Source organism: Rhinolophus hipposideros (genome assembly GCF_964194185.1).
Source record: "Rhinolophus hipposideros genome assembly, chromosome: 5".
NCBI classification, from domain to species: domain Eukaryota; kingdom Metazoa; phylum Chordata; class Mammalia; order Chiroptera; family Rhinolophidae; genus Rhinolophus; species Rhinolophus hipposideros.
The window spans coordinates 59,571,851-59,860,208 of NC_138051.1; the positions used below are offsets into that span (position 1 = coordinate 59,571,851).

At 45.5% G+C, this 288,358-nt stretch overlaps 3 protein-coding genes and 1 pseudogene across 5 annotated transcripts; 2 read left to right on the forward strand and 2 right to left on the reverse strand.

Annotated features, from left to right (window-relative positions):
* The first annotated feature begins 5,622 nt into the window (after nucleotides 1-5,622).
* On the forward strand, nucleotides 5,623-138,596 carry CORO2B (coronin 2B). The gene is made up of 12 exons (XM_081048321.1): nucleotides 5,623-6,103; nucleotides 69,526-69,726; nucleotides 111,043-111,159; nucleotides 124,797-124,946; nucleotides 125,559-125,723; nucleotides 128,200-128,316; nucleotides 128,442-128,546; nucleotides 129,096-129,192; nucleotides 132,130-132,242; nucleotides 132,596-132,686; nucleotides 132,889-133,028; nucleotides 136,606-138,596. Exons 1-12 carry the CDS (start codon nucleotides 6,089-6,091, stop codon nucleotides 136,735-136,737), a joined length of 1,443 nt encoding a protein of 480 aa, XP_080904447.1. The 5' UTR covers nucleotides 5,623-6,088; the 3' UTR covers nucleotides 136,738-138,596.
* Nucleotides 138,597-179,477: 40,881 nt separating this feature from the next.
* ANP32A (acidic nuclear phosphoprotein 32 family member A) lies at nucleotides 179,478-217,168 on the reverse strand (the record flags this gene model as incomplete). Of its 2 annotated transcripts, none has more annotated exons than XM_081050156.1 (7): nucleotides 179,478-180,960; nucleotides 181,222-181,285; nucleotides 183,459-183,556; nucleotides 185,015-185,213; nucleotides 187,261-187,383; nucleotides 187,621-187,770; nucleotides 216,990-217,168. In XM_081050156.1, 7 exons carry the CDS (start codon nucleotides 217,041-217,043, stop codon nucleotides 180,899-180,901), a joined length of 750 nt encoding a protein of 249 aa, XP_080906282.1. In that variant the 3' UTR covers nucleotides 179,478-180,898. The 2 variants fall into 2 exon arrangements, with proteins under 2 accessions (XP_080906282.1, XP_080906283.1); XM_081050157.1 differs by lacking the exon at nucleotides 216,990-217,168 and adding an exon at nucleotides 214,417-214,542.
* Nucleotides 217,169-229,711: 12,543 nt separating this feature from the next.
* LOC308497733 (replication factor C subunit 3-like) lies at nucleotides 229,712-230,779 on the forward strand (annotated as a pseudogene). The gene has a single exon. The product of its transcript is annotated as a replication factor C subunit 3-like (transcript).
* Nucleotides 230,780-256,582: 25,803 nt separating this feature from the next.
* LOC308497886 (small ubiquitin-related modifier 2-like) lies at nucleotides 256,583-257,087 on the reverse strand (the record flags this gene model as incomplete). Its single annotated transcript, XM_081048970.1, has 1 exon — nucleotides 256,583-257,087. Exon 1 carries the CDS (start codon nucleotides 256,979-256,981, stop codon nucleotides 256,583-256,585), a length of 399 nt encoding a protein of 132 aa, XP_080905096.1. The 5' UTR covers nucleotides 256,982-257,087.
* Between the last annotated feature and the right edge of the window lie 31,271 nt (nucleotides 257,088-288,358).

The window sequence follows — 288,358 nt, forward strand, 5'->3', positions numbered from 1 at the left end:
GGCCCTAAAGCACCCAGCGCAGGGAAGGCTCCTGGAACTGGTCACCTTTTAATTCTTGGTCTTGGGGTCCCCATTTCTGATGATGGCAGAAAACATCAATTTTCCCACCTCAAGCGGTCCCCTGGCAGGATTTTGTCCTTTGTGGAAGGAAGATGGGAGGGAGAGGAAGAGGAGGTAATGGATGACTGACATCTGAAACCATGCTCCAGGCTGTGGAGAGCGATCTGATTGGAAACCTCCACGGAAGGGCTGCCCAAGAACGTTTAAACTGGCTTCTTTGTAAACTCGTGACGATTCCTTCTCTCCCATTTCTGCCCAGACACACCGGCCACCATACCAGGACATTCAGGCTCCTCCCTCCCTCTGTCTGAGCTCCTCCTCCCCAGGAACCAGCTGGACTTCTGTCCTGGCCCCCCAGGCTCTACCCCAGTGTCGCTCTATTAATACGCCTCCCCTGACCAATCCCAGAAGTGCCCTGGCCCTACTCCCTTTACCCCTTATCCTGCATCCTACTTAGCACCCCTGATATGTCTTTCCTTAATAATTACATTGCTCACTGTCTCTCCGCCGTACCCATAGAACCAAAGCTTACAGAGGAGCAAGGACTTAGCCTTGTTTCCACCTGTATCCCCAGCTCCCAGCAGTGACTGGGAGAGAGTAGGTGCCTGTTAAATATTTGTCACATGAATCATATAATTATTATTCTCCTGGGGGAAGTAGCAGTAATGGGAGGGAGACAGCCTTCCCATGGGAAGGTGAGATTTTGGGGGAAAGAGTCTAGGCCACATAGCCCAGCTGCAGCCCCCTCCTGGAACAAGCCTTCCTAGGCCAATAATGGGGGGACTCATACAAGCTCACCTGGCTGGTGAGTGAGTGAGGTTCAGATCCTCTGACTCCCAGCCCAGCATTCTCTCCGCCACCCAAACCACCTTCACTGCTGTCTTTAAAAGTAGTCAGTCTCGGGGGTAAAGCCAGCCCTGGGGGAGCTTGACCTCGCAGTGTGGGCCACAGAGCAGCAGCCACACCCGGGAGCTTTTAGTGATGCAGCGTTAGTCCAGCCCCAGCCCTACCGAATCAGAATCTGCACGTTAACAAGATGCCCAGGGGATTCATTCAAGTTTGAGAAGCCCTGCCTTACAGCATGTTTTACAGGAAGAGACTCGGCAGCTAGCCTTTACCTGGCTCAACCAACCAACAAATAATTGTTGAGCACAGAAGGCTCAACAAAGCAGAGAGGGATGGAAAGAAGTGCAAAGCCAAAGTCCTACCCACGAAGACAAAGATCTGCCAGACGACAAACTGACTACACTTCAGGGGTCCCTACAGTGGAGTGCCCCCTTCAAAACTTTTTAAGTTCCCTTCCAGTACCTGAGACCAGTTGGGGCCACCTGTGCAAGGTGCCTGCCCTGGACCCTGCCTGGTCCTCGGTCCCCCATTTCTCTCCTTTGGGTCCTCGCTAACCTTTACCTCAGGCACGGGGTTGGCTGGATAACTCCCCCAGGACCTCTAGGACTCTCACTTGGAGCACTGTCCTAATGTCCCATAGCTAGGCCGCGGTTCCAAGAAGGTGGTCTAGTGAGCAGGTTGTTCCCACAGTCTGGCTGGTGCCATACTGCTTTTGCAGTATCTAGAGTATGAGAGAATAGGCCACTACAATGGGATGGACATGCTGATTTTGAGTAATTCCCACATCAGACTCAGGACCAGTTCAAGCCTCTGGGCTACCATCAGTCCAGGGTGTGTGTGATGGTCTTGCCCATCTATGTCACCTCTGGCCTATAGCACCAAGAGTGGCAGGGATGGGAGCAGCCTCCTTTACCCTGGTGCCAACCTCCATGAGCACCCAGGGCGTCACTCCACCCCCTTACTGTCATCTATGGCCTAGAGGGTTTGTCATTTACGCTCTGACCTTCTGAATGGTCAATTTATGACCAGAAAACAAATGATCCTTCTCAGTCTCCTATACATTGGATAAGACTTGCATTTATGGTCGTCATCAATGAAGCAGATAAAGATGCCTTGAGAGTCACTGGAATCCAGTATTCCTGGGGGACACAATGGGTGATACGAGGGCAACTAGCATTAACTAGCAGCATGGAAGTGCAGGGGCAAGAGGATCCACCTCGCTTCAACGCAGACAGGTTCCTAAGGGCCATGGCATTATGAATAAAAACAGCGCTGTCACCTTTTTCTCATCGTGAGAGATAAGAAATTAACCAGGAGTGACACATGAGATGGTTCCTGGACCCCAAGAGGAAAAGATAGTTCTTGAACCCTATAAAGAATCTTCACATACACTGATTGGACGATAAACAAATATGGTAGTACCTATTCTCTATCCATTATTCTATATCTTCATCAATAAATCACAATACCTCATCTAGGCCAAGAGTTTTGTATTACATTTTAAAATCAAATTGATAATATAGACATGGGTCCCACACACACAAATTTGCCAAAAGCCCTACATACATTAAGGGCAGACCTGACTGGGGGAGATAAACTTTGTTCTTATGAACTAGAGTTCAGAACATTTTGCAGCAAGCGGCAGAGACCTTGGCCACCATCTGGCCCAAAGCCTGCTCTTTACAAATGATGAGGGACTAAAATGCGGCACTGACAGGTGCCTTGGAGCACTTAACATGGACAAGCACTAAGTGTTGGGAGCTGAGTGAAGGGAGAGGACTGAGTGCCTGGGCAGTGGTAGGGGGTCTCCCTGGAATGAGAGCGCTGTGTGCTGAGCCCTGCAGCCCTGCAGTGTAGCCATCCGGGGAGCCCCGGGGGAGAACGGAGGAGAGCATTCCAGGCACAGAGAAGGGGGGGTGAGCAGGACCTGTGAGGACTCTGCCAGGGACCGGTCTGGTTTAGGGACACGTGGGGAGAGGCTGCTGGGCTGTAAGGGGATCTCTGAGACCTTCCTCCCCGACTCTGAGGCCCCACCTTGCCCACCAAATCGAGGGGCATGTCTCCCATGACGCAATCAGGACACATGCCATTCGCACTCCTGGTCCAGCCTCAGAGGGGCAAGTGCAGCTAAACCTGAAGCTACTAAGTTTGCACACAATTTCAAGCCAAAGCACAAAAACGTCAAAGCTATGGTCCCTTGCTGGAGCTGTGTCACCTCTTTCACTACCTCCCCGCACCCTTCTGCTCCCTGCCATGCTTGGAATCTTCTTGTGTTTGGTGGAAAGATTTTTTTTTAAATTTGTTATTAAAATGTAGCTAACATATAATATTATACTAGTTTAGGTGCATGCCATAGTTATTCAACATATACCTAAAGAAGGGATCGCCATGATAAGTCCAGCAGCCACACCACGCTACCAAAATATTATTGTCTATATTCCCAATTAAACTATCAGAATCCAACTCCTTTCTCAGGCACTGCTTTGGGCACCGCAGAAAACGCATATGTTTCTGAGTGTCTTCTGTGAGCCAAGCCCTTTTATTTGATGATGGGATGCAGAATTCTTTGAGAGCACCCTTCCTCTTCCAGACTCCTGCTCTGATTGGGGACATGTGACAGGAGGGGTGAGCCAGCAATATGTGAGGGATCACAGATATTTTTTTTTCTGCCTTTGGAGCACATCATATGGGTTATGGGCAGCAGATTGATGTTCCTAATTACATTTGGCTCAAGCTGATATTAAGTATTTGTCTCATTCCCGGAGCCTGCAATACCAGTGGATAGCAGGGAAGGTGCCAAGAGGCATGCTGGGTACCTGAGGATGACAATCTGGGATTTTAAACATCCATGAGAGATAAAAGTGGACAAGTCACAGCCATGGGGGAAGGGTGACTAGTGTTCTAGAGTCGCCCTTTAATGGCTTCCAAGGGCTGGAGGGTCCTGGAAAGGTCCTGAGGTGCATTCTCCAGATAGGCACTGGAACCACTTCTGAGTCTGGACAGCTTGCTGAGGGAAAATGCTTTTGTCAGTCTAATCTAAGTTTCTTCTGCTGCAAGCCGAAGGCTTATTTTGCTTGATTTGTTCTAGGTGGCATTAAATATTCACTGAGCTCCTACTGTGTGCCCAGAGAAAATAAGCCCTTGTGCTCAGAATGCTTCTGAGTCATGGTCTGTGCCCACAGGAAGCTCATTGAAAACAGCACCAGACACTCAGACCGAAATACAAGTGGAGCCAGGGGGGATGGAGTCGTCAGGGTGCAGCAAGGAGGTGACAGTGAGAGGTGGGGAGTGTTTGGGTTAGGGCAGATGAATGAAGAGGGCATGCTTGGCAGGTGAGTGAGCGATTTGGCAAAGCCATGAAGGCTAGCACGGGAGCACACCTAGGAAGGGTCTGCACAAAGGAGATGCCTGAGGCCTGTAGCAACATCTGCTACCCAAGAGATTTAATAAACTCACTCAAAGTCCTCAGGTGTGAAACCAGGACTGGTCACCATCCAGCTAGCTCCCAAGACAGGTGTAAATTTTAGCTCAAATAAGGCAGCAGGCCCTCGTGTCCCTGGAATTCACAGATCCAAAGCACGAAAGAGTTCTGTTCAGATTGCTGTGTGATCTTGGGCACTTCCCCTCCCCTTTCTGTCTGAAGTTCACTCATCGACAAAACGAGAATGAGAATTTCTTCCTCATACTGTTGCATTTAGAATTACAGGAGGAAATGCAAATAAAACTAGCGTGGTGGTCCGCACAGCGCTCTCCAGATGCTGAGTATTATTATCGCTGTGCTGTAAGCAGTGTGCTCCTTGAAGGCAGGCATCCGGTTTTCTCTCAGTTCCCCTGGCACGCAGAGGTGTTCAACGGCCGCGTAGACGACGCTCTGTCCTTACTTGCTGGTAAATTAAGTTGTTAAATCGCTAGGGCAGCAGGAAGCCAGCACTTCCGGGCTCGCAGGGAGGTGGTGATGCCTCGAATGGCCCACCCTCCACCCTACCTCTCGGCTAACCCCTCCCCCACTCAGTCTCAGGGGTTGAGTATCTGCCAAACAGGTTCTGCTCAGATACTTGAGAGGGGCCTCCCTGCTCAAGACTGGCGGGAGGGGGGGGGGGGTCACCTTCAGGTGTTTGTCCCCCAGATCTCTGCAGCAGCTCCAGGAGATGGTGTGACCCATGTCAGGATCAGCTCAGGCACAGGACGCAGCTGTGGTCCCCCAGATCAGTGCTGCACCCCGGGCAGTGTAGACACACCTCGGGCAGGGCCAGTCCTGTCTTTAGAGCACAGCGTTTACGACGCGGGGATCGGTGGGCAGCCGGCCGCTGGCACCCACAGAAACGCCCGGGGCCAGTCCTGCAGCGAGCGCTTATCTGTCACTTCCCACTCCGGTCCTCAGTTTCCTCCTGCGTGGAACTGGCCCCGATCCCTTCTCGCAGCTGCTTCGGGAATTAGATCCCAGCGATTGCTGACAGCACTCCCTCCCGGTACCCGGTGCCGGCGTCCGCCCCGGGCGCGGCCGTCACGCCCCTCTCCGCCCGCGGGCCGACTTTGCGAACCTCCGGGGGCGAGCCCCGCGGGCGTTTCGGCCCACGCGGCGCCTCGGCAGCCTAGCGTGTGACTTCACCAGCGTCCCCGGGCCAGTCCCCCGGCCGGCAGGTGCCAGTATCCCGCCTCGCCCACCGCCGGGCGTCCGCGGGCCTGAAGGGGTTAAGGCCGCCGGCCTGGGCGCCCGGCCCGCGCCCCGGGAGCAGCAGTGCCCGGCGGCCGGCACTCGGGCCTGGCGGCGCAGGGCAAGGCGGCGGGCGGGAGCGTGCTTCCTCCTCCTCCTCCTCCCTCCGCCTCCTCCTTTGTAGCGAGTTCCTGGCCCCTCTTCCTCCCCCCGCCCCGCAGCCTGGGCCCGCTCCCTCTCTCCCTTTCTTCCTGCCTCGCCTTCCTGCGGCGAAGGAGGCTCATCTATTATAAATGCACATTCGGGGCTGACATCAGCGACCAGCGGCGGGCGAGCGCCGACGAGCGGTCCCTGCGCGCTGCCCGGCTGGAGCGCGGCCCCCGGGCTCCGCTGAGCCTTCCGCGCGGCGCGGGAGAGCGCCCAGAGCCGCGCGGGACTCCCTCGCGCTGCCGCCCGGGCCCCCAGCGGACCCCGACCGCCGCCCCTGCACGCCGCGCCCGCGCCCCCGCAGCGCCCCGGAGTTCCTGCATGACTGTCACAAAGGTAAGCGCCTGGGACCCGCCGGCGCCTGTAGCCCTGGCCTCAGCTGCGGGGGGCGTGAGGGGCGGTGGGAGGTGGGAGGGGGCACTGGTGCTGGGAAGGTGCAGCTCGCGCCTCATTTGCTCCCCCAGTTGCTCGAGTCGCTTCGACCCCCAAGGACTGCGGAGGGAAGGGGGAGGATGCTGCTTTGGAGCCGCTGTGGTTTGGACTACATCCCTCCGCCCGGCCCAACCCCAGGACTGCATTTTTAACCCTTGTTTAGGATGCTGCATTTTTAACCCCTGGAGAGCAGTGTTGGGCAGCTCCTTGGTATCCACCATTGGAGCGCGCCGCCGAGGGCGTCCCTGGCAGGGACTAGTGCTGTTCAGCGGTGTGGGAACGGGCTGCGCCCTGAGGAGGCCCGCGGAGGGGAAAGCCCACCACACCTGCCGGCCTCTGCCGCGCATCTCAGGGCCTCTGGCCCCGCGCCAACGCCACTCAGTGGAGAAGGCGCTCCCAGTCCCAGGAGTGGCTATGGGGGATAGGAAAGCTTCTGAGGTGACTGGCTTGAAGATATAGGGAGGGAATGTGAGACGGGAGGTAAAATGGGCATTCTGGAAGCCCTCATATTGGAGAAAGGTTCTTGGACCTTGCCATAGGGACCCAAGTTTATTGGAGAGAATTTGGGGCTTCCCTGTTGTGGGGAGGAAAGAGTTCTGAGGAAAGCAGAGGGGTAGTGGAAGGTGCTGAGGATTAGGAGACCAAGGAGACCTGAGTTCACTCCCCAGCTCTACATGGAGCCCTTGGATAACCTTGTCTGTGCCCTTCCGCTTTGGGCCTCACTTTCCTCTTGTGGAAAGTGAGGGTGGTAATATGGACTCTCGGGATCATGCTGGGCAGTTGAAGAACCAATAAGATCAAGGGTGTGAACCCACACTTTTGACAGAGCTCTGTCAGGGTAAGGAGCTCACAGCCTGGCTTTTGCCATGCATCCACCCAAGGCCAGGTTCCACTAGCTGTCCAGCTGGCTTTCAGAATTGGAGAGTTGGAGGCTAAAGTGGGAAGGTCAGAGCAGTGGACCTCATGGAGGGTCAGCCGAGGAGACAACAAGAGGGGTGGTTCTGGCTCTTTCTGATAAGCCCATGCCCCCATGAGGTCTGCCACAAGCAGCATATTCATTCAGGGTCTTTGGGCTCAACTCCAAAATTAGGACTTGGAAACATTGTGGGAAGATGAGCTTGGGGGCTAAGGAGCTGCCTCAGCTCTGGCTACTACTGACTGCTGTGACCCACAAGGGGTCGGATGCTTAGTGTTTTGAAATGACACAAATATTGTTCAGTGGGGAAGGATTATTATCATTAAAGTTATTAACGTCAAAGACGCAAGCCAGTTGAAGCAGAAGAGTAATGGATGGACCTGGATGAGAGAAAGGATGTGAGATTTGTAGTAACAGCGCTGAGATCAGTCTCAGTGCCTCTCCTGTGTCTCGCTATGTACATGAGCTCAGGCTGCCTTCCTTCCCAGGAGGCTTATAAGGAAGGTGTGTTTAGCCCCCTTGACAGAGAAAGAAACAGGCTCAGAGACATATAATGATTGCCTAAGATCACACAGCGAGTAAGTAGTAGAGTTGGGGTTTGCTCTCAGGAGTACTGTAACCTATGGCCTATGATGTTTCCGTTGCTATGCACTGTTGAGCACCCTGGAGATTGGGTTGTTTCCATGGTAGAGGGGCAGTACTTGGAGGCCTGAGTCCTGGGGTGCGGAGTCCCTGAAGCTGGGTGCTTGTCTGTTAAACCCACTGACAGGCCTGGCTTCTTGGTATCCAGTGAGTATTTACTAATGCTCCCCCTTCCCCCATATCTGACCAACCCCCTCTGTGTCTCTCCTCCTGTTGTAACCAATGTGGCATCAGTTTAAGTCAGCAGAGGATTAAGTAAAATCCCCTCCTTAACCCTATCTCCTTTCCCCTTGTCAGCCTTTTACAGACCAGCTCTGTTCCAGTGGGGAGGGCTGGATGAGCAGCAGGGATGTGGGAGGGGCCTGGGTGCAGTCCTGCTGCCTGAATGCCTGCTGGAAGGGGCACCTCCACAAGTTCTAGAGGAAACCACAGTGCTCTGGGGGTCTCAAGGCCTGGCCTCTAGTCCTAAATCAGCCACCAACAGGCTGTATGGCCTTGGGCCTGTCACTTCCATCTCTAGGCCTCTGTTTTCCCACCAGTGAAATGCAGGAATTGGTTTCGATGGTGTCTAGGACGCTTCTGCTGGGTCTCGGGACATCTTCAGCTTCAGCAAGGAAGTCAGCTCTCACGGAGAACAGGGGGCTCTTTGTTCTCTGGGAAGTGGCCTGCTTACAAGACAGAGATGAAGATGAAGCCTAAAGGGCATCTGGGAGGTGGGATCACTGCTGACACGCTGGGGGTGGTTGACAGGGAGGGAATGGCTTAGGGGGTGAGACCAGCCCTTAACTGCTCCTCCTCCAGATGCAGGGTCACCCCTCTCTGGTGAGCCCCGGCTTCCTGCACCTTAGACCCGTGCCTGAGCCTTGTGTCAGCCCCGCTGAGTCCTCCGGCCAGCGTTAGCTGTGGATCGGTGATCTTGTTAGCCTAGAGGGCCTGGAAGGTGAAGAAGAACCCAGATGGCAAGTTGCTCCATCTTCAGTAGCTCAATCTTCACTTCCTTAGAGGAGGTGGGCCTCTGTTTTCCATTTACCACCTTCTCTCTCATATACACCCCTAGTCCCCTTCACTGTGGGGTACAGCTGGTGACCCTGCATATAAAGCCTTGGTGGGTGGGCGGGGCTCCTAGAGGGACTCCTGCCCTGACTAGCACTAGAGATTCAGAGCTATGCACATAGATCTGGACGGTGATCTTCTAGCCTGATGGCATTGTTCCTGGTTATGACATTTTCAACTCTGTTGTGTATGTGTGTTTAAAAAGCTAACTTCATTTCTTTGTGTAATGAAGAGGAGTACAAAGGAAGTAAAAAAAGAAAAGAAAGAGTAGAGGGAAGGACCAAATGGAGCTTCCCAGACCTTGATCATCCACAGGAGGTCAAGGCCCCACCCCCTCCCAGTTTAGTCCAATAGCCTTCCATCCGGCAAGTCAGGTGCGAGGGATTGAAGGCTGCTTTCCCTTAGCAAGACAATTTTACTCCAGATGATTTTATTCTTCACTTCTTGGGCCTGCTTTTTCTATCTCTATTCCATTTCAGTCATACGCTAGGCTAGCAGTGCTTCTCCAGTTCTAGATATCTGTTTCTAGACTGCCATCAACTGGAAAAACAGAACAAAATACATTAGTATTGTGTGCAGAGTACAAGTCAATGGGCTATAAGAAAAGCCTGCAAGCTGTAATGTGGGACTTTGCAATCTCCTTTTTGCTGCTCAGAGATCCTTTGGTGTGATTTCCTGGCTCTTGTCTGTGATGTGACCAGAAGAGGGCTTCTAGGTATGGGAGGTGGTGGCTTATAGTGACGGCTTCCTTGTTCCCACGTGTGCCTTGTTAGGTCAGATGCCAATGAGCTCGGTGTTACAAGGCTAGTTTAGCAGGTCTGCTGTCCAGGAACAAAGTACCCTGAGCTGCAGGAATGCCTACTGCACCTCAGAAGGACTTAGGAAAAGGAATGTGGGCAAAGAGGAGACCCTGGATGCCAGCGCCCCCTCTATGCAGTCGAGTCCAGGTCCACAAGCATCAGCCAGCCATCCCCTGGCCCTTCTTTCTGCATGTCAGCCTTCTCTCTCACGTTTTGAGCCCCGGCTTCTCCTCACTTCTTCTCTGCCCCTGTCCTGGCAGAGCTCAGCTCACTGCTGGGAGCCCCTGGCCCCTGCTGAATGTGATAGGATAGAGGTCAGTGTTGCTCTCCCAGGTAACTAATAACAGGTAATCGTCTGATGAAGATCCTGTGTCTCTAGGGCCCCTGTAGCGTGCTTCATAGGAAAATGGAAGGTTTGTGCTGGCAGATCAGCCAACCCTCTTCCTTCACAGACGAGGGAGCTGAGGCCCAGGGAGCAGAATCGTCACTGCCTAAAGTCACTCAGTAAGTTTGAGGCTGACAGGGCTGGCACCTGGGTCCCCCTGACGGCTGTACTGTGCTCTTTCTACCGAGCTGCCAAACCAGGGACAGGTGTTTTGGCCCCACTCCAGTTACTCCACTATACCGGCTGCACTGCTGGTGTCTGGCTCCCTCAGAGACAAAGAATTGAGGTGCGAGGCGTATGGGAGGCCTAGCTATCCTCAGCGTCAGGATGGGGAGGAGGCGATTGCAAGGCCACTCTGCCTCCAATTCCTGAACCAGAATCGAGCCTACGCAGAAGATGCCTGAACCCCATCACCCACAGACATCCCACTTCTCAGCACCTCTTTCCTGTCTGGCTCTTATTGGAAGAAGAGATGCGAGAGCCAGCATGTTACAGAGCCTCAGTTAAAAGGAACACTCAGCTCCCCAACACATGGGGGTTCTGCCTTCTCTGCTGCACACACTCATTATACCTCCTCCTTCTCAGGCTTCCAGATTCCTACCGTGTTTCCCCGAAAATAAGATCCAGCCGGACATCAGCTCTAATGTGTCATTTGGAGCAAAAATTAATATAAGATCCGGTCTTATTTTACTGTAATGTAAGACTGGGTATAATATAATATAGTGTTATATAATATTACATAATATTGCATAATATGTAATATGATATAATTAATATAATATAATACCGGGTCTTATTTTACTGTAATATAAGATCGGGCCTTATATAATGTAATATAAGACCTGGTCTTATATTAATTTTTTGCTCCAAAAGATGCATTAGAGCTGATTGTCCGGCTAGGTCTTATTTTCGGAGAAACACGGTAGCATTCTCATGCAGAAGGTATGAGGCTAACATTCACTGAATGCAGCCAGCACCCTCAGAGCTCCTAGTCTGGGCCAGGCCTTATGTTAGGCACTAGGATGACAGAATACATAAGCCACTACCCCTGCTGTCCAGGACCTTGGAGAAGATGGATGTGGAAGGAGATGTGCCAAAGTCCTGAGTCAGGAGTCTCCAGGTCCAGGGGACACAAGCCAGAAAAGGTCTGTCTTGCCTGTATACTATAAGTGCTCAATAAATGCAGACTTTTTCCTCCCTTACTGTCTCTCCCTCTAGGCAATGAAATTCACTCTCCGGAAGAGCTCTGGTGAGTGAATTTCATTGTGTTCTCTTGCCCCAGGGCATTGCCACCTTGGCACCTATGGCAGCACTTAGAGGCATCTGGAAAGGATTATGAGGCTCCCCAGGGCCCCAGAATCACCCTGCAGTTGGCCAGCGCCATGGAATCAGCATAGACTTAAGCTCGGCCAGTTTGAGAGTGTGGACACTGGCTGGACCAACGGCCTGGCAGCATCAGGCCCTGGCAGCTCAGTGATGAAGTGAGTTTTTCCACTTCTCTCCCGGGTTGGCTAGCCTGGAGCAGACATGGCCTCAGCTGTCGCTGGCTCCTGGCACCGGGGCAGCCCAGATTCTGATTTGGATATGCTGGCCACAGAATTTGTCTGCTGTCTTGGAGAGGAGAGAATGTGCATATTTCCTCTGTGCCCAGCCCCCTCTCCTCCCCTCTTCTCTTGATCAGCTTATTCTTTTCTCCTTCCTTTCCCTGCATGTGGACCCTGAAGGTTCAGGCCCAGCTCAGAGAAGCCTGCAGCCTGGGGAGTTTGGAGCAGCTGGCATGAAGCACGCCCTGCCGCCCTGCCGGGGAAAGACAGATGCAAATCCAGTGGCTTCCACATGAAAAGAAGCTGTTTAGAATGAGCCTCTCCTTTGTGGGTCTGGAGTGTGGGACCAGCTGTGAAGGAGGCACAAGTGTGGGGGGGAGGTGGGAAGTAGGGGAGGAGCTGCCACCAGCCGTTCCTCGACCCCTCCTTCTTGCTCCCCACAGAGGCCCCTGGAGGGATTTCATAATTGGTTTCTGGCTGGCACCCTCCTTCCAATTAATTAACACAGCTATGGGAGGTGTCCAGGTTTACTCAGGACTGCCCTGTTTACAGGCTACAAACATGGGTTACTGTGGTGAATCCCTTCAATGGTCCCATGGAGGGGTGTACCCCCTATTTACAAATGAATAAACAGAGTCTCTGAGTGTAGAAATGGGCTTTCCCTGGTCACAGAGCAAATGTGGGTGAGATCTGGGCTGCACACCTACATCTTCTGACTTTGAGCCAGAACCTTCTCAATCAGGCCACATCATGATCCATATCCTGTGAGGATTCCTCACCATTATCAGGAGAATAATAGTTATTAAGCAGGCATTCAGCATGCGTGATCGCACTTACTCTGTACAACCACCCAGGTCCAGTCTGTGATCCGATGATCCCATTTTCCAGAGGCGGAAATTGAGGCTCAGTGAGGGTAGGTGAGTTGCTCAAGGTGGCAGGTTTAGTGGATGGGGGAGTGGGGATCTGTGCCTGGGCTGTCTGAGCCCCGAGCACACATTCCTCTAACTTCCAGGTCTCTTGTGTGCTGGTGTTCCACTCTACTCCGTTCCTCCGCTCTGCCAAGGTGGAGAGCTTCTGTCTGTGTGTCTGTGGTCCTGGCACCAACGTGTGCTTAACAAATGCTGCTTGACTTGAAGGTGACGCCTGCGGATGTGTCCTGCTTAGACTTCCCTGTGGGCTTTATTGGACCTGGGAACCATGTAAATAATTTGGGGAAGGGTGCTGGGTGAGGAGAGAATCTTATGCATGGTGGCTGACATCAGATAGGGCTGCTGAGGCAGGGCAGCCCGCCCAGGGACATAACAAGGTGTGACTGACACAGGCCGCCTTCCCTATTTCCATGAAGCTGGCTTTGTGTAGGAAACACAGGTCTATGGTCCAGGCCTGCAGCCCTTATGAGAAATGGCCTTCTCTCGAGGTGGCCCTTGATTCCCAGGGGGTGCTGACTCTAAAGAATGCCAGCTTTAGAGACAGACAGGTGGCACTGTATCATTTACTTGCTGGGTATTCTTGGGCAAGTTGCCTAACCTCTCTGAACATCTGTTTCCCCATCCATTAAATGGGATTATTAATAGCACTACTTAAAAGAATGATTACAGATTAAATGAGCTGAGTCACGTGAAGCACTAACCACATGCCTGGCAGTTAGTGTTAGCTGTTAACATTGGGAAGATAGAAACGTAAAGAAATGCTGACAATGAGTGTCCTGGGTTTATGAAATGAGAAATGCAGGGACGAACAGCGGCGGGCCTGGCCTAGTCAGAGGGTTCAGAAAAATGACTTTTAAGTTGCATCATGAAGGGGAGTAGGAGGTAGCAAGTGAAAGGACAGAGCTGAGGAGAGAAGAGGCAGAGGGAACAGCATGGGCAAATGTCTGGAGTTAAAAGCAGCACCCCAGGATTGTTTCACATGCCAGCATTGGTGATGGTTCCATACATGTTTGAGCTCATTTAAGCCTCAGAACAACTTTGTGGCATAGGTTACTATTGCTGTCTCCACTTTCTGTAGGAGGAAACAGGCATCGAGAAGCCACGTAAGCTGCAAAAGGTCATCCAGTGAGGCAGAACAGAGGCTGGTCCAGACCCCAGGCTCCTGACTCTGGCATCTCTCCTTCCGCGTTGCTGTGGTTTGATGATTACAGGGAGGATGGCTGCTCGCTGGGCCACTGAAACTGACCTGTGCAAGTGCCACGTTCTGTTGTCCAGCCCATTGCCACCCCTCACAGAGCCTCTCTGGGCTGTGGAAGGGAGGGCAGGGGCCCTCCTGGCTCAAAAGCAACTCCGGGGAGGGGTCATTTATTTTTCCAAAAGGAAACTTTGCTCTGGCAGGAAAATTTCCACATTATATTTTTACTGGGCCCAATTACGACTTTTTTTATTCTTTACATCTTTCTGATGATCTGGATTGGAACTTGGTCTTTAAAGTAAATCTATATAGATATCAATGATATAGATATAGATATATACATTATAAAACTTTTAATGTTAAAAGCCCATTAAGTGTCTGCATTTTGGCTTCTGCTCTGCCCAAGCTCAGGGAAGATAGACATTTTACATGGAGTTCGTGTCACAAGCTTAAACTTACTAGCCCCTGTGTGAGACAGATGGTAACATGCTTGGAGGCTCTGGCTGCCCAGAGAGGGGTGTGTGGGGAGGCGCACACTGGATTGGTGATCACACTCATCCCTGGAAAGAAGCCCCCATGCTCAGGGTTTAACTCCAGAGCCAGCTGAGGTCATCAGGTCCAGCCCTCTGCCTCCATTGCATTCCACACTTTCTAGGAACAAGAGAATGACTCCTAATCTTAATTTAGATTCATTTAATAAGTACTAATTTATGAGTAGGCAGTTCCCAGACTTTCACCAGGTCCCTGCTTTTAAGAAACTGACAATGAAATAAGCAAGAACAATAACAAGAGAAGTAGCTAACTTATCTAGAGTGTTTAGTTTATGGCAAGCACATAAAAAGTGTTTCATACATATTTACTCATTTCATCTTCATGACAACCTATGAGATCTATGCTATTATCTCTAACTTCAGAAACAGAGGCCTAGAGAGAGAAGGGAGGTAACAGTTACGAAGGTTTTACAAAGCTGGTGAGCGGCTAAGCCTGCCTCCCAGGCCTTCTGTCTTGCCACTCTGTCAGGCTGGAATGACCTTGAAACATGTGGCCAGAGCTGGGGATCTGCTCCTCTGCTGGGGATTGCCCAGAGCTGGGGATCTTGTCTCTGCTCCTTAATGTGTGACCTTGGGCTGTCCCTCAGCGTCTCTGAGCCTCTGTTTTCTCATTTGTGAAAATGAAGTTAGTACTCAACTTCACGAGGGTGCTGTAATATATAAGTAATACGGAAAAGTGTAAGTAAGGTGCTTTGTAGATGTCGTGGAAAGGGGGTGGTTTATTGTAACATCAAATTCAAGGACCCTCCCTCCCCCTGCCACCACCAGTGTTCCACGACTTTCAATGTTAGGCAGTTCCATCCAACTGCTAACCCACTTCTCTGCTTCTGTAGTCCTGACTTCAGAATTGATTCATATTCTGTTGGAAGACACCAGTTCATCTCTTCTGAAGAGCTTTTCTGTGTTTTGGCTGTTAGGCCGGTTTGGTGCAGATGAAAAGTTGCTTTTCTCTCCTCCTGTTCTATTTTTGTTGTTTTAATATGCTTGGGACAAATAATCTGGCTATAAAAATTGGGTGTCCTGTTTTTATTTGAAAAGTGAGCCAAATAAAGCATCCAAACCTTGGTCTGTATTATGCTGGCTTCCTATGGAAGGTGCGGGAAGATGGGTCCCAGGGCACAGTCTCGTCCAGGTCTCTGGACAGAGAAAGCCAATCCCCACTGGCAAATGACCTTGACCTTTGCTTCAGACACATTGACACCCCGGGGCCTCAGATCTACTTTTCTTTTGAGTTTATGGAAAGGAATATCCTCTACTAGCTCGAGGCATTTGCAACAAACCATTTAAATACCTCTTGTGTGATTTCAAAACTGATAGCTTTATAATCTGGGATGGGGGAATTTCCAGGACAAGGAACAGCTGATGGAAAGAAAGATATTCGTGGAAGGGGACAAAAAGATTTAGTTTGTGAGTTTTTTGTTCAGCTTCAGGAAGAAAATGCTGTTTTATCTGCCCTGTCGACTTCCAGGTGAAAGGTCAGTTTGCAGGAATGTAGGGGAAATTTGGGATTCTGAGAATTTCGGAATTCTGGGAAAGGGGATTTCTGAGTACCTGAGGATCCCTCTGATAACTTTTTATTGTCACAAATCTGTCCTCTAAAGGCCCTGGATCTGCCTTCCTGCCAAAGTCATTAAAATACCTGAGAACAAACTCAAGTTCTTATGGATTGGGGCTATTTCAGGGCTGAAATTGTCCTGCTAACCTGGCCTTTTCAGGATCTGGAGATGTCTCTGCCTTGGTGCTTCTGTAGCAACTAGTCTCCACGGTAAAAGCCTAACGTCTTAGGTTGTTTGCTGATTTTAGGAGCATGGACCTTGACTCCTTAACTTCATGTGAGCTTGCTGAGACTGAGGATTATGTCTGACCCTGTTGTACCTTTCACAGCATTCGTCAGTGGTGTGGGCCAGACTTGGAGGTACCCAGTGGAAAGATACGAGACTGGGCAGGATTTGCAGCAGGCCTAACCTATTCCCTGGCATTACTGCTTGGGCTAAATCCTTCGTCTTGTAGATCTGGACTGCGAGAGCTGGAAAGAACTCTAAAGAGATATAATCGGATTCCTCATTTTGCAGAAGAGAAAATTGAGGCCCTAAAATGTCTACCTAAAGGGGCAAAGTGACCGACCAGGACCTGGGGCGCCCTCAGGTTAATGGCAGGCTCAGGTTGGGTGAGTTTCAGTTCAGTGGGTTTTTCTAGACTTCTAGTAGAAATCAGGCCAAGGACTGATTCAAAAGTGGGTGATTGGGGAGAGTTCCAGGAAGGAGACTTTGAGAACTTAACCTAGATGGCAAGGAGGATGTGCATGAAGAGGTTTGACCCAGGTGACCAGCCAGGAGTGCCCTGGGGCCTGGACACGACTGTGGCAGAGGAAAGAGGAGTGACTTCTGCGGTTCTTTCTGTTCAGCCAGGGATGGGGGTGGGGGCTGTGATTACTGAGATCTGGCAGCTGCATGTCCTGCGTGCCAGGCCACCATCCTGGCCTCCAAGGCAGACTGTGAACCCCGCTCTCCCTCCGGGAAGTGGGCTCTTCTGGCACCCTGGACTCCAGGCAATCTTTCCCTCCTTTGTTTCTCTGAAACCATGAGAAGGGCCTCTGGGTTGGGAGCCTGGGTTGCTAAGAGCTTCCCTCTGGCCAGACCTTATCACGGGCTTGAGAAGTCTCCAGGCAAAGTTTTCCCTGGAACTCTGGCTTGGAGGGAAGGAGGGAGGAAGGGAGAGTGGGTGGAGGAAAGGAGAGGGAGGCTCAGGAGTCACAAACAAAGCCGCCCTCCCCTGTCCCCTAGAGAACTAGTGCTGGAGCTGGCCGTGGGAGCCACAAGCTCTGTGGCCTTTACTTTGGAAAGGCAGCAGGAACGATGCGGCTAGCTCTCCTGAATTCCACAAGCACGACACATCCGTTATTTCGTGTAACCCCGCAACTCTGCTGGTATCCCCCCTTTACAGAAGATGAAACTGAACCTCAGAGAGGGTGGCAGTCTCCTTGGCTCACGCGGTGGGGAAGGGTGACCGTGGACCTGACCCTGGTATGTCTGATTGCACAGCCTGTGGACACTTAGAGCCGGCTGGCCTGGCAGTGGATGACTGATCGTGCGATGTGTTTGCTTTTTCAAGAATGCCCTTCCAGTCACCTTGCCCAGAGCCTACTGTTGCAAAATTCAGTTCCTTTGGGCCTTATGGATGTTATTAAAATGTAAATTCCCCTGGGAGACATCATGCCTTAAATGGCTGCCATTGACTGGGCCCAGCTCACAGATAGCAGGACCCTAAGTAATGAGAGTCAGGAATGGTTCCTGAGGGGGAAAGTGAGGTAAGAGGAGACAGCTGTTTACCATGAGCCAGTTTTGCCAGGTAAATTGGAGTGGAGAGGATGGCCGTTATTTTGTGTACCTCTCCACCGTGGCTGCCCTGCTTGCCTGACCACTGACCCCCCTCCCCACCTCTCACCCCGAGTCAAATAAAATGAGTCCCCCGGATTCTTTTTAAAAATCATTTGCTGAGCACTTGTGTGTCAGGCCGAAAGCATGTGGCATGGAGCATACAGGGGTGAACCCAAGCCGTCCCCTCCTGGGGGAGATCCCCGTCTAGTGGGGGAGACAGGCCCCACTATGGAAGGACACATAGCTGTTGCAGGGATGTGTGGGGAAGGAGGAGCAGGGGTGTGGGAGGGCAGTGACAGAGCTATATGTCTAAAACTGACACCCTGGGCACCAGATGGAGAGGCCAGGGAAGGTTTCTGGAGGCAGAGATCTTAGCCCAGTCCTCAAGGAGGAGTACGCAGAGGCAGATGAAGAGCAGGAAAAGGCATGCCAGGTGGAGGGGGTGGTGTGAACAAAGGCATGGAAGGGGCCAAGGGTGTAGCTTATTCTAGGAGAGACAAGAGTTGAATGCTGCGGGGTGGAAGGAGATGGATAGCACGTGGTGAAGCAGGCTGGAGAGGCAGATAGGAGCCAGGGGGCTTGCATGTCACCCTGGGGTGTCAGGGAGCCCTAGAGGAGTTTTAAGCAGAGGAGTGACATGATCCTACTTGTGATTTTGGCGGTCCGCCCCCGCCCACGTTGCCCCAGAGGCAGAGAGGTGAGTGGTCCTTCACAAAGCCTATGTGTAATGAGTTGGGGGTTTGGGTTCTAGCCCCCAGCCTAGATTTCTTGCAGGCATCTCCCTGTGCCTGGGAGTGGGCACTGCACGTGTCCTTCTCCATCAAGATAGCCCAGGACCACTCTGTGGTCCTGGCCTTTCCCCTCTACCTGGGGCTGCCAAAGAGATTGGGTCTGGAGTTGAGAAGACAGAAGAAGGGGGTAGAGGGCCACAGTCTCCTGCTAAGAAGATGTGGTTATGGCATGGTGAGAAGACCACGGAAATGGGATTTTGGAGGCTCTTGCCTAGACACCAGCTCTGACACTGTGGCTCTATGATCTTGGGTCAGATACTTCCCCCTCTGGTTGGGACTCAGTTTCCCTAACTGTCTTAGGATAGAATCACCTAGTTTGAGGCTGGGTGCAGGAGTGAGCTTATGGATATGCTTATACCCAGATCTTATGCCCTGTTGCTGCCCAGCCTAGGGCCCAACCCCACCTTCCTCCCTCCCCCAGCTTCCCCAGACTCTGCAGCCAGAGTCTCCTTCTGAGTTCTGTTCTCCGATGCAGCGTACACACGTGCACTCACCCAGATTGCCAAAGGTTGTGAAAAGTTCACGCAACTTGGAAGTTGAGGGCCAGAGTTGAGTGCCGGCTCTGCCATCAACTTGCCCGGTGACTTTGAGCGAATCATTCAGCCTGTCTGAACCTCCCATTTGGTGGAAACATCAGCCCTTTGCACACGTAAGGAATTTTATGTGTCCGCCTCTTCCACGTCTCTTTAATACACCCCATTTGTGCTATGTCTGCCTCCTTCACCCAGAGATGCTTCTTGGATGAAAACTCTATCCACTTTTCAGTGGTGACCTGGGTTGGGGGTGGGGTGTAGTATTAACTAGGATAGGGCACAAGAGAACCTTCTGGAGTGACAGTGATTAGGTGAATATATGCATGTATAAAAATTTTTCAAGCTGAACACTTAAGATTTGTGCACCTATGGGCATATTGGAGCTATTTTAATATCTGAATGTTAATTAATGGTTTATCTTATTACATAAAATTATTATTTTATTATATTTATTTATAATAAAATGCTAATATTTAATATATTTATATTTGATTTTTTTAAAAATTGAACAAAAGGGTCTTCCCAGCTTTCTGGTGCAAGTTCCACCTCTCTCCATCAATGCATATATTCAGTCACAGCGCAAATATTCCTCTGTGCCCCAGGCAGCCCCGTCTCGCAGAGGTGAAGCAGATGCAGATGAGAGCATTGTCATGGGGACTCAGGTGCAGACCCTTCAGTGGCTCCCCATTGCCATTAGTGGCCCTCAATGTCGGCTGCAAATCACTTGGGAACCTTTAAGTACATGTCCCCAGGGCCAGCTTCGTGAGTGTGTGATCTGCACGACAGATGGTTTAATGTTCTGAAACTGTCTTGAAATTTTTTATAATTATTGATCCAAGGGTCCTACAAATTATGTAGTTGGTCCTCCCTGCCTCCTTCCCCCAGAACAATGGAATCAGAATCTCTGGGAGGTGAGGCCTGGGCATCAGGATTTCTTCAAAGCTGCGTTTCCTTCCAGGTACAGCCCTCATTCTCACACACTTGGCTGAAACAGAAGCTGGAACCTGGCTCTCTAGACGCTTGTAACTGAGTTGGAATGATAAGACCTCACATGTGAGAATGTCACAGGAGCAGTTCCCTGGTGGCAGCAGTGGCAGCGATCCATAAAGGAGCTCAGGAAGGAGAGGGGCTCATTGTGGGGTGGGATGGTCAAGGAAGGCTTCATGGAGGAGGTGGCACATGCACCATCCTGAGAGGGATGAGAGACAAGAACAGGAGAGAGAAAAAGGCAAAGGCAGGACAGCCTTTAGAATAGGAAGGGGCTCATTTCGGGGAGACAGGGAGGAGCTGTGCTACCTGGAGTGTGAGTGTGACTTGAGCAGAGAGATGTGGTTGGGAAGCTGGGGTACGGCGAGATTGGAAAGCATAGGAAATGATAGTCTAGAAGTCAGAATCCTGTTGGCAGTGGGGAGCCGCTGAATGTTCTGGGTCCAAGAATAATGTGTTCCATGAATGAACATTTGAATGAATAAACAAAAGGAGTGTTTGGGGAAGACTCGGGGAGACCCACCCGCTAAGTCGCCAAAGTTTCCAGCTAGAACTGTGGCCCACCTGTTCTTGGAGGCTCTGCACCCTCTTCCCCGTAGGCATTGCCAATCTGTGCAGAAACTTCGCTTCCCTTGTGGTCTTGGGCAGCAGTGATTGAAGCGTTCCCAAGAACAACAGATGCTGAGTGGACCATGTTCTCCCATTTCTAGGAATGGCAAGCAGTGGGGCAGGGCACTTCCGGTAAAAACTGGGCTCTGCTCTCCAGCCTCCACCAGGTTCCCCTACCCCAGGTGAGCTGCCCCTGCCGGAAGGTGGCTGCTCCTGCCGGAAGGTGGCTGTCCCTGCCGTCTTGTAGTTTTCATGGCTTGGTGGACACTTCAGTGCCTGGGGAGGGTATGAGGGTCCTGCCTAGAATAAAACAGCCCCCATTTCTGAGTCGCCAGCAGCAGATCAAACGCAGATCTGTTTGTTTCTTAGTCTCCTGAAATATTTATGCAGGAAGACGAGAAAGGGGCTCTGTTTATTGAACGCGTCCTCCAGGGAAGAAGCCACAGGGAACGGGGCTGCTTCCCGTGTCTGAGAGCCAGTGAGCAGAGATGGAATTTCTTTGAATTTAAAGCCAGACAGAGCCTGTGTACTTGCAGAAGGAAGGAGGGTGTGTTTTCTGGAGAGGACAGAAAGCCCTCTCAACCTCCTGCCTCCAGTCTTACAAAGGGCTTTGAGCACATGCTTTCCTGGTGACTCCAAATAATAACAACTGAAATCTCAGCTGAGTTTCTATTCTGGGATCTGCCTCTAACATGCTGTGTGATCTTGGACAAGTTGCTTAACCTCTCTGGTCTTTGTTTCCAACTCTGAAAAGAGGGTGGTATAAATCCAGTTCTGTATACTCTTTGATAGTGTTTGGAGAGTCCAATGAGCTGTGGAGCAGCTTTGCTCTGAGGTAGTGAAGGGGTAGGGGAGGGAGTGAGGGTGTAGGGAACAGGGTATCATGCAGAAATCTCTGCTATGCAGTGTTCAAGGCCAGAGAACTGACTAGGAGCAGGAGTGGTGGCTAGCCCAGCTGGCACTCTTAGCTGTGGCCTGTGGGGTCAGGCTAGGGAGATTTCTCCCTGGACCCAGGCCCACCGTGGGGCCCCTTTCCTCCTTCCTCCTCCTGAGCCCTGCTGTCCCATGTCCCCGAGAACACTGGCAGGATTTCCTCCCAGGAAGGGGATGCAGGTATCCGGTTTACATCACCCGGGAATTGCAGGCACCAAGGAGCAAGGCAACACTTCCCCTGACAATGGGACTGGCCTTGTCTTCAGATGTGAAAGTCTGTGGCTCTGTGCCCCGATTCTTGTGGCCAGTCTCAGATCATCAGCTGTCCACACTCAAGGGACAGGACCCCTGCCCTCAGTTCTGCCCCTGGTGCAAAGCTTCAGGGCCTTGTCCAAGGGCTGGGGTTCTGTCCGCAGTTCTATGGCGGGCTTGCTCTTCCTGTCTCCCATGGTGGGCCTTGTTAGAGGTATAGTTAATAACAGTTATTAGCATTAGGACAATCTGAATCTTAACACAACCTACCATCCACTAAGCATCTGCTCCCTGCCAGGCACTGTGCTGGCTCAGGGGACACAGAGGCGACTGATTTACCGGACCTTGAAGGAACTTGAGTTCTGCCTGGGAGGCAGACAGATACAGATGCAGTGATTGGAGCAGTGCTGAATGCAGGTCCTACAGGCGTGGAAGACAAGGCCTCAGAGAGGAGGGGGGCTTTGAGTCTGATTTTGAAGGGTACATAGGATTTGGGAAAGGGTGGCCGGGGGGTGCAGCATGAGTAAAGGCAAGGGCCGTGGTGCTCCTGGGCTGTTCCAGAGCTTCAAGGTTGTCCAGGCAGCTTTGAATGTGAAGGGTCAGAGGCTGCGAAGGTGGGAGGGGCTTGGGGAGCAGCCAGAGGGGAGGTGAAGGTGAAGGCTGAGGCTAGTAGCACATAAGTCAGTAAAGAGCTTGTCAGGGGAAAGGGACATGATTGAGTCATTAGATTCCACGACCATAAATACTCATGAAGCACGTCCTATGCTAGCCACCGTTCTAGGTGACAGGACGCATCAACTTCAGTAAACAAACAGAAAAAGTTCCTGCCCTCAGGGGACTGGCCCTGGAGGGTGGGGAGACAGGACGGAACACAAATACATACATATTACGATGTCAGATGGTGGGAAGAGCTATTAAGTCAACTATTATATATACGTGTGTGTATACGTATATATCTCATCGCAAGATATAAAGTACAGCATAGGGAATACAGTCCATGGTACGTAATAGCTATGTACGGTGTCAGATGGGTAGTAGACTTGTTGGGGTTGTCACTTTGTGAGGGTTGTAAATGTCTAATCATTATATTGTTTTGTACACCTGAAACTAATAAAAAAATTTTTTTAAAGAGCTCTTAAGAACACTGCAGCAGGGTCAGGGGGCAGAGCGATGGGACAGTTAGAGAGGGTGGCTATGAAAAGGGCACACTGAGGCCCAGAGTGGAATGAGGGAGGCATGGAGCCGTGTGGAATCTGTGAAGATCTCTCTGGCTGAGAGAACAGCTCACTCAGGGGCTCTGAGGAGGAGGCTGCCTGCTATTGAAAGCACAGCCGTGAGGCCCTTGTCTGGGGATTACGAGGGGAGAGGGTCAGAAAGGAGGGGCAAGCTGGACCTGGGTCACAGAGTCCTCCTGTCTCCCGCAGGCTGGCACTTCCTTCCTGCTCACTAATGTTTGTTGACTGACTGCGAGTGGCTGCGCAGGGGTAGACGGACAGGAGTGGGGAAAGGCTGCAGGCCGGGATCCTGTGGCCACTTTGAGCTCATGAGGGTCTGGGCCAGGGCAAAGGCAGTGGCACAGAGAAGAGGAACCTGCAGGCCTTGATGACTGGGAGGGAGGAGGAAAAGACAACAGCCAGGTGGTCCTAGAACTCCCCGGCAAAGAGCTGGACCCACGAGTCCGTGGGGCATTACCATAGCAGGCTTCCCCTCCCCACTCCCAGGGGGCACTGGAGCCTGCCCAGCCTCTGACCTGGGCCTGTGGGCAGGCTGGAGCCTCACCTCCCACCTACCTTCTCGAGGATGCTCCAAACTGGGCCAAACTGGGCCACGTCTGCCTGCGGGGCCAGCAGGGCTCAGGGAAGTCCTCAGGGGCGGCCCTCCCCTGCCAGCCTCACCTCACGTCCAACCTCATTAGTATTTTGAGCAGAAGCATATTTATTTTTTCCTGCAGGGAATTGGTGCCCTGCTCATTTCAAATTGAGTAAAACCAAAGAGCAATTAAGAGGCACAGCCTACTTGGGTCAAGGAGAAGTGACAGAGGGAAGCGGCAGTGCTGGCTGCTGGGCACATCTGTTCTGGGCTGGCCTGGGTTTGGAGAGGCAAGGAGGGACGTGCTGTCAGATTTGCATTCACATTTGTATTTAGTAACAAAATACTAAGGATTAGTGTTTATTTAGTTGCTAACCGTGTTCCAGGGACAGTACTAACTGTTTTACATGCATCTCATCACCCTTTCAACAGCCTGTGAGGCACAGAGAGGGGGCTGCTACTGTTAGGTCCATTTTGTGGATGAGGAAACTGAGGCTGAGAGGGGTTGAGTAACTTGCCTAAGGTCTCATAACTAGTAAATTGAGATGGAACCAGGGTGCTATCCTATTCCTGATGTGCTCAGAGCACAAGCCCTTAACTGCCTGGCTGTTTTGTCCATCACAAGCATTGCGTGTTCCTCCCTTCAAAAAAGAAAAGACCGAATAAACAAAAAGCCCTTGCTGCTGTGGATGCAGAGGCTTCACTGGCATTTCTGAGGTGAACCAGGGTAGAGAGGGGGCACAGGTAACATCCCAACTGCTGCCTGTGCTGTGGCTCTGTTCCTGCCTCTCTCCCGGGGTCTGCACAGTTAGCCCCATTGCTCTTGGAAAGCCTGGGGCCGGCAGACCAGGTCGGGAGCCATTGTGGTGGTCCAGGTGAGAGGCCTAAGCCAGCTGGTGGAGGCAGCAAGGGCTGGAGAGGAAGTGGGAAGTAGGGTGATGTTTTGGAGGTTAATGAGTCGTGGAGGTGTATGAGGTAGAAGTCCATGGATGACCAGGGCTCCTGGCCTTGCTGTAGAGGGGTTGGGAAACCCAGGAGGAGGAGGCAGCTCTGGTCAGTGGCCCTGTGGTCCAGATCCAGCCCCTGCCCCCACAGCTGGACCATCTACCTTCTTCCACAGACTTGGCTCTTGGAGCATTTTCAGTTTTAGAAAATCAGATCCTGCATAGGCGGAAGCTCAGTGCCTCAGGCTCTGTAGGCAGTTCCCAAAGAGGAGTGGCAGTCAGCTAGAATCGGGGTGTCCTCCTCCCGGGAAACTGCACTGAGAGAGAGAGAGAGAGACAGACAGAGAGAACAAACAGGAAGTTTTGCCATCTCAGATCTTCTATCATGCAGGGTCAATGATTTTTGCTAATAGCAACCTCCTGGAAATAAATTGATCCAAGGACAGAAATCCCATTTTCTCAGGAGAGTAGGCCTGCTTTCTGGACCTTAGATAAGTGGGGTGGGGGCAGAGGGGTTAGTGCCCTACAGAGCACGTCGCTGCCTGGAAAGCTTCCCGGGCAGTAGTCCCAGTGTAGCAGCCTTCTCTCCCCAACTGCTTACTTCCTACTTTTAACTCTAAAGCCGACCTAACTCTCCTCCTTCCCACCCCTCTCTTTACTGGACTCTTTGCTGGGCACCAAGGGGCCAATCTGTAAATTGATCTGCATTTGGAGCACTGCAGGGTTTGTGCAGCAGCCTTGCCAGAAGAAAATTTCTACTCTGATCGGAACTTCTGGAAGAGTGACACTGCTTGAAGGATGCTGGTGGCGGCAGGAACTGGGGCATCCATGCTTTGATTCTGTCCTGGGCCTGGGGCTGCCCTGGATTCAAGGGCCTATCAGTCTCTGCTCCTAGAGTCCGCTGCCCACCTGGTTGGCAGTATTCTTTGGCTTTTCACTGCCAGCCCACACGCCGGGAGTTCAAAGCCTTCCTCATGCTTCTCCCTCCACCCCCATCCCCAGCCCTGCCCCTGGCTTCCTACCATTTACCTCCTTGGTGCCAGCCCGAAGCCTGACCTCCAGCCACATGAGTCTGCTTGCTGCTTCCAAACTCAACTTACGTTTTTCTGCGCCCTCTCCACTGGAAAGGTTTCCTGATTCCTGCTTTCAAGGCTCAGTCAAAATGCTACCTCCACCATGGAGCCTTCTATAATCGCTCCTCACTCTAAACTCCAGGCTTCTCATGTCACTGGGGTATTGAAATGATTGTAGCCGCACATGCCCTGTCTTACCAGCCAGAGGGCAAGGCCCATGTCCTGCGTGGGAGGGAACGTGCAATGCCACAGATCCCATGGCAGGTTCCCTCGTGCCTGGCTCATCGATGTCCCAGTAGAGATTTTTGAGGGACATATTTACATTTTTTGCATAAGTAGAAGACTCTATTCCGTGTGAGCAGTGCAGCTTCAACCATGTGAGATGCATTTGTTGGCAAATCCATCAGAGGGTGCAGAAGAAAGGCTCCCGAAGGGCCTGGGACTGATATAGGGAGTTTATTCTTCCTTTCTCCCATCGCCCCAGTGCTGCTCACACAGAGGCTATGCTGCCCTTGACTTCTAAAGGAGGGACGTGCTCCCCAGTCCAGCCCAGACCTCCTGCCCAAGCTAGGCAGCGGCCTGGTGACCTTGCGACAGCAGTGTGCTTTCCGAGGGCTCTGCCCTCCCCTGGGAGGCTGCCATATGCTTTCCGGATGTCCGGGTCTCATTAAGCTCCAACTCAAAAATTCATCTTGTCTAATTGTGCTTGAGGCCTGAGTGAATTCAGGAACTAGAACTATTAGCCAGGCTCTGTGGGCCTGGAGTCTCCATGGCAATGGAGGATGCGTTCTAATGAACTGCATCCTTGGAGACTGGCTCACCGCCCCCCTTCTCTGTGGACGGCTGCTGCTGTCCCTGCTGCTTGGTGGAGGCCCCCTCCAGAGGAGACTTAGGGCTAGGGAGAGGGGAGGGAGGCAGCCAGCGTAGCCACCAAGACCTTTGTGGTATAGCCATAATCCCTCCCCGCCTTACAAGGATAAAAGATACTCACAGATGATCCCACAGCCTGATTGCTATCCAGAGTTTCCCTTCCCAAACAAACAGTACTTCATATAAAATACACACACACACACACACCCCGAATTCCAGTGGTTTTTTGTTTTGTATGTCATTTGCTTTGTAAATCTTTCTGAAATGTGCAACTTGCACTCCTCTTTGGAGGCCTGGCTCAAATGCCACCTCATCCAGGAAGCTTTCCTGGAATGTCTATCTCTCTCTCTCAGCCCCATGCTGCTACTACGCTTGGTTTGTGCCTCAGGTATGTTTTTCAGCACATTCTGCCCAGGAGTGGAGTTCACTGAGTACACATCAGGCTTGCTTTGCGCAGGGTGACAAGTTCCTACCATAGGTAACCCTCTGCCTTCTTCTCTGGAGTCCCAGACCTGGACCTCCATGAGGCTCAGTGAGAAGGAGAAAGGTGTCTTTGCTGGCAGACTCTCTGTGACCTCAGTTCCACCTGAGGGTCCAGGTCTAGGAGCTTCTCTGTTGATGTGGCTGCCAGGGGCCTTCAGACACTCTCCTGCCTCCTAGGACTGTGGGTGATGCCAGGGGGCAGGTGCTTTGCCTTTCCTCCCTGAGGAAGAAGGGGATGCCCTAAAATAGGGTTTGGGGGAAGAAGTGGAAAAGAAATGGAGACTTGAGGAAGTGAAAACAGTAAAGCTGGGTATAGCGCTGGCCTAAACCCCAGCCTCCTGGTTGCTGGGGCCCCAGGCCCCTGGCCCTTCAGCCCTTCAGCCTGGCCACTCACAGGAAAACTGTAGTGTGGGGGGAGGGGCAGGAGGGAAGGATGCAAACCCAGCAATTTCTCCACGTCCACTGTCCGTGCCGCTCAGCTGTCCTGCTGAGTCTCCGCTCCAGAAATGACCTGCAGAGAGAGGAATGAGTGGAGAGGAAGCCGCCTGTCTGACTTTTAATTAAAAGGGACAGGACACCTCCCAGCTGACCTTTAAGGCAGTGGCACTCCCTGTGGTATGTGTGTGTCACCAACGAGGGAGACGGGTGGTGTGCAGGTGTGTGGGTGTGCGAAGGGCTAACAGACAGAAGTGGAGGTTGAAAATCTCTCCAGAAAACTGGGTGTTCTACTCGCTTCTCCGCAGCCCCTCCCCTTCATGCAGCAAACATGTCTTGAGCACTCAGTGTGTGCCAAGCCCCGCGCCAGGCCCTGGAGAAGGAGAGAGGGATGAGATACGGTCCTGGGCTGCAGGACTGGGGAGAAGGCTGGCGCGGAGAGGTCGAGGGGCCTGCCTGTCACTGGTCCCTCATTCAGCTCGCATCCCCTGAGCACTCCTATGTGTCCCAAGGATAAAGGGGTGAATGTGGCAGACGTCCCGGCCTGCATGAAGCGTATAGTCAGGGGCACTCTGGAGGTGCAGAGCCCACGGTCTGAGCTGGCAACTGTTTCAACAAGGTGACAAATGCTAGGATAAGGGAAGCACGTTGTGACGGCCAGAGGACGAGCAGCTAGGGGCATCAGAAGGCCAGCCTGAGGAAGAGGCCCCGAGGAGGAAGGATTTGGCCAACTGAACAGCTAGGAAGAGTGATCAGAGAAGACAGAACAGCGGCAGGTGCAAAGGCCTGGAGAAGAGAAGCAAAGGCTTTGAGGGCCAGGAGGAAGTGGAGCGCAGTGGGAGCATAGACCGGGCCCTGGGGCCCAGGCTAAGGAGGGCCACCATAATCCGATTTGTGAGGTCCATGAGCTTGATCCTGCAGGCGGGGGAGGGAACTGCTTACTGGCTTTATGCAGGGGAGTGGCATGTTCTAAAAAGTCCATTTTGGCATGTATTTTTTTTATGATTAAAAAATAACAATATTCTCAGTTTTTCATTTAAGGTCACTCTCAGTGTTGTGGAAGGGAACAAGTGAGAGGCAAGGAGGGTATTGCAGTGATTGGGACATTTGGCCCAAGTTAGGTTCTGACCCCGGACACACACACACATTTTACCTAGATGTTTTAATTCACCTTGATATAGAAATGTCAGGCCACGAAGAGAGAAATGAGCCAAAAGGGCTCTCACTGCCCTTTATAATGTGTGTCTTTAAGTCTTATCTACCCCTAGCATTTACCAAGTTAAACAGGGTCTGCTAGCATCTCCGTAGTTCCCGGGGCCCTGGTTGGAAGGGGTCCCATGGTTTTGCCTTCTATGGGATTTCTCCTTTTATTGCCTCCCTGGGGGAAGGATGGTAAGTGTGAGTTTCATGGTTCTCTATGTCAATGAAGGGAGATTCAGTGAGACAAGCAACCTGAGAACACCGAGAGGCGATTTCTTTCTGTTTTCTTATAGAAATATTTCATGGAAGCATGCCTGTGTCCTGAGCAAACGGGGACTGCTTGTACATAGCTTGCAAGCACCCATCTATTTCCCTTGTTGGGACATGTATAATTTTACTGCCCAGAAGGGGGACACGTGGCTTTGCAGTCCCTTGTCTAGAAATAGCTGCCCCACTGGACTAATAGCACCTGCTTCCCCTGATCAAGGAGATGTCCAAGAGCCCCCTGCCCACTATGGGCTTGTTGAGGTCTGTTAGGATAGGAGGTAAGAGCTGTTGGGTGGCCTGTGGGCTGGCACAACAGGGAGAGAGCAGTAGGCAGGCTGGCTGAGTTAGGATGTAGAGTTGTTGCTGTGTCGTGCCCCATCACAGGCCCAGGGCTAACACAGAGCCTGGCTCCTAGGAGGTGTTTACCAAACTAGTTGCTGGATGTCTGAGTGGCCCATCCAATGAATGAATGAGTTGAATGAATGAATGGGAGGATATGCACAAATGGGTGAAAGTTGGCCTATAATTTCCAAATAATCATAATCTGGTAAAAAAAAGTATCCTTGTTGATAATGCTAACGTGAGGCCTGATGACTGAAGAGCCTTTATGGAGGATGAGCTGAGGGACAGGGCAGGGTCATCTGGCTAATGCACAAGGGTGCATTTCTCACAGCAGAGTTAGGTGGATATAGTGTTATGTCTTCCCAAAGTCATATGTTAAAGCCATAACCCCCAGGTGACTGCATTTAGAGATAGGCGACTTGAAGCAGATGATTAAGGTTAAACCCAGGTCGTAAGGATGGGCCCCTAATCACATAGGACTAACATCCTTATAAGAAGAGAAAGAGAGAGCAGGACTATGTGACACACAGAGCAAAGGCTGTGTAAGCACCCAGTGAGAAGGTGGTTGTCTGCAAGCCAGGCAGAGAGGCCTCCCCAGAAACCAACCTGCTGGCACCTTGATTTTGGGCTTCCAGCCTCCAGACCTGTGAGATTGTTTAAGCCATCCGAGGTGTGGCATTCTATTATGGCAGTCCTAGCAGACTAATACACATGGGGCCCCTGGATCTTAGCTGGGAGGTCAAGGTGGACAGAACGTGGGGAGAAACCTGCTCATGTACCCGGGAGGTTCAGAATAAGAACCTGGGCTGAGGAGACAGCCTGCTGGGGCCCAAATCCTGGCCCTTTCCACCCTCTAGTTGTGAGGTCCTGGACAGGTTTTAAGCCCTCAGTTTCATTATCTCCAAGTGGGATGATAATAGTAGTTACTATGACTTCTTGAGGTACAAGTAGCATTGTGAGCATTAAATTTCTTTTACGTATGTAAAGCACTCAGCACAGAGACAGGCACGTGTAACTCCTCAGGAAACCCGAGCTGTCCCTCGTCATCCTTGCAGTGTTTTCTCATCAGTGCTGTCATCCTGGGCGCTCCCTTCTCCCAACATGCACTCTAGGGGCTCCAGCCGTGGTTCAGAACATTTTGGGACCTCCTGAAGAGCAGCTTTCAGTACCAGCTTCTAAAGTCAAGAAAGCAATTTGACACTTCATGGCCAGCCTCCCTCACCCCCCACACCGTCTCCCCCCCTCTGAAAGGACAAAGCTGTGCCTGAAGGACTCCGTCCAGATTGTGGCTAAGGAGAGGAACCCCATTAATGAAGGGCAAAGATACACCCTCACTGAGGATATTCCTAAGAATATCTTGCCAGTCCTAAGCAGGATGTCATACCAGGAGTATAAAAGTTATTTTTAAAAACATGGTGAAGAAGAGGGGAGGAATTTGATCTTAACAATGTGGCTAGAATATGTGCGTGTCCTTTCCAGGGGACATCTAGGGAAAGTCCATGGTCTTCTTTCGGAGCCATCAGCTTATGTACAGATGGTGTTTAAATCCCTGAGGATGGATGATCTCAGGTAGGGAAGAGGTTGTGATTAAAAACAATAGCCTCAAATTCAGCCTGAGTTCCTTATCATAGCATTGCAATACTCAGAAACATTTTCTAAGAACCTTTGGAAAGGTGGGATTATAGGTGCTTTTGTTTTATTTGGTTACCCATTTCTGTTTGCCTTTCTATATTGTGCATTTATTACTTTGACAATTAGGAGAAAACTAAGCAAACTTTTAAGAAGTCTTATAAAAAAGAGAAAGAAAAACTCCAAACTCCCAGCTGCCCAGGACTGTCCTAAGTGTCATATTTCTACCTTATATAAGCCATTATCAAAGACACATAAAAGTAAAGGAATATCACCCTTTTGGAGAGCAATTTGGCAACGTGCCTCACAAGCTATAAAAATGTCCATATCCTGTGACCTAGTAATCCCACATCTGGGAAAGCATCCAAAGGAAATAACCCAAAGGCGGGAAAGGCTCTATGCATCAAGATACCTATCACAGCATTATTTGTAACAACTGAAATGTGGAAGCAAAATAAAGGCCTCACAACGTGGGACTGGCTAAGTAAATTAGGCAGCATTCATTCAATGGAACATTCTGCAGCCATTAACACTTATAATACCAAAATGCTATGGCCGTGTGGAAAAGTGATGATGAAAAGTGAAAAACGTGGCTTACAAAATTGTATGCACATCATGATTATAACTGTGTAAAAATTCTTAGGAAAATACAGATGCTTTAAGATTTAAAAGTGAAAGGAGACTTGATAGGACCTAGAAGAGGGCTGGGGAAAGGAAAAGGGGGAATTGACAGATGACTCTCAGGTTTGTGGGTGAATGAAAGTCCCATTTACTAGGAGTCATGGTGGCAGAAGAGGAGCAGATTGGTGTGAGAAGATCAGTAGTCCCTGACATGTTTGGTCAGAGATGTCTGGGAGAATCCAAACGGATGGATCCGAAGCTCAACAAAGAGGCCCAGAAATTTCAGAGCCATCAGCTTATAGGCGGTGTTTAAATCCCCGAATGTAGATGACCTCAGGTAGGGAAGAGGTTGGGCAGTGAGTCTCATCCTTAGATACTATTAGGGTCTCCTAGATCCCTCCAGGCAAATGAATCAGAGTCTCTGGAGTGGGGATTGGTCCCATGCAGTGGGTGTTAAAGTGAGAAAGGAGTGGCTGAGTTTGAAGCTCTCCATAACTGAGACTGAGGAGGGGGAAAGCCTTCCCAGGTGACTGAGCAGGTGTGGCCAAGGGAAGGTCCAGGAGGAGGGAGTGGTCTTCTGCACCAACTGCTGTCCAAGGGCCAGCATGAGGCCTTGGCCTCTGGACTTAGTGTGGATGAGGCCCGCCTAGTGCTGGGATTCTACGAATCAGAACGGTATTGATGAGCCCGCAGTGCCCAGGATAAGGCATTACATGCAGGTGGCAGGCTGGAAGCGTCCATTCTATTGAACTGAACAAGAGATGTTGGTCAGTCTCTTTCCTTAAAGTAAACATTTTCCATACCCCAAATTCTGGCACATGGTCTGCAAGATTTTTGTGTTGCTTCTGTGTAGAAGAGGCCAGGTGGAAAATGCAGTCTGAATACAGAAACGGTGAAATGACAGGGATGTTTTGATAGCTCATGGGTACAATGGGGCAGAATATTTGAAACTGGGACACACACCGAAAAATCCGGAGCATAACTGAACATTTTCCCCAGTATCTCTGGTCAGCCTCTGAGGGCTCCACATAGAGGGTAAGTTTCTGGAGCACAGAGGGGTGGGCAGGGAAGATGCTTTTGGCATCCCTGGAGCTGCTGACATGGGGCAAGCGTTTTGTAGGTGCTCAGTACATCTGTCTTCCATTAACTTGGGTGAATACAGAGCTGCAGAAAGGGCTCTAACAAAAGAGCCTTCCCCAAACATCCCAAGCCTATCCTGGCTTTCTCCCTGGAGACAGGCTGGAGGCAGACATTGGGTCTTTGGAATAGATGGCGGGGTAGGCAAGGGGCTGCATGGCTTCTGCGGGTCAGGTATTCAGATAGGGCACACAGGGGAGAGCGAGTCTGGGGTCTCAGCTAGGAAAACGCAAATGGCTAGGGCGTGGCTTGAACATCTGAGAGACTGGAATCACCTGGGAGTTTCTTCACTCATGTCTGGTGCCTGGGCTGAGACGGCTCAAAGGCTGGGCCCGGCTGGGACTGTGGGCTGGAATATCTGTGTGCCACTCCTCGTGGCACTGCAGCCTCAGAGCAGTCAGATGTCTAACCTGATGACTCAGGGCTCCAGGAACAAGGCTTCCAGCGGACAAGGCAGAAGAAGCATGACCTCCTAGGACCTAGTCCCAGAATCCCAGCGTCACTTCCACACTAAATCCAAGGGGAGGGAACATGGAACCCACCTCAGAGTCCTCTTCAAAAAGCTGTCACTTCCAGCCTTTCTCTGAGGTGGGTCCGACTCGGTCTCCAGGAGCAGACACCATGTTCATGTCCTTTCCTTTCCTGAGGCCTTACTATCCAGGTCCTTACTATCTTTCAGTCTACACCAGATGCCCTCCAGGCTAGCATCTCTTGAAGGATGGGCTTGGGGGTGAAAGACCTTGTGTGCCCAGTGGCTGCCCTTGGGCTCAGCTGCAACTACTGACCCACAACTGGGAAATAGCAGTGTAGACTGCATTGCTGCCCTTGTGAGAGGACTTATCACACTTCCTACGACCTACGTCTGGGCCAGTATTTCCTTTCCTTTGGACTGAGGCAACCAGAAGAAGAGCTCATGGCCTCATCCTGGCCACTTTAGACCCAGAGCTGGAAGTCAGAGGCTGGGCAGTGCCCAAAGGGGAAGTGACCAAGGTCTGGCCTGTGGCTGGCTGCCCACCGCCAGACCCAGGGGTGGTGGTTATAGTTTCCAGGCCTCCTGGGAACAGGCCAGCATGGCAGGTTCTCCCGCCTCCATGGTCTGGTTCCTGGAAGACTGCAGCCTTGGGGACAGCTGCCCTGGTCAGGCCAGTTTGTGCATGGTGTGTGTGTGTGTGTGTGTGTGTGTGTGTGTGCACGTGTGCGCATGCGTGTGTGTTGGTGGGGGTGCGTGTGTGTGTGTGCACGCGTGCACATGCGTGTGTGTTGGTGGGGGTGCGTTTCTATTTTTCAGGGATTTGGCTCTTTGTGCAGTGAAGGAATTGTTTGAAGAAGGAGATGAGAATAGAGGGTCAGGGAACATCCTCCCCTCTTCTTCCCAGTTCTTCCTCTCCTAGGGAGGGAACACCCCCAGGAACCAGAATTCTTTTTTTATAGTTTTATTTTATTTTATTTTTACATCCCTCACACCGTGAACCCCCTCCCCAGAATAGAGGGTCAGGGAACATCCTCCCCTCTTCTTCCCAGTTCCTCCTCTCCTAGGGAGGGAACACCCCCAGGAACCAGAATTCTTGAATGCTGTGTGGTTGGAGCCCAAGGCTTTGTCCAGACGCCCAAATGCCTTTTTCTAGACTTCCCATAGCTGGGGTCATGGGGCTCCACAAGGGGCCTTAGAATTCTTCATCGTCATCATCCCCATCATCATCCAATTCTCATGTCCACCATTCCAGCCCTCCATCCACCCATTAAACAAGCATTACGCGTATTCACTCAAAGTCCTGCTCAGTGCCAGGCGCAGAGAGAGAACTCAACCTCAGGCCCAGTCCTCAAGAGCAACAGAGAGGAAACGGACTTGCAATAGCAGCAATGCCCAGCAGGAAGTGCCAGCCCCAGAGTGCAAGCACCACACACCAGGGAAGCAGGACAGGGTTCAGGGAGAAGCAGCATTTGAACTGGGCCTCGGATGGCTGGAATCTGGCCTTCGCAGAGGGGCAGGGAGAGGGGAAAGGAACAACCTGCGTGTGGGGCCTGGTCAGGCCCGGGTGCAGCTGCCCTGCAGGGCACATTTGCTGCGTCAGGAGAACTTGTCCTCATCCTCCAGCATTCCCTGTCTTGAGCCCTGTCTTCCAAAGAGGGGAGAAAGGATCTGGTGAACTGGGTCACACCCTTAGGAACAGTGTTCCTTCCTTCTCCCACAGGGTCTATATTTAAAAAGAGGGCCCTGGCTGTGTGAGCTTTGGGACAGGAGATCAGTGTGTGGCACACATCAGGCATCTGGGCATGAGTGACAGGAGCCTGAACCAGAGTAGGGTCAATGGAGAAGCAAAGGAGGGGCAATCACTGAAGTCCGGGGCTAGCTGGGCCTTGCTTTCTGCCTGACACAAGCGGTGCCGAACTGTCTTTGACAGAAGATTTGTTGGGAGTTGGGGAATTAGATGTCGTGTCGGGGGAGTACCTGGGATCTCCATCTTCTCTTAGCTGTGGTCTCCAGCTCCTTATGATGCCAGGCCTGAGCCCACTGTTCAGTCTATTCGCTTCCTCACTACTTTTCCCAGGGCATCCTGTGTGACTTAACCGAAGGTATAAAAGCTACTGATGGAAGGCTGCTGCTCTGGCTGCCCAGGGGTGAGCTGGGGTCAGCTGGGGAGGACGTGGGATTGGAAAGCTGCTTTTCACTGCACGCCATGTGGACGGGCCTTTTGGGCCTTGTCACTGGCAATGATGGCAGACAGGATGGAATGGGGCGGGGGAGTGTGAAGAAGTCCTGTTCAGTGCACTTGCTGGACCTGGAATGTGCATGAGTCATCCAGATTGGCCAGCTAGCCCATCCCCGGGGGCCCTGTAATTGTGCAACCAGCCTCTCCCCTCCACCCCTCCATCCCCAGTTTTCTTGGTAGAAGCCAAGCCAGAGATTCATGCACAGAGAGAAAACGGATGTGGGGACAATTCCGTTGTTATTCAAAATTAACTAGGTGAACATTTATTGAGCACCTCTTATAGGGTAGACACTGAATATCTGTGCTTTCCCTGGGGAGCCTGCAGTCCTCTGGCCCCAATGCCAGCAACTGTCAGTTAAGGTGGAGGGATACAGCTTGTAAGAGGAGATAGGGCTTCTCAGGATGGCATGGGGTCTCCATTGCCTGTTTTACAAAGCAAGTGGTGAGCCACTGACTGCCCTGAAGTTCTGTGTTTTCCTCATGACCCCATGGAGGATGGGCTGGGGGCTGGCTTAGGTCCTGGGTGCACCCCTTCATTGCCTGCTCTTTATTTGACATCCAAGACCCCTCGCTGCCTGGCCCCACCCAATCTTGTAGGGCTTGTCTCCTGCGCTGATCTCCAGAGTCCCTTGTTCTAGCAACAACAGGCTCCTTGCTCTTTCCTAAATGGCCCTTGAACTTTACCCTCTCTCCATTCATGCCTTTGTGCTGTTTCCTCCCCTCCCTCGCCCCTGGTTCTGCGGTCCGAATGCCGAATCTGAGTCAAACTCCAGGCAGACTCCCAAGCCAGATTTTCCTCCACCCCTTCCCCATCTCTCTGACGGGTCAATCAGGCATTGTTCTGCCTCTCGCTCAGCATCACTCTTAGTTGTCTAACTCAGGCACTCACGGGATAGTGAGTTCTTTAAGGGCAAAAGTGGTGCTCTTTTTCTCAGAGGGAAAATGAGGCACAATAGGTTAACTTGGGTTAGGCTCTCAAGACAACCACTTACCATTCTGTGATCTTGGGCAGATGGTCTAACAGGCCTGAGCCTCAGTTTTATTGCCTGTAGGATGGGAAAAATAATACCTGCCTCCTAGGATTGTCACTAATGGTAGGGTAGCTCTAGGCCTGACAAGTATCAAATGTTCCATGTGTGTGGTTCCCTTCTCCCACTCCTCTGTGAGGCTCCTGTGGTCCTAATGCTTTGCCTTGCACAGATAATATGGTCAGTAATTGTTTGATGAATAAAATGAGTGATTTGAGCTCTGAAATAAACCTCAGCATATACAGTCAACTAATTTTCTATATGTGGAATCTTAAAAAGCTAAATACATGGAAGCAGGGGCAGGGAGGAGGGGAAAGCAGGGAGGTGTTGGTCAAAGGGTACAAAGTTGCCGTGATGTAGAATGAATCAGCCTCCAGATCTAATGCCGAGCGTGATGACTCCAGTTAATATACTGTACTGAATATTGGAAATTTGCCTAAAGAGTAGATTTTAGGTGCTCTCACCACGCACACAAAAAGTAATTATGTGAGGAGATGATATATATGTTAATTAGCTTGACTGGAGTAATCATTTTACTGTGTACGTGTATATCAAATAATTTTCTATACCTTAAATGTATACAATTATTATTAAAAATAAATTTTTCAAAAATGAGTGACTTGACTGAGTGTGATCTATTCTCGACCTCTAAAATGTCCGTATCCAGAAAGGACTTTACAGACCGCTTGGTTTATGCCCTTCGTTTTATATTTCCTGAAACTGAACACTGCAGGACACATGATGTACCCAAGGTCACTTGAAAGAGTCACAATTCAAACCTTAGTCTGCTGGTCCTAGTCCAGTGTTTTGACAGTTTCTGAAATGTTGCCTGGTCCCTTGGGACTGCTGGGCACGGGCGTGATGGGGATGGTTTGTGAGAATCCTCCATCTTCACACCCCCTCTGCTTATCTCCCCCCCCATTTTTCTTCCTGCTGATCCAAATGCCTCTAGGGAGTTTGATATGGCAGCCAAAGATGGTAAAGAAGGGCATTTCCCTGGCTTGGCAGGAAGACAGTCCTTGACTCTAGCTGGCTGCTTTCTCTGGAGAAGGTTGTCTCCCATGCCCCAGGTCTCCTCTCTTGTGCCGTTTCCTTTGGTATCCGGTCACTTCTGCATTTCCCTTATGTCCCCTCTGCTCATACATCTCCTCCTACTCTGCCATTGCTCCTGCTTCCCTGTGCCTCAAGCACACCGTGCCTTTAAGTTCTGTTTGTGGAAACCTGGTCTCAGACTAGATCCTACACTCATCTTCCATATCTAAGGGTACATCTCTCCCAGGGTCCCATCTCTCAAAGACCTGAGGTCTTCATTTCATTTATAAAATGGCTTATCCCATTGTAGAGTATGATACTCTGCTCTCCCGTTGAAGAATTTCAGGTTCTGTGAGGTGCGTCTGGGAAGCCAGTACAGCATGAGGCTAGACCAGAATGTGCACATATAGACACAGAGCATTAATGTGAAAATAGACCTCGGACACTAACCTGTCCCTTGACTCCAAATCACAGAGACGCCAACTAACACCCAGACATGTCAGGTAGCACCTTCCATTCATTCCACACCCTGGAAGTGGCCAAGGAAATAACCTGAAAGGGAAAATAAAAGAAGCATTTTGTACAAAGCTTCATTTGTGTTAGTAGAAAATTGAGAAACATTCCATATCCTGAACAACATCTAATGATGCCAACTGCAGTTCTTCAGCATGAGGCAATGCACCCCAGCCACTGAGCATGGCTCGTGGGAACCAGCTCTCTGTGAACGTGCTCATGTTCCCCAGGATTTTACCTATTCTGTGGTATTCATCTTTACATTTATTTGTAAAGTAATATCTTTTTCACATTGTAAAAATGATATATGATCCTTCTGGAAATGTGGAAAATCAAAAAAAGGTAAAGATGGAAATAAAATAGCACCCTTTATCCCACCCTCCCAAGATCCCACACTTTGCATTTGGTGCTTTTCCTTTTACTTGTCTTTTTTGCTGAGTATACATGAGTATGTCATACCTTTTGCATTTAATATTAGAACATTATATCAGTAGCTTTTCCCCATGGTGGTATTTATGCTACGTTTCATTGATTATAATATTTCATGTTTTGTGATCTCTGAAATTAAGACATATTTTCAGTTGATAGCATAGTTAATTGATATCATGGTTAATTACATTTTTTTTTCTCAGAAGAAGATAAAATAAAGGTCAGTCCTGCAATTGATTGAATTAGATTTGATGAAATGTGGATATGCTTCAAAAGCATGATTTTTTTAAAAAAATGATATTTGTAGTTTTAATTTTCTATGTTGACAGGGGGTATCCACTTTTTTTTAAATTGGAGAATATTGGGGAACAGTATGTTTTTCCAGGATGTCAAGTCATAGTTTTTCAATCTAGTTGTGGAGGGCGCAGCTCACTGTCCCATGTGGGACTCGAACCGGCAACCTTGTTGTTAAGAGCTCCCACTCTAACCAACTTAGCCATCTGGCTGCCCCCAAAAACATGATTTTTGTGCTTGTATAATAGTCTATCATAAGAACATAAACATACTTGATGTTATCAGCCTCTTATTATTGGACATTTAGGTGGGCCCAACTTTCTACTTTTAGGAAACATCGGTACATGTTAAATGTGTCCACATTGCTCATTGTTCATTGGGATGGATTCCCAGGGATAGTTAAAATGAGACAAAATGAACGAAGGTCTTAAAGACTCTTGAAGCAGACGCATGTACGTGTTGACAAGGACCCAAAGTGACTATAGAGGGACATAGATGGCATTAGACTTAACAAGTTCTTATTTTCTGTGAAGTTCTTTGTGTATACACTTTGAAATGATGATAATAAGGACAAATCAGCAGTGAGTAACTTTATTTATCAGTGTATGTGTGTGTGTGAGAGAGAGAGAGAGAGAGAGAGAGAGAGAGAGAGAGACAGAGAGAGAGAGAGAGAGAGAGAGAGAGAGAGAGAGAGAGAGAGAGAATTGGAGAAACTATGGGAATGAGAACTGCCCAGTACTGCAGGGGAACCCTCAAAAATTGGAATGGGTGGCATAGAAGTGCATGTAACGAGGTCTGGGGTGGGCAGGAGAGCTGTTGGGGTAAAGGGAATGTCGTTTGGTAAGATTTTTGCATACCCCTAAATTCTAGTAGTTGGAGCACAAAGTCTAGAAAGAGCACTGAATTGGATGGGCTTGGGACCTGCGCCCAAGCCTTGGCCTTCTGATAACTTGCTCTCTAACTGACCTTGAACATAAGACTTTCCTGCCTCGCACTCAGTTTTCTCCTCTGTCAATGAGGGAGTGGGATTGAATGATCTTTAGGATTCTTCCAGCTCTGAAGATCTATAGCTTGGGAGTCCCCAGCATTTGGGGAAAGACAGATGGTAGTATCTGGTTTATAACGGAGCCAAGCCTCCCTCATCCCTGGTTCATTGGGCCCTGGAACAACTTTCTTGGCATCCCTTACCGTAGAATGTCACGGCCATTAAGTCCCCCAGGGAGTACCCAGGGGGTTGCCTACAGCCAGGGTTAGCATGACATGAGATTCCCCTCCTTAACTTCATCAAAACTCCTGGCAACCCTTTAGAGAAACCTGGGTTGTTCCCCAGGAGTTCCAGAAGAGGCAGGCGACAGAAGACTCAAGTCTAGTTTGTGTGCCGTGTCTTAACTGGCCTCTCAAAATCAGAGGTCAGACCCCTTCCTCCCACCTCCCAAGGTCATGAAAGTGAAAAAAAGGAGTTAGAAACAGTGTTTTGGTTAGGACATGCTTTGGGTTGCTCTAATAAAGACCCAACAGTGGCATAAAGAAAATTAAAGTTTATTTTTGTCTCACATCGCAGTCTAGATATGCGTCTGGCGTGTCAATGTGGCTTTTCTTTTCAAAGTGGTTAGTGGCCCAGGTTCCTTCTCTCTTGCTGCTCTGTCTTCTAAGAGTCTCACCCCCTTGTCCATGTTTGTACATGTGGGATGGGGGAAGAGAAGTGGAGGGCACCCCCTTCCTTTACTGTAGATGACCTGGAGCTGCTACATGATATTACTGCTCACATCCTACTGGCCACAACTTCATCACTTGTCCACATACTCAGTTGCAAATGTGGCTGGGAAATGTAGCCTTTTTTTTCTGTTAAAACTGAGATGCTATTACTCTGAGAATAGAAGGAAAGAATTTGGGGTGAAATAAGCAATCTCTTTAAAAAAAAAAAAAAAAAGCAGATCTTAAAGCTCGTGACAGCAGCAGTTTATTACCAAATTATCAAAATAAATTGAACCTGACTCCTTCCCCTGCTCAACCCTTGCATGCCTTCCCTCCTTTCTCTCTATGCAGCAAATCTTAAAGGACCAGTCTTAGAGTGGCGAGGCTGTCCCTAAAGGATTGAGAATAGATTTGGAATTGCAAACCCTTCTTTGGATTTTTAAGAGCCAATGAAGCACAGTTCCACAGTTTTTATTTTAATATACCACCAAAGGCTGCTTACAAATATTCTTCTGTATCAAACAAGTATTATCAAAACATGGTATTTGTAAACCCAAATTAATATATGTCTCTAGAATTTATTGGGGCCTTGAAACCAGTATTTTGCGAAGATGGGTAGTACCTTTTATATTCCTTGGTAAAGCTCCTACTGTATGCACCTGTATAGATTGCTGGAACTCCCGAAATTCTCAGTAAGGAAACTTTGCCTTCAGCATCATCTTGAGTTGGCTCTAATATCCAACTGCTGCTATAACTGCTTTTTAATTATAAATTGCTGAGCGTTTAGCTCCATCATTATTGATTCAGTTTGTTGTTTGGTGAACCACCAGTGTGTGGTCTTATTTGCATATTTGAAACCTGTAATTTCTCATTAATAACTGTGTCTTAAAGTATCTGTGGGCCACCTACATTAGAATCTCTTCGGTGCTTGTTAAAATGTAGATTCCTGGGCTCACTTAGACCTCTTGAATTAAAAGCTCTGGGAGTGGGCCCCAGAATAAGCAAGCATCTCTGTGCCAGCGAGAACCTCTGAACATATCTTTAGTGTGTTTTCATGGTGGTTCTAAAACAAATCGCCGCAAAATAATGTTGACTGTCAACTACAATTAAAAGAAGAGATAAATAATTTTTAATAAAGCCCAAACCCTTATTGCTAAAGCAACTGTACACGTAATTCCCCAATTCTGCTTATATAGAGATGGTTGCATGTGGATTTATTCCACTTAAATATCCTTCAAGAGGAAGGGCGCTGTTTTATCACAAAATTGTGCATAGCTTATTTTAGGATGTAGGTAGCAGGTGATTCATAGCGCCTCTCTCTTATTCTGTTATCCCCACTTTGTTTTCCCATTGAGTGTGGGCGTGAATCCACTCAAGATCAAGGAGCCCAAGACCCCAAGGAGCATACGAGGCCCTGGTGGGTGGAAACATCTACTGGAAAAACTCTTTCAGAGAAGGGACATGGGGCTCAAGACGAGGAGGAGGTCCTGCATGATTCTCCACAGGCCGCAAGGCAGAAGCTGCTAAGCCTGAGTCAAGGATGTGGCTGAGGCCGCCATGGAAAGTGGGTGGGAGGCTTCCGCAGCCCCACTCAGGCCTCCTGGGGTCTTCTGGGGACTGCCTTCTTCTCCACCCCTGCCCTGTGCACTGGGGGAGGGGCCAGTTCCAGGGCCCCAGAGAGCCCTTTATCCACTGCCCTCAACTCTGACTGGAGCACATTGTGTCCTGGCGGCGCCCCTCACGGCCTCTTAGTGACGGGCCTGTTGTCCAGGATGGGCGTGCGGCTGGTCCAGGCCTGTGCCCATGTATTATGCATCAGCAGTCAGACAAAGCTTCTGTGTGTGGGAGCTGGGCGGAGTGGGGGCTTGGCCCCCAACAGAGTCCTATTTACCAGGCACTGGATGCCCAGAGGGTGGGATGGTGGGGGTGCTGTGTACAGGCGATGGGCTTTGCAGTGGGGCCTCTGAGAGGAGAGGGCTGAGGCATCACGGGTGCCATTGCAGGCCTTCCGGGCTGAAGCCGGAGTAATGGCTTACTTCAAGTTCAAAGCAGCAAGGGAAACAGTCTCTCTACTTCTCAGGACTCCCAGGCCAGCTCAGAATGCAGTGTTTGCTCGTTAATAGAGTCTCTCTAGCTAACCCTGGCCCCAATCAGCCAGGAATCCTCCGGGGCTCCTTATGGTGAGGCCTGCGGGTCTTAGGCACCCAGGAGGCAGGACTAATGCTGACCTTCCTAATCGGGACGGACAGAGAATCAGTCGTGGCTCCTGACGGGGTGTCTCTTGAGGAGCGTGGAAGGTCTTGCCCCTCTCTGGAGCCCTGACTCGGAGACCTGGTGCAGGGCAGCCACACAGTAGATGTTTGGAATGAGAAAGGGTTTCTAAGCCTTTGTGATGGGCCCAGTCCTGAGCCAGAGGCTGTGGCTCAGGCTCAGCGGAGAAGTGGGAGGGAGACGCATAGCCCTCTCTCCTAGACGCTTGCTGCCCAGTGGAAGACTAAACTTCACCCAGACAAGGACGCCAGAGAAGGCTGCCATTTATAGAGCTCCTACTGTGGGCCAGGCCGGCTGGATAGTTGACACGCAGGGCTCATTCCCTCCTCCCAGCAGCCCTGTCCCAGGAGCCCTTTCTGGATCTGTGCTGGAAGAACCCTTTATCTACTGCCCTTTGCTCTGACTGGAGCGCATTGTGTCTGGCTTGGACGGCCCATGGACTGACTACAGCTTGTGATTTGGTTGTGAACAGCATAATGATGGGCATCATTGGGTTGCTGTTGGAGCTATGACTAATCAGAGTTATCTCAGGAGCCTTTTCAAAATAATATTCATGCCTCTTCTCTACCACCCCAGGTTCCGACATACATTTTAAGCGGGAGAAGGGTTAAGAATCTTGGGCAGGATTCATGTAGCTTGAAAAAGCTCTGCAGTTGTCCTAGTTCCTTCTCAGATAGGTAGTTAGCTACATTTTTAGTGTTATTTTTAGATTTCAGAATTTTACTGTGATTCCAACAGAAGGGGGAAGCTTTGCATGAGGTCACTCAGCCCCCGCCAGGGCCTCTGGCTGCCTGGCCCGCTGGCCTTGCTGCTCTCTTGCACTGCCTTAAAAGCAGATGGCAGCCCTAGGTCCAGATTCAAACCGCCTGCTGGATTTCCCGGGCAATTGTGCAAGTCCTCCAGGCCAGAGCTCGAATGACTCTGACAGGCCGGGAGTGCGGCTGTCGGCTCGTGGACCACGACACAAACGGCAATCCCATACTGCAGTCATCTGTGAGAGCCCCGTGTGCCGGGGCCTGGCCTTACTCAGGGGCCCAAGAGCTGCAACTTGCCTCCCAGGCGCTCCCTGTCTCATGGGAAAGTCAGGCAGGCACACGAGGCGTGATTACACACCTGCACTGAGTGCATTTGGTTCTGGAACCAAACTCTCACAGGCAGACTCATCCCAACCATGTGGATCTACTTCCGAATTGGGATTTTGAAAGGAGGGTATGGGGCTGGCAAGTCTGAGGGGAGAGTGGTGTGTGTGTGTGTGTGTGTGTGTGTGTGTGTGTGTGTGTGTGTGCGTGCGCGCGCACGCGCGTTCCTTCTCAGCAAACTCTGTGATCCCAGGTGACTGGTCCATCCCACTGATGGACAAAAAGGCTAAAGAGATAAAGCAATAGGACCCAATCCATGAAGGCTTATGAGTGTTGGGCCAGGGAGTTTGGACTTTATTTTTTTACTGTAGGGATATTGAAGGTGTTAAAGCAGAAGATGGTCATAGGCATTTTGTGTTTATTTGGAAGAAATTTCTGAGGATGAAATAAAAGATTTCAAGGGAGAGGGGGAAGGGAAGGAACTAACATTTACACCCACTTACCAGATACTTAATTTACCTTGTCTTATTTAATCCTCCCAAGAACCATGGAAATGGAGAGCAGTAACCTTGGTTACCAGATTAGGGTCCAGGGTTCTGAGGGGTTAAGAAAATGGCTCACGGATTGTTGGGACTAAGTTACAACTGGTCTGTCTGCCTCTAAGCCTATGCTTTCTCATGACATCAGCTCCCTCCAGAGCTAGACAGGGTGCTATCCTGGCACAGGTGGCCTGCGGGGACTGGCGGCTGGGGGTGGGCCGAAACCCAGAGGCAGCGCGGGAGGAGAGAGGCGTGACAGCCACTGTGGCTTTTTGTCCCAGCAGATCCTATAGCAGGGCTTTGATACCACCTCTTATTCTAGAAAGGGACTGTCCATGGTTTTCTAAGCACTTTTCTACTTAATGCCTCATTTGTCCTCTCTTCATTGTTGGCCTGGGAACCAAGGGACTTGGTTCTAGTCCCAGCTCTAGAATTCCTGTAACAGGCTGTGTGACCTTGAGCAACCACTTGCCTGCACTGGGCCTCCACATTCATACCTATGAAATGGCATGTAGCATGCACGCGTGTGTGTCTGTGACTATATTTGTGTGTGGGTGCGTGTGTTTGTGTGTGTATGTGTGTACATGTGTGCCCGTATGTGTTTGTTCTCAGCAAACTTGATGTGAAGAGGAGAACCAGATCAACTGTAGGCTTTCCTCACCGTGTCCTCTCCTTTGTGGGATGGGTAACGCTAACATCGTCACTCCCATTTAATAGAAGATGAAAATGGAGTCTTGAGAGGGGGTCCTGGATAAGCCTGGACTAAGCCATACTGTTCTTTTCCACCCACATCCAACAACTTGATCTTGAAGTCCCCACTGGGCCACCATCCTCCTGGGTGGGTCCTGTGCCTAAATGGGGCCCTTGGACAATGTGGCTGCACGTGGGTGTTTGTAGCTGAGTCTCGGACACCGGGAATACCCTAGTAGACAAACTATTCTGGATTACTGGATTTTCAGTTCACATCCATGAGTGTTTATTGAGTATCTACTATGTACCAGGCTCGGTGCTAAGTGCTGGCGAGACAGAGGTAAACCTGACTTAGTCCCTGCTCTCCAGGAACCCACAGTTAGGGCTTTGGCTTTCAGATGTTTTTCAGCTGCAACTCCTAGTAAGAAACTAATTTTATGTTGTGACCAATGCACACGTGCACGCGTGTATACACACACACAAATGTATGTTATATATACAAAACCAAAAGTCATGCCATGTACTCTGACATTTTCTAATCTTTTCTACTCTGTTTCACTTTTTTTTATGCTGGTAGCCCCTATCACTTTGATTTCATAACCTGCTAGTAGGAGGTGACCCTCTAGTGTGAGAAACACTGGTTGAATGTTGCATGTATTGCATTTATTGTATTGCCTATAAATTATGTGATGTGGGAAGAGAGGCCAAGGAATGGGTTCTTTTGATGGGGAAAATCAGGGAAGGCACCCAGTCCGAGTGTCACTTGAGCTGGGTTGGGAAGAATGATAGGATTTCAGTGAACAGAGAGAAAGGGGAAAAGCAGCCAGACTGAAGCAACCGCATGAGCACAGCCAGGAGACAGGAGAGTACACTGACTGAGGAAGAGCTGCCATTGGCTGCCTGGCATGTGAACAGTCTTTTCCTGGGTTACCACATTCGGTGCTCATCACAGTCCTATCCGACAAGAACTCTTCATGTTATGGATGAAAAAACGGCGACTCAGAGGAGTTATGTAACTTGCCCCGGCTCACGTAGTTACTAAGTGGTAGAGCACTGCCACTGACTTCAGGCAGTTCCACTGAAGTCTAAATATTAGGTTCCTAGAGATGTGACCCTAAAAATATTGTGGGACTAGTTCATGGGGATGCATGAATATAGCCTGGAAATATTTAATTTTTTTCTGGAGGTAAGAGAGAAACATCATACATTTTTGAGAAAGGGAAGTGACATGATCATAGCTTTATTTGATGATGATCACAGTGGTGTCTGCATGGGAGATGGGCTCAAGGAGAAACAGGGCCACCTGTCAGGAGCCGGGAGTAGCATCTTTCTGCCCAGGACAGCAGCCCCAGAGACCATTATATCATATTTATCTTAGGGATGTGGTTGAGGACATTCCTCATATATTACATGCTGATGAAAATGAAAGGTGAATAGGTCATGTTTCTCTTTTTACTTTGGCTGCCAGGAAGCCCATAACTTCAATATGTGGTACTCTTCCAGCGAGCATTTGAGAGCTCCAGCAAGCTTTTTATGTACTCATTTTTTTCTTGCCTTAGTTCTCCTACCCTCACTTTTGTTTACTCTGAATTTCATCATGTGCTAAATTTTTCATGCCACTGTAATATACGCACTTTGGTAGAATGCCTTAGAGCAGGTTTTAAATGAAATACAAGTCAAACACACTGAAGCAACTGGAGAGCACTTTTTTTTTCCATAGACAATATTGGAAACTCCTGGAGGGTGGGGATTGTCTTACCATCTCCTGGGGCTTCTGTCCCAGGGCCGGGTGCCAGGTGAGTGCATGATGTTGCTGTAAATCTTGCACTGTTGGAACTGGAAAGGGCCCTATGGATCCTATCTCTCTATTTCTTGAAGAATGTGGACCACAACGTGGACCACCAGTGCTGTGCAAGGCACTTTCCGTGGGACCTAGATGAACATGGTTCAGTTTAATCGTCACATATTTATTTAATGTGTATTAGAAAACTATGTAGCTAACACATCAAACCAATAATGTCATGGATAACATTGCTGAGAATGAGGCTCAGGCAGATACTTAAATTTTAAAAGGAGTCCATTTAAACAAAATTCTTTAATAAATATGGTTCAAATGATTTGTCGACATGGCAAAAGCATGTTGACGGTGGTATACAAATTATGACGTTTGGAAAACATTGATTCAGTTCAACGCCTCATCTGACAGAAGATGAAACCGAGGCCCCAAAAGACCCTTGTCTGTGGGTCTTGTGGGTTATTTTAAGCCACAGGAGTGAAGCATGCCTTCCCTTTCCAACCTCATCTGGCCAGGCATTCTGCTTTTGAGTCGTTTTTATATTTCTAAATGCCTTCTGTCTTTTACTCACTCATTCCCCTTTTCCCCAGCCCTACAAGGCAGACATAGCAGAGGTTCCTGTTTCTCCTGTTTTCTAGATGAACAAACTGAAGCCCAAAGAGGGGGTTGGCCTTGCCATCACCCAGCCTGCCATGGGAGGACCAGGCGTTCCCCCTGTGTGTGTCAGGCAGGGTCGGGAGGGGAGCCAGTTTCTGTGATAAAATCCCCCAACACATGTAGGAAGTCGGCTGGGTGAAAGCGAGGCCATCTGCTAGCAGACTCCACTCGGGAGCCGTATGGCCAGTCCACGCCGAGTTCTCACCACTCCATTTCTGGGAAGCTACGACTTTCCGAAGGAGCTCCAGATGTTCTCCTCGCATGCTCACTAATGGGCTTGTTATTCGTTACTCAGCTCAGTGACGGATGATACCAGGAGTGAACATTCTCAACTATGTGACCACCGCAAACCCTGCCAGCGCCCTGTGTGGGGTTCTTCCTGGCCATAGGTAATGAAAGCACAGCATTTATTGGGCATCTTTGCAATGCCAGGCCCCGTGCTCACAGGTGGACTCTCACACTGAATCAGACACTGCTCTGGCCCCAAGGGACCCCATCTGGTGAGGGAGGAAGACACATAAACAACTAGCCAGAGACAAGCGCAATAAGTGCTGAGATGGAGCAATGGACCGAGTGTTATGGAGGAAGCACAGAGGAGGGAGCAACGAGTTCTTCCCAAGGATCAGAGAGGCCTCGCAGAGCAGGAGACATGTGAACTGTACTTGTGCCATTGAATAGGATTTGCTGGGAGACGAGGAGAAGGCATTCCTGATAAGGGGTCAGCAAAGGCCCAGAGGTGACCAGGAAGGATCCACTTTGGCTGGGCTATAGGGCTGAGGGAGGCAGTAGCAGGAACGAGCTGCAAAGGTGGGTGGGAATGATTCGCTAGCAGGAGTCCACTGCTGGCCAGGATTCCACCCTTCCATGAACTGGAAAGCAGGGTACATACACCTGAGGTGAGGATGTGACTTTGGCTTCACAACTCTACCTTTCCTGATGGGCGGGCTGCCCAACTGACTCCACCGTCAAGGTTGGGAGGATGGCTGGGCTGCATGCAGCCTTGTGAGAACCAGTTGAGCTCGCTTTGCTTTGGTTTTTGGTCTGTGTTAGGGAGGAAATGTGGCTCAAGAGGAAAGGCTTTGGAGTGAGACAAAGCTGGGTTCAAAGCCCAGCTTGCTCCTGCCAGCCATGTGACCTTGAGCAAGTCATTTCACCTCCTGAGCCTTGATTTCCCTTCTTTAAAATTGGGATAATGGTAGGGGTGACTGGTTAGCTCAGTTGATTAGAGCGTGGTGCTCTTAACAACAAGGTTGCTGGTTCAATCCCTGCATGGGCCACTGTGAGCTGCGCCCTCCTTAAAAAATAAAATTAAAAAATGAAGTTTGGAAAAATGGGGATAATGGGCCCTTCCTCTTAGGAATGAGAATTCAGAGACCAAGTGGGAGGAGGACTTTGCCCGCAGCCTGGTTTGTAGTGAGAGTTCAGTATGTTAGTTGCTATGTTGTTAGTGATGATGAGGTGGCTCCTGTGTGTGTGAAGTGGAGTAAGTGTGTATGGACATGAGTGTGTGTTTGAGACCATCCATCTGGGTGGAGTATATGAACACAGTGTGAGGATGGGATAGTTGATTTATATTCACTTGAGTATGAGTTCCCTAGGCACGACTTAACTGAGGGCCGTCGGTGGCTGGAAGGATTTGGGAGGGGATGAGTGAGCCTGTCATTCACTCTAGGTTGGAAAGCACTCTCCAGGTATCATCCAGTTCAACCTGAACCTGATATGTGAGTCCCATCTCTGACACCTGTACCACTTGCCACTTGCCAACATAGTCCTTTCTGTTGTTGGACATCACCAACTACTCATTAGAAATAAGCAGCTCACCCCGATGGAGTGCCATCAGAAGCACAAAATATATCCCCACACTTCATTCATTCATTCATTCATATTTGCTGAGCACCTACTATTGATAGGCACTATTCTAAATGTTGGGGATGCATCAGATATTGGGAATAAGGTAGACACAGGCACTGACCTCAGGGAGTTTCCAGTTTTGTTCACACCATATCCCACAACACCCTTGTTAGGTAGGTAGGGCAGGGATTAGGATTATTCCTATTTAACAGACTGGGAAACTGAGGACAGTGGTGGTGATGATGTCAGCTAAAATATATGAAGGCCAAGAATGCTTTGTATACTTTATGGAGTCTAATCTTCACATGAACCCTATGCAGTCAGCACTGTTAATATTATTCCCATTTGATAGATGAGGAAACTGAGGCTCAGAGAAGTGATGTTACTTGCTCAGGGTCACACAGCAAGGAAGTGGTCCAGCTCTTTTCACCTCCACCCTGTACTGTTTCTAGAATTGAGACCCTAAGACTTGCCAGAGCAGCAGAGCTGGGGCCAGAACTGAAGCCAATGGACTGAGACTATGGGCTCTTTGCACATTGTTGAAAGGCCATGTGGGAACCCTGGGAGTATCCAACATGTGCAAACTGACGTGAGATGAGTGACCTCCAGCCCTCCCCACCCACAACCCTCCTCCTCAGCTCCACTTTGCGCCCCCCCCCTTCCCGAAAGGGACAGAAGTGCGTGAGGCCATCCCAGATGACGTTCAGGAGTAGTCACAGGCAGTGGGGCAGACTCCCATCGGGTAGGGCAGCCTGCAGGTTCCTTCGCTCTGGAAATCCTGTTGGGCTTCCCATCCCCACACCCAGGAGTCTGACGCTCCCTGGCAGTGGCAGAGGCCGGTGGGTGGGGCTGGGTGTGGTGACTGCATGCTGGATCACAGCTTGGGACAAGCCCAGTTTGTGCCATTTGCTGAGAATGAGATTGGAGGTGGACCCCTTGAGCAGCCCCTCCCCTCACAGCCTACATCACAGATCTCAGCAGCCCCTCTGCCACTGGGCTCAGGGAGCACAAACAGGTTTCTTGACAGCTGGCTTGAGAGGAAATCCTTTCTGATTCCTCCCTCTCTGCCCAGCCCTTCTCAGTTCAGCTACTAGCAGGAAGGAGGATTTCGAGCCCTAGGGGCAGGGTGATGGAAGAGAGAAGAGATGGACTCAGAGAACCCGGGTCACAGGTGCTGCCCCTACTCCATCTTGGCAGGTGACCTAACCTCTCTCTCGACTCTGTTTCTTCTTTCAATAAATGGGGATGAAAAAAGCCAGCTGCCTGGCTTAGATGATGTTCTGTAAACTTGAGGCATTCTACCAAGTTAAGATAACAGAATGTACAGTGAACACAATTACTAACACAAATAATAAGGTGGTGTACACATTATCAATGTTTTTGGAAGGTACTCTTTAGTGTGTTCGCCAGCCTGGAGCTCATAGTAGAAACTACTGTCTCTAGGACCTAAAACTAATATACGATGTTTCTCAAATATTGGTTGTGCATTGAAATCACCTGAGGGGCTTTTTAAACATCAGACCAGCAGGTTTCTGGCGTGCCCCCACCAAGATTCTAATCAGTGGATCTGGAGTGGGGCTGGGAGTGGTCTCTGTTTTTTAACTTCGATGCTGGTGGCTGAAGGCCACACCTGCCCAGAGTGAGGACACTACAGGACAAGTGGCAGCCTGCCCGGGGACCCTCCCTCTGTGCTTGACTAAGGCTCCTCTCAGTGGGTGTCCAGGGCGTGCCCCTGCACGGGTCCCCGCTCTCCGTGGGCCACCAATGGAGATTAGGGATCTCTAGGAGTTTCCCACAGTTTCTCTGATGAAACTTTCTTTATCGAGGACCAGGACAAACATTTCTTCAGGGAATGTTTTTTAGAGTCAGGCTTATTGTATAATTTACATGCAGTAAAAGCCATCCTTTGGACTGTACAGTTCTGTGTGTTTCCACAACTGCATACAGTTGGATAAGCACCACCAGTCATGATGTAGAACTTATCTGAGGAGGAGGTAACTATGTGCCTGGGACGGTGAGATGAGTCTGGCGGCAGCACAACGAGTGCGTGGGGAAGAGACCCACGATGATGGTTGGTGGGAGGCGCTGTGACAGGTCTGGTCTCTATCTGCCAGGCAGGATGGGTGATGTGAGCAGGAAGTGTGCAGGTCGCAGAGGGACCTGGACAGCCCTGGGCTGAGACCTGCCCGAGGGCTGACTTGGGTGCTGGCTGGAGCCAGGACCAGGGAAGGAAAGGTGGCATGGGGAGTGGTGCCGCCCTCCTCTTGGTGAAGCAGAACCTTGTCGTTAGTGGGAAGGAGCGTCAGTCTTTCCTATGTCCCTCCACTTTCAGCTGGACCCTCATTTTTTTTTTTATCTCTTAGGCTAGCTCTGGGGTCTCACCAACCACATAGTTGCTCTGCAATGATCAGGTCACAGAAAAGAGAGGCCCAAAGTGGGTAGGAGCTGTGTCTCATTCATCCACTATTCACTCAACAAGCATTCATTACGCCTCTGCTGTACATAAGGCCCTGCAGGGGATACAGGTGTGCAGACCTGGCCCCTACTCTCCAGAAGATTAGTCAAAAAGACATTCTGCCTCTTTGTGCTGTGAATCTGAAACGAAGTTGGCATAATACAGGCAGGGCTGGGCTTGAAATATGAAGTGTTCTGAGAGCAGAGGGATGGAAGGAGTTGATCCTACTGAGACATCTAGAAAGGCTTCCTGGAGGAAGTGGCACTTGCACTGGGCCTCAGGGATTGTATCAGGTAGTTCAGTTATCATTTGCTGAGCTGAATCTTATAGGGGCAGCCTGGTGTCCTTCTGTCTGCTTTCCCTCCCCCAAGACCCCAGATTCATGGGTATGACTTCCTTTCTGCCCAACCTCACCCCCCACTTACCCACACCTCCCAGCTTCCCCCTGATTAGCCAACTCAATTTGCTGTGTGTCTAATGTACCGCCAGTTTGATGAGACTCTGTGCTGAAGGCGTTTATTTGCCCTCTCCTCTGTACCCAGTCTCCTCTCCCTGACCCGCAACTGGAAATCCAGGAGGAAACCTTCTATAAGGAGTCCCACCTACCACCAAAACACAACCACATCAGTGCTAGAGAGAAGGAGAGAGGGAAAGGAGGGGCAGCTTCATTTTGGTGGGTACTTTGCACAATTAGTAATAATGATGATAAACATTCAACAGTAATGATACATTAACATAATGACCATATATTGAGTGCGTTCTGTGTGTCAAGCACTTTGCTTTATCTCATTAATTCCCACAGTAGCCACCACGGTGCCCATAGCCTGCTTGTTAAACACACACCCAGTGGAGCTAGAAGTCGTGGGTTCAAATCCCTCTGCCTTTTCCCTAGGTGGCGTTGGGCAAGTTACCTAACCTGTGCCTCAGTTTCTCCCTTGTAATTAGGGGAAGATAATAGCATACCTTATTGGGTTGCTATGAGGATTAAGGTCTCTAAACAGGGCAGGATGAGAACCTGGGAGAAAGGGACCCCCGTGTCTCTGGGGGACAGCTGTATGCTTCACCTCCAGACAAGACAGGGAGGAATGGACTGGAATTGGGTGGCAGAGGTGCTATGACTTCAGTGGAGTAGAGCTTGGGAAGTGAGACCTGCAAGGAGGTGTTGGGCGAGCCATGGGGTTGTGCCCGGGAGTACTAAGTAGGTCTCGGGGTTTTGTAAAGTTGTTGTCTCCTGAGCCGGGCTGCTCCACATTGGAAGTTCTGGAGTAGTCAGTGTCTGAGAATAGCATTTCGGTCAGAAACGTTGGAAGGTAATTGGAAAGTCTCCATGCATCAGCGCCAGGTACACTTGTGTGAGTTGTGCCCAGCACAAGGACACATGACAGAGGAACAAGTGGAGGCTGAAATCAGCCCGTGTTCCTCTCACCGAGCTGTGGGCTCTGGCCCAGAGCTATGTCTGCCCAGATGAAGGGGGACCTTTTCGTATTTCCATAAAAGTGCCCTACAGACTGGGGGAGTCCTAACTCCATAGGAGAAGTGAGTAGTGAGACTATCTGCAGAGGTGAGTCTGCAGAGGCCAGATGATGCCAATGGGTTGGCTCTCAGGGAACCGCGGCTTTGATTTTCATAGTGACCAGGTGGGCCTGAAGCAAGAACACAGCCTGGAACCAGGACGGGGAGGAAATGATGTGTGTGGAAAGGCTGAGCACTGAGCAACCTCAAGGGCTTTGTAATGTGCTTAGGAAGTGGATGGGGCCCCGGCAGAAGGGTCTGGGCCAGAAACAGCCTCTGTGGGGACCACATCAGGAAGATTTGGATGGGGCCGAAAAAGACACTAATTGAGAAGCCTGACCCTGTGACGGTGACCCCAAGTCACTGTGGAGTCAGGGAGGTTGGGCTCTTGAACCTGCTCTGTGTGTGTGTGTGTGTGTGTGTGTATGTGTGTGTGTGCACGCACACGCCATGAGGGAAAGGAGAAGAAAGAGTACTTCAAAAAGCAGGACTCCTAAAAGGATGGAGGCACCACCACCCTTTCAGAGCTGCCTGATGGCCTTGTTTTGTCACCCGCATTGCCATTATGTTGGAAGGGAAAAGGAAGGGTGTTGGTGATAGCTCATTGCCCACCCAGCCCTATGCCAGATGTTTTACATATGAGTATCTGACCTCATTTTCATCTTCACCCTTCTTTCTCATGGTTTCTGTTATGATGACAGCGTTCAGAGGAATAAAGAAAACGGGGAGGCAGAGGGGAATCTCCTTTCAAGTCTCAACAGTGTTGCTGGACCCGGATGGTGCCCCATGTGGGTGGTTTTGTAGCAATGACAATATGAATCTGATTACTGCTTTTTTCTCCCAGTGGTCATCACTGTTACCCCCAGAGCTGTGCAACTTTTCCAGCAACTACACAGGAGGCAGAGGCAGCTGCATTAGCCTATCCCAAGGAACTCTGCTGAGAGATGAGAGAAAACCTGGAAAGCGAAGGACGGCCCTAGGTGCTCTTTGCCCTCTGGCAGGGGCAAGCCTGCTGGGTATGGGTGGGGCTGTGTGGTGTCTGCACCTCATAATGTCGAGGTGCTTGGCTGTGGGAGGAGTGCCTCTGAGACAGACAGATCTCAAGGAAACAGGTCACTGCAGTGTCCAAAGACTCAGACATCTGTTACCCCCTGTCCTTTCTTTTTCGTCTCTATCAGGTGGAATGTTCTGGCTACAAGTAACAAAAAAAGTCAAGCAAGAACGACTCAAGCTGTAGGCATATTTATGGTTTATTGAGCAAGAGGCCTGGTGGGAAGAGGTCCTAGGGTTGGTTTTGTGGCTCAACAGTGTCATTAAGGATGGAGGCTTTTCCTATCCTTCTGGTTTGCCTTTTCATCATGCTGCTTTTGATCATGGGCTTGTCACCTCATGGGCCCAAGATGGCTGCCACAGCTACAGGCTTTATATTCTCAAATGCAGACAAAGGCAGGAAGCAGTGCATCAGCCAGTATATCAAGAAAGAGCTTTTATTACGGGTCTCTCTTCTTTTATTAATACGAGAAAAACTTTCCCAGAAGTCCCCAGCACAGAATTGGGCCATGGGGCCACTCCTAAGAGTAAGGGATGTTGGGACAGCGAGTACCCTTCCTGTAGTAGAAGTGGGTGGAAAAAGTGAGAAAGGCTGGCATGTAGCCTGTCAGCAGCATCTGCCACACCTCCCTTATCCAGGCACTTGTCCCAATGCTCCCAGGAAACACCCATATATGGCAGAGTCACGGAACAATTCTGAAGTGGTGTTTGACCACCCCCACCCCAAAAAGCCAGTCGCTTACCCAATAATTGGTTGTTAACTGTGTGTGCAGGACACTTTAAGAGAGATTAATGGGCTGGAAACTGCCCTGAGGAGTAGGCATTGTTATTCTTCATTTTTACAGATGAGAATGCAAGTTCCAAAAAAACGGATGAATTTGTCCAAAGTATGTAGGGTACACAGCCAGTGGTACTAGAATTTAGACCCAGTTCTGTCTGATTTTGAAGTTCCTGCTCTTTCCAGTCTTCAAAGCTGACATGTGGGCCGAGCTTACAGCCTTCCAGAGCCTTCTTGGTACATGTAAAGAGAACTAATCAGACTATCAAGTATATACCAAGTGCCCACTGGGAGCTACAGCCAGGAAACGCTGCAGGTGTTCAGGAAGGGTGAGTCCCCAGGGACAGGATGGTCAGAGATGCACTGGGGCCAGTTCATTAGCCTCTGGAAACCAGCAAACATACTAGAGAAAGTTCTGACACACCTGCACAAGGGGAGCCCCTTCTTCTGAGCTGTCAGGGATGAGTCACTTCCACTTGCCAGTGTAGACTTGCCAGTGTAGACTGGTTGCTGGAAAGGCTCAAGGAGCTGCCCAGGGAAGGCCACGTGTTGTTTCTCCCCATGGCTCGAATGGGTCCTTTTGGTTGCTAGAAACAGACTCTCTCTGTTGGCCGTTAGTAATGGGAAGCAAGAGAGTGACCAGGAGGCAGGCCTCACAGACTCCCAGGGGCAGCCCCACATGACCAGGGATCAGAAGCCTGGAATGACGTTTCAGAGCTACCAGTGTGTGGGATCCCCCTGGTTACGTCTGCTCCAGCCTGGCCTCTGCCATGGTGACGTAGCTCTCTGACTTCTGCCTCCTGTTCCTGCTGCCACTTCATTCTGAAAGGACTTGCAGGGGACCCTCTCCCTCCTCCCCCAGCATTGCATAACTCCAGGGGCGCTAGTCACATGGTCAAGCTGTGCAGTGCCCCCTGCCTTCATGGCCTGTGTGGCAGCCCTGACAACTTCCATGTGCAATAAAGACACAGATTCTTTCTTTTCTCTGAAGCTACTCTGGGGCTCCACCTCACAGGGTCACGGTGAGGTGGCATCATCCAGTGGCACCAGTCTGATTCAGTAACTTAAATAGTCCTGTGATGTAAAGGCTCAGCCTCTGCGGCAATTTGGTGTCTGCTTGAATGACTCTGATGGGCTCATCTTTCAGAGCTCCTCCTCCTCTGGCTTTTTTTCAAAATGGCATCTGGGGGTATAAATGGCTGGGGCTTATGTGACCTCAGGTGTCAGGGAAAGGGACCTCTGGCTCTGTGCTGGTCCGTAGACATGTCCCCGCTGACATCCACTGCGGTATGGCTGGCCCCTCTCATCCCGGGGTGTTCTTTGGGCATCTGCCACTGACATTTACAGCTGACAAACTCATGCTCTATTTTTCCTTGCCCCTGATGGCAGAGTCTATCCCCAGCTGGATCTTTGTCTTACAACCATCTTGCCCCAGACCTAGACTGTCTTCCCCACAACCTCTGATGCAGCTGGCTTGCCTCTCATCATGGCACCCTCTTGGCGGCCTGTGGCTCTTAGCTCTCCCATGGCCTCTCTCAGGAGTGAGCAAGAGAGGCTGGGTTCTCTCCACCAGCCAAGAGCTGAAGGAGGCTCAAGAGTATATGTCTGGCCCTCTCTATCTGGCCATTTCCCTTGGGCATCTTAATTCTGGGAGGCCACCTCTTATTTGTCCCAGGACCATCCTGAACAGTGGTCTGTCTCTTTTTAGAATTCCAACCAAGAAGTTGGAAAGAAACCCCACTACCCTCTGCCATCAGTACCACCCTCAACCTACCCAGCACATTTCCCCTGCAATTTGGGTCAATAGTATGGAAAATCAGGACACATATCTGAACATGCACTTCACCTTCTGCTTTGCTTGTCATTCTCATTCTTTCTATACTCGAGGAGTGGACTCTCCCCTTCCTCTGGTGTCAGACCAGGACCTCTCTGCGATCAGTCAGCCAAATGACTCTCCTCATTTGGTAAGGGGCATCTCCCTACTTCAGCCTTTTGCCTCAACTATCAAACAACCTTTTAAAAACAAATTGTTTAACCTCACCTTACCAAGAGACCAGAGGGCCATGAAGGAGTGTGTGAGAAGAGACTGCAGTGTAAAGAGAAATGGGTTGAGAACCAGAAGTCTTGGGTTGAATTCCACCAGCCCTTATTGAGCACTTACTGCATGCCTGGTCTTGTGCGCTGCAGTGTAGGAAGGCGAAATAAAGCCCTTGAGGGACTCATTAGGCCCAGCTCCTTGAGTGACTTGTATGGCAAGGAGACTGGCAAGGGCAAATGAGATCCTCTAAAATCCTTTTTAATAGATTCATGTAATTGATTAATTAATCAAATTGATTTATATAATAATTTTTATAGTAGTCCACAAAGCACTTTCACACACATTATGATTTCACTGGAGCCTCTCAACTATCCTAAGATAAAGGTATGAATTATATCCATTTTACAGATGGAGAAACTGAGACTCAGAGAGGTAAAGGGACTTAGCAAAGGTCACAGAGCTAGGGCTTCAGAGGGCACAGTGCTCCCTGCACTGTAGCTCAGGGACTGAAGTGGCTTCAGCGTCACCTGGCAACTTGTTAGAAACTCACATTCTCAGGCCCCACCCTAGACTTCCTGGATCAGAAACTTGAGGTGGGGCCCGGTGTTCTGTGTTTTAACAGGCCCCCCCCCCCCAGGTGATTTTGATGCACGCTCAAGTTTGAGAGGCACTAAAGGAGAGCAGAGTTTCTCAAGTTGGACATATCTGCAAATCACTGGATGGTCTTGTTAAACTGTGGATTCTGCTTCCATCCGGGGTGGGGCCCAGGATTCTACGTTTCTAATCCGCTCATGGATGATGCCAGTGCTTTCGGTCAATAGTGCTTTTGGTCCAAGCTTTTGGGAGCCTCGTGGAAATGCAGATTCCCTGGCCCATTCCCCTGTGATTCTGGACGCCTGACGTGGGTCCAGGAACCTGAATTTCTACAAACACCCCGGGAGACTCTGAAACAGGTAGCCTGAGTTTCACACTTAGGGGATCCCTTCTCTGGGTTCAAGCTTGCAGACATGCACCCCAGCCCCATTTTCTCCTCTACTCCCCCTCTCCCCTGGCCCTGAACCATCTATCTGCTCTCCTGCCAAACCATAGATTAAGGGGTGTGAGTGGGAGGCCATCCCTTAGAAAGCAGGGCCCTCAGTTCCTCAAAATAGGTCAGGAGTCTGGCAAGACCAGGCTCCGTGGCTGCAAATAGAAACCATCTGTTGGGCCTGTGCTCTGAGTTCCACCAACCCTCCCTCGCTGAGTAGAGGAATACAGAACTCAGAACCTGGGTGGAGGGTGGGCGCTTCCCTGGGCAAGGCCCGCCTGCTCCAGACACTCCCACTGGGTCTCTCTGCTAAGACAGGTGGCAGCATCATGTCCTATCCGTCCACCTCTTCACCCCCACCCCCGCTTCCAGGCAGGAGGCTTACAGTATGTATTGGTCATCCAGGATGACCTTACTGTGTGAATTTGGACAAGTCATTTCCCCGTTCTGGGCCTCAGTCTATAAAATGAAAGGCTGGATTTTAGTGGACCCAAGGGTCCTTTTCTGCCCTGGCAGGCTATGGTTCCATGAAAGCCTTTTTTGTGTCAGGACCGAATGTAGGAAAAGTTGGGCCGGCAGGGAGGCAGACATTTCCTTCCCCGGCTTTCTGCCCAGGTCAGATCTGACAAGTTGGGAACTGGTCTTGCAGATCCCGTAAGAGGGTGGACAAGGTTTGTGATCTGGGAGCAGCAAGGGGACTTTTGGAGGCTTTGAGGGGAAATGACAGTCACTCTTCCTTATTCCTGTCCTCTTATTCCTTCACTCATTCATGTATCTAGTAAACATTTATCAATACTGTATTAAGCCTAATGGGAAGCCCTGGAAAAATCAAGAATGAGACATGGTTCCTGCCCTCAAGAACATCCTGTATAGTCGGGCAGTAAATGTAAAGCAGAGACCCTGATGTCAGATCTGAGTTCAATCCCAGTTCTTCTACGTAAGTGCCGTTGGACAAGCCCAGTTGTATCTGTAAATGAGGATGATAGTTGTATCTATTCCTTGGGGTTATTACAAGGATTACAGGATGTAATGAATGTAAAATGCTTGGCTCATAATAAGCACTTAATAAATGTTGGCTATTGCTATTAGTATGATGAGCCAGGAAGAGGGGTAGATGGGATAATGAGACAGGATCAAATCTGAGGGCTTCAGGAAAGACTTCCCAGTGCAGGGGCCATTGTGGGGGAAGTGAGAAGCTCTCCTGAAGCGTTCGGAGCAGAGGAGGCCGGCAGCTTTTCCCTCACGTGTCTGGTCCTGCTCAGCAGAACAGGAAGGCTGTGGGGATTCAGGGCGGAAGCCTACTCCAGGAATAGGCTTCGTGCCTGGCAGGACTTGGGTGATGGGCAGAGTGCAGCATTCATGGGTGCTGCATCTGTAGCTTCCCGTCTGCAGACTGTTGCGAAGGCACCATCCCAACATGTTCTTTCCCACTAACTTTGATCTGCTCCCTGATAGCATGCAGGAGGCAGGACAGAGCTGGGCAGAAGGGAGGAATCACCATTTCATAGTCGAAAAGACTAGGGGGCTTGCCTAAGAGGCTTTGTGAGTGACAGGAGAGCTGGCCCGAAACCCAGGCATTCCACGTGTGCTCAGGTGGCGAGAAAGTCATTGGGTGACTCGAGATCATGACGTTCAGTGGTCCCTGTGCCTTCCAGCCAGCAACTCCCAGGTGTGGGGGTTCAGTCTGATTCTTTTCTTCTGGGATGTGACTTTCGGGGCTAATGGATATTCTCCCAGCACTGTCCAATAGAATTTGCAGTGATGGAAACGATCTGTAATATGTGTGGTTCATTATGGTAGCCACGAGCCCCATGTGGCTAGTGAACACTTGAAATGCAGTTAGTCTGAGGAATTGAATTTTGTATGATTTAATTTTAATTCATCGGAATGTAAAAAGTCACTTTGGCTAGTAGCTACCGTACGGAACCCTGCAGCTTTGGCTTCCTCTTAGGCACATAAGCTAGAGCAAAGATTCGCAAACACAGGAATGTGCCATGTGTCCACAGATGCGTGCCTGCATACCTTGCTCCTCAGATGATTCCACTGCACAGCCGGGTGAGGGACTCCCCAGACCAGGGGTCTGGGTGGTGCTCTACTGAGGGGACTCGTAAAAACCACACAGTTCACGTAGCCTCCCATTGTCCATCTGTCTGTCTCGGTGGCCTCTCGCTCTTTTTCTGTCATCTTATTTCCATTGCAGTTTAACTCCAGCCCAACTGCACATTCAGTGATGCCACACTGGTACCTTGAAATCAGTCATGGTGGGAGTATTTCCACCTCGGAAATTGGCAGACATTATAAACCAGGGCTCCCCCGTGCCCAGAGAGCTGGTTGTTAAGCATTTGCCAGCACACTGCTGCCCTGGACGCACTGGCAGGTACAAGTGTTTACCATGCGCCAAGCGCTGTTTCAGGCATTGCTGACACTGCAGTGAACAGGAGAGAGACAGGTCTCTGCCTTCCTGGGGCTGATAGTCGAGTGGAGGAGAAGATACAAACCAGATAAGCTAAATGTACGGTGTGGTTGATAATGGCGTGTGCTTGGGGAGAGTCTCTGTGAGAGGTCACTTTTGAAGAAAAGACCTAAAGGAAGTGCGAAGGGGGAACAGCATCCCCCCAGAGTCGTGTCACAGACAAAGGGAACTGAGTCTCAGGTCAGCCTGAGGGAAGCGGAGGCAGGATTCAAGGCAGGTCACCTGGCTGCAGAGCGTTCTCTCCTCCCCCCCGCTGTGAGGGTGAGCTCTGGCTGGAGGTGGACCTTGGGTAGTGAGTTGGCCTCCTCCGTCCTGCACCTTTGCTGCAGTTGGCTGTGCCGTAGGGGACACGCAATTCAGAGACAGACCTGGGTCTGTCTGCAAGGAAATCCCGGGTCGCGGGGAACGCAAACCCAGTGGATTCAGCAATCAGAGAGCATCTGAGAGAGAAGATGTGTGGACCAGCTTCTTTGTGCTGGAGATTTCTTGAATGGCTGCAACATCTTTTCAGGAATCTTGGAAGCCAGTGAGAACCCAGGGTCCTGGGCTAGACCACGAAATGGCAGAGTGACACGGTGGGCCACCTGGCCCAAACACCCCCTGTGGGAGAAGAAGGAAGGATCTGCCCGAGGGCCCCCACTGAGTCAGTGGCTGAGAAGGCCAGAACACAGATTTCTGGCAACTTTCCTCGCACCATATGTTCTCAGATTGGGTTCTACGTGGGCCAGGGTTCTGCAGTGCAGTTCCAGAACCGTGGTTTGAAGGCGCTCCCAGCTTCCTTCTCGAAGTGAATGCAGACACCTCGGACTTTGCCCATTCTATATTTTGGAGTTCTGAGTAATAGTTTATTTGGAGAAAGTGTTCTGCTAAAAGGAAAAGATCCTAGCCATTCATTTTACAGAGGAGAAAACTGAAGGGTAGAGTCCATCAGTAATTACTGCCAAGCCTGGCGAGCTTCTCAGGACCCTAGGCTGATTCACTTCTGCTCCCTCGTTGAGGAACACTGTGTCCCCACTAGCAGAGCTGGCTTTGAGATGGAGGAGGGTCAGGGGATCAGCTATTGCTTGTGGACCTAGAATGTTACGGCCGAATAAACAGGCTCATTGATAATAGCAGTACTCGATGCTCATTAGAGTGGCACGCCATTTGCCAAGCCCCTGTCCTCTGTTCTCAGGTGTTCATCCTCATGAGGATTCTGGCGTGTACGTGGGCTGATACCCACACTTCATGGAAGAGGACACTGAGCCTGGAGAAGGAAGGTGACTTGTCCCACGCCACACAGCTAGCGAGTGACTCAAGCAGGGCTGAAAACGCCAGCCTTTCTCTGGCAGCACATGAACAGGCAGTGGCTGTCCCACTGGTCCTGACGGGCTGCCCATGGGAACGAGTGCCCAGCAGCCACCAAGGCAAATCCCAGGGGCTTCCTGGGCTTCCGCCGCTGACAGCTCTCTGAGGATGTAGTTATGAGCTCCCCACTTACCTGAGCCAGAGACAAGAGAAAAACTGCCCTCATATATTTTTGTGTTCCAGCTGAAGGACTGGATTTTAGCCATCATCATCTAGAAAAATACATCCGCTGGCCACAATAATTCATTTTCAACATCAGAGGAAAGGATACAGTTTGCTTGTGTGTGCTGTGTACATAATGATTATCTCAGAGGAGAAAAAAGTCAGCCTCCATTTCTTAAGAGGCTATAAGGGCCATTCAGCAGTGAAATGAATACTTCTTCCTTCCGGGCCATTCCCCTCTCAGAGGGAGACCAGGATGGCTCTGGGCCCAGGGAGAGGCCACCAGGGAGCTGGCCCAGCTGCTGCACACATCTGGAGGCTAGAGCCTCTCCCACTCTCCTCCTGACCTTCAGCCCAACCCACTCCTTCTCCTGGCAGAGCCTGGCTTCCCCAAGTAAACACTTAATTGAGGTCAGAGCCTCTCCTATCTCAGGAGAAAGGAGAGGGTAGAATCTGTATTTGGCAAGCACCCACCCTGTGCCAGACTCTTTGCCAGGCACTTTGTATTTGGTCACTTCATTGCATCCAATGTTCTGGGCAACAGCATTCCCATTATACAGATAAAGAAACTGATGCTCAGAGAGGTTGAGTAACTAGTCTAAAGTCACACAGGTAACAAATGGCAGAGCCAAGACAGAAACCTTTGATTCTTTCTGACTCTCAAAACCCCACCTGCTGTACAGTTTCTGTACACTTCTGTGTATTTTGTGTATATAGGGAGCAATGTGGGGGGTTTATGGGTTTGGGTGTAGAGGCTGAAGGAGGAGAACAGTAGACTAAGAGTCAGAAGTTCTTGGCTGAAGTCTTGGCTCTGCCACTTTCATAGCTTGTGACTTTGGGCTAGTCTTTTAACCCCGTGAGCCTCAAATCAGTCATGTATATACCATATGTTTTCAATGGGATCGTAGTATATGCCCAGCTCTACCGACTGGTCAGCTGGGAGTGATAGTGAGTGAGGTGGTATCTAGAGGGGGGCATGGCTGTGGCTGTGGGTGGTTTTTAAGGTGTTCTACAGGCACTGGTCCCCTTGCTGATACTGTGCTGTCAGCAGCACGGGACTCACTAAGCTCCAGCCTCAGAGCTGCACTAAGTTCAGAGGCCTTGGTGTCCTGGTAACAAGGAGCCAAGAGGAGATGGGGCTGCATGACCAGATGGGCAAACATTACAGAGGAAGGACTTGGACCCAGAAATGCTAATGGGTGGAGGGTAATGACCATATCCTCATCCTGTGGGCAGGGAGAGGGCGTCAGCCTGAAAATGAAACTCAAAACCTCAGCAGCTGAAGTCACAGACACGGGGTGAGGTTCTGAGGAGACTGCACCTCATAGCATCTAAGGACCCAGGCACTTGTGCCTGACCTTGACTCTTGCCCTCCCACCATCCTGAACAATTATTCAACGAGAGCCACTAGGAGCTCCTGCCAGACGGGAGTCCTGGACCAGGCCTGGGGTGGGGTGGAGCTGTGCAGGGGCTGGGAGGAGACAGATGATCAGATAACTTACAACCTAGTAACAGAGTGAGAAAACATACATACCTAATGGCCAAGAATTAATCAGCTCTGCGGGATGTCCTAGTGGGAGATGGCAATTGCCAGGACAGCCGTTGTCATTCAGAGTCACAGCAACCCAGCTAGGGAAGCATTATGATCCCTGTTTTACAGAGGAAGCAGGTCCCCGGCCCAGGTGGCAGAACCAGAGTTCCCGCTGGGCACTCTGTCTCCAACGCAACTCTCTGTCACAACACAATATCTTTCATAAAGTAGAGGAGTGAGTGCTATTATCTCTGGACTGGAAGGCCATCTAGTGCCATCCCTTGTTCCACGTCGCCCTTGATGAGAGACTATCTACCTGAATCTTGATCCCTTCCAGGGACAGGAAACTCATTACCTATCAAGGCTCCTTCCTTTTCCATCTCAGGCATCTAACCATTAAGACTTTCCTTTGGGAGAGCTCAAATGCATCTCAGTCTGGTCCTGAAAGGTTCAGAGAGTGTGTTCTGCCCTCACTAGGACTAGCTGGGGAAATCCACCAGGATCCGGGCTGGGTTTGGGGGCAAAGGGCAGAGGACCAAGGTTTTGGGTCACCACTTGACCCCCCCCCCTAATTTCCATGTGAGGTCTAGCACCTCCTCCAGGCCTAGCTTCAGTGTGGCCTCCTCCTTCTGGCAGAGTAGAGAGGAGTCTTTTCTCTTCCCTACTTGCACACCCATCCGTCTGACCTCAGAATGAAGTCAGTCCCTTAGTAACCACAGGTGGAATGGTCAGGCCTTTCTGGCCTACAGACACCCCTCTTTGGCCACAGTGTGTGCTGGGGCCTGATCTGGCCTCCTGGGTCTTCCAGTCTTCTGTCCACCACCCTCCAGAACAAACCCTTGGCACTAGCCAGCTGACCGCCTCACTGCCACCAGCCTGGCCAGGTGTATGCTCACACGTTCTCTATGCCCTTTCCTCCTCATCCTCGCCCCAAGCAAAGCCAATTACTAACATTTAACCTGCATCAAATCAAGGCTTTCTGCCCCGCTCCTAAAGTTTCTAGGGAATATAGGACTGACTTTGAAGGTACCACAGAGCAACACGAGACAAGTCGATGGAACAGTTTATAAGACAACTGACTTGGGGTCTTCAAAGTCAATGTTACTTAAAAAAAAATTTTTTTTTACAGTGATGAGAGTGTTTTAGATTTAGAGGAGGCAAAAGAGAGTTGAAATGAAACACACCAAATGAAACACACGGGAGCAACACGGGAGCACTGTGGCTCCCCACCCTGGTTCAAAATGCGGAATAGCTGTAAGAAGCATTCTGGAGAATTTTGACTATGGCCTGGCTATCAGATAGTATCAAGGGATTGTTAAGTGTCTTAGATGTGATGTGCCAATATAGGAAATTGCCCTCCTTTGTAGGAAATGCATGCTATGCAATAAAGGGACAGGAATCATGACGTTTGCAACTTCCTTTCAAATGATTCCACAAAAGAAAACAAAAAAGAAAGAAGTACACACACACACTCACTCACAAAGAAGCGTGGCAAAATGTTAACGATAATTCAACTAGATAGTGGGTGATGATTGTACCAGTCTCTCAACTATTTTTGTATGTTGAAATATTTCATAATAAAATGTTGGAGAAAACGTAATATGGCCTACAGAGTCAGAAAGAACAGATTGAGATAAACCCTGCGCTTGCTAACTGTCTGAACTTGGGCTGACTGTTTCCCACCCTGTACACCCACCCTGTAGTTCCCACCTTATGGAGAGTTATGAGACTAACCAGTGAGTGTAAGCACAGCGCCTGGTGCTGTCAGTGCCCAGTGCAGGCTGGATGGCCTCCACGCAGCCCGCCCTGATTCCCTCTCTCCTTCTCTGACCTCCCATTCCTGTAGCACTTACCGTTTGTATAGTCTGTTTGCTACAAAACTGTCAGTTGGATTACCGTTAAACTTGTCAGGCATCGGTCTCATCTCCTCCACTAGCTTGTAGGATATTTGAGAGTAGGATCTGTGTCTGGTGCTTTTCAGGGCACCTCTCTGTAGACGGGAGCAAAAGTGATATCGGATCTCAAATAGGACCTTGCACCCACGTTATCTCATTTTGATTCTTCAAACAACCACACAATGTCAGAAATTCTGGATCTCATCTTAAAAATGGAGTACCTGATGCTCAAAGACGCAAAGTGTCGTCCCCAAAGTTAGGAGGAGTCAGAACGGGGCGTGGAAACACAGGAGTGCAGAGTCCGAGTTCAGAGCTCTGCCGTGCACACCTGCCGTGGGTCCGTGTGGGGAGAAGCTGCAGGCTCAGGGAGGAGGAAGCATCGATCAGCAAGGGCCCCAGCCTCCTTCTGCTGGTCCTTAGAAAGGCCCCGCACAGAGAATCTCTATGGTGATCCAGCGCCAGTCTGCCAGCTTGCTGAGAACCGAGCTCTTGGACAGACGCTCTCCGTGTTTTCCCAGGAAGCAGGCCTGCATCGTTCTAGAGCCTGCCGGGAGCCCAATCCCGGGAGACATGCTCACTGGAAGAACATGCCTGCTGAGTGCACACCCCCAACCTGAGTGCTCTGGGCCCCCAGAACACAGCCTCCAGCTCAGAAATGCCACTTGGGCTGCGAGGGGCAACATGAGATGTGTTCAAGAATGCATGCAAGCATGTCCACTAGGAGCCTGGGCCACAATGCCTCTTTGCTGCGTCCACACCCTGAGGAATGGGGAGCAGGGGAGATGGCAGAGCGAGAGAAGAAAGATCAGGAAATAGGACAACACAGAAAGAGGGAAAAGTAGAGAGAGAGAGAGAGAGAGAGAGAGAGAGAGAGAGAGAGAGAGAGGAAGGAGAAGGGTGGTGGAGAGGTGGAGGAGGAAGAGGTGGAGTCAGGTGGGACAACAGACCCAGGAACAGCCAGCAATGTGGCTTCACCCAGGAAATACGCATGTGGTGTAGACAGTCCGGCGAGTCTGTCAGGTCACTTTGCCCAGATGTCCCCGGAGCTCTGGGCCAACACATTTCCCAGAGACCCATGTCGATCCCAAGCCGTGGTAGACACAGGCTGGGGGTCCTGAGGGCTTGAGCTCAGACCCCACGCCTCAGCCCGCAGGGCTCTGGGGTATTTGGGAAGGACCAGCCCTTCCTCTGCGGCCTCGTATTCTGCCCTATTAAGTGAGCATCCAGAGGGGTGCCAGGCCTGCGCTGGGCACTGACTCCTCCACGTGCTTGGAGATTATTAGCCTCCTTTATATAAGAGCAGCTGGAGGGGGCACAGAGAGATTAAGTGGCTTGCCCAAGGCACACAGCCAGACGCCAGCAGAGGCAGCACTTGCATCTAGAGCTGCCTGGCTCCCAGTTCCTCACAGCCACCCATGAGGCCGACGGTGAAGTCCACACTGAGCACGTACACAGACCTGAGCCGTTACCAACAGGCCTCATTCAGCCCATCCCAGGTGCCTGGCTGTGGGCTGTGCTGGGGGTGCACAGGGAACTCGTAGTCCTGCTCACCAGGCTTGGGCTAGGAAGTGGCTCCCTGAGCCTTGCATTCTGCTGGAGGCTGAATTGTACCCGGCTGTCTCCCCACTGGCTGAGCTCCCCTCAAGGAGGGCCTGGGCCTGTCATGGGCTGGTCTCCCCAAGGCATCCAGGACCCGTCTGAGCTACCCAGGAAGAGCACAGACTAGTCTTCAGTCCCGCTCAGGCTTTGGGGTCACTGCCTGCCATCACAGAGAGAGCCTGTCTAGACTAGGAGCCAAGGGAGAGGTGCTGGCTGTCCAGGGATTCCAAGGGGGCTGCTAGGAGCTCTGGAGTCAGGGTTGCATTGGGCCCTGAAGGCTAAGGTCGGGCTGGGCAGAGAAGAGGGGCAAAGAAAGAGGAGGTTGGAAAGCGCAAGCTCACCACCACCTCCTTTCTCTTCCATGGTAACTGTGAAATCTGGACTGTTCTACCTGGAAGAGACAGAGTGATTTCCAGCACTTCCATATCAGATTGATTATTTTTGCCAGGTGCATGTACTACCCATGCTATATGTTTCATACTATTTTTCTTTGAATTGATTCATTCTTTTTTAACTGAACCTTATTAGCAATACTATCTATGAAACCATGCATTTGACATGCAAGTTATTTTGTTTTAAGTGAAAATTAAAATAACCACATAACCACTAAAATTAAAAACTTCATCTCTGTACCATGTAAAAGCACTGAGGGTCCAGCCACCTGGGACTCCACTCTGGGATTGGCTCATGTAATCCTGATCAGGAGTCAGGTGCCCAGAGAGGGGAAGGGGCTTGCTTGAGGTTACCCAGCCAGGCTCCTGCCCAGTGTGCTGGCCTCTCCAGTAGGACTTTGTCCTGAACGGTCTTGGACAGAAGTCAGCGGAGAGAGGAGAAGGCTGGCGGCAGGGGGTAAAGCATGGGCAGAGGCTGGGACGTCAGAGGAGTGGAGAGTAGGGAGACTGACCCTGCAGGGTGGAGTGTGACCTGGGGGAGTGGAGAAGAGGTGGGGTGTGGAGAGGGTTTGCCTGAAGGTGAGGCGCCTTCCCTGGATTCACCTCATTGGATCTGAGCTTCTCCTTCAATAAAGAATCCTGGGTAACTGATCTCCTGACTTTATTTAAATCAAATGCCAAGTTTTGTTTTCAGTCAAATTCCCAGAGTTGGTTTCTGCTTCTGTGACTGTGTTTCCTTTTGTTTCCCTCCCCTTGGAAACTTCATATGAAGAACTGAGCCTTCTCTTTTCTGTCCTGAGATGGGGTAACAGCCTCAAGGCACATCAGGAGATTTGGGAGGAAGAAGAGGGGATAACTAATGGCAAAGTCAGGCCAGAACCATGTTCATTTTACGAAGCATTTATTGAGCTCCTGCTGGATGTCAGGCCCCAGGCTGGGTTCTTGCTTGTGGCTCCTTAGATGCGTGTCTGCCAGGAGAGCGCTTCCCTGGGCTCCACCTGTGATGGCGTCCGTTTGTAGGGTTCCCCATGGGAGGCGCCATCCTACAGCGAAGCTGGACTCCACTGTGGACTGCCCACCCTGTCCTCACTCACCCACTTGTGCATGTCTGTGTTCTCCCCTGTGCTTACATGGGACAGGTATACAGTTGGAGCCAGTTGGTTGGTTGGTTGGTCGGTTGGAGCCTGTGTCATGGATGGTGGGCAGAGAGGGTTGGGGAGGGACACCACTCCATTCTCCAGAAAGGGGCTCAACCTTCAGGGTGCTTCTGTCTCACGGTGGAGGATGTGAGCTGGATTAAAACACTAATTTCTGGGCTCCATCCCCCAAATATTGAATTCAGTAGGTCTGGACTGGGGCCCAGGAATCAACATTTCTAACAAATGAGGCTCAGAAACCTCCCCCACACCAGATGGTTTTTGATTCAGTTGATCTGTGGGCCACACATGAAGACGCCTTGCTCCAAAAGGTAGTCTGGCATAGGAATATGTCCCGGATTTCCAGTCAGGAACCTGTGTTCATGACCCTACTCATTCGCTGTGTGATCTTGGATAAGTCACTTCACCTCTCTGTGCCTGGTGCTGAAGATGATGATGGCACATAGGACTAAGCGATTTCTGAGGGTGCACCTGTGTATTAGAAGGCCTAGAATCAGAGGAAGGGGTGATAATGGGTGGTCGTTTGCCTCCTTGAACATAGAAGGGACATCTTCCTCTCGCACGTCACCATCAGCGATGTTCTCTCTGTGAACACCCAGCCTCCTCTGTCTGCACCTCCTGTCCTGAATTGAGCAGTTTCTGGCACACAGTAGGCAGCCTATACTGGTTGTGGGGTGGATGGTCTGCCCTATCACATGGCATGTCCCTTGGAAGTGAAAGGGCCCTACATCCTTTCTGGGAGGCGGGATGGGCATGTGCACCAAAGGCAGGAAACGTGTGAACGCCCTCATGCCAATCTTTGCTCCTGTAGGACTTCATTAAAGGAGTAAGTCCGATAGCACAGGGCAGGGCACATAGTTCTGGGAGACTCCTGCCCCTTTCCCTGTGTCCCAAGGGCGGCACCAGGGCTGGCTCACTTCCTGCCTCCCTGGGGAGCAGCGACCCTCTCCCAGTGTCCAGCCCAGGCCCTTATGGAAGCAGTGACCAGCCTGACCCTTGTCTCTCCTGGCCCCTCACAGATGTCCTGGCGACCGCAATACCGCAGCTCCAAGTTCCGGAACGTGTATGGGAAGGTGGCCAACCGGGAGCACTGCTTCGATGGGATCCCCATCACCAAGAATGTGCACGATAACCACTTTTGTGCTGTCAATGCCCGCTTCCTGGCCATCGTCACCGAGAGCTCAGGAGGAGGGTCCTTCCTGGTCATCCCCCTGGAGCAGGTAGGCCTCCAGCACCTCCCAGGCCCCGGCTGCAGCTCCAGAGCAGAGAGAAGCCCTCTGTGGTCACCGTTGGGCCTGTTGCCCCTATTTCTCTCTATCGTTCCCCCCACACCTTTTACTTCCTCATCATGTGTCCAGTGGCTATGCTTTCCCAAGGTTTTCCTGATTCACCAGGACAATGCAGACTGAGTTCCAGGAGACCTGAGATCCGTTACCAAAACTTCCCCAAAGGTGTGCACTTGACAAGTCACTTCCCTCAGGGTACGTGGGGTTCCCATTAACCTGAGGGGCTGGACATCTGATCTCCAAGGCCAGGTCTGGCTCTACCATCCTGTGTCCCGGATGTCCTTTTGATTTGGAGCTGGAAGGGGTGAAGACCCAGCCATTGGGCACATTGGACACCTGCAAAAATGGCACACTCACTTTAAAAAAAAACACACAAAAAACCCTACTGCAAGCTCTCTTCTGAGAAACTAGGAATCATTTACCTTCTCCCTCATCCCCCACCTTCTAGCTAAAGGTTTCCCCTCCTCTGTGGCTGCCTTTGTGAATATAGCAAATTAAATTTGCAAAACCTAGATCATGAAATTTTGAAGCTCTGCTGTTCAGGCAGAGTCCCCAGAGGCCTGTGGGAGGTCATGCGCCCCAGGAAAAGTGCTTGCTGTCAGTCCCGCTTGTTTTATCGCTGAGCTCTCCCTCCCTGGCCTGACTCATCTCCACACCCAGCCTCCACCAAACTACTCAGGGAGAGGAGGAGGTGCATGGGGAAGGGAGCCTTGGTTATTGAAACCATCAGCCGGTAGTGGGGGATGGATTTTTCTAGTCTCTCCTACCTCCAGTGAGAGAGCTCAGAGTTGGGAGAGACTGGGTCAGATCCTCCCTTCTACCAAAGAGGTCAGCTGTGGTGACACTGAGGACAGAGCCTCAGGCACAGAGAGGTCCGAGGGGCAGTGCACTTAGTGGTAGGAGGTCTGGGTTCTAATTGGGCTCTGCCACTTGCCAGCCATTTGACCTCAGGCATGTCACTTACCCTCTCGATACTTTATTTTCCTGGAATGGTATAATGGGGATCCTAAATCCATCTACATCTGCGACGGTGGCATTGAGTGGGTAATGGACATGAAAACTCCCTGTGAGCTGCATGACATGTTTAAGATGTTTTGCTGCTTTCTTGGGAGAGTCGTCAGCTCTGCTCCTTGACTTTGCAAATGCCCTCAGTGGCTCTAACACATTGGGAAGGATTCTGAAATGTAGCTTGCCTTCTCTCCCGAACCAGATGGGCTCAGATATCTGTCTGCCTCGGGGACTAGTTCAGCTCCAGCCACAGTAAGCCTGTAGGTCCCCAACAAAGTTCTTACTAGGTCTCAAGCCCGTTGCCAACCCCCTGCCATATTCTATGGCTTGCTAAGGTCAACTGTCAATGCCTCATAACAGAAGTTAATTCCAGATGGATCAAGGATCTAAACATTAAAAAAAAAAGAAAAAGAAAAGTTGCAAGTGTATTGGAGGAAAATGGGGAGAATTTTTTTAAATTAAAGTTTATTGGGCTAATAATTGTCAGCAAAGTTACGTAGAATTCAGGTGTATAATTCTGTATTATATCATCTATAAATCACATTGTGTGTTCAGCACCCAGAGTCAGTTCTCCTTCCATCACCATATATTTGATCCCCTTTACCCTCATCTCCCACCCCCCACCCCCTTACCCTCTGGTAACCACTGAACTATTGTCTGTGTCTTACGAGTTTTTGTTTCTTCATTTGTTTGTCTTGTTCTTTTGTTGTTTTCAGTTTTATATCCCACATATCAGTGAAATCATATGGTTCTCTACTTTTTCTGTCTGACTTATTTCTCTTAGCATTATAATCTTATGATCCATCCATGTTGTCACAAATGGCACTATTTCATCTTTTCTTATGGCGGGATAGTATTCCCCTCTTGGGTATCTAACCAAAAAAATCTGAAAACATTTATCCATAAAGATATATGTGCTCCAATGTTCATTGCAGCTTTGTTTACGGTGACCAAGACATGGAAACAACCAAAGTGCCCTTTGATAGATGATTGGATAAAGAAGTTGTGGTACATATGCACAATGGAGAGCATTTTTAAAATTATGCAGTTAGGACAGGCTTTCTAAGCAAGACAAAAATCCCCAAGCCATAAAGGAAATGATTAATAGATGAGAATAATTTTTTAAAAAAGGTAGTTTCTGTACTACAGTGAGACATGTAAGCAAAATTAAAGGCAAACTACATAACTGAGGGCAATAGTTACAATATATAACAACAAAAGATTTGTGTCCAGAATATATATGCATTCCAGAGAAATCAATAAGGAAAAGAACCTAATAGATAATGGGCTAAGGTTATGAACAAGCAATTCACAGAAGACAAAATATATCTTTTAACCTATTAAATAGGAAAATATGTAAAAGAGCAATAATCTTTGGTATTGCCAAAGTTGTAAAATAGCAGGCACTCAAATACAGTCGGTCCATTTGATATATTACATCTCACCTGGTGAGATATAAATGGAAGCAATTTGACAATATGTGTTAACATTTAAAGATGCATGCCCACTGGCCTAGCAATTCTACTCCTAGGAATCCATCCTAGAGAAATATTCTCAAGGAATGTTTGCAGCATTTTTCAGTACTTGATTTTTTTTTTTTTACAAACATCAATTTTTTATTATTTCCAATAGAAATAAAATTTCTCTCTGAAATTGCATAAAAGTTTCTAAGCTCTTCCTCTCAATTTCTATAACAATACCAAAGAGTTTTACACTGTCAGTAGTACTGCTCTAGAGTATGATCAGGCTTTGTAAACACTTCGTGGGCAGCAGGAAAGAAAGTACTCTTTACAGAGTATCAGGCTCTCTCTATTGAAATATACCGTGTATCTGTACATATGCATGTATTGTCAATGTATACATAACTTTTCAACTTTATTTGTTCACATTCTCTGATCCATTTTGTTTAATTTGATTAATAATGGACTGATCGTGCTCACTTCGGCAGCACATATACTAAAATAATAATGGACTGATCATGATGGCTCACACTGCCAGCTAGATTCTGTTGTTTTCTCTCATTTCACAAAGTTTTCACTTTATATAAGCACTTGGTGATTTGTGCAACACTTCTATAATAGTGAAAATTATTGGGAAATTATTCATTATAAATTATTAATAGGAAACAACGTGCAGATCTATCAGTTAGGAAATGGGTGAACAACTTAGGGGACACCACCCAAAGGGATACCATGCAGGCACCAAAACTGATGGTGGAGAGTGATAGTTCTCAAGGTTTAGCCTGAGAATCACTTGACAATCTTACCAACACTGAGCATATTCAAACTAAAAAACGAAGGAATTTCAAAAATATGTATTTGTTAATTCACTTAAAATAACAATAATAAACCCATTTTATGTTCTCCCCCAAAAACATATTTTTACCAAAAAACAACAACAACTATATTTTCCAAAAGAAAACAAAACAAATTAGTGGGATAAATGGCGTTGTTTCACCCTACTTTTGCAAATCTCTTTACATTGTCTGCCTTAATAGAAGATGGCAGGATTTGAGTATCTGCGTCTGCATTTAGCCTGTTGCAAATCACACATCCTGCAGCCTCTGGAAGATTCCACTGTGCACTGTGGCAAGGGTGAGAGTGAAAAGACAAATAATGTCTTCATATTATTATGCAATAGTTTTAACCTATCAGACTCCCTGAGAGAGTCTTGTGGCGCCCCAGAGGCCCCAGAGGCCCCAGACCACACTTTGAGAATATTTAATGAGAGAAAACAGTCTATGAAATACTATCAAGTGAAAGAAAAAAAAGTAAAATATTTTAAATATCCCATTAAAAAATATCTATGTATCCGTCTACCTGTCTGGAAAAGACTGAGAGAATATATACCTAGTGTTAAAGTGGTTATCTTAGGCCCCATTTACCCTCTTCCAGAGCCCGGCTCCCCACTCAACCCTTAACCTCCGGTAACCCCTAAACTATTGTAAACGGGGTCTAATATATGGTGATGGAGAACTGACTCTGGGGGGTGACCACACAATGGGATTTACAGATGATGTAATACAGAATTGTACACCTGAAATCTATGTAACTTTACGAACCGTTGTCGCCCCAATAAACTTTAATAAGGAAAAAAAAGTGGTTATCTTTGAATACTGGGATCATGGGTGTGCTTTCATTTTCTTCTTTTTCCTTAGCTATATTTTCTATAGATGAACATTTAATGTTTTGTTCTTTAGGGGGGAAAAATCGAATAAATGTAGTTTGCTGACATGAAGAGGGAGCCCCCTGAGGTATCAGAGGCGCAGTTCAACACTCCTTATGTTGCAAATGTTTTCTCCCAGAGAGAAAATGCAAAGTTAATGGAGGTATCCATTGTGAGGGCATAGCGTGGTGGTGGAGGTGGTGGGGGTGGAAAGGGGGTGGTGGTTCCGGCTGGCTGGGAGAATGGGGCAACTCCTAGATCGGAGTAGTTCATTTAGTTTGAGGCAGGACCCTGGATTCTACAGAGCAGGGTCCCGCCCCCAAAGAGGGACTGCCTGGGAATCAGGGCCAGTTCCCCTCCTCCTCCGCTGCCTGCGCCAAGGCTGTTGGTCTCCTGCCCCTGTGGTCTGGGCTGGGCCTGCTGTCAGGGGCCTGGTGGGGGCGGGGAGACAGGGCTAATAAATCATAACAGCACTGCCGCATTCAGAACCCCCACATTATCTCAGCAGAGATGAGCTGCTCCATGCTGGTCGATTTTCTGGGAAGAAGTTTATATTATTTAAGCTCCAGGTTTTCTCCTTCAGTTTGATAGAAATCTTTCTGAAAACAGTCTCCTGTGTTATTCAATACAAACACAGAAAAGATTGTGGCTGTTTCCTGGTGAATCCTAATCATTGCTTTGAGCATTAATTATGAGCTGTGAACTCACGGGGCACACTTGTCCCTGCGCATTGTCCCTGTGATAGCCCCATGCTGTTCTCCTGAGCAACCAGAATGCCACAGCAGCTTGTCCGTTTCTGTTCTTTTCTGAATTGTTTTCCATCTGCTGTCAGGGGTCCTTCCCGTTCCTTGCTTGCTACTCTGAGAGACTGGGGCCCGATGAGACCAGCACGAGCCCAGGACCCCCAAATTCCTGAGCCTTCTGAGAGGCTCCCACTCTTCCAGGGGGCATCTCTCCCTTTGTTCCACCTCCCACAAAGCCAGTGTGTCTGAGATTTCCATATTTGTGAGTAAAAACTTTTCTCCAGGGTAGGAAATCATGTCACAGCAACTCCAAACATTCATGATGATGCCTTGCCTTTGCCCAGCACTCCGGTCTGACAAACTCTGTCTTAGTTAGTCCTCTCAGCGGTACATAGAGCCATCCCCATTGTACAGTTGGGGAAATTGAGGCTGCAGAGGCAGGTATGCAGTTGGTCAGTGCAGGGGCTGGACCTGAAACCAGCTCACTTACTTCTGAATCCATGACTCTTTCCACAGCCCACGATGGCTGGCTGCAAACCTCAAATGAGTGGATTTGTCTTCCCCAAGGCTCTTATTCAGGCTGCTGTTGTGAAGACCAGCTCCTGTTTGTTCCCTAGTTAACATTCAACAGCCAGCTCTCTCCTTTCTGGAGTGGAATGTTAAGCTGCAGATGGGAGAGCAATCAGCACCCTGATTGCCTGGCACAGCTGGAGGGGCCTTATGAATATTCCAGAGACCAGGCAAGGCGCCCAGGTCTGATTAACCACTTGGGCCTCCCCAAGTGTCCCCCACCACCACCCTTTTCTGCTGTACTCCACCAGGGCTGCCCATTGCCTCCAGACCCAGGCCCAAGTAGGCCAAAGCTGGAAGCAGCCTTGCATGTCTAAGCTTTAATCAACTACCTGGTACCCCAACTGGCAGCTGGTAGAAAGGAATGAAGCCTGGCCTGGTCATCAGGGTCTGGGTTCTCCTCCTAACCCAGAGGGTCTTAGCCCTGGTTATAGTGTAGAATCACCTAGGGAGTTTTGGAGGGTCTAACATACCTGCTCTTTTTGAATCTTACCTCAAGTCCCATGATGCAAGTACAGCTATTTCCCCATTTTGAAGATGAAGAAACAGGTTCAAAGAATTCAAGTCCTTCAAGACTGCACAGCACACAAGTGGCAGAAATTTAAACCCAGGGCTCTCCCAGCTGTGTGCCTGCCCACTTTACAGAGGGTTATGGAGAGGCATGTCTATAGATGTGCCTTATTATTACTGTCATTGAATGTCTCCAAGAACTTCCTTGGACATTAATTCAACCAGTCCTACATGAGCTCCTCTGATGTGCCAACATGTCCATCTCTTCTGGAAGCCAGGAGAGCAAGCATTTCCTAGACTATGGGGAAGCTTCTTCTCTGCAGGACTAAAGCAACAATTTCAGTCGGCAAGGAGAGGTGGAAAGAGGTGTCCTGGAGCAGGGACCATGCAAGATAGCATCATTCCTTCAGTCCTGGGACACAGACTGGGCTCCCAGCCCTGTGCCAGGCACTGGGGACCCAAGTAGCATCAGGCCTAGTCTCTGAAAGGCCCGGGGAGCATCCCATTGGCGGGCCAGGCCGATGGGAGTTCTCTGAGAAGGCCCTGCCCATGTTTTGCTCAAGGAACCAACTCGATGGTTCATGGAGGGAGATATTGATCATGTCCATCTTAACTATTCCTGCCAGCAATTCAAAATGACAGGCACTATCTATTGCATTCTGCGGAAACTTGAATCCCTGATTGATTTATGTTCCGATGTAGCTGCATGTCATGAAAATAACCCGATTTAGGGTTGGGGGTGTTAGGCTTGGTCTCCAGGTGGGGAGGGTCACTTGTACCTCCTTGTGCAAATGTCCCAAAGTCTGTTCAGTCTCAATGACCCATTTCGCCCTTGGTCTGAGGGCTGGAGTGCTGCATTCCTCTCCCCCAATCCACTCAGTGGCCTCCTCTTGCTTCTTCTTCTGTCTCTGTTGTTCAAGGGTGGGAAACCTGACCAGTGCTAGGCAGTCACTGCCACTCTCCCTGGCTCTGCAGAGGCGGATGGATGGTGGAGGTGGGCTGGGAAAGGAATGGTAGTAAAAATCCTCAGGCATCTGAGTGGAGAAAGCAGAGCCTTGGAGCAGGAGAGAAGCACAGGACAGGGGCTAAGAGATCAGACTCTCAAAGCAAACAGAACTTTCTTGAATCGCTGCCTTGCCATGTAGTTGCTGTGTGACCTTAGGTGAGTCATTTAACTTTCCTATGCCCTAGTTTTCCCTTCTGCAAAATGATGGGGTTGGACCGTATGATCTCTAGAGTTCAATTTAGCTCTCACATTCTGTTCCCTTCTAATACCATTTTAGTCAAATATGGCCTCACCAATTCGGTGCTGGTAGGTACTGTAAAGAATACAAGAATGGCTTCTTCTCATCCCTCAAGGCCCAACTCAAATGGGCCAAATGGCTTTCCCCATCACAGTACCTATCCAGAGGCACTTTGTGTCTGTCATTGTTAGAGTACTCTCATATACTTCCTTAGTTTCTTAGGTGGTCAGTCTATCCATCCATCCATCCATCCATCCGCCCGTCCATCCATCCATCCATCCGTGCATCCTCCCATCCATCCATCCATCCATCCATCCATCCATCCATCCATCCTCCCTCCCATCCATCCATCCTCTCATCCATCCATCCATCCATCCATCCATCCATCCATCCATCCATCCTCCCTCCCATCCGTCCATCCTCCCATCCATCCATCCATCCATCCATCCATCCTCCCTCCCATCCATCCATCCTCCCATCCATCCATCCCTCCATCCATCCATCCATCCACCCACCCACCCTCCTACCCTCCCATTCATCCATCTATCCATCCATCCATCATCCATCCATGCATCCAACAAGTGTTTATTGAGCACCTACTATGTTCTAGTTACAGTTCCAGAACCAGGGATGCAGCAAAAAACAAGACCAAATCCCTGTCCGCGTGGAGTTTGCAGTCCAGTTAGCTGCCTCGATTGGACTAAGAGCCCCAGAGGGTGGGGAACATGTCTGATTTATATAGGGCCTGCAGAAAACAGGTGCTCAGCAGGAGACCTTGGACTGACCTAAGGCCAGGTCTTCTGTGCCCTATATCCCCAGCTGGGTTTTCCCTTTAAGGATCCTAGGATCTCCTCCTCTCCAGGTCCCAGGGACAATGTGGGACCCTGCAGGGGCTTCCCATACTGAACGGGAAGGCATCCTCCCCTTCAAGCCCTTAAACCAGTATTGCCCAATCCAGCTGCTCTCACTCTGGAATCGAACCCAGTCGTTGGCAGACCAGTTAGTTAGCTCTATGACTCACAGTATGTTTGAGGCCTAATATTAAAAGGATTGGGGGAAAGTGCCCAGCTCAGTGCCGAAGACTGTAATAAAATCAGATGTTTTTGTTCACCCAAAGCCTATGCCCCTATTCCAGATTTCTGTAACTGCCCCTCTCCATCACTTCCCACAATCAGCACTGAACTCCGCAGTCCTTCCGTCTCCATAAAGAAAATCCCAAATGTCCATCACTCCTCCCCTCTGTGGAGAGGTCTCCCTTTCTCCCCAGGGGCAATTCAGAGAGCCTTTTCCAAATCAATTTTTTCGATCTTTCCTCAATCATTCTTTGTTCTTCAAGCTGCGTTCTGCTTGCTGCAATTTGCGTCTCATAGCGTGTGACAGCCTGAATGTACAGTACGTGACTTTGGGAAAGGTGGAGAAGGCACTCTGAGGGAGAGAGAAGTGGCAACTTCATTCCATTTGTCTGGGGCTCGAGATTGACAGCCTTGCTTTGTGTTTTTCCCTTTTTTGGAAGAATGACTGCCTATTTTTGAGAAAAGTGAAGGCGAGCCCTTCAGCAGAAGTGGAAATGTGGCTCCTTTCCTTTATTTCGCAGTCATGGGATGGGGCGTTCTCTGGATTTGAGGTACAGGAAGGGGGCCAGGGATGCAGCCTGGCTGGTGGATCTGCTGGGGGGTGAGAGAATTCATCCCTCTGCCTCCGGCCAGGGCCTCCACTAGATAGGTGCTCCTAAGCTCCATTACTCTGATTCCTAACAGAGTCAGGGAGGCTGGAAAGAACAGGGCTGCTTCACTAGCACTGTGAATTCGGGGCTGTGGGCCCTAACTCTGCCCAGGGGCACCGGCCTGGACCCAAACCAGTTTGCCAGTTAGCTTGATCTGCTTCCCATTTCCTTCTAAGGCCAGGAGCCTCCCACACCTTTAGAAATCATAGTTCCATTCCTGAACTGTGAACCCCTGGGCATGTTACCTCTCTGTGCCTCACTTTCTCTGTGAAATAACAGTGGTACTTGTTTCTCAGGTGAAGTGATGATAAAGGTACTGGGTAAAGCACTTAGTGTGTGCTCAGTCAGTAGGAACTATGGAATGCCACGGGCTTTCTCCATCCCCTGCCCTTCCTCGTTCACCCAGAAATTGCCCTTGAGCTCCCCAGCCTGCACCCAAGCAGGACGGAGGCCTGTCTTTGGCCTTCTGGCTCCTGGTTCCATTGTCTAGTCCCTGAGCTTCCTAGCAGTGAGCCCCACCCTGCCTAGAGGGGAAGACACCACAGCCCAGTCATTTGTGCCCGAAAGGGAGCGGGGATGTTGGTCAGGGTTTCCACAGGGACATGACTCATGGGACTGTACTAGGCTGAGTGCCTGGAGGGAGGGAATTTGGAGGAGGGGGCGCTGGACCTGCTTTAGTGCCAGGTCATGCACCTCTGAAGTCAGCCTGCCTGCTAATCCAGAGTCCACCTGCCTGCCGGGGTTAAATGAGGAACGACATGTAAAGGTTTACCATTCGTCTGGTATACAGCAAGTGCTCAGTAAACCCAAGCTTTACTGCTTCTATTATTATAACTACTAGAACAAGCTCCAGGTTAGTGAGGGGGGGAAAGGGTGCTGGAAATTGGGGGCCCCGGCTCCCTGGGGGCTCTCTGGAATCTAGCTGGCTCAGATCCAAGGCACAGGCCTGTGGGGTGGGCATGAGTTTGAGATTCTGTGCTCTGAGCCGGACTGAAGCCAGACCACCCCCAAGTCCATGCCCCCCTCCGCAGCGCCTCATTTCCAGTCGTACACTGACACAATGCCAGCGTCAGGAGACTCCCGCAATCCCATATTCCCATGTTGTACCCAGGAGAAACCCTGGCCCCAGAGAGAAGTGTTTATCCAAGATTGCACAGCATGCCTGGATGCCCTCTGTGCCCTTGTCCAGGAATCCTTGCACTGGGCCACTTCTCAGAGTCCAAAATCAGATCTGCTAAGGTGTGGGCGAAGACAGTGGATTCCCTTTACCATGGGATTTGCATGAGGTTAAGGTTAGGGTGAGATTTAAGGAGACCAAACTCTTGAGACCCAAAGGAATGTGTTGCTAATAGTGGAATTCCAGGCTGCAGGGAGATGTGTTCACACAGGGCAGCCATCCCCACGCCCTCAAGAGAGGCTTGCCTACTCTCACAGGCCTAAGGCTGCTGCTTCAGAAGCTCCTCCTTCTGTGTCCATGGACTCCTAACACTGCAGGGAGCAAAAGTGGTATATGGTGTACAGGGTTGTGGGGAGTGGAACTATGGTCACTAGCTCGAAACACAGTGTCTCCCTGGGGGGTCAGTGGGGCCCTGAGGCCTTGGCCGAGACCCCCACTAAATGGCCCTTCCCATGGCAGCTTCCAGAACAATGAGTATGTGTTTGCCTTGCCTGAGAAACTCCAGGCATGATTTAATCTGAAGGGCAGTTTCTTTTTCAGGATGGCCTTCACTCGCCCCGACCTCACCCCCACCCCAAGGCTCTTAAAGGGCCAGGTCGCCTTGATGGGGGAGGTGGTAGGTCACAGCACTCACAGCCTCTTAAGACAAGCGAGGGCTCTTTGGCATCAGCATGGCATAGTGCTAGCCTGTCCTCCTCCCTTTCCGTTCCACTCAGCCAAGACCTTGATTTTAGTTGCTAAGCAACCTCTGCCTAAGTCTCCAAGTGGGTTGTCCCTCAGATCTCCCCCTGTGGGGTCCCCCCCTCAGAACACCGGAGGGGGAAGGTAAGGGTGGCACTGCTTAGAACACTGTATTTTATAGATGGAGACACTGAGGCTCAGAGAGGGCAAGGAACGTGGTCAAGGTTGCACAGTGAATTTGTGTCCCATGTGTCAAACAATCAGTTGGGGCAGCAAACCCTTCAGAATCCTATTCCCCCTACCCCTCCCCACCAGGAGAAGCACCCAACCAGCAGCAACCTCTTAGGGACTTTGCATGAGAGGGTTCCATCTACCCAGACAGGGAGGCAGGATGCCCAGTGATGAGGCACAAAGCCTCTGGCGTCATCAGTCAGTCTGGATTCCACTCCCAGCTCCACCACTTAATAGCCATGTACTTTGGGCAAATTATCTAACTGTTCGGTGCCTAGTGTCCTGAGCAGCAAGATCGGAGACATGCTAGTCCCAACCCTAGACTGTTCTGGGGTTTCGTAAGGTGTTAAGTAAAGCCTGGGAGGGTGCCTGGCAGAGGGCATGCACACGGGATCCCCACATAAGGCACCGGTGTCCCCTACCTACCCCCGTACTCACCCGTTACCCCTTTGATATCGAGGGAGTTCAGCCTCAATCTTATCCATCTTGTCAGGTTACAGATATAGTATAGAACTTTTCAAACTTCAGTGTTTAACACCGGTACATTTTGTCCAAATAAAACAGATTCTTAACTTTGGAGAAGGGGCATAGGCCCCTTTGGCTGTCTGGAAAAGCCCATGGACTCCTTCCCAGAAAAAATTAAATAAATAGGATTACAAAGGAAACCAATTATATTGAAATACAGTTATCAAAATGTACCAGAACTGTGATATAGTGGTATATGTGCTTTTCTATTAATGCATTAAATAACACAATCAAGTGGAGGACCTAATAAGTACTGTACTTTCAAAAGTGATGAGTGTAAACAATTTTTGAGATAGCGGTAACAGGGTAATGTGATCTGAAAATATCTGGGTTGTCTATTGATGAAGAAGTTAGGAATTCAGCTATTCCTCCTGGGGTTTATTGCCTACACTTATAAACAAAAGAAAAATTACGTTTCAGTTAGAGGCTGGTAAAAATATAAATGCAGTTTTTCTGTTATCCCGGCTCATAGACCTCCTAAGGGTCCGTAGGACCAGATTAAAGACAGACCTCTGAAATAAAATTGCACAAGGACTATCATTGTATAAAATCAGGACAAACAGAACTGCCCTGGCTGAGTCTTGGTGGGAAAGGGCAGTGGAACCTGCCTGAGCACCCCCAAATCCTAAGCTTTGCCGGCAACGAGGAAGCCTGACTTCTCTGCCTGGTTCTTTGTGACCTTGGACAGGTTCCCTGGCCTTTCTGGGCTCAGTTTTCTCATCTGCAAAAGGACATGTTGGACCGATGTCCTCTGAGGTCCTGTCCAGCTCTGATGTGCTGAGAGTGTGTGTTTCTCCTCCACTGGAGACAAAGGCCCCAGCAAATGGTCCTGCAGGAGCCCTGGACCAGGGAGAGGGAACAGCTGGGGCCAGGCTGGCTGCCTCCCAATTGTTCAAGGCAGGAGGAGGAGGCGATGCATGGTGCTCTCCAACGCGACAGCTGGGTGAGCCTGGCTGGGGGCCTCATCCTCGCCTGCCATCTGCGCCTCCTTCCTGCAGTCGGCCAGCGGGGGGCGGGTGGGGGTGCAGATGGGACCCAAGGCCAGATAGCAACCTGGGTGAGTGGGGGAGGGCTACCCCCCAAAAAGCCAGCGAAGAGCCTGGTTGCTTAGTCTTGGGTGCTTAACTCTTTCCACCCTCCCTTTTCCCACTCTGGTCTTCATCGAGTTCTAGAGAGGGGAGGATACACAGCCCTGGGACCAGTTAGGCTACTGTGACTTCTGGAAAGTTACTTAACCTCTCTGAGCTTCACTTTCCTCCTTTGTCCAATAGACATCATTCCCTTTGGGATCCGAATGGGGGCAGATGAAGTGCCCCAACGCGGTGCTGACAGTGAGTGATAAGCACTTTCCTGCTTATCACTCACTGTCAACCAAGAGGGCTGAGGCCTGGGACACTGAAAGCCCTGGAATGTGACACAGAAGCCATGACGAGGTCCTGGACAAAGGTCTGTAGAATGTTCTCACCGCCCCCAGGCACATGGGACTTTGCAGCCACTTTCCCTGCTCCATACCTTTGCTCCAGCTCTTCCCCCCCTGGATTGCCCTTACTCACCAATATCCACACACAGAAAATCTTACCCTTTTAGCATGACATCTATTTATAAATAAGTATTAATTTTCAGATAGTGAAACCTGCAGGTAGTTTAAACTTCCGAAGCAATCAAAGGACACGCTATGAAAAGTCTGCCTCTCACACCCTGCTTCCGGTTACTCTGTTCCCCTACCAGGAGGCAGCCAGTGCTAACAGTTTCTCAAGTGTCTTTCCCAAAGTTAGCCCTTTTTACACAAAGATAGCACACTGTTTACCTTGTTCTCTATGTATCTTGCCTTTGTCCGTGTAATTATACATCTTGGAGATCTTTGCACATTAAATACAGACAGTTTCCTCATCCACTTTTATGTTACACAGTATTCCACCGTTGGGATGTATCGTCTTTTGTTGAATCATATATTGCCTACTGATGGGCATCTAGAGTGTTTCTAAACTTTCACTGTCACAGTGCTACACAGAATAATTGTGGACAGGCCTTGTTTCATGTATCTGTAGAATAAATTGTTAGACGTTGAACGGATGGTTCAAGAGGTATGTGCTTCCTCCCAGGAAACAACACACTCACCCAGAGGATTTCTTCCTGACATTGTAGTAGGCAAAGATTATCTAACAGGACACAGAAAGCAATCATTACAAAAACAACTGACAAATGGGACTTCATCAAAATTAACAACTTTTGCTCGTGAAAGGATACCATTAAGAAAGTGAAAAGGCAAACCACAAACATGGGAGCACTATTTGCAATGCATATATCTGGAAAAGGACTGGTATCCATTATATATGAGTTTTCAAATGGGCAAAAAAAGAATTTTGTTTCAAGGCAAAACTTAAATGGACATTGTATAAAAGCAGATGTCCACATGGCCTAGAGACCTCCGAAGAGGTGCCGCCTCATCAAAATAGTTTCAGTTAGCATTTTTAAGACTGAGGCTGAAAACCTCTTTTTATGTTTAAGACCTATTTGCATTTCTTTTTGTGTGTGAATTGTTTATCTACCTGCTGTGCCCATCATTACTCATTAGGAAAATGCAAATTAAAACCCCCGAGTTCCTACTATACACCCACCAGAGTGGCCTGAATTTGAAAAACTGACAATATCAAGTATTGATGAAGATAAGGAGCAACTGGAACTCTCGTACTTTGCTGGTGGGGTGTAAAATGTTACAGCCATTTTGGAAAACTGTTCTGCAATGTCTAATAAGGTTAAACAAATGCCTACCCTAGGACTAAGCAATCCCACACATAGGTTTATACCCAAGAAAAATGAGTACATCTATCCACACAAAAAAAGGTTTGTCTAAGAATGTTCATAGCAACTTTATTCATAATAGTGAATAAACTAGAAACAATCTAAACATCCCTCAACAGGATAAACAAATTGTGGGAGATTCATAAAATGGAATAGTACACGGCAATAAAAAAGAATAATTGTACACACCCACAGCAGCATGGAATCTTTAAAACATGTTGAATGGAAGCCAGACACAAAATAGTATTATGCATACTGTATGATTGCACTTGTTCAAAGTTCAAGAACAGTCCAAAAAATTGACCTGTGGTGATGGAAGTCAGAATAATTGTTGCATTTTGTGTTGGCATGAGGACACTTCCAGAGTGAGGGAAATGTTCTGTGTCTTGATTGTGATGATATTTACATGAGTGTATACATCTGTAAAAATGTGATGAGCTATACAGCCAAGATCTCTATATTTTATTAGAGATAAATATACTTTAGTGAATCTCAAACTGGGGGAAGTAAGATGTGCTTTTGACATTTTGATGGGTATTGGCAAAATTGTCTTCCACTGAGGTTGTAACAATTTACATTCTCACCAGCAAAGTATATGTGTGCCTATTTCCTTACCCTCTTAAAAATGGAGTGTTACCATACTTTTTACATTTTTGCTAAGATGATGTATGGGAAACTTTCTCAGAGTAGGTTCAAATAGCATTTTTGTTAAAATATCTTTAAAATCTATTTGAATTTCCTTTTTGTGTGAATTGTCTGTTCATATCCTTTATCCATTTTTCTATGGGGTCATTGATTCTTTTTTATTTTATAAGTTCTTTATATATTAGGGAAATTAGGCCTTTATTTCGGATGGGAGTTGCCAATATGCCTTTCAAAGGGTGCTTTTTGTAATGCAGCTTTCTTCTTTTAAATTTCAAGAAGTCTAATTTACCAGTCTTTTATGGATTCTAGATTTTGGACCATGGTTAGAAAAAGCCTTCTCTTCCCCATGGTTAGTAGTTTTCTAACAGGCCTTCCAATACTTTTATAATTTCATTTTATATTTAAATCTTTGATACCTTTGAAATTTATCCTTGCGTAAGGTATGAAGTATGGATTCAGTTTAATTTTTTTCCAGTTATCTTAATACCACTTAGTGAGTAATTCATCTTTCCTGTACTCATTTGAGGTGCAGTCTTTGCTACATTCTACATTTCTATATGTATTTCAGTTTATTTATGGACTGTCCATTCTTTTCTACTGGTCCTTCTCTCTAGTCACGTTAATGAGATTTTATAAGATGTTTTAATATCCATAAGGAGACTCATCACTCATTACTGTTATTTCTCAAAAGTTAGCTGCCTCGTGCTTGTTTATTCTAATATTTAACTTTAGAAAAAAACTCTTATTTTTATTGGGATTATATTAAATTCATAGAATAAATAAAAGAGAGTGGACAATCTTATGATATTGAGTCTAATTATCTATGAACATAGGTTACTTGCTCTAGTCTTTTGTGCCCATTGTAGTGTGTTAAAATTTTTCTTTGCATAGATCTTATACATTTCTGGTTACACATATTTACCTCTTTTTGTTGATGTTATATATAGGGCCCGTTTTCCATTATAGCTTCTATTTGGTGATTGTATATTTGAAAGCCATTGGTTTCTACATGTTAATTTTTATGCTGCCACATTACTAAATTTGCTAATTGTTCATAGCAGTTTTTCGACGTTTTCTCTTAGGTTTTTTAGGGATACTATCTTATCATTTGCAAGTAGTGATAATTTCACCTCTTTTTAATTTTTATACCTCTGGTATCTTTTTCTTTTATAATTGCATTGGATAGTACCTCCAGAAAAGTGTTAGATAACAGTTGTGTCTTCTTCCTAACTTTGATGGCAATACATCAGATGTTACCCATTAAATACTTTGGGTTGAGAAAGATAGCTTTTCCCCCAACATTTTATTATGAAACTTTTCAAACATACTTCAAAGTTTAGAGAGTTTTGCAGTGAACACCACCTAGATTCTACCATAAGAGTTGACTATACTTGCCAGTCAATGCTGGGTGCCTTGTTGTTTGAGGTGAGGAAGGGGCTTCAGATAGAGAATTCCTTGGGGACCTTCTGTGTAGCTGGCAAGGACCTGACAGCAACATGCTAAGACATTAGGTGGTGCTCAGCTGTACAAATACTGAAAGTGAGGCCCTAGGGCAGCTTAGCGCTCTGCTCAAAGTGTCACATGGGTGTCAGAAGTAGAGGGGAGCTGAGATTTTAGGACTTGACATGTGTGGGATGATGCTCAGGTGAAAGGAGGCAAAGCATAACAGTCTCCTTCCTGATAGCTGGTGGCAGTTCCTTTTCTTCTTTTTTCTCTGTCCCCTCCTCTTGCTTAGCTGACCCTTCCTGGCAGAGCCCCAGACAAAGAAACAGAAGTGGTCTAAAAAGGTGTTTCCCTCCTCTGAATGGACAGCCGGAGTGGGCAGCAAGGTGGAGGTGTGGAGGCTGGAGATTGGAGGATGGGTAAGGATGGGGCCAAGGGAGCTTTGTGTCTCTTTCAACCCTGTGGTGGACAGGGCTCCTCTGCATAGTTATTTTTTATTTATACCATGGTAATCACCTCCTTGAGCTTGAAAAAAGAATATATAAAAGAGAGTACATGGTTTTTTAGTCAAGTAGATTTGGGTTCAAATCTTGGCGCTGCCAGAAACGAGCTGTGTGACTTTGGGTGTGTTACAGTTCTCAGCATCTCTGGGTGGTGAGAGCATCTGCAGTGGCAATGGCAGCACCGGTCTGCACTTGTCTAAGGAAGGTCCTTGGCAAATGAGCCTTGAGGGTTCTCTCCCAGCCTCCCCTCTCCCAAATTTCCCCTCACTCTCGTGGGGCCCTCCCCTACTGGGAAAGCTCCCAAGGCCTCTTCTCCCTTTCCAGATTAAGTCCATCCCTAACCTGACTGCAGCGAATCTCCCAGCTTCGGGGCTCACCCTGCCCTCTACTCTAACCTTGACTCTGTTCTGGTCCTCACCTCCATGCCCTCCTCCCTCCTCATTCACGCGGATGATTCCTACGTATCCTCCCCTCACAGCTACAGGCCACCATCTCACCTCAGGGAAGCCCCACCACCACCACCAACCACCATGCTTCTTCCTCTGATCCATCACCAGGTTCTCACTATACGCGTCCCTGCCATGTGGGGGGTCTTAACCTGTTTCCTCCTACTGCCCACTGGGATTCTTGAGGCTGGGGACAATGCCAACTCATCCTTCTCTTCCCAACAGCCAAGGTTCTGCCAGGATACTGGACCAGAATCTTTTTGGATGTGGAAACCTTTTGAGGTTCAGGGTGGTGACAAGTGTGGGCCAAAGCCCAAGTCTTTCAAACTACAGAGCTTTAAATTTAAGCCCTGGATGAGGCCCTATGGAAAGACAAAAGGTTCCGACAGATCCCAGCCCAGAAGCCTGCAGCCATCCGCCCACATCAACAAGCCACCTGCTTGGGTGTCTGGGAGACTACCCAGTGAGCCAGGCTTGTCCTGGGCTTCTCTGCTCACCCGTATGCCCCTTTTCAGCCTCAGTTTGCCCCGTCTGTGAGAGGGGAGAGTGTACTGAAGACCGGGGTAATGTGGGTGTTGCCTCATTCTGTAGGACTGCAGAAAGGGCTAGTTCTGTATGTGTGCAGAGGGAATTGCTGGAAAGGGGAGAGACTTCAGACCAGTTAGCTCCATCTCTAAAAGAGAATTGAACATGTGGCCATGAAGTCATGGACTTCAGGACTTAGAATTCTGACTCAGCCACTTCTTAACTGAGCTATTAGACCCTAAAACCTTGGCTTTCTTATTTATAAATGAGAGATAATAAATCCTACCTGGCAGGGTTGTTATGAGAATAAGAATCACCCATAGCTGTTGGGCACGTACAATGGACCAGGCACTGTTCCTTGTCTCACTGAATGCTCACAGTAACCCTATGAAACAGAGGTTGCCCCATTTTACAAATGAGGAAATTGAGGCACAGGAAAGTTAGGTAACTTACCCAAAGTCACACAGCTGCAAAGTGATAGAATCGAAAGAAAACAGGATGATTCTGGCCCAGAGGTTAGCAGGACCTGGCTCATAGCAAGTGTCAGTCAGCAAAATGGCCTGGGTCATCTGTCCCCCAAGTACTCAGACTTGGCAATCTGCAGGCATACCTTGGGGAGTGGGAGCATGAGAGGGAGAGTAGCAAAGGGAGCAACAGGAGATGAGAGAATCTTCTGGATCATGTGAACAATACAGACAATGTGTGCAGATAAGGTCCCTGTTCTCAGGAGCTGTGTGGGCCAGTCAAGGGGGCAAACAATAAACAAGAAAACAAACCAGTCATTAAGATTATATCAGACAGTGAGAGCTGTGAAAACACTCAATTCGGTAATGTGATAGAAACTGGGGAAGGATATATTAGATAAGATGGTCAAGAAAACTTGGATGGGAAGAAGCCAGTCATGTGAAGAGTGTCTTAGCAAGAGGGAACAGCATGTGCTAAGGCCCAAGGCAGAAAAAGGTCGACATAGGGGGAGGATCATGGGTGAGCAGGAGAGTAGTGAGAGACGCAGTTGGAGAGACAGGCAGCGCTAGATTACCCAGAACCCTGGAGATCACACCAAGGAATGTGGATTTTCACCTCTGTGCAGTGGGAAACCATTGGAGAATTTCAAAATCCAGATTGCCTCTAACTTGAGCTAAGCAAAGAAATACACAAAATACATTCTTTAGAAAGCCCGAGATAGGACTTGACCTTAAGAAACAGGGTGCCTCGTTTCACCTTATTTGCATCTGGGTGTTTGAAATCTACACGGAAATCTTTGCCAACTCACGAATGGGCAGTCTCCCACATGGGAATCCTAATAGGGCTTCTTTCTGGCCAGGGCAAATTGGGTGTGTGTGTGAAGAGTATGGTAGGTTTTTCTGGCCCAGTGGGTAGGACGAGTTCTCTGAAAGAAATTGCAGTGCTTTGCATAAATAGTGGAGTGGGTGGGTAGGGGCCAGGAGAGCTAATAACAAAAGGAACCTATTCCCGTGACTGCCCCTGACTTTCGTTGTATGACTGGGTGGCACCCCTTTCTCTGAGAGCAATGAATGAGGCTATCTCTGAGCTAGCTATGATTTTATGCCCCTGGGCTCCAGAAATAAGTCTGAATTTACCGGAGAGATCATTCCAAGCATGGTTTTTGGTCTCAACAAAGAAATCTCTGACAGTTTTCTGCTAATAAAAAAGGTTGTTTGTAGATAACCACCTAGGATGGGAAAGTGGATAGGGACCAAGAGACAAAGTAGAAATATTTAGAATCATTATTTTTTTTTTGTAGATGGATCAAAAATGAAAAGGGACAATAAATGTGATGAAGAATTAATGCAAAGTTAACATTTCTAATACACAAAGAGCACTTATCAATCATTAAGGAAAAGATAAACATCCCATTAGAAAAAAAAAATTGAATACCTCATATAATGAACTAATTTGCTAGCAAAGAAATGCAAATGTCCAATAAGCAAATGAAGACATAATCAACCTTACTAGACATCCAAGACTTGCAAATGAAGGCAGTGAGATTTTATTTTTCATCTGAAAATAAGCAAATTAAAGATATTATAATATCCTGTGCTGTCAGGGGTGTGGGGAAATGGTCATTCTTTTGGGTTGCAGATGGGAATACAAATTTGTACAACCCTTTGGAAGGGCATTAAAACTTTATAAGAAAAGCATATTTTAAAGCGCAGACCTGTTAACTCAGCATTTTCATTGATAGGAATTTATCATTTAAAACATTCACATATGTGTGCAAAGATTCAGCTATGTTTACTATAGCCTTTTTAAAGTACTGGAAATAATAAGTCACTTACAGCCCCCAAAGTAGGAGATGACTTGATGTACTGTGGTCCAGCCACACTATGAAGTACAATGCTGCCTTTGAAAATGGTGATGTCAAGAATATTTCATGGCACAGGAAAAAAACAAAACAAACCTCTCAGCAGCTAGGTATGAAATGGAGCTGACAGTCACCAGGACATAATAGCAGTCATTCCTCCTCTGTAGTTCCCAACTTGTGTACCCTTTTTCTCAAACTCCCTTTTTAAAAAGTAAGGAGAGATCCTCTGAAATGTCAGGGTTGGGGCCCACACTGGGGACCCAAGAAAGGTCACACATCAGGTCCACTCCTCATTGGCTGTGGACCCACATGTAGGTAAAAGCCTCACCCACGTGGCTTACCTGCTCTGTGCCTCGGTTTACTGTATCAAAATCTGAGGTGATAATGCCTCTCTGCCTGCCTGCCTCACAACAAATGGAAAATATATCTGTTTTTGTTTTCATAACAAAAAACTTTGCAAATCAAAAAACTTTTACATAAGAAATTACCTCAAAACTTAGCTGGTAAGTTCTGGCTCAGAATCCCTCAGGAGGTTGCAGTTGAGCTGCCAGTCATCTGAAGGCTCGACTGGGGGAACTTACGTTTCCAAGCTCACTCACATGGCTGTGGGCAGATGGCCTTAGTTCCTCACCACCTGGGCCTCTCAATAGGCTGTGCCTCTCTCGTGGTATCTGGCCTCCCCGAAGTGAGGGTCCAAGAGAGGAAGAGGTCAAGGCAGAAACCAGGAGCTTTTATAGCTCGGGCCAGATTCTGTTAGCCTCACAGACCCACCCTCGTACATCGTGGGAGGAGACTGCGCAAGGACATGTACACCACAAGGCGGGGATTGCAGGGGCTGTCTCGGAGGCTGCCTGCCTCCCACCACATCCCAGGGTTAAAGTACTTTACAGGAAGAGCCATGGGGGGCTATGTGTCAGGTCACAAAATTCCAACTATGACCGACGTTTTCTGGAAGCCCTGGAGAGTGTTATGGGGGCCCATAGGGATAATGAACAGCAGTGGAAGGACACTACTCCACTTGTTCACTGAGTGTAGCTTGGGGAAGACGTACATCAAAAATAATAGAGATTATCCCAGGTGATAGTAGAACAACTTGGTCATGTGGAGGGGTGTGTGTGTGTGTGTGTGTGTGTGTGTGTGTGCGCGCACCGGTCCATGCACGCTTTGTGGGGTTTTTTCAAGTTGTCTTCTTTGAGTAGGTATAACTTTTGAAGCTAAAACAAAAATGTTTAAGGACAGTGTGTTTATCTGACTTTGAAAAGAAACCACAAGTAATGCAGTGGCCCAATTTTGGAAGTGAGAAGAAAAAGTACCACGAAAACCGGGAAGAATCCCATCCAGGATGGAGAGGTTTGGGAAGAAGTGGAAAGGGAATGAGATAAATCACGGTGCCTCCAGGTGATGAGGTGGGGACCTGCCCCCCCACACCCCCCGCGAACCTGTCCTCCCCTCTCCCCACCAAGTAGCCAAGCATCGCGTAGGACCACGGGTGGAACTGAGAGCCAGGGTGTGAGCTCAGTGACCTGCTGCAGCCCCTACCTGGCAGTTGGGTCATATGCAGTTGGTGGAAAGTGTCAGGGGTGGCCTGGGCTGAAGACAAGCTCAGGTGGAGGTGAGTGTGAGTATATAGCAGCCAGGAGAACCCAAACTCCAAGGGAAAAGGTCTAAGAACAAGCTAGAGCTTGAATGGTGGGGAAAGGAGTACCCGGGAGCCACTGTGAGTACTGGAAACCCAAGTCAAGAATGGGAAGCATAGAATGTCCTGTCTCCTGCCTTAAGGGATCACTGTGAAACAGATGTCATTTGAAATGTCAGAATTGGAAGGAGCCTTAGAATTGATCAGGGTCCATCCCATTGTCTTATAGGTAAGAAATAAAGACCCAGAGAAGGAAGTTGTCTTGCCCAAAGTCCCATAGCACTGTGGATGCAACTAGAAAATGGACTCTGACTCCCAAGAGTAGGCAAAGAAAAAAATGGTTGACTTTTAGGAAGAGCTGGTTGGCCTGGTTTCCTTCCAATCCATATTTCTGGACGCGGCTGAGAGCAGTGCAGCCACCGCCCTCTGCTGGTAGAATGTCAGTAACACAGCTTCCCCTGTTTGGCCACTGTGTTGTCCTCTGGCCAGGCAAGGATTTCCAGATAGGAAGCAACAATTTGGGGTCTGAGAGCTCCCCGCTGGGGGCTTTAGGAGAGGGAGTGGGGACATCCCCTGCACAGATGTAGAAGGCAGGTGAGATCAGTGGACTGCCCCATCCGTGTCTGTAACAGGTCACATGTGAACCGTCCTCAGGTAACTGGTATGTGCTCTGTCTTCTCTGTGTGACCTTCCTGCTCCCTTCCTGAGAGTAAGGCCTCCAGACTTGACAAGGTTGGGACTGGGCGTCTGAAAACCTGGGTGTGGCCCTGCACATGTCCATCATCTATTTACTCACTGTGTGACCTAGAACAAATGCCCTCCCTTCTCTGGGATGAGGGGCAGTGGCTCTGACCACCAGAGAGGTTCATGGGTAGATGTTCCCCTGGGGACACAGAAGAGCACCAAACTCAGTGATGCCTAACGATTCACCAGGTAAGGTCTGAGGTTAAGAGTTTGCATTGACCCCCAGCACCTTATTCTTTCTCTCTTATCCCCTCCTCTCCACCAGTGCCTTTATGCTCATTTCCCTCAAATCTGCCTCTGGGAAATTTCCCAAAGCTCATTCAAAAAGACCAACATCTCCCACGTCTTCCTCAGTAGTGTCTGTAAGTTAAAAGCAGCAAGTTATGGCACCAAAGGAATGAATCACTAATGGTGGAATTTCAGATATGAGTCAACTAGAAAGTCAGAGATTCTTTTATCAGGCAGCTAGATCTTAGAGTCAAGAAAGAAGGAAGAAATCTTCCCCCCTCCCCTTTTGTGCTGGTCAGACCACAGGCTGGAAATACAGTATTGTTCTCAGCTCTATGAACCATACTTTAATTGGGAAATAGAGCAGAAGGTAATCTGAAGAAGGAAGCCATGATGGCAAAAATACTTCTAATCCAGTATGAATTGGAGTATTTGTACCCCCTTCAGTGTGCTCCAGAGAGCCAATCCCAGTGTCTGCCTTCTGCTTTGCTGTCAGTCCTTTGTGAGGGTTTCACAGTAACCGAGGGAAAACAAGTTTGTATTCATTCTTCTTCCTCAGTCAGGTCAGCCTCTGCTTGAGCCTGCCTATCTATCCCTTCCTCTAGCTCATCTCCCCAAGGACAATGTAAGCTGCTGAGGGCAGGAACAGCATCGTCTAGATATAGGAGGGGTGCCCTAGGTCTCTGGAAAGAACTGGGGACTTGGGGGGGTGGGTGTGAAGTCCTGGGTTCTAGTTCCAGTTCTGCCACCGTTTTGCTGCACAACCTTGAGAAGTAAAGTAAGCCTTTTGAGCCTCAGTTCTCTCATCTCTAAAATTAGAGAACTAATACCTCCCCTCGGGCAGTGGTAAGACTCAAGTAACATGTTTATAAACATGTTTGTAAACCACACAACCAAAATCATTAATAGAATAATACACACACATAACACACCCAGCCCCTGTGAGACAGCTTTGAATTCTGCCCCTCCCCCTATGTGACCTTAGACAGCTCATCTGTGAAATGGAGATAGTAAGTTAATACATATTTAACATGCTTAGAAAACACACATAGTAGGTACTCAGTAAATGTTAGCAATTATTGCATCACCTGGGAGAGAATTCATTCACTTACTGATTTTTTCTGAGCACCTACTATGTGCCAGGCACTTTTAAAAGCACTGGGGACCCAGCAGAGAACAAAATAGACAGAAATCCTGGCCTTTGTAGGAACTACATTCTAGTGTGGGGGGGGGACAATTAAGTAAATCATAGAATATAATAAAAGGTGATTAATGTTAGGAAGAGAAATAAATTAGGACAGGGGACGGGTGGGAGGGTGGAAAGTAGTTACAACTCTAAATAGAGTGGTCAGGGAATTTAATTGGCTCGTGGTTGCATTCGATGTTCATTCTGATGCAGTCAGCTTGGTGTGTGGGTGGCATTGGGATGGCTGACACGTCTGCAAACCTCGGCATCTGTGGGTAAGGGCCTTAGTTAGGGAGTCATTGTAAGCTGCACCGACACTCCAAGAGGGGACCTCCCATTCAAGCAGAACCTCCTTCTGGCCCACCCAGGCCTTTGGCTTCCTAAGACCAATCTACTGAAGGTCATTTTTCTCAACTGTCAGGACTGAAATGACAGAGATTGAGGGGGCTGCTTGAATAGCAAGAACAACCGCCACTGACTAAAACCACCTAGCGCCAGCCACATCCACACACTGTCTCTATTCCCCTGTGTGGTGGGACTATGATTCCCAGAAAGCTACAGAGGAAGACTTGAACCCAGGTCCATGAGACTCCAAGCTGGTGCTGAGGCTTCTGCAGCAGTGGGTCCCAGGGGCCTGCCGCTACCTCTGTGCTGGTCTGGGCACATTGGAACCACTTGGGGAGCGTGTTGAAAATGCTTGTTCTTTAGGAACTCATTCAGTGAATCTGGACGCGGCCCAAGATCTGTGATTTTAATGGCACTCGGGGATTATGATCCCCGCCAGGACTGGAGCCCTGCGTGTCCACCCTCCAGCTCTTCTGGACCATCTGTCCCCTGCTTGCTCCTCAGCCCTTCCTTTGCATCTCTCCTCACTTCCAGTTGAATCCTTCTCGATGCTCACCCCATTGAGCCTGAGCAGATTCCACAAAGCAGAAAATTCCAGAACCTCAGAGATCACCCAGTACAAAGCCCCATTGTACAGGTGATATAAGTGAGGCCTAGACAGGGACACAGCAATTCAAGGCCACACAGCAGTTGGTGGCACTGAGACCCTCCCTTTACCAGGCATGGCTGAGGAGCAAGGGCCCCTTTCTAATGAATTTCCTTGGGCAACCAGGAAATGGCTTTTCTGGGAAATACCAGGCAAGGAGGGAGGACGAAGCTGAGACAGAGTGGGGATTGCGGGGGAGTGTTTCAAGGATTTGCTTGGAGAGGCAGAGGTTATTTGGCAGATGAACACAAGGCCTCTGTAAGCAGAAAGGAAATAACAGTTCTTGCCACAGGCCTTGGTGACTATGTGTTGGGAGACTGGCCGCCCTGGGCCACCCTTTCCCCCTTCCTAGTGAAACAGCCCTGCTAGGTCAGAGGGGCTACTCTCCCACTGCCCATCCCCCTTCTGTGTGTCTCCTCCTCCTCTCTACTGATACCTCCTCCTTCCCTCTGCCCTGCCTATTTCCTGCACCCATATCTGGGTGACTGGGTCCCCTCTACCTCCATGTCAGGAACAGGTCCTGATTCCCTAGCTCAACAGGCCACAGGTTCTCTACAACAGCAGAAAGACATGAGGCTGGTGGGGCTGAGGCTTTCTCCCCTTCCCAAGCAGCGAGCAGGCTTCAGTGACAATCTCCTGCCTCCTGGGGCCTAGTGAGGCTCATCACTTTGGCCCAGGAAGCTACCCTGCCCTTCTCTAATTGACAAGAGCCCCCCTTTGCAGTCCAAGTGTCACTGTCCCTTCCTAAGGCCTGGCATGCACTTGACATCCCCAGGAGAGTTACTCAGCACCCATACTGCTGGCTACTGGCTCTCCCTGCAACCCTGAGTGGGTGAGAGCCCTCCCCACCCAGTCTGGGGAGACCACTCAGCCAGACATGGCCCCACGGGGGACTCAGACAGAATGGCCCGGGGCTCCATGGCAGACTGCAGGCTCTGGGGAAATAGGAAGCCTCAATTTCTGTGCAGATGGGAACCCTCTCTGCCCTCCTCACACAGAGCTCCCAGAAGGGAGCCACAAGGCCATTGGGCAACAATGAAAAAGGCAGCAGCCACTGAGAATGTCCCAGGGATTAGCAGGTGCGACAGCCTGGGCCAAACTCAGGAGCTGCCCGCACCTTCTCCTGTGGGAATCCCTGGACACGCAGGCGCTGCACACCCAACCCCCAGCCTTTGTGGCTGCATCCCCCAGCGCTGAACACAGGACAGGCCTCTGTCCCCTTTATCATTTGAGAATTAGAGTAGCCTCAAGTGACTGGAAAGATAATGGATCTGGCTACAGGCCAGGTGGCAGGCGTAAAAGGGATGTGTTCCCCTCCTGGCTCCTCTGGCAGCCCAGCTCTGCTTGACAATAGGAGCCAGTCCTGCCTTGGCTCTCTGGGCTAGCGACAGAGAGTATGGGCCTTTCTGGAAATGTCACCTGCTTCTCACTCGCATATGCATTCAATAAATATTTATTGAGATTTTACTAGGAGCCAGGGACTGTGTTCCATTTTTGAGATACAGCAGTGACCAAAATACAGATTGTCGTGGAGCTGGCATTCAAGAGGATTTCATCTCTAGGTGGCCAGTGCCAGACCCAGGGAGGGTCCTTGTCTATGTTTGATGAGCAGATGAGTGGAGGCTCAGTTTCTAACCATAGATTGTCAGTGCTGAAAGGGCCGATGTTTCAGCAGACACTTCTGAGCATGTGTGTGGCAGAGGCTATGCTAGGTCTGGGGGTACAAGGACGGGTGAGACACACCCCCACCCTCAGAGACCTCACAGAGAGACAGAGCCATGAGACACTGAGCACAGTACAGGGGAGGGGAGGTCCTGGGGGGTGTGCAGAGAACAAGGGCAGAAGGGTGATGCAAACCCTCATTTTGCAGATGATACTGATAACTAGTATTTATTGAGTGCTTATTTGGTGCCAAGCACAGTGCTGGGTGAGCTTGTGTTTATTGTCCCAGGAGGAACTGCAGCTCCAGGAGGAAGGAACTTGCCCATCACTCATTAGTGTGAGCAGTGAAACTAGACCCGGTTCCTAGGAGCTTGGAGGGCAGTCTGTCCCTTCAAGCTCCACCACTCCGCCCCTGAGAATCACCCAACCTCAGCAGACACAGCAAGGAGACGGCTTGGGATGGGATGGGGCACCTAAAGCTTGGGAGTCTCACTTTCCATTTAAAGGACATTTTCAAGGCCAGTGAGGTCCCAGGGTCATTGCCTTGGAGGTGGTGCGGCCCCTTCTGTGGCCTCTTAGGTGTCCCTGATGGAGCAAGGCTGAGGGTCTGAGCCAGAGGTCCCCTGCTCTGCCAACAGATCCCACAGCTTCTCTGTGGGCAGTGATGGCCCAGGACTCAGTCTTGGTGGTGTCTCAGAAGATGGAAGATGACAGGCATTGGGCCCGTGCTGGGCCTGCATGTTCCTGATAGATGGTGGGTTTTCTCAGCGGGTAATCCCAAAGAGACAAGGCAGAGGCGTGGCTCATCTCAGGGGAGTGTGGATGGCACTCCGTGATCCACTCCCACTGCCAACAAAAGCGGCATCTGTGCAACTGGCAGCATGCGGCTGAGGGATCATTTGATTCTGAATATAGACTGACAGTGTGTTTGGGACCAGCAGGCAGAAGAAGTATGTCTTATGCTTCTTAGGTTTCACTTGTATCCCACACTCTGCTGGGAACCCTCCGTGATTATTTTATTTAAGATGAAAGTGCTAATAACCTTTTGGGAAAGGCAACCAACACTCATGAAATAAAGCAAACAATACAAAGCAGTGCTAAATCGAGAAACAGGGCAGCATCATTTTTAGGCCCAGAGCACTAAATAAGGCTGTATACCAGGTAACTGGTACCGCTTTGAGTTGTGCAGTGCACAAGCCTTTTAACTGTACAGCAGACCCTGATTAGATCCATGGTTTATGGCATTATTAATTTGGCACAAACTTATTGAGAGCCTATCATCTGTTAGGCACCATTCCAGACTCTGGGGTTACAGCAGAGAACAAGACCAAGCACAACCTCTCATGTAGCTGACACTTTAGTCCAGAAGTCAGATAGACTGAGGCTTGAGTCCTGGCTTTATATCAATTAATCTCACTAAACTTCAGTTTCTTCATCTGTAAAATGGGCACAATGATATGTACTTCATAAAGTGACTGTGGTAAATAATTGAAATACCAGTTGGTTTCAGATCTGACACATGTAAGGCACTCAGTAAATGATAGCCAGTATTATCACAAATAGTGGGTTATGGGGAGAAAGTTTTGGGGAAATCAAGGGATAAGGGAGATCACAGATGTGGAGGAGTCAGCGGAGACGTCTTAGCAGGAGCAGGAGTGAATGGTTAAGAAGGCCCAGAGGAGCAGGTCCTTCTGAGGATGGGCCCCTGAGGAAAGTGGGGGAGGGGAGAAGGAGGCTGTTATGGAGCACCCGATTGGGGACCGTATTTTCCCAAACTGGGGATTAGGAGACACATGATCTGCCAAAGACGTCTCTTCCCGATGTGAGAAACAGTCTGAAAAAAGGTGTGGTCCTCAAAATATCAGAATTTAAAGAGATTTCAGTATTTTATTGGTACCTAAGACCTAATATTTAAAATTGGGTCTGTCTCTTGACAGTCTGAGACATGTGTGTGACCCCATTAGGGGTGAGCAAACTGACCGGTGAGGTTGGGGGAGGGTGGAGTGGGAATAAAGTGTGTGGGCCCCTCAGAGGCCAAGCAAATGCGCTGGATCTGATGAGGTAGAGACAAGGGCGCTGACTCAGTCAGGATTCCTGGTTGGTAGCAACGGAAGTCACCCTATCCCTATTAAACAGACACGGATTTGAGGCATTCACAAATTCAAGGGGCTGAGGGCAGTGGAGAACCAGACTTGGAACACAGGTGATCACCAAGCAGCTCCTGAGGGCTCAGAGCAGACTTAAATCAGTCCTTGGCCTTCCTGGATAGGAGGGTGTGATTGGCCAAGCCCTGTCATGTGTCCCCTCAGTGGCCAGCAGAGGACCAGGACCCTGGGTAAGAGGAGCCCCACTTAAGCTCTCATGGTGGAAGATGAGGCACTGCATCCCCTCAGTACATCACACAGTGGGAGAGTCCCCCAACTTAGGAAGGGGGCTTGGATGCCCAACTGCCAAAGTTCCTACAAATGATTACAACCAAGGAAAATTCTGGAGGAGTTACAGGACGCCAGAGATAGACAATGCCAATCTCACACCGGGGTTTGAGAAGAGAAAGCACCAAGGAGACCAGCTGGAAGGCAGCTGCGGCACCTCGAGGAAGCTGTGGGTAAGGTGGGCTGGAGAGGAAGGGGCAGATGTGAAGGCATTTATGGGGATTAACTTGCCAGAGGCCCCTGGGAATCCTCTCTGAATGCAGAGAGGTCCCCGAGTCACAGAGGCTTAGTGAGGCACTCACATGTGAACAGCTGTCAGAGCTCTAGGGGGTCACATGGCCCCAGGCAGACATGCAGACTTCATCTCCTTTGCCCAGTCTGATCACCGAGAAGGATTGCAGGGTTCAGGCAGGCCCCCGTGAGCCATTAGCAATGCCTGCTGTAGAGACAGGAGCCCGGGTGACACATGGACTATGTATTTGTCATCTCTGCCCCTCCAGAATGTCTCCACTTTTCAGAGGGAGAGACTGAGATCCAGAGAGGCAGACACTTGTCCCCGGCCACACAGCCAGTGAGCAGCAGGGCTGAGATGAGCCCCAGTGCCCTAACTCCTGAATGGGGAACATCCATTGAGTGATTGTTCCCCAAACCCCAGGTGGGCTGGACAAAAATAATAACCCTGAATGAGTTTCCTTCACAATGTAGGAGATGTATGCGGAGAGGTTGCAGAAGAGGCTTCAGGTGAGAGGGTCCCCCTTTCCCATCTTTCCTGGGCCAGACGGCAGATGGAAGAGGGGATTTTTATACTCTTGGCAGCCTCTGAAAACCACAAGGTCTGCTGGGGCCTCTACTGAGATGGCCTCTGGTACAGCAGATATCCAGGACTCTGGGCCAAAAAGCAGAGGGCTGACCTGGGAACTGCTCCTGACCTTGACTGGCTTCTATCTCAGGGCCATCCGTGCCTCCGTCCCTCCCAATTTGGGGTGGGTGTCCACTAGGGTTCTCTCCATGCCAGGGCCTCTGGGAGGAGCATGAAGGATGAGGCCTATTTGGGGCCAAGAATGGGGAGACACTGAAGAGCCTGTAACAGCTGAATCCCACAGAGGTCCAGCCCCCATGTCCCTAGTGCTCCCACCTTCTAGAAGAACTCGGCTTCGTGGCAGGGAGAGAAGGCCAGTGCTAGTGTTGACAGCCTTAAGATAGCACCGGTGCTCTCTATTTCCTTGGATTTTCTGCCTGAACCAGAAATTTGCTATTCTGCTCATTATAAACCAAAACTAAGGCTTTCCCCACAATTTGCAAAACATGTCATGTATTTTTTGCCAATTGTTTCACATTTCCAAGTCACAGATTTTTGCCCGTCCCCCACCTTCCCCATTCTGGAACACTGGGACATGATCCGGGACTGGGACGTTGGGAGACTCCCTCCCTGTGCAGTCCCCTGCCCCATCACAGTTAAGACCTTGAATGCCAGGATACATGCTCCCTGGCTAGGGCCCCCTGCCCTATCTTAGGTCTCTGGGCCCCCCAGGCGTAGCATAGTTCTCACTCTGCAGTAATTGTACATCTGGGTCCCCCTGCAGTCCATTCTTCTGCATTAAACCATCGGTGGCTCCTCAGTGCCTATGGAGTAAAGTTCAGACTCCTTCACGAGGCCAGCGAGTTCCTGAGCTGTCTGGTTTGCGCCTTCCTCTGTGGCCTCTCTCCACTTATTTGGCTTTCCAAAATACACCCAGGGCCTCTGCCAGTGCTGGTCCTTCTGTCTCTTAAGCATTGCCCCATGCCATCCCTAACTATGAGCTATCAATTCTTTGGGTGTATGACACCGCCTCTAGGAAGATTTCCAGATTTCAAAGTCTCCCATCCTTGCCCCTCGTCCATGCTCCCACAGACCCACCATTTCCCCACCAAAGCCCAGCCCAACCTGCAACTGTCTAGCTCTCTATCTCTCAATAGACTGGGAGCAACTGGAGGCAGAAACCCACAGCCCAGGACACCCTATCGAAACCATCCCATGGAGATTTGTCAGGCGCAGTAGAATTTTCGTATCTTCTTCACGTGTTTTAGCCCAGGGTTCTATGAAAGAGGGCAGTAGTCAGGAAACCACAGGGACAGCATGAGCTCTGAGGTCCCAGGCAGCCCCTCCCTAACACACACACTCACTCGTTGACTATTAGTCAACATCTTCCTATCCCAAGCTCAGGGGGCCTTTTAACTCTTCTCCTGGAGTCTGAAAAAGGATACTTCCTAAGACCAGGACAAAGGGGCCCCCCCATCATCTCCTGGAGCCTTGGAGAATCAATTGTGTCTCCAAGAGCAGAAATATCAGGAGAAACACAATTCCTTACTGGTCTTCTCCAAACAAACCCACCCCTCCCTCCAAGGGGCCCTTTCTTACCCCATCTGCCAGCGTGCGCGCGCGCACACACACACACACACACACACACACACACACACACACCAGGGATTTTAACTGGAGAAATCAGCAAACCCTTTTCATTTCTAAAAACACAGAGATAAAAGAATGAGAGGAAAAATCAAAACAGGAAGTCATGAAATCAGGAGGCTCTTTGAAGTATCACTGTGAACTTCTGTCTAACGGGTGACTAACTTCATAGCATTCACGGCCTTTATCATACACTGTGCCTTTGACTCTGAATTTCCCCCCAAACTCAGCCCCAGATTGAGACTTTCTCAAGATCATGAGAGTAGGATCCGGAATTATCTCCCAGCATGGGGAAGGAAGAGCGTTTGTCTGTTCCCTAGGTGATATTTTCTGGGTGCCAAGGGTGGGCATGCACAGAGAAGGGAAGGGGAGTGAAGGCTGAGGGAATAGCAGGAGCTAAGACGCAGAGGTGGGAAACGGGGTGACATTCATTCACCCAGTTTGAGCCCTTGTTCTGAGCTAGGCACTGAATGGGGCCCTGGAGACATATTGTCAAGAGCACTGTCCTCATGGTATGTACCCTTGGGGACAGGGACGAACTAAGAACCAAAAGTGGCATCAGCCAGGTGGTGGGGCATTGGAGGCAGGATGTGGAGGTGTGTGTACATGGCATGTGTATGGCCCAGGGGTGACAGATTGTGCCAAAGCAAGATCAAGCTGGGACTACAATAGCTCTGATGTCTGGGTAAGAAGTTTGGCTTTTAAAGTCTAGTAGTTGGGAGCCACTGGAAATTTTGGAGCAGAAGAGTTACTGCAGCAGAGCTGTACTCTAAGAAAATGAGATAATAGTAAGATGCACTGGAGAGAGAATGGAAGAGGGCAGACACTAGAGGCAAGGAGACAAAGCAGTGGACCCATTTCAGAAATCCCCAGGACAATCCTTCGAGCTCTAGCATGAATACAGCTCTCCACCCAAAACAGATCTCTTAGCAGACTGCCTGAGAAGCAGAGCCCAGCAGTCTCCACCTCTGGCCAAATGGCTTTCTCTAGAAGGCTCCTAGACACATAGACAACCTGCAAGAAGAAATGGATTGACCCATTATCCCCCAGGGTCCCCTCAGAAAGCTTCTGTATATTGAATTAGCTGGCCAAAGAGAACAGGGCCTGAAGTATGGCACATGAGACCAGCATGTTCTGATTGGGATGGAGGGAGGAAAAGAGCAGAGTCAGAGCCTGGGTGGAAATGGCTGTGGAGAGGAGCTTATATGGGTGTGTGTGTGAGTGTGACTAGGGACAGTGACTGGCAAATTGGGTGCACCCTGGAATGGGAGCACCCACACTTTGAATGAAGGACACACAAAATTTAGGAACACAGACACCCCTCTTATCCCTGCTGAGAAGGCCACGGTGGTACCCAGAGCTCCAAACCTGCATAAATTCTGGCTGTCACTTCCAGGTGGGGTGACCAAGGGCAAATTTCCTTGTTTATCGAGTCACACCTTCCCTGGACAATATAAATTAAGATCATGTATGTGTGTGTGCTTTTTGAAGTGTCAAGGCCTTCTTCAGCCCCAGGAGGCTGACACACAAGGGGGCTGACCTTTGCCCAGGGCTTTGGGGAGAAGGATTACGTTGCCCATTTTATAATGGCTATCTCTCCTTCAATATCAACTTCCATCCAGAGGAGAGAGTGTAAGGAAGACTGAGAGCAGCCTAATCAAATGATCTGGGATGCATGGGGTGGCACACAGAGCAGGGAATGTGATGACTGGAGCGCCCTGTCCAAAAATGTCTCCCTCGTGGAAGCTTCGAGTTCCATCATTACATCACCCATCTCCTGGGTTCAGCAATATCCCTTACCCGGGGTCTTCCTGATGTGACTGTTATCTTGCTATTTGCATTATCTGCGGTTTCTGTAAATGAGCCTCTATTAAACGAGCAATAATGTTCTTTGATTTCTCACCCCACCCTCCACACCCACGTTGGTAACACTGACAGGCAGGCGGCCTCTGAGCCTGTCTTAAAATGCACAAGTGTTGCAGGGGCTTCCCTGGGCCTCAGCAGAACAGGGAGCCTCTAGGGTAGTGGTTCCCAAACTTTGCTGCCCATTGGAATCACTGGAGGAATGTTAAACAATACCAATGCCTGGCTCCCTGCTCCCAGACGCTGTGATTAAATTGATAGAAGGTATAACCTGAGCACAGGGATTTTTAAAACTTCCCAGGTGATTCTAAAGTGTAACAAAGTTGGGCTGGCCCGGTGGCTCAGGCAGTTAGAGCTCCATGCTCCTAACTCCGAAGGCTGCCGGTTCGATTCCCACATGGGCCAGTGGGCTCTCAACCACAAGGTTGCCAGTTCAATTCCTCGAGTCCCGCAAAGGATGGTGGGCAGCGCCCCCTGCAACTAAAAATAATTGAACATAGCACCTTGAGCTGAGCTCCCGGATGGCTCGGTTGGAGTGCGTCCTCTCAACCACAAGGTTGCCGGTTCGACTCCCTGCAACTAGCAACAGCAACTGGACCTGGAGCTGAGCTGCACCCTCCACAACTAAAGACTGAAAGGACAACAACTTGAAGCTGAATGACACCCTCCACGACTAAGATTGAAAGAACAACAACTTGACTTGGAAAAAAGTCCTGGAAGTACGCACTGTTCCCCAATAAAGTCCTTTTCCCCTTCCCCAATAAAATCTTTAAAAAAGCAAAAATAAACCACTAACGTTTAAATAAATAAATAAATAAATAAGTAAAGTGTAACAAAGTCTGGGAACCACTAGGGAAAGGGGCGAGCCTGAGTGAGAAAGGAGGAAGGAAGGAACAGTCTCCCAAGAGAAGGTTAAGGGGCTGTGGGGACAGAGCCAGGAGTTCAGTTTCCAGGCTCTCTGCCTCACGTGGAAAGGTGCTGGCTCAGATAGTGAATGGCCATCAACTGTGATTGGATGGCCAGCAGCTGTGGCTAGTTGGCCATCAGCTGTAACCAGTGAGCCATTGGTCACTAATATAACAACAGCTCTGGTAGCAGCAAATGGGGGTTAGCAAGAAGATGGTGGCTGAGCTAGCAAGGGGCGGAGTGTGGATGGCAGATTGTGTAGCTCCTGCTTCCTGTGTCTCCAACCCAGCCACCAGAGAGACTGTAGTGGTATGATTTCCCTATCTATGGCTCCGTGGGTGTTCCTTTTTTGGCCTCACCATGTCCAGCCTTCTTATGTGGGAAGCAGGCATGACAGGGGCACACCGAGTTGCCAGCCAGCCATTTCTTAGAACCCCCACTAGAGGGGTCCTATTTCAGATTTCTGACCACTTTCCCTCCTAATTTATCAAATGTCTCACCCATATTCCGATAAAGGAGGCAGCATAGCTGAGGTGCCTCAGAGCCAGACCGCACTGACTGCAAATTGCAGCTCCTTGATTCCCAGCTGTGTCACCTTTGGCAAGTCACGTCCCAGGACTCAGTTTTCTCATCCATAAAATGGATTGTTACAGGAGGGTTATAAGGCTTTCATAAAACTATATAGGGCTTTACAAGGATTAATTAAAATAATGTATATAAATTGCTTAGCACAAAGGCCTAGCTCTTTATAAGCACTTGTCAAATGGTCTCTTATTTCCATCATTCTTTTTCATTGTTATCATTAGTATTGCCATCCTGCGTCTTTCTGACGGCACATTTGATGTGGATCTCTCCGTTCTGTCCTGGTACACCAGAAGCAAGCCCTCTGGTTGCCGGTGTGCTTGCTTTGTACAATAAGAAGAGCAGCCATGAAGAAGCAGAAAGGGCATTAGCCCAGGGTCTAGGAATCTGGAAAGCCCAGAGAGGCCAGGCCATCCATGTTCAAGGTCACTCAGCTGGCGGGGTGGGTGCTGGAACTGGGCCTGGAAACCCTACCTCCTGCTCACAGTCTGTTCTTTCTGCCTCGCTAAGCTGATTCCCTAGGTAAGAAAACATTTTGCTTCTGTGTACAAAATTCAGCTTTGCAACGATGCGAGATTCTAGGAAGCTGAAGTTGCAATGCAGGTTGTTTTGAAAATATCTCATCTTCAGCCAGTTCACTGAGTTCAGATAAAGCCTGAACTCAGGCCCATGGCACCCGCCACTTCCCTGGGTGGCCTGCTGGGTGAGCCTCAGCTGCCCACATGCACACCACACACACACACACACGCACACACTCACACACACACACACAGAGTGAAACCCGCTTTCAATTAGTTATGTAATTTTCTTCAATTTCAAGGATCTTTTCTCCCAAACCATTCTTGTGGTAACAAAGGAATAGAGAAGCCTGTATGACCAAACATATTTATGTCCCACAAAAGCTTCTGACCATGTAAATCTGGTGGACTCCAGCCTGCATCTCATTTCTTTAAAACTTGTTGGACCAAAACCAGAGAAGAATATGTTTCAATCAAAGCAATAGGGTGTGTGTGTGTGTATGTTAAATAACATCTATCTTTTTAATAAGTTTTAAGTATTTGTTGTGAAAAAATTGGAAATCACTAATATCCAGAGATTGCTACTATTAAAATTCTAATGTATTTTCTTATAGACTGTGTATTTTTTTAATAGATAGGGATCGTTTTATGTATATAATTTGATTCTGACTGTTTCACTAAACATTAGATCTTGAGTAATTTCCATGTCATTAAATATTCTTTAACAATAAGATTTTAAATGAGCTCATAATATTCATTATATTGCTGTACCATAATTCATTTTGGTGATGCCCCATTGTTGGGCATTTATTATATGGTTCCCCATTATAAATAACAGAGCAGTGAACATCTTAGGGTGCTTCTCCGTTAATTTCCCTTGGATAAATTCCCAAAGTGGAATTATTGGTCAAAGGCTATGAACCTTTTAAAAGTCTTTGAGACCCTATCAAATGGACCTACAGGAAAGTCTCCCTATTTCACACTTCCTCCCACCCTGTAGAGAGGCCTATGTTCAGCCCCTTTCAACCCTGTCTTTGGCAGATAAGGTGTATTTGAGATACAGCCTGACCCCTAGCAAGAGGCTCCTTCTTGAGAAGGCTCAGGTATGCCACAGTTGCTATCCAACATTTGATGAAGGTCTGTCCCAGCCAGTGGGGGCTGGATTTGTCCTTTGAGGCAAAGGACATGACCCACCGACAGCCTGTTTCTTGGTAGAGACACCCTACCCCGTGCAGCAAGGTCTCTGCCCCAGCTCTGGTGAGACTGAAGCTCTCTTTGAAGTTCAAGGATCAGGTGGTAGGTGAGACCCAGGACCCCTGAGAACCCTACCACTGGAACAGAGCTGTGATTGACCCTCTACACAGTGATTCTAAGTTATGAAACACTGTAAAACCTTGATTCCACTCCTTAGAAGCTCGTTAAACCTGTTTTCTCACCTGTAAAATGGGATTATGAGGATTAAATTTGGTTACATTAATATGGTATATTAGTAATAGCTACTAGTGTTGATATGAGTATTAGCATGTGTACGAGTATGAGAAGATAGCATTGTGTAGCAGTTAAGAACCAGATCCAGATTTGGTCTCTACTCATAACCCATAAAGAAATTGGAACAGAAAACAAAGGCGTTTGGGGGTCTGGGGAGAGGATTATTTCCATTTTTATAAAAAGTTCAGAACAAGCATCCTTTAGAACTTCTGGTACATACATTTTATTTGTTCACTCTTTAATATTTCTATCTAGCAAAGTAATAATTGTAGAATTCATAAAGCCTAACAGTACGAAGAGGCCTATAGCCCCACAGTTATGTGATGGAGTCAGTTTTGTGAGAGCCTGTCAAATTGTTAGGAGTTTTGCAAAGCCATTATTTAAAATTAAATTATGCAAACATTCAATTTATTTATTTTAAAAACAGAGGTATTAAATATTAAAAACTTATGCTTCCTAATTATTTTACCAGAATCTGCATTCTTGAAGTTATTTATGTCTATTATACAGTTGGCCTCCCATATTCAGGGTTCACCCAACCACCGATTGAAAATATTTGAAAAAAAGTCACATTGTTGCTGACATGTATTATGTAGTTAGGCCTACAAAGGTTGTGTCTGTACTGAACATGTACAGACTTTCTTGTCATAATTCCCTCAACAATAAAGTATAGCAACCATTTACATAGTATTTACATCGTATTAGGGATTATAAGTAATCCAGAGATGATTTAAAATATACGGGAGGATGTGCGTAGGTTATTTGCAAATACCAGGCCACTTTACATGAGGGACTTAAGCATCTGCAAATTTGGTAAACTCAGGGGTCCTGGACCCAATTCCCCACATATATTGAGGGATGACTCTGTCTATATGGTAGAAATGTTACATAATATGTGCTACTGTGAATCTCTTCTAACTCTGCCTTTGGGTGATACCATCCCACAACTTGAAATTAGACGTGGTGGGAATATTTACACCACTCAAATGGCAAATGCTACAAACCAGGGCCTTTTGCCCCTGGAGAACCAGTTGTTAAACACTTACCAGCACAACATGGCCTTTACCCTCCATCCCTGTCCCACTTTACTGCACCCCTCATTTCCCACCCCCTAAAGGTGTCTATTTTCACTGCTTTTTGCACTTGTCCCCATATTTCTTAATTACATGTTTTTACTGCCCCATCGTGATTTTTTAAATCCTAAACATTGCCTGTTGACTTCCTATTATGGAAGCTGGGGATCTGGCTTTCTTCCATCTCTATCTCCCCTCTTACTGCGTGCGCGCGCGCACACGCGCACACACACACAGTTTCCATACCTCTGTCTTCCCAGCATAGTATAGCAAAACTCTTATTTAAATAAATATTTTGGATTCACATTATTACAACTATGTAAATATTATGTATCAGTCATTATGCATTATGATTGCATTAGTTTTCTTATACAATTTTTTTCCTGGAGTTAATAATTGTAGTTTTAATTTGCTGGATTTCTCTAAAAAGCAGTGGTATTCAAACTTTCTTTCTTAGCAATGGAACTTGTCTTTCAAACAAAAATTTATGTGGAACCCTCCTATAGGATACAGGAAATCCTGAGCTGCCAGGTTGAAAGCCTTCCCTTTAGGGCTGCCACACATAGCCAAGCAGGTTGTGTACTGCACAACTCTTAGGTCACCATTCAAATAAACAACGATGTGATCCAGTCATGATAATTATAATTACCTAGTTCACTCGGGGACACATCCATTCTGTAAAGGGAGGTCCACTTTGATGTATACATTACCTCAGGATCATTCTCTGCTTTAAAAAGACGTAGTCCTTCCCCGAGGCAGGGCTCTGACCACTCCCCATTCTAAATAGGTTCCAGTGATGTTGCTTCATGGTCCCTCTAGTGCATCCCCACAAGCTGCTGGCCAGAGCTGCTGTTAGCTGATGGCCACCTATTGACCGATTCAGCGCCCCTCAGATTTGCCTGGGCTGGGCTGGGTGCCAAAAGTTTGGTGCAAACGGCTTTGCTCAGGGATCATTCCAATGCAGCCTCTGAGATCCGATGTAAGGAATGGCTCTGTCGGAGAGTAAGTGAGCTGTGGAAGCAGACAGTGCAGGGCCTGTCTGCCCATGGAAGTCAGAGCTGGAGGAAAGCAGCTGGCCAACAACAGGCCTTGGAATTCAAAAAGCACAGCCTTAAGGATCACCCCTGTGTGGGAATCCTCGTTTCACATTCAGCTGGGTAACCTTGGGCTTGTTGCTAAACCTTGCTGAGCCTTAACTTCCTCATGCCGAATCCACAGGGTTGTCGCGAGAGTTAAAGAAGGTGAGGGGAGGGAGATTAGGGTAAGGGGGATCAAATATATGGTGATGGAAGGAGAACTGACTCTGGGTGGTGAACACACAATGGGATTTATAGATGATGTAATGCAGAATTGTACACCTGAAATCTATGTAATTTCACTAACAATTGTCACCCCAATACATTTTTTAAAAAAGAAGGTGATGTGTAACCCTAATAAATCCCAGAGCCATATGTGGCTCAGTCTCTGCTCAAAATCTCATTTAAAGAAACATAGTGCTACCACCTGAAAGTAATTGAAAAAAATATTCCAATCCAAAATATATCCCTCGTGGAATGTCAAAGGGGATCCCATTTCTAACTGATAGCACTGCTCCCCAAATCCTTTTCCTCCATTCTCTAATTCTCCCATGATATGCAGTGTCTCGGTGAAGTTCTCTGGAGTACAACCCCTGAGGCTTTTTTCCTCTCTCTTTCTCTGCCTCATTCCTCACCCTCCATCCCACTGCCATTTTTCTCTTAGGTCTGTTTTTCCTCCAACCATCCGCCATTGCTGTGTCACAAAAAAAGAAAAAAATCAAAGGACCTGGAAATGAGCTGATAGAGATTCTGGCAGGAAGTGGGTGGAGAGAGGTTATGGCAGGACGACACCCTGAAATCACTCTCGTCTCATCACACTAGTGAAGTACGAGGCACGTGTAGCAGGGGCTTGGCAGAAATTGGTTGTCTTCCTCATCTTTCAGTCAAGGAACTTCAAGGAGGGTGGACTATGACCTGCCTGAGGTTCCTCTGACCACCTATTAGTAGGTGGGCACTATTAGTAGGTGGGCAGTGACTAGAAAAACTTCCCTCTTTCCTCCAAACCCCCAAAAAGTCAGTATTAAAAAACACCCTCCCTATTTCCTCCAAACCCCAAAAAAACTAGTATTAAAAAGATGGAGACACAGCTTCTGCCTACAATTTTCCTTCCCTTTCCTGCCACCTTCATAGCCAGTAAGCATGGACCTACCCTTCCCTACCCCGGACGCCCACATGCATGTTCCATCTTTTGTGGACTCCATCCCCCTCGCAGGATGTCTTTCAGGTCATGTACTAAGTGTCTCCTATGTGCCAGGCTTGTTAGGACTGCAGATTCAGACAAGGAAGACATAGACTGTGTCCTCAGTTGCTCACAAATAAAAACAGATTACAACTCCACGTGACAATGCTATATTGGAAGGAAACCCAGAATGCTGTGAGTGCACAGAAGAAGAGTTCTTAACCCATTGAGAGATCAGGGAAGACTTCCTGGAGGAGGTTTCATCTAACCTGTATGACAATAATAACTACTATCATATACTGAACAGTCTTTATGATGATAATCTCCACACTAAACACTTCGCTACATACATTAGCTCATTTAATTTCACAGCAATGCCAAGAGGTAGGTGTTGCTATCCTCATTTCAGAAATGAGGAAACCAAGGCTCAGAGAAATTCATTGACTTTCCCAAGGCCACATAGCTAAAAGGTGGTAGATTCAAACACAGTCCTCTGTAACTTGAAAGACTATGCTTTGAACCACAGGACACTGTGTACAGGTGTTTAAGATGCACACTGAACAAGTCTGCCACCTCTGGGGGCAACACTGTTCACATCATAGGCAGAATAACTTATTTATATGGCAGTGTTTTGTGGACACAGCCTCAGACCTCTCTACTGACTCCTGGAGCATCAGAAAAGAGTCTCCTCCTGATCCACAGCTGGCTGTGGCACTTCTGCTGGGGGCAGTGGGGATTACGGGCACTGGGAAGAGTGCATACCCTGCCCCCCCATCACCATGCAGTGTTGGGAAGGATGCAGCCAAAGAGCAATTCAGCCAACACTGATGCAGGGACCAAAAGACAAACAAGACATTGGTTTGTCCTCAATGACCTTCCAGTCTAGTTTAGAAGCCCAGAATAAAGGCTCTCCTTTCAGGGCCACCCCAGGGCCATCAAACTAATCCCCTTCTCTCTCTCTCCCCTCGGCAGACGGGCAGGATTGAACCTAACTACCCCAAGGTCTGTGGTCACCAGGGGAATGTGCTGGACATCAAGTGGAACCCCTTCATTGACAACATCATTGCCTCATGCTCGGAGGACACATCGGTGAGCCAGAGGGGTGTCCCCTCCCTGCTTCCTCTTGGAGGCCTCCCTTCTTAAATTCCCCTCCTTCTCCCTTCTTTGCCCAGGATGGGGAGTTAGGAAAAGGACTGAGTGAGCAAATCCCCGAGTGTTCAGCAGATCTTGTGCCTTTAGCATGATTTCATTTGGAAGTGTTGATTTTATAGGTGAGAATTAGAACAAAAATACTAAGTGTATGTCAGAACTCAAATGTGGTCTCAGAAGAAGGGTAGGAGGGGAAATATGGACAAGGAGAAAGGGAAAAAGGAAGGCAATGGATGAGCCATGAAGAAAAGAGCCCCTGTTCCTGCAGACTGGGCATGGCAAATGTACCATCTATTGTTGCACGTGAGCCATGGTTTTAGGGAAGGACTCTGGGCTGAGGTTGTGCCTTGTCCAAGGACCTACAGTGGTGGCCCAGAACTTGATGGGAAGAGAGAAGAAATAAGAGAAATGAGGAAGAGGGAGCTGGGAGGAGATAGACGGGAGAGAAAGAGAACAGATAGGAGAGGTGGAGAAGGAAGGAAGAAAAAGGATAGAGAGAATTTGGAGAGGAGAAATAAAGAATCTAGGGAGAGTAAAATTTGAAGTTGCTGTCTGGCCAGCCTTTCCCTGGCCTCTGGTGATTTCCACAGGTGCGGGTAGGGTCAGGTGTTAGCAGTAGCCTCAGTGTCTCTAGAGAGGGACCCCATGTCTTTCCCCACACTGCCCTTGAACATCATCAGTGCACCAGCTTGGAAGCGAGAGGCGGTTTTAGAACCTCAGCTGAGCTGTGAGGAGAGGCTGCCTGAGTCCCTGGTGTTCCCAGGTGAAGGAAGATCAGCCTTTCGTTCAGGCCACAGGCATCGACCTAGCACTCACTGGCATAGCCTTGGTACAGGCCTTAGGCTCCCAGAATATTGGAACTAGAAGGAACTTCAAAACTCATGTCTCCTGTCTTTCCAGACTGGACTGTGAACTCCTGAGAGCGGAGGCCTTGGCCTATTTGTTTCTTAATCCCAAGCATCCAGCACAGAACCTTCTACCTAGTAAATGCTTAGTACCGATTGGATAGGATGGCTGGTTGCATGGATGGATGATTTGATGGATGGACTGATGGATGACAGATGGAGGGTTGGATAGAAGATGGATACACAGGTGGATAGATGAAGAGATTGTTGGATGGATGGCTACTTTGATGGACAGAAAGATGACTGAATGGATGGGTAATGGACAGATAGATGGATGGAAGGATGGAAGGATGACTGGATACAAGTGAACGGATAGGTGGATAAATGGAAAGATAAATGCATGAGTGAATGAATGAATATAGCCCAACTAATCAATTATGCAAAGAAAGAGAGAGTCACAGTAAATAGTTTCCACTGGTCAATAAAGTTGGGGTTGGGGGAGGTCAGCTGGCACAGTACCTAGTAAATGCGAGTAGCGGGGAAGGGACTAAAAGAGTGGAATGGGCTTGACCAGCTCCTGAAGGTCAAAGTCCTAGGTCAACCCAAGAGGATTGCTGAGAGCAGCAGCAAGGGCAGGGCCCATGTGAGCAGAGAGATCAAGAATTGGTAGTTTGGTTACGTTTGGTTAATTTCTTTAGCAAAATGAGGACAGTGGCCAGCGGTCAGAGCACAGGCAGGACCAGAGGATGGGCATAAGATGCTGGACCCCAGGACAGGTGTGGAAGCTCAGGAAGAACAAGGTCACTGGTTGCTTCCTAGGCTTGGAAGGAGGCAGCTGGAGCCTGTGGGGGCTAGAGACCTCAGTGTGGGTAATTCCTGGGCTCAGTGGGAGAGAGAACAAGTGAAGGCACTGCCCGTCCTTCTCTACTGGGTACAGGGAGCCCAAGAAGGAGTGCCAGAGACCACCTCTGGCTCCGCCACTGCCTGGTAAGGGGTTGAGTAACTGTCACCAGCCATCAGGGAGCGAACACCCCTGAAACTCGGGGCTGCCTTTTACGGAACTCTTCCAGCCAGTCAGGGCTGGAACTTTACACAGTTAGCCCTCACGGCTACCCTGTGTGCCAGGCACTGCCACCCCCAAACTGATGGTTGGGGGCAGGTCACACAACTAGGAAGTCGAGAAGGGCTATGGCCCCAAGTCCACACTCTTCCTGCTTTATGAAGTCTCATCATGACACAAATCCACAGTCCTGTGGGCAGCCTCAGGTCCCTCCCAGTGCCTCGTGCCAGGGGAGCCATCTGGGAAAGAGAAGAGCAGTGTCCAGCTTGCTGCAGAGAGGGACAGGGTAGGCCAGGGCTCTCGGGGTCACAGGCTGTCCCTGCTCTACCTCAGGCTGACGCTTCTGCCTGAGTCAGGACGAGGGTGGGCGGGGTCACTGGCCCTGATAGCCCTGCCCAGTTCTAGCTCAGCACCTTATTTCACCTCGGAGTCAGGTGCCGCATGCTCCAGGACCCCAGCTAATAAACCAGACATCCATGCTGTGTGTGCAAGAAAAACACAAGGCCCCCGCCCTGGCCACATGAGCAGGTGCGCCTCTCAGTTTTGCCCGCGCTGGCTAACAGCCGACAGGTGCCCGCCGTGCTCCTGGGTGCTGCGCTTCTAAGTGAGCTCCATGGCAGAATGTAGTTAACATGGGGCTGATCTCAGCTTCACCATTGACCGACTGGATGACCAAGGATGTGTTACTCACCCTCTCAAAGCCTCAGTTTTGCTCAGCTTTATAACAATAATAATGATGACCCATCTCTTTGGCAGTTGCTATGAGGATGAAAGGAGGTCTGTGCCCAGCACGATGCCTGCTACTCTCAGTCCATCCCTGGAAACACCACCAGTACAGGGGCGGCGTCACACCCCACCCACCAAAATGCAATGCAGAGTGAAGTCACTGCAACCACAGAAGGTCAAACAGGGCTGTGTGCCCAGGGAAGAAAGCAGGATTAATTTTGACCAAGGTGCACGCAGGGCAGAGGGGGTTAGAGAGAGCTGGACCCTGAGAAGCAGGACTTTGACAGACGAGAAGGGGTCCAGTATGAGGGCAAAGGCACAGGTCTGGAAGGCATATGTCTTAGCTCAGGCCACTATAACAACATACTGCAGACCAGGTGGCTTAGAAAAACAGAAACGTATTGCTGAGATCAGGGAAAATCAGATCAGGGCACCAGCAGGGCTGGGTATCTCACTGTGTCCTCACACAGTGGAAGGGGTTAGGGTCTCTCTAGAGTCCCTTGCATAAAGCACCAATCCCATTCATAAGGATTCTACCTTCATGACCTAATCACCTCCCAAAGGCCCACCTCCTAATACCATCACCTTTGGGGGTTAGGATTTCAACATAGCAATTTTGGGCACCATGAACATTCAGGCCATAGCACAGTTCATATGTTGTGCTTGGAAAATGGAGGTGTCTGATGTGGCTGGAGCCTGGGGTGGAGGCCAGGGAGGGGAGGGGGCAGGCGAGGGCCTGTGGAGGGAGGTTGGGAGCAGAGAGAGAAAGCGTGAGATGCCAGGGTGAGCAGCTGCACTTTGAACTGAGGCCTGTGCTTTTCAAGCCATCTGAACATAAGCTGAGACACCAGGCACACAGTGTGTGAGATGCCACATGCCCCGGGGGAGCGAGGGAGGGGAACCAGTGAGGCCGAAGGGTCAGAGCCAACTTTGTGGAGGAGGTGGGGCCCAAGCCAGCTGGAGAAGTGCTGGAATGTGGTTCCTCAGAGAGAAGGGGAGCACCCAGGGAGGAGTGTGAAGAGAAAGGGCATTAGGCGTGGGGCACAGGGAAGGAGGGGCTAGCTCAGACTGCTGATCCAGAGAGAAGGAGATTAAGTCTCCAGACCAGGGAGGACCTACGCTCCTGCTCTGGCTGCCAGTCCAGCCGCCTCAGGAGGAACAGCTCAGAGCCCTACTTTGCCCCGCAGGTCTCCGCTCCTCCCCAGCCTCAGGGCCAAGGATCTGTGCAGGGAGCCAACAAGCCCCGATCCGGGGCCTAGTCCCTCCTGCAGAAAGGCACACTGAGGCCCGAGGGGCAGCACCTTGCCCAGGTCACACAGGGAGTCCAAGTCACAGGCAGGGTGGAAACCCAGGTCTCCTGACTCCCAGCCGGTGCTCTGAGCGACGTACCAACAGCTGTAGCTTTACAGGTGAGGAAACTGAAGCTCGGAGCCGTGAATGGCTCAGATCAAACACTTAACATTACATCTCCGTGTCCTCTCTGTGCAAAGCCCAGGTGGCACCTGAATCAGGTCCTGGGAGGGTGGACGTCCAGGCCGTGGGGCCTGCAGCCCCCGAGGTGGGTGAGGTGGCCTGTCAGCCGGCCAGGCTGTTCTGACCCACCTTCCTGCTTCCAGCAAAGCACCTTGAGGGCCGGCCACTGAGACACCCTTCCTCGATCCACTCAGACCCAAATGGTCAACTTACTGTGCATCACACACAACATCCAGAACCAAGGTTAGGGGGTCAGCAAACCTACTGTGTGCCAGGCACTGTGCTACCCACCGGGCCTGGGGAGGGAACCAACCCGATGGAGCCCAGAGAAGCTGCTTGCAATGGGTCTGGCCCGTCTCCTGGAAGTGCCTGCGCATCCACTCCCACCCCTCTTCTCGTCTCAGAACATTCAGAGAACACTGAAAAGATCTAGCGAGACTCCACCCCCACTCCCAGGTCCTTTCCCATATCCCTCAGCCCTTGAAAAGTCTCCAGTGATATCCATCCCCCGTGTCCCCCAGAGTGTGAGGAGGTCCCTAGAAGTCTAACCCATCCCTCCAGGGATCCAACAGAACACACCCAAAGCCCTTTCCCAAGGGCTCCAGTGCTGAGGAAGGGGTGGGGGCCATAACTCTCCTGGCATCTGGCAGAATCCGGTTCTTTCTGCCACTGGGTGATGTCACCTATTGTTGAAGGGCTGTGCTTTTTATAGCTTCTGCGGCAGCTAGGGAGGGCGGCTGGCAGGCGGCAGGGAAGGGCGCTATGAGTTTCCTCCTGCTCTCAGCCCTTCTCCAGCAGCCATAGAGAGAGGTTTGTGACATCTCAAGGAGAGGAGAGAGTGATCCCAGGAGAGAGAGGGAGAAGGGAGAGGGAGGCAGGCCCCTCTCCGTGCTGGGCCGAACACAGCACCTTTCCTTTGCCTTCTATTCTTTTGTTCTTCTATCCAGTGGCTGCCCTCATCCAACCCCCCCTCCTCGGAGATGATGACCCGCCCGGAGGAGCTGGAGGTGGGATGGGGCAGGATGTCAGCCTTGCTGGAAGCAGCCAGAAGCCACCCTCCACCCTGCCCTCCTACACACTTGAGAGCCGTTACACCCTGGAGTTGGAAGGGAACAACACACCCATGTTAGAGATGGAAGGACAGTAGCCCCAGGAGGCCTCCCCGACATACCTGGTAGCTGTAGACAAATTGACAGTGTGATTCGCTTGTTAAGCAGCCAGGCTCAGGAGGCCACAGGGCTAGGTTCAAATCCTGACTCTGTCACTTCCCAGATATGTGACCTTGGACCTGTTTCTTTACCTCTCTGTGTACCGGTTGCCCTGTTGTAAAATGGAGACCATACTGGGTTCACCATGAGAACTAAATGAATGTAAAAGTGTGTCTTGGCTACTAAGAACTCCATAAACATTAACTTTCTTAGCCTTAAGTGAGGACCAAAGAGTTTAAATACCTTGCCCTCGTGCAGGGTGGCCAGAGGGCTGGGAGTCAGTCCCCCAATGTGCACTCTTTCTATTACATTCATTCTTTGCTCGTTGAGCACCTCAAAATAGGCCTTGTATAACTCGTTTCCAAAAAGGACTAAACTGAATGCTAAGCCTCAAAATTCAGGAAAGAAATCCTCCACCAGGTCCCCCTTCCAAACCAGGACAAAAGGGATGCTTTCCCATCTATCCAGCTCACCACCAGCCAGAGTAAGGGCGAGCCCACTCACCTCAGCTCAGGGGCGATTCACTGCCCAACCTGCTGCTGGTAGGAAGGCTCTGGGCTCCTCAGGTTCTTCCAGTGATTCATTCATTCAACAAATATGTCTTGGATGCCTATTATGCGCCAGGCACTGTTTCTCACCAAAAGACCCTACCCCTGCATGGAGGAGCTGACCATCCAGTGGGAGGCCTAGCAGGTTATCTGTGCCCAAAGAAGGGTGATTTCTAGATACGTGGGGCCAGAGAGCTGTATTAGTTTCCTGGAATAGATGAGCAGAAGGACAGACCATGTCCTGTCCAGGTTGTCAGATTCCAGCCAGGGGCAGAGGTGCAGAAGAGAGGAACAGGGAGCTTAGATTGCCTGATTCCAAGCCTGAGTTTGAATCCCAGCTTCTCCCTTCCTAGCTGTGCAACCTGGGCAAGTTTCCTAACTTCTCTGTGCCTCATTTCCTTATTTTTTTAAGAAGACTCATTAACAACAATAATAATAATACTTAGCATATATCCTTCCATGTGTCCAGCTCCACATTTACCATTTTATTTAATCCTCTAGCAACCACCTCACAGGACTCTCAGTGGTAGATGCTCAAGCATGCTTCCTTCTGGCCCCTCAGATGGCCTCCCTCACCTCCCTGGGTTTGAAGTGATTTGTTCCTCACGTTGGGAAACAGTTGGGTGGTCAGAAGATATCGACATTCAGGTAGACTTTGAGATTCTGCCTCTTGTTTAGATGAATGACAATAAACTCAGTTTCTAGTAGTAGTAAACAAAATAATTGGTAAGAAATGGGGGTTCGGGTGGGGGGAGTTCCAGGAGCTCCCTGGCTCTGGGCAAGACCCTCACTGCTTCTCTTTTTTCGCTGCAGAAGTCTTGCGAGTTGTTGTGACCTGGGCTCAGGCACTGTATCTGTAGAGTGGTTGGATGGAAATCCTAGCACCAAGGGCTGTGTTGTCGCTCAGCTAAATTGGATGCTTCCCGAGGGCTGACACCATATCTTGTACTTTCCTTTTCCTCCTGACACTACTCCAAACAGAGTTGTTTTTTAAGTAAACACTAAGTACTTGGAATCTGTATCTTCTCCCAGCTACTTAGGACCACTGTGAACTCCAGCTCCTGCTCTGAGCTCCTATACCCCAGATCTAGGTAATAAGTACTGTCTGTTTGCTGTAGCTGTATAACAAGCAGATTCCCTACATGGAGCATTCTTTCTCTTAGGAACAGCATTGTGAGAGGAGCTGAGTATGCCCTCACTAGGCCCTGGCCCTAAGTCACCAGCAACCATGACTCTCAATGTGTCAAAAGCAGAAACTCAGCCAGATACCTTCATAACCACATAATAATTTTACAGAGGAAATGTATACTGCATTCTACAAAATGGAGACAAACTTTATACCACATACACAAGGGTAACAAAGTACACATAAAAAATATAAATCACGTCTTAAATTAGACCTATATAAAACTTGTATATAATCCTTAATAATAAGCAAGCATTGTTTATATTCAGTGCTTAGTAATCTGCTTGGTAGGACCTATATTTTATCTTTATTTAATCTTTATAGCAACCATAATTCTAGATTCCATTATTCTTACAGATGAAAAGACTAAGGCTCAGAGAGGCTAAGTAACTTGGCCGAAGTCTCACAGCCCGTTAAGTTCAGAGCCTGGATTTGAATGGAGCTTGTCAGACCACAAAGCTCTCCCTTTGTTGTCCAGCTGCTCCCTCCCCCATGCATAGAGACACTGGTTTTGTAACTTCATTAACCGCCCTTATCAGCTGCCTTGCCTTAGCCTTGTCTGCACGTGTCTGCTGTTTCCCCCACAAGAGTGAGCTACTTGAAACCAAGGGCCATCCCCCAGTGTTTAACGTCTATAACACAGGGTGGGGCTGAGTATATTTTGTTGGATGAATGTAGCTGAGGTAAACAGAGCTCTGACCCAGGGACCTATGTAGGAGACAGTCCTAGGCACAGGGGGCTTGCTGGAGAGAGTGCTTTTGCCACTTTCCCCCGCCCCTTCCTTCCCGAAATCTGGTTTGGCAGACCCTATTGGGTTTCCTGTTGAATTGAAGTAACCTCCCAGAGCAACCTCTGGGCAGATCCACAGTGCTCCTCCCACGCCCATCCACTCTTTGCCTCTAACAAAGCCTTTGAATACTAACGGATTGGAATTCCTTTTCCAGTTTCTTGGGCCCACTGTGAACTCTAGCTCCTCCTCTGAGCTCCTGCAGCATATGGTGCCGACTGTTAGCTGTAGCTGTGGATCAAACAGAGTTTGTCTCTTCCTCCAGGGATACATTCAATGATGTCAACAGCAGAAAAGTTTCGAAGATTAACTTGTACTGTCTCGATGTGATGTACATATGAGAAAACCAGGGCCCAGGGAGGGAAGTGGCTGGCATCAAATGAGGATAAGGCAGAAAGCCTCTTTCCCTCTCTGTGGGACATTTTTCATCCAGGTACCCCAAGCCTTGCCTGGGACCCTACTCCAGCAGTTATTAGTGAAAAAGCTCTAAGCTTCTCCCTTGCAGCCCTTCACCCCACGGGACGAAGATCCAGTCCAGAGGCTGAGCCTGAGCACAGACATGACCTGCCCTCCCCACCCCCTTAGCTTAGCCCCTAAGTTACTAGGCAGAACTGTCACCCGAACAAATCAACTCATGTGGCTAGAAAGCCTCAGATTCACAAAAGCTCTGAAGCCCAGTTTAGTTTAACCCACACACCTCTGAAAGGTACACACATCTCAATTCATCATTTGGACGAGAGGCCTAAGCCTCAGAGACATTAACTGGCTTGTCCAAGGTCTTCCTACTAGTCAGTGGGATTAGAGCCCTCACTTCACAGCTTCCCCCATCTCTCTACTCTCACGTCATGCAACCCAGGGATGCCTCAGGTAGCTGGCTGCTCAGTAGTTAAGCTGTTCTGGGAAAGAGATTTTTCTGAGATTCTACCCAAGCAGTGCTTTTTGGACCTCAGTGACCCACACAGCCTCTGGCTTCCTCTGCCACCTGCCAGCCTGCTCCACACCAGCCAGGCTGACCCACCTGCAATTTCCCTACCCACTGTGTCCAAAACCACAGATGCTGGTCACTTTTCTGTCTCCCCACATCCCCAACCTATCTTTTCAAACATGGGTTAACATCCCCTCTTTTAACCCTGCTTCTCCCAGACCCTCTCTCACCCCATCACCCCCAAGACTGGATTTGAAGCTCCCCAGCTCTGTGCCCCAATGGGTGCTCTGCTGTGTGGGCCCCCTGTGCTAGTCAAGGGCAGACATGAGGTGAGCTCCGTGCCCATCACATTGGCCAGCAAGGGTCTGGCTCATAAGAGGTGTATATGGAAGGAATGACACTCAACTCTCTATTTCAAAGATTGTCCTCAAATGTCAGAAGCCATTCTCCTGCCTCAGGTGACACTTAGGTGCTGAATGACTTGGCATTCATGTGTATACATGCTTGTCCATGGTTCTCAAGAGACAGTCTGAGTTATCTATAGATGGGATCCTTTGCTCCCAAATGCCTCCACACTGGCCCATCATTCTGCCCCTTAAAGTCTCATCCCTTCGAGTCTGAAAGCTTCTTAAGCTTCCTACCCGAATGCAAACAAAGGTGGCCAATAATCACAGAAAAAGATGCCCAGTATTTCCAAGAATCAAAGAAATGCAAATCTAAACGAGATGGTATTTTTGATCCGATGGGCAAAAATCCATTTTTTTAAAAGATTTTATTAGGGAAGGGGAACAGGACTTTATTGGGGAACAGTATGTACTTCCAGGCGTTTTTCCCAAGTCAAGTTGTTGTCCTTTCAATCTTAGTTGTGGAGGGCGCAGCTCAGCTCCAGGTCCAGTTCCCGTTTTCTAGTTGCAGGGGGCACAGCCCACCATCCCTTGCGGGACACGAGGAATTGAACCGGCAACCTTATGGTTGAGAGCCCACTGGCCCATGTGGGAATCGAACCGGCAGCCTTTGGAGTCAGGAGCATGGAGCTCCAACCACCTGAGCCACCAGGCCGGCCCAAAAATCCATTTTTGAAGGTATAGTTTTCGAGACATAGGTGAAGAGGCAGACTATTGGTGAAAACCGAAACAGCTTTGGTGAATAACTTTACGGTAACTAAAATGAAATACTTCTAGGCACGTGTATTCCTACAGGAATACTCATGCCCATGCACAAACTTGTATTACAGAAGAATGGATTGTTATAGGGGGAAAAAAAAGGGCAGAATCCAGATGTCCATTAATAAAAGTTTATTAAATCCATCATGGCACAGTCATATAGCAGATGTCTCTCTAGCCACTTAAAAAGAAAAGGTAACCCATATGTAGGTGTGGAAAGATGCCCACTATCAGCTGTTACATGAGAAAAGCAAGTTGTAGAAGTACATGTGTAATAGCATCCCTTTTGAGAAAAAAAGCAGGAAATGTGTGTGCGTGTGAAGAGTGGGGGGTGAGGGTTGGTGGTGTTGGGGGGGGGAGTGTAGGGGAGTATGGTGTGTGTGCGTGGTGTGGGGATGTGTGTGGGGATGTGTGTGTGTAAGCCAAGCATCAGTCTCCTCTCTTCAAGGGTCACCTTCCTCTAGTACATTTGGGGACAAGAGGAATTGTATCTATTCATGACTACTGAGTCATCTACCTACAGGTCCCCACTGTACCCTCCCACCATTTCCAGATCAGACCTCATCCCAGAAGGCCCTCTCACAGGGCCTGTGGAGAAAGGACCATGGGGCCTGCTGGGCGCCATTTATGTCACCTCCCTCTGCCAGGTCCACCACCGTGCAGAGCTATGGAGGAGTACAAGGCTTTGCTGGAGAGCTGCAGCAAACAAAGGAGATGATAATGAGGATAAAAAAAGCATTCAGGGGCGGCCAGATGGCTCAGTTGGTTAGAGTGAGAGTTCTGAACAGCAGGGCTGCCGGTTCGATTCCCGCATGGGCCAATGAGCTGCGCCCTCCACAACTAGACTGAAGACAACAAGCTGCCGCTGGGCTTCCGGAGGGGCAGCCGGATGGCTCAGTTGGTTGGAGTGCAAGCTCTCAACAACAAGGTTGCCGGTTCAATTCGCGCATGGGATGGTGGGCTGTGCCCCCTGCAACTAAAGATTGAAAATGGCAACTGGACTTGGAGCTGAGCTGCGTCCTCCACACCTAGATTGAAGGACCACAACTTAGAGATGATGGGCCCTGGAGAAACACACTGTTTTCCAGTATTCCCCAATAAAAAAAGTTAAAAAACAACAAACAAAATCAAACATGCAGGGCCTGCCCGGTGGCTCAGGTGGTTGGAGCGCCATGCTCCTAACGCCGAGGTTGCCAGTTTGATTCCCACATGGGCCAGTGAGCTGCGTCCTCTACAGCTAAGATTGTGAACAACAGCTCTCCCTGGAGCTGGGCTGCCGTGAGCAGCTGGAGGTTGGCGTGGGCTGCCGTGAGCTGCTGTGTGCTGCCGTGGGCTACCGTGTGCTGCCATGAGTGACTAGTGGCCAGTGTGAGTGGCTGGCAGCCAGTGAGAGCCACTGTGAGCGACTGACCTACAACTGGCAACCAACTGCCTCAGCGGGGGCAGCGCAAGGCTCATAATACCAGCATGGGCCAGGGTCATGCAGGGTGTCATGCGGGGTCTCTGGTCCCACTCCCCATATAAGAACGCAGGATATGGTGAGGCCAAAAAGGAACACCCACGGAGCCATAGATAGGGGAGTCATACCACTATACTCTCTCTGGCGGCCGGGCGAGACACACCAAGTAGGATCCACACGATCTGCAACCCGCCGTCCATTTCTCTGCCTGCCAACCAACCAACCAACCAACCAACCAACGCAGCCACGGCAGTTATATCAGTGGCTAATTGGCTAACTGGTTACAGCTGATGGCCGACTATTACCCGAGCCAGCACCTTTCCATGTGAGGCAGAGAGCTTGGAAACTGCTCTCCTGGGACTCTGACCCCACAGCCAGGGAGCTGTGTCCTACACAACTAGACTGAGAAACAACAGCTTGAACTGGAGTGGGGGTGGGAGGCAGAAGAAAGGGGGGGGGAAACAACATTCAACTGCCCCCTAATTATAAACTTTTTCTCAAATGTGTTTTTGAAACTGAGAATGTTATACCTAAGGGTATTGATTGAACCTGCCCTTCTCACCGGGAAGCCCCTGTGTCTGCATGTGCAGAGCTGTGTCTGCTGGGGAACACATGTATGGGAAATACTCATTCTAAATCACCAAGAAGAGAAACCTGTCAAGGGAATTCCCTTTGGAGCAACTCTAGTTCCAAGCTTAGCTCCCCTCTCCTTGAGGCTGCCTGTAATTGGCTTTTTTTTAACACGCTTTCTGTGTTTATTCATAACCTTCAGAATTATAATGGAATGGCCAATATTCCAAACTGATACGGTGTATTAAGTTGTTCCCCTTATGCTGGTCATTTAGAATGTTTCTAAATTTTCTGTATAGATGGTGTTATCATGATCATCTTCATGCATAGAAATTTTTGTTTATATTGAATTTTAAGAGTGAAATTACTGAGGCAAAGAATATAATATAAATGTCTTTATGGTCTACTAAAGGTGGCCAAACTGCTCCAAAAGCGTGACTCTGATTTATAATACTACCAACACCCATTGAACCTACAAGTTCCAGTATAACCTTGCCAACGCTGGCTTTTTTTTTTTTTTTTCCCAGTTGGCTATTTTAGAAGATTATAAATGGTATCCCAAAGCTGTTTTTCCTGTTTGTCTCCTGACTAGCAAGGATGGAATTCAGATTTTCAAAAAGTTTGTTTAAAGGTGTCCCAAGTTATAATCATATGTGCTCTTTCCTGTCTACCAGTTAGATCATAATAAATAGCATTAATGATGACAATAAGAACAATTAGAACAAAAATTAGAATTCCTTAGGTTTTCAGAGCCCTTTACCGTTTACCAACTTTTATAAGCCGTATCTCCTTTTATTCTGCCTGTAGGCCAGTCCAGGCAAAGATTTTTTCCCCCCATCTACAGATGAAACAGTTGAAACTCTGCAGAGACTGTTGTCTTGAGAAACAAGTGCACCAGGGCTGATGTAAATAATCAAGGGGATTATTCAAAAATTTCAGAAAAATTGCCCAGTTTCTCTCTCTCTGGGGCCACATGGTCTCTTCTCTGCTTCTCTGGGAGTCCCATCCTCCTCTCTGCGGATCATTTTTTTCTGCTTCTCTATCAGCATCCAGGAAATGGCAGCTGCAGCAGGCTCTGCCCATGCTTTCAGCTCAGACTCCCCGCGTTTAATCAGTCTCTGCCCCTTAGTTCATCATCTCTCAGGAGAGACTGGGCCTCCCAGCCTCCCAGATGGGTTTCCATCCTGGGTGGGAGACAGAGTGGAGGACAAGGCCATATGATACACACAGAGGAGCTGAGGCTGAAGGCAGATGTCTTAGAAAGGTGTGTGGGACGGTAAGCAGAGAAAGGCTTTTTAATACAACACTGTCTCAAAGCTGATCAATGAGTGGACCTCTGGGTCTGAGTAGACCATAACAATATGAGCATGCCAGAAATATTATAATAGTTGCCAAAGTTTGCAGAGACTTCTTGGAGAAAACCGTGCCAAAGGCAGAGAGGAGACGGCCTCTTTCCTCTCTATAAACCCTGGAACCTCCCCTCAGCCTCAGCCGGGCTCTGCCCACCTGCCTTGCCAGGAGGCTCCTCACCAAGCAAGTCTCAGAAAGCCTGGTGTCTGAGGAAGAGGCCATGAGAGCCTTCTCCTGGCCCTGCACACCCAGCCGCGGCCCCCCATCCCCTCTGCAGGTGCGGATCTGGGAGATCCCTGAGGGTGGGCTGAAGCGGAACATGATGGAGGCGCTCCTGGAGCTGCATGGGCACAGCCGGCGCGTAGGGCTGGTCGAGTGGCACCCCACCACCAACAACATCCTGTTCAGTGCCGGCTACGACTACAAGGTGGGTATCCCGGTGGGCAGTGGAAGCAGAGAGGGAGAGAGAAGGGTATCTTTGGGAAAACACTGTTAATTTCCTGAGCATGTTAACCAATATCATCTCATTCATTCATTCATTCATTCATTCATTCTAAAGAACTGAGCATCTTCTTTGTACCCCATCATTCCTGAGGTCCACAGAGGCTACAGGCATCTGTACTACTTTCTCTGGCACTGATGGACTGGAGGTGAATGCCCACTCTGTGCCCACACTCTTCCGATAGGAAAAAGGAGCAACCAAAGCTGCTGGAAGAAGAGTCCCAAACCCTCCCCAAGGCATGACCTCAAAAGAGGTGTGCCAGCCACTGGAACCTGGCAAAGAACATTTATCTTTCTTATTAGTAGCAGAAACTGAACCCAGGCTGAGATTGGGGTCTGCCCAAGGACAGTAGTGGATTTGTGTGACAGGGACGCATCAGCCGTTGATACAGAACTCAACAAGACTATCCTGCATCCCAGTACATACCAAACCTGCACTGGGCATCTCTCCCAGGACCATCAGGTGTGGACCCGGGACAGATGCCCCATGACAGCAGCAGGAGGGCTGACCCCACCTCCTGCATGTGTGCCCTCTCAGATCCTCATCTGGAACCTGGACGTGGGTGAGCCCGTAAAGATGATCGACTGCCACTCAGACGTGATCCTCTGCATGTCCTTCAACACTGACGGCAGCCTGCTTACCACCACATGCAAGGACAAGAAGCTGCGTGTGATCGAGCCCCGCTCTGGCCGCGTTCTGCAGGTGAAGCCCCACTTTTCTGAGGGGAAGGGGAGGTATAGGGGCTTGGGACTCAGCTTGCAGCCAGGCCTGTGGAAAGCCTGTGACAAGTCCCCTCTCTCATGCATCTGGCCTGCACTTCTGTTGAACAGCCCGCCTGTGCTGGGCCCTTCTCGGCTCATAGGAACCCTGCCTTGTCCTTGGTGGAAAGGGGCTTTAGCACCCTTTCTCATCTACTGCGCCCCTTCCCCAGATGGGATTCTTCGGGCCTGCTCTGGGGACAGAACTGGTGACATCCTTCAGCACATGAACCCCTGAGTGTTGGCTGGGCACAGGAGGAAGGGATTTGGACTCACTGCCCAGCCCCCTGCATGAGACAAGACTGGTAGAAATGGCTCAGGGTACCAGCCTCAGGGACAGCTCCATATGGGGCGGCTGATGGCGAGCTTAGCTCCAGTTTTGGTCTTTGAGTCTCTAGTTTTGGTCTTTGAGTCTCCTCTTGACTGTGAAGAAGGAATTAGATGTCATTTGGGAGCGAAAAAAAGTTAACATTTTTTGAGCACCTACTGCATGCTGGTCACTAGATGGGAATGGAAATTTTGGATGAAATTTGAGATTTACTTCCTACATAAGAAAGGATTGGTGGTGACCTTGTGGCGTTTATCTGGGCAGAGTCCAATATTGTGAGGCCAGAAAGTCATTCACTACTGCTACTACAAATAATAATACTTACCCTAGCTATTAGCACCATTAGGATTAACCGACATTTACTTAGAGCTCATTGGGTGGCACGCACTAGGGCCATGGGCTCCACATCGTTACCTCATTTAATCCTCGACAGTTCTCTGAGCTTGGTACCGTTACTCTTCCCATTTCACACGTGGGAAGACTGAGCCATGGAGAGGGTCAGAGACTTGAATCTCATAGTCACAGAAGAGCTAGAAGTCAAACCCCGCCAGATGGATCCCCAGAGCCCATGCTAAGCAGCAAAGGTGTTAGAGAGCAGAGAACCCAACCTCCACCTCACAGCTGTGGACACGAGCCCAGTGCGGGTGATGGGCTCCTCCCAGGTTACACTTTTTTGCAAAACTTGGAACTAAAATCTAGAGCAAGTAGTACCAGCCTGGGTCTTTGCGCTGCTCCACCAGCCTCTGGTTTCTACCTGATGCTGACTCATCCTGGCAGAAGGCCATTGTGTGTTAGGAGGAAAATGAAGTGTCATAAGCCAGAACTCAGGAGAGGAGGCAGCGGACAGCCCCGTTGGTAGGAGCCTCTGGTGAAGTGCGTCATCAGTGACCCAGCATGAGTCCCCTGTCCTCCTGACCTTCAGTGATTCCTGCCAGCAGGAATTGTTGTGCGGGTTAAAAGATATGCCCTGCTGAGAGCACCTGGCACAGTGCAGGCCCTGCCCGGGCCTGGCCAACATTATCTCCCCCTACCCTGTCCCCCACCCACTCTGGGACATGGCAGAGAGGCCTGGTTTCTGGACCCACTGCTCCACTGCTCCTCAGCACCTGTATTCTTTCCTGGGGAGTGCTATAACAAATTACCATACACGGGGTGGTTTAACAAGAGAAATGTCTTCTCTCCCAGTTCTGGAAGTTGGAAGCCAGAAGCCTGACGTCAAGGTGCTGGTAGGGCCGTGCTCCCTGCAAAGGCTCTAGGGGAGGATCCTTCCTCGCCTCCTCTGGCTTCCGGTGGCTGCTGGCTTCCTGGGCTTCTGGGCACATCACTCCAGGCTCGGCCCCCACAGTCACATCACCTTCGCCTCTCTGTGTCTGTGCAATACCCCTCTGCCTGTCTCTCATAAGTACTCTAGTGATGGCATTTAGGGCCCATTTGTATATCCAGGGGATCCCCCTATCTCAAGGCCCTTAACTTAAAATTACAGCTGCAAAGTCCATTTTTCCAAATTAAAAAAACATTCAGGGCTGGCCTGGTGGCTCAGGTGGTTGGAGCACCATGCTCCTAAAACCGAGGTCGCCAGTTTGATTCCCACATGGGCCTGTGAGCTGTGCCCTCTACAGCTAAGATTGTGAACAACAGCTCTCCCTGGAGCTGGGCAGCTGTGAGCAGCCAGAGGTTGGCGTGAGCTGCCACGGGCTGCTGTGTGCTGCCGTGGGCTACCGTGTGCCACCATGAGTGGCTGGTGGCCGGCATAAGTGGCCGGCAGCCAGCGTGAGTGGCCGGCAGCTGGCGAGAGCTGCCGTGAGCTGCTGTGAGCAGCTAACCAACCGGTGACTGACTGCCTCAGCTGGGAGAAGCGCAAGGCTCATAATACCAGCATGGGCCAGGGAGCTGTGTCCTACACAACTAGACTGAGAAACAACGGCTTGAACCGGAGTGGTGGGGGGGGGAGGTGGAAGAAAGGGGGGAAAGAAAACATTCACAGGTTCCAGGAATTAAGACACAGATGTGTCTTCCGGGGGCCACCATTCAGCCCGCTACTGGCCCGTGGTGTCCGGGGCCCTGGCTCATCAGCTGTCTCTGTCTCCACCAGGAGGCAAACTGCAAAAACCACAGAGTGAACCGGGTGGTGTTCCTGGGGAACATGAAGAGGCTTCTCACAACCGGGGTCTCCAGGTGGAACACGAGACAGATCGCCCTCTGGGACCAGGTCAGCCGCAGGGAGGCTGAGGGGTTACATAAGTGGGTGATAGCTCTGGGGGGCTTTGCTAGGGTTTGGGACAGTGAGGTGCCGTCCTGCCTGGACATAGGCTGATACCGACCCCTTCCCTGCAGGAAGACCTATCCATGCCTCTGATCGAGGAGGAAATTGATGGGCTCTCCGGCCTCCTGTTCCCCTTCTACGATGCTGACACCCACATGCTCTACCTGGCTGGAAAGGTAGCAGAGGATGGAGGAGGGACTGGGGAAGCCTGTGGGAGACCCCTGTCCCCATGGGGCCCCTGCTCCTGCCCTTCCCTGCTAAGAAGAGCTGGCCTAACCTCTAGGGCCTCCACCTGACCCAACCTGGGCCTCACCTTCCTCCCCTGAAACCAACCCTCAACCTGACACTTATTCTTACTGAAGTGTCAATGACTGAGAATTCCTTCAGAGGAGGATTGGAGAGGGTTTTACATTGGAATAGGGATCAAAGCCGGAAGTGTGGAGGACAGTGATTAACAATGATATTTGAGGCACCTGCCAGATCTCTGACAAATATGGCCTTGTTTATCAGAAAAGGTGTCTCCACACACACACCACCACCACCACCCCCCACAGCGAGTCCCCTGTGGCCGGCACACCAGGGGAGCTAGGGGCCAGGTCTCCTGGGCCTTTGACAGCTGCTGAGGCTCAGCAGAGGCTGTCTTCAGCAGATCCCTGGACCAGGGCTTGCTCAGCCCTCCCCTCCCCCTCTGTCTTCCTCACTTCTCTCTCTCTCCTTGCCCCCAGGGAGATGGAAACATCCGGTACTATGAGATCAGCACTGAGAAGCCCTACTTGAGTTACCTCATGGAGTTCCGATCCCCAGCCCCGCAGAAAGGCCTAGGTAAGGGGTCCAGAGGCTGCTGTGATGATTAGGCTGTAGAACGAGAGACTGGACATTTGGCTCATGGGTCACCGCCCCCCCCAAATGAAAACGCAGACTCAGAAGGTCCCAGCTCATGGACAAGTCAGAATAGAGCCTACAGAGCTGCTCCTTTGAAGGTCAGCCTGCCGGTCTCCAGCCGCTGTCACCGCCCACTCGAGCGGCTCATCATTCCATGGTGTTTTCATCCTCCGCCATCTCTGGTCATCGGCAGCCCACGAGGATACACACAGTGTCTTAATTCCTGTTTGCAGATGGGGAGGCTGAAGCCCAATATTCTGACATCAGGGGGAGGTGGTTCTGTAACTAAAGGTCAGAGCAGGATGTAGACCCAGGATTCAGCCCCTTCCTGAAGCCTCTGAGAAGCCAGGACCCCCAGGCTTCAGCAGCAGCTCTATCCTTGCCTGAGAGGACAGGAGGAAGTTCCAAGGTGCCCCATCACTGCATTCCTCGGCAACTAGTTTCTCAGGCAAATCCCAGAGAGAATTCCAGGATTGACGGAGTGCAGTGAGTCAGGGTGGGGGTGAGAAGTTCTTCACCCCCCACACCCTCCTACCACTAACGTCTTACAAAAAATTTTCATTCCTATTAACTAACACTGGCAGTGCATACAATTCAGCAGTTCCCCCTTTGGGGCCTGAATCACCCAGTGGAAGGAATCTCTTCAGGGGCTCCTTTCCCACCTCTCCTTAGAATTTGAGTCTGGCTTATTCTCTCTGAGGATCAGGTATCATGGCCAGGACCTGCAGGCCAGCCTCAGCAACATCAGGATTAGAAGGGCCCAAGAGCCCACCTCAGTGAACAACAGCAAAATGGAGGCCCAGAGCTGTGCCTGAGGTCCTAACGATCATTTCATTGACTTCACCTTCTCCAACTCTCTGCCACCCCAGCTTTGCTCACTGTCATCACTTCATCAGACATTATAAAAAAGCATCCTGGACTTTGGAGTCCGACCTAGGTTGTATTTCAATTCAACTGTATACTTAACTCCTCTGATCTCAGTTTCCTCAACTGTAAAATGGGGATAATCAAAGCTACCTTGCAGGGCTATTGTGAAGCTTAGAGAGCAAGGGTATAAAGTATCTGTCAGAGCACCTGGTTCGTCCTGCTCCTTCATGCTGTTGTCCAACAAACATTTATTGGGCACCAGCTGTATGTCAGACCTCGGACCAGGTCCAGGGTACAGCGATAAAGAAAACACAACATAGCTTCACTCACATTCCACTGAGGGGAAGACAGACAATAAACTAATAACTAAGAAATATCAGATAGTAGTAAGTTCTAAGCAGAGAATCAAACAGCGTGATAGAACAGTCAGTGACTGGGGGCAATTTTAGATCAGGTGGTTAGGACAAGCCTATGGAGGTGACATTTTAAGCTAAGATCTGAAAAGCAGGAAAAGGGAAGAGTAATGTCAGTGGGAAGAACAGTTAGTGCAAAGGCCCTATGGTAAGAATGAGCCTGGCATGTTTTAGGAACATGCCAGGCTTCTGTAGGGAGAGCGGATTTGGGGACAATGGATTTTGAAAGGGCAGGAGGGAGGCAGAGAGACCAGTTAGGAAGCCATTGTGGACCTCCAGGCAAGAGAGGATGGTAACTAGGGGATGGCAAGATGATGGGGAGAAGAGGGTGAACCCAGGAGATGTGTAGTAAGCAGGACTTGGGGAGGAGGGGAGGCAGAGGGAGGAACCAAGGGTAGCCTTTCTGCTCGTCCTCCTCACCTGTGGCCACTACTGAGCATTTACCAGGAGCTGGGCACTTTCAAAGTTTCAGAGTGGCCCAGTAACTCGCCCCAGGCAGATCACGCAGCTGCTAAGTGGCAGGGCTGGAACTCAAACCCAAGGGTGCTGGCTCCAAATCCCACTTGAGTGCCATTACACCACTTCCCTCCAGCGCCTGGAATTTCCTTATCTGGAAGAGTGGCCTTTCATTCTAGTTGAAGAGAAGTAGAAACTTAACTCATAGTCTCACATCATAAAGAAACTAATGTTATTAGGTTGGTGCAAAAGTAATTGCGGCTTTTGCAATTATTTTTAACCTTTTAAACTGCAATTACTTTTGCACCCACCTAATATTTGTGCTGATCACCGTGCTGGGCAGTTAATGAGCATCTTTGCCTTCAATCCCTTGACCATCTCATGAGGGGCCACTACTATCCTCCTCTAACCAACCAAGGAACCTGAAGATCAGACAGGTAGTGAATTGCCCAAGGACTCCCAGCCAGAAACAGGGGCAAAGCCAGGATTCAAACCCAGGTCTGTTGGACCCCAAAACACCACATTGCGCTGCTCGATCAGTAGGTGTTCAGTAGATGTAGCCGTTAGGGACTCAGTGGCTAGTGCACACGCGTACAATACACGCAGATGCTCTCGGTCCTGGAAAATTTACGACAGAACAGCATTCAGGCTGCATTTAAACTTCGGAGGTGCAATGGAGAAAGGTTTCTTCTTCCTTTTTTCTCTCTGAGGACCAGGGATACAGAAGCTTTGGGAAACCAGTTCATTTCAGAAGGTGATGGGCTCTGTGGCTTATACTGTGACAATACTCTGTGACCTTGGGCAAGCCCCTTCTCTTCTGACCCCAAGGAGTCTCATCTATACAAAGACTGGACTAGATCCCAATATTTCTGCAGCCCCTTCCAGTTCTAAAAGGCCCTAGTTCTAAAGCATGAGACTTGGTGAGGCACGTCTGGCCCATGGGGCTTATTTGAGAACTTACCACCCAGACACAGAACTGACTCAAGAAGCCCCCGCCTTCCCGCTGCCCACTGCGTCAGTCATTGCCTCCAAACCTAGTGCCCCTCACTGGGGCCTTTCCCCTGGCCGAGGACATCAGGGAGGAGGGACACTGAGGAGGGGATCCCTGGGACCCCACAGAGCCGCATGTGACTGTCCACAGGGGTCATGCCCAAGCATGGGCTGGACGTGTCGGCCTGCGAGGTGTTCCGCTTCTACAAGCTGGTGACTCTCAAGGGCCTGATCGAGCCCATCTCCATGATCGTGCCCCGGAGGGTGAGTGGGGCTGGGCGGGGCTCCCAAGGGCCCCCTGCCTTAAATCCTAGCTTGCTCACCGCTGACTGTAAGCCTGGAGGAACTCAGAAGAAGGAGCCCTTTTCCTGTGGACTGGGGCCTTCAGGCTCCATTTGGGGTGGGGGGAACCTTCCAAGATGGGACAGTTTGGCTTGCTAATGAAGTCAGGGTGGGAATTCCAAGCGGGAGACACTGTGAGTGCAAAGGCGTGGAGGCAGGAAAGCCGGTAGCATGGATGGAGGTCGGCAAGGAGAAAAGTCTGACTGGAGAGCAGGGGTTTTTCTCAGCAGCCCCCCCACCACCATCTGTCCCCTCTTCTGCTCCCCCCACTGCAGTCAGATTCCTACCAGGAAGACATTTACCCAATGACACCAGGCACAGAGCCAGCTCTGACCCCTGATGAATGGCTGGGAGGCATCAACCGAGGTAGGTAGAGGAAGGGGGGGGCCTCACAGAAGAGGCAATAAGTCTGCAAGCTTTGCCTCCATCTGGCCCAGCCCTTTTCTCTTGCATGTCCTCCTGTTGGAACTTCCCCTCACACTCAGCCAACTGTCAAGCATGGTAATGAAAGACCATCACTTGACAGTCCATTGATTGTCAATGAGACCATGTCCCTTGTCTTTCTTAGATCCTGTGCTGATGTCTTTGAAAGAAGGCTATAAGAAGTCGTCGAAAATGGTATTTAAGGCTCCCATCAAAGAAAAGAAGAGCGTTGTGGTCAATGGGATAGATTTATTAGAAAATGTTCCACCCAGGACAGAGAATGAGGTAAGGAATATAAGCTACTACCTTGACAGGCCCTGGAAGAGTGAGACCTTTACATTTCAATTATGGGCTTCAGGCCTTTAAGCCAGCTCCATTCTGAGGCCTTTTTCTTTCTGTGACAAATACCATAAGTAGCCTGCTGTTGGCTTCTGTTGCCTCTGACTCTAATAGAGGCTGGGATATCATAGGGATATTGATGCCCCTCCCCCAACCCTCAAATTGACTAACCCACACAGTTACATGCCTCATGAATCCATTCCAGAACGTCGCTGTCATTTGGTGCTACAGGAGATATAAATTCCTGATTCACAGGGAAAAGCCAGCCGCGTGCATTACAGCACTGCCTTCCTCCCTGGCCTTGCAGTGACAGGATCTGACAATTTCCTGTTTCTGTGGAAGAGGTTGAGTGTTTATGGAAATACTCTTTGTACCATTTGGAATGGGTGCAGCTCATTCAGGGGCTACCATGGCTGGGCTTTGTCCATGCCCCCAAAGGCTTCTTCCAATCACACCCTCAATGTCTGGTGCCTATACAGTTCAGCTCAGCTGGGACTCACAGAAAGCCTACCGTGTGCCAGGCACTTGGCTTGACGCAGCTGAAGTAGAGATGGCTGCGTGGACACACCTGCATTTGAATCCTGGCTCTCCTACTTCCTGGCTGTGCCTGAACAAGTTTCCTGACCTCTCTAAGTCCATTTCCTCATGGCAAAATGGGGATATGAAATGCTGTGAGCATTAAAGAGATAATCCCGAAGTATCTAGCACTCTTCCTGTCGCACAGTAAGTGCTCAAAGAGGCTAACTGTATTAACCGTCCATTGCCATGTAACAACATACTCCAAAACTTAGTGACTTAAACCCACAGACATTTATTATCTCATAGTTTCTGTGGGTGCCTATGACTCAAGGTCTCGCATGAAGGTGTAAACAGTCAGCCAGGATGGCAGTCACATCTGAAGGCTTATCTACTTCAAAGTTCACACACGTGGTTGCTGGCAGAACTCATTTCCTCACAGGTTGTTGGAGTGAGAGTCTCAGTTCCTCATGGACTATTGGCCAGAGCCCCCCAACCCCCTTAGGTCCTTGCCACATGGACCTCTCCAGAGGGCAACTTACAACATGGCAACTGGCTTCCCTCAGAGTGAGTGGGGAAGAGAGGGTGTCCAGGATGGATGGCACAGTCTTTTTGTAACCTAACCTTGGAAATCACATCCCATCACTTCTGCCGTGTTCTAGTCATTTGAAGCAAATTACTAGGTCCAGTTCACTCTTGAAGGGAGGGGATAACATAAGGGCAATCTCAGAGGCTTCTTGTCTCATCAACTTACAATTACTACTATTATTCATAAAATTAAGACTGTGAATACCGTCTTAAAGGGGAAATTAACAGGTAAACTGATAATTGTTACAAAATATATTTATGTGCCATTATAGAGGGATGTCACATTTTTAGGACTGAATGAAATCATGTGATAAATGGAATTTGCTTCAAAATAATCCCGGAGGAAGGTGGTGCAGGAGAAGTGGGCAGGAGTAGATACCAAGAATAGATAGATATCAAAGAGAAGCAGTAACCCATGTCATTTGTTGAAGCCGGTTGATGAATACCTGAAGGTTCACGGTGCTATTCTTTCTACTTTTGTGCACATTTGGCGTTTTCCATTAAAAAACTTTGTTTGCATACCCTGAGGAGGTAAAGGTGCCGGAGTTTCTGTGCTAACCCAGATAGGCCATAACAAGATCCTGAACTCAGTGCTAGTACCAGCTATGGAGAAGACAGAGTTAAATAGTAGTTAAGTCACATAACATTTAGCTACAGACTTGTCTATATGAATCAGAACTGAAGACCTGGAGGAAATTTTTAAAGGTTCTCTAAGGAGACAAAATAAATGTCACAATCTCCCTACACTAAAGCTTGTGCACTATCCTCATTGGGAATATATTCACTCAGAGCCTGCTAATGCTGGTTGTACCCACAATTTTAATCTTCACAGCAGCTTGGAAGCAGCCAATTAGAAAACAGGGACGTAAATAGTAGACACATTGGTCTAAGTGTGGAGAGACAACCGGTAGCTTGACACAGGAAAAGAGACATATGGCTGCACAACTCTGTAACTTTGCTAAAAATCACTGAACTGTACACTTAAAATGAGTGAAATTTATGGTATGTGAATTCCACTTCAATAATGCCTTTTTTAAACCAAAGCTGACAAAAAAATTATGCAAAGAAATTTTGATAATTTGGAAAGCATAGGAATATGTAAGAACAAATAGTATATCTTCCTCAGAAAAAACCAGGACTGGTTTGTGGGATAATTTTTTTAAATGTCATTTAAAGCAGGGAATCATAAAAATGATATATACATTCTTTAAACCATTTATAATTTTCACTTAAAACATATACATTCGTTCAAAATATTTTGATGTAAGACCAAGACCATTTTTTTGAGGAACTTCCTGTTTGTGATCTGCTATGTCTTTCCCAAATAAATCACATTTTAACTCCAATTTCCAGTTTCTTTTACATGGAACAAGAACGTGAAGTCAACTGAAAACAAGACCCTAGTTTTCTTCAGTTTTCCCCAGTTATTTTTTTTGTGTGTGTGGTGTACAGTTCTGTAAGTTTTGACAAATGTGTCAACGTTTTAATAGTCATGTAACCACTATCACACAATCAAGATGTAGGATATTCTCCAATCTTTTGGGGTTCTGTCACCCCCATATCAGTCAGCAGCAACATTGTTAGCACCACCTTTATCAAGCTTTTTCTAAAGCATTCAACTTAGTTTTTATAGAAACAACTGATGTTTTGTACTCATATTTCATCAGTTTATATCATATTTAATTAAATTATGCAATTATAAGAGCAAATGCAACTCACCAGGAAGTTGGAGGTCAAACCCAACTGCTTGTCGGTAACATTCAACTCAGGTGTGTGCGGTTGGTCCTCCAGGAGCCGCTGCCTTCCAGGGCTCAGCGTTCTGTGGGTATTTCTGTTTTACAGAAGTTCTGTCAGTCTGTTTTACAGAAGACATGGAGAGACTGGTTAATCCAGGGGGTCAGCTAAGTGAGGGTCTGTCAGATACCTGTGCTTTGCCTGTGGCCACACCAGCATATAAATCACTGCCCAGTTCCAAACAAAAAAGCTGGATTCCATTCTGTATCCTGAGCCTCCTTAAAGAAAGGATACAAAACATTTTAGAAAGGTTTGCATCCAGAATGGTAACCAAAAGTATTAGGTTTGGACCTCTAAAAGGGTACACTTGGAATGTTTGGAAAACTGGCCTGTGTGAATTCTTCCCTTCGTCAGTGACCCTGAATCAGGCCCGGGACAAGTCTGTCCCTTTTCTTTTTTCTCAGAGGGGAAAGTAGGAACCATGAGCGGTGTCTGAAGAAGGGAGAGCTGTGGTGACATCAGTCACCTGGGACACTGAAGTGAGGGGAGCAGTGGAAAGTCTGGGGGAGGAGGCCACAGGCTACTATGGGGAGAGCGGGGGTTGGAGTAGCCACTCAGAAAATCACCTTCTCACCTGCTCTCTCCTGGCCCGGCCCTCTGTGGCCCCCTCTCTTCCTCCACCCAGCTCCTCCGAATGTTCTTCCGGCAGCAGGATGAGATTCGGAGGTTGAAAGAGGAGCTGGCCCAGAAGGACATCAGAATTCGGCAGCTACAGCTAGAACTGAAGAACTTGCGCAACAGCCCGAAGAACTGTTAGCTCCCTGGTGGGGCTGCTTTCTAAGCCGATCTCTCCGTTGTTTCTACTTGTCCCTTAACTTTCCCTTGTCCCGTGACCCCAGAGACAGAGCCAGGACAGGAGCTGGGGATAGCCTGAGGACCCCACCTACCACCTCAAGAACTGGAAGCTGACCTTTGACCTCTTGACCTCATGCTAATAAAAGTCCCAGCCTTTCCTGGAGACCCACTGCTGGCAGCCCCTTTCCCTGGCACCACAGGAACCTCGGCTTCCCCTCTGCTGGGCAAAGACCATGGACTCCTTCAGGGGTGCCCTCAATGGACCACGGAGCAGAGGAGGAGATGAGAACCTCAGTAGATTAGAACTGGAACTTTTCCCCTACAAAGGGGCCTGCTGCCAGGACATCTCAGCAACCCCTGCTGGGGCTCTCAGCATCAATAACGGACCACACCATAAAGGCTGGATGGCAGGCATCACCTGTTCTCCCTCCTCTCCCCCCACCACCCTCGACAGCCCTGGAAGCCAGGTTTACCTGACAAGGGTTGCAAGCAGCCCAGCTCCTTCCTGTCTCTTCCCCCTTCTCTCTTGTCTTCAGGGAATTAAGAGGATTGCTCGCCAAGGCCATAATGACCCCTTGCCTTCCCATGATTCTCTTCAAAGCTCTTGCAATACACTTTTCCCATTTAATTTGTGAGGTAGGCAGGGTAGGGAATAGTGTCCCCATTTTACAAATGACAGAACTAAGGGCTGCACTGGGGAAGTGACTTACTAAGTCACCCAGCAGGTCAACAGTGGACCCAGGACCAGGACGGATAGTGTCCAGACCCCAGGCCAGCCAGAGCCCTTCCCGTTGCATCAAAATGCCAATCCTGTGGGAGCATCACTAGTGCCCACGTATCTGTGGAGAATGACAACTGGAAGCCACTTCTACCGTCTGCCCAACACCAGTAGTGCCAATGTGTCACACTGCCCAGCTGAGGCCCCTCACACTCAGTGCCCCTTCCTCCCGCTGGCCTCCACCTCTGTTCTCTCCCCCAAGGGGACTCCCTCTGAGATGAGGCCTCTTCTTCTTGGAAGCTGAGTCTGAGGAGGGTGGAGTCCAGCCCTGGGGAAGGCAGAGCAGAGGTCTGATGGCTTCGAGGGGTGGATGAAGGTCTGCGTGAGTCTCTCGCCACTATGATCTCAGCCACTTTCAGCCTTATGCTTGTAGAAAGACCACAGCCCCTCACGTCGGTATAGCACTTTAAAGTTTACACAGTTCTTTGACATATAGGATCTCATTTGAGTCTCATGTCTGCTCCAGGAGGTAGGGAGCATTCTCTCCATTTTGCAGATGAGGAAGCTGAGAAGTGGCCTGAGGTCACAGGACTCTTTGAGACGCCACATTTCATTCTACGCGTTTTCTTTTGTTTCTCCTTTTCTCCCTTCATTTCCCACTACCCACAGTGTCCGTAGACGCTGTTCTCAGAATCGTCACAATTTGGGGATGAGCTATGGCCTGGGAATTAAGAAATGTCCACCCTTCTCTCGCATTCGCTAGAATCTACTAGACACACTATGCTTCACACCTGCTTTTCCCATGGCCACCCTGCAGGACATCCACAGAGGCCAGGGCTCCCTAAGCCCCTTCAGGTGACCAGGGCAGGGAAAACCCCCTGGTCCCTTGGGCTTTTCCTCCAAGAACCTTCCACCCTCTTGGCCAGCGAAAGCAGGGTCTCCTTACCCCCCACCTCCTGCAGCTAGACAGTGTCAGCTCTCATCTCCTCCTCCCCACACTTCTTTAGCTTTTTTTTCTTCCCCATTGACCTTTGTGATCTTCTCTGATTATTTATGCTGCCTCCCAAGGATAGAATTGAAATAAAATGTTTTCAACTTAAATCAAACCTGGGCATGGCCATCTCATTTAGCCCCAGGTGGTTCCTGCTTTTGGTTACCATGGTATCTTAATGGTCAGTTCCCCAGCCATAGCTCCTTTGCCTTTCTGGAACAACAAAACACACCTGTATCTACAGGTATAATTTCACACTTTCATTCACCTCAGCAAGGCTTCTGAACCTCAGCACTACTGATATTTGGGGCTAGATAATTCTTCGCTGTGAGGGCTGTACTGTGCGCTGTGTGATGTTTAGCCGCATCTCTGGCGTCCACAAATCAGATGCCATAGCAACTCCCACACAGTTGTGATAAACAAACATGTCTCCAGATATCACCCAATATTCCTTGGAGTGGCAAAATAGCTCCCAGTTGAGAACCACTGTTCTACAGTCATTCGATGGCCATCTGCTCTGTATTCAGTTCTGTGCTGGGGTCTGGGGGACACCCAACATTTTATACTGGAATGATACTTTGCAGTTTACAAAGCACTATTCTATACACTTGACTCTTGATCTTCATTCACAGAAGCTCTAGGTAATATGTTCTAACATTATTCCCATCTTGAAGAAAAGCAGCCAGGTCCAGAGCGGTGACATGCTCAAGATCGCTCAGCTGCTGTAGGGACGGGGATTGCATGAGCCCAGAGCCAGAGAAGGCACATGCTCCCAATCCCTAGTCAGTCACAGCATTAGGCCAAGTCTGTCCTGGGAGGAAGGCTGGGCCCATCATGGACACGGGATGTTGGGCAGGGGCTGCCAGCCACGGGGACACCCTCATCTCTCACCAAGCCAGGGTTGACATGGAGCAGAGTTGTCAGGCTGCATGGAGCAGCGTGGACACCACAGGAAACTCAGAAGAGCCAGAGGAAAGCAATGAAAGTTTTAGCAAAGAAGGCTGGAGAAGAAGTGCCCAAAGGGTTGCAGAGTGGCAGTGGAAGGGACACCGGAAACTGGGAGGGGTTGCTCCAGGCCCAGCTCTGCCTCTGACTGGGTGTGACATTGAATAATTCACTTCTCCTCTCTGAGCCTCACTTTCTCCATCTCTAAAATGATGGGATAAGATAATTTTAGTGTCCCTTCCTGGTCTAACACTTAAGTTTCTATTATACCAGCAGTTGGGAGAATGAGACAAATCCCCAAGACCATCCATTGTCTAGCATGAGTGGTGCAAAGGAGAAGTATATCAGGAGAAAGGAAGCAGCAAGATGGCTTCCTACAGGTGCAGAAAAGTACTTCTGCTAAACTTATATTTGAACAAAGACACCACTGGGGTTTCTGCTCTAGATAAGTTCACAAAGAACTGCACTTGAAAAAAATTGCTACAGTCATTGAGAGTCTGGCCTTTTCATAAGCTCCTCCCTGGGATGCTGAAGAAGGAGCTGGTTCCTTTGCTGAGGCTTCCTCCTGCCTGGGCCCAGAGAATAGGTGAATGGAGCAGGTGATTTGTCTCAGGTGTGCTCTGTCCCACCAGTTCTGAGCTTACCCAGGAAGCTCTATAATTATTACTAATTATGTCAAATTGTGCAAGTTCAGGATCAAATGTGATTTCTCCCCAGATAGCCCATTTTCCCAACTGCATTTGTTAAGTAACCTATCGATTCATCATTGGCTGTCTGTGTGTCCTTTAGTTCTTCGTACACTAGAACATATTCTATGCCTAGTCTGTTACTCTGATCCTGCTGCCAGTTATGGATGACCCAGCCCACCACATTGCTTTGATTAGGGTAACAACGGGAGAGAGCAAAGCCCCACCCGCCACCCCAACCCCCAGCTCTTTGAACCCATTCCCACTGCCAGGTTCCCTACAAGGTGCTTGTTCCCTTCTTTTCTCCAGTGAGGACATCTTAGGCTAAACTCCAGACCCTTGTCTTCTATGGAGAGGTCCCTCCTGGGGGGATGCCTAGAACTCTGTGATCTGTCCCCTGACATCTACTTTTCATCTGATTTTCAACTCAGTCTAACACACACTGAGAAGCTGGATCCTACTCAGTACTGGCTACTGGGAACCTAGTGACAAAAAAGAATCAGGCCTGCCCTTGAGGGCAGTGGTCATTCCATGAACATCATGTCACCCAGTGGGATGCAGAGTCCCTGGAGATTGGAATGAGCTTCACCCTCTGCTGGGTTGAGCATGGAGTAGGCACTTGTGAGATTTGCTAACTCCTGGGTTCTCTTCCAGCTAGCATCTTGAGATCCCAAGATGGACTTGGGCATTATTAGACTCTTTCCTGGTGCTGGGCAAATATCGCAGACTGCCAATGGACCATGGAGAACGTGGTTGCTTCTTCACTGTGGGAAATGACTTCATATTGAAAACCCCTCCCTACACACAAGGCCTCCACCCTTCAGCCTTGCTGCATGGAGCAGGAACAGATACTTACCTTGACCACAGGAAGCATTACCAAATCCCTCTCTCTTCTTGCGTTAGCCAATCTGGGGACTGCGGGCTTGTGGGAAGAGGGCCCTGTCTGGGATGTTAGCAGAAGATCCTTGTAGTCTGTGCATGTGTGCTTCTATTTGGGAACAACCTGCAGCCTGACTTTCCTTGGAATTTTAATTTGGTAACAAACACACTTGGTCAGCCTTTCTTAGAGAGACAAGGTGAGCATCTACAAGCTCAGGTCTGAGGAGTTTTAGGTCGCTCCTGTTCCACAGTTTCTCCCTTACACCTGGCCTGTCACACTGGAATCCCCCCATTAGCGCAGAGTCCCTTTGGATTAAGCATTGCCCTTGCCAGAGCCTTCTTCATACTCAGATACCTTGGGATGGGGTGCTCATAAAGGAAACACAGGGACAATGAAAAAGGACGAGCCCAAATGGGAGGAGGGAGGTGAGGATGCTGAGGACAGAGATCTTGGATTTCAAGGTCACAGTGATTAAGGCAAGATTCAAAGACCAGAAAGAGTTTACTAGGAGCTTGAATCCAGCCAGCAGGTGGCAGATTATGGCCTTCCCACTAATCCCATTTTTCCTAAACTGGGTCCCTTCGGTCACCGGCCAGCCCAGCCCAGAATTAACGACCCAACACACCAGGGCCTAGTGGCAAAGCAGGCACACAGGATAGCCGGGACCTGAAAGTCCCAAGTATAGGAGAAGGAAGGCTCACAAGGCGTCAGCCGACCTTCCCGCTACCCCAGGTCAGCTGTCTCCTAGGAGGAGCCAGAGGAGGGCGCTCACCTCACCGTCTTCCTCCGAGGCTGCCTCGCCTGAAAACTTGGAAAGAGGCTGGTTCTGGATTCCTATCCCAGCCCAGACCCTGACCTGCTCTGTGACCTTGAGTGGCCCCACCTACCCCGAGACAATGACAGGGAGGGTCCTGGAGAGTGTGCGATTCGTTGAGGCGTGGGGCCGAGGAGGTGGCAGAAGGAAGAGTGGGAACTTGAAGGAGAGGGAAGAAAAGTTGGGGAGGGAGGAGCTGGGGTTCAGCGGCTCCAGCCGGCTCAGTCTCCAGGAAGCTCCTGATGAGAGAAACCGGAGCGGCGTGCAGGCAGGGGTACAGCCCCGGCCCAGAGGAAGAGGGGTCGCGCGCGGCCCTGAATCGTAGCCCGGGAGACTGGGCTCCACTCGCTGCGACGAGAAACCAAAGAAGGGCTTGAAGCAGGAATGGATACCTCCCTCTGGCTGCTGCGAAGCGAAAGGATTTGAGTGCAGCACTGAGGCTGTTGCGGCAGTGGTCCGGGGGAGATGGATGGGTGGGGTGGGGGGACCGAGGCAATGGCTGGGGCAGACTTCAGAATGGACGTCTTTGGTCAGAGGTGTGGGGGCAGGAGGAGGGGAAGGAAGAAAGAAGTAGGGGATAAGAGGGAGAAGGTGACCTCCCAGAAATGGAACCAGACGTGGGAGATGAGCCACCCTCTGCCAACAGATGGGGCCCTCCGCAGAGGTAGGCACAGAGCTTTATACCTCTCTTAAACCAGCACCACCCGCAACAGGGGACCTCGGACAGTGCTGGCTGCACCCTTCTGAGCTAGTGTCCTTTGGACTAGCTAACAGAGGAAGGGCGTTCCTAGAAAACTTGTTGGGGTTCTTTTATCACTGAAAGACCTGGCTGCCCTTTTGGGGCTGCTCGGCACTGTCACGTGAAGGTTTCCCATCAAGCCTAAGGTCTCCCATTCTAACTTGTCCTCCATCAGCCTCTCAGGATGCCTGAAATTCACACAATTTTTTATCCTTTGGCTCAATCATTTGTAATGATATGAAAATAGGTTGTTTTTCTTTTCTCTCTCTGCCTACTGGGAGATTTGAGACAGTTTTCATTCAAAAACTATTTTATCAAGTGCCTTTTCTGCATCAAGTATTGTCCTAGGTGCTGGGACTAAGGAAATGAACAAGACGTGTTTCTTGCTCTCAATGAGTTTCCACTCTAATGTATAATTAAAATTGTATTCAGTGCAGAGAAGAATGTCTGGAAGGACTGAGATGATTAACAGTGATTATCTCGGAGTGGGGGGGTGGGAAGGGATAACAGATTAATTCTATTCTTTTTGAATATCTGCATTTTTCTATAATAAACAATATTTTTCAATAAGAAAGGAAGGTATTTTTAGTTTTAAAGACATTTTAAACACATGTACAAGCTTAGGATTTGCCACCAACTGTTCCCCTTGGGATAGAACCTCAGGCTTGCTCTGTTCAGTTCACCAGGATACTGGGCTTTTCCTCGCACATCGCCTGTAGCCTGTAGCCCCTATGGACCGGAAGAGGAGATTGCCCGCCCGTGGGGTTAGTTGGATGGGGTGAGCAGATTCTGGCCAGGTGTCACTTCTGATGGACACTTGACAGGCCAGGTCCTAACAGGAGGACTTCAGCTCCCCACCACTGAGATGCACAGCTCACATGGATCTCTGCACAAGCAAAGGTGGCAACAGATTTTCACTGGGCCTTGGCTCAGCCGTCCCTGGATCCACTTGATGCGGACTTGGCCTTCCCTGATCCCTCTAGGTCTGGTCCTGTTAGATATAAGTTAGAAAATGTAGGAGAAGGAAGAGGGATGGGAGGTGGTCCATGGTGCCTCATAAATAGCTTTGATTAACTGCCTACAACCAGGGATCTGTTTTTATAACAGTTGACAAGAGGTGGTCTGGAGCAAGATAAGGATCTCAGTCAACAGACCTCCACCCATCTTAGGAGGTCACACCCTCCCATGGAAAAGCATATACCACCTTTTCCCACCAAATCAATATGTAACTCCCTCACCCCACCCAGCAAACTGTAAGTCCTCTGGACAAATGGACCAGGAGCCTATGCCTCTCTCCCATCTCGAGAAGGCCTTGTCCTCTTCCCTAGGAACGTATCACTAATAAGCCCAGCTTGCATACTAATCAGCTTGTTGACCTTTGATTCTTCACTGTGTCTGGCAAGAAAAACCAACACTCCCACAGCAGTCCCACCCACTGGCTTCCCTCTCCACCCCAAGTGGCCCCAATTCTCTATAATCTTCTCTAAGGAGGAGCAAGGTGTACTGTTTCTTCACCCATCCTCGTCCCAATCTACTGTTTGTGGCATAAACCCACTGACCTGCTTTCTCTGGCTTTAAGCCATTTTTCCTCTTCAAATCAAAACTCTTGGTTTTCAAGACCACTGTCTTAGCCGTGACTTTTTAAAAATTCCTGCTATCAGAATCCTGATCACCCCTCAGGCAATAAATACCTCTGGCTGGGGAGGGGAGAAGTTACATCAGGGGCTACAGATGGACAACTATTATTTCCAAAATCCACCCTTTCCACTCCCCACGTGTATGCACACGTGCGTACACACACATGACTGGATCATTAAAACAGCCAGAGACATTAAGACCATATAGAATGGAAGAAATTTAATTAATGATATGGAACTGAAGTACAAAGTTTTTTGCTAATTTTCAATTAACATCTGTTAGACAATAACATTACATTAGGTGCCAGTGATATAAAACAGATTGAGATACATAAGTCAGGCCCTGGGTTTACTGTGGGATGCAGACATACAAATGAGTAATTAGAATTCAGTGTAGTAAGTATCATATCAGAGCCAGATATGGGCACAACCAGAAGAGAGAGGAAGACCTCTGTCTGGTGATAGGTTATCTGAGTTCTATTTTTCATTTATTGAGACATAATTAACATATTACACTGTAAGTTTAAGATGTATAACATGTTGATTTGATACATTTATACATTGTAATATGACTATCATTATAGTATTAGCTAACACCTCTATCATGTCACATAATTATTTCTTTTGTGCGGTGAGAACATTTAAGATCTAGTCTTAGCAACTTTAAAATATATAATACAGTGTTTCTGACTATATTAACCATGCTGTGCATTAGATCTTTAGAACTTATTTATTGCAAGTGTGTACCCTTTGACCAACAACTCCCCAATTCTCCTACCCACCAGCCTCTGGTAACCACGATTCTATTCATTGTTTCTACACATTTGGCTTTTTTAGATTCCACATAGAAGTGCTATCATACAATATTCATCTTTGTCTGGCTTATGTCACTAAGCATAAAACTCCATCCATGGAGCGAAGGCAGGATTCCTTTTTTCTAGTAATCTGGGTTCCTGAAGTGAAAGCAAATTTCCACCAGAGAAGAGAGAGAGAGAGAGCGACATTCCAGTAGGGAACAGCATGTGCAAAGTCACTGAAGGACAGCTGGTATGGTGATGGTGGGGAGGAAATTACAAAAGCCTTGAGTTGCTGAAACCAAGGAGAAGGTGGTGAGTGTGCAGTCTGCAAAGGATCTTAGACTATTTACTTGAAATGCACTTTTAAGCAATGGAAAACCTCAGGAAGTTTTTAAGCATCAGAATGATCACATGAAATTTGCATTTGAGAAAAATCAATGGGGAGGATGGAAAAGAGAGAGAAAGACTAAGGGCAAGGAGGCTGATGAGAAGCTTCTGGGAGTATCCAGTAAGATATGAAGGGAACTGAACTTAAAAATCAGGAGCAATAGGGAGGGAGATAAGGGAGGTGGGTTGCAGTATATAATAAAATACCATACACTGAGTTGCAAAGAGTTTAAAGGAATAATTATTCTCAGTTGGTCATGAAATCAATTTAGTGTGTTGCAACCAGCATTTTTTAATAGGATAAAGTAGAATAGAAAATATATATATTAGTGTGCATCACACAAAATAAGGGTAAATATCTGTGCATGAAACTTTGTTCAGTAGTATACATGTATGTATTGCTCTGTGTAACTGAAGGGGGGAGAGGGAAAGGGTGGTGTACTGAGATATAAGGTAAAGTATGTTTTTCACTGTGGGTCGCAATCAACCAGTTTTGAAAGTCACTGATCTAGAATGTACTAATAGTGCAAAGAGTAATTGCCAATGGGATTCCCAGGAGAGAGAGATAGTACAATCTGTGTGTGGCTGTCAGGGATGGTTTTCCAGAGGATGTTCAGGACTGGAAAGTGGGCCCTGAAGGAGGTTAGGATATGAATGGGAGAGAACAGGGAAAGACATCCCTGGCAGAGACAAGGCCTTGAGAGGTGGGTCAGCAGTCCTGCTGGATTCCTCCCTCACCTAGTCATTCCTAACAGCCTCAAGATGGTTATCTTGGGGGGATAACATTTCTGTCTCAACACAGAAAAGCATCTGCTGACAGCTTATCTTTTCCTCCAGCACTTATGTAAAACCTGTCTGCAAAATAACTCATGTCTCTTTTGACCTTCTAGACAGAGGCACCAAGTTCATTCTCAAAACAGCTCACTTAACTAACAAACAAGGGACATTTTTTTTGTTTGTTTTCACGAAAAGTCTCAAGGGAAAGAGAATTGAATGAGCTAAGAGATCTGGGTTCAAGTTCTAGCTCAGAAGTTCACGTATATAGTCACTAAACATTTCTAAATCCCACTTTTGTCCCTCATAAAATACGCTAATCAGAACTATGCAGCTTTTCTCCCAAACTTGAGCATCAAATCAAATGACATAATGGACACAAATCTAAATTACCAGATTTGTGGACTGATTACTTTTCCCTTTGGCTAGAAGGAATCAGGACTGATTACTTTTCCCTTTGGCTAGAAGGCCTAACTACTGTCAGAGCTCCCAAAGAATAAACATGATTTGGCAACCTTGTCATTATTGTAAGCAGATAAGAGAGTTATTGTTTTATCAGTTGGCACCAGAGTTCCTTTTAGGAAAGGAAGTCTCATTGTTTAGGAAAATACCTTGATAGGCCCCTTGGGGGTAGAAGGTGAGGCTCTGAGGACTTCAGTTGGGAGGAAAAAACAAAGATAGCTAAATTGCTCCACCTAAGAAGTGAACAAGAATTTAGGGAGAGGAAGAACAAAGGAGAGAGGAAAAGGAAAACGAAGCCATATGGCCAGAGACTAAAAGCCCTAGTGGGTGGAAAATTGGGGAAGCTTTTTAATAACAGAGATCTCTGGACTGCAATTCTGCAATCCAGCCTTTACAATGCAATTCATTCCTCCAAATTTCCAGTAAACCTCTATTACACAAAGCTACCTTGTGGGAGCAGGGTTAGTGGGCATCAAAAGAAGGGCTGTGTTCAACTTTAAGGGCAATTCTGGGGTAGAGATAAAGAGCAAGACAGCAAAGAAAGAAATTTAGAGTCAGAAGTGACACAGAAATGTAAGTCCAGGGAATTCACAGAAATCTTGGAGAAGGCCTGGCTTTTCCCTACCTTGTGAGATTGAGACAGGTTAGTTAGCGTGTCCCTAGGTAGACAGGGAGGTCCCTAGTGGAATAAACAAAGGCAGCCATATCCTAAAACTCCAGGTTTTGAAATCACTCCTTCACTCCAGGACAAAATGTAACAGTGCCTTGAAGTTAATCATAAAATTCCTTTTGGCCTGACAAACGGAACAGATCTGATAGACAAGAGTGGATTATTTTGCTAATTTCTTCAGGATGGGCAAACAGAACAAACCTGATAGACGAATTTCATTAGAAGGCACCAGCTCCCCTTCCCCAAGCAGTCAAGGGAAGGTATACAAGTAAGAGCATTTGCCTCAGTCAGGGGGTACCCCCATTAGGGACCTCCTTCCACGCGGGAGTTCTGACACTTTGCTTTCAATAAACTATCCTCTTTTTAAAACTCTTTGCCTCTCCTGGGTCCGTGTTTCCATTCTTCAGTCTCATGAGACACGATACCGGCACTCATTCACTCAAAATTCCCCTACATCATTTGGGGTCTCACAGACAAATATTCCTCCATCATTTGGGGGTTCATCAGGATTGAAGGAGAGGTAAATATTACCTGTGATTTTCTACTTGCCCACCTTATGTGCCTTCATAATTTTTGTCTCTTTCTCCTGTTACACAAACAGTGGGCCTCCGTAGGCCACATAAATGCGAATAGCGCTGGTAGCCCCTCTTAACCCTCAAAGGTAAGTCTTTGCGGAAAGGCTGGGATCAATCCCCTCCAGTGTTGAGCTGGGGGAATGTTGTCCCTGGTCCAACCATCTTCTCTTGTGAGGAGGAGGCTCCCTCCCCTTCCCTATTACTTTCTCCTATTCCTCCTCTTCACGAGGAGACTGAACCCTGGCACGTGGCCAGGACTGTGGGCCTTTGCAGACAACTGAGGGACCTTGGTCATGGCTACTCTACGGTAGGTCCCAAAGGTCCCTCTGGTCCCTTCCCAGCCCAACTGCTCCATAAGGTTGCCAGCAGGATGACTCCTTCTTTCTCTGCTGTTCTTTCATCCTGTCACTGTCTCTCCTCAGCTTTTGAGATGCTGATCTGAGTTCTCTTCCCTGCAAGACCTCCATAACACTCCCTGCTGACCTCAAGACATCTTAAGGTAAGAACATGAACCTCTGCCTCTAAAGGACACCTCTTGTCACTCAAGATAAGATTTACTGGCGTTTAACATTCCCTCTCATTATTCCCTCTGTTCTTCCACGATCTCACTGTACTCCTCTGGGGACCCTGCACATCTTCTCCGCTGCCTGGTTCCACCCCCAGCTCAGTGGCTGCTGCAACAGCCAGGAGTGAGAGGGGCCCGCAAGAGCCTACCGCCAGCCCAGCCACCTCAGCCACCGCCAGGCAAAGTTTTTAAGGAGGACCGCCATATTCCAGACTCACTTTTCCTTAAGGAAACAGCCTTGTCCAAAGCCTTTTGGGGCTTCAGATATTTTTTTTGTCCTCTCTTACATATTGGGCTTCAGGGCCTCCTTCCACTCCCTCTTGCCTAGGCCGTATGCCTTCCCTACAAGCTTTAAGTATGTACTCCCTCCTTAAACATCTTTATTTAGAAGGCTACTATTATATTAATCATGCCATCAATTTTTTGTGATGCCCAGAGTCGGGCATACACCCACAGCCTTTATCGGCCTGTGGGCCAGCACCAGACATTCAGGTGGGGACACACACACACAGATTTGGGTTAGGCGCTCACTGGAGGCACAGGCCCGGCTGCCCAGGTAAGTGCAAATAAATCCTGGCGCGCTGTGTCTCCCCACTCGCCTCAGAATCAGTAGCGCAGTGGCCCACGTTTCTAGGAGACATCCTAGACCAAGTTGTGGGAGATGAATTGCAAAGGGACGCCTTTCTGTTCTTCCTTTCTGACGGGCAATCAGCCCTCACATACCTTCACCCCCCATGTACCTTCACCCCCCTGAATTGCATCCTGAAACATAGGGACAAATTTGACCCACAGACTTTAAAGAAGCGGTATGTGGATTTCTTTTGTTCCGAGGTTTGGCCTAAATATACGTTGGGAGATGGGGAGACTTGGCCTTCTGAGGGAAGTATTAATTACAATACTGTCATGCCACTAGACCTGTTTTGCAGACAGGAGGGTAAATGGTCAGAAGTTCCATATGTTCAGGCTTTTTTTACCCTGAGGGACAACCCAGATCTCTGTAAAAAATGTAGTGTTGACCCAGCTCTTTTGGCCATGATCTCTTGCCTCCTTCCTCCTAAGGAGACCCCTTCTAAGGAGACTCTCCCAAGGAGACCCCTCCTAAAGGGACTCCTCCAAAGGAACCTCCAGTGGGATCCTCCTCTCCTGAGGAGGACTCTTCAACAAACACCCATCTCCTAATCCACCTATAAACAGGAATGCTTGAGGCTGGGGTAACTGAAGGAAAAGGTGGCATTTTAAAAACCAAACAGCTAATTCTCAACCCAGACCCGCCCCCCCACCCTTTACTCCGCTGCTCTAATTCTAAGTCCTGCAGGGACCACTCGCAGGGGGATTCATTATAAGGGAAATCGCCTTTAGATTGGAGTCCCAGAATACTAACATTCTAAATAAGCCTACTTTTAAAGTCTTGTTATCTCTGTTAAATTTGTCAAGAAAATAGCTTAGAAGATAAAGTTTGTTATACTATTGGTCTGCTACTGACATTATGAAAAAGTTTTCTGCCTACAAAAACAAAGATTGTATGTGTCACCAAAATAATTTTCTATGTTTTATATTTTCTCAATCAGGTCCTTGGTTACTCAAAAATTAAATCTAAAACTAAGTTTTGCTAATAGTTAAGTAAACTTTTATATTCTAGAACTGCTAGAGTTCTTGCGCCTTCCTCGGGATCAGCGATAGGCCAACATAAAGAAGCTGAGCCTGATGTTTTCCCCTAACTGGTAGGGAATTCTTTTTTTTTTTTTCTAAAGATTTTATTGGGGAAGGGGAACAGGACTTTATTGGGGAACAGTGTGGACTGCCAGGACTTTTTTTTTTTCCAAGTCAGGTTGTTGTCCTTTCAATCCTAGTTGTGGAGGGTGCCATTTCAGCTTCAAGTTGTTGTCCTTTCAGTCTTAGTTGTGGAGGGCACAGCTCAGCTCCAGGTCCAGTTTCTGTTGCTAGTTGCAGGGGGTGCAGCCCACCATCCCTTGTGGGACTCCAGGAATTGAACTGGCAAACCTTGTGTTTGAGAGCCCACTGGCCCATGTGGGAACCGAACCGGCAGACTTTGGAGTTAGGAGCACGGAGCTCTAACCACCTGAGCCACCGGGCTGGCCCTGGTAGGGAATTCTAATGGTTCTGGCCCACTGTTACATCCCTAATTAAGAGGCTCAGATCCTAGAGAAGGCCGGGAATTTGTTTAAATGTCTCTAACAACCAAGGCAGAAAAACGAGGAATAAAGGAACAGTGAGACCAGAGGAGGAGACCAGAGACCTGCCAGACTTTTGGCCACAGTTATAGACAACCCAGGGCTGAAGCCACCTCAAGGCACCCCAAAAACCGCAGAAGAGGAAACGCCCGATAAAAGGCACCTATTCTGGATGTGCAAGCCCAGATCACTGGAGTCCTAATCCTCCAAAACAGCCGTGCCCCCTGTACAGGATAAAGGGCACTACAGGAGGCAGTACACCTTGCTCTGAAGGGAGTAAGTAAAGTAAGAATATTTTTCTGTGAGTCCCCAAATGATGTAAATGATCTCTGTAGTTTCTGGGTGTAGACCTGGATCATCTCCCATGAAGCCGAAGAATGGACACACGGACCTGAGAGAGGCAAAAATTTGTAAAGGAAGATAGTTTATTGAAAGCAAAGAGTCAGAGCTCCCGAGTGGGAGGGGGTCCCGAATGGGGGTGCCCAGTGATTAAGGCAAAAGTTCTTACTTTTATACCTTCCCTTGCCTGCTTGGGGAAGGGGGCTGGAGACTTCTAATTGAATTCATCTATTAGGTTTTTCCTGTTTGCTCATCCTGAAGGGATTAATGAACCCCATTCCTATCTATCAGATCTGCTCCTTTGTCCTGCCAGAAGGGATTTGAGATTATTTATTAACCTCAAGGCATATTCTCATGTGTCTGTCCTGGAGTGAAGGAGACATTTTAGAACCTGGAGTTTCAGGATATGGCTGCTTTTTGGTTTATTCCACCAGGGACCCCCCCCCGCCCCCCCCCCCCCCCCCCCGGTCTTGCCTAGCGACAAGCTAACTAACCTGTCTCACAAGGACTAACTCCCTCCCCAAAAATGGCTGTCGTCTGGTTGGGCCTGAAGTTCCCAGCGGCTCCCAAGCTATTCTCTCACAGGGGGTAAAACTACGGGTGACCCTCACGTGACAGGTAAGCCGATTAATTTCCTAATTGATATAAAAGCCATTTATTCTGTCTCAACTGCTCACTCTGGACCTTTTTCCTCTGAAAACTGCTTGGTTATAAAGATAAAGACAGCCCCCAGATTTGGGCTCATTTTACTCAGCCTGTTTCTTATCTACACCTTAAAGAAAATGTAAAATAAACAAATTAAACTTAAAAAGGACTCTAGAACTATTTAAGTGAGGAACTAGACCTCCTAGGACTGGCTGGCCAGTTTGCCTCCAGGCCATAGCTACCGCTGCCCTCCTAGTTCTCAAAGCCACCCAGCTCACAGTGGGACAAGACTTAACTGTTTTCACCCCACACCACTTTCAAGGGCTTTTAAATGCTAATAAGAGTCACTGGCTCACTGATAGCCACCTCCTTCGGCTTGGCACCAGGCCTCCTAGTTTAAAGGTCCTGTAATCCAAATACGGACCTGCTCCACCCTTAATCCTGCCACCTTCCTCTCTGAGACGGAATAAAAATTAACCCATGAGTGCCAACAAGTTTTAATACAAACCTATGCTATTAGAACAGATTTACAAGAAATATCCCTAGATAACCCAGACTGGATGCTCTTCACTGATGAGAGCTCTTTTACAGAAAATAACATACAAAAGTCTAGATATGCTGTAGTTCCTCTACTTGATAGCTTAGAAAATACAAGCCTTCCCTCTAGGGTCAACACACAACTGGCTGAGCTAATAGCTCTCATCCAAATACTAAAACTGAGTAAAGAAAAAAAAGAGCCGTAACTCCAGCTAATCAATGTGTTAGTTTCACTGGCTGTTCCAACCAGTGCTTTAATCTTTCAGGCGGTAACAATTTAAACTGTAGCTCTAACCACTTCTATAAGTTATGCTAATACACATGTCAAATTACAGGATAGCTGGTTTCTCCTTTGTGGAGAGATTGCCTATTCTTATGTCCCAATTTACAAAACTGGGGGACCATACTTTCTCGGGAAATTAACTGTCCTTTTACCCCCAAAGCCTCATCAGGTTAAATATCACAATAAACTTCCTTTGGACTCCAGCTGTAACAGCGATATACATTTATTCAGCCCCGCTGAGTATGTATCCTTATCTCTTTGTAGTACCATATAAGCATTATTTTAAATGTAAAGATTAGACAAATAGCTTGCTCAATGACAAAAGCCCTAAACGCCACCTCACAGGCTATCCATGCCATGGGACAAGAGTTAGGACAGTTCTGAGAAGCAGTTCTCCAGAACAGAGGTGCCATAGATTACCTCCTTCTCAAACACAATCAAAGATGTGAGAATTTTAAAGAGTTATGCTCTGATAATTCACAGTTAATTAAAGATAAAGTTCAACAAATTCATAATATAGTTTCCAATATTAAACTGAAAACAAGATTCTTCAGCCTAGATTTTTTTCTTCCTTACTTCCTAGCTTCCCAGTTTAGCAGGACTTAAAGAAACTTTTCTCATTTCTCTTTTATTCATTATTATAGGTATTACCTCATGCTGTTGCCTACAATGCATCTCAGTTTACAGACTACCCACTGGTTGGCTGTGATGGCCTACAAGACAACAACATCCTCACCTGGATTTGTTCATCCACCGGGGACCCTTAGATAGACCTCTGGACAAGCCCTAGCTGCCGGTCTCTCACTACTACACCCCTCCTCAGCCTGAAGTATCCAGAATGGTCATCTTCCCTACCCCCTAACAGCAGTTAGGGTTTCATCTTCAGAGGGGGGATTGAGACAGGTTAGACAGGTAGACAAGGTGGTCCCTGGTGGAATAAACAAAGACAGCCATATCCTAAAACTCCAGGTTTTGAAATCACTCCTTCACTCCAGGACAAAATGTAACAGTGCCTTGAAGTTAATCATAAAATTCCTTTTGGCCTGACAAATGGAACAGATCTGATAGACAAGAGTGGGTTATTTTGCTAATTCCTTCAGGATGGGCAAACAGAACAAACCTGGTAGATGAATTTCAAGGTGCCAGCTCCCCTTCTCCAAACAGGCAAGGAAAGATATAAAAGTAAGAGCGTTTGCCTCAGTCAGAGGGTAACCCCATTCGGGACCCCCTTCCACTCGGGAGCTCTGACACTTTGCTTTCAATAAACTGTCCTCTTTTTAAAACTCTTTGCCTCTCCTGGGTCCATTCTTCAGTCTCATAAGACACGATCCTGGCACTCACTCAAAATTCCCCTACATCATTTGGGGACTCACAGAAAAATATTCTTACTTCAAAATGGGTTTCAAACTGTTACAGAGAAAACCGCAGGCCCAAAATGGTGTCGCTTGTGCTACAAATCCATGATACCAAATCTCAATTTAACACCAAATCTAATTGTAATTTCTACGTCTCCCAGAAACATAATTTTTTTTTTTAACATTTTATTGGGGAAGGGGAATAGGACCTTATTGGAGAACAGTGTGTACTTCCAGGACTTTTTCCAAGTCAAGTTGTTGTCCTTTCAATCTTAGTTGTGGAGGGTGCCGTTCAGCTTCAAGTTGTTGTCCGTTCAGTCTTAGTTGTAGAGGATGCAGCTCAGCTCCAGGTCCAGTTACCGTTGCTAGTTGCAGGGGGAGCAGCCCACCATCCCTTGCTGGAGTTGAACTTGCCCATGTGGGAATTGAACCGGCAGCCTTCAGCGTTGGGAGCACGGAGCTCTAACCACCTGAGCCACTAGGCCGGCCCCCAGAAACATAATCTTAATCAGCCAGTCTGGAATTTTCTGGTCAAGCACTAGTAAGGTATTCTGTCCCATGGTGTCAAGTGGGCCATCTCCATCCTCTACAGAAAGAAGAGGCAATCTGCATGACAAAAACTCTCCCTCCAAAGACAAGATGTCTTGGCCCAAAAATAATCCTTTCTTTTCTTTTGTGAATAGTTCCCTTGCCCCACCCTTCTTCCTATAAAAACCTTCCATTTTGTACAACCTCTCAGAGCACCCTTCTAGTTGCTAGATGGGATGCCACCTGATTCATGAATAGCTCAATAAAGACAATTAGATCTTCAAATTTACTCCATTGAATTTTGTTTTTTTAACAATACCAATCACATATATAGTTGAGGTGTTAGATTACCCCAGTAGATATCTGAAACCATTAGCTATCTAATTCTTTATTATCTATTATCTATTATCTATTATTCTTTATTATCTATTATCTATTATTCTTTATTATCTATTATCTATTACCTATTATTCTTTATTATCTATTATATTATCATGATAAACATTTTTTCAGGCTTCTCTTTGGCTGAAGTCAATATTATTTGGCTATTGATTGAACTTCAGTCACAATTTAAGAATCAACGACATAAAAGAGAGTACACCACCTTTTTTCTTCTCTTTTCTGGTTATTCTGACCAACATACGCTTTGGGCAGTATTAATCTAATGCTGTTAGGTACCGTGTTTCACTGAAAATAAGACCTAGCCAGACCATCAGCTCTAATGTATCTTTTGGAGCAAAAATTAATATAAAATAAAACCCAGTCTTATTTTAATATAAGACCAGATATAATATAATATAATATAATAAAAACCGGGTCTTATATTAATTTTTGCTCCAAAGGACGCATTAGAGCTGTTGGTCTGGCTAGGTCTTATTTTTTGGGAAATACGGTAATTCCTTTATGATAATTATCTATTGCATATGCATGATATTTAAAAGCTTCTTCACCATCTTATCTCATCAAACACTGGATCTTCAAAAAAAAACACTGTGAAGCAGGGATGCCTTGGATTATCAACTCCACGTTAACAAACAGAAACTAAGGCCTAAAGAATCAAAATATTAAATTTGGATTGAATATGAGAGATAATCTCAGATATTAAGGAATGTTGGAGAAATAAGATATAAATGCATGAAAAGTCAAATAACAACATTAAAGAAGTAGGAATAAGGGCGGCCGGTTAGCTCAGTTGGTTAAAGCCTGGGGCTCTTAACAAGTTGCTGGTTTGATCCCCACATGGGCCACTGTGAGTTGCGCCTTCCAAAACTAGATTGAAACAACTACTTGATTTGGAGATGATGGGTCCTGGAAGAACCCACTTAAATAAATAAAAGTTAAAAAAAAATAAGTAGGAATAAAAATAAACATTTTAAGGAAGAGGACAATTAATTGCTAGAAGAATGACAGAGATCACAATGCATCCCAAATCAAAGTCTAAACCAGCTCAACCTCATGACTCCACCCACTTCTTTCCCCTCTTCAAGATCTCCCAAAGCCATCACTGTCTCCACCAGGATGACCACAGTAGCTTCCTTACTAGTCCCTCTGACTCCAGACTTCTCCCTCCAATCAGTTCTTTGAATAGAGTGATCTTTATAACATGCAAATCTCATCCCAGTCACTCCCTTACTGAAACCCTTACTGTAAGGGCACACTGGCTCCCCACTGTGCTAATCTAAGGTAGAAATTCTTTAACTGAATCTACAAGTCTTTCTCGTTTCTTATCTCTCAGGCCTCCTCTCTTGCCATTTGTTACCTGAAACTCTATTCCTTGTAGACAGCTGAATAACAAAATAAACATTTAGTTTTTGTTTCTTATCCTGGAACAGAACTCCTAAATGGGATTTTCTGAGTGGTAGGAGTGTCTTTTGTTATTGGTAAGGAGTCTGTCTCTTTCTCACACACCCGAGTTTATGCTAATGAGGTGGTGGGGCGGGTGTAGAGGGATGGGGGCGGGGGATGCTAGATAGCTTCCGGATGGGGAAGTCAGCAGGAAGACCAAGTGGTTAGAGGGTGGGAACTTCCAGTTCCACCCACTGACCTCCTGGAAGTTGGGGAGGGAAGGCTGGAGGTTAAGGTCTATAAAAACCCTTGAACAACAAGATCCTGAGAGCTTTGCAGCTAGTGACTACATCCACGTGCTGGGAGGGTGGTGCACCCCAGCTTCGCGGAGAGAGAAATTCCTGTGCTCAGGACCATTCTTGACCTCTCCCTATGTACCTCTTCCTCTGGTTATTGATTTGTATTCTTTAAAATAAACTAATAGATGTAAATAAAGTGCCTTCCTGAGTTCTATGAGTTGATCTAACTAATTACCAAACCCAAGGAAGGAGCAATGGGAACCCCCAACTTATAGCCAGTCAGCAGTATGGGTGGCCGGAGACTTGCAATTGGCATCTGAAATGGGGACAGTCTTCTGGGACTGAGCCCTTAAGCTTTGGGGTCTGCACTGATTCTGCATAGTTAGTTTCAGAGTTGAATTGTTAAACAGTAAATTGGTGTTGGAGAACTGATTGGTGTCAGAAAATATCCCAGATAGATACCGTTTGTTTTGCTTTGTTTTCCTGATTTCCTGAGCTCTTTGCAGGTACTCTCTTTCCTTCTGGCCTTTATACACTATGTGCCTTCTGCTTGCATTCCTCCTCCTGCCCAATCTCCTGGTTTGGCTAATTTCATTTTATCCTTCAGGTCTTCGCTGCAATGCCACCTCCCAAGAGAGGTGCTTCCCATCACTAGAATAAGTTAGGATCTACACCCTGCCACTTCCATAGCACCTTTGACTTCCCCATCCTAACACTCATCACGCTTCACTGTTACTTATGTAATTGTCTTCTCCAAGAACAGAGGTAACTCTGTAAGCTCAGTGCTAGACGGACCATGTCTGTCTTGTTCCCCATCATATCCACTACCTGGTGTAGTGCCTAATGTGTTGGAGACATTTAATAAGTATATTGAGTTCAGAATGAATGGATGGATGTTGTAAGAATTCAGAAGAAAAAAAGATAGATCAATATAGATGGAGATGGTCAGGAAAGAAGAATGACAAATGGGGAAACTTCCACAGTCACCCAATGTATCAGTGACAAACAAACCATGGCTCCTTCCTCCAACCTAGGAGCAACTACAATATGGAGTAAAGAATATTGAACTATGAGACAGGGCAAAATTTTTAAAGTTCTAAGTGATTTAAAAAAATGCACTGATATGGGTATAAGTTATTTTGCCCACTTGAGTGTATGTGTGCACATGCAATATTCAAAAAGAATGAGAAATCAAAAAAATAAAAGAAAACCTAGAAAGAATAATATCCTGGGGAGAAAAAAAGTCATTTATATTTGTCCCTTTAAAGCAACAGTTAGGCATATTTGTTTGCAGAACATTATAAAAATTGGGTTTATTAATTTTAAAATAACTCTATTGAGGCATAATTGATATACAAAGAATTACACATATTTAACGTGTACAGTTTTATGATTTTGGACATATACACACATTCATCATACCTTCACTACAAACAAGTTAATGAACGTATCCATCACCTCCCAGTTTCCTCATGTCCCTTTTTTGTGTTTCTCTGTTTGTAATAAAAACACTTAACACCCTCTTAAATTTTGAAATGAACAATACCATAATCAGGGACTAAAGTCAGGAGGTGATTTCCAAGTAACCTGTTGGTGACAAGCACAAAATTGAATAGGGAAATTGTTGGTTCCTGGGGCCCAGTGAGATGCTGGACTCCAGGAAGTAACATAATCCAGGAAGTTATATATTTCACATAAAGACACAATCCAGGAAGTAGCGCTTTCGTTCCATTGAAAACGCGGGAGGAAGACATCACAGGGAACTTCCAAAGCAAAGGGCTTGGGGTACCATGTAGAGCTTTGTAGGAGGTGTGAGGGCTGTGGAGAAAGGAGAAGAAAGGCAGGGCTGGATGCAGCACCGCATGGACAGGTGGGGAGCCCTGAGGAAGGGCTCTCCATCAACAAGATGTTCTTGAGATGACACAGGAACAGGAAGCAGGCTTCTTCCAGGTTTCATATTTGCCCCCTTTCATCATGAGGGAAAAACAGCTAAAAAGAATAGATGATTTGAATACTTCCACGAAGCAGAGAAAAATCAAGACAATGTTTTAGTTAAATGAGGAAAATAAAGAAAAGGAGAAGAAAAAAGAAACAAAGCACAAACACCAAAGCACCAAAAGCAAATATCCATTAGTGAGGATAAGTAGTGATGGGAAAGATCTCAAAGAAGATGGCAAATACAGTCCCTTTTTGCCATAAAGCCCTGGATCTGACTTCCAGCTTAGGGACTCCGCTGACCAGGGCCAGAGACTGCAGATTCCTCTGGCTCTGGACACAAAGGGGGTTTTACAAGTTCAGGAACCATATCAGTTCAAGAAACTTCCAGTCACCTCCAAGATAACAGGAAAGAATAATAAATGGAAAGATGACTCACAGGACAGTTCAACAGGGTCCCTAAGATACAGCAAACACCACATTTTAAGATAAACAGGAAAGAAGAAGGCAGAACCAAGAAACTTTCTCCAAAAAAAAAAAGGTTTCCAAATGCTCTGCACTCCAGACAACTCTCAGCAGAAGAATGGGAGCCAAAAATTTACTAAGGTGAAGGAGTAAACTTCACCTTAGTCAGTAGGCTGACTCCCTCCAGAAGTATGAAATGAGTGATAAAAGGGAGAAGAGGCTTGAAAAATTAGGAACACCTATGGAAACTTTATCCAGAACCTGAAGCTGAGTGCAACAACTTTATCCTTAGCGGTTCAGGTGTACTGAAATAAATGCTACCTGCTAAGAACCTTAGTAGCACAGAAGTTCTTTATGAGAAGAAACTTTAGTCCTTGTCTTCTCAGCTTGCCTGGTAGAGTTCAAACTGATTCCTTAAAAATTCCCTTTGTATAATTTCAAACCACTTTCTCCAAAGATCAAACCATCATTTTTTAGTGATTCTCTTCCTTCCTAGAGAGCACTGCCATTAATGAGGTGCAGGTGGGCTGGACCGGATTCCTTCCCTATCTTGGTGCCGAAGTGGCCCTCTCTTCAGGCAGTGGTACCTTGCGCTCCTGAAATCATCAGTGACTTTCCTATCAGCAGCGTGCCCAGCCCTAGTCCGCCACCTCAGTCTAGACTAGATTTTCAAAACAAATGGATTCCTTTTAGGATCATTCATAGACCCTTTGCTCATCATGGTGTAAAATATCTTTAAAAATTTTCCATTAGAGAGATTCAAGTCAGCTAGGGAAGATTCTAGGGAGTGAAAAGAACTTAGAAATGGAAGAAACAAATTAAAAGCACTACAGAAAACTAAATTATCTTTTAACCATTTCAAGAGTATTAGTATTTGATAAGTGACTTTAGTAGACAGTCATTTGCCAAGTAATGGGAAATGCTGAATCATTTTCCAAGTAATTCAGTAGTACAGGTCAATGCTATTATCTCTGAATATGGGAGATGGTTCTTCTTTTTTTGTTTCTTAACTCGTGCGGTCCATAGTGCCCTTTTGGTGTTTCTGATGGCGTTGGTGCAGGAATGAAGTACAATTTTAGTAGTCTGTCATTAAATGCCCTCTTAACAACAAGAAGCTCATACAAGAACACGCTCATCATTAAAAAGATTCAAATAATTTGGAAGTATACAAAATGACATCCCTCTTCCCTACCACTTTCTCGCATCCAAAAGTATTTGGAGTGAATATCCTTAATTGTTTAATTATCCTTCCAGACCTTTTAATATCTATCGATCTGTCTATCTATCTATCATCAATCTATCTGTCTGATTGATACATCACATACTCACATATACTGAAATGTACTCCTCATGCTGTGCAAACTGCCCGGCAGCCTCCCTTTAATTTTTTTTAACAAAAACAATATATTACGGACATATGAGTACATTGAGATTGGCATATAGAGATTTACTTCATCCTATGATGGTTGCATTGTTTTCAGTGTGGGTTCATAATAATATTAACTAACTCACTTGGGGATATTAAGCCTTCTCAAATTGTTGTTTTTACTCTTTCAAAATTGCATTTTTGTATCATGTTTAAGAGCCCAGGCTTGCACCGGGCTGCTTGGGTCCAGTTCTATCTCTGCAGCTGATTAGCTTTACTCTCCCTGAGTTTCTAGCATCCATATCTGTGAAACTGGGATCGTGGTCCCTGCTTCGTCGTATTGTGACGACTAGATAAGTCTATGTCTGTAAAGCCCTTTGCACTGTGCCTGCCACATCTCCAGTGCTTGTCATTCTTATTACACACGTCTTTGTAACTTGTGATATTTCTGTAAAATAGCTTTCTAGAAAGAAGCAGAGTATAAGAAATAATGCCAAAGTACCTTTTAAAAAGTATCACCAATTTATATGGCCATGAGAGTGTTCTTTCTCCTACCCCTTTGTGGTGGGATTCTTCTAATTCTGTTCTCCTCTTTATTAGGTCAATGCTTTTCAAACAGTCTTGATTCATGATTTCCTTAGTTTGAAGTAGCCTGGCAACTTACACTTGGGCTTAGAATACCTGCCAAAATTTCAAAAAAGTATACTCTTTGAGCTAGCGATTCCAATTCTGGCAATTTATGCTACAGATACACTAGCAGACTTGCAAAATGACACGTCTACAAGGTTATTCATTGCGGTATTAGTTGTAATAGCAATAGACTGGAAACTAATAGGAGAATCGTTAAATAATTTATGGCTCATCCACACAATGGATTACTCTGTAGCCATTTTTAAAAAAAGAAAAGGAGAAGCTCTCTTTGTGTCAATACAGAACAATATCCAAGATGTATTTTTAAGTGAAAATAAGAATGTAATAGCTAACACTTGTATCCCATATTTCTTCAATTCTAAGATTTGCGTTTTTTCACTTTGTAACATTTTTGAAATGAGGAGGTGTCACAGTCAAAGGCATGTCATAATTTAATTGGGATGGTTTTTCTTTCTTAGTCTACAAAATAATGATGTGTTTTACAATCCATGGCATCTTGGATTTGATGAAATACAACAGTGCTTACCAAGAGCGAGGCACTGTCCATTTCAATCTCACAACCACTGTAAGAGTAAGTACTATTATTTTGTACATTTTACAGGTAAAGAAATGAGATTTGACCTTGGGTATTCCTGCTGCAGGGCCCATGCTCTCACACTCTCGACACCCCTCCTGTGATAACACCACATATCACCTGTGGAGGGCTTACTGTGTGCCAGCTCCTGTCCTAAGTACTTCATACATATGTTAGTGCATCTAATCCTCAAATAACCATATGAGACAGAGGCTATTATTACCCTCATTATACACATGAGCTAACTGAGGTACTACAAGGTTATGAAAATTGCTTCAAGACATACAGCTAATTAGTGGAAGAACTGGGGTTAGAACATCGGCAGTCTGGCTTCAGAGATCATGCTCTTAATGCTCTGAATGTTAGTTACCTTTGTGTAAAAAAGGAAGAGGATGGAGTTATAATAATATAGTCATCTTTTCAAAATGCAACCTTGGAATAAAAAAAGCAAGGCAAAAAAAAAAAAACCCCAGCAGCAATGTAAGTGCATCAGTAAGTAGTGGGTAGGTACTGCGTAACTGGGAGATGAGGTGGGAATGAAACTTTATTGTTCACCTTTTTATGGTATTTGATCTTTGACCCAGTGAGTGTATTACCTATTTGAACTAAACAAAACAACAATTTTAACTTCGCTTTCAATTAACATACCAGTGGTATGAGAGAAGTGGTCCCAAGTATACAGTTAATGAGATTTCTGTACCCATTTGCTGTTTTAGTATTTCTTTTAAGCCTCAGAAAGATTTTGTTTTATTGTTTTTAAAGTAGCAATGGATAACAGATGAAAGCCTTCTATTACTCCTGATCACAAATACCATGATTTCAAGGCTTGAATCCCATCATAACACCTTATATACAAATCCGTCCGACCACGCCCATAGGCCGGTAACATACAACCCATGCATAAGTCCACCCTTCTCTTTGATCACTGTGCTGTCTCAGGCCGCTGCCTCCAGTGAGTGAACTGGACTAGCAGGAACATCAGTTGTGCTGTATATTGATTTTTCAGGTCTTTTAACTCACTATAGTGTTCGATTTAGTAAGGCCATTGACTCGCTCGACATTTTCCTCCATCACAATTTGGGGGGATCTAAATCTCTTGAATATCTAGACTTCCCCTAAAAATCCTGTCTTGACAGGCCAGGACTTGGATCACCTGCACTTACGTGACAGCTGTGGCTTCAGCTTTCAAGGGAGTTTTGAGTAAGCTTTTGGCTTTCCAGAAGAGATGCTAAAATGTCTATTTTTTATTTGTATTTAATTTGGGAAGCTCCCTTGTTGTTACTTACATGAAGGACATGACGTGATACATTTGGGTTTTGTTAAAAGGCATATTTGAGTTGGCAAATGAGCACCCCAGCCTGACGCTTCAGGGGGTGGGTAGAAAGCAACTGTCCTTCTAGAGTTCCTTCTGCCAAGGTGCTGTTTCAGCACCAGGAGAAAGTATCTGGGTTCTGTTTCTTTCTAGATAAAGGCTCAAATAATCAGCTAATAGAAATCCAGTCATCCTAGTTCGGGGAATAGTGTATTCGAAGGACTCAGGACTCACTGAAGAGTCCCTGAGCCATCAAAAGAGACCTAGGTAAAATACCATTTTTTTGGATTCTTGGTAAGTTAAAAAATGAAAAAATGTCCCAGTTGGAACACAAAAATTACGATATATTTTAAATGTCTACATTTTAAAAAATTTATTGGGGTGATAATTGTTAATAAAATTACATAGATTTCAGGTGTGCAATTCTGTATTACATCATCTATAAATCCCATTGTGTGTTCACCTCCCAGAGTCAGTTCTCCTTCCATCACCATATATTTGAAAATATCTACATTATTTTTTAATTGGTCCTTTTAATACAAAAACAACAACAACAACAAAAAAAAACCAAACAAAAACCCCCACAAAAACCAGAAATAAAAAAATTTACTATTTGTGCTAATCAGAAGATAATTAAGGAATTCATAAAAATATTAATGCACAGCATGTAATCAGCAGTGTGGTCCAGTAACGGGCCACAAGTTTAAAGTTCCTAGATAAACATCTTTCAGTTTTGTTGGCATGTCTCTTTCGTTATATGTATAATTTCATTTGGAAATAAGATAAAAATTTTATATTTAAGATGTTCTGTGAATGTGAGGGCTGGGACAATCTAGCAAAATTCTTGAGTTTGGGGAGACTTGTTCTTACAAAATAGAAATTAGGAGAAGACTTCTAACTGTAGTTTTGCTCTTTGGCATAAATTTCTGCAAGGATTGATATAAGCCAGCTTGGAGTCAGGCATATCAAAGTTACTGGGATTCATTGCTATTGTTTTATTAATTTGTTCACCCACAAGAAGGCACGCAAGGAGCAAATAAGTGAATTCAGCAATGCTACTCAGTCTTTGAACTTTTATGTTTTTTTCATTATGGATGATTAAGAGTTTACTATATATATATATATATATATTTTTTTTTTTTTTCTTTTCTTTTTTTTTTTTTTTTTTTTTTTTTTTTTTAAAGAAAGGCAGACTGCCACGTGCAGCACCTCATTTGGATATGTCTGGAGTCTTGGAAGCTTGACTACCCTACGTCCTCCTACAAATGGACCTTGAGAGCTTGTTTGGAGGTTCTAGCAGGGGAGCGCAGCTACTCGTATACCCTTGACCGAGAAGACGGTCCTCTCCTCTATCGGGGAAGGTCGTCCTCTTCGACCGAGCGCGCAGCTTCGGGAGGGACGCACGTGGATAGGTGAGGGAGGAAGGGGACACCCGCCTAGCCAGCCAGATCAGCCGAATCAACCCTGGCGATCAATGGGGTGACAGATGTTGCAGCCAGATTGCCCTCACATCCTCTATATTTTTAAAAGTATTTAACTGGAATTTTCAGTATCAGTTTTCCATTTTGAAGAAGCTGTTTAGAAAATATAGGTCCCAAGCAAATATCAATCAAAAGAAAGCAGGAGTGGCTAAATTAATATCAGATAAAAAATCATACAGAGTTTGTTCTTTGAACATAATGGAATCAGACTAGATATCAATAACAAAAAGATAGCAATGTGGGGTGGCCGGATGGCTCAGTTAGTTAGAGCAACTAAAGATTGAAAACAGCGACTAGACTTGGAGCTGGGCTGCGCCCTCCACGACTAGATTGAATGACAATGACTTGGAGCTGATGGACCCTGGAAGAACACACTGTTCCCCAATATTCCCCAATAAAAAGAAAAATGATAGCAGTGAAATTTTCAAACAATTGGAAATTAAGCAACACATTCCTAAAAAAATCCATGGGTCAATCAAAGAAGATGTCACAAGAGAGATAAAAACAACAACATTGAACCAAATTCAAATGAAAATAAAAATAATACAGAAATTTGTGGAATGCAGGTAAAGCAGTGCTTAGAGAGAAACTTTAGCACTAAATGCATACACTTGAAAAGAAGGAAAATTCCAAATCAACAATCTAAATCTCACCTAGAAAAAGAACAAAATAAATTAGAGCAACAAGAAGGCAGAAAATAATAAAGACAAGAAGAAAAATCATTGAAATTGAAAACAGAAAAACAATAAAGAAAAAATCAATGAAACAAAGAGCTGATTCTTTGAAAAGACTTATAAAATTGACAAAACTAGGAAGACAGATAAAGAAAAATGAAATTGAGGATATCACTACAGATCCTGAAGATATCACAAATAAAATAAGGTAATATTATGAACAACTCTACACACATAAATTTGACAACTTACATGAAAAAAGACCAATTCCTCAAAACACACAAAATGTCACAGCTCACTTAATGCGCAAATAGATAACTTCAGTAGCCCTATGATTATTAAGGAAATTGAATTCATAACTGAAAAACTCCCAAAAGAAATCTTCAGGCCCAGGTGGTTTCACTGGAAATTTCTACCAGACATTTAAATAATTAACACAAATTCTATACAATCTTTAGCAGAAAATAGAAGAGAATACTTACCAATTCATTTTATGAAACTAGTAGTACCCTGATACCAAAGCCAAACAAAAATAGTATAAAAAAGAAAAATACAAACTAATATTCATCATGAATACAGATGCAAAAATCCTTAACAAAATATTAGCAAATAAAATTTAGTACTATGTAAAAAGAATTATACACGATGACAAAGCAGAGTTTATTCTCAGGATGCAAGGTTGGTTCAAAATTTGAAAATCAGGGCCAGCCCGGCGGCTCAGGCGGTTGGAGCTCCCTGCTCCTAAGGCTGCCCGTTCGATTCCCACCTGGGCCAGTGGGCTCTCAACCACAAGGTTATCGGTTTGATTCCTTGACTCCCGCAAGGGATGGTGGGCTGCTCCCCCCCCCCCCCCCCGCAACTAACAACAACAACTGGACCTGGAGCTGAGCTGTGCCCTCCACAACTAAGATTGAAAGGACAACAATTTGACTTGGAAGAAATCCTGGAAGTACACACTGTTCCCCAATGAAGTCCTGTTACCCTTCCCCAATAAAATCTTTAAAAAATTTTTTTGTTTGAAAAGCAGTTAACATAATCCACATTAACAGTCTAACAGATAAAAAATCACATGATCATGTCAATCACTGCAGGAAAAGCATCCATTCCTTATAGACTTTGAAAAAAAGGAATAGAGGAAAATTTCCTTAATTCAATACAGAAAAAAATACAGCTAACTTTATACTTACTGGAGACAAGACTCAATGCTTTCTCCCAAATTTCAGAAACAAGGCAAGGATGTTCACTTTCATTACTCTTATTCAATATAGTTCAGGAAGTGTGTGTATATGTACACACACACGATGCCAAAAATGTATACACATTTTAAGAAAGGAAAACTGTATTAATATTGTAATTCTCAATATATACCGATAACAAAAGATGAATACAAGTCAGGTTTGACTTCTGCTATTACAAGAGGTGCTCAAAGTTGTTACCATCAACATCCAGACTTCTGATTAGGGCAAACTACTGCTTGAGCAACGTTGACCAAACTGTCCATTTGTATTCATTTTTTGGCACCCCCAGTATATCCACATATATGCTCAATTGATTTTTGACAAAAGTGCAAAATTAATTCAATGAAGGAAAGACAGCTTTTGCAAATATGGTGCTGTAGCAACTGGAAATCCATAGGTTAAATAATAAAAAAGAAAAACAAAAAACCCCCAACCTAAACCTAAACCTAACCTAAACCTAAACCTTACACCTAATACAACAGTTAATTCAAAAGGGATTGTGGACTTAAATGAAAACTATAAAACTTTTAGAAAAAAAATAGGCTTCCGGTTCGATTCCCACATGGGCCAGTGGGCTCTCAACCACAGGGTTGCCAGTTCAACAACTCGAGCCCCTCGGGGGGATGGTGGGCTCCGCCCCCTGTGGTTTGGATTGGACACTGCACCTTGAGCTGAGCTGCCTCCCGGATGGCTCAGTTGGTTGGGGCGCCTCCTCTCAACCACAAAGTTGCTGGTTCGACTCCCGCAGGGGATGGAGGGCTGTGCCCCCTGTAACTGGTATCGGTGGCTGGACCTGGAGCTGAGCTGCGCTGCGCCCTCCACAACTAAGACAAAGGACAACAACTTGAAGCTGAATGGCACCCTCCATGGCTAGGATTGCAAGGACAAATAACTTGACTTGGAAAGAGGTCCTGGAAGTACTCACTGTTCCCCAATAAAGTCCTGTTCCCCTTCCCCAATTAAAAAAAAAATCTTCAAAAACTTTTGCTCTCCAAAAAACCACATTAAGAGGATAAAAAAACAAGGTACAGACTGGGAGAAAATATTTGCAAACCACATATTCAACAAAAATTAGTAGTTAGTATACATAAAGAACTCTCAAAATTCAACAGTTGAAAAAAAGAAAGAAGCAATCCAATTAAAAAGTAGACAAAATATATGAAGAGACATTTCACCAGAGGATATAGTGATGACAAATAAGCACATGAAAAGATGTGTAACATCATCAATTATTAGAGAAATGGAAATTAATCCACCATAAGCTGTCACTACACACTTATCAGAATTTCTAAAATACAAAATAGTGACAACACCAAATGCTGGCAAGAATAAGGAGAAACTGAATCATTTATACATTCCTGGTAAGAACATAAAATGGTATGGCCTCTCTGGAAAAGAGTTCAGCAGTTTCTTTGAAAACTACACATGCAACTATTACCATCCTTCCAATTATTGCATTCCTGGGCATTTATCCCAGAGAAATTAGGATTTATGTTTACATAGAAACCTGTACATGAATGTTTATAGCAGCTTTATTCATAATAGTGCCAAACTGGAAACAATCCAGATGACCTAGAATGGGTTGAATGGTTAAACGATGGTACATCCATACCATGGAATACTACTCACCAAAAAAAGGGAGCAAGCTATTGATCCATGCAACAGCTGAGGTGAATTGCCAATGAATTACACTGAAAACAGACAATCCCAAAATGTAAGTTACATATAGTATGATTCCACTTATATAACATTTCTCAAATGACAAAATTATAGAAGCAGGGAAGAAGATAGTGGTTACAAGGGGCAGAAGGGAAGAGGGTATGACTATTAAAAAAGGTAACACAAAGGATCTTTGTGATGTAAATGTTCTGTATATTGACTGTATCAATGTTAATATCCTGCTTATGGCATTGTGCTATAATTTTGCAAGATCTTACTATTGGGGGAAACTGGGTGAAAGGTGTGCAATGTTTTTCTGCATTATTTGTTACAACTTGGTGTTAATCTACAATTATCTCAAAATATAAAGTTCAATTGAAAATTAAGCAATAAACTGGGAAAGATATCTGTAGAAAACACATAAGGTATGGGATTAATAAACTCATTTTACAAAAAGCTTTAATCAATATTTTAAAAGCTTTAATAAATCAATATAAAAATAGTAAACATCCCCCAAGACAGATCAGGAAATGAATGTGGACAGATAACCCAGAGAAGAAATACAAAACACTAATAAGAATTTGGAAAAATAAACGTTTAACTTTAATAGTATTCAAAGGAATACAAATTAAAACTATAATAAGATACAATCTTCCTCCTATGAAATTATTTTTTAAAAAAACCCAAATTAAAAAAAAAAAACAGATCCAAAGGAGACTAAGTTGCATCGAAAAAGCAATCTTGTACACTACTTGAGGTGTGTAAATTGGTATGACTATTCTGGAAAACAATTTGCTAGTATTAAATGTAAAAAATGTTTTTAACTTTTGACCTAGTAAGCCAACTTCAAGGAATCCATCTGAAGGAAAAATCAAAATGTAGTCAAAGATATATGCATAGTAATGTTTACACCAGCTTTGTTTGCAATAGAAAAGCTGGGAAAGAAGCCAATATTTAACAATAGGGAGTGATTAACAATTTATATATAGTACATGTAGACAATGGAATATACTACTATCTAAAAATCATGTCTTTGGGTGGCCTGTTGGCTCAGTTGGTTAGAGCGCAGTGCTCATAACACCAAGGTCACAGGTTCAATTCCCACATGGGCCAGTGAGTTGCGCCATCCACAACTAGATTGAAAACAACAACTCAACTTGGAGCTGTTGGGTCCTGGAAAAACACACTGTTCTATGATAAAAAACAAACAAACAAAAACAAACAAATAAATACAAATAAATCATGTCTCTAAGAATATTTAATGACAAGGAAGTCATCAAGATATAAGTGAAAAATACTAATTTGTCATTAAGTGATTTTCTGTGACTCATGAAATTACAGATTAAAATAATTTTTTTCTACTTCTCTGCATATTCCAAAATTTCTATAATAGGCTTTATTTTTTTAGCTTGATAATACCAGGATGATGTTAAAGTATTTTAGTTAAATATGAAATACAAAGTTAATGTTTTAGGCAATTTTAAAAAATCATCCATAATCTTACTTCTATACTATACCTTTGTTTTGCATCTTATCATTATTTCATCCTGAAATTTTTCATACATACAGAAAATCTTTAAAAAGTACATTAAACATTCATATATTTACCACCCAGCTTCTATGATTAACATTTTGTTATATTTACTTTATCACGTATCTATCAATCTATCTTAGTTTTTTGTCCATTTAAAAATAAGTTCCAGAAATCAGTGCCCTTCACCTCTAAATACTTCAGCATGTATATCATTAGCTAAAATTTAATATTTGTTTATGGTTCTTAATTTTTAGTTAAATTTTACACAGTGAAATGCACCAATCTTATGTTTGATTAATTTTGGCAAACGTATACACATGTGTAACCCACTCCCTAATCAAGATATAGAATAATTTCATCACCCCAGAGAGTTCCCTCATGCCCCTTTCCAATCAATTCCCAACCGCACACCCCCAGAGGTAAACCAGTATGTTTATCACTTCTATTACTTACAGATTAGTATTGCTTGTTACTAAATTTTATGGAAGTGGAATTATACAGTATGTACTCTTTTGTGTCTGGCATGGTTTTGCTCAGCATAATGGTTTTCATATTCTTCCAAGTTATTGTGTCATTCAGGGTCTCAGCTCCCACTCCCTGCACAAGAGCGCAGGACATGGTGAGGCCAAAAAGGAACACCCACGGAGCCATAGATAGAGAAGTCATACCACTATATTCTCACTGGTGGCTGGGTTGGAGACACAGGAAGCAAACATCCTCCAGTACCCCAAGGAGGGGTCTTCCTGCACCCAGTCTCGCAGGTGGACTGGGGAGACACAAGAAGTAGGAGCCACACGATCCGCAATCCGCAGTCCGCTTCTCTGCCAACCAACCAACTAACCCACCGTAGCCATGGCAGTTATATTAGTGGCTAATGGCTAACCGGTAACAGCCGATGGCCAACTAGTCACAGCTGATGCTGATGGCCATCTACTACCCGAGCCAGCACCTTTCCATGTGAGGCCGAGAGCCTGGAAACTGCTCTCTGGCTCTGTCCCCACATATTGTTTTTATCAGTAATTCATTTATTTTTATTGGTGGGGAGTATTCCATTATACAGATATACTGCAGTTTGTTTCTTGGACATTTGAATTGTTTCCGATTTTTGGCTATTACAAAGAGGCTGTAAACATTCTCACACGAATTGTTTTGTGAGCATGTTTCATTTCCGTTGGGTAAATATCTAGGCGTGGAATTTTTTAGGTCAGAAGGTAAGTATGGGGACAGAGCCATGAGTACAGTTTCCAGGCTCTTGGCCTCGCGTGGAAAGGTGCGGCTCGAGTAGTAAATGGCCATCAACTGTGATTAGATGGCCATCAGCTGTGGCTAGTTGGCCGTCAGCTGTAACCAGTGAGCCATTGGCCACTAATATAACTGCTGTGGCTACGCTAGCAGCAAAAATGGGGGCTAGCAAGAAGATGGTGGCTGAGCTAGCAAGAGCAGATTGCAATTAGCATGGTAGATTGCAGCTGGCAAGTGAGGTGGGTTGGCAGACAGAGTGGTTGTGGATGGAGTGGCTCCTGCCTCCTGTGTCTCCAACGCAGCTGCCAGCGAGACTATAGTGGTATGACTCCCCTTCCTTTGGCTCCGTGGGTGTTCCTTTTTGCCCTCGCCACATTCTGCATTCTTATGCGGGGAGCGGGACCAGAGACCCCATGTGACAGTAGGTGAACAATGAAACTGCCAGCATTTTTTCCAAAGTGGTTGTACCATTTTGTGCACCTACCAAATATGCATGAGAGTTCTGGTCACTCCACATCCTCAACCTGCCCTTGGTGTTGTCAGCCTTTTTAATTTTAGCCATTCTCATGGGTCTGATAACTCATTGAGGGTTTAATTGGCATTTCCATGATGGCTAACAACATGGAGCACAGTGTTTATTGGCCATTTATATCTTCCTCTGGGAAGTGGTCTGTAAATACGTATATTTTGTTCATTTTTTCATTGGGGTTTTTGTTTTCATTGAATTGTTGAGCATTTTATCTTTTCATATGACAATAAACTACATGTTGTTTTTATTTGAACGCATATTAATTTGCTTTCTGTTCTTTTCAATAAATACCGTATCATAATGTTTCCCCTTGTTTTTTCCTCCTGGAAACTTGGTCCATTTTAAAGTGTCATAAATAAGCCTTTTTTCATTCTGATACAGTTTTAAGAATTATCAGTTTGGGTGGCCACTGATGAAATTTGGCAAAATTTAATTTGTTACTATAAAATCTCAAGGGACACCGCAAGTCCAAATTGTGCTTCTGTCTGCCATCTTGAAATAAAGTAGAAGATAAATTTCCTTAAACTTTGTAGTCCGACCCAATCCCGCCTATTGTGGCCGGCCTGGTAGTCAATAACTGCTTGTTTAATATTTTCTGTAGCGTGGTCCATTTCACTAAATATTGATCTTTTGGGGAGAATTTGACTCCATAGTGTCAATGGAACTATCGGTTTATCCTCCCATAGAAGTCTCCTCACTGTGAGGTCTCTGTATTTCTGCTCCCCTTTGCCTTCTTAGGAATTGAATGGCAACAGCTTGGAGCTGGTGAGGAGGATTGTGTCAGGAACCTAAATTGTGGAGGTCAAAGAGATTTCCGGAGGCCAATCAAGGCAGGCAAGAACACGCAAGGGATCTAGAGTGCATGAAGTGTGGGCAACAAAACTTGGAAACTCGGAGTCTGCAGAAAATCCTGACGCTTCAAGTGCTTAGCATGCCCACAGCCTCTTCTGGGAAAGGGGGCCGAGGCAACGCCTTCTGCGCAGTTAATAGGGCTCATACGTTCAAGTTGGAGTTGCCGGCCAGATGACTGAAGCAGGTATTAGTGTCCAAGCCAGAACCTGAGCGACAGGGGCTCCCTATTGCTGGTGACTAACCAGCTCTGTCACCTCATGTTCGCCTGGGGAAGGGAAGGTGGGACGCGCAGAGAGCAGCAGAGTCCACTGAACGGCTGAGGTCCTCCTGGAGCTGCCATTATGTCTGAGGGCAAAGGAGCCTTTGCTGCAGTTCTCCAAAATCTCTGTTGTACAGTCTGTGAGGGCCTGGGACCCAGGCTAGGCTGTGGGGGTATTTACAGCTTTCCGTCCTGGGGTCTGAATCCCAGAGATGAAGTTTGGAACACTGGCCGAAGGTGTGTGAGTAAGAGAGGAAAGCTGGCTTAGATAAATGGAGGCTCAATCAGTGGACTTCTTGCCAGAGTCGTACTCAGGGTAGGGGGCCCTGAGCCAGCATGCAGACTACCACCTCTACCTGGCTAGGACAGAGAAGTCAGGGGTGGGGGGGTTGCAGGGAGTCAACAGTCTGAGAGGAGAAGCCAGCAAGCGCCAAAGATCTGAGATGACAAACAACACAAGAGAAACAGCTCCTCCGTGGACATCCACAGGCACCAGACTGGAAAAAACGGCCCTTTCACCTTCCCCAGCCCTGCCCCACCACCATTCTGAAAATACCTGGAAGCTGTATTAGAAAGAAGAAAGGCTATTTTCCACCCTTTTCATCTCAGACCTTTTGGAACCGTGTATAGTCCATAAGTAAGCAGCTTATGGACCTCCTCTCTTATGCCAACTCAAACCTCGTCCTAACCTGATGGCCCCACTTTCAGTCTACTCAAGAGGAGGTCACAAGGGAAGCTGTCCCCCTCCTTTCTTGTGTCTCAAAGACTGGAACCGGAGAAGTGTTCTTGCCTCTCATCACTGCTTCCATTTCTCCTCCTTCCTCCTTTAAAGAGGCATGACTGCCTCTGGGTTGCTGTTATCTGCCTCCTTATTAGTGAGGATTATTATCATTTTTCTTATTTTTATTCCTATTATTCTTAGCAATTTCATGACCTTGAGTAGGAACCATCCAATACCTTGGCCTCTAAGTTCTGCAAACTCCTCACCTCCAGTGAAGATCTGCTCCTCTTTCCCACTTCAGACACCCACCCCATGGTCATATCCTTGGTCTTCTCACCAGTTAATGCATCACCTTAGACAACTCCACTCTGACTGCTCCCTCCTCTCCTTGCAGCTCACCTACCTTGGTGCTCCCATCCCAACAATCTATGAACTCCAGCAGTTCTCCACGCTAATGACACTCTCCCCCTTTCTCACCATCCATCATGACTTGCTTCTCTCCTTAGCCAACTTAAAATTTGTGTACATCTTTACAATCTTCTAAACACCCCATCTTCCGTTCCCCCCGCTTTATGCATTATAATAATCTGGCTGGTTAAACCCAAGTGTCTATCACCTCGGCTATGCCTGCATACAAGCAGCTAAGGCATGCTCACTGGTTCCTCTTTAAGGTCCTTGTCACCAAGGACTTTAATAAATGGGTATTTGCCCCTCCCAGGCTTCCTGGGGTGGTTGTTTTCCCACCCTCCAGAACTACTGTCTCACGTGCCTCCATCTCATCTCTCTTCAAACCCCTGCTCCCATTCTGCTCCTCTCTGCCCCCACCCCCTCCTTATGGCCTTACCTTTTATTTCCTTCAAAAGCAGATAGGAACTCTGTCATCTTCCCTTCACCAAATCTACCTACCTGCCTGGATCTACAGCCTTTCTCTCACTTCTCTCCTATTACAAAGGATGAAGTGTCCTTTTAGTTCTACCAAAGGCTGAATTTCTATTTAGTTACAGGATCCCAGGCTGTTGATTTTCTCCAAGTTTCTTTCCATCCCTTCTACACCATCAATGCTTCTATCTTGACTGGATCATTTCTATCAGCACACAGACATACTCTCTATCTCCTGACATTTCTGTGAGGCAGACACTACAGAGAGGTGGCTTGTCCCAGGTCACACAGTTTTTCTAGCTCTAGCCTAGGATGGTACCACCATCTGTGCTGCCCTTTCCTATATTTCAGCATTGGAAGAAACTGCTGTTGATCCTTCAGAAAATCTAATGTCTCTCTCTCCAGAGGTAGAAATAAGTTCTTGTTCCTGAGGTTTAAGTCATTTCTGTTGCAAGACATCTGTTCCCAGGGACTATGGGGAGACTGGTTTTGTCGCAGTCTGGAGAATTGCAGAGATGAGTGGGAGGAGAGTGCTGGGCCAGAGAGCTAGATTCTTGAGGAAAGGTGTGAAATTAGTCAAACTAAGATTTGGAGGAGAAGACTCTTGCTGCAGTTAGCTGTAGGCTGCACAGGACTTGAGAACTGAGGAAATACCTCCATATTTCAGGCCAGGAAGCTATGGGTGCTGACAGCCTTCTCAGCTGTCTGATCTTGAGCCAGTTACATGTCTCTGAACCTCAGTTTCTTCACCTGAAAGTGGGGAGGCTAATAACTACCTCACAGAGAATTTCGCTGTGAGAATAAAACGAGATCACACACGTCGAGCTCTGGGCAGACTGTGAGCATTCAGTACAGATTAGTTTACTCTCAGCTTCCTTATTGGCCCAGCTGGATTCCCCAGGCAGTTGTGGGAATATAAGAACCAGGCTGTCTACACGTTAGAGACCTCAAAAAGTCATTTTGCTAATTCTGTGTTTCCCGAAAATAAGACCTAGCCAGACAATCAGCTCTAATGCATCTTTTGGAGCAAAAATTAATTTAAGACCCAGTCATATTTTACTGTAAGACCAGGTCTTTAATAATATAATATAATATAATATATACTATATAATATATAATATATATTATATAGTATATATTATATAATATATATATATAATATAACATAATATATAATATAACATAATATAATACAATATAATATAATACTGGGTCTTATATTAATTTTTGGTCCAAAAGATGCATTAGAGCTGATTGTCCGGCTAGGTCTTATTTTCAGGGAAACACGGTTTCTCTTCAGAGTGCTCTAGCCTCTGCAAAAGGCTATTTCTTCCACATTGACCCTTCCTACTGCCACCATGGGCTTTTGGCAAGGAACACCTTTACTAAATTTCATGTTCAATATAGACATAACTAGAGTCCTCGGGGGCAATGAAGGAAAAACTGTAACAACAAACTATCAACTGAGGCTGTCAGAAGTCATTTAGTCTGCATGAGGACATAAAGGTGAGTTGTCTGCAATCACCCAGCTAGTAATTAGTCTCAGAGCCACAATGAGAATCCAAGTCTCCTGATTCCTGAGCCCTGGCCAAGACCTTTAACACCTCAGAAGGCCATCAGCAAGATTTAGCGCCAATGCATTTCTTTTTGCAACTAAGGTCTTCCATGAACTGTATCAAGATGATTGATACACAGAGTAAATTTTATTATATGTAAATTTTAAAACGGTTGGAAAAAAAATCTTTCATGTAGATTATCTTAATTACCAGGTGTTTTTTAGGACTCTGTTTTCTCCTCCTTACAGAAAATATTTGGGTTGCTTAGGCTTCTTTTTCATAAAACTGGTCTCTCTCTCTCTCTCTCTCTCTCTCTCTCTCTCTCTCTCCCTCCCTCCGTCCCTCCCTCCCTAAATAAGCAGTTTTTGCTTTCCACTTTGCAATGTTCTCCCATATTTTCCATAGTCTCACAACTTGTGAGACACACAGGTAGTTATTGTCATTCCCTTTCTATAAGAAGTGAGAAAACCATGTAGACCCAGGTTCAAATCCCAGCTCTGTTGCTCACCACCTGTGTTAGCTTGGTCAGGTTACTTAACTTCTCTGAACCTCTTTCCTCATCTTTAAGTGAGCATGGCCATAATACCTTCCTCACTGGACTGTTGTAGATATTGCGTTTAATGCAGCATTTCCCAAATGTCCCTGATGATGAGAATCCTCTGTGTACTTGTTCAAACACAGATTCCTGAGCCCCGATACAGAGGGCTCAGGAATCAGAATTCCTAGGGGGGAGGTCTGGCAATCTGACAAACCCCAGGCATTCGTATCAGGAAAATTTGGGAAACACTAACTAGGTTGATTTCTCTAAAGCATTTATTGTATGTCTGGCACTAAGCAGCGAATATTTATCGAACACCTACATGTGTTCAATCTTTGAAATGGGGATAATAATGACTGCCAGTTAAGGTTATTATGATAACCAAGCAAAATTATGTGCAACAACCAGCAAACAGTAAGTTCTAAATATATGTTTGTGTCTTCACTTCATTGTATCAGTCAGGACTCTTTAAGGCTGAAATGGGATCATCCAGAGGCTCTCTCCAAAGGATGTGCCTCCACAACTCGGGAATTCCATCCTTCCAGCCAAGTGCCTCCAAACAGGAAGTTTCTCATTTTCCAAATTCCCAGGGCCAAGTCTCATTTAACCAATTTGTGTTCCAGGTCCTTCCTTGTACCAGTCACTATGGTCAAATTTCGAATATGCTGATTGAGAAGGAGTGGGTCTCTTGCTCACCACGGAACCAGAGAGGTGAGGGTCAGCCCGATCGGAACTTTAAGAATGGGGTGGGCCATATTCATGTGAATCCTTGCAGTGGTTTCCTGTCGTGTTGTCAGAACAAGAGGAACTGATGCTACAGGCAACTCCACAAATGTCCCCTGCATCAGCTGCCTATGTCAGTTAGCAGGCTGAGGATACCCCATCAGGTTAGAATCTTTCTCCAGTCTCTCTCCTGCTGGCACATATGGGGACCTGCCCTGAGGCCTCAGTCAGGCTGATTCAGCCTCAGACCTGCCTTCATCTGTCCAACCATCTCCAGCCCTCTCCTTGGCCCTGCTCACCCCTGGGTCCAGCCTGCCACTAGGGCCTGTCCAAGGGCTGGTCCAGGGACTCAGGGTTGCCATTGTCCAAAGCTGCTTATTAGGGACTCACTGTGGGAATTCTTCCAACCACGAACAATGAGTTTCCGAACCAGGATAAAAACAGCCTTTGCAAGTCAGCAAATGAGACAAACTGAATTGCTCATTCCCCTTCCCTTGCCTGCCTGGCTGTTTTAACGTAGTGAATAAGAACAAGGTCTCCAGTGTCAGCAAGATACAGGTTGAGTGAGGCTTAACTGCCACTCACAAGCTGGGCTAGTTGTCTCGTCTATCTAGTCTCAGTTTCGTCTATGAAATCTGTGTGAGGATTAACAGAGGCAATGGATATAAATTATGACAATAGGAGCTCATAAGCTCATTCTAACATAGTAGAATCATCAGTAGCATTACTTCTCCAGGCACTGGTCTGCGTCAAGAAATGGACACCTTTTTCAGGGATGATCAACCTGACACGACTGAGAAGCCAAACCCATTGTGAATATTTAAATACAGGATGTGCTCCAAAGCCACGTAAAACTCACCCATGTGCTACATCCTGTCCACCTAAGACTTGGCTGTTCTTCTGGGAAGACTAGACTGTGTATCTTCTGCTTCTCACAACAGCTGGCCTCCCTGCGACTACACCGTGAGCCACGTGAGATGCCCTATAAAGCCCAGGAATGGGAGTCCTAGGGTCCAGGCTGGGCTCCGCCACTGCCTTGCAGTGTTGACTGTGGGCATATCACTCACCCTTCCTGGGTTTTGGTTTCCTTTCATCAGATGAGGGTTGATTGATGAGTGGGTGAGTTCTAAGGGCCCTTCCCTCTCAAGGGTCTGTCCTGTGGCATTTGCTAGCACTCAGTGGGGAAACCTCGATCACCGGAGGTGTGATGAGCACGGGTGAGCAACTACTTCCACACAGCTGGCTCTAACAGGTGGCTGCTACCCAGGCGAGCAGGCTAGCGAGAGGCGGGGAGCACGGCGTGTAAGGTAGGAGGGCTGGCTCTGGAACCGCACAGCCCTGGGCCACCTGTGCAGAGGATAATGAACGGCACCTGCCTGTAGCAGCTGTGAAGACGCACTGTGAACGAGACGATGCAGGTAAAGCCAGTACCTGGCACACAGCCAGAGCTCAATGAAGGTCAGTTCTTACTGCCTCTCCCTCTCTGGCTGAGCTTCTGCTTCCTCCATGCCATTCACGAGGTTCAATGAAATGAATCGTCCAAACAGACCTGGGTTTCACCCTGGCTCCACCTCCTCACCTCCAAGCCACTAGACCTGTTTTCCTCACCTCTAAAATGGGTACAGTAAGACCTTTCCTCGAGGGTTGATGTGAATGTTTGGTATGATTGATAGACAGGGTTTTCTCCTAGTCTCATCAGCATCCATTTTACCTTATATTGTATAGCATTTATTTTCCTACCTATGTAAGGTAACTGATCCTTAAAGCCTCCATAAAAGGAGTCAGAATCAGAAAACCTGAGGCCGGGCCCGACTAGCTCTTGATTTCCCCTGACTTTTTATGGTTTCACCAGCTCTGGGAAGCACACTTGTCTAGTTCCTCCTCACACCCCAGTGCTTAACACAGCCACTGGCGTTGGGAGACCACGTCTCCATTCTACACATGGAGTCAGTAGATGACCAAAGAGCAGTGAGTGCCAGGGCACCAACCAGAGGGTGGGGTGGGTCAGTCTCTCCTGAGAAGCACCTCGTCTGCCGGAATTGCACAAGAACTAGGGCTTACTGTGGGGTTCAAGACCATCAGGCTGAGACTAGATGTGCGTATGTATAAACTACCACAGTACATTGGTATAACCCTTCTGGAAAACATGGAACTTTGCACATGAGCCTTCTGGTCCAACTATGATACTTCTAAGCATCTGTACTAAGAAATCCACAAAAAATATAACAGAATGTCCACTGTTTTAGTAAGTTGGACATAAACCCAGACGTCTAATTACTTGGTTAGGATTAAGCATCAGAATAGTTAATAGACTACTACACATAGCCATTTAAGATATATATATATATATATATATATATATATATATATTTGTTTTAGATTTTATTGGGGAAGGGGAACGGGACTTGATTGGGGAACAGTGTGTACTTCCAGGACTTTTTTCCAGGTCAAGTTCTTGTCCTTTCAATCTTAGTTGTGGAGGGTGCTGTTCAGCTTCAAGTTGTCCTTTCAGTCTTAGTTGTAGAGGGCGCAGCTTAGCTCCAGGTCCAGTTGCCGTTACTAGTTGCAGGGAACGCAGCCCACCATCCCTTGCAGGACTCAAGGAATTGAACTGGCAACCTTGTGGTTGAGAGCCCACTGGCCCATGTGGGAATCGAACCGGCAGCCTTCGGAGTTAGGAGCATGGAGCTCTAACCATGAGCCACCAGGCCAGCCCAAGATACATGTTTTTGAAGACCCTTTAGAGGTAGAGAGAAATGATCACAGTAATGGTAAATAAAGAAGGAACTTGTTTCACACATTCCTGAGGTTTTCAGGCACGTGCGAGTATTCTTTTTACAGTCTGAACAAAGCAATACAATATATTCAGAATAAGGTCCCAAGGTTGGCGTAATGTTTTAGTGATTTTGTTGGTTTTTAAATAACTTTATATCTTTATCTCTTTACATCTTTTGGGTTTCCCGCCCTCCAAAATGAAGCTTTTAATGAAGACAGCACACCACTGAGTCTTGCTTGAGACCTGCAGTATCCACACATAGTATCAAGTTAAATCTCCGACAAGGAAAAAGCTATTTTATCAGGTAAGCCCCTGTCGGCTAGCAGGTTATCTGCAATGCATCCTGGAAAGATCAATGGTCTATTGGATTCAAAGAAGCCATCCCCCAAAAAATTGTATAAAAAGATTTATTGAAATTTATCAATGACAAACAGACATAAAACTGAAAGTTTGGCTCTTCTGAGGGGGAGGAGAAAAACCGGTGCACATGGTCTTTTGTACAGATGAAACACGGGCTAGGAAACAACACGGCACTTCTAAAGCAATCCAGAAGAGGGACATGAAAGCAAACCTGTACATTCACTAGGAATTTGCAGTCATTTCAGATTTCCACTAGGTAAGAAAATACATTTTGTGTTAGTTTTTCCGTGCTCGGGTGTATGAAAAAAAAACCCAGCCGACATGCAGCAATGTGTCCTGTGCTTAGGTTTGTAAAAATGGTCTAAGCACAGAAGTACACGTGGAAGAATTCTCTTGTCATTTTGTAAAACAAAGCGTTCTAATATCTTACAGAACAAGATAGGGCAGTTTTTAAAAAATATTTTAAAGAGGTTGACGTTTAAGTGTTTGCTTCTTCTCTTTTAATTACAATCACGAAATCTGTTTTACTCGTAACTCATAAGCCTGCTATTTTCAGTTCTCTGGGTCATAGCTTGTAAGAGTGACATCAGAGTCTTCTCTGTAGAGGAAAGCCCACCATTATCTGTGAAGAGGGGAAGGGAATGAGAGATGGGGACTGTCCCCCAACCAGTGCCAAATACGCCTTGAAGTTGCTATTTAAAACCAGGGCGTTGGATGCCTCGAGCAGGCCCAAGAAATGCAAGAATCACATGAACCAGAACAAGAGGTAAGATGTGGCTGGTTCCCAGCCCCTCCTGGGCTTTGGGAAACCAAACTGAGCCCAGCCACGGCCTTCCAACCAACTCAAGACACTCGGGAAATACCAGGAAATGTAAGAGACCTCGAAAGCATCCTCTTTGAGAGTAAGGAACAAATGCTCACTTGGTGTGTACTCAGCTATTGCATTTACAGGGACAAAAACAGACACACACAAAAAAAAAGTAGGGGAAAAAAAATAAAGAGTGGCAGTAAAAATAGTATTTTATTCCACCCCCTCCCACCCTCCCTCCCCCACAACCCCCAGTACACTTTTCCCTTCTCGTTCCCACAGCAACGTTACAATCAGAAAAAAATAAGTTTCGGGGGGCGGGATTTGGGGGGGTACGGGTAAAAACAGTCAAATCACAATAGGAATTTTTCAAAATAGGTTATTCCACTTAGTCATCGTCTTCTCCCTCATCTTCAGGTTCTCGTTTTCGCTTCTGACCCCTTTCTTCTTCTGCAAGAGTAAAGATAAGGCCCTTAGATTAAACATTGATCCCACCTCTAACTCAGCCCACCCACTGGAAAACCAGGGGACCATATATCTAGGGAGCTTTGCCATCCTGGCAAACTGAGGCAGGAGATCGGCAAAGCCCGGGAGGCACCTGAGGCGCCAGGTGGGCGTGGTCTGCCCACTGCCAGGTCCTCAGGGCCTATACGACCTGTCAACTGCAGGGGCCAGCCTGCCACCAGCTGAGAATAAAAAAGGCTGCCATACCACCAAGGTCTTCTTCATCTTCTTCATCGTCTACTTCCCCGTCATTATAACCTTCTTCATCCTCCTAGGGGAGAAGATGCACACCAGACATTAGGAATGCCCCCAGGCTAGGAACCTGCTGAGGAAGCCACTTTCCCTGACATTGACCTCAAAAAGGTAGGGATTGTCCCTAGCCTCTCAGAGCCCCACGCAAGGACCTACTACTATGTCAGGATAAATCTAAAGCAGAGGTTCTTTTGCATCAAGGGCCCCTTTAAGAATCTGCAGAAAGCTTTGATCCCCTTCCCTAGAAAATACCCCCATCACAGATAATATATGCAAATAATGTCAGTAGCATTATGGGTTGTACCCCCAGGTTAAGGACTCCTGATCTGAAGTCTCTATAACTCAGGCAGCTTTCCAATCTGCTGTTCTCTTAGGAGAACAAGCTTCTAAGCCAACTCTGTCAGGTAAAGTAGGCCATCCTTTCATCTGCCCTCAACCTAGTTTTGGCTTCAAGAGAAGACCCCAGTTTCGGTAAATCCAGATTCTGCGGTCAAGTTCAACCTCACCCTACCCAGCCCTTCACCATTTTCAAACTTGGATCGCTTGGAGGGGAGTGGAGGGGTAGATACATTCAAAGCGCCGTAAGGACATCGTCCCAGTTCCTTGAGATCCAGCAAGGCATGTGACTTCACTCTCAACACAGGACCTTTGCTTTATGCTGCTCCTGAAGTCACATGCTAGTTAAATCTGTGTATTTTGAACACTATTCCTAAAGCATCGGGCAGGCCCATTGCTTAAAAAGAACTTGGTGGCAGAATTCTATTTGTCAAGGGAAGTACCCTTTTAAAATGTCACCAAATAGTTCCTTATTCAGTCCATTTGCTGCGATCCTGGTGTGTGTGTGTAAGCTTGCCTTTACTGGAGGCTGGAAATCTGTAGATGGTCAATGAGATTACAAAAAAAAAAAAAAAAAAAGCAAAAACAAAAAGCCCAATTCTGCACACTGCAGCTCCTACAACAGGAAAAATAAGACAAAAAAAATCCTAGCCCACACAACTTACTGCTCTGTCCTAGGGGGATCTGTTTTCCTAAGTCTTTACTTTGAAAGTACTTACAATATTCTTGAGGCGAGCCTAGCAGCCTACACCTATGGAGAAGAGAAACTGCTGCAGACCGGGCAGGAACCTGGTCTCACCAGCTATCTCACCAGCTTCTTCTCCTCACCTGGACCTGTCTCTCCCAAGCCTGGGCTGGCCTGGCTGGGAGATTCTGCCCAAGTGGGTCTGTGAGACAGGCAGGAATCTACCCTCATGATCAAGAGACAGGAAATGGGGAGAAGGCAGGTGCTTTGTCCATGCTATTGTCATTTTAAACCTCTCCAGGTCTAACTTTTGCAATTATCAAGAGTGGATTTAGAATTCTGAACAAACTATGGAAAACGACTGCTGTAGAGAGACTCAGAACACCCAAACACAAAACCCAGCACACTGACAGAGCACGCTGGAGAAAGGCGTGAAAGCCTAAAATAGTAAATGGTCAAACACCCTTTGTCAGACACTGTCCTGAAGCATTTTACTTACAAATGAGCTTATCCTGTTCACAATCCAGTGAGTCGATCCCTATTTATAACCCAGTTGTAAAATATGCTTATTTCACAGATGAAGAAATAGGATCAGGAAGGCCAAGGACATTGTCCAGGGACACACAGCTAAATCTTTGTGCTACATATTATACAGAGCTTGTCAAAAAAGCCAGGAACCAGCCAAAATGTTAGAAAAATGGCACTACCCCACTGTGTGCAGGAGACCCTGGTCACTCTGACTTGAGATCCAGCAGTGTCTTCTACTACCCTCAGTTTAAAGCAGTCTTTGATTTTTCCCTACTATACTGTAAGTGCTCAGTGAATATCTGAATTAACATATGAATGCAAAAAGACAGAAAATGGGGATGTGGCTGCAGTAAGAACTAATTTTCACCCAGAAATGAAGGCCAGGCTTACCCCAGCAGGCGAGCCCCCTCCTTACCCGCTGCCAGAATCCCCTTACTCATTCCTAATACAACCTCCCAGGGCTCACTGGAAGTCTGGCTTCTCCAAAGCGGCCCAGTAAAAGGCCCTGAAATGGACTCATTTCCATAACCAGGGCTCGCGGGCTGCCAAAGGCTGGTCACTGCCACATTTAGCGGGACTGGCACAGAGCAGCTGGTAAGGAGGACACAGGGAGATGGTACCCTCCCCCAGCCCAGCTGCTTACCTCTTCCTCTCCGCTCACATCCTCTTCTTCACCTTCCTCCTCCTCTTCCTCGTCCTCTTCATCTTCCACTATCTGAGCATCCTCATCATATTCTTCCTCTGCGCAGTGAAAATGGGGACAAGAATGGAGCTGGTGGTGAGCCGACTCCTCCCTCACAGAGCACAGGCCGGCGCTGTGGTCCACAGTGTGGAGCCCATGACTCTCCCATCCCTGCTCAGGCCCCCGACCTGGACGCTCTAATGTGACTGAAGACATCCTAGGCTGACCTAAAACGTAAGCTCCCCAAAGTGGTCTGGAATACAAACCCTTCTCCCCAAGTTTTACAAAAATGAAAGATCTTTTGTGAAGGCTGAGACCACAGAGAAATTGTCGGATCAAAGGAACAAGTTACAGGGCCCAGGAAAGCTGAAGTCAATTTATTCAGAAAGAGCATCTAGTCAAATTCCTCACTTTAAAGGGGAGAAATCTGAGGCACGAAGTGGAGAAGTGACTTGTACAAGGTCACACATCAAATTAGTCTGGGCCTGGAAACCCTGTCTCAGGACTCTAGGCCGAGGCCCTTTGTGTCTCATCATAAGATGTGACAAGCTAAGGCAAACAAGGTATCTGACTATCTTGCAAAATACTTCCATCTAACAAGGAAACACAAAATCTTATGTCCGAATTAATTGAGCAAGTGTCTCCATTCCCAACTTTATTGTGGCCATGAAGACTGGCAGAAAAGCCGTATTGTGCTGACGGTGTGGAAAGGTAAGAAGGGGATAGGAGATGGTGCCCCTTTGTTTTTCCTCTTCCCTGCCTGCAGCCCAGGCTGCTCACCTGCACACAGCACTGCCAGGGAGCCTAATGGAGCTCCCGAGTCCACATCCCCTAAGTCCTGGCCTGTGGTCCATGGGCTACAACCACCAGGGGGCCCCACAACCTCTCCAGCTCCGGGACTGGACACCTAAATGGGGAAAGAGGGCCCCTCAGGCTATACCCCACTTTCCTCTATCCGCTCATCCCCTTCCTGGGAGTGTCTGAGTCTAGGGTCACAGCAGAGAGACACTGTAGAATCTCATTCCGGGGGGACTTTGGAAATGGGCAAAAACTGAAGTGAGGATTCAGCTAGATGGTTTGTAAGGAGTTACTATGTAGCTGGAGAGTCAGGAAGTTTCTCTGGGGCTCACACACTGTTCTTTCAGGGCAGTCAACCAATGAGACAGATTAGGGACAACGGTAAACAGAGTAGATAGCCCCCCTCTCCTCCATAGCTTTGGAGCACGGCTGTCGGCCAGCTAGCCCGCAGTGGCTGGGGGAGGCCTCCCGACACCCAGGCCCCCCCCATAGAGCGGGGAGGACATGGCCCTGCGCTGGCCCGCCCTCCGCCACCCACCGTCCTCAGAGGCCCGGCGCTGCTGCGCTGGCCGCCCAGAACCACCCACCATCCTCGTCCTCACCCCCCTATAGAACAGGCCCTGCGCTGGCCCGCCCACCGCCACCCACCATCCTCGTCCTCACCCCCCCACAGAACAGGCCCTGCGCTGGCCCGCCCGCCGCCACCAGCCACCACCCACCATCCTCGTCCTCCTCGTCCTCGTCCAGGCCCTCTACATAGCCCTCGGCGTCCGAGTCAGGGGCCTCCTTGTCATCCCGGTCGTAGCCATCAAGATATGTGAGTTGCGGGAGGAGCTTGAACACGTTTTCTCGGTAGTCATTCAGGTTGGTTACCTCACAATTGAAAAGGTCTAAGCTCTTGAGGTTTTCTAACTTTTTCTGCAAGCAGAAAAATGAAGCCAACAGTGAGCGATTTGCCGGAGGTGGGAAACAACCCAGGAAACAGGTGGGGATGAAGTGAGACAGTGCGAAGAGCTGAAGGCCACAGGTGGTAAAGAAACTCCGATGTGGCTCTGCTCAGCCACCATGTCCATCCAAATCTATCACCCCTGGCTGGGGGCGGGGGGCCCAGTTTCTTCATCTGGAAAATGGTCTCATCACTAAAGCCTCATCGAATGCCAACACTTCTACTCTGCAATTACAGCTTTTGTCTCAACAGTGACCAGCTTGAAATTAAGCTGGAGCTCTCTTGGTGCACGAAACCAAAGCTCTGCTGCCTGGCCCTGTGACTGGGGGCCAGTGGGGAACTAAAAAGGCACCATAAGCCAACAAACTAACTCCTGTGTATGATGATGATGATGATGATGATGGGAGTTAACATAGCACTATGTGTATTAACTCAGTTTGTCCTAAGAACCCCGATGAGGTAGGAATAATAATTACAGATGAGGAAGTAGAGGACAGAGAACTGGGGTTTGATCAGGCAGCCCAAATCCAGAACTGTGCGCTTACTCTGCAAAGCTGCCTAGCAAAAAGGACAAGAGAAAACAAACCGATGGAGGAGCCAGACTTTGTCCATGGTCCTTAACACACCTGCTTTGCCAAAGCTTCATCCCAGACAGCTTCTAGCTCTGTTATGCCCGTATGGAGGTTGGTGGCTGAGGAAACCGAGGCCCAGGAAGTGGAAGGGTCACACAGCTAGCAAGAAACACAGCTGCACCTGCTAATGGTGACTGAATCACCATGTTTTACATACTCAGTCCCTATATCTTGCCTCCCAAAACACACACATCAAAGATTTTTCCTTTTGTAATGAAATTACGAAATCAAGACTTTCAGGTATATCGAAACAGTTTTTGCTTTCCCCTTAGAAGATAAGTGGAAGACTTGAAAAGAAGTTCCTGGGAAGCATATTTTATTTAGTAGTGGATCCCAGGCCACAGATGGGCAGGTAAAGTTCGAGCTGGAGAAACCAAACACCAGCTTCCTCTTCTGTTACGGCTGGCCCACCAACCAGGCTCTCCTCAAGTGTCCTGGAGGGCAAAGAGGGATTTTTACACAAGAACCCTACAAACCCAAACTGAGGGATGATGCCCCAACCTCCACTCTATCGACCCAGAAAAGGGAAACGTGACAAACTTGGCAAAATATCCTCACGGCCTTTCCCTGATTCTATGATGTATGGCTTATGAAGTGATTCCTATATGTATATTTATAGTAAGTGTGTTTATTTTGTGTGGTAGTATTTCTATATTTCAAAAAAGCTATTACTGAATCCATGACACAACTTAGTTTATCTCCTTAAAAATCAAGACAATACAGTCATTCAGATCCTGCTTACGAGTCTGTAGAAATTGTTATTCTGACCATGACTTGCCCCTTTCTGGCTAGGAAGTCTATGAAGTCTGGGGCTGTGTTCAGCTCCATGAGGAAATCAGAGGAAGGCCTGCCCGAGGCTCCTGAACCACACAGCTCTCTGCCATCCCAGGGGTCCTATGTCAGAGCCAACCCATCTCCCACCCTTGTGAGCACCAACTCAGGCCAGGGACCCAAGCAGAAAACATGGTGGCTTCCTCCAGAGTCAGCTTAATTCCTGCATGGTTCCTCCCTGCCCAAAGAGGGACAAGGAGCCATGATGTAAGCCTGAGGAAACGACAGCTCTGGTTTCCAAAGTGGCACAGAAACTGCATGAGGAAAAGCACTAGAGCAGAAACTGAGACCAGGGTCCAACCCCCACCCCTCTCCCAACTGCCCAGTCTGGCTGTGTGACCTTGGCCAAGTTACTTAACTTCTCTAGGCCTCAGTTTCTTTATGGAAATAGTTGCTCAGACTCTACCTCATAGCACATAATGAAAGTTAAATAAAGTCAAAAAAGTAAGCTCAGTGGGAAAAAAAGGACATTATACAAATGCAAAAGTAGCATCCCCGATATCAATCCCTCCCACCTCCCGCCCTGTGGAAAGAGAGGAGGACCCAAATGACTCACCAGTGGCTCCATTGTGCTGAGGTCTTTAATTTTGTTGCCACTTAAATTTAGATGTGTGAGGTTCGGACACTTTTCTGCCAATACTTCCAGGCCCCCTGAGATTCTGTTATCGCTTAGTTCAAGCTAAACAAGGCAGGAAGAGAAAAAGTAGAAATAGCTCTTAAAATGAAGTCTCTGGGCTCAGTGCCGCCTGGCTCTCCACAGACAGGCGGGGAAGAGAAAGTCATCTTGGAATCTTTGGGCGTGTTGGTACAGGTATCTGGCTTCACCTTCAATTACGCTCCCTAAACACAAAGTAATGACCCTTCCCCTCCCACCTCCCCGCCTCCCTGCTTGTGCACGCTCCTGCACTCTATTTACCTTCTTAAGTTTGTTTAACTTTGGTAAGTCTGCGACTGAGGTGAGGCCTACGTTGATTGTACTTAAGAACTCCAGTTCTTCAAATTCATCTGTGAGGCCTTCGATTTTGCCTTCATTTGACCGACAGTTGTCCAGGACAAGTTCTTTCACCTGGAAAGGAAGGACTGCATAAATGGAGGCAAGGAATGGGGCTGAGGCAGGGGAAGGCTGTCAGGCTTCCTTGGAGGACAGGGCGACGGACCCAGGAAGCTGTCCATCATACACTAAAAACAGCACTTATTCCAGCACTTCTGGAGCGTCGCACTGCACACGCCCACCCTGGTCCTTCTGTGTGTGGGGGAGGGGAGGAGGGGGGAGCAGAGCTGCAGAACTAGGGGCCACTCTGGACAGGAGCCGTGGCTGAACTGGAGAAGACAAATTTAAGTCCCACTGTTGGCAAGATTGGTGGTCTCATTCCAACCCTGCTGTCACAATTTTCCAAACTCCATTAAAAAACACCCCAGCTCCCAACTCTAACATTATTAGGGGACCTCTAAGCCTCACCCCATGCTCATTATGGCCCCAGCCTGACCCCACAACCAAGGCTAGCTCCCTACTTCCCATGCTCAGCCCGGAGCTCCCTTCACCTCCACGACCTGTGACCCTCTCTCTTCCGGCTTGTTCTCACCGCTCTTGCTCTCGGCACCACAGTCAGAGCCTGCCCACTGGGCCTGGAATTTGTCACCATGGTCACTGCTCTGCCAGCCCCACGGTAGGGACAGCCAACCAGGGGCTCCTCCAACTCTATTCGCTAGACTAGCACTGTCCCACAGAACTTCCTGCAACGATGAGAACCTCTGCACTGTCCAAGAGAGGAGACGGGCGGGGGGTGGGGGTAACTGAGTTTTAAGTTCTATTTAGTCTTAATATAAGTGTAAAGAGACACACACGTGAGCTACCATATCAGATATCACAGCTCTAGACTTTGCCCTTCAGGGTCTTGAGTAGATGCGGAAGGAGAGAATGGAAAGCCACAACCCAGGATCCAGCCATAAAGAAATACTGAGCTCAGCAAAGTCCAAAAGTTGGTTTTTGGAGACACCTCTGTGGGCCTGTCTGCCCCTCGCCCAACTACATAGAGGCAGTTTCATCCTGTTAAGAGTCCTTAGATTCTCCTCTCTTCTCTTTTTACCCAAATTTGGGGCCCAAATCCTTTATTTCTAATGAAGTAGAAAAAAGTGATAAAAAGCTACCCTCTTATTAGGTTGTTAGAAGGTGAGATGTCAGGCTTCCGGTACAGATAGTAGGGAGACAGAAGAGTAATCACGTCTCGGGTCTGCAATGTCCCAGAAAGTCAGCCAGCGAGGCCACGGTGCGTGCTCCTCCAGACAGATGCCCACAGTTACTGTCCCCACACGGTCTGGCTGCTTCCTGGCCTCCCAGGGCTGGCAGGCACCTAAAAGGTGATCCCTCCTGGCTGCACCAGCTGCTTGACACAGCACCCGCTGCCCGCTCCCGGCAGCCTCCAGGAAACATGTACTACTGTTGCCTGGATATGCTGATCCCTGGGACTTCCACCCACAGGTTCTGAGTTCTCATCCGTGGGTCACATGGTACAGGCCTGTCCTTCTCCGCTGCAGTCCCACCTTGCCCAAAGGGTCATTCCCGCCCCTCATAGCCTTTTCTTCTCAGGGATAAGCAGACGGGCCTTCTAACCAGTCCCAGTCCAGCCTCCCCCCCACCCCCCGACAATTTGCCTCACTTCTTCCTGCAGGGCCCAGGATGACCAGCTTGCCAGTCCTCCAGCTGCCCCTCTTGTTTGGGCATCTCTGGGCCAAATGCCAGTCTGGTGGAACAGAACCCACAGCAGGCCTGCTGCGCCCTTCAGTCCACCCTTACCAGCGGACAGACCAGGGAGCTTGGAGCACATCTGGGACACAGCATCTGCGTCACGTAGCTGCCCTGCTTTCTTCCTTCCTAGTGGAGAGGCACACAGCTCGGCCCAGAACACTGGCAATTTGCAAGGAGGGGCAAAGACAGGCGGAGCAGCTCTCTCTCAGAGCTAGGAAGTTCTGGGCCTGGGCACTGGCGCCAAGGCCCACCTTTCCTTGGGCCTTTCCTACTCTCTCAGTCCCCAGGAGAGGCCAGATGTCCAGGTCAAGTCACCTTCTCAAGGTCAGTGGCAAGAGTGCCTGGGAATAAATCCTGTGAGGCCTCCTGCCCTTGGGCAGGAAATCAGTGTAGAGCCAGGAAGCCAGGCCTCAGGGGAGCAGAGCAGACCGAAGGAGATCAACTGTACTGGGGGAGAGGGGACCACCTCCTTTGTCGCAGTAAACGCCAAGAGTCACAAGGCCCACAGTCTTCTTTAGTTACTCATTTCCTTGGAAGGTCCTGGGAATTCTTTAAGCTCCACCAAAGAAAGATAAATATAAGGGATTCCAATCCACCCTCAATGAATTCAGACATGCGGTTTTTCTAGCTGGGTCAAGGGCTTCTCCTCCTATGCCATTAGCCAAGGAGAAGGCCCCGCAGATGGGGGGAGGCAGTGCTGGGGAGTCAAGGGAATTCCTCGGCCTCTTTCCCGGAGAGGCGCAATGCTGCCCAGGAATCCTACAGATTCCAGTCCCAGCAGCACACCAGGCTGGTGGCCATTCCTCTGGGGGCACTGTGCCAGTCAATGGCACTACTGTTTTCATCAACAGTCACGGGATCTTTCCTGAGCCCTCAGCAGGTACAGGTGCTTCATCAGCACTGGCTCGTGTAACCCTCCCAATCGCTCCATGGGGCATCCTCCCATCTTACAGCCACTTCAGAACCACCCGCCTATCGGAAAGTGCCAGTCGGTCATGGTGGTGTCTACTGGGCGGATGTTGGCTCCCGATGGTTTCTCTGATGTTCCCCAATGTAGGGCACAGGCTCTCCCAGACCCCCCAGCTCAATCCAACAAGCTGCCCTGATGATTCCCGTTCCCTTTTAGCCCCCTTCTAACCGTTCCCCCAGTAGTGCGGGGACCACCCTGGTTATAATTCCTCGCTCACCAAAACACAAAAGCCAACCCCACCCATACTCAGAGGAGGCTGCAGTCAGGGAACACAGATCTGGAGAGGGGCTGGGACCCCGCTCTCCCCACAGAGCAAGAGGCTGTTTCCAAATCATTGGAAAGGGAAGCCTGTGGTATCTGGAGGGCGATGGCGGGTTATACGGCCGGTCTGGGGGACCTCCAGTGTTTCTGCATTTCCCTCCTGGTGGGGGTTTTTCAGCACAGTTTGGGGTGAGATCAAAGAGGATTGGAGAGGCCCAGGCTTAGCTCCCAAGGTTGCTGACGTAACTAAAAAGCCAAAACCACAATGGGGGAAACCTACTGCTTCTTTGTGGGGTGATGTGGCACTTTGGGGATGGCAGGTAGGCTGCTTGTGAAGTGTCTGAAATACGCCAAACAGGAAAAAACAAAACATCAGCCCAACAGCCAACCTGTGGAACTCATTCTGCCCACCCCCTGCCTCCGCCCGCCTCCACCAAGGGCCATACTTTCTGAGAGCTCCAGGACAGGTTCCAGTGTTTCAAAACCTCTACCATGCCCTAGTGTTCCTTAAATCACTCTGAACTGCAGCAATTCCAACCCACTTCCTCCCACCTCTACTCAGTGGCCATACTCTAAATCCTTCCATGTGAAGAGAACATCCCTTTGACATTCCTGGTGTGTTCTACTTAAAAAAAAAAGAAAAAAATTTAAGGCCCATTTCCCAAAGCCAAATCCTGGGTGTGAGCTAAGCGTAAAGTTAAAATTAAACTGAAAATTTGTACTTTGGGTTTAGACTCTCTCCCAATCCCACTGGCTATTTAAAAATATCCGAATGTGGTTTCCCTCTAGTCCAACAATTGGGATGACAGTCTTGTATCAGGAGCTCTCCAAACACCCCAACGGCAAATGCAAACCTACAGAGGATCGTGTGCTTCATGTCTCGAGTGTCGATACCCAGAGAAGCCTGAATATTCACACTCGGCCCCAAAGAAATGTGTGTGGGGCAGCACTGAGACGTTCCCGAGAAATCAGACTGCTCTGCTCTGGCATTTCCTTAAAAACTTATCCCCAAAGCAAAGTTGTAGCAGTTATTTCTTACGAATGGGAGCTGAAATGTCTAAGATACACACAAACACATTATTCTAAGGAACAACCGTTGCTTGTTTCAAAATTGTGAAATCGTGTCTTTACAGATAGCTCCAATTTGACCATTCCTCTCTATTCCCAACATGGCAGTCCTGTTCACAGGACGAAGTCACTCTAAACCTGTTTCTGACTCCCACGGGGATCTCTGTGACAGTGGGGCTGTGGACCACTGGGAATAGGCCTCGAGCTGCTGGCTAAATGACCCAGACTCTATCCCCGAGGTCTTAGCTCTGCCTCCCTCTGCAGAAAGGGGATGATGATATCTGTTTAACCTATAAAGTGCAACCTGCAGCCTAGAAAACATTCCTGGCTTCCTGCAAGTGGGGGAGGGGAGGGAGAATTGAAGTTCCTAAGACCTGAAGAGGCCTCCATTCCCTCCAATCTCATCGCTCCCTACCTCTCAGCCTTGCACTACAAATCCAGTTCAAGCCCCCCTCCCCAGGAGGCCTTCCGTACACCCAGCTCTGACATCCCAGGGCAGCAAGGGCAGCTGCCGCATGAATCATTTAATCGTGTAATAAGCATCCGATCCTCCTAGAGGTCAGGGACTGTCCTTCGCCATAATCAGCCTAGCAGGGAGCAGACACCAGAGCAACTGCTTAACAAATGTCCTGTTTATTGTGCCAGGCACAACACTAGGTGCCGGGCCTACAGAGTGAGTCAAAATTACAGTGTAATGGGTCCGATACAAGTTGAATGAACCCTATATTTTACAAACAATAACAGCAACGTTTTTCGGTGTGTCTTGTGTCCCAGAGACGAGCATGAGCACCTAGGAGGCAGGCCAATTGTGCACACGCCTCTTGTCGTGACCTAGTGCTCTGTCCGGAAGAAAGCCCTCTCTCCACACGGGGTGCTCTTGTGACATTGCTCACCGAGGCAAATGCTGAGGGGACACAGAGGGGATGGCGAGCAGGAGGTGTGGTGGCCGGCTAGGACACAGACGGCTGGTAAACAACTACAGTCCAGTGTGCCAGGTAGTAGGCCTGAGTTTGGGACAGAGTTTTCATTTTTCAAATGCCTCCACTCCAGAGAAGATGGGCATACTAAAGGCAGACAAGAAGGACCCAGAAAGACCAAGAAAGGGGACACACTATATCAAAGTTAGGACTAGCCGTATAATTTGTAGAGTGCAGTACAAAATTAAAATGTGCTATACCCTTGTTCAAACATTGTTAAGAATTCCAAGACAGTGACAGGAGTACATTAAACCCAAGAGCAGAGCCCTTCTAACCACGGGACACAGGTCACACGCCTGTGAAGCTGGTCCTAATTTCAATGGATAGTTTGGGCCTCAAACGGAGCCCTCCAAAGGCCAGAACCAGAGAGAAGGAAGCCTGAGTGAGAACTGCTCGTCATTTTTCCAGCACTTCCTGAGGCAACGTGAAGAGACAGACAGAAGGCAGGCTCTGGAGTCAGACAGACCTGGCTCAAGTCCACATTCTTCACTTGCTGGTTCATCTCACCGCTCTTGAGCTTCTGTTTCCTCCAATAACAACAGTGCCCATTACCTAGTGTTGGATTAAATGAAAGAATGTTCCCAGCTTGGAAAGCCACTTACCTTCTCCTTGATCCATAGTCAGCTTTACTGCTGTGTCCACTGTCACGGCACAGTGGGAACAAAGGCAGGCCATCAATCTGAGTCCCCTGAGCTGTGCAAGGCTTCCTTGTGGAATATACGAGGCTTCCCCACATTTTGGAGAACTCAGATGGTGTGCTCGAAATACAGTCCTCTTGATTTTACACCCATACCTTGTTTTGGATAAAATGCTAACCTTGAGCCTTGATTTTCTTTTTCTCACTAAGCAAGAATTCAACAAATATTTGTAGTTTTGGTTTTAACCTTGTCAGTTTTCAGGTTCAGTTTTCAGGTTCTAGCCTTGCACAGAAAAGACTCAAATCAAATTGACCCCGTGTTATTTTTTGGTGCTCATGGGTTTTAAATAGGTCAGCTTTTAAATGGGCCATCCCCTGTTGCAGATTTCTAGCTAGAAGGCCAGACTGTTTGAGACACCAAGGCAGGGGGGAAATGGACTTCTTCCTAAAGGTGTTCAATTAGAGTGATAAATGCTTGTGATTTTGTCATTTTAACCATAAAATCTAGTTTTGCTTAACAGTGTGGCAAAACCTGCAAAAATCAGTGAAGTTCCATGGGGAAAAGTCAGGCTCTGGGAGAAAAGCCGGACATTTCGAAAGCTAGGAAGACCTTCAGAATCATGTAGGTCAGTGGCTACCTGACCATAACCCACAGCAGAAAATACATTTACACCCTACGTCAGGGCACACAGGTTTTTGTGTACGTATAGGCATATACACTGCAACAAAACGTACCCTGTTACAATTATTTTCTATTACAGTAAAAACAAATTTTTAAACATGATCCAGTTTGCAAAACGCTAGTCTAATTTAGCCCTTTTTCCAGAGGAAGACCCAAGGTCCAGAGGTGGCCTAGAGCCCGGGAACTGTGAGCTGGGGGATTCTTCTGCCACAGTGTCTACTCCACACTGCTGCTCTGATCAGAAACCAGTCCCCAATGGAAGACGTGGAGTCATCCATGTAGCTTTCAGTTTCTGCTAACAGGAGGCTATTCTGCAGACTCAATGGTAGTAGCTAGACTCAGGTCTCCATATCTTTTAAAGATCTTTTAAAATCTTAACTAAGGGTCAGAGTCCCACATTACTTTAAAAAAAAAATCTCTCCAAGAAAAAGGCATCTGAGTGTCTGGATTTTGTTTATTTCCTACAATAGAGCTCTGGAGGCTCGGGTGTGAGCACATGGCCACGGGAAGTCGGTGACGCCATCCTTATTATTTTAGGGAACCATGGATCGCGGAGGGCTGCAGCAGCGGTAATTAAGCTGTCGGCAGGCCTGGGTAATAGGCTAAGTGCCCGCTGGGGGAGGGCCCACATTAACATAAACGCTGGGACTGGTTCCTGCGCTGCCTGGAACCAGCTTCCCACCTCCTTCCGCTCCAGCGGGGAGAACTTGCTTTTTGCCTAAGACAGGGGAGCCGGTTCCACTGCAGAAGCTTCCTCCAGTCTGGGTGTAGGACCTGGGCTTTGGGCTTGTCCAATGGGCCTGTTTTGCTAGTGAACCCTAGCAAGGCTGGGGCCCCTCCCTGCTGTTATGCCTTTGCTTTACCCCCCTTAAACTTCATTCCTCCCTTCCAGCCAGTCTATTTCACTTCAAGGACTTGTCAATTCCACCTACAGGAAGCCTTCCCCGATTGCACAGCCTTGCCTAGTTTAAGAGCATGTGAAGGAAAAGTATTCTCCAAGTAGCAGATAATAGGCCCAGAGCCTCTGCTGTCTGGGAGTCAGGAAATGGGGAACAGTTCAGAGAGGAAGAGATGAGGCTTTTGGAACTGGTGGATGACACGATCAAGTGAAAAATCTAGCAGGCTGCAACTTCTAACTGGTTGTCCTTTTCAACCTTCAGTAGATGCTGGGAGGTCTGAAGACACAGGAGTTGGAGCAGTCCAGTGAAGACATTGGTCCCAGTAGGTGGTGTGTGAATGGTGACCAGGAGGAGGAGAGGGGGAGAAGCAGAGGTGCAGTGCAAAGGGTGCTCATCAGGCAGTCTGATGACCTGGACGCTAGTAACCATTCGCCACTAACTTGCTGTGTCCTGAGGGAAGTCATGTCCCCTCTCCTGGGCTTCTGTCAGTCCCCTAATCCATACACTGAACAATATAGCCTGAGCACAGAGATGTGATTCCTTCTGGTTCCAAAATTCTGTGGTCCACACACTTTTAATCCCACCCAAACTCAGTCACTCTTCCCCAAAGTAGGTGGGAGATTTCATGGGCCAAAGAATTCCAGGATTCATCACTGAGGAATACCAGAAAGGAAATCCAGAGTACCAGGCAATTATCCCGATAATTACTAAATGTAAAAATCAATCATGTAGTCTCTTAAAATAAAGTAAGATCACGAAAACAGACCCCAGAGGTCTGGGGTGTTGGGTTCCGAATGTGGGAGTTTGGTATTGTCCCATGTGATGCCTGCCATCTCACAGGGTGGCATGGGGGCAGGCACCTCAACTCACAGGGTCCTATTCCTTGCTCAACAACTCTGCAATTCATCAAAAACCTGCACTGTCCACCATGATCTCATTAAAGAGACACAGCACTGGCCCCACGCAACAGAAAAGTCATGAGGAAGCTGAAGAGGAAGGCCTAGAGAGAAGAGGGGGTAAATCCTGGTCAATCTTTCTAAAATGCTCCTTTGATCATATCACGTCATGTCCCATCGCTCTGTGTCCCAAAGCCTTTAATGGCCATGAGGATCAAGTACAAATCCAGAGGAGTTCCAGCCCCCCAAGCATCAGTGCTCCCTGACCAAACCCCGTGACTCCTCCCAAGGCAGCCTGTCCCCACCTCACCCCTCTGCCAGCCTTCCTGGTCTGCAGGAAACACCTGGCATTTCTTCCCCATGTTACAGTTTACAAAGTGCTTCCCCAGGCCATACCTACACCTCAATTGACTCTGCCTGCAGACAGCTGGAATTCTACCCATTCTATCCCTCCCAGGGAATCTATCCCCGTCTACCAAGGCCCTCTGAGAGCTGAGGTGCGGCCACAGGACATCTGCAGTCTTTCCTTCTGCTGTCTCTCCTCCAAACAGCCTTGCTAAGGTCTGGTCTGAGGTCTTAGTGTCCCCCTGGTACTCTGCCCAGAGGGCCTGGCTTTCCATAAACTCGGGTCACTCAAGCTCTGCATTATCATCTACATTCTAAAAGACTAACTCCTTATTTATTCATTTTCTGAAATGAAGCACCCCACTAACTCCACTCTTGGGCAGATCAACAAAAATATACAAAAATGGCTTCCAGGGCTGTCGTCCCAGGTGACTAATACAGTCGATATTGGCTCCTGAAATCAGATTCAAGGATTTAATCCTGGGTGGGCTGGGACCACTTTTGGACAGCTGGGGCTGTCTGCTGTGGAAACCCCACCAGAATCCTTGGGTCAGCAGGGTCTGAAAAAGGGGGCACAGCCCAGGGTCTCTGCTGTGGGTGTGATGTGGACCTTGACAGCTACCCACTCTCTGTTGGTCCCTGAGTAGAAGAACACCCTGCAAAACAGAAAGCTAATTCCCTTCCTCAGTTTTACTACTCAGAGATCCATGAACTAGCAATTCAAAGCCTCTGCCCAACCTACCAGCAAAGCCCATCTAAGACTACACAATTCACACTAAGAAGCCGAGAAAGTTTCTACAGCCCTAGGATGGGCCACTACCCTACCTCCAATTGGCTTTTAAAAAATGCTTTGGAGAATTACCCCACCCATCATTGCCACCTCCAGGGAACCAATGGATCCAATCCAGCTTCTTGGGCAACTGAACCAATCCAGTGACTCACCCAAGGTCACATAGGATCAAACCTTTGGCCAGTCTCAATTCGCTTAACTTAGGGCCCACATCCCAAAGTCACAGGCCTCTCCAAGGAACTTCTTGAAGCCAGAGGAAGGAGAGGAGGAAAAAGAAAACAGCTGTTAGGAAAAGAGCCCCTGGCCTGAACCTGGCCCATCTCCCTCCCTCCCTGCCTCCGCACTCAGGCCAGGAGGGCTGGAGTGCACAAGTGGCAGGAAAGGCTAAGTGGTCTCGGGGACAAAACTCTCAACCTTGGCCTCCTTCTCTGCCATCTCTACCCAAGATGACAACAGCATTGGCAGTGACAGAGCAGAGTAAACACCACTGCACTGAAGCCCTAGTGTCTGTCCAACCACGAATCGGAAACCAATTTGGGCAGAAATAGGAACCAATCATACAGAAGAAGCTAATGCTGGGGGCTGAAAGTTTCTTCTGCCCAAGGCCACTACACAAAGCAGCCAAGGGTCACACATAAGAAGCAATTTAACATGTTCTTTCTCCCTCAGAGAAATTCAACACATACAACTTGCCTAAGTCTGTAAATTAAATGCTTATGGTAAAAGTACTGGGGATGGGAGTACATGAAAAGCTAAGTAAATGTTAGTTCCATATGTCTACTACGTGTAAGGGGGAAAAACGGGGAGCAATGAGAGAAAGGAAGGAATGGGGAACCAAGGGGCTGCTGGAAGGAAGGAGAGGAGAGAAGGATGGAACACTGAAGGGAGAGGGAGAAACAGGCAGACCTGAGAAAAAGACACAGGAAGTCAAAAAGAGAGAAGAAAGGAGGAACTTACAGGGTTTATACGCAGAGGTGTTGCTTTACTTCCAGAGTTCCACCCTCTTCACCTGTATTTTGGTGACAGAACTTTACCTGTGTATATTTTCTGTTTTGTTTTGGGTTTTTAAATAGAGGTTGAGTTCACTGTTGTCCACAGATCTACAGCTGCTTTAATCTCAAAATGCTGAAACACAAAAACCTTACAACATTTCTAATTCTCGCCGAGTCAGGGAGGGACTAGACAACTAGAGAGGATCTGAGAAAGAACCTAATGATGTCAGTCCTCACGAAAGCTTGTGAAGGAGCTCCCTGCCAAGGTGGGCAGCAGACAAGGCCATCCTGGGCTGTGTGGACAGAAAACAAGTGGGATGGACCAAGGTTCCTCGGTCAGCCTCTCAAAGCACTCTGCTCCAAAGGACCAAACCTCAAATTCCAAGCCTCAAAGCAGAAAAAAAACTTGAGAAAGGCAACCAGGTGGGAAGGCTTCTGAAAACTATGACGCTAGAAGAACAAGTGAAGGACTCGAGACGTTTGGGCTGGAGAGTGGGGAGACTCATGACAGCTACCTTTCTCCCACTATCTGAAGGAGTGCCAGATGCAAATAGGAGTACATTGATTCTGTGTTCTCCGGTGGTTCAAGAAGCAAGATCAGTGTGCAGGAATTACACAGAGGCAGTTTTCGGCCCAATATTAAAACATAAGAGGGTCTTTAAATCATTATGGCTGTCTCACAAAAGAACAGGTTGCTCTGGAAAAAAAAAACACACACCCAAAAAACAAACCAGTGAGCTCCCTCCCTGTCCCTGTAAGCACACAAATTGGAGGCTGCTAAGTGACTATTTGCAAAGAACTTTACACACAAGCAGTGCTGGACGATTGAAGGAATAATACTTCAGCAAAGAGATGAACCTTGAGTCTTTTTTTCTCTTACCGTGCCATGATTTGATTCTTTCCTCTTTAAAGGAGCGTTATTTACTTAGGCCACAAGCTTGATCTATCATTCAACAATATTTAGAGTATCTGTTAGACGCTGGACACCCATGCTAGGCATTAAACATACAGCAGTAAACAACACTGGGTGCCTGGCCTCACGGGTTTACATTCTAGTGCGAGAGTGAAATAACAAACCAATAAATGTATATACCTGCATATAATAAACATAAATGCTACACAGAAAAAGGAGGGAGAACAAATGGCAATCTCCACAAAGGACATTATTTTAGCAAGGGTGGCCAGGGAAGGCCTATCCAACCTGAGCTTTCAGTGGGTAGTTGAAGCCAAGTGAAGACCGAAGGAATAATCTTCCAGGCAGAGGGAACGACCAGGGTAAAGACCCTGAGTAGGGAGTGTGCTTGGCCCTTCTGGGGAATAGCCAAGGCGACACGTGGTGGCAACAGTTTGTGGAAGAAGGGAAGAAAAGAAGTGGTAGCACGAGAATTCGGTGGGGAGAAGGCAGCTGTCAGTCAAGCCTAACTGCTGGTATGGTGATGGGTTGCACAGGCAGTGGAATCAGCATTGTTTGGACCACAGCAAAGGGGGTAAGATCCAAGACGTGCCCTTAAGCCTGAGATTTCCTTTGCCCTTCTTTAAAGGAAAAAGAGATTTATTCAGGACTGTGCTCACCCAATGTTTCCAGGTAGAAACACACTATTCTATGGCAGAATATGTTGATTATGAGAGTTTGGGTGCATGAGAAGTAATCAGAAAATCTGGTTTGGTTCTGGGCTTTACCAGTTAGGAACTGTACGTATGGCTTTGGGTAAGACTTCACTGAGACTCAGCTTCCTCGTCCGCAAAATGGGGAGAAGAATCCCTACTGAGCCCAGTCTCCATGGGACCAGAGGAGGTAAAGTGCTGTCCCAGAGGAGATGAGGGATTAATTTTACAAGGAAGTTTCTTCCTCAAGACTTTGTACCCCAGAGAGCAGAGACGAGGTGTTATGGCAGCTCTGACTCCCTCACACTAACTTGCACATAGCTCTCAATAAATGTTTGCTGAACTGAAAAGCATTAAAAATAACCCGGGAAAACAATCTACCATTTTTTTTCCTCCTATGAAATTGCAGCATTTTGTCAGAATGCTCCAGAACAGACTCTCTTCATTGTAATCCTTCACTGTGGGGGAAGAACCAACTGAGTCACATCAGGGCAGGGTGTTCAGAGGATAAACTCCCAGAATGAGGACAGGAACAAGGCCCGGCACTCTGCAGAGGGCCCCCTGCTCTCTGTGCCACCCCAGCCTTTCTCCAGCAGCCTGAGCTGATCTGGGCCCAGGCCACCATGGAAGGGACTACAGACCATCCTAGGACATGGTCAGGGTCTCCTGGAAAAGCCTACAAAAGACAGAGATACACAATCTGTACAACATCTCATTTCAGGTGAAGGGCCGTGAATAATCCAGTTGCCTCAATGCACAGGCAGGGAGAATGAAGCCCAGATAAGTACAATAGCTGGGCCAAAGTCACTTCTGTTATTTAGAAAAAAAATGTTTTAAAAAGTTAACACATTTATTCTCATGGTTTCAAAACCAGAAAGTATAAGATAAACAGTTAATTCTCCTTCCCATGCTGTCCAGTTAACCATTCCACTAGGGTTTGTTCACACATATAAAAACAAATTCAGAATCTTAGTTTTCTCCTTTTTACCCAAACTAACATATTATGTACTGATGTTTGCCTTGCCTCTTTTTCCTGGAGTTCATGTAATACTGTACACAAAAACTATCCTTGTTTCTCATTTGAATTGTGTTCCATTGTGTGGATGTGCCATCATGTTTCTCAACCAGTTCCATATTGGTTAGTTGGGTTGCTTCCAATATTTTCCTATAATAATTCTGCAATATAGATAAGCTAGAATCAGATCCCACTTCTGACCTATAAGGGCAGCAATCATAGAGCCTACAATCTAAGGGGCTCACTACTCTACCCATTTGGGCAAGTTATTTCACCTCCATTCATTCAATAAATGCTACTGCGAACCCACCCAGGGCACTGGGGACCCAGTGAAAAAAGTATCCTTTCCTCCTGCCCCCAGTGTCCAGTCTGGCAGGGACAAGCAGAAGGGACGACGACAACACATGGAGGCAATTGAGTTTGCCTTGAATACCATCTGACTCCCTGTCTGGAAATGGTGACCGACCATACCTGCACCTTAGGGAGTTCTCAAAGATCAAAAAAGTCATGTTTGCCAAGCACCTCGCTTGATGCAAGGCTCACAGCAGATGTTCACTAAGGGGTAAGCCTAACTCCTATCCCACAAGGGGTCTTGCTGGTGGCAAGGGCAGCGAGGTGTTCCAGGGAAAACACAGCATCGCCCTGTGTCTGCTCCGCAATAGCCACTTCTTTTCTCACACAAGGTTAGAATACATTGCTGCTGGTTTTGCGGCAGCACCTAAGCCCCTAAATATGTCTTAGCTTACTTTTATTGGAAAACAATGTGGCCTTCTCCCACCCCCAGACCCTCTTTAGTGTCCCTGAGGCACCGTGGGCCTGCTCGTCTGTGTGCACAAGCCCTCGTGTACGAAGCGTGTCAGAGCCGAAAAGGAAACCCAGACACATTCATTAAGACTCTGGCACAGAAAGGCAAGGGCAGGCACAGGAAAGTTGATTTCACTGGGATTTCCGACAGTGTAAAATGATCATTTAAAGGGGAAAAAAAATCCAAAGGAGAAAAATCAATGAACCTCACAACTATTTTGTTTACTTTAATGTGTTCTACTTTACAATAAAACATTTTTTAAAAATCAGAAATTTTGGCATCATCTGTATCACTTTCCTAGGGAAACAAGTGCAGCAGATTTTATGATAGAGAAAAGAAATGGAAGTCAGGAGTCTAGAGTATTTCCATATTATCAGCAGTCCTAAAGTGGCTGGAAGGAGGCAGAAGGTCAAAGATTCGAGGTTTTGTGCATACCGTGTTTCCCTGAAAATAAGACCTCGCCAGATCATCAGCTCTAATGTGTCTTTTGGAGCAAAAATTAATATAAGACCCAGTCTTATTTTACTGTAAGACCCGGTCTTATATATAACATAATAATATATAATGTAATATAATGTAATGTAATATAATGTAATATAATATAATATAATATAATATAATATAATATAATATAATATAATATCTGGGTCTTATGTTAACGTTTGCTCCAAAAGACGCATTAGAGCTGATGGTCTGGTTAGATCTTATTTTCGGGGAAACATGGTAGCTCTGAAGTCAACGACACAGCTTTGCACCCACGCAAGCTCCTCAGTAGTATTTGACCTTGAGCTAATTACTTAACTAGCTTTCTGAGCCTCAGTTCCCCTATCTGTTAAAGTGGGAATAACCCCATTCATTTTGTAGTATTTCAGTATGGACTGAATAAGAATAGAGTGTCTGGCACATAGACACTCAACGGTTAAAAATAAACAAAACATAGAAAAGATACTTTTTCTCAATATTTGATGAAAATCTAGTGCCTTCCCTTCAGAAGCTCAAAGTAGAAGAGGGGGCATCAAAGTATCCAGCCCCCCGTAATACGGAAAAGCCAGTTCCCTAACAGGCTAATTAATAAACTCTTACTTCACCAGAAGCTCCTTTAAAATTCATGCAGGATGCTCACTTCTAGATGAAAACTATCAGCCAATTACGGCTCATTCTTGTCCTTGGAGAGTTATGTCAGAATTGGATTCTACCTGACTTAACTGTGGGCTTCTCCCCTTCAAGTAAGCCCTGGGGGCCCTCTGATCCTGACTCACCATCTTTGGTCACAGGCATCAGTAGGGGTCCCTAGCCCACCTCAAGGCCCCTGGACCCTCAAACTAGGTGGGAGGCCCTGAAAGGTCCAGATGGAAACCAAAGTTGTAATGGGAGCTCTCTAAGAAACTGCCATTTCAGAAAGACCAATGGAAATCCCAGTGTGACAGATGGTAAGAAGAGCCTGTGGTTACCAAAATTGGGCCATATCTCTGCCTAGGCAGGAAGAAGACCAACTCTAGGTGGTTAGCTCTTGCCCGGAGGGCTGACTGGCGGTTACAGATGTGTTTAACATTTCTGCCCCCTACCCCCAACACACCTAGCCATAAACGAGAAAAATAAATCTATTATTAATAAATGCAATCTGGAAGTATAAATTTTTCAAAGCATGAGTCTCAAGAGGATAATAAAAGACATTCCAGGATGAAAAGGCAGAGGATCATCTGTCCAGGGGAAATGCCTAAGGTTGTGAGCAGAGCAATGGCCAATTATATTTTGTCCCTCTTTTCTATCATTACATCTTTTCTACTAATCACCTCATGAATTTGCATCTTAACCTCGCTGGGCCTCCACTTGCTCATCAGCAGATGATTCCTAGGTACTTCCAGACAGCTCTCTAAGGTTCTGGCTTATGGGGGCCAGAAGTCCAGTGTAGGTCACTTGAGTTTCTGCTCAAATGCCACCTCCTCAGAGAGGCCTTCCTGGATCACCCACCTCCTTTAACACAGCTTTATTTGTCTTCATGGGGCCTATCACACCAGTGGTCACGTCTCTGCTTGGTTTACTGACCATCTCCCTCAATGAAATGGTAGCCTGATGTGGGCAGTACAGATGACGTGCTCATCTAGTGGAATGCTGTGTGCAGAGTGCAGAGGACAGAACCGGGCATTCAATCAATACAGGCTTATCTCGGAGATATCGTGGGTTTGATTCCAGACCACCGCAATAAAGCAGATATTGCAATCAAGTGAGTCACACGAATTTTTTGGTTTCCCAGTGTGTATAAAAGTTATGTTTACACTATACCGTAGCCTATTAAGCGTGCAATACCATTATGTCTCAGAAAAACGTACATACCTTAATTAAAATATACTCTTGCTAAAAAATGCTAACCATCCCCTATGCTAAAAAATACTAACCTTCATCTGAGCCTGTTGGAAAAATGGCACCGATAAAATTGTTCTACACAGGGTTGCCACAAACCTTCAATTTGTAAGAAGCGCAGTATCTGCAAAGCGCAATCAAGTGAGGTATGCCTTATATAAAAATGAATGGCCCCTCCAGGGTATTTTTTATTTGCAGAAATCACCCTCCTAACTCCGGTTAACATCAGACACTAGCCAGCCATGCTGCTCATCATCACCTGTGGCCATAAAAAGCCTCCTGGGGCTGGCAAGGCATTTGCCCACACAAGTCTGGTTTCCTGCGCAGTGCGTGCCTTTCAGACCAGAGCCAGACCTTGTTGGACTCATGACCACTGGCCAAACTCAGAGGTACATTTTCACTTCCATATCTGACCCTCCCCTGCGACAGCTCCCGACAATGACTGCACTGGCCACTGGAAGGCTCCAGAGTACAGAGGCTGGCTGCCTGCCCTGAACCCTTCGCTTTTAAGAGAACAGCATTCCACTTCAGCTCCAAGGCCGGTTCCCCTCCCTCTGCCTGGAGGGCCCTCCTCTACAAGCCTCCCCAGACTCACTGACCACACCTACACATGCAGACACACCAGCTCTCTTAACCAAGACACACAAAGGCATGTCTGCCGCAGAGCTGCAAACTGGATGGGGGCTAAAAGGAGAAGCACTCATTATGGCAGGAGGCCATCCTCTGCAGACAGGCCTCTTCAGGCCTACCAGAGACAGCTGGGGAGCTCCGCTGCTAAAGTACATGCTTGCCCACTCTTCTCAGGCCACACCCAGGGTACACCCAAATCTGCACGGGGAAGGGAGACATGCAGAAATGGAAGGAACATCCTGGGTGACTGTGATGGCCAGTTCCTGGCCCTCCATATGGAACAGGCCTCTGTGCCAGAACAGACAGATCCTTTGCACAGGCAGCCAGACGGGAGGCTGGAGACCACATGATGTCATCACAAAGCCTTCCTGATACACCCAGCTGCAGGGGAGTTGTGCTGGGTTCTGCAAGCCCTCCCCGCTGCCCTCTGGAGGGGGGAATAAAGAGACACTGACCAACCCAATGGGGAGGAGAGCCACAATGCACAGCAGTGAGGGGCCACCAGAATGGGCTGACAGAACACTGTGGCATAACCTAGAAGTTCTGGGGGCTTCTACATCTCTACGTCACCAGGGAAGGGCACGATTTGCTCCGGGTCTTCCAGTGAGTAGAGAAAGATTTTCTGGAGAAGACTTCGCGGGAGCTGTTGGAATGCGAGATAAAGGCCTGGGAGGGGCAGACTGAGTTCTGCAGCCGGGAGGTGAGCTGAGGGGCAGGAGGGGCTATTGGCACAGACCAGGCTCCAGGATCCTAACCCTACCACACAGGGCAAAGGCAGACCCTGGGGCAGGGAAGTCACGGCATGGCTGATACTGCTCCAGCCCCACATCAACAAAGTATGGGGGCTATGTACCCGGCTTGGGGCCCCTCCTGACTTTTCCTACCTACTCTAGCGGCTGAGTAAGGCCTCTTTCTGGGGCAGGCAAAGACAGCTCTCTCAAGAACTGCCCCACCATACACAAGCTCAGACACCAAGCAAGGGGCCTCCTTCAGACAGGCTGGCTCCCCACCTCCCATTCAAATAGCTTGTTCAAGCCTAGGCTGGTTAGAACCTACTGTCAGGGGCTGTCCACAACACACACCTGGCACAAACCTTATTTCTTCTAGTCCTGACAACAACCCGGGAGAGGCAGGTTTGTTCATCACATTTTACAGATGAGGCAACTGAGGCTCAAAGAGGGCACCTGCCAGGTATCTTCAAGGAGTAGCGCTCCTAGTCCTGGGCGCTGGCCACTACACCTGACCCCTTCACTGAGGTCCCTCCTTCTTACAAAATGCCCGCCAGCCTTCTGGGTCCCCTGGAGATCGAGGACAGGCCAGGCTCAGCCTTGCTCAACCAATCCATCCAACACTCCCTCAGCAGCCTCATGAGTTACAGGTAAACGAAAAATCACAAAGCGATGAGCAGGAATGTGGGGGTGTGAGCGCCAGGCCAAACACTGCATCCCTGCCCCGCAGCAGGTTAAGTCTCACACCCTTCTTTCCTATTTCCTGTTTCCCTTGCTCCATTTTCCTCTCTTTTTACTTCCACTTAGTTTACTTCTTCCTACCTGCTGCGAAGTTCTGCACCTGCCTCAGGGAGGCAGCTCCCAACTGTGCTTCAGAGTCCCTTTCAGAGCCTTCTAAAAATACACAGACGGGCACCACCCTCCCGTCCTCCCCTCTGAGAGGATTCCTTAGGAGGGGAGAGCCTGGGAATTTCTTAAAATGCTCCCCTGGTGGTTCTGACACACAGCTGGGGTTGCAATCTGCCTCCCTAACCACACACCTGTTTTTTCCTCCTGTGTACTGTGCTCTGCACCCCCCCCCCCAGAAACCCACACCACCACCTTTCTGTGACCCACTCCCCACAGCCCAGGACACAGGAACTGGATTCAGCAAATTCAATTTGCCACAGACACTCAAGTAGCATGCACATAACTCCCCACACATCACTCTGGACCCCGGGCACACAGGCCATGTCAGTCAAAGCAGTCGCCCCTCAGCCCTCCCTCCAGTCACATCATCTGGGCCTGCTGGTGAAACCAGTGGCTAAGGTGAAAGAAAGGTGGTTCCATAATGTGGTCCCTCCCCAAGATGCATGCCCTTGAAAGTAATCCCTTTAAATTTACCATTACAGGATCTCTCTTTCATATGACTTCTGCAGGAGGCAGCGGAATCCGGTGTTCCAGACCTTCTAGACACACGTGACTGACAGGTCCCAGCACAACTTTGCTTAAGTGCCTCACACAGAAACACCACAGGCCTCTCTCCTCCAGCTTCACCCTGACCCCTCCATCCTTTCTCTTCCAGCTGCCGCTCATCCTGCCTTTGACTGATGTCCAGCCTGACGATAACAAGCAGGAGAAGGCCGCCCCGCTCCACTGACTGGCCTAGGTCTACTGATGGAATCCTCTTACCTCAGACACTTCTGGACCTCTCCAGACAGCTGCAGGAACAGACCAGGGGTTGGCCTTTCCTGGACCCAAAGGGACGACCTGAGGGACTTTTGGTGGGTCACCAGACAGCACCAAGATGACATGCAGAAACAGACATTTGATTTGCTGGGGACCTCCGGCAGACTACTGGATTTTCCTCGTTTATCAAAGAAGGGTTAAGAATGCTCTCCACTCCTACCCATAACACACCAGGGCTGGGAAGATCTTAGTACATAAGGAGGCCTTGGTAAGGCACAGCATTTCTTGTATAGCAGCAACTTTCAGAACCGAATTAAAAGTAAGCAACTGACTAGAGCAGTGGTCTTCTAAATGGATTGCCACACTGCGATGCAGGGAGAAAAATGTGAGGGTTTACAAAACCTTTTACCTTAACCTTCTTAATTTTTAGTGTTATGTTTTATACTATACATATATTTATATGTAGTGTATGTGAATAATCCATAACTAAAAGGTAAACACACTGGGGCTCAGGTTCAAACTTTTTACTGATATGGGATATAAAAACCAGAAAAGGTTGAATTCAGAGCACTGGACTGAGAAAGTGTGAATCACCCACCCAGAGACAAAAGCTCACACCCACCAGGGGAAAGCTGGGGGCACTAAGCCGCTAGCCGTTTCTGATGCTATCTCAGTGGCTTTGTGCGTAACTTACCAGGCAGAGAGAGGGTGATGAAAATGACAAAAACATGCAAGTACCACAGTTCCTTCATCCAACCAACACTCGCAGAATGCCCACCAAGCGCCAAGTACAGTGCTGAGCCCCGAGGACACACAGTGATGAGCAGAAACAGGTCCTTTAAATCAAGCAGCTTACCAGCTGAGCAGGAAGGGAGACGCTAATTAAAGCACTCACATTCAGAAATGTGTAATTACACACTGAAGCACTTTAAAGGAAATTTGTATAGAAGTTTTATGACAAAAGCACCAGACCTAGAGCTGAGGAGTGCAGAATGAAGGCAACGGTGAAGATTAGATGCTAAGTAGGTGACGGGGACAGTTACAGCAGTGGAGCAGACTTGAGTGAATAAAAGGTGCTGGCGACTAGGGCCAGTGCAGTGGGATGGGGGCAAGGGAAAAGCTGAGAGGCCAGCAGTAGCCAGTTCATGCAGGACCCTGTTGGTCTTACAAAGGAGCCTGGACTTTACCCTAAGAACAATGGTGTACTTTAAGTGTGGGGTGACACGATTTCACCTGTTTTGCTAAAAGCATTCTGGCTGATGTCTGAAGCATGGTTTCAAGGGGACTGTGACACAGGGAGATTAACAGGAAAGCAGTAGACGATATTGAGTTGAAAAAATTGTGATGGATAGAAAGACCCTATGTGTGCATGTTAGCGGGATGCAGGAGGTGAGAGAAGTCATGGGTTCCCTTTGAATATGTTGAATGTAAGATATTTTGGGGACACTCAGGTGGAGACATTGGATAGGTCCTGAGCTTAGCCAAGGGGTCCGGGCTGGAAATGCAAACACAGGATGCCAGACAGCACACAGTGCCCACAGCTGTAGGTGAGGGAGGACAGGACTTCATGGGGAGGGAATACACACCGGGGCCCAAAGCCCCAGCCTGACCAAATCCAATACTTCATGACTGCATCAAGGAGGGCAAACAGCCACCAGAAAAGGAGGAGCAACCAGAGCTGTAGGTGGAAGACCAGAGAAAGGGAGGGACAAGGGGAACATTATCTCAGGAAGGTCAGGGTGTAAATACTGCCACTGAGGAATCACTTAAGGGAAGACGGTGAAGGCTGTTGGGATTTTTGGAACCGTTTAGGAAGCAAAAACCAGACCGAAGAGGTTGAGGTGTGAGAGAAGTGAGGGGACGAAGATGGTTACAGACAATTTACCAAGCTGCTTGTAAAAGAGACGAGATGGGCAATAGCTACAATGAGACAGAAGACTCAAGATGCTACAGCTACACTCACACCTAGAAGCGACACATTTACTGTTGAAGTGCTTATGGAGAAAACATAACTTCTGGCAAGTTTGAATCGCTCGCTGCTAACCTCTTTTCCCATTGAAACAAATGTTTCTTTTTTATATAATGTGTCTGTTGATTTAAGTGACTACAAACTGTGGTGTGCAGACCATAAAAACATCTAACGTCTGTTGGGTGCTGTGTGCCAGCCTGTTGATAGGTACTATCATATGGTCACTTTAGAGCTAAGAAAGGAAGGCAGTGGCGAGGTGAAGAGGCCTGTCCCCAAGTGCCACACATAGCTGGGGGCGGGGGATGGGTGATGACAACAGGATGAACACCTAGGCAGTTTGGCTGGGAGCAGCAGCCAGGTACACTGCACACACCATCTCTCCTCCACGCTGGTAAGTGTGGGAGCCCCCAGCGGACCTGCATAGCACGCAGCACACTGAAGGATGGAAGGCAATGGCTGTTGAAGGCACAGAGAAGGCGCGGGGGGTGGGGGATATGCTTGGCTGAGGGACACTGGCACAACGAGGAACCCTGGAAGGCATCCATAACGGGCAGGAATTTAGCATAATGATTCCCTAATGCCTTGAGGAAGTTTGGGTTGGGAAAGAGCTAGGAGCTTGAGAACATGGGACCCAGAGGTAAGTTGGCTTAAAAAGCAGGAAAAATCACTACTGACCCACAGGAGACAGATTTCACAAAGCTACAAAAGGCATTCCCCCTCATTCCCCCAAGTCAAACCACAAAATATTTGTGTATGAAGGAACCGTAATATTCATGTTTTAAATGTCTTTCAAACACTAACAAGTAATGAAATCAATGTATGGGTCAAGGCCAGCACCTTTTCAATGAAAAGTTTTACATGTAGTAAGGGAGCTCACTGTCAGTTTTTCATGCAACACATGTATATGTGTATGTACACACACACACACATATTGGGTAATAGTGCAAAAGACAGTTCTGTTAGGATCAAAAAGTTTGAAAGTCACTGATCTAATTCAACACCCCCTTTTTAGAGAGGAGGCTCAGAGCAGCTGAACATGCCCAAGTTAGTTAATAGCAAAGCTGAGAACAGCACTCAAGTCTCTAATAGTTCTCTGGTAATTTCCTCACCAAACCGGAATCTCCAAATGCAAATACCTCTGGGAAAGACAGTCCTGACTTGAATCTACATTAGTGATAGTGGAGTAAGCTGATCTTTTAGATCTGCTGCCTGGAGCAAGTCTGGGTAAAGGAGACAACAGGTGAGTATACCAGGTTGGCTGTGGGGCTAAAACAAAATAACATGGGGGTTACAGGGTGTGGCCCCGTAGGCACAGGACAGGGCCTGGTGTGGTAGAACAAAGGCATTTTATCTTGTGTGCAGACTTTGTATTAATATCATCAGGACAACTGGTTCTATACAAGGAGGTCGCCCCCATGTCTGGGCAGGTGGCTCAGGGCCATGGACGCTTTGCTCATCTCATTTCAACAAATTTTATTAAATGAGAAGTTCTGAACAACAGATGCCTTCACAATTCTCCATCCCTGCCAGACTCCATTTCTTTAATGAAAACATCATTGCTGGGTATTTATCATCTGTTGTATAATAAGATCCACCGTCAGGTCGATGTTTCTCTACTTGTCTGTGGGAGGCAGGCCGTGGTGATGGGGGAACTCGTGGAGGGTACTTTCTAGACCAGAGAATTAACTAGAGCAGGAGGTGGGCGGGTCAAAATGGTGTGTGTGGGGGGGTTAGGCATGGCAGCAAACACCTGTAAGGGAGTGCCCCCTCGGACACCAGAGTAATGAGCCTCCTCCTCTTTACCAAGTCAGAATTCAGGCCAAACAACTGGGCTAATAATAAGTTCATTTAACCAGGGCTCATCACCACTCAGCATCAAGCCTTCTGTTCCTTTCCCAAGTGACTACACCAAGGCAGAGGGCAGGAACAGCCGTAAGAAGACATCTGATGAGAAGCCCATACATTCTCCAAAAAGGATCAACACCAATAGACCCAAGGTTTCTATTTCAAGACCCACATTTCTATTTCAATGTGGTATGATTAATTTGGACTGAAGCTCTGGGATGACCAGCCCTCAAAGCTCAATTAGGTGCCTGTGTTACAAATAAGGATTGTGTAAATTCTGGAGTAAGTCACCTTGAAAGACTGGTGGTGTAGCAGTGGCCAAGACAGGGAACTGGGAACTGTGGTTTGCTGTCCTTAAAGCAGACTATAGTTATTCGGACTGGGATTCGTGGCCTTTGATTTATTGATTTATTCCCCCTCCCCCCCGCAACCTGGCCAACTTTATATCTATTCCTTACTCATTAGCTCAGGAACAAGGGGCTAGAGGTAGAAAGAAGGGCTCTGAAACTTAAAGCCACTCTGCTGCTTGTTTGTTCCCCAGGAAACATGCATGGTGGAAGAGCAGCAGGCACAAGTGAGATTCCAGGATTATCTGTGGTTTTCAATGATCTGAGCTCTGAGGGTCTGCTGTCGGCCACTGGGCACACAGCTGCTGCACCTTCCACAGACCTCAAAGCTCAAACTGTTGCAGTTCAAAGCTTCTTCCTCTAGCTCTGAGAGGACTCTAAAATTTAAGAGTAACTCTTTAACTGCAAGATATGCAAAAACCTTCGGAAATATTATGAGTAGGCAAGATAAAGAATTTCAGTTGGTTACAAAGAGCCTCTGGATGGAAAGGATGTTCAACTTTAAACGGGAAATAAAGACAATTTCTCTTCTGATGCAGGTTCTTGGATTGAGGCCAATTTGTACTAGGGATCAGCTAGTTAAAGGGCACACACACACAGAGGGTCTTAGAAATACCCCCTAAAGCACCACCCAAATGAATGGCTTGCCACATGCTTAATAAAAATTTTTGAAAAATTAAAAAATCCAGGTCCCAGGGGCCCTCCCCCTAATTTATTAAACCAGGGATTACCAAACTTTTTCTGTAAAATGCCAGATAGTAAATTGACAGTACTTACACAGGAACTTTTATAATGAGAGAAAACAAATTTCCATGATTCTTTTATTGATAAAAATATACAATGATTTTGGGGAGGTTACACAGGTCTAACAAGACAAGTGGAATTCTTTTTTTTTTTTTTGAAGGAATAACATTTCATTTAATTGCGACTCAAAGTTGTCTTCCATATCGTCAAATTGATTGCAATGTTTACATGTACAAATTATTCTTAGCTCATGGGCTGTACAAAAAGAGGCTCCCCAAGTTATTCTGGTGAAGGGCCGCATATGGGACCCAATGGATTATACAATTTTCAAAGTCCTCACAGCCCAACTAAAGGACTTCTGGTTTTACTGTTGGAAGAGAACCCATCTCTGCTGTACGTTGGCTGTTCAGTTGCTCAGCCTTCTCCCATCCTCAATGATTCATTCTCACAACAGGGAGGATGTCACATTGCTTGGCCTACCCTGAAGGAGTTGTTGGGAGGATTAAGTGAGACGACACATGAAGTGTTATTCGTATACACTGATGTACTAACAGGCTATTTGAACCCCTAGATACCAATGACATGCCAATTCTGTTCAGTATTTTTGGCTACAGATGGAGACTAATAAAATTGGAAAATGCATTACACGCAAGCTCCCATACAAATCACTGTCTGACAGTGGCTCCTGTTTGTCTTCTCATTACCCAAAACACATCTCCCAAAACCTAAAAGGCCAGAGTTGTTTCAGCCTAACCAGAGGTGACAGGCTAAACCAAACTCAGAAAGTATTTGTCTTCCCCCTTAAAATGACAATCCACATAGCTTCTGGTCCTGAGCACCCCCAGGAAACTTTCATAAGGTGGTACCATTTCAAAGCCAGAGAAATGAAAAGCTCTTCCCCAAGGTTATCTTACAAAAAAGGGTACTTCAGGGGAGGAATAGAGACTAGAGGTTGAGTCTAGACTGGCCGTAATAACCTGTCTTCAATTTATGTGGAGCATAGGATAATAACAGTACCTACCTCACAGTGCTGTTGTGGGGACTAAATTAATTGATATGCATAGTCCACTTAGAACTGTGTCAGGCACAGCATGGGTGCGATGTAAGCATTAGTTATCGTTATTTTAAAACAAAGAGGTTCAAAATCGTATGTCTGTCTCAGAGAATAACACTATCGTAGACTGAGAACCTGAGGGTCAGACCAAGCCAGTTGTCACTTACTCATTCAATGGGATGATTATTCCCGTTTTCCAGGTAAGCAAACCAACCTTCAAAAAGGTAGGTTAGGTTAATCTGCCTGAAATCACAGGGGCAGATTAACCTACTTTATTTCTTTGTGGCAGGGGGGATTCAAACTCAGATCCGTGTGGTTCCAGAACCCAAATTCACTGTGGACCCAACCCCCAAACTCAAAACTACCAGCAGCAGCAGCAATCCAGCAACAACACATAACTGACCGTGACTATCCAGAGCTCACGCTCAATTTTCTGCCTGTGGATTCCTGGTTGGCTTGCATAAACCGGAGTTAATATCAGGCTACTTGAACCCAATTAGGCAGTAAGTCAGACTGGAAAACATCATGCGATGTATTCCAAAGGTCAAAGTTAAACCTGGCTTCCTGGGCAGCCTTTCCCGGGCATTGCCATGAAAGCTAGTCTCCAAGGAGACCTCAGTTTAACGGGTGAGGAGGTGCCCAACGAGCACCGTAGCGCTTCAAAAAGTCCCAGAGATGGCAGCGAGGTGACGCCTTGCCTGGATCTGCAGTCAATAGCCAGGGAAAGACATCACTTTTTAAAAAGCAACCCTTATTCCTTTCTCTTTTCGGTTTAGGGTTACATTTACTACTGTAGCTGCCTTCCCTTAGTAAAAAAAATTAAAGAGGAAAAGGGGTAGAGAAGCGCGAGGTGGGGCTCCCCTAGCAGCCTGCAGGGCACTGCAACACCCGCCTGAAACACGGAGCCAAACCTACCTGCCCGGAGAGCCCAGCCCCGAGGGCGTTTCCCCAACACCTCGACAACTCGTCCCTCCCGGGTAAGCTGCTGCTGTCCTTGGCTTCAGTCGGGGCCGCTAGAGTCGCGTGCTCGCCCCCTCCCCAAAAAGAAACCTTCCGTTCAATTTCTCCCCCCACCGTCCTATCAGTTCTGCCAAAAGAATAAACAACGGGGCGATCGGTTCGTCCTTAGGGCCACATCTAACTAAAATGCCTGCAGGAGGAAGGGCAAAATACTGGCGAGAAGAGGGGCGGGGGAGGGAGGGAGCGCGATGGGGGCTGGGGGGAGCACTCGCACGGAGGATCCTCGGCCTCCCAGTGCAACGGCTGCCCGTACGCTCCAGCAAAGCCTCAGGCCGCTGGCACCGGGAGGGAACCCATCGGGGCCCAGAGCACGACTGCAGGTCCCCGGGGCCGGCTCTCCCTGCTGCCTCCACGTCCGGGGCCGTCTGGGTGATGGCGCAAGACTCTGCTCCCCCCACCCCCCACAGCGACAACAGCCGCGGTGACAAAATGGCAGCCCGGCACCCGGCAGGCAGTCGTGCCACAGGCGAGCAGGGCCCGGCGGCCGCCCCTTCGGGCTCGGCCAATAATGCCTCGGCACCTCTCGGGCTCGGCCTCAGGAGGGCCCGACCGTTAAAAAAATAATAAATAAAACACCTTCAGCTCTAAACCAGCTCGAGACGCCCAAAGGCCCGCCCAGGGGCCATCCTAGCGCGCCCGCACCCCGGCCCGCACGCACCAGGCTTGGCCTCCCCCGCGCCGGCTCCCCGCACGAAGCCCTGCGCCCGCATTCGGGGACCCGCGCCCGGCGCCGGCCGCGCCATGGGGGAGGGGCGGGGCGGGCCGCGCGAGACCCGAGAAACATGGCTGCTCGTCCTGTTTCGGCGTCGCGCTGTGGCCACCAGCCCTGGGATCTGAGTTGGGAGAGGCGTGGAAGGTGGGTGTGTGGGGACCCAGGGGGCCAGCGCGGCGGGCAGGGTTGTAGGGGACACTCTCCGGGAGCTATTTGTCTTAAAAACGTTAGAAAAAAATAGTTCCTCCTCCCCCACCCCTTTTGTCCCTCATTAGCTAGCTTTCTCCCCAAACGTGCAGAAAGTGCCCCCTCCACTCCCTGCGCCGCACCCCGCCTCGAGGCCGGGGGCAGGCGTGTGGGCAGGGAGCCTGGGCGGCGAGGGGGCGAAGCGTGAGAAATCGCTCCCAGCACGGCGCGGCGCGCTCCCCTCCCCCAGCACACACTCGGGGAAGTTTAAAGAGCCGGTTCGACCCGCTTTGGAGCTCGCTCCCAGTTGGCCAGCAGTGAGGATAGGGTTGGCCCCGCGATCCTCGTCTCCACACCCACCCACCCACCCACCCATCGCGACCCCGGCCCCCAGCTCGGCGCCCTTCCCCCTCCGCACAGGGGGCTTCCGGAAAGTACGCGGGAAGATCGCGGATCGGGCCCCCTCCCCCATCACCACACCCAGCCCCCAAATCCTCCCGCTCCGCGTCGGAGCCGGGATGAAACCGACCAGAGAAAAGCAAGCCGCCGGCAAATTGTTCGCGGCAACTCCTGCCCGCTCCGCGTCGGGCACCCCTCCCCGCCCTCCACCACCCCCTGCCCGCCCTGCGCGCCATCAGGCACTGCACGTCTACAGTCCACAGCTGCGTTATGATGGGGGGGGAGACACAAAAAGGATCTTGTTTTCAAAAGTATCACTCAGGTTTGGGGGAGGAACTAGAGAAAAGAGGAAGCAAGGCCTGTCTTCGCCAAGGATTCGGGTTATAACCCGCTGCAGGGGCGACAGGTCAGCGCACAGTGCTCCCCCAACTCCCAACTCTGGAACCCCGGCCACAGAGGCTGGAGCGGCGGCCCTCGCGCCCGCGCTCTCCTGGTCCTCCAAGGGGCCACTAGGGGAGTCGGCCAGCGTCTCCGCCCCAGACCCGGGGTCTCCTCCGCTGAGCCGCCAACTCGCATCAAACAGTTTGAAATCGAGAGGGTGCCAGAAATAAAAACGAGCGTTCGCGTAACCCACCCTGGCCTAACGCCCTCCTCGGGGGTGGGCTCTCGCCCAGCCTCCCAGTTCCCAGCCGTGTAAGTTTCCTCCGGCCCCACTCCCGCCGCTGCCCAATCAATAACGGCGACAGGAAGGCAAACTCCCATCCCGGAGCTGCGTGTTCGCTATGCCCGCATCAATCTGAACCCAGCCAATACCCACCACGGGCACCAGCTCCGGGCATCTCGCGTCCTGACAAAGTTTCCCGTGCCCATTTATTAGCCAGGCGCCGAATGGCTACCGAGGAGCCCACCCTAGAGAAAGACCGGTCGGGGGCGGCTCCAGAGCCCGAAGGATGGCATCTTGGGGAGGCCGGAAGGAACAGGGGCGAGGGGGGACCGGGACGTCGCCTTTGGGTAACTTGCAATAGCGATTGCTCGAGGTGGGGAGGCGCGGGGATTATCTGAGCCTTTGCACGTTCGAAAATCCCTCCCCCCTCCTTCCAATTTATCCTCCCTTCGGAAGGAAAGGAAGAAACATCAGCATCTGGCCCGAAGGTGGGGTGGAAAGAGTGAGGGAGAAAGAGGAGAGGAAGGGAGGCAGAGAAAGGGAGGGAGGGAGAGAAAGGGCGCGTTCACGAACACTACAAAGTTACAAATATGGCTCCCCCGTCTCTCGCCTCATCACTGCAAAGAAATGAAGACGCACTTTAAACTCGAGCCATTCCCAACTCCACTGCAGCCCCCTCCCCACGCGCTCTCCCCGGGGACCTCGGCCCACATTTATCAGAAACTAAACCGGACTCGCGAAGCCCAAAACTTATTGTGTGTGCGCGAGCGAGAGAGAACGGGAGGGGGAAGGCGCGGGAGGGGGGCGGAAGGGGGGATTCATTTATAAAATATAACCCCCTTTTTTGTTGTTGTTAAATCCGGGAGGCAGCCCCTCTCCTCCTCCTCCTCCTCGTTAATCTTTCCCCCAGTCGGAGTCATGGGAGCTGCGAGCTCAGATGGTGATTTCTGCCTCATTCTCTCCGACCCAAACGCGTGCGCCCGCTGGCCTCCGATGGGTGCACACTCGCACGCACACTCTCGCACCCACAATCGCACACGCGGGAGCACACGCACAGGTAGTCACACACCAAGGGCAGCGGTGGCAGCAGCAGCCGGAACATGCTCGGATGGCATTGCAACCCCCCAACCTTGCAATTCAATTGCAGTCCGACCCCCAAACCCACACCTCCCGGGCTCCCCCCTCAAAAAAAAGTGCCTCCCCCCAACGCACACACACACACACAAAGTAGGAGAATGGACCGACAGAGATATTTTTGGCAAATGCTCACATCAGAGGGCGTTCTGTTCCGCAGCTCTAAATGAATCCGTTTGTCCATGTCCATCTCTCGCGCTCTCTCTCTGCAGAGGCTCCCGCGCCGGCGGAATTCAATCAATAAACCCCGAACCCACGGCCGCGCGTTTTAGGACTTTGAAGGCTCAACCAGCTCCGCTCGGTTCTCGAGCCCCCAGCACCCGCGGCGCACACAAACCTGATCGCCCTGGAGGCGGGATCTGCGGCCCCACAGATGAGTGGCAGCAGCTTAAGCCAATCACCACAGAGGGTCTCCGGGCAACAGCCAGTGGCGGCGGCGGCGGGGGGGGAAGGGACCAATGGGCGGGCTGCGCAGCCGGTCAGGGAGGCTCAGCCATTTGGTTGTGGTGCCGGAGACGGACCCCTTTAGATTTCGGGGCGGCTGAGGAGCGCGGCGGCTGCTCCTTGGCTGAGCGAGGGGGGTGGGAGGAATGGCGGGGGAAGGGAAGGTGACTGTGCCTCGAGGGCCGAGCCGCCCGGCCTTGCCAGCCCGCCGCGGCCTCAGCGTTTGGCCGGGGGCGGGGCCGCAGGTGCGTTATTCATGGGGGAGGGGTGCGGCCGGAGGGGTCGGGTCGGGGTCCTGGCGGGTCAGAGGGTTTTGTTGGGCCGCCCTAGGCCTGTGTGCACTGCCCAACGGGTTGCGGAAGGAGGCGGGCGACGCGAGGTCTGGGGGGCCGCGGGCTGCCCGGCGGCAGGCGGATGAAAGGCCTGGGGAGAGGGGGAGGGGTCAGGGGTGCAGTTGGGGGGAGGGGCGGGTCATTTTTCTGGGTCCGGCGGGTCGAGCTGGTGGTTTGTGGCTGATGCCCCCCACCTCTTCGTTTTGCTCCCACCCCCAGCTGCGGCTCACAGCCCGCGCGCCCCTTCGCCTCCCGCCTCGTCCTAGTCCAGCCGCGACCATCGCCGCCCCTCTAATAAATAAGCAAATAAAAGCAAGATGCGTCCACCTTTGGATGATTTACCTCGCGGGCTCTACCCTCTCCACGGAGAGGCATTTCAATTTGCTGTCACATGAGGTCAGCTTGGAAGGAGAGATCACCAAGAGGCTCCCGGGATCTTGTTTAGTCAATAAATGAATGAAGACCATGAATTAAGAATTGTTGCTAAACGTATTGAATATTAATTAAAAAGTGTAAAAAGGAAGGTGCTAATAACTCCCGGTTTTCTGGACCAAACGTTATTTATCGGCCTCATAGACCTAGTGAAAAGAAAACGGCGCACAGTTTATTCTAATCGTCCTTCTGAGTCATATGTTTCGATTTGGATTGCCAAAGAGACTATTTTTCAGTACTTTCTCCAGGTTTTTCGGTTTGCTTACTTTGGGTTTTTCTAATCACATTAGTTGTAAAGAGACCTTAAAGCCTTAATTCCCACTGGGTTACCAACTTCTATGGGCAGGCCTAGGACTTTGTCGGGTACTAAGTTGGCTGCCTGTGGCTGTTAATAAATCATGGCGATTGTTGTTAAGGATAGGTACATCTTTACCCTTCCATACAACTGTTTTTTAGTGATTTTACTTCTACACGTCTACACTCTTCTCCATACACTCTAAGGTGGTTTTTACTTTTGGATAAATGTATTTATTTTTCAGGGAAGTGCAATATGTATGTTGCAAATTTGAAATGTTACATAACACCAATACAGTTTCTTGAGCATATAAAGTTTAGAAAATAAAAAGTGACAGAATGTAAACAAAACGCACATACAGAATGCTAACACTGAGGAAGAAACTGTAGGAACTTAAATATTGTAACCTGATGAATTGCAAACGTAAAATCCTGCAACTAATCATTTTATTCAGTAAATTCAGATAAAATACGTGGAATTTGGGAAGTGATAATAGATAATAAAAATGGGAAGTCATTGTTTTATTTCATATGAGTATAAATAGTATAGTTTGACTTGTTAGCTGACATATTTGTCTTCCTCTGTTTTGTTAATCTCATTGAAGTCAATTTGTGTAATTGGAATTTATTCTTTTTAAAATTGTATTGGCTTCGTTGTAAACACACAAGGACCCCAAATTATCTCTCTGCCACAGTCAATTGTTATTTCTGGGTATCGTATTTAAGGTTTCAAAACAGCACATCATAAGCACATTAAATCAATATGATGTGTAGAATCTATGTAACAGGAGTCCTGAAGTTTATGATCTCTGATGGTGGTAAATGCTCATTTTCCATTTAAATATTTAGCCTCAATTAAGTCCACATCTCTAGCAATGTAATAGGGGACAATGCCTTTCCAGAGGAGTAATCCCTTAAAAACCAATCAATCATATGCAGGGATGTTCCTCATCCCACTCTGCTAAACAGAAGCAAATAGCTCACTTCATCGAACAAAACTAAAGAGGAATACTTGCAAGCCCAAACTCCCCTTAGAGAGTGGACAGATAAAATTAGGATTGAAAAAATTATGGTTTGATCATTAAATCAAAATATTTAACAGTTGTTTTAGAAGCACCTTTATTCATTTTCCTAACAGCTTTTGTATTGGTGTCAGAAAATTGAAAGAAGTCTTTGCCAGATGTCAATCATTGCAAACATTGAGATATCCAAAAACTGGATATAACCAATTGAATATTTAATGTCCCATCTTTGCAACATACTTTGAAAGAGGAGATTGCCTCTCATTTTTAAAGAGATTTATTTGTAGTTTACTTTTAAGAAAATTTTAATTTTTTTTTTAATTACAAAAAGGAAATAGGAACATAGCTCGGCTAAAGCTCAGCCATCTACTCCACACTACTTGACCAAACAAACAATAAAACCCCTTATATTCCTTATTTTACAGAGCTGTTTCTTAAATTACATTTCCATGCATGTAATAGTAAATCAATGCTCTGAATGGCTCTGCATATCAGAAGATAAAGTAAGAAAAGAAGCTCTCTATCAAGGAACAAGGAATCTTGGCTGACTTGATGTGGAGTGGGAACAGGATGAGTTTCTAACTTTCGTGATTCTGCAATGGGAGTCAGGTTATGAAAGATGGGAAGAGTCTGTAACCTCTGGAACTGGGTTTGATTCACACTGAGAAGAATAAATGAGATGTAATTCAAAGGTTTGAGCCCTTAAGGAGAAAGACGGACTTCAAGTGTGGAAAGATATCTTCCTGCCTTCCAGAATTATTTTCCACTAAGAACAATTCGAAGCAATGAGCAGCCTATCTTGTTCTCTAGGAGGTATGAGCAGTGCATATCCTTAGCCTCTTGATACGCATTGGAAACTACTGTTTTATAAACTGCCTTTTTAGCTCATTTGCCCTTCTTTGGGATGGAGACACTCTGGTTAGCATCCTTTTCCTGAGTCGAGCTAATGTATTCACAGTTCACCTTTTTGTTCTTCAGCTTGAATCACATACACTGGAACCTGGATATACTTTCTCACCTACATCGTGGTTCTGCTGCCTGGATCCTGAAGACTGATATGGAAAGACTCAGCTTCATTATGTTCCTTTTGTCCTATGTAAATAGGTTTTAGAAATGTAGATTATTCTTTTGAGATCCAAATAACAAATGTGACGCTACTGCTGCATTTTGATTTGAATAGCAAAGGGATGTTGAGGCCCAGGATCTAAAAAGTTAACTATTCTTGTCATTTGCTTAATAAGGCATTCAATGGTTTTATTTTAAATTATTGAAAGTACCTCATCAATGGGCTGGTCATAGAGAAAAAGCATTGTTAGGTGAAAACAATCATGTGATTTAAAAATTAATAGTAAAAAATCTCAAAAGTAGCTTAAAGATGGTTCATTTTGAAAAGTAAAAAAAAAAAAAGTATTTTGAAAAAAAAATAGCTATCACCTGCATAGTTGTTTGGAAATCACTGGAAATTCTGTGAATCCATTTCTTAAATATATTTACTAAAGAAAATTTCGAGAAGAAAACCATACCCATAAACTAATTTTTAGTATTAAAATATGGCTATAAAAGAAAAAGTAGATGACTTAAAGGCAAATAATGGAATGAGGAGCCCTGTAACAAGACTTGCTAAAAGCAATCTACGTTGAAAAAATAGAAATGCAATTAATTTAGAATCCACTAATTTGTTGTAATCCACCTGAGGTTGAGGTTTACCTCTATGAAGAAAAGAGTATACTAAAGTTTATTAAGAAATGAGAGAACAGACTTTCTAAGAACTTCTAATATATTTATCATTTGCAAATAGTATTGTAATTGTAAACATACGTGGTAAAATTATTCTCTCACATTATCTACTTTAAAATAGTCCTTATTTGTACCTAGAAGTAATTGTGTATTTTCAAATATATATTCTACAACTCTTCTTGATCAATTTAATGCATTCTGAGAAATTAGAAAATTTTAAATGTATTTCTAGTTGAAATAGTAGGTCCTCAGGATAGTATACGTATACCCTAAACTTTCTCTGGAAATTCTAAATCCCTCAACTTGAATATAAAAATTATTCATTAATTTGCACTTGACTGACCAAATGAGATAGTCACATGAGGTGATTGGAGAGTTATCCAGCAGAGGAACACATGCTTGACTCTGCTTGATTGGTTTTTTTGTCCCCAGAATTTGCCTGAAATCATTTTATATGCCTTCTGTGTATGAGAATTTTATCACTTCTGTGTACTCATACACTTATTCAAACGCAACTCGAATAAGTGTGACAAATACTTTTCACTAGGCTGGACCAACTCCTTATGTCTGTGTTCAAGTTCATGTGGAGAAGCGATGCTATAGGATGAGGCAGAATAGCAGGCAAATAACAAGCATGTTGATCACAATGTGGTAGCACTTTTTAGAAAAGTGAAAGGAGAGAATATATTCACATGCCCAGGAAAAAAGTCTGGGAGAGTATGCACCACAAAATGTTTTAAGTTTTGTTGTTGTTTGTTTGTTTTTATGAAGGTTCTCTATGGGTGATGGGGTTAACAGTGTCTTTTGTTTTCTCTGTATTTGCTAAGTTTTTTAGTTGATAAATACTTTTTGCAATAAGTTATTTTTAGTGGAAAATATAGGCATAGCCGATTTGGGGGGTTCCCTTGGAATTTTCCTCTGTTGACTCACATTGCCAAATGGTTGCCTCATCTTTTAAGTTTTATTTCCCAAATATCTTTGTGCTTTTAAGTCCACTTCCTCCACTATATCCAAGAGTGCTCAAACCAGCTCCAGTTTCCCTCATGTCTATATTGACCCCAAATGCCAGTAGTTTCCAGGCTTCTGGTTTTCTCACCAATAACATTTCAAAAAAAAAAAAAAAAGTTGTAAGGACTAACATAGGATTGCCAACTTTTAATTTTGCAAGACAAATAATTATTCTTTAAAAAACTTATTCTTTATGGCTGGGTAATATTCCAGTGTGTGTGTGTGTGTGTACACATTTTCTTTACCATCTATCCATGTCTTGGCTATTGTGAATAATGCTGCAATGAACATGGGCATTTATCATTTATTTTTCTATCGACTATTTTTAAAAGTAATGTAGGGAGGACTCAACATCAGAATATAGGAGAGTCCTTTAAATTAATTTTATACAAACTCACTATGTTATCCAAGATTTTCTACTCAGGTAGTTGGAAACTTCTGTGGACCAGCACCGGCCCTGAGGGCCTGATATCCTCCCGGGGCCAAATGAATTCTCCAGTCACAGTGCTCCTTCCATCAACAACAGCTTCTCTGGTTCCCAGTGGCCTACCCACCCTCCCCCAACCTGGTGTTTACACTCCTAACAAGGAGACCCCACACTACCTTCCCACTGTTACTTCTAATTTCCAGACAAATTGGACCTTCTGCTAGTCCCTTTTTTCTATCTTTAACTGTGATTCTCCTACCTTATACACACTTTCCCTCACCAGTCAAAATCCTACAAAATTTAAGACTAAATTTGATACGCACTGCCTTCATGAAACCTTTTTTGATCCACCCAAAGATCTTTCCTATCCTTAAATTTTCATAACACTATAAAGGGTAGCAATAGGGCCACTTACTTCCATGTACTATTTATTTACCCTTCCCACAATAAATCCTTGAAGATAAGAATAATGTCTGACATATTTTTGTTACCCACCCCTGCATTAAATATTCAATATATATTTAATGATTAAATAAATGCTTTGAACCTAATGGGCACCCTATTTTAAAAAGTCCCCTTGAAGTATTTAATAACTTTAATCTTTAATGTCAAGTAAATAGCAATAGGATATTGGGGAAACATATTGCTAAGTAACTTCTTTATTCTTTCCAACATGAGGGATACAGAATAAATTCTATGATCATAACACAGAATCTTTTCTACTACAAAATTTTTAGTTTAGGCTCCTACCCAGAGATTGAATTGTCTTAAAAAGGCAATTTGTGGGAGAGATGGGAAATATAGAGTTTCCTAACTCTAATATTGTGTCTACACCAATTTTAGTGAAGGTACATAATAGTTATTCCTTTGGGTTTTACATTTATCAAAAAGCAGGAAGGAATGAGATGACAAAACTCAAAGACCCAAAACCATAAAACTTATAGAAGAAAACGGGGTAAACTCCTTGACATTGGTCTTGATGATGATATTTTTTTGGATTTGACACCAAAAACAAGGACAACAAAAGCAAAACTAAATGAGTGGGGCCAAATCAAACTAAAAAGCTGCTGTACAGCAAAGGAAACCATCAACAAAATGAAAAGGCAACGTATGGGAGAAAACATTTGCAAATTATGTATTTGCAAATCAGATGAGGAGTTAATATCCAATATATATATAAAGAACTCATACAATTCAATAGCAAAAAAAAAAATCCAATTTAAAAATGAGAGAAACCGGATAGACATTTTTTTTCAAAGAAGACATACAAACGGCCAACATATACATAGAAAGGGGCTCAACATCACTAATCATCAGGGAAATGCAAATCAAAACCACCATGAGATATTACTGTACACATATTAGAATGGTTATTATCAAAAAAAACGAGAAATAATAAGTGCTGGCAAGGATGTGAAGAAAAGGGAACCTTGTGCACTGTTGATTGGACTATAAATTGGTACAGCCACTGTGGAAAACAGTAAGGTTGTTCATCAAAAAATTAAAAATAGAACTACCGTATAATCCAGCAACTCCACTTTTGGGCATATATCTGAGGGAAATGAAATCACTATCTTGAAAATATACATGCACCCCCGTGTTCACTGCAGCCTTATTTACAGTAGCCAAGAGATGAAAATAACCTAAATGTCCACTGATGGATGAATGGATAAGGAAAATATATCTATATCTTTATCTCAGCCATAAAAAAAGGAGGAAATCCTGCCCTATGTGACAGCATGGATGGACATTGATGGCATTATGTAAGAAATAAGTCAGACAGAGAAAAATATTGTATAAACCCTCTTATATGTGAAATCTAAAAAAAAAACAAACTCATAGAGAACAGATTGGTGGTTGCCAGAGGCAGGGGGTGGGCGAAATGGGTGAAGGTGGCCAAATAACTTCTCATCACAAGAATACAGAATTTTTAATGATGTGAGGTAATGGAGATTAACTAAACTTATCATAATCCTTTTGCAATGCATACATATACAAAATCATTATGTTGTGCACCTAAAACTAATAATGTTATATGTCAATTATATCTCAAGAAAGCTGTAAAGTTTTTTTTTTTAATTGGAAGGAATAAGATGACAAAGCTCATCTATTTTACTCTTATTTAACAATTGAAGGAAACAATTGAACACTATTACTTCCATTTTCTATCTCTGACCAAAGAAAGCTAATATTTTTTTCTGAAAGGTCTATGAAATATGAAAATCAATATGTAAATGTTTTAGTTTTACTCCAACTGTAGGAATAGAAAATTTAGCAAAGATTAGGATGAATATATTTTATTAAGCTATTAACTTTTACAAACGCATGAAAACAAAAGACAGAACCCTATAAAAATATTGGACTTTAGATTTGGAATTGGAATTTGAATGGGTGCATGTGGTAAGCGGCTCGTTATGTTTGACCTGGCACAACAGCTTGAAATGAGAAAAACATAATAGTTCCTTAAATTCATCCCTTTTAAAACATGAATCTCTTGACTTTCAGCTATATTTGTGATTGAAATATACTGACATTGGACTCACCTTCCTGTGGTAAACAACAATAAAATCTAGATAACTGTAAAACAACAATTGCAGGCATGGGACAGCAACCAAGACAGGATTATTACCCTTCAGAAAAGGGAGGTACATGAGGTCAGCCTTACATTCGTCCCAGCAAAGGGATATAGAGCCCAAGCAGAGAACAACAGTGTCTGGGGGCAGAGGAAATGGAGATCAGAGTTCAGGCCTACTAACACAGCTGGGTTTGGAGGGCAGGTCCCTTACAGGAGGAAGCTACAGAGAAGTAGCCCTCCAAAATTGCATAAAAATTGTCCTCAGATACTTTGCCCACTGTTAAGAAATGTCTGAGCAGGACAAGATTCCAGGAGACCTAGCAGAGAATAGTGTCTGGGAAGCTGAGAACAGAGATTTCAGAGGTTGTCCATTAATGGTAAGACATGAGAGGTTAGGCCTTGCTTAATGTAGAATGTATAAACTTTCATGAATACCTCGGCACTTAATGGAGACTCCAGAAAGGTCACAACCTAGGATTAAGGTCTATGAACCAGCAGTGTTATGCAATAGGAGTAAGGGCTACACTTAGACACTTGCTGCCCAAACTAGATTCAATACTCAGAGGAAGGCAATATAATCTAGAGTCTCTTCGCTGTGTTAACCACTATAATAACTAGCAGACAAACAAAAGAAAAAAAAACACTCCACTTGATATGGAAAGAAAAAAAACAAATCGCCATGAGATAAAATAGTAAAAGAAGACCCAGAGATGATTCAGATATTAGAATTACCCGATAAAAATGTCAAAATAGGGGCAGCTGGATGACTCAGTTGGTTAGAGCGTGAGCTCTGAACAACAGTGTTGCCGATTCAATTCCCACAGGGGCCAGTGAGCTGTGCCCTCCACAACTAGATTGAAGACAATGAGCTGCCACTGGGCTTCTGGAGGGGCGGCCAGATGGCTCAGTTGGTTAGAGCGTGGGTTCTCAACAACAAGGTTGCCGGTTTAATTCCCGCATGGGATGGTGGGCTGCGCCCCCTGCAACTAAAGATTGAAAATGGCGACTGGACGTGGCACTGAGCTGCGCCCTCCACAACTAGATTGAAGGACAACGACTTGGAGCTGATGGGCCCTGGAGAAACACACTGTCCTCCAATATTCCCCAATGAAATTTATTTTTTTTAAATGTCAAAATAACTATAGTGTGTTAAAAAAATTGGAAGAAATGTGGACAAAATGGATGAAAAGACAGTACTTCAGCAGAGAATTTGAGTCTGTGAATAGGAATCAAATGGACATTCTAGAAATGCAAATTGAAATATCTAAATTTAAGAACTATTTGGGGTTCTGGTCAAGATGGCGGAGAAGGTAAACACTGTGCTCACCTCTTTCTCATGACCACATCAAAATTACAATGAAACTACAAAAGAACCATCATTGGGAATTGCCTGAAATCTAGCTGAACAAAGTCCTATAAGGATATACAGAAGAAATCACATCAAGACTGGTGGGGGGCGGTGGGGCAGAGAAGTAGCACCATACTCACGTGTGGCAAGTGAAAACCAGGAGGGATTTCTTGGCTGCAGAGGTACCCTTGAGGAGCGAGTGGTGCTGGCCCTGAACAAGGCTCCTCAGCCCAGGAATCCAGTGCTGAGAAGAGAAGTCCCCACAACTTCTGGTCGTGAAAACCAGAGGAGATTGTGGCTGAGTGAGACAGAAGGTGGCTGGAGTCCCAGGCACTCCTCTTAAAGGGCCCATGCACATAGACTTATTTTCTTATAGACTCACTTACTCTGAGCTCCAGTGCTGGGGAAGCAGCGCGATAGGTGCCAGGGACATATGGAGAGGAACTGAATTGGCTGGCTTCAGGACGAGGGATGTATAGGAAGCTTTCTCCAGACAGAACTGTTGGCACAAGCCATTGCTCACCCAACAGGCAGATGCAGGCAGCTGCCATATCTGAGTCTCCATCAACTTGGCTAACACCTTTGGCCCCACCTTGGTGATTCTCTAAGGTACTGCCCCATCCAGCTTGTAGGCACACCTAAGCCACTGCTAGTGGTTTTTCCATACAAATGGGCTGTCTTGGATCATGCTGCAGACTTTCCTAAAATCTCTCAAAGGTTCGCAAATCCCAAACAAGCAGCATCTGGCCTTGGCATACCCCGTACATCTTGCTTAAAGCCCCCAAATTGTTGGTAGCTGGCCTCAGTTCACAGCTTAGCCTCTCCCAGGCACTTGCAAACCCAGCGCAAGTGGTAACCATCTGAGGATCACTTTGTAGTTGATACCAAGTGGCCCTGGGCAAGGCATAAGCAGTGGCTGACCTTTACCTGCAACAGAGTTCTTCCCAAGAAGCCCCAGAATTAACATACCTGGTGGCTAGCTTCAGACCCCACCAGAGCACCACCTAACCATCTCTACAAAGACACACCCGAAGGGCAGACTGGGCAGGCACCAGAGGCCTGCTAAAGCAAATCCTGCTCTGTAGGGTCAGCTCCTGCACAACAGCTCCTCCACTGTATTCATGGTCAGTCCTCACAACCAATCAACCTAAGAGTCAATCTCTCCCATTGATGTGCAAACAGTAACCAAGGCTCAACTTCAACAGAAGGGCACACACAACCCACACAAGGGACACACCTGAAGCACCTGACTCTGGTGACCAGGGAGACTGTGCCACTTGGTCCCACAGCACACCTACTACATAAGGCCACTCTACTAAGACTAGGAGACATAACAGCCCTACCTAATACATAAAAACAAACACAGGGAGGTAGCAAAAATGGGGAGACAAAGAAACGTGTCCCAAATGAAAGAACAGAATAAAGTTTCAGAAAAATAACTAAACAAAATCAAGACATTCAATCTACCAGATGCAGAGTTCAAAATACTGGTTATAGGGATGCTCAATGATCTCAATGAGAACTTCAACAAAGAAACAGGAAACATAAAAATGGAGATAGGAAACATGAAAAAGAACCAGTCAGAAATGAAGAATGCAATAACAGAAATGAAGAATATATTACAGGGAATCAACAGATTAGATTTAAAAAAACCACGAGATTAGATAAAGCAGAAGATCAAATCAGCGATTTGGAAGATATAAAGTAGCAGAAAACACTCTATCAGAAGAGCAAAAATAAAAAAGAAGCCAAAAAATGAAGATAGTTTAAGGGGCCTCTGGGACAACATCAAGTGTACCAACATTCGTATCATAGGGGTACCAGAAGGAGAAGAGAGAGAACACAGAATTGAAAACATACTTAAAGAAATAATGACACAAAACTTCCTTAACCTGGTGAAGGAAATAGATATACAAGCCCAAGAAGCACAGACAGTAACAAACAAGATGAACCCAAAGAGGCTCACACCAAGACCATCATAAGTAAAATGGCAAAGGTTAAAGAAAAAGAGAGAATCCTAAAAGCAGCAAGAGAAAAGCAGTTAGTTATTTACAAGAGAACTCCCATAAGACTGTCGACTGATTTATCAAACAAAATTTTGCAGGCCAGAAGGGACTGGCATGAAATATTCAAAGTGATGAAAAGCAAGGACCTACAGCCATGATTACTCTACCCAGCAAGGCTATCATTTAGAATCGAAGGAGAGATAAAGAGCTTCCTAGACCAGAAAATGCTACAGGAATTCATCACCTCCAAACCAGTATTACAAGAAATATTAAAGGGACTTATTTAAGAAGAAGAAAAAAAGATAAAAATATAATAAAAATTGGCAACTACATATTTATGAACAATTACTTTAAATGTAAATGGATTAAGTGCTCCAATCACTTAATGGTGGCTGAATGGATAAGAAAACAAGACCCTTAATGAAAAAGAACAAAGTATGAGAGATTTGTGGGGCATAGGCAAAAGGTCTAATGTACAATTAATTTGAGTCCCAGAAGGAGAGGAAAAATAGACAGGCATCAGCAATATTTAAAGAATGATGGCTGAGAATTTTCCTACTCTAATGAATGATAAAATTCACAGATTCAAAAATTTTCACAAACACCACGTAGGATAATAAAAGTGGTGACTAAGGACACCATAGTCAAACTTCTGAAAACTTAAGATAAAAAGGAAATATTTACAGCAGCCAGAAAAAAAGAAAAGATAGAATATCTCCTAGGAAAATGACAATAAAAATAATAGTTGATATCTTAACAAAAATTAATGGAAGCTGGAAGGCAATGGGATAACACCTTCAAATAGCTGAAAGAAAAAAATTAAAAACTTGCCAGCCTAGATTTCCATATAAAAAAAGAAAAGAAAAAAGTTCCCAGTCAAATAAGAGCTGTAAAATTGCATCCCTAACAGGCTAACATGTTAATAAATCCTAAAGGAATTTATTCAGGTTGAAGGTAAATGATCCCACATTATCACACTGAATAAATGAGACACTATTGGCTATTAATATTAAAACAACAATCATAACAAATATGTGTAAGGTTTATAACATCAGGAATAAAATATATAAAATCAATAAAAATATGTGTGTGGGGGTAAATGGAGGTAAACTGTTGTAAGATGCTTATTTTTGACAATGACATGTACACTGTAATTAAGTTAAGAATACATTTTGGGACATGCGTGAGCGTGTGCAGGACTTTCAAGCATCAAACCCCAGGAACTCGACTCACATGAGTCTCTGGGTGGACAAATGCGAGCCCTGCTCCTTGGGACAGCTGGATTATTACAAGGATCGAGTGGCCCAGCTGTGCAACGTGGTGCAATGTGGTAACTTTATTCATCTGTTAGTGTATGGACCATCAGGTGCTGGTAAAAAGACAAGAATTATGTGTATTCTACATGAACTTTATGCTGTTGGAGTGGGAAAATTGAGAACTGAACATCAGACTATCACAACTCCATCTAAAAATAAAATTGAAGTTAGCACTATTGCAAGCAATTACCACCTTAATCTCAGTGATGCTAGAAATAGTGACTGGGTAGTAATTTAAGAGATGTTGAAAACAGTGACACAATCACAGCAACTTGAAACAAACACTCAAAGAGATTTTAAAGGGGTTTTATTGACAGAAGTTGGCAAACTCACTAAAGATGCTCAACATGCCTTGCGCAGAACCATGGGAAAGTATGTGTCCACCTGCAGATTGATTTTGTGTTGCAATTCTACATACATCTAAAGTGATATCACCTATTTGTAGTAGGTGCCTGGCAGTTCATGTGCCTTCTCCCAGCATTGAAGATATTTGCCATGTGTTATCTGCTGTGTTCAAGAAGGAAGGTCTGAATCTTCCTTCACAACTGGCTCATAGACATGCAGAGAAGTCCTGCAGAAATCTCAGAAAAGCCGTTCTTATGTGTGAAGCCTGCAGAGTGCAACAATATCCTTTTACTGCAGATCAAGAAGTCCCTGAATAGATTGGGAGGTGTATCTTAGGGAGACTGCAAATGCTATTGTCAGTCAGCAGACTCCACAAAGGCTCCTTGAAGTTCATGGAAGACTCTATGAAATTTTAACTCATTATATTTCTCCTGAAATAATAATAATCAAAAGTTCCCTCAGAACTTTTACATAATTGTGATGGACAACCGCAGGAGAAGTGGCCCAGATGGCAGCTTACTATAAACACCATCTACAGCTGGGTAGCAAAGTGATTTATTATTTGGAAGCATTTCTGGCCAAATTTATGGCACTTTCTAAGAAGTTCATGGAGGATAGATTGAAAGGCACAATGTTTTGATGTCTATCAGTAATTCTTCCTAATATTTCTCAGTATCAGCATTTACATTTAGTTTATACTGGAAGAGATGCAAGTAAAATAAACTAATTTTACTTAATAAAAAATACATTTTGTAAATTCTCGGACTAATTGCTAAAACACTGATAGTAAATGGAAAACAAAAAGATGAAATGGAATATTAAAATATTTGATTAATAAAAACAAGGCATGAAGGAAGAAAACAACAGACGGAAAAAAATAGAAAACAATTAGCAAGATAGTAGACTTAACTGCAACTTATTTATTTCATAATTAGAGTGAACTTAAAGGAACAAAACTCCCAATTAAAAAACATAGATTGTTGGAAGATTTTTAAAAAGACCCAATTATATGCTGCTTACAAGAGATACACCAAAATACACCAAAACATGAAAATACAAGTAAGTTTCATGTGAAATGATGGGTCAAATATGTCATTTAAACAGCTAACCAAAGAAAGCAAATATTATTATATTAATATCAGAGAAAGTAAACTTTAAGGGAAGAAGCTACTACTTGAAGTAAAGAGAGAAATTCTATGTTCATGAAAGAATTAATTCAACAGAAAGCAACAACAATGCTAAATTAATATGCACCTAAGAACATAGCTCTAAAATGCATAAAGCAGCCATTGACAAAATAAAAGAATAGATGAATCTACAATAATGTTTGGAGCATTCAGCACATCTTTCCCAGTAACTTATACAACAATCAGAAAATCAAAATATAAAATATTTAAACAATACTATCAGCCAATTTTATCTAATTAGTATTTATGGATTACTACAGCCAAAGAGTATAGAATACACATTCTTTTCAAGTACACAAGTAACACTTATCAAATAAAACATGCTTCAGTCCATAAAGCAAGTTTCAACAAATTTTAAAAGTCAAAAATCACACAATGTATTCTTTCTGACTACCATGGAATTAAATTAGCACTCACTACCAGGACTATAACTTAAAAATCTCAAAATATTTAGAAATGAAGGAACAAACTTCAAAAATAATCCATTGGTCAAAGAAGGAATTGCAATGGAGATTATAAAATATTCTGAGCTGAGTCTAATGAACATCAGCCTAAAATTTGTGAGATGCAGCTAAAGGAGTATTTGGAAATAAATTTATAGATCTAAATGTATACATTAAAACAGAAGAATGGTTGTAAATCAATGATCTAAGCTTCCAAAGCAAGAAATTAGCAAAAGAACCTCAAAGAAAATCCAAAGGGAGTAGAAGGAAGGAAATAATAATAAGAGCTGAAATCAATAAAATAGAATACACACATATAATAGAGTATATCCAAATAGCCAAAATTTTTAAAAAATTAATAAAATTGAAAAAAAACTAGCAACACTGAATAAGAAAACACAAAACACCAATATCAATAATGAGATATTATGAATAACTTTATGCCAACAAATATGAATATTTAGATGAATGGACCAATTCCTTGAAAAACACAATTTACCAAAATAAAGAAGAAATAGAAAATCTGAATAGTCATCTATCTATCTATAAAAGAAAGTGAAACCCTTATAACAAACCTTTCCACAAAGTAAACTCCAAGCACAGATGGCTTCACTGGTGAATTCTATCGCATATTTCATAAAGAAAAGATACTAATTTTACACAAATTATTTCAGTAAATGGAAAATAAGAGAATATATCCTAATGCATTTTGATGTCAGCATACACTGGATATAAAACTTGACAAGGATATTACAGACCAATATCTTTCATAAACATAGGTAATCCTAAACAAAATTTAGTAAACGAGATATATTCCAGGGTAGCAAGGGTAATTTAACTTTAGAAAATCAATTGATGAAATTTGCCACAATAATGAAGCAAAGGTGAAAGCCCATATCATCCTCTCAATAGATTCAGAAAAAGCATTTGATAAAAGTGAACATCAAAATTAAAACATCTCAAGCTGGGATGGCAGGGAACTTCCTCAAACTGATAAGGGGCATCTAAGAACATCCCACAGCTAACATTACATGATTACAATAAAATAAAGAAAAATATTGCCCTAAAATCAGGAAAAGGCAAAGATCTTCACTATTACCACCTCTATCTGACATTGTATTAGAAGTTTTAGCCAGTGTGATAAGGCAAGAGAAAGAAATAAGTATACCGATTGAAAAAGATTGAAGTAAAACTATCTTTACTGCAGACAACATGATTGTTTATATTGAAAAACATTTTTAAATCTATGAAAAAAGTACTAAGACTGAAAAGTGAATTTAAGAACATTGCATGATACAAGTTCAATATACAAAAATCAACTGTATTTGTATATGTTGCCAACAAACAATTGAAAAAAATAAAATTTAAAAACACACTTACAATGGTATTCAAAAGCAAAATATTTGGGAATAAATTTGATAAATATCTGTTCGACATTTATACTGCCAACTATAAATCATGAGAAAATTTAGCAAATGAATGGATATACATAATGTTCATGAAATAGAAAACTTGATATTATTAAGGTGGCTATTTCTCCAATTTGACCTACAGATTCAACACAATCCTAATCAAAATCCCAAGCAGCAATTTCTGTAGCTAATCAACAAGCTGATTTTAAAATTTATATAGAAATCCAAAATATCTAGCAAAACAATCTTGAAAAAGAACAAAAGTGAAGGATTTACACCATCTGATGATAATGCTACAATAATCAAGTACAGTAGGGTAGACTGTATTGGTAGACTACAGATCAATGGAACAGAACAGAAAGTACAGAAATAAATGCACAGATATACAGCAATTGCTTTTTGACACACACAAAAAAATCCAAGGTCATCAGGAATGAAGATCTTTTTTCAACAAAAAGTATTAGCACAACTGGATATCTGTATGGAAAAAATAACTGGTCTTTGTCGCACAGCATACACAAAAATTAATTTGAAATGGATCAGGCACCTAAACACAAAATCTAAATCTCTAAAGCTTTTAAAAGAAAACACATGAGAATATCTTCATGATTCTGGGGTAGGCAAATATTTCAGATGGAACATAAAAAACACTAGCCATAAAATTAAAAACTCATAATTTGAACTTCATAAAAAGTAAAAATTGCTGACCATCAACACCATTAAGAAAATAAAAAGGCAAGCCACAGAGGGGTTGAATATATTTCTCAATGCATACATTTATAAAGGACTTGGGTCCCAAATATATAAAGAATACAAATCAATAAGGGAAAGAAAAACAACTTTATAAATAGGCAAAACCCTCCAACAGACACTTGACAAGACGTACAAATGGCCAATAAGCACGTAAAAGATGCTCTATACCATTAGTCATCAGAGATATCTAAATGAAAAATATAATGAGATATCATTTCATACCCTTTAGAATAACTAAAATTTAAAGGAATGACCATAGTTTGACACCCTTTCCTCATTCCTTTCTGTTCCCCTTCTATTCCTTTCCCAAGTGAGTCAGTCCTAGAGCCATTATGTGGAGCAGAGCAATGTAGGTTCCACATGATGCAGATTTGGGTTAGAACAGTTTATCAGAGCTCTAGCAGGGCGAGGGGGGCAGCCACGTTCAGGGACAGTCCAACGTGGTATATTAAGCATGTGCAGGGTGAGGAGAGCCCAGTGTTATATGTGTGAGCCTGGACAGGAAGAGCAGAGTCCATGTGGGAGACAGCCCACCATGGGGAGTTAGGGCCTGAGCTGAGTGAGAAGGGTGTCCCTGTGAGGGTGTCCCAGCAAAGAGAGCCTCAGTGCACTGAGGAGGGCTTCCACTTGGACAGGAGGCATAAAACAGGATTTCAGAATGTGAGCATGGAAAGGAGGGTGTCCTGGTTGGTAGGAGAGTGATCTAAAGTGGCATGTCGAGAGAGTAAGCACAGCGAGAGGGTGAGCACATTGAGCAGGGGGTGGCAGTGGACACGGGAGATTGAATACATTCAGCAGTTGATCAAATAAGTAAATATAATAAGGATAACACATGTCAGAGAAAGGAGGTACAAATTTGGACACGGGAAAAACTAGAGTGAACACTGTGGGTTGGATTCGAATCGGAAGTATTGGTGTAGATTCATGGAGAGAGGTATAGAATAAACATAGATGTAAATGTATGTGTTTGGTGTGTGTGTATATATCCATCCATACATTCCCTAGTTTTCTCCTGGGAGAGGCACTGGGAGCAGTGATATGCTCATAAAAATGTGCACACCACATGCCTGCATCTGGGTTTCTAAACACCATTCTTCACTAAAAGAAACTCAGCCTCCTTGGAGAAATGGCTGATTCCTGGGCTGGGCAGGAAGAGTACGAGGTGATCCTGGGTATCTTGGTGCCAGAAAGCAAATAATTGTTCCAAGAATGTTAGGGACATGTTAAAAGGACCCAAAAGCTAGCTTGTAGATCATTGCCCACTAAAGAACATGGGAAATCATGAGGTCACACAGATAGCAATCAATATATAAACAAATTAAAAGTTTGGGAAGCAATGGAATAGTTACCTAATCTCAGAATGCCTCCCCACAAAAGTATTAATTACAAAAGGAAAAGATTAACTTTACAGTGAAGAAGCCTTGCAGACAACTATCTTAGTCAAACGATCAAAGTGAATTATCAGTAGTAAGGGGACAAATTAAATTCATGTGCTTTGTGATAATCTTGTCAAAGATGCATAACCTGAATGTAATTATGAAAAAATATTAGACAAACCCCAACGTGGAGCCATTCTACAATATAATTGGCTTAGAAACTTCAAAACTTAAAAAAAAAAAAAGGAAACCTGCTAACAGTTCCAGTTTGATGGAAACTAAAGAAATTTAACAACTAACTGTAACATACTGTTTGAACTGGATTCTTTTACTAGAAAGAACATTATTGGACAACTGTTACAGCTTGAATGGTGTCTGAGGGTTAAAAATGATTTAATGCACCAATATTAACTTCCGAATTTTTGATGGTTATGTAGGAGAATGTTCTTGTTTGTATGAAATACACACTAAAGAATTATGGGACATCAGGTTGGCAACTTAGTCTAAAACGGTGACAGAAAAAAATGTACTTGTAACTTGGTGATTCTGTCAAAAATTTTTTTTAAAAAAAACTAGTAAATTATAATCACACAAACACACACAAAAGATAATACCAAGTGTTTGTGAGGCTGTGGAGCAGCTGTTCTACACTGTTGGGGGCCGTTAAATGATAAACTGCTTTGGAAAAATGTGTGTCCGTTTCTTCTAGAATTAGTTACACCTACCTCATGACTCAGTAATTCTGCTCCTAGAAATGTTCACAAAAGGGCTATTCCCGGAATGTTCTTAGCATATGCATCTGACATAGCCCCCAAACTAGAAAGAACCCAAATGTCCATCAATAAGTGAATGAATAAATAAATTATGGTTTATCCATACGATAGAATACTATTCAGCAATAAACAGGAGCAAACTGCTAAGACACAGAACAACATGGATGCGTCTGAAAGGAAATATGTTGAGTGAAAGAAGCCAGACACGGATGAGTTTATGCTCGTGATTCCATTTCTACGAAGTTCAACGACAATCAAAACGACACTGTAGAAATTAGAATAGTTGTTGCTTTGGGGGGATGGAGATTTGAAAGAGGCCAGAGGGAACTTTCTGGGTGCAGAAATATTTTATATCTTCAGTAGGTGATGGTTGTACGCGTGAGTATACTTGTTAAAACTCCTCAAACTATACACTTAAAATCTATGCATATTATCTTGTAAACTATACCTCAATTTAAAAAGCTTTAAAATGTTTAACGTTCACTAAATCATCAGCAGTGGTTCTCTCTAGGAGGTAGATTCTTTAATTTTCTACATTATGAATGTATTTCTGAGGTGTTTGAACTTTTTGCAACAAGCATGTCTTAATTATTTAAAAGAGCCACATTTAAGATCTAAAAATATAATTATATAAAGATAGGATTTTTTCCAAAGGTGCTCAAGCAGCTAGTTATTTCGGGGGGAAATTAAGTTAGGTCTCCTCCTTTTAACATGCATAATATAAATAAATAAATAAATAAATACACATATATATATATTTCAGGTATGTCAAAGTATTAACATAAAATCAAGTCACAATTTTGAATCAAGCCATAAATAATAATAGGTTGGTGCAAAAGTAATTGCGGTTTAAAAGGTTAAAAATAATTGCAAAAACCGCAATAACTTTTGCACCAACCTAATAGAAAATGTAAGTTAATATTTATCTGATTTCTGAAAGGCAAATAAACTTTTTAATACTAAAAACAATGTTAGGACTCTAAAAGAACAGATTTTCGTTGTATAAAAATATTAAGATACATAATACAATATAAAACTTAAATGCAACAGGAAGTTGGAATTTATAAAAACACAATATTGACAGACGTATAGGCTAAGTATGTGAATTCTAGAAAGAAAAGAGGAATGGAGAGAAGGAAGAGGGGAGAGAGAGAGGGAAAAAAAAAGAAGGGAGGAAAAAGGAGGGAAAAGAGAGGGAAGGGAGGAGGGAAAGGGAAGAGAAGGGAATGGAGGAAAGTTAGGAAGGATGAAAGGAAGGAAGGGAGGGGACAAAAATGGCTAATCAACAAGTGAATAAAAAGTAAACCTGAAATTTTACCTACCAAATTAGCAAACTTTGTTCAAGTACTTAATGGCAGTCATAGGGTGGCAAGACGAATTCTTGGCCACTACTACGTGTACGACTGTAAAATTTGCTACATTTCTGAAAACTAATCTAGCAGTGTATCAATACTTTAATATGTCTGCAATCTTTGAACCAGAAATATCACTTTCTGGAATCTGTCTAAAGGAAATTTGAAAAGTCGCTCTTCTCAGGATTATTCATAATAAACAAAATAATAAAAATAACCTAAATGCCAAGAGGATGAGACTAATTTGTTAAATCATTGGGATAACTGTTTGATTATTCTACCATTAAATGATGTTTACAATGAGTTTTTAACGACACGTCTTTTTTAAAAATGTTTTTTAAAATGTTCACAATAAATTAAGGATAGTAAGGCTGGACTCCAGTTTTGCTCTGAAACAAATTCCCCCGTTGATGAAAAAACAGTCTCTAGACACACCACATTTCCACCCCCCCTTCATTGTATTTCAAACATATTAAACGTTAAATGGTACCTCTGCCCCATATACATGTGTATTATTCAGGCTTTGTTCAGGAAAACTCAAGCCACTCTGCGTCTTGTGGGTACAAAGGGTTCAATACAGCATTAGGGGCTTACATGATTGTTGGAAGAGCGGAGGGAGCGGAGCTCAGAGCAGCTGCTGCGAAGGTAGAAGTGGACGCTGGAGGTCTCAACCTGAAGCGGGGTATTCCCGAGGGCTTCCTGGGAAGCCTCGGTGACTCTCACATCTGTGAAGCATCTGGCTGTCACCACCTCTGGAGAATAATAGGTTCCCTTTTCCTTCTGCATCCCAAATTTCCCCCAAATTCCTTTCAAGCAAACTCCAACCTGGAATGGGGGTAATTCTGGGAAATGTAGTTCCCCGCTGCTCTGCATTGCGGAGGAGGGGTGGGAGTGATGCTGAGCGCTGAAACAGTTTCTCCACGTGTCAGAACTGAGAATTAACCCCATACGGTACTTAATTGTCAGAGTCAGGCAAGTAGTCAGGAGGTCACAGATATTAGGGTTGAATATAAAAATAATTTGGATTATAGATAACAGAAGTTGTATTATAGATTTTTGAAAAATAATTCATTTTTCAGATGTGTGGTATTCCCAGCTTATTTTATTACAAATTTGCAAAGCAAAACAAAAGAGAAAGCTATATGAGCTAAACTAAGTTATAGAACCTTTTTTAGAAAGTTTAGAAAATGGCAACATTTAAAACCTATTCACTTGAAATCCTCATACACTGGTAGGAATGTGAAACGTGCAGCTGCTGTGGGAAACAGTCTGGCAGTTCTTCTAGCCTGTTTCTTTTGGGGATGATAAAAAACTGTTCTAAAATTAGATAGTGATGATGGTTGTACAACTCTGTGAACACACTAAAAAATCACTGAATTGTGCACTTTTAAAAAATAGTAAAATATACGTAAAATTTATCATTTTAACAATTTTTAAGTGTATGGCTCAGTGAAATTAAGTACTTTAATTTACATCGTTATGCAATCATCACCACCCTCCATCCCCAGGACTTTTTGTCTTGCAAAACTAAAATTCAAAATCCCATTAAACAATAACTCCCCATTCCTTCCTCTCCCCAGCCTTTGGCAACCACATTCTACTTTCTATGAATTGCACTACTCTAGGTGCCCCATGCAAGTGGAATCATACTTTGTCTTTTTGTGACTGGCTTATTTCACTGAGCATAATGTCCTCAAGTTTCATCCATACTGGAGTATGTGTCAGAATTTCCTTCCTTTTTAAGGTAAAGTAATACTCCATTGTATGTATACACCACATTTGGTTTATTCATTCATCTGTTGGACACTTAGGTTCCTTTCACCTTTTGGCTATTGTGAATAATACTGCTATGAACATAGGTGTTCAAATATCTTTTCAAGACCCTTCTTTCAATACTTTTGGGTATAATACCTAGCAATTGCTGGGCCATATGGACATTCTATTTTTCTTTTCTTTCTTTCTTTCTTTCTTTTTTTTTTTTTTTTAAGGAGGACGCAGCTCACAGTGGCCCATGGGGGATGGAACCAACAACCTTGGTGTTATTAGCACCACATTTTAACCAACTAAGCTAACAGGCCACTCCATATTTTTCATTTTTTTAAGAACTACCATGTTGTTTCCCATAGTGGCTGCACCATTTTACATTCCCACAAGCAATACACATGGGTTCCAGTTTCTCCACATCCTCACAAATACTTGTTATTTTCTGCTTAAAAAAATTATTATTTTTTTTATGGTAGCCATCTTAATGGGTATGAAATGGTATCTCATTGTGATGGGTTTTTTTTGTTTGTTTTGCTTCACAAATTTACATGTCATCCTTGCATAGAGGTCATGCTAATTTTCTCTGTATCATTCCAATTTTAGTCTGTGTGTGCCAAAACAAGCACTCATTGTGGTTTTGATTTGCATTTTGAATAGTTTACTTTTAAAGGGTGAATTTTATACAATGTGAATTGTATCTCAATTTAAAAACTGTTCATTGAGAGATCCTGGTAGCGCTGAGTGTACTTAATGTCCAGATTTTTCTTCACTAAAGGAGACCCAGTCTGGGGCAGAGAAAATACAAGGTGAGCCTGGGGACATTTCATTGTGCCAGAAAGCAAGGAAGTGCTCAACAATGGGGCATGTTTAAAGGACACTGCCAAATTGGGGACAATTTGAACATCAAAATGAATAATGACTCTAATTGATTGTAATATATTACATAAATAAGAGCCCATGGATTCATGGTAATCAAAAGGAGAGAGAGAAAAATAATTCTTTATAGATGAGTGCTAGCGAATAGATATAAAAAGAACTATAGAATTTAAAAACCACCATTTTGCAACTCCTAATGAAATAATCGGTTCAAACAGGATTGATAATTGATGCTACAGCCATTCAGTGACCCATTATTAGGAAACCGAATATTCACAAGGTATCATCCCCCAGATCACTTATTAATTGCAAATGAAAATATAAACCTTTGCAATGGAAAGACCTGGCAACCACTACTTTAAACAAGGGATCAAATTCAACATCACCAATCATAGAAAAACTTGATATATGTGCTTCCTAATATGATGCAATATTATGCAGAAAACATCAATTAAGTCCTCTTACTAAAATATGTGGCCTGAATGTAATTAAGCTCCTCTACACCTGATCTTCATTTCCCAGGAATTTAGGGGATAGTTTGACAAGCTGCAGGACACCATGTAGGGTATTCTATAAGGCAATTGACCTAAAATCTTCAAAAAGTCAGTGCCATGCAAAAAAAGAAGCAGCGGCTGCAAAGGGACTGCTGTAGATTAAAAGACACTTGAGAGACCTAATTAAAGGGAAACAACAACAAAACATCACACCTGTTCAGTAAGTGCCTCCTGCTGGCTGCATAAAGATTTTGTAAATTGATGCTAAAATGATTCGGGCACATTATCATGCTTCAGTGATAATCTAAAATATTTATTGTTAACACTTTTTAGATTTTTTTAAAGATTTTTTTTTTTTAATTGGGGAAGGGAAACAGGACTTTATTGGGGAACAGTGTGTACTTCCAGGCCTTTTTTTCCAAGTCAAGTTGTTGTCCTTTCAATCTTAGTTGTGGAGGGTGCCGTTCAGCTTCAAGTTGTTGTCTTTTCAGTCTTGAAAAGACTGAAAAGTTGTGGAGGGCGCAGCTCAGTTCCAGGTCCAGTTGCCGTTGCTAGTTGCAGGGGGCATAGCCCACCCCCCCTTGGGAGTCGAACCGGCAACCTTGTGGTTGAGAGCCCACTGGCCCATGTGGGAATCGAACCGGCAGCCTTCGGAGTTAGGAACATGGAGTCCTAACTGCCTGAGCCACCGGGCTGGCCCAACACTTTTGAATGAATGGAAATTTTCATTGAAATATCTTTCGTATGACCTCCTCTATGGGAAAAGAAATCATAATCACATTAATGGCTGTCCTTGAAAGCAGATAATATAGCATGTGCTTCAAGATATTTGTATGATTTATCACTAAATCACAGATTCAGCCCGGAAGAAAATAGAAATGTATGGAACAATTTTTCATTTCATTGGGCATGCAAAAGCCTGTTACTATAATTAACTGAAGTATGGGCCACTCCATAACATAATATTTCTAGACAAAATAAAGTTTTGAAAATGTCCAACAAAAATATAATGCAAGCCACAAATGTGAGCCCATATGTAATTTTATGTTTTCTAATAGTCATGTTAAAAAGTAAAAATAAATAGGTAAAAATAATTTTAATACTGTATTTTATTTAACCAAATATGTTCAAAGATCATCATTTCAATAAGTCATCAATATAAAAATTATTAAAGATATATTTTACATTCTTTTATTTTATGTCTTTTAAATCTGGTATATAATTTACACTCTCAGAACATTTCAATTTGGACTGGCGACATTTCATATATTCAACAGTGGCTTATATGTTGGACAGTGCAGGTCTAGAATATAAATACTGAACTAGTGAATCTAAATAAAATTGGTTTTAAGTGCCATAGATGAGCAGTATCAAATACAAAATTTTCAAAAGTGAGCTTTCCTAATACATACTTTCGATTTGCTGTTGTACTGGGATTTTTTTCAGGGATGAAAAACTAAGCTGAAAAGTTCTGTTTACCTATCAAGCGACTAACATTTTTGTATTTAGAATAAAAGAGTGGAGATAACAGTTGGTGGAGGAAAAGAACCTCCAGTTTTACACATATGCCTCCAAAAATCATTAAATGCTGAAGTAGCTTATAATACAGTTTGCTTACCATGAATGTCTGAACACAAGGGACAAATCCTGCCGATTCTGCCTTCAAACCTGCCTTAGCATATATTATTTTAGGTTCCCACTGCCCAGACCACCACCCAAGTTCTTTTCTAGGCACCTGGGCTGGTAGAGAAGGCTTCTCTGTTTTCTCTGCTCAGGAAGTCGTCCTACCCCTGCTTCACAGGCGTCGCCAGATCCACCCTCCTTTTCCCCGTCCCTGCTGCACAAATCCTCCTGTAGGTGCAGCTGTCTGACACCCTCACAGCGTCCCAGCCATCCTGGAGGGAAGGTTTCTACTATCTGGCCTAGCGCTGTCTTTCACCGTGAACGCCACCCACCTTCCCTCAGTAACCCAGACTCACCCCTATTATGTCACTTCCCTCAGCTAAGACATTCTCCCCTCTCTCTGTCTGTCTAGTTAAATCCTATTCCCTGCCTGGTGTAAATTTCATTTTTTTTCAAGGAAGCTTTGCTGTCCCCACTGTTAGCAGGCTACTGTCACCTCCTTCTGCCCATGCTGAGTCACCTGCCTCTGTCTCCTGATCCTCCCCATGCACATCTGACCTTGCATGTGAGCCTGCAGTGCCAGGTCACAGAATTCCACATGGGGCTGAGCCCACACAATAGATACTCGCAGAACTGCCTTCCCAAGGCTTCTCCACAATCTAGAGATATTTAGAAAGTGTAAAGACATGCATAATGCTTGAACTTGAAAAAAGTTTGTGAGAGAGCCATGTCACGTCTGCTCACATTTCACTGACCAAAGACCAGCATGATGTCAATGACATAGGAAAATACTCTTCTTCCAAAGGAATTCCTGCACATTGCAGGGCAAGACGTGAGGGGAGAGGAGGATGCATAATTCTTCTCCAGGAAAGAGGGATCAAATAATTGAGAACAATAATACATTACTAAAGCACATTCAAAAAACAAGGACATTTTCCTACTTACTCACAACCCATTGTGACCTCTAACAAAACAAACAATAATTCCTTAATATCATCTAGTACCCAGCCTCTACTTAAAATTTTCCAAATATCCCAAAGCTATATTTAAAATTTACTTTATTCAAACCAGAATCCAACCAAGGACCAATGTAACATGGTTACATGTCGTTCAGTCTTTTAAAATCTAGGACAATCCGAAGCTTCCATTTTTCCCACCATGACATGTTTTATTCAGTAGACTAGGGCAGTTATCCTGTAGTATGTTCTACCTTCTGGATTTGTTTGGTAGATTCCTTATGGTGCCACTTTAACCTGTTCCTCTATCCCCAGATTTCTCACAAAATGAAAATTAGATCTAAATAATCAGTTAAACTCAGGTTAAACATTTTTTGGCAAGAATTCTAGAATTTCTTTCTTGCTCTATATGATATAATACATCATATCAGGAAGCAGATGATGTCTTGCTGTCTTGCCATGAAGGATAAGATTAATCAATGTGTTGACGACCTGATTGCTCCAGTGTAAAAATTCTCCCTCTTGTAATTATCACACCTGTGGTGTGAGACTCATGAACCATGTGAGTAGCTTGTTCCCCACCAATTTTCACTCAAAGGCTTTGTCATTCATTGATGAGCCTGCCTGAATTAATTATTTTTTTCTGTTGTAGTAAAATGATAATTTTAATCATTACTTTTAATCATTTGTTAACTGGCATTTTTGTGTGAAAAAAGGCTTTCTTCATCATCACATCTAGTATATTTATAAGCTGGATACCTGTCAGATTAAAAATAAAACTCTTAGAATCCTATACATTGATTTTTCATCTTATCTTTTAAAAAGTACTATTATATCATGAACACTTTTCTACATGTTTTTTTAACATAGTTTTGATTGCGGTATAATATCCATTATGGTGATGAATGACTATGATGAGTATTAATCTAACAAAAATATACAGGATCTGTATTCTGAGCATTATAAAACAGTTTTTCATATTTCCTTGACTTTCATGGCTTTGATATTGTTAAAGATTACAGGGAAAGCATTTTATAGAATGTCAGTCAGATTGAGTTTGTCTAATAATTTCTCATGATTAGATTTAGGTTATACATCTAGAATTTCTAGAATTCTAGAATTTCTATCTTGCTCTTTAAAAAAACTTTCCCATTTCTCCATTAAGATTCCTTGTCTGTTGACCCATTTTGCCCATATTTTCCATAGGTTCTCTATCAAATTTATTATACCTGTTTTAAAGTCATTTTCAGCTAATTCTAACATATGAGTCACTTGTGGGTCTGCTTCTACTGACCTTTTAATTACAGGTTATGTGTTTTGCTTCTTTGCATGTCTAATAATTTTTTTGTTGCATATTAGTCATTGTGAATACTATGTTGTAGAAACTCTGGGTTAAGTTGTCTTCCTCTAAAGAGTATTGCATTTTGTTATGGCAGAAGTTAAATTACTGTCAGATTATCTTGACCTTTGGGGGTTTAATTTTAGCCTTTGTTAGGTATATTCAGTTTTGCCCTTGGTTCTCAGATGTGGTGTTTACTCCTAAGGCAAGGCCCTTCTGGAATATCAGTAGAAAGTCCAGGCTATTTACCAAACTCCTCTATTTTGATTGCCTTAAACACCAAACTGAGTCCTAGGCAGCTGCTAAAATCTCAACTTAGTTCCTTAGCCCTTTTGGAGTCCTGTCCCGTACATACACAATTTAGGAGTCAGTCAAGGAATTAAGGGAAATTTATATGAAAATTTTGGACCTCCTTATTTTGTGGCTTTTTCCTTTCTGGGATTTCCCCCTCTTGATTTTCAGTGCCTGGATCACTTCTAAAACTCTAACTTGTGTCTCATCAACCTAGTAAAACTGCTGCTCTCTGCTTGAGCTCTATTTCCCAGGCACTAAAGTAAACCAAGAAGGGCCCTAAGGGGAAAAGCTGATTAAATGGGGACCTCACCCAGTGAGCTTCCCTTCTTCAGGATAATGTCCTTTCCATTTCTACCTATTTTGGGTTGTTCTCCAATGCCTTCATACAGTTATTTTTTATATTTTGTCCAGGATTTATAATTGTTATTGGCAAGAGAGTTAATCTAATACAGGCTATTCTTCCATTACATAAACTGGAACTGGATATGTATGTTTAGAATTATGGTAATAAAGAATTGGAAAGGAGTAAAAAAAAAAAAAGTTAGAATTCATTAGACAGATGAAGTAAATCAAACAAGCAGTTTTAATATTTATGTCTTAATTAATTTGTTTCTGTTTGATACTTTAGGTATTTGTAATGTTTAATAGAATTTAGCATGCTAGGTTTGAGATTTTAACTTATAATGTGTAATGGAATAACTGGTTTAAACTTGTCACTTTAATGTTTAAATATCACTTATTTTATAAACAGCATGTGAACAATTAAAGGTATTTTAGACTCATCATATTTATATTAAACTTATTGAATTTACAAATATTACTGAAATACCTTGGAGAGGTCTTTCAGTAAATCAGATATTGAAATACTTAAAAAGGAAATTGACTATATTAAATTTCAAAAATTTAATTTGAAGTGATTAAAGCATTTAATTAAATTTGCAAATCGGACCAAAATTAATAAAGCTCCTTATTAATGATTATTAAATTTTTCTGCATTTATAAGGAAAATAAGGAAATAATTAATGTAAATTGAACTAGGTTTTTGTATTAATACATTGAACAATTAATTTTAAAGCAATTTTCTAAGTGAGTATTCATTGACATAGATTAAGTACATGGGTTTGGAGTCTATAGAACTGGTTAAAATTGCTCCGGATCACAAATTACTTCACATCTGTAATCCTCAATTTCTTTATCTGTACAATGGGGATAATAATACCTCCCTAAAAGTATCTATTTCAATAAATAATAATGCTCATGATGGTAATAATGATGATTAATGATAGCATATTTTTTAAGGAGAGTTATAGAACAACGTACACAGTATGATTCCATTTCTTTGGTTAAAAAAAATAAGATATGCATGCAGAAGTATAAAGAAATCTCCAAGAGGCTATAGGTGACTTTATTAGATATAATTATCTATCATTTCTAAATTTTCCACAGTGTAAATATATTATATTATGATAGATATTTGTATGTATTCATATATAAAGCTTTTAGTTATAGTTATTTTGTCGGGTGGGATTATAAGTAATTTTTACTACTTGATTCTTAATTTTATTTATTTCTATGTTGAACAGATACAACATATAATCAGAAAATAATGTACCTGAGCATTTCAAAGTCAAGAAAAAGACATCTTTCTTTGGTTTTCATCTTGCATGGAGATCTTAGCATAAGAGTTCAGGAAATAGAAGGAAGTCATGCTCAACATCATCCATCAGCACAGACTTTAAGTTATTCAAAAATCCTACGTTAGCTTATTTGCTTCGAGATTGGGAGCAGAGTGATTTCCATGCATCCATAATTCCTTCCTGCCAGTAAATGTGGTTTTGACTCCCACTGAAATGGAGGTGTGTGCCTTTGCCTGCCCTGGGTCTCCTGATAAGAGTGTGTGTTTGGGGAGAACACAGTAGGAGGGACCTTTGTATTTTTTCTTTTTGCCACGCCCTTTCACTCTTCATTCTCTCTTATTATTCTTCCCCCAAACCTGTAACCTCAGTTTAACCATGAGAAAACATCTGACAAACCCAGATTGGGGACATTCTACAAGTACCTGATGTATACTCCTCAAAACTGTCAAGGTCATTAGAAAAACATCATGAAACAAGGAAACACTTGAGAAACTGTCACAGACCAGAGAAGACTTAGAAGACATGATAACTAAATGTAATGTGGATCCTGGATTGGAATTCTAGAACAGAAAAAGGACATTAATGGAAAAACTGGTGAAATCTGATAAAAGCTGGAGTTTAGTTATTGATAACATACTAATGTTGCCTTTTTACTACTAACAAATACAACATGGTAATTTAAGAAGCTAATATTTGGGGAAACAAACTGGGTAAACAAGGAGTTGTCTGTATTATATTTGCAACTTTTCTGGAAATTTAAAATTATTCAAAAATTAACAGTTTATTTAAAAAAAAATCATTCCCCTATATATACTCTCTGTAAAGGCCAAAAGATCAAAGATCTCTATTCGGATATAAATGGAACCCAGTTAGTTAGATACTATGCAGTAGAATTGAGACATTAAAGCAAAATAATTTGTTTTTATTTTATACTGATTATAATGTCCTAGAGAAGAGAATGCCAATTGCCTGCATATCCATTCTCTACTAACAGAGCCACATGGACACTCAATTGAATATGTATAGAAATGGCAACATTTACTACCTCCCTTGTAGCCTGGGAGACCCTCTGACTAACCAGAAGGTCAATGCTATGGGAACAAAAGTATGGCATTTCCAGGAAGTCTCTTTCAAAGGAAAGGGAGCTCCTTTCCTCTTTCCTACTGCTGGTATGAGAATGCGAAGGCCCTGAGATGGCACACCGAGGCTGATGGAGCCACAACAGAGCATGAGCCTGAAGTCTTGGAGGTGTCATGCTTAATTCTCACTGATACATGATCACATGTCCATTTTTTTAAAATAGGAAAAATTCATAAAAATGGGGAAAAATAGGTCCCATGGAAGAAATTTAAAATGATCTGTCATTCCACCTCCTAGAAATAGCTTGTTTTGACATATCCAGTATCACATAAGAGATCAATAGATACATATTCAATTTTTTAAAAACCTCTTAGGATACTATACATTGAGTTTTCTATCTTACTTTTAAAAACTTAATATTAAAGTATGGGCACTTTTTATATATTTATTTTTTGAAAATATTGTTTTGATGTTTGCAGACTAAACATTATGGTGATGAATAACTATGATGAGTATGAATTTGATGTTACACAGACTGGTGTTCAAGTCTCACTTGGTCCGTTGACGTGTAACTTCAGGCAAGTTGTGCTACCTCTCTACAAAATGGGAATAAGTGGAGGCCTTACTTTCAGAGTTGTTGGGAGTATTAAATGAGTTAATGCATCTAAAATCTTTAGCACAGGGCCTGAATCTTAGTAAGTTCTTAATGAACCATTGTGATTATCGTCCTTTAACCAGTTCCTTCTTCTTGGACAGTTAACCTGTCAGGGTCTAATTAAGAAATAGAAACTTAGAAATGAGAACTTAGAACAGAAGGATTTTAACGCAGGGAATTGGTTACAAAGGTGTTAGGACAGCTGAGAAAGAAAATAGGGTTAATTAAATAACTCAAAGATTAGCAACAGCAAGAAGGCATTACCACCGTTAGGTGTAAGGAGGAAAAAGGCAGTGTAACCAGAGCCCAGGGCCAGGTCACATGTTAGAAGCTAGAATCATGGTACACCTTTCCTATGGAAACTAGAACCAGGGAGGAAATGCAGGTACTTCTGGAGATGCCACCTGAAGTGAAGACGGCTGGGGAAAAATACTCTGGATTCTCCCTTCTTCCCACCTTATAATTTTCTTCCAGAACCTCCCATTGGCCAAACCTACTCAGGGGCCTGGGAAATAGAGTCTTCAGAGATCAGCCTTGAAATACAGAGCAGTGCAGGGGAAGAAGGTCTGGATGGAACGGACCTGATGGAAACAGACCCACAACTGGCACAATCCACCCCTTTTACTTTTTAGCATTCATTCTCACACTTCCACATATATTTAACAACTTCAACTTGAAACACGTCTCTCCTACAAATGCTTTCTCCTCCTTTCCTCTGACAAGAGGAGTCACAAATCCCATCAGTCATCAGATTCTTCTTGGAACCAAGATCTACACGAGAATTTCAGTTTTCCCCATCTAATTTGGATGTGGCTTCTTACGGTCTAGTCAATTCATTGTGAAATTCAGCACCAAGAACCCTCCTCATTATAAAATATCAGGGGAAGTAAAGGGGGAAAAGATATCAATGCTTAATATGTACATAAAAATATGCATAGATCTTTCACTTCTCATGTCTATAACTGACCCCCAGGCCATCATTAATATTTTCTCGCTGATGCAACATCAGTCTATCATTGATGTTTTATTCCACCACCCATTCCATGTTACCCTGGCCCACAGTCAGTACCTTGGTCAGTTGGGGTTATTTACTTGGTGAAAAATACCTTCAGACCTGAGTGGTCTGAATTCTTGTTATTCCATGGCTTTATTAGGTGACTTTAGTCTTTAATTGACCTTTGATATTGGGCATGCAATTACTGTTTTTTAAACTATTTCCCTGTCCTAAGGTAATGTTTCCCTATTACAAGTGTCACCCCAGTGACTCCCTAGGTCTCAGACGTAGTCCTTCCTGCACCAGATGTGTAGCACCAACATAATTTTCCCTTGCTAATTGATACCAATAACCCGTGCTGTTCTCCTTTCTCAGCCTGTCAATTCAGTGGCCTTTGTAAAGTGAGAATTTAAAAAAAAAAAAAAAAATTCAGATAACGTCTGATTGCTCTTCAAAACAATATAATCTTCCCCATTGTTACTTTGTGCTTATGGCCTGGCAGTGAACAGCGGTAAACAACTAAACACTTAATTATGAGCTAAGTGGGTGTTCTAAGTATATTATTGGACAATTAATATTGGCACCAAATTTTGGCAGCCTTTCTTTTGTCTCTTGTTGATGAATCAGGTGCAAGATTCAGGACACTCTAGCATTAATTCTCATTCATTATTTCTAACGTGTTTTTTAATTAGGAACTTTTCTTGGAAATAAAGTCAGGAAATGTTCAGCTATAATCTGTATACAACACCTCTTATACACTTAAGTCTAATGCAACCAAGATTGAATAATTTATATTATCCTTTTGAGAGCAAAGACTGTTTTGAACTTTCTATACAGAAGAGGGATTTCTCTAATGCCTCTTTTCTAAACACACACACACACACAGACCTATTTAAATGTCTTGCCTTATAGTGTGATAGTTAATATCTTAGGGCTTACTTAGCATATACTTGTGGTGATGTTGATAGTTAACCGGGTTTGCAATAATACATCTCTAACAGTCTTCATAATAACAAGACTTTTTGGCTGATTCTTCATCAGACTTGGTTATTTGACTTGGTTTCAACCTTATACAATGGCAGGAGATACATCAGGTTTGCCCCTTTTTTGTCGTTCAACTGTGCTTGCTTTATTAGTATTAATATTATCTTTGATCCAAGTTCCCTTTGAAGGCCCAACTTTACAACATTGTGTGTGGGGGTCTTACTTAAGTTAAAGGAGATAATATAGCCTGTGAATCCAAGTAACCTGGTGCTTACATGGATTGTCATGAACTACAAGAGAGGACATTCTCAAGGGCACTGCTGTCAGCCACTCGGGTCACGGAGCCACCGCTAATCCCTCCGCTCCCTGAATTTCCCCTGGATAACATGCGTCTGTAATACTGAGGTGAGGGTACTAGTGTCAATTTGATAATTATAAAACCATGCATGTGTAAAAATCCATTCAAACGATATACCAATGGATTTTAATGTAACAGTATACTAAAAGTTTATCACTATGGTTTCAGAATTTACACTGCAACTGACCTAAAAAATGGACCACAATGATCTGGAAAGGCTACTGAAATATTCCTCCCTTTACCATTTATGAATATATGAAATCAGATTATCTTCACACACTTCTACCAAATAACATATCACAACAAATTAAATGCAGAAGCAGATATAAAATCTGGTTGTCTTCTGTTAGGCCAGGCCTTAATCAGATTTGTAAAAATTAAAGTAATGGTTTAGCTTTCTCACTAAATTTCTTTTGTGATTTTGAAAACACTGTTATTTTTTATAAAATATTTATGTTAATATGCAATGGGTTATTTTTGTTATTTTTAAAGTGAATTAAATAAATATTTTAAATGATCAGATTTAGTTTCTAATATGGTATCAACAGATATAACTTTCATAAATAAAAGCTCTTAGACACCTCAACAATTTTAAAATACCAAAAAGTGGAGAAAATGAGTGTACCATCAACAACATGGATACATTTTATTAACGTAATAAGGGGAGAAAATACGTTTTGTGACACTAGTATGATGTCTGTTTAAAACATTCAAGGAGTGATGTCAGCAGCGTGGCTTAAGAAGAGGTCCCTCATTTGTACCTCCTCCCCCAATAACAACTTGGCATCCATGGATAAAAGTGCCTTTGTGGGAGCTGTGAGATCTGGCAGCATACACCGAAGGGACCTGGGAGGAGTCTTGCCCACCTGCGTGTTGGGTAATAAGCACACAGACCTTGGTGCCAGCTGTGGACTCTGCAGTGGCTGTGAAGTGGCTCCAGTCCTTATTGACCATGGTATGGGAGCCCCCGAAAAACACTGTCTTAGACAAACACCCACAAGTGAGAAAGCCTTTATGGAAGTCCAGGTTTCCAGTAGAGAAGATGCAGCATACTGTTGGAGCCAAAAAATATGACTTTGGATCCATTGGAGAAGGCAAGAGGAATAGTTTGACTTTATCTGCCTCACCTTGCCCCAAGGTGGCATAGCTCAGGACCAAGAGAGAGATTCTCCCACAGGGGGAAGAAAGAGAGAACATGTGAGTGAGCACCTGGCTTCCCCAGCTGTGTGGATGCTCCCAAAGAAACTCGTTTCTCACTGCATCCAGAGTACGGAATCTGAATGAATCATGAGCTATATGATTGGAGGGCAAGAAGAGGCTGGGAGAGCAGCAGATAAGACTCTCAGAGGTCATTAAAGGGAGGCAGACCCTATTAACTGCACTGTGGACTCCATCAAGGAACCCGTATATGAGCCCCTGGGGACATCTTGCCCACCCATGGTTCTCCCAGTTGGCCCACACGCATCCACAGTGTTCTGTGCTTCCTCCCCATCTTACTCCCCACCCCATAGCCAGTTCTCTGTGCACTCCTGCTGGTGAGAGCAAGCTTTGGCAGACAGCTATCAAGCATGTGCAGAAAGCCAGCCCCAATCTACAGACCACGGAAAGACTACAAACTTGAGCTTTAGCACCACCTTTAGGAAAACAAAAGGGAGGCTGTCAGCACTAGCCTGGCGCATTTCAGAATCAAGAGAAGGCTTACAAGCTTAAGGATTCTGCCACAAGAGGGAGCAAGAAGAATGGAGCAGGGTATCCATAGAAATCCCGAGAAAGTCTCAGAATCCCTGGGTATTTTTCTCCCAAAGTCAGTTAGTAAAGACTGGGGGAGGTAACTGCTCCTTCAAAGCAATGCAAAACTTCAAGGACCATGAACAATAAAGGAAACATGACACCATGAAAGGATCACAATAATCTTCCACAACAAATTTCATAGAGATCTGTGATTTACCTGATAAAAAATTCAAAATAACTGCTTTAAGGAAGCTCAACGAGTTACAAGAAAACACAGAAAGGCAATTAAATAACATCAGGAAAACAATACATGAGAAAAATGGCAAGTTTAACAAAGAGGTATAAATCATAAAAAAGAACCAAACAGAAATTTTGGAGTGAAAGAGTACAATTAATGAAGTGAAAAATGTAATAGAGAGCATAAACAACAGAATGTATTAATCAGAATAAGGAATCTGTGAGTTAGAAGACAGGAACTTTGGGGCAGCTGGTTAGCTCAGCTGGTTAGAGCTCAGCGCTCTTAACAACAAGGTTGCCGGTTTGATCCCCACATGGGCCACTGTGAGCTGCGCCCTCCACAACTAGATTGAAACAACTACTTGACTTGGAGCTGATGGGTCCTGGAAAAACGAAGGAGGAGGAGGAGGAGGAGGAGGAGGAGGAGGAGGAGGAGGAGGAGGAGGAGGAGAAGAAGAAGAAGAAGAAGAAGAAGAAGAAGAAGAAGAAGAAGAAGAAGAAGAAGAAGAAAGGAACTTTAAAATTATCCAGTCATAGGATAACAACAACGACAACAAAAATAAAAAAGAGTGAAGAAAGCCTATGTGACCTATGTATTCCATCAAAAAAAGCAATTTACCAATTATTAGAATTCCAGAAGGAGGGGGGAGAGAGGGAGGGAGAGAGGGAGGGAGGGGGGGAGAGAGGGAAGGAGGGAGGGAGGGAGGGGGAGAGAGAGAGAGAGAGAGAGAGAGAGAGAGAGAGAGAGAAGGAAGCAGAAATCTTATTTAAAGAAATAATGACTGACAACTTCCGAAACCTGGGGAAAGATTTGGACCTCCAAGTTCATGAAGTTCATAGGTCACCAAACAAACTTAACACAAAGAGATCCTCTCCAAGACACATTATAATAAAATTTTTAAAAATCAAAAGCAAAGCGAGGGGCTCAGGCGGTTAGAGCTCCATGCTCCTAACTCCAAAGGCTGCCAGTTCGATTCCCACATGAGCCAGTGGGCTCTCAACCACAAGGCTGTCAGTTTGATTCCTAGAGTCCCGCAAGGGATGGTGGGCTGCACCCCCTGCAACTAAGACTGAAAGGACAACAACTTGAAGCTGAATAGCACCCTCCACAACTAAGATTGAAAGGACAATAACTTGACTTGGAAAAAAAAAAAAAACTCCTGGAAGTACACACTGTTCCCCAATAAAGTCCTGTTCCCCTTCCCCAATAAAATCTTTTTTTTTTTAAAAAAAAAGCAAAGAGAGAATTTTAAAAGAAGCAAGAGAAAAGAACCTTGTAATTTACAAGGGAATCCCCATAAATCTATCAGTGGACAACTCAGCAGAAATTTTAGAGGCCAGGAGAGAGTGGGATGATATATTCAAAGTGCTGAAACAAACAAACAAACAAAAAACTACCAACTACCAACTAAGAATACTCTATTTGGCAAAATTATCCTTCAGAAGTAAAGGTCAGATAAAGACTTTCACAAACAAAAGCTGAGGGATTTTATTGCCACTAGATCTAACTCACAAGAAATGCTGAAAGGATTTCTTCAAGCTGAAACAAAAAAACACTGATCAATAACATGAAAACATATGGAAATATACAATACTGGTAAAGGGAAGCATATAGACAAATTCAGAATACTCTAACTACTTAACTCTAGTATAAAGATTAATGAACAAGAGTATTAAAAATAATTATAGCTATAATAATTTTTTAATGAATAAATAATATAAAAGAGGCAAACCGACATCAAAAACAATATAAGGGGGGAACAAGAAGATAGAATTTTTGTATGTGATCAAAGTTAAATTGTTATCAATGTAAAACAGACTTATAGCTATAAAATGTTTTATGTAAGACGCATGGTAACTCCAAAGCAAAAACTTCTTATAGAGTCACAGACATATACAGAACACTCCACCCAACAGCACCAGAATATACATTGTTCTCAAGTGCACATGGAGTATTCTCCAGGATACATCATATGATGGGTCACAAAACAGGTTGAGCAAATTTAAGAAGATTGAAATCATACTAAGTATCTCTTTTTACCACAGTGGTATGAAACTAGAGATCAATAATAGGAGGAAAGCTGGAAAAATTTAAAAACATGTGGAAATTAAACAACACACTCCTGAAAAACCAAAGTGGAAAAGAAGAAATCAAAAGAGAAATGAAAAAATATATCTAAATGAACAAAAGTGGAAACAACATACCAAAACCTATGAGATACAGCAAAAGCAGTTCTCAGAGGGAAGTTTACTATAATAAATACCTACATCAAGAAAAAAGACATCAAATAAACTAACTTTACACCTCAAGGAACCAGAAAAGAAGACTAAACTAAGCCCCAATATACCAGAAAGAAGGAAGTAACAAAAGCCAGAGCAGAAATAACTGAAATAGAGACCAGAAAAACAATAGAAAAGATCAACAAAACTAAGAGATGGTTTTTGGAAAACATAAACAAAATTGACAAACCTTTACCTAGACTATGAAAAAAAAAGAAGACAAATAAATAAAATCAGGAATGAAAAAGGAGACATTGCAACTGATACCACAGAAATACAAACGGTCATAAGAGAATACCATGAATAATTATAAGCCAACATATTGGAAATCCTGGAAGAAATGGATAAATTCCAGGAAGCATACAACCTACCAGGACGGAATCACAAAGAAACAGAAAATCTGAAAAGACCAATAAGTAAGGAAATTGAATCAGTAATCAAAAATATTCCAACAAGAAAAGCCCAGGACCAGGTGGGTTTTGTGGTGAATTCTACCAAACAGAGAGGAATTAACATCAATCCTTCTCAGACTCTTCCAAAAAACAGAAGAGGGAACATTCCCAAACTCATTTTACTAGGGCAGCATTACCCTGGTACCAGAGCCAGACAAGGACACTATAAGAAAACTACAGGTCAATATCTCTGAAGACTAGTACGGTGCAAAAATTCTCAACAAAATACTAGCAAATCAAATTCAACAGCACCTTAAAAGAATCATACACCATGATCAAGTGGTGCAATAAGTCAGACAGAGAAAGACAAATATCATTCATATGTGGAATCCCCAAATGCCAAACTCATAGAAACAGATTGGAATGGTGATTGCCAGGGGCCAGGGATTGATGGAAATGGGGAGATGTTGGTTAAAGGGTACAAACTTCCAGTCATAAGATAAAGAAGTTCTGGGGAGCTAATGTACAGAATGGTTATTATAGTTAACAATATTGCATTATATATTTGAAAGTTGCTCAGAGAGTAAATCTTAAATGTTCTCACCACAAAGAAGAAATGGTAATTATGTGACGTGATGGAGGTGTTAACTAATGCTACTCTGGTAATCATTTTGCAATGTATAATTGTATCAAATCACATACCTTAAACTTACACAATGTTACATGTCAATTATGTCTCAATAAAGCTGGGGGGGAAAGACTGAAAAGACTTATTAAAAGTGGTTGTCTATGGGGAAAGGGAATTGAAGAGGAGCTGAAGGAAGTAGTGAAAAAACCAAACAAAAGAGGGGATTTGCAAGAATAATGTGAAGAGTGTGTCATGCATTGAGGAGAGAAAATACCTCAATGTTATGTGGTTGAAGATTTTCTTTTAAAAAATAGTATTTTTTGAAGGCTTTTTTTTTTAAACAAGAAGTTTATTTAAACAACAAGACGCTTGACTTGAAAGGAAAACTATCTAGGATTCATTTCTTTCAGAGTAACTTATCCCTGGTTAAAGACAGATTGCCCTACATGCAACAGCTACGTATAAAAAAGTTATAAAATTGTCCTTGGTTTTACAACGATAAATGAAAAACATTAAAATTCTCCAGTCGAACAAGGTATGCAAGGATTTTTATGTTGTTCTTTTTGTTAAACATTGAGAGCAAAATAACTTACTGGAATATAAAGATAAGAGCTGAATGAGCATGCCACTAATGGAGAAAGGGAGTATTTTCACAGAGCCAGTATTTTTCCCCATCCCTTCTCCATTTGATTTCGATAAAAACATACCATTGGCCATTTAGTTAAAAAAAGAAAAGAAAAAAGAAAGCAAATGATGTGCACATACATCCGTTACTTTACGTACAACAAAGGAATGGGGAAGGGGAAAATGAAAGAATAGAGAAAACTATATTGTAGTAGTCAGGACGTGGTGGAACCAAACTGGTTTTGTAATTGAGACGGTCTTGGGCTGGAGGAGCAGAGTTCTGGAGTAAAGCAGCAAGTTCTCTTTTCTATCTGTCTGTTTCTCTCCTGTCTGTTGCTGAAACACATCAATTGTATCTTCATCCTCCATTTCCAACTGTGCAGGTGTGTCTGTTTCATTGATTGGCTGTCCGTCAAATCGGAGTCTGATCTGCCTCATTGACAAACCCTGTCGTTCACAATACGCTTTCATTAGTTTACTAAGTGGTGTATGCCTCTTAATCTTAAATTGCACCACAGAACCATCCTGCCCCGCCACCTTCAAATTAATATGATGGTTCTTTTCGGTCTTGACTCCTTCCTTGGGCTTTTCGTCGGCCATGGCAAGCGCCGGAGTCTCTTCAGCTGCCTCTTCACAAAAGAGGTACCAGGTCCGCACTGAAGGAGCACAGAAGCAGCACCAGGAGTGGCAGAAGGAGGCGGCGGCAGCGGTGCTTTTTTGTTTGTTTTTAAAGGTAGAGTTGTAATGTGGCCCAAGCAGGCCTAAGCGATCTTACTGAAGCAATATTCCTAGTAGATAAGATTCTACTGGTTTCCTTATGTTGTATTTTTTTATGAGTCATATTCCTGTGGAAGGGAAATTTCAATTATCTTAAAATACCTCCCTTATCTCCTTATTGGAATGAAATTCTTTTAACAGAACAAAAATCTCTTTCATTTCTCAAATGGAGATATTTAAAATGCAAATAACCTTGAGAGAGGTAGCCCACAAATTTAATTTATAATAAGGAGTAAATGATTTATATTAAATTTCCTTGTTAAGGGTGTGTTTAACGGGAAGCCAAAGGAACAGGATTTTAAATTTCTTGAAACAGTATGAGGATGGAGGGGATGGAAAAGAGAAGGAGCACAGAAGGGTGCTTTAAGGTACCAAAGACAGATTAGGCCCCTCATAATCTTGATTAAAATTAGTGCCAATAATAAATTTTATTTCGGGGTTGAAACGAAAAAAATATTCACCTTGCATTTATGATAATTTAGTTATTTTGTGTTCAAGGTGTACCACAGATAAATTCCCACCTGTTAATTTTCACCGTGGTTAACTGTATAAATATTAATTTATCCTCTAAAAACATTTTGTGTAGGCATACATATTTATGTGATAGACTATTAAAATTCATAGAGATGGTAACTTACAGTTGAGGATAATGGTTACCTGGGGTCGGAGGAGGAAGAGGCAAATAGGGGAGGAGCATATAGGTAGTTGTAAATTACTGGTGAAGTTCTAGATACTATATGGAGGAATGAATAAATGCAATAAAACAGGTCCATGAATGGACTGATGGTATTGGTGCAATATGAACTAAATACTATCACTAATCTAATTCTACGTATCTGAAATTTGATGCTAGCCACTGCCTTCTTGTGCTCTTTTATTTTTGTTTATTTTTATGTATTTAAATGTTTATAAATAGGTAATAAGATATCATATTACAGAATTCAAAAGCAATAAAAGATTATAGAGGGGCCGGTCCGGTGGCTAGGTCGGTTGGAGCTCCATGCTCCTAACTCTGAAGGCTTCCCGGTTCGACTCCCACATGGGCCAGAGGGCTCTCAACCACAGGGTTGCCAGTTCAATTCCTCGACTCCCACAAGGGATGGTGGGCTGTGCCCCCTGCAACTAGCAATGGCAACTAGATCTGGAGCTGAGCTGCGCCCTCCACAACTAAGATTGAAAGGACAACTTGACTTGGAAAAGAGTCCTGGAAGTACACACTGTTCCCCAATGGAGTCCTGTTCCCCTTCCCCAATTAAATCTTTAAAAAACAAAAAGGGTTATACACAGTGAGAACGCTCCCCTTCCATCCCCAGCCAGTCCTTCTTTCCAGATGCAACTATTATTGTCAGATCCTCGTGACTACTCTCAGAGATTTAAAATATATGTATGTGTGCATATGTGTGTATCTCAACAAGCATATATTCTTTTTTCTCTCCTTTGTACACTAATGGTAGAACATTATATACAAAGTTTTGTACTTTTTTCACTTATCTTGGGGATGTTTTCACATTCGTACATGAAGAGCTTTTAATTATTTTTATTAATCACATGATTTCCCACTGTTGGCATATATCATAACTTATTTAACTAGTCATCTACTGATGGATATTTGGATGGTTTCTGATCTTTCAATATGGCAAACATGGCATAGAATAACCTAGTACAGTATAATTCGCATGTGTTAGAATATCTGTGGAACTAATTCTGAGAAGAGGAAAATCCTACGTCAAAAGGGATGTATATTTGTGGTTTTGATAGACACTGCCAAATATGTACCAATTTTAAGTTCCACAAGGAGTACGCGACACCTTGTTTTCTTGAGTCTTTGCCAATCTAGTGTTATCAATCTTTTTGATTTTTGACAGTCGACTAACTTAGAAATGATATCTTGTGGGGTTTTAATTTGTTTTTCCTTAATAACAGTGAAGTTGAGCATGTATTCATGTATTTAAGATGAATTTTTATTTCTTTTCTGTGAACCATCTGTTCAAATCCTTTCCCTGTTTTTCTACTGAGTTGTTTTCTTAGAGATTTGTATGTTCCTTTGGCATACACTGTATTTCTGGCATTTGTCTTTTGATTTTTCTTATGGTGTTTTGTGTGTATAGCCAAATTTATCATATATATGTGTATGTACATATTATGTATGTACATACACATATATTTTCCCCCTTTTTCCATAGCTTCTGAATTTTTTATCATGGCAAGGGATTCCTCACTTCTTATATTGAACTTTTTCTCCCTTATTTATTCTAGTACTTTTATGGTTTCTTGCATTTTATACATATAAATTTTTATCCATTTGTCATTTGTCTTTATGTAAGTTGTAAGACATGGGTGTTAACTTTACTTTTCCCTGATGGTTACCCAAATGTTGCAATAGCATTTATTAAATAACCCATCTTTTCCCTGCTGATTAGAACTACCCTCTCTGTTACTACATTTTTGTTTGTATTTAGATCTATTTCTGAATCTTCTATTATTTCCCACTGATTTCAGTACATTTTTTATTATTATAGTTTTATATTTTAATATCTGATAGGGCTCTTGGTCCCTAATTATTTTTATCAGGATTCTTCTGAATTGCTTGTTGTCTTATTGTTAAACAAATGAAAACCAGCTTGTCTAGACATACCTATGCAGACAAAAGAAACCACCCTCCAAAAAACAACAAAAAACAACAACCCATGGCAACCTAAGGAAATTGACACCTTTGACATATTGATTGATCCTTCTCACGCATGTAGTAAACTTTCATTTGTTCAAGTATTTCCTTGTGTCCCACAGGAGTAATTTCAAGTTCTCATGTCATGGATCGTGCCCTGGAATTCAAGTCTGTCATTGTGTAGAATACACAATGGACCAGTAAGAAGCCTCCAGAATACATTAACCACTCACGGAAACATCAGTGGTATCTGTCACTTAAAAATAACACCAACTTTATTGAGGTCTAATTTACTCAGAATAAATTGTGTCATGTTCATAAATTTTAACTCAAAAAATAAAATGCGAAAAAATCTTGTTCAGAAAAACACACCGACCGTGAAAAGGAGGGTGCTGGGAGGTTTTCCCAAACCCACGAGTATTGGCCTCCGGCTGGTCATCTCCAACTCCGTTTTGGAGTCTGTGACCCCAAAGCGCCACGGGCTTGGGAAGTTAAAGCTGTAAGAAGCCTCTCAGAGGCTGATGAGTCCTGCTCATTAGGTCAGTGTCGTATAGGAGAAAGAACCGCATTAAGGCAAAGGAGACCTGGGCATCTTTGTCTTGGCTGATCCATTACGCAGCTGATGGGCTAAGACTTATAGCTTTTTGGGGGCTCAGTTTCCACAACTGTGACAGAGGAATAAATAATACCTGCTTGGTCTACCTCTAGGAGTATTATGAGTATGAAATGAGATAGAGGGGGTGAAAATTATTAGTAAAGTCAAAAGATGACGAAAATAAAAGGGATTACTAGTAAACAGATAAGGAAAATGAAATGCAGACATTCTGAAGTCCCCTGTACTCAGGATCATCTTCTTTTTGATCTGGTGGCACCAATCAAAAGAGCCTTGCGTAATCGTTCAACAAACTCTACAGAGCTAAGCGTTGTGTAAAGGACACAAACAATAAAGAAAACTCATCATCTATTGGGGTAATAGATTTCTTTTTCAAAAATAAAATAGATTCGTGGGTGCTGGTTGCATGGGTATGTTCATGTTGTGAAAATCCATTAAGCTGTACAATGATGATTTGTGTACTTTTCTGTATGTATGTTAGGTTCAATAAAGGGTTTCCAGAAAAGTAAACTAGATTCATTTTAACTTTGTGTTTTGCAAGATGCATTCACAGATTTGAATGTAGCATATAGTATTTTCTCGAAAATAAGACCAGGTCTTATATTAAGGTTTGTTCCAAAAGACACATTAGGGCTTACGTTCAGGGGATATCATCCTGAAAAAATCATGCTAGGGCTTATTTTCCGGTTAGGTCTTACTTTGGGGGAAACACGGTAGTATTTTATCAGATGTTTCACTGCAATTTATTTACCCATTATACTAGTGATGGATATTTGGGTTGTTTCTAGTATGGGGAGATTGTGAACAATGCTGCAGAGAATATCCTTGTATGTGTCTCCGGGGCGCATGTGTATGAGTTGCTCTGGGAGTGGAACAGCTGAGTCATTCCTTATGGGTATCTTCAAATTTACTAGACAGTGCTAATTGGTTTTTGAAGTGGTTGTGCCAATTCTCCTTCCCACCAGCAGTGTCTGATATTATTCTAATTGATGTTGACAGACATTACAATTTTTGGCATTCGGACCAGTGCTTTGTGATATCACATTGTAGTTTTACTTTGCATTTTCCTGATATTGAACACCTTTTGATATGCTTATTGACCTTTTGGATTTCTTCTTTTGAGTAGTGCTTCCTCAAGACTTTGTCCATTTCTCTACTGGGTTTCCCTTTTCTTACTGATTTAGTCAGAAGATTACTTAAGAATTCTAGGACTCTTCTAGGTGGACAGATACCCTGGGACATCCCAATATCACCCAATGGGAAGAAGATACAGCTTTGATATCTCTGGAGTCACCAGTTATGTTTCTTCTTTCAACATGTCACCAGGAAGAATGGATTTTCCATTATGTTTTTATTATTGATTTCTATCTTAATTGCATTATAGCCAATCTTTGAAATTGTTGAGATTTGATTTATGGCCTAGTGTAGTCAATTTTTGTAAATATTCCATGTGTGGTATGAAAGGTGTATATGAGGTTGGACAATTCATATACATGAGTTTGTCAACTCATCCTAGAAAAAGCGTTACATACCTCACTGCTGAATATCATTATGGTTACCTTCGAAGTACTCCCCTTGGGAAGCTATGCACCAACCCCAGCACCTAGTCCACCCTTCAAAGCAATTTTGGAACTTTTTTGGATGGCCATCAGAGCTGTCATCGTATTACTCTTGATGTCCTGAATGTCATCAAAATGTCTTTCAATATTTCCTTTATCTTTAGATAAAGAAAGTCATTGGGGGTCAGATCAGGTGAGTAGAGAGGGTGTTCCAATACAGTTATTTGTTTACTGGCTAAAAACCCCCTCACAGACAGTGCCGTGTGAGCTGGTGCATTGTCGTGATGCAAGAGCCATGAATTGGTGAAAAGTTCAGGTCGTCTAACTTTTTCACGCAGCTGTTTCAGCACTTCCAAATAGTAAACTTAGTTACTGTTTGTCCAGTTGGTACAAATTCATAATGAATAATCCCTCTGATATCAAAAAAGGTTAGCAACATCATTGCAACAAGTTTGGAGGCTTAATTGTTAGACCTTGTATGTTGCAAGTGGTTGTTGCAGGTCTACACATGTGCATTATGTCAAATGTGTTTCTCATGCTATTGAAACCTGTATTCCTTATTGATTTTTTTGTCTGCTTGTCCTATTAATTACTGAGATGAGTATATTAATATACTCCATTGTATTACAGATTTGTCTATTTGTTCTTGTAATTCTTTCCACTTTTGCTTTACATGTTATAAGACCAGGTGATTAACCCAGCTTGCCACTGCAGGAAAACAAAGCCCCTATATCTACCTGATAATGTGTCTGTAGTCCAGGTATCATGAACCTTTTCCTTCCATCTCCCTTTATAATCCTATTACTCTCATTTTACAAAAGGGAGGTATCTCACTTTATAAGGGATTATTATTAAACAGATAAGGGAAAATGAAATGCCCATTTCACTTTTTACTATGCCTCTTTGCCTCTGGAGCACCAAATAAAGGGTACTCTGAAATATTAATTATTAATATTAATCACGACACCATAAATTGAAGGCAAAGCGTTGTGTTTTTTCATTGGTTAGACATATTTGTGTGAAGAGCACAGCATAAAATCATTATGGAATTTTTTGACATATAACTCAAGATCATTTAAAGAGTTGATGACATTGCATAACAAAATTCCCTCCATGTTCACCCACTGATATACATAAGCATGTGTTTTAATTACTTACATATATAGAAACGGAAACAGGAAGAGAATTTATACTGAGCCCTGTTTTATTTTAATAATAATATTTATCAAAGATATACGAACTAACTGAAAAACAAAACCACACTCATTACATTAAGAAATACATATATAATGTAATATAATTAAAATATATTTAATATAATGTAACATTGTGTTTAAGAAATACAAAAATGTATAATTGTGATGCTTTAGTTAATTTTATACTAATAATAATTGCAATGGCAACTCAATCTAGAATTTTAAAAAAACATTTAGAGCTTCTTGGTCACACGAAATTAAAAAATTAAAATAAAATTTTTAATACTTTAGTTGCAGATAAGGATGATAAGGTAATCAATTTATAAAAACCTTTGAAATATAAAGATATATTTTCGTAGAAAATTCTGAGAAAAAAACGATGTAAAATTTTTGACTGTAAAGATAGGTTGGTACATATATGCTTTAAATGAACAGCAACATCAATCAAAATGCATGATATTTATTTTCCATTGTGTACATTAAAAAGAACAATGTGAAAGATTTCTTTAAAAATGTCAATTCCCGTGATGTACAAGAAATAGCACGATAAAAATCTTTGAGGTCAACTTTTAAAAAGTGTACAATTATTTTAGGGCTTATTGGAGCAGAACCAGTGAGGAGTCTCATGCGGGCCCAGTCCACTGACTAACTTTTAGGCATTCAAACCCCACGGGATACAAGAAACCATACACTTCCTGGGAAGAAGTTTCCTCCCTTGTAGAAGTGTTGCAGTGTCTCAGCACATTCACCATCTAGGAATTAATACTCCTCTTTACATCTAGGTGAGGGAATGCATAAGCAAGGGCTTTATTGTCTAACCAGGGAAGGAAGGAGTGGGGCCACGAAGCAGTGAGAGCCCAGAGCTGGAAGTATTTGAAGGAGACAGAACAGTGGACCATTCTCCCTTTCAGAGCTAATACCTGATCACCCACCTCCCTCCAGTTGGAAAGAATAAGGGAGGAAGGAAAGATGGATAGACATATTTATGAAGTGCTTACTGGGTTTGAGTATCTTACTACCTGTGTTCCTGCATGTTGTTTGATTTCCTTTACAATCCATCCTACAGTTGAGGAGATGGCGCCTCAGGAAGATGACAGGCTTGCCGAGTGTGTACAGCCTGTCAGTAGTGTAGCTGGGAGTTGATCCTCGGTCTGTCTGACTTGGCTACGTCCATGGCGTCAGCATCAAAAGATGTGTGTGCCCTGGGGCAAATTACTTCACTTCTCTGAGCTCAAGCCTCCTCATCTGTAAAATGGGATAGTAATAACTGTTTTGCAGGGTGGTATTCACAGTCTAGGGAGTTAATGTGTGGATAAACTCAAATCATTAGCACGGAGCCTGGTCCACAAAAGTCACTGAATATATGAATGTTGACCATTTGGGCACAAAGTTGGGTATTCTGGCATAATACTTGTCAGCAAAGGAATGTTTGGTATTTGGGACACAAACTTTTGGGAGTACAGCTGTCACTTGAAGGTAACAAACTGAGCAGTGATTTGCCTTAAACTTTGAGACCAAGCAGCTGAAACTGAAGGCTGGCCTTTGACTTGGGGGTAGCCAAAAGGAAAGATGGCTGTTGTCTCCCAGACCTGTCCTAAGAGATTTGACGTGAACAAATGTCCACTGCAATCCCTCCTAACCGAGAATTTCCCACCACCCACACGTGAAAACAGTGCAGCCCACAAAGCTATGGGGGTTGATAACGAATCACCTCAAATGTGCCTCTGTGGCAAGCAGATTGTTTTGAGCTAAAGGCAACTTTAGCCTTTGACTCAAAAGAAACTTCTGCCCTTCCCTTCACTACCTAGAAGAACTTGAATTAGGGGCCTTGCCCATAATGAGAGATTATTGGAGATAACCTCTTGTGACCTATCTATATGGCAGGACAAACTTCTATTTACTAAGCATCTGTTCTTCTATCATCCTGCAATGACCCTTTGAAGCCCCCAAGGCACCTTACCTCATCCCTAGCTCAGGATGTCTTATGGACCCATGTTCCCTTTCTATCTCTGAACCTCTCATGCATGTGAGGTTTCTGACTCTCCCATGTACGTGGGGTTTCCATACATATGTATGTATCAAATTTCGTTATTTTCTCTTGCTCATCTGTCTCATGTCTATTTGATTATTAGATCAGCCAGAAGAACCTTGAGGGTAGAGGAATGTTTGTCCCTCCCCCACAGAGTCTAATGTTGTGCAGTAGAGGATGAAAATTTCATGTTGCCTCACCCAGATGGGGCAGCCGCCGCAAGGGATACCCTGCTCCTACTGTTCACTTCCACATTTTTTTATATGACAAAGTAGTTTCAGCCTAAGACCCATCCGTGGTCTAGCTGCAGATGGTAAGCTTTAACAGAAATGGCAAGGAGAAAAGTTCTATTTCAATACCCTGGACTGAGGCAAATCTCACTAGAGAGTGATGGTTATTCTTTATTATTTTTGAATCACTGTTCATATAACCATTGTGATCTTTGATGCATTTGTTATTCAAAGCAAGTGTGTGTGTGTGTGTGTGTGTGTGTGTGTGTGTGTGTTTCCTACAAAAGCAAAACATGATGAACAGACCCGTGTCGAAACATTTCACTGCAAAGATGAACGTATCAAGCAAGGAGAATCCTTAGGTAGCTGTGTGTTCCTGGAGCTATTGGTGTTCAATGCCGCCTGTTGGTCAATGACCTTCCCTGTCAGAGAGGTTACTGGCACTGGTCATCAGTTTCTTAACCTTGGCTACATGTTAATAATCACCTCAAGGTTCTGATTTTAAAAGGTCTATGGGACTTCTAATTTCTGGTTCTACATGTAAGGAGCTTGGAAGCCACCACTCTATCCTAACAGGTAAAAATCTGAGCAGATTGAAAAACCAACTCTTCTAGGACCTTTAGGAGGTGACGACACAGGGCAAACAGCTGCCCCCACAACTGGAGAGACGACAGGAGAATACAGAGAATAATGACTTAATAGAACGACGCTGTAGGAACCGATTCCGGGTAGGAAACCCTGGCCAGTAATTGATGATTACTGGAGGCTTAGTGTTGGGAGCTCTGAGTGTTAAAAACTCCGGGGGGCCCAGTCAGAGGGGGGGGCAAAATACAGTGAGATTTACTTCCAGGAGCTTGACCAGATTCCCACAGTAAATATCAAGGAAAAACCCTCTTGTGCTTCCAGCAGGAGGAGGGGCGGAAAGAACCATTTTCATATATGCTAGAGCACTCTGTTCTTCTTAACACCTGCCCTCAGGAGAACCTAGGTAAGCGGAACCTACTTGCTGGGATATTATCAGAGCCTAACTGACCTGGGGGAAGGGAAATACCCCACTCCAGTCAGCTCTAGCTTTTCACGTGGGAGAGCAGCAAAACCTAACTCCAAACCATTCTAACCATCCTCTCTTACTTAGAGGGGAGGGAAAAAATTTTTAAATACTTGTGAAGTTCATAGTCCGAAAGAATAGGTTCACTGAAAGACTGAGATTTAATCATTGGACTATAGAATACTTTCTTCCCCCAACACACCTCACCACCATATTACTAAAGGTCAATTTACAGTAGTTCCTTTTATCTGGTACATCACATGCAGCTACCAAGGAAAAATTACAAGGTATACCAAAAGGCAGAAATTTGAAGAGACAGAGCAAACATCAGAACCAGACATAGCAGAGATGTTGAAATTATCAGCCAGAAATTTAAAACAACTATAATTAATATGTTAAAGGCTCTAATGTATAAAATAGACCGCATGCAAGAACATATGGACAATATAAGCAGAAACGAAGATACTAAGAAAGGAAAAGAAATGCTAGAGAAGATCCAAGATGGTGAAGCAGAAAACACTTTGCATGCTTCCTTCCATGAACACATTAAAATTACAGCCAAATTATAGAACAATCAAACCAGTCTAGCTGAACAGAAGACTAAAAATATAAAGAAACCATGCCAAAACTGGTAGGAGGGGCGGAGATGTAGGACAGGCCCAAACCACCAGACCTCCGAGTGGTGGTTGAGAATCAGGAGGGATATTTAGGCCACGGAGGTTTCTCCCAGAGGAGCAAGGAACCCCAGCACCACACACTAGGTTCCCCAGCTCAGAGTACTGGTGCCAGGAAGAGGAGCCCCCACACCTGGCTGTGAAAAACAGTGGGGTTTCTGATCATCCGGGTGGGAGGCAAGGCTGTGGGAAACAGCCATCGTCTTAAAGGGCCCACACACAGACTCACTTGCTTACAGGCACTCACCCTGAGCTCCAGTGGAGGGATGGTGACTAGGGGGGTGTTGTAGGCATACGGGTGGCAGGCTGAGGTATGCGACTTTAGGGTGAGAACTGGAGGACAGTCGCCATTTTCCCTGTACGGATCCTTCTCCAGCAAACGAGCACCATCTTTCCTATATTGAGCCTGCCCCCCAGGCCCATGGCCAAATCTGAATCTGATTGATCTAGTGAGCTCCACAGCTCTACCCTGTTGTCTCACTGAGACCCCACCCCACCCAACTCCCTCAACACTGGAGGCACTTTCTGGGCCAGCAGCCAGCCCTGCCCACATTGCATTCTTTCTTGGAAAACTATCAGAGTCTGCGGACCCCAGGCGGGTGGTGACCAGTCTCAGTGTTCTTTGAGACTCTTGCTGAGTAGCTCCAGGATCAGCACTGGCACCAAGACAGAATTTACATTAACCTGGTGACCACAACTCTTTCTACTCTAGTGACTCCCTGAGACCCTCCCTCACCCAATTTGTGTACCACACGAGGCTCTATCTGTGGCTGAACCTGATAGAGTAGGTAGATAGGTAGAAATGAGAAAGAGAAAGATGGAACTAGCCCCGGTTAGGAGGCCCCTTCCAGCTGTTCTTACTTGGGTTAAGGCCCCTTACAGCTGCTCTCACTCGGGTCACAAACACCTTGCTTGCTCAGCAAGACATTGAGCACAAGATATATCATTAGAAGAAGGAAAAAATGCTAGAGAAGGAGAAAAACCATCCCACTTATCAGAATATACACCCTGCTTCTCAGGACCATTTTTAATGAGCTTCTCAAATAAATCATGGGAAATTAACAGATTCATGCTTACGCCCTGAGAAAAATCCTTGAGAACCAGAGGGGAGGATGGGATACCACAGCAGAGAACAGGAAGACAATGGAGAGGGAGAGGGGAAGACAGCTTTACACACAGAGAAAAAAACCCTCACACTATGTAATGAGGGGCTGTTTCCCTCTCTTGGGTCAGCTGCTCCATGTCTCTGAGAGTACTCACTGTTACTAATAACTTCTTGCTGTCCTATGCTGCACAAACTCCGTCTCTTGACTGAATGCTTTCCTTCAAGAAGACAAGAACCAAAGTACAATGTCATTCCCGGTAACAAATCTTAAGGGAGCTGGCAGTTGGCAGCAGGCCTCAGGCTTTTTAGAGAGCTACCCCAGGCCAAGTACTGGTGGAGACATCTGCGGTTTGTAGCAGGGCCTTTTCCACATGTCTCCAGGTTTAGCACTGGCAGCAAACAACTACAGATCATTTTGTAGTACCTACCAGGTAGCCCCCGGCCGGTCACAGGCAGTTGGTGACCTAGGGCTGCACCAGAGCTCCTCCCAATAGGCCCCAGAACTAACATACTTGGAGGTTGGCTTCAGACCACAGCAGAGCACTGGCAAATAGCCCCACAAGTGGCACACACAAAGGGTGGTCTCAACAGGCACCAGAGCCCACTGGGGCAAATCCCACTCAGTGGGTTAAGCCCCCAGGCACAGCACCCAATAGGCTGTGGATGTGGCCAAACCCCACAGCCAATCAGCCTGAGGGTCAATCCCACCCACCGAAGTGCCAATAGCAATCAAGGCTCAACTACAACAGAAGGCCACACAAGGGACACTCCTGGAGCACCCGGAGCAGGTGACCAGGGAGACTGTGCCACGGCCCCACAGGGCACCCATTACATAAAGTCACCCGGCCAAGACTGGGAGATGTAGCAGATCTGCCTCATACATAGAAACAAACACAGAGAGGCAGCCAAAGTGACGAAACAAAGAAATATGTCCCAAATGACAGAACAGGAGAAAAATCGAGAAAAAGAACTAAACAGAATGGAGGCAAGCAAACTACCAGATACAGAGTTCAAAACAATGGATGCTGAAAGAACTTAGTGAGAACTTCAACAGAGAGATAGCAAGCATAAAAAAGGATATAGAAACCATAAAAAAGAACCAGTCAGAAGTGAAGAATACAATAACTGAAGTGAAGAATGCACTAGAAGGAATCACCAGCAGACTAGATGAAGCAGAGGATTTAATCAGTGATTTGGAAGACAAGGTAGCAGAAAACACCCCATCAGAACAGCAAAAAGAAAAAAGAATCCAAAAAAATGAGGATAGTTTAAGGGGTCTCTAGGACAACATCAAGCATAACAACATTTGCATCATAGGGGTACCAGAAGAAGAGAGAAAGCAAGAGATTGAGAATCCATTTGAAGAAATAATGACTCAAAACTTTCCTAACCAAAGGAAATAGACATACAAGTCCAGGAAATGTAGAGTCGTAAACAGAATGAACCCAAACAGGCCCACATCAAGACACATTATGATGATGAAAAGCAAGGACCTACAACCAAGACTACTCTACCAAGCAATGCTATCATTTGAAATTGAAGGACAGATTAAGAACTTCCCGGATAAGAAAAAGCGAAAGAAGTTCATCACCACGAGACCAGTATTACAAGGAATGTCAGAGGGACTTCTTTAAGATGGAAAAAAAAATCAGAACTACAAATAATAAAATGCAATAGCTATGTATTTACCAACAATTACTTTCAATGTAAATGGATTAAATGCTCCAATCAAAAGACATTGGAGAGCTGAACGGATAAGAAAACAAACCCCCCCCCCAAAAAAAAAGGAAAACAAAACCCTTACATATGCTGCCTACAACTGACTCACTTCAGATAGAAAGACACACACACACAGAAAGTAAAGAGATGGAAAAAGATATTTCATGAAAATGGAAATTAAAAAAACAAAAAAAGCTGGGGTAGGAATACTTATACCAGACAAAATAGACTTTAAAACAAAGGCTATAAGAAGTAATCCCACTTCAGGGTATTTATCCAAAGAAACCTTAAACGCTGCTTTGAGGGGACGTGCGCATCCACATATTCATTGTAGCATTGTTTACAATGGCCAACGTGTGGAGGCAGCCTGGGTGTCCACTGATGGAAGAAGGGATAAAGAGGAGGTGGTACACATATACAATGGAATATTGCTTGGCCGTGGATGGGAATGGGTTCTTGCCATCTGCAGAGGCATGGGTGGACTTGGAGGGTACTGTGCTGAGTGGAGTGTGTCAGACAGAGAAAGACAGATGCAATGTGATTTCCCTTATATGTGGAATCTAAAGAACAAAATTAAAAAACAAAACAGAAACGAACTCATAGATATGGAAAACATTTTGATGCTTGCCAGATGGGTGGGGGGTTGGGTGTTTAGGTGAAAAGGGGGAAGAGATTACGAAGTAGAAATTGTTGTTACAAAGTAGTTATGGGGATGTAGGGTATAACATAAGGAATATAGTCAATAATATTGTAATAGTTATGTATGCTGTCAGGTGGGTACTAGATTTGTTGGGGTGATAGATGGGAGGGGTTTAGGGGACAGGGTGAAAAAAATGAAGGGAGTAAGAAGTACAAACTGGTAGTTAAAAAATAGTCATGGGGATGTAAGTAATTCATAGGGAATATAGTCAATGATATGCCAATAACTATGGGTACTAGACTAGTCGGGGGATCACTTCTTAAACTATATAAATGTCTAATCACTATGCTATTATATACACCTGAAATTAATATAAAATAATATTGAATGTGAACTGTAATTGAAAAATTAAAAAAGGGGGGAAAGGTTAAGGGGAATAAGAGGTCCAAATTTCCAGGTATAAAACAAATAAGTCATGGGGATGTAATATCCAGCATAGGGAAGATAGTCAATAATATTGGGAAAGCGTGTTACGGTGTCAGATGGTTGCTGGACGTATCATGGTGATCACTTCTTTAGGTATATAAATGTTGAATAACTATGGTGTACCCCTGAAACTAATGTAATATTTTATGTTAGCTATATTTTAAATAAAAGTATTTTTAAAAATGATTCTTAAAAAAATAAAAATAAATAAAAAGGGCTTAGTTCCAAGAAGGTGCCCAGACTTCTGATGATGGCCACTAGAGGGTGGTAGAGAAAGGAGGAGGAGGGAGGGGACCTGGACGGGACATGTGGAGATGAGGACCCTGCCAGCCTCTTTCCCGGCTTTCAACAGAGACCTTTGTCTTGTTTTCATGGAGCTCCTTTGGATGCCTTCCTGCGCTGGCAAAAGCTGTATTTATCCACCAGAGAAGCTCAGGACTATTTTTTGATTGATGGAACCAGAGGCCAGACCAGCATTAAGGAGAGAATCATTCTGATGACGTCACCAGGAGACCTTCACCAGAAATCCACTAGAACCTGGGGCAGCCCTGCTTCATTTGACTGGGGAACACTTTTTTCCACAAGGACAGCATGCCAAGCCATAATTCACGTCTAGTGAAGACATCAACACCTGTTATGTATTCATTAAAGAGAAAGTATTCGTTACTGCAAAAAAAAAAAAAAAAAGAAGAAGAAGAAATGCTACAGATGAAAAAGAAAACACTATTATAGAAATTAAAAATGCCTTTGACGGGCTTACTAACAGACTGGCCATGGCTGAGGAAAGAAACTCTGAGCTTGAGGATATCTCAATAGAATCCTCCCACACTGAAAAGAAAAGAGAATAAAGACTAGCGGGGAAAAACAAAACAAAACAGAATATCCAAGGACTGTGGGGCAACTACAAAAGGTATAACAAACTTGTAATAGCAATACTAGAAACATAAAAAAGAGAGAAGGGAACAGAAGAAATGTTTGAAATAATAATGACTGAGGATATCCCCAAATTAATGTCAGACCCCAAATCATAGATCCAGGAAGCTCAGAGAATAGCAAGAAGGAAAAATGCCATCAAACAAACCAACAAATGACACCTAGGCATATCATTTTCAAATTACAGATAATCAAACATAAATAAAAAAAATCCTGAAAATGGCCAGAGGGAAAAAAGCCTTTACCTATAGAGGAGCAAAGATAAGAATTCCATCCAACTTCTCTTCAGAAACCATGCAAACAAGAAGAGACTTGAGTGAAATATTTAAAGTGTTGAGAGAATAAAACCACCAACCTAGAATTCTCTGTGAAGTTATCATTCAAAAGTGAAAATCTTTCTCAGACAAAAATTGAGGGAATGTGCTGCCAATAGACCTGCCTTGCAAGAAATGTTTAAAAAGTTCTTTAGAGAGAATAAAATAATTTAGGTCAGAATCTCGGAACTACATTAAGAAAGGAAGTGCATCAAAGAAGGATTAAGTGAAGGTCAAATACAAACTTTTATTTTTCTTATTCTTTATGGATCTAGCAGGTAACAGTTTGTTCAAAATAATAATACAATAATGTATTTGATTATGTTTATATATGTTATATATGCTTATATGTAAGTAAAATGGGATATGGGAAATCTCTGTACCTTCCTCTTATTTTTGCTGTGTACCTAAAACTGTTCTAAAAAAATGAAGTCCCTCATAACATCAGCAACAACAACAAAAAAGGTCAGAGATAGGGATGGACATTGGTATTGTTAAAAAAAGAAGTTCACAGGTGATTCTGATGTGCAGCTAGGGCTGAGAAACACCGTGCAAGGGGGATTTCATTTAGAATTACCAACTGATGATTTTCTTTGATTGATTCACTTCACAAAATATTATTAAGCTCCTATTACTTAGGTACTAAGTCCTATGATAAAGAGATGATGCGCAAAAAAAAAAAAAGAGCAGTTCCCTCTTCTCACGTACATTACAGATACTAATAAAATAAAATACACAATTTTCAAATAGTTATTAGAGCTAAGAACAGAACAATCTGAGCTCATTTGGGGGTTAGCAAAGGCTTAAACTGAGGGATTGACTTCTGAAGAGTGAGTTGGAGTTAACTAGGTCAGAGTGATGTACTGAACTTCCAAACTAATGGCCTCAGCTTGTCCTTGCCCTTGTTGGGCAAATGGCCCACGAAGCTGGAGGCAGGCCCTCTTTGACTGACTGATTTCTTCCCCAAGTGAGCAAACATATGCTTGGATAACTGAAGATGATTACCGATTCATTTAATTGGGTTAATATGAGAAAACGTTAAAAGCAGGAAACTGTTGATTTTAGGGACAAAGTTTTATGGGTGAGGGAGGTAAGGGAAAAAGACAAGAAAGAGAATTGAAAATCAAAGAAATGCAACCAAACAAAAAGGTACTATATTTTATCAAGCCGACTGACAAAGGTGGATAATACACAGTGCTGGTAAGAATGGAAATTCTTGTCTCTGACCCAATAACTTCTCTGCTAGGAAGTTACCCTAGAGAATTACAGGCATAGATCTGTGGGGAGTCTAGCGGAGAAAGAGAGAATCACTGGGCTTAAATAATTAGAATCCTAGCCCCTTCTGGAGCAGAGGTTTCTTTTTGAGGGAGGAAGAGTAAGTATTATGTGGGAGGTTTTCTCAGTGGCTGAATTACCATTGATCGTCCCATGCAGGATTATGTAAATGCAGATTCATGTGTATAAAAACAACCTCTCCCATCCTTTTAATTTCAGTTGAATTCGACACATTTAATGAGTACCTTCTGACGCAAGGCTTTGGCAGGGATGAAGAACTGCATTATGATAAGAATGGGTAACATCTGGCTCTCTGCCCTCCAGGAACATAGTCTAGAAGGGAAGGCTAACTTGTTGCAAATTCAAACATAGTAATTATAATGAAAGAAATATTACATTATAGGTATAAGAATGTGTGTGTAAAAGTGTTATCAGAAGAAAGGAAAAGCACACTGAATTGTATTTGGGCAAAAGGAGAGATAAGAGGTACATTCTTACCACCCCCTTTCCTCAGGCTTCTGGATTAAGAAGTATTATTATTTCTTAATGTTCTATGAACCATCCTGAAAACACTTTGGCAAAAATTCAAGCATAAAGAGTAAAAACAAAACTCAAAGCCTCCCACGACCATGCCCAGCTCGCCTCCAATCCCATATCTCTCCCCACACATAACTACTGCCAGTTTGCTGCAGATCTTGTCAGAATTTCATGGATTTAGGCACAAATTTGTACATATACATATACATATACATATACATATACAAATACGTAGGTTTTTTTGTCTGTGTTTTTTTAATATAAATGGTAATATTCTGAACATTTTCTTTAATTATTTTTTTTATTTTTCACTCAATATCTTTAGGGAACTTTACATGTCAGTCTATTTAGACATACCTCATTATTTTTTCACTAGCATTCCAGAGTATGGCGCAGCTTTAGTTACTTAACTACTTTCATAGGATCAGACATAAAATGGGCAACCCATTAAGGTTCCACTTGATTTGTACAATGACAACAACAAAACCCAGTCTGGGTTTAGTAAACGGAACCCTACCTTGAGAAGTCATGGCCCCACTGCCAATTCCAAGATCTGAAGCAAATCACGGATGCAGAATGGAGAGGAAGCTGGGGACCCTTGAAGAAGAACTCACAGTGGCACTACAAGGGCGAACTGAGAATCTTATTCCAAGTCTTTGACAAAGAGACTGTTGGCTTTTGACTAAGTAATTATATGCTGAGAAAAGGGAAATACCAAGAGCTCAACGGCCACCGTGGTCTACCAGTGAGGGTGGGAGCTCCTAGTGGGTGGGAGAATAAATAATGCTTTGATTTGAATCAACCTCATAGTAAGCTCAATGGGTATGGCCTTTAAGGACATACAGGGATGGTTGGGGTAGGGAAGGGAAGCCTAGACAGAGCTCTTCGCATCACTAAAATGAAAGGAATGAAGATGAAAACAAGATACCCATTTACCAAGCTGACTGGTAAGTCAATGCATTGTTTATGGGATGGAAATCAATGTGCTTTTTTCCTTTGACACAGCAGATAGGAATTATCCCATAGAATATGCTCACAGATATGTAGAGAGAAGCAGAGAATGAGAGAAGCTGGTTAACTTCTATTTTACTTATATCATGGAATTAAAGAACCTGTGGGATAAGGGATTTTGAACCTATCAGGTAATTATTTCCCAAGTTCCTGAGTATATAGTTGAAATTGATATACTTAGAAATTGGCAGACTCTTTAGTCTGGATCCTTAATCCATGCAGTAAGAGTTATTATGGTTGGAAAATCCAGACCTCCCTGTTTTTATCAAATTAAGGATTCTCCCATCTCTGGGAGAATTGCAGTAATTAGTGCCACCATGAAAAACTTGAAAGATGCAGGAGTAATGATTTCTATCACATCTGCAGTTTACCTGACAATGTGGCTAATGCAGTTTAGAAGAACTTGGAGAATGGAATGACTATGACTTTAATTGCATCTGCTTTTACACATGTTGTCTCTTTCATTGCCCCTGATATGTCATTATCCATTTGGCAAGTGCTTCTTTCTTCATCCCAACAAACAGTGACACTAGCAGCAATTAGCTTTCACATGGCAGGGACTTCACAACATTTGCTTGCCTAAGACTTATATCAGCTCCAGGGTTTTGTGCTTCACTTTTGTACTGAGAAACCTCACTCATCTCACCAACCTACAGGATACAGTCCTGGTCCTCTGCACTGATGTCATCAGGCTAAGAGGGTCGGATGAACAGGAAGGAATTGGTATCCTGGCTGACTGGTAAGACACCTGCATGTTGAAGATGGGAGATAAATCCCAAGAAAAATCAGGGAACTATCACATCAGTAAAGCTTCTGAGAGTCTAAGTCTGAATTTTGGTGGATACTTGCTCCAGAATGAAAGATAAGTCTCTTCATTTTGTGCCCCTATAATTTCAACAGAGATACAATACTTTACAGGACATCTTTGGAGAAGTAAAAATGTGTTAGCTTTGAGTGAGGCCCAGAGAAAAAGAACACTTCTCAAAGCACTACCACACTGCAGTGAAAGTAATCTGCCATCGTGCCTTTTTAGCCCAGTACATCCACTGGTGTCCAAAGTGTCTGTGGAAGATTGGGCTGCATGGAGCCCGGGGCAAGCCCGAACATGAGAAGCAGTACGAAGGCTACTGTATCTATGGTCTAATATTTCCATTACTGCAATTTCTCTATGACAGGACCACACAACTTTTTGTTGTTGTTAATAGTAAAAATTGTTTCAATTGTGTAAAATGTAGACAACATAAAATTTACCATGTTAACCATTTTTAAGTATACAGTTAGTTCAGTGCCAGTAAGTACATTCACATTGTTGTGCAACCATCACCACCATCCATCTCCAGAACTTTTTCCGTCTTGCCAAACTGGAACTCTGACCCATAGCTCTCCATCCCTCTTCTCCCCCTAGTCCCCGGCAACCACCATTCTACTTTCTGTCTCTCATGAATTTGACTGGTCTAAAGTACCCCGTGATTTAAATTTTGGTATCTTTATAGTACCTTTTGCTCTGTAGAAAGTCAAGTCTTTCCTCATTGTTCTTTAAAAAATTTTCTGGACACTCTTGTACATTTGATTTTCCAGTTGAATATTTGAGTCAGCTTATCAAGTTTCATTTAAAAAAATTCAGATAGGATTTTTGATATTACATTGAATCACCATTGCTAAGGTGTGACAATTTAAGATCCATTAAACATACAATTTAGTAAAACAAGTTAAGTCTATTATAAAAAGTCATAAGACTAATGACTCCAAATGGACACTTTCTTTTAATAGTACTATACTCTGGTTAATTTAATCAGGTGAGAAAAATTTCGTTCACATTTAACTGTAAGTATATTCTCAGGATGTTTTCATTATACCATATAGAAGGATAAGACTTCCCATTAAATCGTAGGACTTTCTGTTCCTCCAACATATGGTGCTAGTAGGGGAAGGACAGGGCCATAGAGGGGATTGGGGGTGGACTCTAAAAACTGAGGCTACAATCTCAAAATTTCAAAATAGGTTTGTATCAGACAACCTAACATTCCTAACTATGTTTTAGCTATCTTGTACCATAAAATGATTTGACTCTCCCCAAATTCCATTCATCGTATGCCAAACAGCCACAGGGTACAATTTTATTGACCCTCACAAATGCTGTAATTCCAAATAGTGTGTGGAATCTGTATAGCCCTAAAGTTATTGTCTTGTAATTACATACTGTTTGATGGTAAATATACATCTTCAAGTACACTTTCTAAATCACATCGAAGACCATGCAGCTTATAATGTAATGTGGGATAGCGCCCCTTTCCCAGAAGAGGAATCCATTAAAACCCATCCAACTCAAGTATGGAATGTGTCCTACTCAGCAATTCTAAGTAGAGACAAACAGCTTATTTAAGTACAAAGATTGGAGAGGGTGTCCTAGGAGCCCAAATCCCCATTACAGAGAGTTACTGAGGATAAACTGAAAATATGGACAGAGTCTTCTTTAGACTGAGTGGTAGAGTTTGGTGTTGGAAAATTCCTGGACTGATAATCAGATCAAAATCCAATGCATTATAGTTGTATTTTTAGAAACATCCTGAATTCACCCACTTTGATGATGTTTCTTCCATGTGGTATAGAAAATTGAAAGAAGGCTTCTCTAGAGGGCCTTCTAATTGTATCAAATTTGAATCAACTACATTGTAAGTTGAAGTATTCAAAAAGTATGTATAACCAACTACATGCTTAACATTACAAATTTTTTTACAACATACATTAGAAAAAACATTCCCCTCCATATTTCACAATTAGAACTTATGTTTGTAGTTTCTTTCTAAGGTAATTTTTAAATCCGATTTTGGACATTTTACATACATAAAAAAGAAATAGAGTTACATCCTAGATATAAAGGCTCAATGGTTTACTTTGTGTTACTTATCATTACTAAGGATGGGACAACCAGATTTCTTGTGCCTCCTGAGATGATGCAAAATGAAGCCTACAGCCCCACATATCCAGTACACTTAACTAAAAAGGAAAAAAAAAAAATTGAACCTGAATCTAATCAACCAGTGGATCCAATAACATGTTAAACAACATCACAAGGATACAACCAGTGCTTATGTCAATTATCACTTTTCAGATTACTGGTATAAATGACTGAACTAATTCCAAAAACGTTAAAAATTTACACACTCACCATAGAAAATAAGAATTCATCTTACTGCACCTTGAGCAGAATTGCTTAATATAATTAATTTAAAATAATGTACATGATTTGAATTGGGCAAATTGTATTTATTATATTAATTTGCACACAATTGAGGTTAAATGTATTTTCTGCCTGTTGATTAGCTTTTTTTTTTTTTTTTTAGAATTGTCTATTCATATTTTATGCCCATTGTTCTGCTTGATCCTTGATGGTTTCCTTGCTTCTGCATGAGGTTTTTATTTGGTAAAGATATTCACTATAACATTTGTTGTAATTTTTTTCCAGTTTCTAGTTTGTCTTTTAATTTATTGTCGCATATAGATTTTAAACATTTTAACGTTCTTAAGTCTACTGCTACTTTCCCTTGAGTTTCTAACATTGCTTTTAAACTTAAAAAGTTATTCCTCCATTTAGAGAGATATTCTGCTCAATGAATAGAATCTCATAGACATGTAACTACTTTTTCTATTTACAGCTTGATATTTATATATTTAACTCTTTGATCTACCTAGACAGTCTTGATATAAGGTATCAAAATAGGATCTACCATATTTTGCTGTGTATAATGTGCACTTTTTGGCCCAAATTTGTGAGGGAAAAACAAGGAAGTGCATTATAGATGGGTAGTATTAATTCAATATCTATATATGTGTTTTTAATTCTTTTATTTATGCTCATGAGTTAAAAGTGTAACTCTAGAAATCAGTAACAAAATCCATACGCAAAATAATACCCTGGGATATGATAATCAGTTTTGTTGGTCTTAGATAAACTTGCAACCAGAGGGTTCTTGGCCTTCTATGACACATAAATATCGTAAATTTGTTACCATTACATAAAATTTCTTGTACCTTGTATCTGTTCTTGTGTTTTCTAATTATTTGTTACATAAAATTTCTTGTACCATAATATGCTAGGAAATAAATGCTAAAATTCCTTTATAATACAAAACCCAAGTACCTAAATGTAAACAAATAAAAATTTGCATTAAAAAATTAAAATGAAAAATTTTTTCCCTGAAACTTTGGGCCAAAAATGTGGGTGCGCATTATATACGGCAAAATACAATAACTTATTTTTCCCAAAGTAACAAACCTGTGGCTTGAGCACTATATTGAATAATTTCTATTTTCATATAATTTTCAGTAAGTAAACTTACAACGTCATCAAGACCCTATGTTCTTTCTTTATTGCTGACTTACAAAGAGCAATTCTGCCAAAACCTAAATTTCTTTGGTCTTGATATATTTTGTTCAATTTTGTTGTTTTATTTGAGATAAAACATGCATGTCAGAACTGAGCAAGTAGCCAGCCAGGAGGCCACAGGGGCTAGGATCGAGTGAAAAATAATCCAGAGTGAAGATAGCATGGTTGTGTTATCAACTGAATTATTAATATATTGTTAAAGTATTTAACTTTTCACACATCTGATATTTTGAGTTCATTCTTCTACAAATTAGTAAACAAAGAAGCCAAATTGTTCAAGCTAAGTTACACGATGTTTTCAAAGATAAGAGCAGAAACCGTTTAGAAACTGCCCATTGAGGGTCCACTGCTAACTAGATCAGAATGTGTTAAATCAAAGCTGAAGTTCAACATGAACCCCAATGTACCATGCTTTAATAAGAAATTCGAAGTGTTTGTATGGACATTATATTTTATGCTCTCGCTCCACGGGAGAGAGAAACAATCCAGAAATATCTGTCCTTCAAAGCACAGAGTAGTAACATATGCTTCATAATATAGGCATGATTCATCATTAAAGCATAGAGCTAGTCTGGGAAGAAAATAGAAAGGTATGGAACAAGCGATGCCTTCCGTGGGCATGTAAAACCTCTCCACCTGTTACTGTCATGAGCAGCATAATGGACCACTCTGTGGTGATGCCTAGGATCTATCTAAGTATTGGACCAAGATGGAATTGGCCAGGCAGGAGTGCAACATCAGTACAAAAGCTTCAAGTGTCTGCTATGGTTCTCTCTGCTCAACCACTGCAGTTAACCCTTGGGATTACTTCCTGTGTGGGTCTCTCCTTGTCCATGAGCCTGTGGGGATTGGGAGCTAGCGTCTGAATATTCCTGCTTCTGGTCTAGCTCCCAACAAGCTTGGCTATGTACTCACTGAAGAGCATTCCAGGGGGACCCACAGTTCATAGAGGAGCTGTCTCACAGACAAGAAGTTCTCACAGACATTAGTTTATTCTTGGAAAAAAAATAGACAACATTTGGGAGCGCCATGGCTACTCTTGTGGAAAATACATTTTTGCACATGAAAGACATTTTGCCTTTTAAGCAATATATTCTTTTGCAGCTGAACTACTAGAACCAGATCTTTAAGACCTTGGATCACATACAGCTGAAAAATGAGCAAGAATAGATGGTGAAAGATGATTGTGCAGTTGTGGGAAGTACTGACGTTAGAGTCAAAAGAACAGAGTTTAAGTTTCTGCTGAGTTAGTTTCTAACTGTGTGGTCCTGGGCAAGTCACTTGACTTATAAACAAAAGACAAAACGAAACAAAGGAAAAAGGCAGAAAGAAAAGTTAATGTTAAAGCAGATACATGTAAATACTGACATATTTAACACCTCCTTATTCTTTATATGATAAAATTATTTTCTGTAATAATCAGTAATAATTTTCTTGATTTGCTCTTTAGTTTTATATTTATATTTCGTTTTATAACTATTTAAAAAGAACTGATATAAATTTTAAAGATATTCCATATATGAACTAAAATTTGCACTCAATGACAAAAAATTATATCTCAATATATTTATATATATACATATATGTGTATATATATGTATATATATCAGAATAACTTTTGGCACGCTATTTCACTGTTTTCAATTTTAAGTACAAGTGAAACCTCCCAGAGGTCACAAAGAAGTAATTCAGGCTCTCCTTCTTCATCTTTACAACCGTGTGCCATCTTGCCTACATCAAACCTACTGTCTAAATGCAGGAATATGTCACATCACAAGCTCTAGAGGCACACACTACACCAAAGAGAGGTAGGATAATTCTAAAGGGTTTGAACTTTATCTCAAAGGGAAAGTGCATAGCCGAGTGTGTCAGGGCCGCTGTTTCACTGGGAGTTCTCCAAGTTAGCCCCCACACAGAGCCTGATGCTTAAGGACAAACAAATGCACTAATTCAAAGTCTACATGTGTAGTCTTAAAACTGAACAGCAATCACTGCTATTGTTTAGACTGTAGACCAACAGCATAGTTTTTCAGGGAGAAGTATTTTATCACTGACTTTGATTAGACGTATCAATGAGTATTGATAATCAAAAGCAAATCACCTTTTAGTTAGTTTTATTATTGTTTTAAACTTCTCTTCAGTGTCCCCCTGTCACCTGCACCAGGGGAAGGTTTACCTTGCCCTTGGTAATCCACCCTCCCAGGTCTCTTGCATTTTGTTACTTTAATGGCAAGTTGACCACCTACTATCCCACTCCCACCCCCTCAGAACCTACCATGGCCCAGGCCTGCCATTCAGAGAGGGCCTTACATTTAGAATTTAGATGTGTCATCTATATGAGGCTATTTTTTGTAGTCACAGAGACAGACCAACAGTAATGAAGAATGAAGAAGAAATGACTTTATATAAGTATATGCCCTTCTAGTCCCAAGATTATGGTTCGATGGATATCAAGGTCGCCAAGAATAATTTGGAGGTTGCCAAGGACCTGTTTTAAAGTGTTTTCAACTCTGATTGAGAACTCTGACATTTAGAAAGAAATAAGATATGAATTTTAAAAACGTGTTTCCCTTTAAACAAAAATAAAAAAAGAAGGAAGATGTCCACCTTACAGTTTTTAACTTGTGCCATTACTGGACTGCTAGGTATAAATTAATATTGTTAAAAATTCTGAAATTATCTTGAGAATAGCCCAAGTATAACGAATTGTAAATTTGGGGTGTTTTAAATGGGTTATTTTGTTATAGGTAAATGTTAAAATATGCCACAATTTTTATACAATTTTTATAACCATTTTGTCATTTCTATACAATGACAAAGTAATAGATGTAGCTGAGCCTGTTTGCACTGCTAAGGTGACCAATCCTCTGGGTTTCCTGGGAACTAAGGGGTTTTCCAGGATGTAGGACTTCCAGTGCTAAAACTCGGACAGTCCCATCCAGGCAAACCAGGATGGCTGGCCACCACACCTAAGCCCTTCAGAGCACAGCTTACTCTGATGTCACTGGATGGCTGATTTCGCACCAGCTGAGTTTGGAAGTATTTTCTGGAGAGGAACAGAAGCTAGCCACTCCCCTTCATGCTGAAACAGGCTCTCATATTTGGAGCATTCAGCTAGAAGCTTGGATGCCTCCATAAACCGTTCGTTGCCCATTCCTTCCCCGATTGACCTCTCTTACTCAAATAGAGCATTTATTTCATGACAACAACAACAAATGCAATTATATAATGCCCTTAATATAAGTCACAGAAGTGTTTTACAAACTGAAAACAAGATGAATGTAGAAATTTTACAAGTTTTTTAGGATCTGGAAGATTTAGCTTGCTAAAAATCACCTGGAGGCGGCTGCCACCTACCGAGCTTCCCCAAATGAGACCTAACCTGAAAAAAAGCCCTCGCGTGATTTTTCAGGATGACATCCCCTGAACATAGCCCTAATGTGTTTTGGAGCAAAAATTAATATAAGACCCCGTCTTATTTTCGGGGAAACATGGTAGGTAATGTAGGAGAGTGTGAAAATTCAGAAAACCCTAGATGTGAGGTTCCAGGGCTGAAATTCGAAATATCTAAGACAGTTGAAGGATAAGCTTTTGAATATGTAATGAAATAAAAGGTTTGGAGAGTGTAAGATCCTACAAAAACTGTACCCCCTGTGAGTAAAATAACCAAAAACACAATGTTACTGACAACCCAGTTACTGTATTGTGGAGCTTTTGTGCTGAAACAGACAGTAGTAAAAGAGAATGATGGTGTTTTCATGCATCATATGCTGCCCTCCAGCCAATGGCATGACCCAGGAAATCCATAAATAATGATTTATGGCAGACCCAAGCCTTGAAATCAAGTCATTGGTGATCTAGTTTGATAAACATCCTAGCCTGTTGTTACTTAGAAAACAATAAAAAACTTGTATACCTGAAAGATAATCATCAACAAGTTAAGAGAATAAATAGGTTACAGAAACTTCATTAACTGACCACTCAAAACTTGGCCCTTTGCAGCACCAGTAAGATTTAAACAGTCAAAACAAAGGTCATTATAATTCACGAATGATTAAAAATGGATCAGCTTTATGAAAATGGAGCCAAATAAGAAAGTCCTACCTCGTGGGTTTGAACGTTCACACCTGTGTTTGTTGGAAGGTAAATTAGTACAGTAGTCCCCTGTTACCCATGGGACATAAATTCCAAGACCCCCAAGGATGCCTGAAACCAGACATAGTACTAAATCCTATGTATACTGTTTTTCCCCCCATACATACATACGTAGATAACTATGACAGAGTTTAATTTATAATTGAGGCAGAGTAAGACATTAATAACAGTAATAAAATAGAACAATTATAACAATCTACTGTAATAAAAGTTATGTGAATGTGGTCTCTCAAAATATTATACTGTAATCAAGCTTTTTATGATGATGTGAGATGCTCCAATGCCTGCATGATGAGATTAAGTGAGGTGAATAGTAGGCACTGTGACACAGTGTCAGGCTACTATAAGGACTACTTGAACACAAGCACTTCAATATTGTGACAGTTGGTCTGATAACTGAGCCGGCTACTAAGTAACTAACGGAAGGGTAGTGTACACAGCATGGAACTGCTGGACAAAGAGATGATTCATGCCCTGGGCATGATGACGCAGCACAACAAAAGATTTCATCACCCTATTCAGACTGGTGTGCAATTTAAAATTTAGGAATTATTTATTTCTGTAATTTTCCATTTAATATTTTCAGACTTCAGTTGACCGTGGGTAAATAAAACCGTGGAAAATGAAACCATGGATAAGGGGACATTACTGTCCTGTTTTTAGAGGACAATTTGGTCTATATACAATATTTTAAATACAATGTCTTCTGATTGAATAAGGTCATTTGTAAGAATTTGGTGGATGGAAAGATTGGCACGTTTGCAAAAATACATGAACAAGGAAAGCTCATTACTAAGTATTTATAATATTGTGACAGTGAAACGCTGACAACCTAGAGGTCTAACAATAGAGTTAAAAACGTTATTGTGGCTCTACACTGAAGAATACCATGCAGCTATCAGAAAGAACGAGGCAGGAAGTAAGTCTGGGATCTACTGGGAAGAAGATAGCAAGATGCAAAGTAGCATGTATAGTATAATTTTATTTTGCAAAATAAATTTAAAAAAGCAATCAGAATACACATTCATATGTGTGCTCATAAATAATTCAGGAAACACTGTATTCACAGCATTCACCAAATGGTTAATGTTAGGGAGTGGGGGTGGAAATGCTTCGTTTCAATTGTTTAGGAAGTACTTACATTACTTTTTGTTTTTTAAGGGGGAATTTCTTTTTGTATCGTTTAAGAACCAGGGAGCATGTTGTCAGTTATGTTCTGACTCTGAAAATCATTGTACTTCTCTCTTGTCCTGACCACATCAGAAACAAAAGGCAGTGGTGACTGTATGTAAAAACATAGATGGACCCTGTAAGTGAAATCAGGTCTCTCCACACAATTCCAAGTACAGGGATGAAAAGAAAAATAGCTGATCTAGCCTACTGTATTTGTGGCAAAAGTTTTCAATTAGATAACATATTGAAATCACTTATCAAATAAAGATAATATGTTATTTAAAGAATTAAAGTTATATATTTGTAGCTATTCATATTTCTCTATTTTAAATTTAAATTTGGAGGATAAAGAATGCTTTTCTGTATTCCCTAAGTTATTTCTCACTTCCTAGGGCTTCCCAAGCCTTCATCTGTCTCTCTCTAGACACCATTCAATTAAACTAAACTTTAAGATATTTAAAAACAGGAAGCAGAAACTGTCTGTAAGTGGCTCTAAAAGAAGTGGTATTTCTGGAAGTTTCCAAATGGGCTGAGTGAATGGAGTAGGCCAGGACATACTTGTGGGATCCAACAAGTGACCCAACAATTATTAAGAGACTAAAGAGCAACTATCGAGAGACCAAGGGTAACTTACCAAGACAGCACTGCTGTCCCCACCCATTAACAATGCCTGTCAGTCACCTTAGTACTCTGTGAAAGCAATCAAAGAACTAATGGAGAGTATTAAAAATGTAGAGAATAACTTTCAACAATAGCAGTTTAATCTTGGAAAGCATCATTTGAACTCTTATAAAGGGATTAAAAATAAACTTTTAACTGAAATATACAAAAACAAAAGTACACCTATAATAAATGTACAACTTGTTGAAATTTCACAAACTCAATGCTCCCATATAATCAGCATCCAAATTAAGAAACACTACATTATTGAGACCCAGAATTAGGAGATCCAACAAGGCAGAGTAAACAGTGTGCCTGCATCCTTCCATGAACTCATTAAAATTACAACTAAATTATAGAACAATCAACCTAGAGAACCATCTAAAGTCTGGCTGAACAGAAGTTTTACAACTAAGGATATAAAGAAGCCATGTGAGACTGGTAGAAGGGTGTCGTGCCGGGTGACAGGCGGGGTCTCTGCTCCCGCTCCCCACATAAGAACGCAGGACATGGTGAGGCCAAAAAGGAACACCCACGGAGCCATAGATGGGGAGTCAAACCAATATATTCTCGCTGGCGGCTGGGCTGGAGACACAGGAAGCAGGATCTACATAATCTGCCTAACAGCAGTCCGTGCTTGCCAGCCACCATCTTCTTGCTAGCCCCATCTTTTTTCTGCTAGCGTAGCCACAGCCGTTATATTAGTGGCCAATGGCTTACGGGTTACAGCTGACGGCCAACTAGCCACAGCTGCTGGCCATCTGATCACAGTTGATGGCCATTTACTACCCGAGCCAGCACCTTTCTATGTGAGGCCGAGAGCCTGGAAACTGTTTTTTGGGGCTTTGTCCCCACAAAGGGGCAGAGATGTGAACCAGGCTAGTCCCAAACCTCTTGTGTGGCGGTTGAAAATAGGAAATACCTCAGCATTAGAGGTTCCCCCTGGAGGAGCAAAGGACCCCAGCCCCACTCCAGGCTCCCCAGCCCTGAGTACTGGTGCTGGGAAGAGGAACCCCACAACATCTGCCTGTGAAAAAAAGTGGGGATTCCAACCATCCAGATGGGATAGAAGGCTGGGGGGAAACACAAACATCCTCTTAAATGGACAGAGCACAGACTCACTCACTCGCAAGCACTCACCTTGGGCTCCAGCAGAAGGATGGTGGCTTGGGGGGCGTCCGAAGCATATGGGGAGCAGACTGAGATGTGTGGCTTCGAGGCCAGAGCTGGAGGACAGTCATTTTTCCTGTGTGGGTCCTTCACCCATGCAGCCGGGCAGGCAGCCGCCATCTTGAATGCGTTGAGCCTGCCCCCTACGCTTACAGCCAAATCTGAACCTGATTGGTCTGGTGAGCTCCAGGACTCCACCCTGCTGTTTCACTGGGACCCCACCCCATCCAACTTCCCCAATGCAGGAGGAGGAACGTTTTTCTGGAGTGGCCAGCCCCTCCCAAATTGCACTTTCTTGGAAAACAATTGGAGTCCATGAGCCCCAGTCAGGCGATGACTGGCCTCAGTATGCTCTGATACTTTTGATGAGCAGCACTGGCACCAAACCAGAATCTACATTAACCTGGTGAATACAATTCTTCCCACTCTAGTGATTCCGAGACCGTGCCTCTCCCCACTCCCATACTGCACGAGGGTTTATCAGGAGCTGAACTTTAAGGGAGTCAATAGGTGACAGGGCCTTGGGGTGTCCTGGCCTTTTAGGGAGCTACCCCAGGCCCAGTACTGGAGGCAGCCATCCTTTGTTTGCAGCGTGGTCTCTCCCATGTGCCTCCAGGCAGCAAAAAGCCGCAGATTTCTTTGTAGCTCCTACGAAGTAGTCCCTAGCTGGTCACAGGCAGCGGGTGACCTGTGGCTGCACTGGAGTCCCTCCCAAGAGGCCCCAGAATCAACATACCTGGAGATTGGCTTCCGATCACAGCAGAGCACTGCCCAAATAACCCCACAAGCGGCACACACAAAGGGCAGTCTCAACAGGCACCAGAGCCCACTGGGGTGAATCTCATTCACTGGGGTAAGCCACCCTGCACAACAACCTGTACCTGTGGTCATGTCCAAACTCCACAGCCAATTACCCACTGATTTGCCAATAGCACTGAAGGCTCAACTACAACAGGTGGGCACACACAACCCACATAAGGGAGCACCCAGAGCAGGTGACCAGAGAGACTGTGCCAGGGCTCCAGAGGACACCTACTACATAAGGCAACCCGACCAAGACTGGCAGACATAGCAGATCTGCCTCATACATAGAAACAAACACAGGGAAGCAGCCAAAATGAGGAAACAAAGAAATGCATCCCAAATGAAAGAACAGGAGGAACCCCAGAAAAAGAACTAAACAAAATGGAGGCAAGCAAACTACCAGATACAGAGTTCAAAACAGTGGTTATAAGGAGGCTCAAGGAACTCCGTGAAAACCTCAGCAAAGAGATAGCAAGCATGAAAAAGGACATATAAGCCATAAAAAAGAACCGGTCAGAAGTGAAGAATATAATAACTGAAATGAAGAATGCACTAGAAGGAACACCCAGCAGACTAGATGAAGCAGAGGATCAAATCAGCGATTTGGAAGACAAGGTACCAGAAAACACCCAATCAGAAGAGCAAAAAGAAAAAAGAATCTAAAAAAATGAGGAAAGTTTAAAAAAACCTCTGGGACATCGTCAAATGTAACCATATTTGCATTACTGGGGCACCAGAAGGAGAAGAGAGAAAGCAAGAACTCATTTGAAGAAATAAAGACTCAAAATTTCCTTACCCTGGCAAAGGAAATAGACAT

Bases quoted from the DNA above. Each gene is read 5' to 3' on its own strand.
- CORO2B (XM_081048321.1), top strand. The intron at 128,317-128,441 runs GTCAGCCGCAGG...CCTTCCCTGCAG, and splicing joins AGATCGCCCTCTGGGACCAG to GAAGACCTATCCATGCCTCT. The intron at 132,243-132,595 runs GTGAGTGGGGCT...CCCCCACTGCAG, and splicing joins CCATGATCGTGCCCCGGAGG to TCAGATTCCTACCAGGAAGA.